Source organism: Ranitomeya imitator, chromosome 3, assembly GCF_032444005.1.
Source record: "Ranitomeya imitator isolate aRanImi1 chromosome 3, aRanImi1.pri, whole genome shotgun sequence".
NCBI lineage: Eukaryota > Metazoa > Chordata > Amphibia > Anura > Dendrobatidae > Ranitomeya > Ranitomeya imitator.
Genome location: NC_091284.1, coordinates 378157972 through 378446329, shown reverse-complemented (window position 1 = coordinate 378446329; position 288358 = coordinate 378157972). Strand labels below are relative to the sequence as shown.

The window sequence follows — 288358 nt, the reverse complement described above, 5'->3', positions numbered from 1 at the left end:
TCAACAGATGCCACAATTAGGTTATTTTGGGGAAAATAATAATACAAGCTCGGTAACGGGTCTGAGGAACAGTTTGTTTTCTCCAAGCTTGCACACTCTGACCTCTACTTTCCGCACTTTCCCATCTTTACTGGGCAGGGTCTTAATGACTAGGCCGAGTGGCCACTCGTTCCGATGTGACTGACTGTCTTTGACGAGTACAACATCGCCAGATTGAATGTTTGTGCGGTCTTTCTGCCACTTTGTCCTGCTTTGCAGAGTGGAGAGATACTGTTTCCTCCATCTATTCCAGAAGACGTTGGACACGCTTTGTACTTGCCTCCATTGTCGTCTGTAGAGGTCTTTGTCATTGAATACTCCGAGTGGAGCTTTCAGGACACAGGTTTTCTGTGTAAGTAACATTGCAGGAGTAAGGATGGATGGATCTCCAGAATCACTAGAAAGTGCTGTCTTGTAGGACTGGGTTACATGAAATAGACAAGCTATAGCTCGAACAAGTGACTTCCATGTGGAGAACCTGCTGAACCGGTGAGATTCGAGGTGGCAGCTGGAAATCTCTGTATGTAGAGCAGGCACTTGAGGTCGGATCTCTTCATCTGTGTCTGGACCCACTAGTTCGAAAGTTTCAGGCCTGCTGATGTGGGACATCGAACGGTACAAAGAGGTAGGACCTGTGAACCATGAAGTGTCCTTCAGATGACTGGGTGCAACGGATCTAGTCGCGTGGTCCGCAGGATTGTGGTGAGTAGGTACGTAGTTCCACTGATTAGGGTCGGTGGATCTTCTTACCCGAAGTACCCGGTTGCTGACGTAGACGTAGAAGCGTCGTGTCTCGTTACAGATGTACCCCAGTACCACCTTGCTATCGGTGTAGAACTCTGCATCCCCGATCTTCAGGCCCATCGCATCCGAGACCAGCTCGGCCAACTCAACTGCGAGGACAGCAGCACAGAGTTCCAGTCTGGGTATCGTGTGTTCACGAAGTGGCGCTAATTTCGTCCGGCTCATAACGAACCCGATATGGCATTGTCCGCTTACGTCTGTGGATTTGAGGTACGCTACTGCTGCAATCGCTTTGACTGATGCATCACAGAAAATACAAAGTGTTTGCGTTTTGACCTCTGTGGATGGCACAGGAGCATACGGTCGTTTCACATGAAGGTTGGTCAGGGCTTCAAGAGACTTCCTCCACTCTGCCCACAGGTCAGCCTTTCCCGCTGGAAGTGGATCATCCCAATCAGTAGTGTCTTGGGTGAAGTCCCTGAGCATCAGCTTTCCTTAGATGGTTACTGGAGCTACGAACCCCAAGGGGTCGTATAAACTATTCACGAAGGAAAGAACTCCTCTGCGCGTGAAGGGTTTCTCATCCTTGCTGATCTGAAAGGTGAAGGTATCTGTCTTCAGGTCCCACAGCAATCCAAGGCTCCGCTGCATAGGAAGGGGGTCGATGCTGAGGTCTAAATCCTTTAGATCGCTGGAATAGTCTTCAGAGGGAAAGGCTTCCATCAACTCTCGGCTGTTGGAAGAAATCTTGTGTAACCTTAGGTTAGACTGAGCGAGCATGTCACAAGTCCTCTTTAGTAGACTGATTGCGGCCTCACTTGTCGGTGTGGACTTCAAACAGTCATCCACGTAAAAATCCTTTTCCACAAAGGACCTGACGTCCGAGCCATACTCTTCTTCACCCTTTTTGGCAGATTGTCGGAGGCCGTAGATTGCGACCGCTGGGGAAGGACTGTTCCCAAAGATGTGTACCCTCATCCGGTACTCTGCGATGTCTTCGTCCGGGTCGTTGTCACGGTACCAGAAGAACCTCAGGTAGTTTCTGTGTTCCTCTTTGACGAGAAAACAGTGGAACATCTGTTGTATGTCGGCCATAAATGCCACTGAATCTCTACGGAAACAGAGTAATACCTCCAGAAGTCTGTTGTTGAGGTCTGGGCCCGACAGTAAGACATCATTCAATGACACATCTTCGCATTTGGCACTTGAGTCGAATACCACTCTAATTTGACCTGGCTTCTTAGGATGGTACACTCCGAAGATGGGCAGGTACCAACACTCCTCTCCGTGTCGAAGTGCAGGTGCAATCTCTGCGTGGTTGTTCTGGAATATCTTTCCCATGAAGGTTAAGAAATGTTCCTTCGTCTCAGGTGACTTCTGAAGCTTGTGTCTTAGGGAGATGAATCTGCTATAGACCAATTCCTTGTTGTTGGGTAGGCGTCTCCTCTGAGGTCGAAATGGTAGAGGTGCGACCCAACTATTCGCCGTATCCTTGACTATTTGTTCGTCCATGATGTCCAGGAATATCTTGTCTTCTATAGACATCGCTACCTTGTTGTCTTCCTTCGTCCTGTGGAAGACTGTACATCCTATGTGGTCTTGTTCACCTTCACAGGCGTGGTCTTCGTTGATAGGAACTGAGAAAGGGCAAGGTAGGGGAGTGCTGCTCGGTAGTTCCTTTACCAGCAGACTATTGTGACACGGCTGGAAGAGAGATGGACGTCCATTTTCTAGTGTGCTGGTAAGCATACTGTTGACTGAGACCGGCTTGTGTGCTCCTCCTAGACAGACATCTCCTACAATGACCCATCCAAGGTCTTGCCTCTGCGCGTATGGAGCATTCAGTGAGCCGTTGATATATTCTCTAGTCTTGTGGACTCGTAGTATATCTCTTCCCAGAAGTAAAGCTATTGGCGCTTCTGGTTCCAACTTAGGTATCAGGTGGGCTATATGCTTCAGGTGGGGGTGATACGTTGCCACCTCTGGTGAAGGTATCTCAGACCTGTTGTCAGGAATCTGGTTGCACTCCAGGATGGTCGGTAGTGACAGACAGGTCTGGCCATCCATGGACTCCACTTTGTATCCGGTTGCTTTCCTCCCCGCCGTCTCGACGGTACCTGAACATGTCCTAAGGGAGTAGGGAGAACTGGGGCCTACAATGCTGAAGTTGTCAAAGAAGATGGACCTGGCTAAAGACCTATTACTTTGGTCATCTAGGATTGCATATATCTTGAGAGCTTTGTCTCTGTGGCCTGTTGGATAGACTCAGACAAGGCAGATTTTTGAGCAGGATCTTCCTCCCTTGAGTCCCTTACAGATCTCCGTACATTGAGAGGTGACCGCAGGGGTGTCTTCGACGGTGTTCTTCTGTTTCTCATCGTGCTCCTCTGCTTGTGACAACACTCCTGAAGGTGGTCCAGGATGCAAGGCTGTATTGTGATCCGTGCTGCTGCATTCTGCACATTTCACGCTAGCTCCACAGTTCCTGGCGAAGTGAGAGGTCGTAGCACAGCATTTGAAGCAGATGTTGTTTTCCTTGAGGAAACCTTTGCGATCCTCTAAAGTCTTCTCCCTGAAGGCTCTGCACTTTAGTAGAGGATGTGGTTTCCTGTGTAGAGGACACTGCTTACTGACATCCTGAGGTTTGCTCTCTTCCGTAGGGGGCTTAGTTGTCTTGTGTGGAGGACCTGTGGAATCAATATCAGTTTTATGGACTGCCACGGGTGTCTTACTGGGTTTGACACCAGGGGTAGTGGAACATGACAGAGTGAAATCAAAACTAGGGTCATTTCTGATCTTGGCTTGCTGGGTGAGAAACTCAACAAATACAGTAAAAGGAGGGAATGGTACGTTATGAATTTGTTTATACCGTGAACCATGTATAATCCACCTTTCCTGAAGATTGTAAGGAAGTTTTTGTACTATTGGATTGACACCCCTTGCAGTGTCTAAGAATGCCAATCCAGCCAAGTGACCTTCCTTCTGGGCGACCTGTAACTCTACCAATAAATCACTCAATTCTCTAAGTCTTTGATAACCCTTGGGCCCTATCTTAGGGAAATCATCAATTCTTTTGAATAAAGCATTCTCTATTACTTCTACAGACCCATAGCATTCGTCAAGTCTTTCCCACACTTTACGTAAACCTATGTGTGGGTATTCTATGTTAATGTCTCTTAGTCTTTTAGCATGCTCGACCGATTCAGTTCCAAGCCACTTTACCAGGAGATCTAACTCCTCACTACTAGAAAGGTCCAGTCCCTGAATGGCGTTCTGGAACGAAGCTCACCATGACCTGTAGTTTTCGGCTTTGTCAGTGAACTTTACAAGTCCTTTTGTTACCAGTTCTCGGCAGGCAAAGAACTTTGCCAAGTCTATGGTGGCTTGATCAGTGTTGGTACGAGCCGGTATGTTATAGCCATGTCTAGTGTGTGGTGCATCACCATACCTGTGAGACGCTCTTGGCTTCGGACAGTCTGCATAGTACCTTTCTGGTGAAGAAGATGTCTCTTTAAGGTGAGGTGGGAGCTGTACCTTCTTCTCAGTGGAACGATAGCTGTGGCCGACTCCTCTGTGTTGGACGTCTTCTTGTTTGTAGTAGCGAAGTTCGGGGTTAGATCGATGATAATCGGCGTAGGCTGATTGCTGTAGTCTGTCGAGGGTGTTGTCCATGCTGGAGTGTCGATGAACGTACTCTGCGACGCGCTGAGCTGGATCTTGCTGCTCTAGATCTGTTCCAAGAACGTTGCTGCGTCCCTCATAATCAGGATCCCTCATGGCATCCAAGTACTCTGCCTTAGCTATTGCAGCTGCTGCCTCTTTGTCTACCATAAGTCTTTCTAGAGACACTTGCAGGCGCGCACCTTCTGCTTCTTGCTCTGCCCGCAAACGTGCGGTTTCAGCCTGCAAACGTGCATTTTCTGCTTCATGCTCTGCTTGTCTCAGCTTTAGATGCATTTCTTTCTCGGCAAAGGAGGACCTCGCTTTGGCTGCTTCAGCTTCAGCACGAGCGACAGCGGCCAGCTCTGCTAATGATGACCTGTTAGAGCTTGCTCGTGACCTCGTCTTGAGTGAGGATGTGCTGTTTCGAGACATTGTGCGCTTAGCTGCGTACTGCTGAGTGTTTTGGCGGGAAACTGAGTCTAGGTGCGGTGAGCTTCCGCGTGGCGGGAATGATGTAGCTTCTCTTGGCGGGCTGCAGTATAGTCCCGCGGCTGTATGGCGGCTGCTGTGATACCCGAATGCGGAGCAGTGTGGGTGTTAGCGGTTCCGTACAGTCTGAACAACTACAGCCTGCGACCGGCTATCAGTTTCGCTGAAGGCAGCTAATCTGTTCTTACTGTACAATCACCGCCTGCGACTGGCGGTCTCGTTTTTCACTGTTCTGTCTTCCTCCACGTAGGATGCTGTGTGGATTCCAACATACGGCTAAACCTTCATCCACATCCCAGTAAACAGACTGTGTTGATGCTTAAGTCTTATTTATTAGGGTGATGATAACCAAAACTATAACATTGAACAACAATGGTGGACAGTATTCATAGTAGATGATCGAATAGTGAATGATGTTGATGTACAAAGTGGATGTTCAGTGAATAATCATAGTGGATGACTGATCATAGTGGATGACTGGTGAAAAACTGTAAAGAATAACAGCATTTCAGTATATGCACATACAGGGTGCAATCACATAAATAACTGGGACATTACAGCAAGAATTATACAGAGTGCATTACACAGTAATTCTAACAGCACTGCCCTATTCTATACAAGAATGCATCTATCTACATGCAGAGTACACCTGAACCTAACTGCAAGCTGCAAAGCACATCTGCCTAACTATATCTGACTATAGGAGCTGCATAAGGCTTAAATACTAACACAAACATAAGATGCATTAAACCTTTATAAACGTACCGAGATCCGTTAGGACAGGGGTAAGAAAGTAAGCGAGACAGGAGCACGTGTGCCTCTCTGCAGATCTCAGGAAAAATGGCTACTGAAGCTTGTCTTCACAAGAAGAATGTGGGCGGAACTAACCCATAAGACATTGCTCTTAGGAGGGAAAGGTTGGTAAACAACATGAAAAGTAGTCAACTGATGACCTCCAGTGGCCACAACTTGAATAACATGATAATTAACTCTCTGCACATTAAGATGGGCAGAACACAGTGGCTCTGCTAACGCAACATGATGCCTGCAGACCATTCCATCTAAGTCTGGATTCCAAATGGCGCTCCTTCCCTTCCGAGCTCTGACATGTGCCCAAACAGTAGTTTTCTCCACATATGGGGTAATAGCGTACTCAGGACAAATTGCACAACAACTTTTAGTGTCCAATTTCTCCTGTTACCCTTGGGAAAATAAAACAAATTGGATCTGAATGTCCATTTAAAAAAAAAATTCCTCTGAATCACCTGAAGGGTTAATAAACTTGAATGTGGTTTTCAGCATCTTGAGGGGTGCAGTTTTTAGAATGGTGTCACTTTTGGGTATTTTCTATCGTACAGACCCCTCAAAGTGACTTCAAATGTGATGTGGTGCTTAAATAAAAATGGTGTAAAAATGAGAAATCGCTGGTCAACTTTTAACCCTTATAACTCCGTAACAAAAAAAATTTGGTTACAAAATTGTGCTGATGTAAAGTAGACATGTGGGAAATGTTACTTTTTAAGCATTTTGTGTGACATATCTCTGTGATTTAATGCTATGAAAATTCAAAGTTGTAAAATTGCGAAATTTTCCAAATTTTCGTCAAATTTCCATTTTTTTCACAAATAAACGCAGGTAATATCAAATAAATTTTACTACTATCATGAAGTACAATATGTCATGAGAAAACAATGTCAGAATCACCACGATCCGTTGAATTGTTCCAGAGTTATAACTTTATAAACGGACAGTAGTCAGAATTGCAAAAATTGGCCCGGTCATTAATGTGCAAACCACCCTTGGGAGTAAAGAGGTTGAGGGTATATGCCCATGATGCAGAACTGCATCGCTTAAGACACAGCACATGTTCGCTACGTCCAAAGCACTGCCATCTATTGAACGCAGGTGAATCTGCTTGTGTTCACCGTGTGGATTGACCACGTCCAATACATTGTATGGGATAAATTTCTCTTTCAGAGACTCGCATCTCCGCAAGATAAATAGAAATGCTGCAGTCTGGAAAGATGCGCCTCATGTCCATCGCAACGGGAGAGCCGCAGGTGTCTGTGGACGCATATAGGGCATGGGATTTCTTGAAATCCCATGTACTATGCTGTAACAGCTGGACGCTGCGGGTTGGATGCTGCACAAATACGCAGCGTCCGTCCCGCAGCATTTACCGATAGTTGACACATATTTTAATAAGTGCAGAATCCAAGCTTTTCTGTACTATATAAATCACATTAAAAACGCGGCTTCACATCTGCACCAAAAACACATCAAATAAGGGGGATAAGATTATTATTGTGTAGTTTGGTGCGGATTCTACAGAAAACTAAAAACACAGTATTTCTGCAACATGTGAACACGGCTTTAAAGACAGAAAAAAGACAGATGTTATATAGTGAAGCTACATCAAGATGGGAATGTTCTGGTGGCAACTAGAGATGAACAGGATGCACAGATGATGTCCTGCCAGCTCTGGCTAATTAAAAGCTACATTGGGGACGCCGGAAAGTTAGAGATTCGCGGCCTCTCTTCCAGCCGCCAAGTACCACAGACCTGCACGCTGGACTAGAGACCCATGAATCTATCCGCTCATCTCTGGTCCCAACTATCCCGGATACGGCGGACAGTCACAGATTTGGGTCTACACCCTGCAGTCTTGGGTATCTGCTGAATTTCCCTCACTATCAGCACCCCTCTAACATCTCCTGCCAAGGGAGAAATGGTAATGAGATAAACACCCTCCCAGCCAGTGCTTACATCTGTACCCCACTTTTTTGCTGCCATCACTTGCTGTTTTGATAGGCTAGCGAGATGCCGACACTGGGTCACACACTAGCACATATGCCACCCAGCTTTTCCAAGAACCTGATAGGTACTCTTCTTGAACTCTGGCAAACACAGGCTAATTCTCACCCTCCTCAGGATTTGTGAGCATTGTGGAAAGCAGCAGGGAACAAATGTATTCAATTTTAGATTTAATATACAAAAAGATCTAGTAATGAAAAGATTAATAATAAAAAGGCAAATAGTTAGAATTGAGAGTCCTCAGTGGTTGATACCTTTTAACCCCTTTCTGCCATTAGACGTACTATTCCGTCCATGTGGGGTGGGCCCTACTTCCCAAGGATGGAATAGTACGTCCAGCGCGATCAGCCGCGCTCACGGGGGGAGCACGGCCGATCGCGGCCGGGTGTCAGCTATCGCAGCTGACATCTGGCACTATGTGCCAGGAGCGGTCACGGACCGCCCCCGGCACATTAACCCCCGGCACACTGGGATCAAACGTGATCGCAGTGTTCTGGCGGTATAGGGAAGCATCGTGCAGGGATGGGACTCCCTGTGTGCTTCCCTGAGACCCTCGGAGCAACGCGATGTGATCGCGTTGCTCCGAGGGTCTCTTACCTCCTCCTCCCTGCAGCAGGCCCGGATCCAAAATGGCCACGGGGCTGCATCCGGGTCCTGCAGGGGGGTGGCTTACCAGCGCCTGCTCAGAGCAGGCGCCGGCAAGCCTCCCTGCTGTGTCTGTGTGATCGCTGATCTGACACAGTGCACAGCAAAGTGTCAGATCAGCGATCTGTCAATAAAATGTGATGCCCCCCCTGGGGCAAAGTAAAAAAAAAATTTTTTACATGTGTGAAAAAAAAAAATCTTAAATAAATAATAATTAAAAAAAAATATTGTTGCAATAAATACATTCCTTTATCTAAATAAAAAAAGCAAAACAATAAAAGTACACATATTTAGTATGGACGCCTCCGTAACAACCCGTCCTATAAAACTGTCCCACTAGTTAACCCCTTCAGTGAACACCGTAAAAAAAAAAAACAAGGCAAAAAACAACGCTTTATTATCATACCACAGAACAAAAAGTGGAATAACACGCGATGAAAAAGACGGATATAAATAACCATGGTACCGCTGAAAACGTCATCTTGTCCCGCAAAAAACGAGCCACCAATCAGCATCATCAGCAAAAAAATAAAAAAGTTATAGTCCTCAGAAAAAAGCGATGCAAAAATAATTATTTTTTCTATAAAATAGTTTTTATCGTATAAAAGCGCCAAAACATAAAATATGATATAAATGAGGTATCGCTGTAATTGTACTGACCAGAAGAATAAAACTGCTTCATCAATTTTTCCAAACGTGGAACGGTATAAACGCCCCCCCCAAAAAGAAATTCATGAATAGCTGGTTTTTGGTCATTCTGCCTCACAAAAATCGGAATAAAAAGTGATCAAAAAATGTCACGTGCCCAAAAATGTTACCAATAAAAATGTCAACTCGTCCCACATAAAACAAGACCTCACATGACTCTGTGGACCAAAATATGGACAAATTATAGCTCTCAAAATGTGGTAACGCAAAAAATATTTTTTGCAATAAAAAGCGTCTTCTAGTGTATGACAGCTGCCAGTCATAAAAATCCGATAAAAAAACAGCTATAAAAGTAAATCAAACCCCCTTTCATCACCCCCTTAGTTAGGAAAAAATAAAAAAAATAAATAAAAAGGATTTATATCCATTTTCCCATTAGGGTTAGCGCTAGGGTTAGGGCTACAGTTAGGGTTGGGGCTAAAGTTAGGGTTTGGAATACATTTATGATTGGGAATAGGGTTTGGATTAGGGTTAGGGGCGTGTCAGGGTTAGGGGTGTGGATAGGGTTACCGTTGAAATTAGGGTTAGGGTTGTGTTTGGATTAGGGTTTCAGTTATAATTGGGGGGTTTCCACTGTTTAGGCACATCAGGGACTCTCCAAACGCGACATGGCGTCCGATCTCAATTCCAGCCAATTCAAGTTGAAAAAGTAAAACAGTGCTCCTTCCCCTCCGAGCTCTCCCGTGCGCCCAAACAGGGGTTTACCCCAACATATGGGGTATCAGCGTACTCAGGACACCTTGGACAACTTTTCCTGTTACCCTTGGGAAAATACAAAACTGTGGGCAAAAATATCATTTTTGTGAAAAAATATGATTTTTTATTTTTACGGCTCTGCATTATAAACTTCTGTGAAGCACTTGGTGGGTCAAAGTGCTCACCACACATCTAGATAAGTTCCTTAGGGGGTCTACTTTCCAAAATGGTGTCACTTGTGGGGGGTTTCAATGTTTAGGCACATCAGTGGCTCTCCAAACGCAAACATGGCGTCCCATCTCAATTCCTGTCAATTTTGCATTGAAAAGTCAAATGGCGCTCCTTCCCTTCCGAGCTCTCCCATGCGCCCAAACAGTGGTTTACCCCCACATATGGGGTATCAGTGTACTCAGGACAAATTGTACAACAACTTTTGGGGTCAATTTTTTCCTGTTACCCTTGGTAAAATAAAACAAATTGGAGCTGAAGTAAATTTTTTGTGAAAAAAAGTTAAATGTTCATTTTTATTTAAACATTCCAAAAATTCCTGTGAAACACCTGAAGGGTTAATAAATTTCTTGAATGTGGTTTTGAGCACGTTGAGGGGTGCAGTTTTTAGAATGGTGTCACACTTGGTTATTTTCTATCATATAGACCCCTAAAAATGACTTCAAATGAGATGTGGTCCCTAAAATAAAATGGTGTTGTAAAAATGAGAAATTACTGGTCAACTTTTAACCTTTATAACTCCCTAACAAAAAATTTGGTTCCAAAATTGTGCTGATGTAAAGTAGACGTGTGAGAAATGTTACTTATTAAGTATTTTGTGTGACATATCTCTGCGATTTCATTGCATAAAAATTCAAATTTGGAAAATTGCAAAATTTTCAAAATGTTTGCCAAATTTCTGTTTTTTTTCACAAAAAAATGCAGGTAATATCAAAGAAATTTTACCACTATCATGAAGTACAATATGTCATGAGAAAACATTGTCAGAATCACCGGGATCCGTTGAAGCGTTCCAGAGTTATAACCTCATAAAGGGACAGTGGTCAGAATTGTAAAAATTGGCCCAGTCATTAACGTGCAAACCACCCTTGGGGGTAAAGGGGTTAATGGCTAACTGAAAAGATGGTAAATTGCAAGCTTTCGAGACTACTCAGGTCTCTTCATCAGGCATAGACTAAAACAAATTCTGAAGAATCACATATTTATACACAACACAGCACAGAACTGTCATTATGGGAGAGTGATAAACAGTTGTGTCCATAAATATTGGAAAGTTCCTAGATTAGGAGTGAATGTTTTGTTGTCCTCTGATTGGGGTCTTTTTTTGTCCTCTGGCATACATTCAGGAAAAAACAGTATAAAATAAATGGGATAAAATACAAATACGGTAAGTCTTACGAATTGAACCCATGAGAGCTTCTGGTGTAACAATAGGCCATGGGAAATTGAACTGCAATACTCATTGCTTGTCCTTAAAGGGACACTGTCACCTGAATTTGGAGGGAACAATCTTCAGCCATGGAGGCGGGGTTTTCGGGTGTTTGATTCACCCTTTCCTTACCCGCTGGCTGCATGCTGGCTGCAATATTGGATTGAAGTTCATTCTCTGTCCTACATAGTACACGCCTGCGCAAGGCAATCTTGCCTTGCGCAGGCGTGTACTATGGAGGACAGAGAATGAACTTCAATCCAATATTGCAGCCAGCGGGTAAGGAAAGGGTGAATCAAACACCCGAAAACCCCGCCTCCATGACTGAAGATTGTTCCCTCCAAATTCAGGTGACAGTGTACCTTTAAATCTGACGTTGATATTCAGTAAAGGAGATATTATAAAGGGGTCTACTAGATTCCCGAGCTGAGGGGGACAGCTGATTAGATGTGATTATAATCCAGTTTTAGGCCATAATTCTGCTGTCGGTAATATCCCCCAGGAACTTCCTAGAACAGAGCTTGGCAACGTTTGGACAGCTGGTCCTCTGGCTGTTCCAGTCCATCCCAAGACATCCGAAGGGCTGAAAACAGTGGCCCACATCCCGTCTGCCGCGACACACTTCCCAATTTCAATGCTGTCTGCATACTCGGGATGCAGACAGAGGTGAATACTTTGGAGGAGGAGAGGGCCATTGGCTCCTTCTACTAATCAGCGTGTGAGACAGCAGGCACAATACCGTCACTTAATCACGTCTACTGTATGAAGAGTCAGTACACTGGAGACCAGAGTAGAGTGCCAAGGGAACGAGAGTGAGGTAAGTCTGTACTGTTTTTTTTTTCACATGTGTATAGTATGTTTGAATGTGTATAGGAGCCTATGTGGGGGCTAATACTGTATTTAGGAGGCTATGTGAGGGCTCATACTGTATTTGGGGGCTCATACTATAAATACAGTGACATGTAAAAGTTTGGCCACCACTGGTCAGAGTTACTGTTATTGTGAACACGTTACAATAACAGTAATTAATTTTTGTCCAGGGGTGCCCAAACTTTTACATGCCACTGTAGGAGGCTATGTGGGGTTCATGTTGTATAAAGGAGGCTATGTGGGGGCTCATACGGTATATAGGATGCTATGTGGGGGCTCATACAGTATTTAGGAGGCTATATGGGGGCTCACACTGTATATAGGAGGCTATGTGGGTGTTTATACTGTATATGAGGTTCTGTGGGAGGTCATATTGTATTTAGGAGGCTATGTAGCAGGGCTGTGGAGTCGGTATGCCAAACCTCCGACTCTTCAATTTCCATGACACTGACTCCACGACTCTGTCTCCCTCATACATGGCTCCTTCTACCAATCAGCATGTAAGACATCAGGCACAATAACGTCACTTAATCACGTCTACTGTATGAAGAGTCAGTACACTGGAGACCAGAGTAGAGTGCTGAGGGAACGAGAGTGAGGCAAGTCTGTGCTGTTTTTTTTCCACATGTGTATAGTATGTTTGAATGTATATAGGAGCCTATGTGGGGGGCTAATACTGTATTTGGGAGGCTATGTGGGGGTTCATGTTGTATAAAGGAGGCTATGTGGGGGCTCACACTATACATAGGAGGCTATGTGCGTGCTCATACTGTATATGAGGTTATGTGGGAGCTCATATTGTATTTAGGAGGCTATGTAGCAGGGCTGTGGAGTCGGTATGCCAAACCTCCGACTCTTCAATTTCCATGACACCGACTCCACGACTCCGTCTCCCTCATACATGGCTCATGTTTAAGTTTAAGTGATAAATGTACTGTAGTAAAATGGCAACATGAGGCTTTTAATCATTATTATGATACAATAATCAAGCCATGTAAATAGAACATAAAATATATTTATTGGAATACAACTTTAGAACATAAAAACTTTAGCATATTTACAAATTATACACTATGCAGTAAGTGGGAAAATACCGGATTACTCACCGGTAATGCTCTTTTATAGAGCCCACGACAGCACCCACTAGAGAGAGGGGATCCGCCCCTCGGAACAGGAAACCTACAGAGAGATAAAAGGGGCGGCCCCCCTCGCTCCTCAGTTGTTTTACAGAGAATAGGAGGAACCGCCGCCAGGTTTTAGTTAACAGGTTCAGGTATATACATATATATATACATATTTACAACCTTATGCTACATCTTTCTAATATTTACACCTCACCAAAAAAGAGGGAGGGATGTGAACGGGTGCTGTCGTGGGCTCTATAAAAGAGCATTACCGGTGAGTAATCCGGTATTTTCTATTCGCCACGACAGCACCCACTAGAGAGAATTACAGAGACTATAGATTGGGTGGGTTTACTGAGTCAAGGACTGATACCCCAAAGGTTAGATCAGAAGCAGAAGATAGGTCTAATCTATAATGCTTATAGAAGGTATTAGGTGAAGACCAAGTTGCAGCCTTACATATAAGGTCTATTGGCACATTCGCCCTTTCTGCCCAGGAAGTTGACAAGGCTCTTGTAGAGTGTGCTCCTATATGCATTGGAGGATCTCTTCCTCCAGCTTTATATGCCAAGATTATGGCCTCTCTGATCCAGCGAGATAATGTGTTCTTTGTCACTCTGGCACCCTTGGTTTTACCCTGGAAAGACACAAAGAGAGCCCTACTCTTCCTCCAGTCCCTAGTTCTCTCTAAATAGGCTAAGACAGTCCTTTTTACATCTAGGGTGTGAAGTCTTTCTTCTTCTGGAGTTGAGTGGTTCTCATAAAAGGTAGGTAACAAGATCTCCTGGGATCTATTAAAAGTGAAGGCCACCTTAGGGAGATAACAAGGATCTGTTTTCAAAAGTATCCTATCTGATGTCACAGCTAAAAAGGGAGGATCTATAGATAATGCATGAAGATCACTTACTCTTCTAGCAGAAACTAATGCCACTAATAATACAGCTTTCAAAGAAATATTTTTTAGTGAAGCTGCATGGAGAGGCTCAAAAGGCGGTTGTGTCAATGCATTTAGGACTATAGATATATCCCACTGAGGGACCTGTAGTATGCTAATTGGTCTCGATCTCTCACAAGCAGATATAAACCGGGATATACATTTATTACCCGCAACGTCATAATTGAAAAGAGCTCCTAAGGCTGAAACCTGAACCTTCAGAGTGCTTACAGAGAGTCCTAATTCCAGACCCTTTTGTAGAAATTCTAACATTGGAAATATAGGAACTTCAGAGGAAAGTTGTGTAGTATGGAACTGAAGAAATTTCCTCCAAATTCTAACGTAAATCCTGGTAGTTGAAGGTTTTCTACTCTTCATAAGAGTATCGATTAACCCATTAGAAAACCCCCTGAGATTTAGTAACCGCCTCTCAAACTCCATGCAGTTAAGTTCATGCCCTTTGCCTGAGGATGGAGGAATGGACCCTGAGAGAGCAAGTCCTTGGACTGAGGCAGAATCAGCCATGAGAACCATGGCCTTTTGGGCCAGAATGGGGCTATTAATAGAACTCTTGCGCCTTCCTCCCTTATCTTTATTACTATAGGCAATAGATTCCATGGGGGAAAAGCATAAGCCAGGTCGAATGTCCATGGTACCTGGAGGGCATCGAGTATATCCGGCTTGTCTTCTCTGCATAGAGAGGCAAACACCTTGACCTGCCGGTTGGCTCTTGTGGCAAACAAGTCTATTTGAGGAACACCCCATCGAGCTGTTATCAATTTGAAAATTTTTCTGTTTAGCATCCATTTCCCTGATGAAGAGTGTGACGGCTGAGGAAATCGGCACGAAAGTTGTCTGTGCCTCTGATGTGCACTGCTGACAGGGATAGCAGATGACCTTCGGCTAACTCCATGATGTCTGATGCCACCTCCCTGAGTTTGTCTGACCGCATACCTCCTTGATGGTTCAGATAAGCCACCGCAGTGGTGTTGTCGGAGAATACTCTTGTATGAGAGCCGCTGAGCTGAGGAAGAAAGTGAAGTAGGGAATAATATATAGCCCTCAACTCTTTGACATTCGAGGAACTATTAAGTTCTGAGCTGGACCAATGATTCTGAACCCACTGATCCTGAAAATGTGCCCCCCAGCCTTCAGGACTAGCATTTGTGGTAACTATACTAGAAGGGGTGATTACCCATAGAACCCCCTTTGAAAGATTTTTCTGATCCAACCACCACTTAAGGGAGTGTAATACTTCCGACGTTAGGAAAACTGTTTTATCCAGACATCCTCTATTCTTAATGTCCTCTTCCAATACAAATTTTTGTAGATGCCTAGTATGGAACTGCGCCCACTGGACCGCAGGAATGCACGATGTTAGAGAGCCTAGTAATGACATAACCTGTCTTAGTGACATACTACGCTTTTTTATTGCTAAGGATACTTTATCAAATATGGAAATCTTATCCTCAGGCAGCTTACAAATCTGGTCAACCGAATCCAGAAGGAGCCCAAGAAATTTCTGACACGTTACAGACTGAAGTCTAGATTTTTCCCAATTAACCAGCCAGCCCAGGGATTGTAAGGATAACACTACCTCCCGTAACCTCTGCTCACACTGTAGGGTTTTTTTACCTACAATCAATAGGTCATCTAAATACGGAATGACCAAAGTATCCTTTACCCGTAAAAAAGACATTACTTCCAATAATAATTTAGTAAAAACCATTGGGGCCATAGATAACCCGAAGGGCATTGCCCTGTATTGAAGATGACGAATTTGCCCCTCTATACAAACTGCTACCCGAAGAAATTGCTGGTGTAAATGATGTATAGGAATATGGTAATAAGCATCATTAAGATCCAATACTACCATGTAACAGTTTGGAAATAGATTTTTTTATAGCTGAACGAATGGATTCCATCTTAAATGTTTTAGGTCTTATAAAGGAATTCAGCTTTCTTAAATTAATTATAGTTCTGAAAGAGCCATCCGGCTTACTAATCAGAAACAAGGGAGAGTAAAATCCCCTCCCTATCTGGGAAGATGGAACCTCCACTAGGACTTGTTTGAGTAGGAGGGATTTAACTTCGGTTTCAAGTGCCTCTTGCTGAGGCCTGGATCTTAAGGTGGTAAGAAGGAAAGAATCCGGAGGAGTTTTAATAAAGTCTAATGTGAGGTCTGAAGATATTAATTCAATAGCCCATGGATTAATCGTTATTTCTTTCCATTGTTGACTAAATTGTTTTAGTCTTCCACCCACCGGAGAAATATAATCAATGGAATTTATCTGCTGGCTTGAAGGGGCGTTTATTAAACAAATTTCCTTTTTGTTTGAAATCTTTATTATTCCATCTGTCTCTGAAGCCTCCCCTCCTTCCGAATGGTGGCTTCCTGAACGCCCTTCTGTAAGACGGAATAAAGGGATTAGGAAACCCTTTCTTCCTTTCACCCGCCTTAGTGAGTATATCATCAAGGACTGCTCCAAAGAGGTACTCACCCTGACAGGGTATGGCACACAATTTGGATCTAGACTGGGCATCCCCCTTCCAGTTTTTTAGCCATAATGCACGCCGAGCCGTATTGGAGAGATTAGCTGTTCTGGCCGCGAGGCGGAGAGAATCAATTGAGGCATCCGATATAAAAGCAGCAGCACCTTTAATCAAAGGAATAGATGCCCGTAATTTCTCCCTGGATACGCCACTTTTAATATTTTGATCCATCTGTTCCAGCCAGACTAGCATAGACCTGCTAGTACACGTGGCTGAGATTGCCGGCTTGAATGCCGTGACACAGGCTTCCCACGATTTCTTAAGAAGTGCGTCTGATTTTTAATCCATGGGATCTGATAAAGAACCTGCATCCTCCACGGGTAAGGAGAAACGGCGAGATGTAGACGCAACCGCCGCATCAACTTTTGGTATTTTAGCCCAGGCATTCAAATCCTCGTCATCGAAGGGGTAGCGTCTCTTACAGGATATTGGCACAAACCCCTTTTGACCTCTACTCCATTCTTTCTTAACGAGGTCCTTTATGGCCTGGTTTACCGGAAATACGTGGCCTTTCCGCTGAGAAAGACCAGCGAACATGACTTCCTGTGGTGTTTGGGGTTCTTTTGACTCAGATAACCCCATCGTATTCCTCACTGACTTAACTAAGTTGTTTATACCATCAGTTGGAAAACAGACAAAGTCTTCTTCCTCTGAAGAATTGGACAGCTGAGAGACATCTGAGTCGACCTCCCCACTCTCTGCTGACGTGTCAGCTTTAGGTGAGGATACTCTTCTACTTCTTTTTCCAATATTTACGGAAGAACCACCTCCCAACGACTGAAGTTCTTCCTGAATTATAAGCCGTATCTCATTCATTTTAACCGACTCCTCCTGCCGCAAGGTGTTATCTATACACGCCTGACACAGACTTTTAGGATAGGAGTCAGGCAGGGGTTCGGTACATATAGCACATTGTTTGTGCTTGATCTACCCCGTCCTCTTTGCCTAAGAACAATATAAGCAAAGGAATCAATATAAGCTTCAGTGAAGCTATATATACACTCACCCAGCGTATTATTTTATACCGGCTGCGGGGTTGCCTTAGCTTGGGATGTAGAACGGGACGACTTCCTTCCTGATTTGTCAGTGGAGTCACTTATTTTAGAGTGTCCACTACTCCTTTTCCTGGCTTCACCACTGGGTACTAGTGGCTCTTCCATAGGGTGCACACCGACCTCCTCTTGGGACGACATAATGGCACACTGACTGCACTACTAACTCAAATTTATAGTGCAGTAACTCCCTGTACACGCCCTTTCCTCCGCTGCATCCCCCTTTTTTTTTCTTTTACTCACAGAACTCCGGCGTCAGGGCAATAGAACCGCCAGAGAATCCAATATGGCGGTTTCCCCGGAAATGCAACCCTGACCTCAGGAGACTACATCCGGATTCCGGCTTACTGCGCACGCGCCGGCGTCTCTGCGCCTTGCCGGCAGATTCCAGTACCCGCACCCGGTCCGCATGATAACAAGGGACCGGGGAGAAGCCGACACACCACCACATCATCCGGAGGGCACTCTTACCTGACCCCGGACCGGGACGCACCAGGTACATGCCGTTCTCTCGGCCGTCCCAAACAACGATCCCCCATTAGAGGGATCGTTGTTAAACTTCAGGCCCCGCAGTCGGCCGCAGCAGATGAGGGGGGAGCCAACAGGAACCCCCGACTCTGTCCACCCGCTCTGGAGCCCATGTCGCTCAGCAGAGACGCACAGCGGCATCCAGGTGGGTCTTCCTCTTCTACCGTAACACCATAGAATCTTCTCTGTAGGTTCCCTTCTAGGAACAGGAAACCAACTGAGGAGCGAGGGGGGGGGCCGCCCCTTTTATCTCTCTGTAGGTTTCCTGTTCCTAGGGGCGGATCCCCTCTCTCTAGTGGGTGCTGTCGTGGCGAATAGAAAAAACAGATTTCAACAAAAACGTACTGAATAACATTTGTGCAGTCTATGAATTTGTTCTGAGAAATTGTATCGCTTCAATCAGATCCTCCTTCATAGATTACCTCAAATCTGACCTAATTATTCTAAAGGGAATCTGCCACCTACTTTTTCATATATAAGCTGCGGCCACAGACATCAGGGGCTTATCTACAGCATTCTGTAATGCTGTAGATAAACCCCCCCATGTAACCTGAAAGATGAGAAAAACAAATTAGATTATACTCACCCAGGGGCGGTCCGGCGCCTCCCATCTTTATGCGATGATGTCCTCTTCCTTGCTTCCTGTCGCAGCTTCTGCGCAGGCCTACTTTGAGGGCAGAGCAAAGAACTGGAGTGTGCAGGCACCAGGAAAGGTCCGAGATGCCCAGCACCTGCGCACTGCAGTACTTTGCGCTGCCCTCAACAGGGTAGATAAAGTACGCCTGCGCAGGAGCCGCGACAGGAAGCAAGGAAGAGGACGTCATCGCATGAAGATGGGAGGTGCCGGACCCGGACCGCAACGCCCATCGGACAGAACCACCATCGGACAGGTGAGTAAAATATAACTTGTTTTCTTATCTTTCATGTTACAAAGGGGGCTTATCTACAGCATTACAGAATGCTGTAGATAAGTCCCTGATGGCGGTGGCTGCAGCTTATATACGAAAAAGTAGGTGACAGATTCCCTTTAAGGCTAGAGAACAACCGCACTACACTAACTTGGGTTGGTTGCAAAGCAGTAACCACATGGGCAACATCTCTAACAATTTCAGGGTATAAAGGAATTGCCTTGTGCACTGTCAGTTTTGATGAACAATTGAACTCTTCTACTACTTTGAGAGCAAGTGAAAAATTTTGCTGAAATATGGTCAATCTGTTTTCTATGGGAGTGGAATCTTTTTCCCTGTGGCAACGCTTTGCCTGGTCCATGTAGTCCAAATACTTTTCAAAATTAAACTCCTCATCTGATAAGGATGAAGAAACGGCAGCTTGCTCCTGGCCGTCCTGTAGCCCACTCATCCTAACTGCTACCTCAATCAGAGCTTCTTTTCCTTTAGTAAGCTGCTGATCATCCAGCAATATACGATGACTCGGGTCCACATAAACAGCTGCCTAAAGAATTTTATTTTCTAATAGCAGTGTCTCTCTCCGTTTCATTGAAGCAGCAATGCCATCTGTGATTAAACCTCCGCTTTTGGACAGGCAAAACCACAAGTTCTTCCACTGCTTCATAAAAATGCCAGGAGTTAAATCCTCATCTTGTAACTTTTTAGTCACTGTAAATGAGTGATGAAACAATGCCTTCAACTCACCACTGACCTTCATGTAGTGTTACCTTAGGGTTGGCCATATCTACAAGAAAGGGTTTCAGCTCAGGCAATTGCTCAATCATTAACCCCTTCATGACCCAGCCTATTTTGACCTTAAAGACCTTGCCGTTTTTTGCAATTCTGACCAGTGTCCCTTTATGAGGTATTAACTCAGGAACGCTTCAACGGATCCTAGCGGTTCTGAGATTGTTTTTTCGTGACATATTGGGCTTCATGTTAGTGGTAAATTTAGGTCAATAAATTCTGCGTTTATTTGTGATAAAAACGGAAATTTGGCAAAAATTTTGAAAATTTCGCAATTTTCACATTTTGAATTTTTATTCTGTTAAACCAGAGTTATGTGACACAAAATAGTTAATAAATAACATTTCCCACATGTATACTTTACATCAGCACAATTTTGGAAACCAAATTTTTTTTTGCTAGGAAGTTATAAGGGTTAAAATTTGACCAGCGATTTCTCATTTTTACAACGAAATTTACAAAACCATTTTTTTTAGGGACCACCTCACATTTGAAGTCGGTTTGAGGGGTCTATATGGCTGAAAATACCCAAAAGTGACACCATTCTAAAAAATGCACCCCTCAAGGTACTCAAAACCACATTCAAGAAGTTTATTAACCCTTCAGGTACTTCACAGCAGCAGAAGCAACATGGAAGGAAAAAGTGAACATTTAACTTTTTAGTCACAAAAATTATCTTTTAGCAACAATTTTTTTATTTTCCCAATGGTAAAAGGAGAAACTGAACCACGAAATTGTTGTCCAATTTGTCCTGAGTACGCTGATACCTCATATGTGGGGGTAAACCACTGTTTGGGCGCACGGCAGGGCTTGGAAGGGAAGGAGCGCCATTTGACTTTTTGAATGAAAAATTGGCTCCACTCTTTAACGGACACCATGTCACGTTTGGAGAGCCCCCGTGTGCCTAAAAATTGGAGCTCCCCCACAATTGACCCCATTTTGGAAACTAGACGCCCCAAGGAACTTATCTAGATGCATAGTGAGCACTTTGAACCCCCAGGTGCTTCACAAATTGATCCGTAACAATGAAAAAGTACTTTTTTTTCACAAAAAAATTCTTTTAGCCTCAATTTTTTCATTTTCACATGGGCAACAGGATAAAATGGATCCTAAAATTTGTTGGGCAATTTCTCCTGAGTACACCGATACCTCACATGTGGGGGTAAACCACTGTTTGGGCACATGGTAAGGCTCGGAAGGGAAGGAGCGCCATTTGACTTTTTGAATGAAAAATTATCTCCATCGTTAGCGGACACCATGTCGCGTTTGGAGAGACCCTGTGTGCCTAAACATTGGCGCTCCCCCACAAGTGACCCCATTTTGGAAACTAGACCCCCCAAGGAACTTATCTAGATGCCTAGTGAGCACTTTAAACCCTCAGATGCTTCACAAATTGATCTGTAAAAATGAAAAAGTACTTTTTTTTCACAAAAAAATTATTTTCGCCTCAATTTTTTCATTTTCACATAGGCAATAGGATAAAATGGATCATAAAATTTGTTGGGCAATTTCTCCCGAGTACGACGATACCTCATATGTGGGGGTAAACCACTGTTTGGGCACTCGGCAGGGCTCGGAAGGGAAGGTGCGCCATTTGACTTTTTGAATGGAAAATTAGCTCCAATTGTTAGCGGACACCAGGTCGCGTTTGGAGAGCCCCTGTGTGCCTAAACATTGGAGCTTCCCCACAAGTGACCCCATTTTGGAAACTAGACCCCCCAAGGAACTTATCTAGATGCATATTGAGCACTTTAAACCCCCAGGTGCTTCACAGAAGTTTATAACGCAGAACCATGAAAATAAAAAATAATTTTTCTTTCCTCAAAAATGATTGTTTAGCCTGGAATTTCCTATTTTGCCAAGGGTAATAGGAGAAATTGGACCCCAAATGTTGTTGTCCAGTTTGTCCTGAGTACGCTGATACCCCATATGTGGGGGTAAACCACTGTTTGGGCGCACGGCAGAGCTCGGAAGGTAAGGCACGCCATTTGGCTTTTTAAATGGAAAATTAGCTCCAATCATTAGCGGACACCATGTCACGTTTGGAGATCCCCCAGAAATGACCCCATTTTGGAAACTACACCCCCAAAGGAACTAATCTAGATGTGTGGTGAGGACTTTGAACCCCCAAGTGCTTCACAGAAGTTTATAACGCAGAGCCATGAAAATAAAATAAAAAAATTATTTTCTCAAAAATGATCTTTTAGCCTGCAATTTTTTATTTTCCCAAGGGTAACAGGAGAAATTTGACCCCAAAAATTGTTGTCCAGTTTCTCCTGAGTACGCTGATACCCCATATGTGGGGGTAAACCACTGTTTGGGCACATGCCGGGGCTCAGAAGTGAAGTAGTGACGTTTTTAAATGCAGACTTTGATGGAATGCTCTGTGGGCGTCACGTTGCGTTTGCAGAGCCCCTGATGTGCCTAAACAGTAGAAACCACCCACAAGTGACCCCATTTTGGAAACTAGACCCCGAAAGGAACTTATCTAGATGTGTAGTGAGCACTTTGAACCCCCAAGTGCTTCACAGAAGTTTATAATGCAGAGCCGTGAAAATAATAAATACGTTTTCTTTCCTCAAAAATAATTATTTAGCCCAGAATTTTTTAATTTTCCCAAGGGTAACAGGAGAAATTTGACCCCAATATTTGTTGTCCAGTTTCTCCTGAGTACGGTGATACCCCATATATGGGGGTAAACTACTGTTTGGGCACATGCCGGGACTCGGAATTGAAGTAGTGACGTTTTGAAATGCAGACTTTGATGGAATGCTCTGCGGGCGTCACTTTGCGTTTGCAGAGCCCCTGGTGTGCCTAAACAGTAGAAACCCCCCACAAGTGACCCCATTTTAGAAACTAGACCCCCAAGGAACTTATCTAGATATGTGGTGAGCACTTTGAACCCCCAAGTGCTTCACAGACGTTTACAACGCAGAGCCGTGAAAATAAAAAATCATTTTTCTTTCCTCAAAAATGATGTTTTAGCAAGCATTTTTTTATTTTCACAAGGGTAACAAGAGAAATTGGACCCCAGTAATTGTTGCGCAGTTTATCCTGAGTATGCTGGTACCCCATATGTGGGGGTAAACCACTGTTTGGGCACACGTCGGGGCTCGGAATTGAGGGAGCACCATTTGACTTTTTGAATACGAGATTGGCTGGAATCAATGGTGGCGCCATGTTGCGTTTGGAGACCCCTGATGTGCCTAAACAGTGGTTACCCCTCAATTCTACCTCCAACACTAACCCCAACACACCCCTAACTCTAACCCCAACTGTAGCCATAACCCTAATCACACCCCTAACCACAACCCTAATTCCAACCCTAACCCTAAGGCTATGTGCCCACGTTGCGGATTCGTGTGAGATTTTTCAGCATCATTTTTGAAAAATCCGCGGGTAAAAGGCACTGCGTTTTACCTGCGGATTTTCCGCGTATTTCCATTGTTTTTTGTGCGGATTTCACCTGCGGATTCCTATTGAGGAACAGGTGTAAAACGCTGCGGAATCCGCTCAAAGAATTGACATGCTGCGGAAAATACAACGCAGCGTTTCCGCGTGGTATTTTCCGCACCATGGGCACAGCGGATTTGGTTTTCCATGGTACTGTAAACCTGATGGAACACTGCTGCGAATCCGCAGCAGCCAATCCGCTGCGGATCCGCAGCCAAATCCGCACCGTGTGCACATAGCCTAATTCTAAAGGTATGTGCACACACTGCGGAAAACACTGCGGATCCGCAGCAGTTTCCCATGAGTTTACAGTTCAATGTAAACCTATGGGAAACAAAAATCGCTGTACACATGCTGCAGAAAAACTGCATGGAAACGCAGCGGTTTACATTCTGCAGCATGTCACTTCTTTGTGCGGATTCCGCAGCGGTTTTACAACTGCTCAAATAGAAAATCGCAGTTGTAAAACCGCAGTGAAATGCGCAGAAAAAACGTGGTAAATCCGCCATAAATCCGCAGCGGTTTAGCACTGTGGATTTATCAAATCCGCAGCGGAAAAATCCGCAGAGGACCAGAATACGTGTGCACATACCGAAACCCTAACCCTAGCCCTAACCCTAGCCCTAACCCTAACCCTAACCCTACCCCTACCCCTAACCCTACCCCTAACCCTACCCCTAACCTTAACCCTAACCCTACCCCTACCCCTAACCCTATTCTAACATTAGTGGAAAAAAAAATTCTTTATTTTTTTATTGTCCCTACCTATGGGGGTGACAAAGGGGGGGGGGTCATTTATTATTTTTTTATTTTGATCACTGAGATATAATCTATCTCAGTGATCAAAATGCACTTTGGAACGATTCGACAAGCGCACTGCGCATGCGCCCGCCATTTTGGAAGATGGCGGCGCCCAGGGAGAAGACGGACGGACCCCGGCAGGATCGGTAAGTATGATGGGGTGGGGGGGAGCACGGGGGGGGGATCGGAGCATGGGGGGGTGGATCGGAGCGCGGGAGGGGTGGAACGGAGCACGGGGGGGGAACGGAGCACGGGGGGGTGGAACGGAGCGCGGGGGGGGTGGAACGGAGCACGGGGGGGGGTGGATCGGAGTGCAGGGGGGGTGATTGGAGCACGGGGAGGGTGATTGGAGCACGGGGGGAGCGGACAAGAGCACGGGGGGAGCGGAGCACAGGACGGAGGGGAGCCGGAGCAGTGTACCGGACAGATCGGAGGGCTGGGGGGGCGATCGGTGGGGTGGGGGCACATTAGTGTTTCCAGCCATGGTCGATAATATTGCAGCATCGGCCATAGCTGGATTGTAATATTTCACCAGTTATAATAGGTGAAATATTACAAATCGCTCTGATTGGCAGTTTCACTTTCAACAGCCAATCAGAGCGATCGTAGCCACGGGGGGGTGAAGCCACCCCCCCTGGGCTAAACTACCACTCCCCCTGTCCCTGCAGATAGGGTGAAATGGGAGTTAACCCTTTCACCCGATCTGCAGGGACGCGATCTTTCCATGACGCCACATAGGCGTCATGGGTCGGATTGGCACAGACTTTCATGACGCCTACGTGGCGTCATGGGTCGGGAAGGGGTTAAATAGTTAAATAGGTGCTGCCCCACTGAGTGGCTTGATCCACAATTGCCCCTTTTCCAGCACGTCTCTTCAAGATTGAATCAATTTTAGGGGTTCTGGCAGCAATAGCCTTCCTCACTTTGCTAATCAGTTCCAGCATGTCCCTCTTGCAGACTCTCTATTATTCCCAGCTGCAGCATGTGCACAACACAGCGCATGTGATGAATAGGATAGAGGTGTAAAGCGGCTTCAACAAGATCATCTAATTGTAAAGAATCATTTTGCTGTTCTTCTGTAGTAATATATTGTTTGCTCCTCCGTTATGGTAACAGGACTGCGGCCTTCCAACTCCAACATACTGAATGTGAAATGTTCTTCTAGCTGCTGAATCTTCATTATTCTCATTCATCAGTTTAATTGTACTTACGGTTGAAGCATTATTAGTTACAATAGCAATAACCTGTTCTTTTTTTAGTTGGTAATCTTGCAGAACTTTTTCCACTAAGGTCTGGAGAAACTGCCTGCTGTGATGAGCTTTAGAATCTTTTACTGTCAGCGTCTTAGTAACAATTTTTTTTGTTGTCACAAACATATCGAACGTTGATAGCAAAACAGTTCACTCTGTGACGTGTGCAGGCATCCACTTTAAGAAACACAAAGAGTCTCTTGAGAGTCTTTTTAAGATCTTCCTTTTGGTTAAGGGCTTCTTCAATCACTAATTTACTAATACTTTCTTTTTCCAGAGAAACAAAGTTTGCGGGCAATTTCTCCATTAAGAGCTGGTCGTGCAAATAATGATAATGGTACACTGTCCTTCACAACAAGCTTGATGAGCTGTCTTTTAAACACATCTTTCAATCCTGCCTTGCGCAGGCGTGTACTACAGAGGACATAGAATGAACTTCAATCCAATATTGCGGCCAGCATGCAGCCAGCGGGTAAGGAAAGGGTGAATCAAACACCCGAAAACTCCACCCATATGACCGAAAACCGGTCCCGCCAAATTCAGGTGACAGGTTCCCTTTAAGAAGCACTTCCCTTCCTTAATCCTGCTTTCCTGTTCACTACAGAACTTCTGAGATGAATGTAAGCTTTCCTTCCCTGTGTGTTTGTTATTTTTTCTCCTTATCTGGAAAGGAGGAGCCTCACTACTTATCATGAACATAAACTGCAGCACAGATTCATCTCGGCTAAGTCTAGACCTTAGATCAGGAATAGGACAGACATTTATAGGAAATTTCATAACTTTCCCAAATTCTTATGAAAAAAACTGCATTGAACTACTGTACCCAATTTATTATATATTTTAGGTGTCGGAGTTAATCCATTTTAACTCCGATTCCACCAAAATGGGCTCTGATTCCACAGCCCTGCTATGTAGGGGCTCAGACTGTATTTTGGAGGCTATGTCGGAGCTTATACTGTGTATAGGAGACTATGTGGCTGATCATACTGTATATAGGAGGCTATGCAGTGGCTGACACTGTATATAGGAGGCTATGCAGTGGCTGACTGTATATAGGGGTCCTATGGGGCTCATACTATACTTTGTAGGATATGTGGAGGCTCACACTGTACATAATTGGCTTTATGTGGCTCCTACAATATTTCTGAAGTTTTGTGGGAGCTCATATGGTATATATGAGTAAATGGAGGGATTATGCTATAGGGGCTATGTTGGGGCTCATATTGTATATAGAAGGGCTATGTGGGGACTCATACTGTATATAGTGGGCATTGCAGGGGCTCATACCTTAAATAGAGGGCTGTGACTCATACAATATATAGAGGGTGTATATGGGCTTTCTCTATCACCTCTCATTGGGGGACACAGGAACCATGGGTGTATGCTGCTGCCACTAGGAGGCTGACACTATGCACAAAAAAAGTTAGCTTCTCCTCTGCAGTGTACACCCCACCGACTGGCATTATACTCTTCAGTTTAGCTTAGTGTCAGTAGGAGGTGGACACGGGTCTTTCATTAGACCCTTATCTACCTCAATGTGCGTCGTTTTCTTACAGGTTTTCCGGAGGGATACAGGGTGAACAGTCACACCTGTAATCCCACAATACGGACTATGAGTACGGCGTGTACTGCCACCCCGTATCCTCATAGATCCCCCAGCAGGACCAAGAGCCTAGCACACAAGCGTGCTCAGAAGTCCAGTCCTAGCTCCGTCCCCCACCCACTCGCCCACCAGAGCCTGTCGGTTGGCGGTGACGAGGACATCCATCACCAGCTCCCATGGACGTCTGATACCTTCCCCAAGGTTTGAGGTTAGTAACGGACAACATGAGATGTTATTAGGTGAGTATTCCCAGAATGTAGTCCCGGGGGGTCCCTTGGGTTCCTTTTTGCTTGGCACAGTGTTCCAGGCTACCTTTGACCTGGTCGGTGTTGCTCCCCGTTCCTAAAAGGGTTCCAGGAGAGGACAGGGTCATTGCTGCATTTGCAGCTCTTTCTCTGCGCCCTGCCCGGTGGCCTCATAGGCAGTCGTGCCACGTTCCCTGCGACCACCCCTTTTTGACCGGCGCGGCGGCCTTACAGGCTGCCGCGCTACTTTGCCTGCAGCCGCGCTCGTTCTTCTGGTGCGGCGGCCCTGCAGGCTGCCACGCTGCTCTTAAGGCCGTGCTTTCTGCACCGCCACGGCCCTCTCCGGTGCTCGCCATTTTCTAATTCAGGCCCCGGCTTCCCCCGGGGCCTACTTCCGGCAACACGCTGCCCTGCTGCTGCGCCGCTCTTCCGAGGCCTCACTTTCCAGCTGGGCAGCGCAGGCGCCGCGGCACTCTCCAGCGGTCGCTGGTTTCTAATTTAGGCCCCGGCTTCCCCGGGGCCTACTTCCAGCGACGCCACTCCGCCCACTTCCCCTTCACTCGGGCAGGCTTTTCTCCCGCCCGATCATCATTCCCTTGGCGTTGCTCCGCCCACCGGCACCATCTTAGTGCTCCTGAGCCCACACACGCCTCTTATCTCCTCCGTGCACTACAGTGGATGACTACGGGTGCCAGGTCTCCTTGGATGGACTGCTGCAGATTCGCATTCCCTTCCACGAAAGGCTATCTTCCCTGAGGGACCATCTACAGCGGGGTTGCATCTTCCGTCTGGAACTTCGTCTGCTTCTTCAGGGATCTTTTCAAAATGTCTACCTCTAAAGGGGGCCACTCACGTCCTCCTACTTCTTCCTCTAATTCTTCTGCCTTAGTCAAGTACTTTGCATATTCGTCCTGTAACTGCAAACTTCCCTCAGGTCAGTCCTCTCCACTCTGTCAGGCCTGCAGCAACCCAATTGTTCCCACCGCCCAGGATCCCCCGGCCGTTCCGCTTGAGAGTGATAACCCCACCCCAGGCTGGGCTTCCTCTCTGTCACAATTGGTAGCGGATCTAACTCGGGTGTCTCAAACTCTAGTGTGCGTGCTGGATCGATTACCCCTGCAAACTCCCGCAGTAGCCAGCGGGCCACAGAAGCCTCTGTCTGAGCTCTCCATTATAAGCTGCAAAAGGTGCAGACGGGAACGCCGGTCTGAGTCTTCCTCTCGCTCCATCTCGCCACACGGTCCTTCTCTGTGGTCAGCTTCCCCCCCGGTCCTCCTCCCTCGAGTCAGGCGAGGTGTTCTCTGATGCGCCTTCGGAGGATATTTCGGAACTGGATTCTAACCAAATCGCTACCATGAGGGATATAGTTCAGAATCTCATTGAAGTCATAAATCAGTCCTGTGGCATCAGAGTCCTCTACGGAACCCGCAGATCAGGCAGTTTCGTTTAGACGGTCCAAACCACCTTCCAAGTTCTTCGCACCTCATCCTGAATTCGAGATCATGACCAGAGAAAGAGAGAATCCGACCAGATGTTTTCAGAGAGGAAAGCGCCTTGGCGTTTTATATCCCTTTTCTCCAGAACTTACCACCAACTGGACTGTTTCTCCCCCGGTGGACCCTCCAGTCTCCAGGCTGTCCACCAACATGGTCCTTCCACTGTCCGGTGGAGCATCTCTAAAGGATTCTAACGATAGAGTCATAGAATCCTTTGCGAAGTCAGCCTTTGAAGCGGCTGCAGCTACTCTATGCCCGGCCTTTGCTTCCACTTGGGTTTCAAAAGCCTTATCCAAATGGGCCCAACAACTCCGTCGGGGCATTCTGGACGGGGCTCCACCCGGACAGCTGATGGAGCTTGCCAACCAGATATCTCACACGGGTAAATACCTGGTCTCCACCTCTCTGGATGCCGCGTCTTGTGCGGCTCAGGCGTCCAGCAATGCTGTTGCCATCCGTCGGTCCGTTTGGCTCAAGGACTGGCAGGCGGACTTGTCTTCCAAGAAGTCCCTTACCAGCCTGCCTTTTCAAGGTTCACGTCTCTATGGTTCTAAACTAGACCAAATCATTAAGGACGCAACCGGGGACACAAGTTCTCTTCTTCCCCAGGCTAAACCTCGCCGCCCTCCTAGATGGCAATTTCGGTCTTTTCGTCACTTCGCGGCATCAAACTCCTTTTCCCAGCAGCAGCAGCAGAGGCCACAGGCACGTCAAGAGAAGATCCTATCCTTTAGACCCACTCCTTCCTGGCGCCCTCGCTACTCCCAAGGTAGATCCTCCAGGTCCAGGACTGGAAGATCCACCTCATCATGACTCGCGGCAAAACCCCAGCCCACTTCCCAGGCTGGGCAGCCGTCTCCTCTTCTTCAGGGACGTCTGGATCTCCTCAGTAGAGGACACATGGGTCAGGGAAGTTGTATCCTCGGGGTACAAAATAGACTTTCACAACTCCGGGATCGTTTCTTCGAATCCCGACCTCCAAGAGAACCCGCCCTAGTTCCAGGTTTCTTTGCAGCCATCGCTTCTCTCCTCAAATCCGGGGTAATCGTTCCCATCCCAAAAAAAGAACGGTTCACAGGGTTCTATTCGAACCTTTTTGTCGTACCGAAAAAAGACGGCAAGGTTTGTCCCATTCTGGATCCCAAATTGCTGAACAAGAGGGTTCGTCTCAGACACTTCAGGATGGAATCCCTTCGTTCAGTAATTACTTCCATGGAGGCCCAGGAATTTCTCTGTTCCATAGATATTCAGGACGCCTACCTCCACGTCCCGATATTCCAGGGACATCATCGATTCCTGCGCTTTGCGGTGCTCCAGGACCATTTTCAGTTCGTCGCCCTGCCATTCGGTCTCGCATCCACTCCCAGGGTCTTCACGAAGATCATGGCGGCACTGATGGCCATCTTGAGGGTCAGGGAACTGGTACTCTTTCCGTACCTCGACGACATCCTCATCAAGGCTCCGTCCTTTTCTCAGGCTCAGGAGAGCCTGCCCATCGTCCTCGACACACTAGCCCGTTTCGGGTGGCTTGTCAACAGGAAGAAATCCTGTCTTGTTCCTTCCCAGCAGCTCGTTTTCCTGGGCATGCTCTTCGACACTCGTCAGGCCAAAGTCTTCCTTCCTGAGGACAAGTGATCCATCCTTCGTCGGAACGTACGCTTACTCCAGGGTCCTCGTTTTCCCTCCTTCCGATCGGCCATGAAGTTTCTGGGGAAGATGGTGGCAACATTGGAAGCGATTCCCTTCGCCCAATTTCACTCTCGACCTCTTCAACAGGCCATCCTGTCACAGTGGGACAGGTCGGTAATCTCCCTGGATCGTCCGATCCGACTCTCTCCCCAGGTCAAAAGGTCACAACTGGTGGCTGACGTCACCTCTCATCTCCCAGGGCAGGTCCTTCCTTCCAGTTCACTGGCAAGTGGTGACGACGGACGCCAGCCTGCTCAGCTGAGGTGCGGTGTTTCGCCACCTGACTGTTCAGGGTTGTTGGTCGGCGCAGGAGTCAACCCTGCCGATCAATGTCATCGAGATTCGGGACATTTTTCTGTCCCTTCGTCACTGGGAAAGGATTCTCAGAGGCCTTCCAATCCGAATCCAGACGGACAACGCCACGGCTGTGGCTTATGTCAACCATCGGGGGGGGACTCGGAGTTCCTTGGCCCTTGCCGAGGTATCCAAGATCCTCCTCTGGGCAGAGGCAACGGTTCCAGTGATATCCGCGGTGCATATCCCCGGCGTGGACAATTGGGCCGCCGACTTCCTCAGCCGCAAGGGCCTTGTGGCAGGGTAATGGTCCTTGCATCAGGAGGTCTTCCATCAGATTTGCCTTCGATGGGGGACTCCAGATGCGAACCTTACGGCATCCAGAATGAACAATAAGGTTCCGCGGTTTGTCTCCAGATCGCGTGACCCTCTCACAGTGGGCATCGACGCTCTGGCCATTCCTTGGTCCCAGTTCGCGCTCCCCTATCTGTTCCCACCCCCTTCCATTGCTTCCCAAGCTGTTGAAAAAGATCAAGGCGGTGCCGGTCATTCTCATCGCCCCGGATTAGCCCAGATTTTGGTTTGCGGAGATCGTCAACCTTCTCGTGGATGCCCCCTGGCGCCTTCCAGACAGACCCGATCTGCTTTCTCAGGGTCCCATCTGCCACCCGAATTCTCAGTCGCTCAGTTTAACGGCGTGGCTGTTGAGACCGCAGTTCTAAGAGCGTCCGGCCTTTCGGACCGGGTGATTCACACTATGATCCAAGCTAGGAAGCCGACAAAGGAAAAGAGAAAGGGTAGACTAAAAATGGTATGCACAACCCCACATATAAAGACAATCGGTAGCTACATAAAGCAAAACACCTTTATTAAACACCTCAAAAAACATGTTAAAAACATTTAAAATCAAATATCCAAATCCCTATATACCCACCATATCCCACAATAAATGACAGTCCCATAATACAATATGTTAACAGTAAACATATATCCTACCCTAGGTGCACCTAATCAAATGTGCTCTCCTGCAAAATGTGCCTATACAGGCCGCAAAGGACTTGACCACAATATGTCAGTATCCACTGCTAATAACCAGAAAATGCAACATCAATGCCATACATGGTCCTAGGATAAAAATGTGGTGGCATGCTATATAACAGCCGTGGATACAACCTGTCCTGCGTAAATTCTGGTATATGGAGATGCAGCGATGTCAAAAGGCACAGGGCACCACAGGGGTTAAATCCACATAGAGCCAGGGAACAAAAGAGCCCCAAAATGGCCCTGAAGTAGGAGGAGGATATGGTGGGAACGCACCCCACGCGTATCGCTGCCGCAGCAGCTTCGTCAGGGGAAGTGAAGCTAAAGGTGCAGCAGTGTGTGCTTAAATAATAAATCCAATAAGGTAAATTGCATACCGGTGTGGGAGAGAGAGAGGTAAAAGCCGGAAGATGCCGGCCATGCCATGACAACAGGAAAACAATCACAATGAACGGCGATCCTTGAGCGTCCAAAAGGTCACATGCGCACGCGCAAACCGCGGTGTCCGATAGGACCGCGTTGCGCACGCGCAGTGCCAGCCGGCTAGATTGACATGTCATAGGACACAGGGCAAGGGGAGTGGAATAAAGCCCAAAGGCCGGACTGAACTAAAGAGGCCGACTAGATGGACACATCATAGGACACAGAGCAGAGGAGGTGGGATAAAGACCAAAAGCCGGAGTAAGCTCCAAAAAGGGGGGGAGGAGAGGGGAAAACAACAGGTAAGAAGAGGGCAGAGAGAACATGGTGCAGCAAAACACGGAGGCACAAGATATCAACCCGCAAAATGCCGGGAGATATCACAATTATAAACGTATGCTAGAGATTAAAGGCAAGACCGCCAAAGGAGCCAAAAGGACACAAAAGGGCAGGGCATGTGGAGCCACCCAGAGAACCTAAAAGGGAGGAAGGAATTATTGTTATTTTTGGCAAGTGCACAGGTATAAGTGCACATAAACACCTATACATCAACCATATACGGTGTATAACAACATCAGGCAAAAAAAAAAAAAAAAACACATATATAAGTATAAGTGTAAACAGACAAATGCCCCTCGAGTCCGTGAGTATATATACGGGTATTCTCTCAGTGCCGCTATGTAGATGTTTTTGGTCCCGAACTCATAGTCCCAGAGTCGATGAAACCGACACCATCCAGGTCCATACGAAAAAAAAAAAAAGGGCACTCTTCATCACAAAGCTCCTATCCGATTTGCCAATATCAAATGCGCACCCAAGGCCACGATCCATAATAGGAGTTTGCCATAGAATCCACATTATAGCTGTAAGAGCAAAATCTCTTCCGCATAAGATGTCCTTCCATTTGCCATAATGGCATACCGCACATCCACCCTCCAGGGTCCACTTCATTATCCAATGTGTCAGAGACCTCTGCATCCATGTTGGTCCCCACAGTAGACTTATAATTTCCATATCCCAATTCCCAGGGATGATCATCGCCCCTTTGGGTGCGTCCTCAGCCTTCCTGAATGGAGACAAATGCAAAATTAGATATGGGCACCAAATCCGAAGGGAACCAAATCAGACGTCCCAGAAACTAAAACTACCCCAATGAATCTACATGCCAACTATCCCAGGAACAGTTCCTCGTTTAGGCCCATGGGTGCGACCGCCTGAAGATCGAAAATCCACCTGGACTCAGCACGCAAGAGATAGTTAGATATATTGCCACCCCTTTCGCCACAGGACACCCTCTGTAACCCCACAACTTGCAAATCAGTGGGCGAACCCCTATGTTTCAGCAAAAAATGCGCCGCCACAGGAGTCAGGATTTTACCTTTGCCTTGGTCCATGGCCGCCAGGCGTATGGTTGATACGTGTTTTTGAAACCTCTTGCATAGTTCTTGGGATGTTTGCCCTACGTAGATCATGTTACAAGGGCAAATTAGCACATAAATAACATTTCTGCTCCTGCAGTTAATGTAAGCCTTTAACGCATGTCTGCTGGAGTTCGTGGGGTGTACAAATGTGTCCCGGGTAGGCGTCATAAAGGGGCAGACATTACATTCCCCACAGGGGAATGATCCCTTGAGGACAATACCCCTATTAAGTTTAACCGTGGGCCTAGAGAAGTGGCTCCTGGTCAACAGCTGCCTCAGATTTGGGGCTCTTCTGGATGTTAATAGTGGCCTATTACTGATGATTTGTGTGGTTTGCACATCTGTTTGCAAAATCGGCCAATGTCTAGTGAGGATGTGTCTTACCTGCCCCCAGCTGTCATTATAGTCCGTGATGAACCTCGTCTGCGATTCTCGGGAACGACCCACAGGGATCAGAAGTGAGGCCTGATCATGTTGTCTTGCTCGCTGGAAAGCCGTGGCAATCACTCGTTTGGGATAGCTCCTCTGTCTGAAACGGTCCGTCAGATCTCGAGCTCGTATCAGAAAGTCTTGATCCCGAGTACAATTACGTCTGATGCGTAAAAATTGTCCCGTCGGGACGCCCACCTTCGTGTGCCAGGGGTGAAAACTATTGAACTCCAAAAGGGCGTTTGTAGCAGTGGGCTTCCGGAAAAGATCCGTAACCAACTTGTTCCCTTGTACGAAAATTCTCAAATCCAGAAAGCTAATCGAACTGTTGGAAATAGAGTGGGTTAAAAAGATATTATGGGGGTTGGAGTTGAGGCTGTGGATGAAATCAATACAACCCTCCCTGCTGCCCGACCAAATGAAGAATAGGTCATCGATATAGCGATGCCAGTTCCGGACATGATGTTGATATGCCAGGGATGGGTACACAAACACCTCCTCCCACCAACCTAAGAAGATGTTTGCATAGGTTGGTGCACATTTCGCCCCCATCGCCACTCCCGCTGTCTGTAAATAAAATGTTCTATCAAACAAAAAATAGTTGTGATAAAGAACAAATTTGAGCAGATCCAACAGAAAAGAATCATGCCCCCGATCCGAGTGTGAAAGTTTGTCTAGGAAAAAAGTAACCGCATGCAGGCCATCACTATGCTTGATGTTGGAGTACAAGGACTCCACATCACAAGTTACCAGGTAGAATTCTCCCGGCAGTTCTATCCGTCCACAGACCTCAATGAAATGGGCAGAGTCCTTTATAAAGGAGGGCAAGGCCGTGACTATTGGCTGGAAGAAGAAGTCCAAATACTCACTTGCCCGCTCGCAGATACTGCCAATGCTAGAAACGATCGGCCTTCCTGGTGGTTTCTTCTCGTCTTTGTGTATCTTCGGCAACATATAAAATGTTGCCGTGACCGGATGTTCCACCCATAAATATTTTTTCTCTTGGGGCGAGATGATGCCAAAACGTAGCGTCCTGCAGAGTAAAGAGTCAAATTTAGACGCGAACACTGCCGTGGGATCTGAAGGTAATTTTTGGTAGCATCTGGGGTTAGTGAGTTGTCTATTGGCCTCCTCTAAGTATGCTTCAATTGACCACAGCACAACGTTGCCCCCCTTATCCGCCTCTTTAATCACAAATTCCTTGTTACTTTGTAAATCCCGCAAGGCCCGTTTTTCAGCAAGATTAAGGTTAGAGGATCTACCCACCTGTGTTGGCATTGCCAGAATGTCTCGTTTCACCAGCTCAAAAAATATCTTGATTGCGGGTACCAAGGAAAAGGAAGGCGTTTTAAGGGATCTATTTCTGCCCGGGAACTCTCTTCTGGTACACCCTGATTCGTTTTCCTCCAGTAAGGCTAGTAGATCTTGAAAGGCTTGGCCCTCATCCTCAGGTATTGATTGTAGAATATCCGTTTTTTTGTAGATAACCTGAAATGTGAGGTTCCTACAAAACAAATAGAGGTCCTTGATCAAAGTAAATTTGTCGGCCGTATGTGTGGGAACAAAAGTTAGACCCCTCTTCAGGACAGCAAGTTCCACCGCAGTAAGTTCATATTTAGAAAGATTTATTACCTGAAGGGTGGATGTGGAGGCTCCAGAGGTCTGTTCCATATCAGGGGGAGAGGAAGCTTGATTTATTTCCGTCTGGTTGAGTATTTGTGGGGATAAGTCGGATTGTGGTCCCTGTAACGCGTTATGCGTTTTCTTGTTCCCCCTCCGTCCCCTCCCACGCCTGGTCCGTGGTCTACCTCGCTTCCGGTGGAAGATAAAAAATCGTCACTAGAGCTTTCTTCACCACGAGGTAGGGAGGTGGATATTGTGGCTGCTGTCACAGAGCCATGGCCATAAGTTCTAGTACGGCGTGGGTTACCCCTGTGCGTCCATCTATACACTGCATTTTGCTCAAAGTCAGTCTTGTCCCTAAGAAGTATTTTACGCTTCCTGCTCGTCACCTCTACTTCATATTTGTCCAAGGTCTCTTTAAGTGTGGTCTTAAAGGTATGCACCTGTGTCCCTTCAAATGTATTCAATTTGGTTTCCAATTCTTTGATGGAAGTCTTGGTCGCTGTAAACAGGTCCCTGTCATGCTCCAATAATAGGTTGATAAGTATATTTGAACAGCGTGTAAGGCCCTGTTCCCAAACCTGTTTAAATGATCCTGAGGGTTCCCAAGCAGGAAATATGGAGACCCTCAAACCACGAGGTATCAAGCCTGATTTCAAATACTCTTCTAGACTCCTCATGTTCCACCAAAGTCTAATGCCTGTCTTGTGTGCCTTCATCAATTCTGAACACACATTGGAAAAACCTGATTCTGACTCAACAGCAACCGATCCAGAGAGATCAAACACATTGGATGGTTTGGCTAGCCAGTCTGCCTCCCTAGCCTCCCAATCCATCACCTTAAACCCAAATATGCAAAAACCAATACAAGAAAAATAATAATATACAAATTACGCAAAAATATATGCGTGTGCTGCTCCCAAAGAACACCCCGGGACACGGGGCAACAACTAGCACAAGAGAAAGGGGCGCACCAATGTATAATGTCACAATAACCATCAAGGGGTGCAATACTTAGTCTACATATAGAACATGAGAAAGGAAAAGAGAAAGGGTAGACTAAAAATGGTATGCAAAACCCCAAATATAAAGACAATCGGTAGCTACATAAAGCAAAACACCTTTATTAACCCCTTAGCGACCGCCGATACGCCTTTTAACGGCGGCCGCTAAGGGTACTTAAACCACAGCGCCGTTAATTAACGGCGCTGTAGAAAAAGTGTATAGCACCCCCCAGAGTCGGATTTTCTTTGGGGTCTCGGCTGCCGGGGTTAGCCGAGACCCCAGAGAACATGATTCGGGGGGTTTTGTACCCAGCCCGCATTTGCGATCGCCGGTAATTAACCGTTTACCGGCGATCGCAAAGAAAAAAAAAAAAACGCGATCTCTTTTTAATTTCTCTGTCCTCCGATGTGATCGCACATCGGAGGACAGAGAAAGGGGTTCCCAGATAGCCCCCCGATACTTACCTATCTCCCCCGGTGCTCCTCGTGTCTCCCGGTGGGCGCCGCCATCTTCAAAATGGCGGGCGCATGCGCAGTGCGCCCGCCGGCCGGCCCCGCGAGAATCTTTGGGGTCTCGGCTGCCGGGGGTAGCCGAGACCCCAAAGAGCATGATCGGGGTCGGTTTTACCGACCCCCTGTTTTGCGATCGCCGGTAATTAACTGTTTACCGGCGACCGCAAAAAAAAAAAAAAGTAAAGTGTAATTCTCTGTCCTCTGATGTGATCGCACATCAGAGGACAGAGAAATAGGGGGATTCGGGGACCCTATCATACTCACCTGTGTCCCTGGATCCTCCTGCTGCTCCTCCTGGCCGCCGGCAAAAGAAAATGGCGGGCGCATGCGCAGTGCGCCCGCCATCTGTCTCCATCTGCTGGCCGGCAGGAGAACAGCAGTTGGGGCTAAAATTAGGGTTAGGGGTAGGGTTAGGGGTAGGGTTAGGGGTAGGGTTAGGGGTAGGGTTACGGGTAGGGTTAGGGGTAGGGTTAGGGGTAAGGTTAGGGGTAGGGTTAGGGTTAGGGGTAGGGTTAGGGCTAGGGTTAGGGTTAGGGCTAGGGTTGGGGCTAAATTTAGGGTTAGGGTTGGGGCTAAATTTAGGGTTAGGCTTCTTTCACACTTACGTCGGTACGGGGCCGTCGCAATGCGTCGGCCCGACATACCGACGCACGTTGTGAAAATTGTGCACAACGTGGGCAGCGGCTGTAGTTTTTCAACGCATCCGCTGCCCAATCTATGTCCTGGGGAGGAGGGGGCGTAGTTACGGCCACGCATGTGCGGTCAGAAATGGCGGATGCGACGTACAAAAAAACGTTTCATTGAACTTTTTTTGTGCCGACGGTCCGCCAAAACACAACTGATCCAGTGCACGACGGACGCGACGTGTGGCCATCCGTCACGATCCGTCGGCAATACAAGTCTATGGGCAAAAAACGCATCCTGCGGGCACATTTGCAGGATCCGTTTCTTGTCCAAAACGACGGATTGCGACGGATGCCAAACGACGCAAGTGTGAAAGTAGACTTAGGGCTAGGGTTAGGGTTGGGGCTAAAGTTAGGGCTAGGGTTGGGGCTAAAGTTAGGGTTAGAGTTGGGATTAGGGTTAGGGTTTGGATTAGGGTTAGGGTTGGCATTAGGGTTACGCTTGGGATTAGGGTTAGGTTTGGGATTAGGGTTAAGGTTAGGGTTGTGATTAGGGGTGTATTGGGATTAGGGTTAGGTTTGAGGTTAGGGTTGAGATTAGGATTAGGGGTGTGTTGGATTTAGGGTTTTGATTAGGGTTATGGTTAGGGTTGACATTAGGGTTGTTTTGGGGTAAGGGTTGTAATTATGGTTAGGGTTAGTGATTAGGATTATGGATCAGGTTGGGATTAGGGTTAGGGGTGTGTTGGGGTCAGGGTTGGAGCTAGAATTGGGGGGTTTCCACTGTTTAGGTACATCAGGGGGTCTCCAAACACGACAGCCAATTTTGCGCTCAAAAAGTCAAATGGTGCTCCCTCCTTTTTGAGCTCTGCCGTGCGCCCAAACAGTGGGTTACCCCCACATATGGGGCATCAGCGTACTCAGGATAAATTGGACAACAACTTCTGGGGTCCAATTTCTCTTGTTACCCTTGTGAAAATAAAAACTTGGGGGCTACAAAATCTTTTTTTGTGGAAAAATATATATATATATTTTTTTATGACTCTGCATTATAAACTTCTGTGAAGCACTTGGGCATTCAAAGTTCTCACCACACATCTATATAAGTTCCTTGGGGGGTCTAGTTTCCAAAACGGGGTCACTTGTGGGGGGTTACTACTGTTTAGGTACATCAGGGGCCAGGGCTGCCATCAGGGCATGACGGCCGTGACTGGCGTATGGAGCCCGGTGAGCAGAGGGGGCCCGCATCGGGCCCCGTCTTATCTGCTCACCGGGCCCCTACCGGCAGCCGCAGGCTGAACCAGGCCCTTAGCGCCGACGCTGCAGCTGTTTAAAGCTATTGACGTGCGGGCGCGGGCCCGCACGTCAATAGTTAACAGCCGCGGCGCCGCCAGCCAATCTGAGGCTGGCAGGCGCTGACGTCAGCCGCAGCGTGCGTGCATGTCGCCGGCGTCTGACATCATTGTCAGTCGCCGGCGAGTGCATGCACGCTGCAGCTGCGTGGAGACTTCGCCCGCCGCAGGACCGCGGCAGATAAGAAGAACTTTTTTTTTTCTTTTTCTTGAGAGCGGCGATCCGGGGGCCCAGGGAAGAACGCTGGGGCAGAGTGTGCTGGACGCAGAGGGGGCAGAGTGTGCTGGACGCAGAGGGGGCAGAGTGTGCTGGACGCAGAGGGGGCAGAGTGTGCTGGACGCAGAGGGGGCAGAGTGTGCTGGACGCAGAGGGGGCAGACTGTGCTGGACGCAGAGGGGGCAGAGTGTGCTGGACGCAGAGGGGGCAGAGTGTGCTGGACGCAGAGGGGGCAGAGTGTGCTGGACGCAGAGGGGGCAGAGTGTGCTGGACGCAGAGGGGGCAGAGTGTGCTGGACGCAGAGGGGGCAGAGTGTGCTGGACGCAGAGGGGGCAGAGTGTGCTGGACGCAGAGGGGGCAGAGTGTGCTGTACGCAGAGGGGGCAGAGTGTGCTGGACGCAGAGGGGGCAGAGTGTGCTGGACGCAGAGGGGGCAGAGTGTGCTGGACGCAGAGGGGGCAGAGTGTGCTGGACGCAGAGGGGGCAGAGTGTGCTGGACGCAGAGGGGGCAGAGTGTGCTGGACGCAGAGGGGGCAGAGTGTGCTGGACGCAGAGGGGGCAGAGTGTGCTGGACGCAGAGGGGGCAGAGTGTGCTGAACGCAGAGGGGGTAGAGTGTGCTGGACGCAGAGGGGGCAGAGTGTGCTGGACGCAGAGGGGGCAGAGTGTGCTGGACGCAGAGGGGGCAGAGTGTGCTGTACGCAGAGGGGGCAGAGTGTGCTGGACGCAGAGGGGGCAGAGTGTGCTGGACGCAGAGGGGGCAGAGTGTGCTGGACGCAGAGGGGGCAGAGTGTGCTGGACGCAGAGGGGGCAGAGTGTGCTGTACGCAGAGGGGGCAGAGTGTGCTGGACGCAGAGGGGGCAGGATGGATACGATGGAGACAGATGGGGCAGGATGGGGAGATCATATGGGGCAGAATGGATACTCATGAGGGCAGGATGGGAGAACATATGGCTGGAGCCTGCAATGAGACACACGGGGGCTAGGATGGCGAATATTACCATAGGGGCTAATTAAGGGATATTATTATTGCAGTGATGTATTTATTTTATTTTTTGAGTATACTGTTTTAAATGGGGGGAGGTCCTGTTACTGTGCAGAGTGATACTATGTCACCTTCTTTATGTGGTGTAATGTAGAGGCTGTGAAAATTAAGTAATGTATTCTGCAAGTGGAACTCAAGATAACTGTGTTATTTCTGCAGAGACGAGTCCTGGCTGGAAGAAATGATGGCGGTCTGTGCTGGATGAAAGATGAAGGACTTCACCTAGAGACGTCACTGGTGAGTCAGTGTTAACTATACACTGACACTATACACTGTATACTATATACAGAGCTACTGTGTATAATGTCACCGGTGATCACTAGTGTTGAGCGATACCTTCCGATATCGGAAAGTATCGGTATCGGTTGGGATCGGCCGATATTCAAAAAATATCGGATATCGCCGATACCGATACCCGATCCCAATGCAAGTCAATGGGACCAAAATATCGGAATTAAAATAAACCCTTTCTTTCCTTGTAGGTTCATTCTACATCAAGGAAAACAACTAAGAATAATGTAGGATGTATTGTGGGAGGTCCAAGAGTTTATAATGGCTAGCACTCAACTGAGGTGAAGGTGACGGTGCTAGTGAAGGGAACCAAAAGTTCCAAAGTCACGGAATATATAGATCACTGCACACGTACAAGGAAATTGGATGCTTTCAAGTGAAAATTTATTTATAGTGGTTCAAGCGACTGGTAAATTTTGACGTTTCGGCCAATACATAGCCTTGGTCACAACGTCGCATGTACTTCTCATAGGAACTCATATGATGAGGGCTGAGTGGTTTCTCTTTGGAGCAAATGGAGTAGGTGGCTACCCAAATTATGTGCCACAAGCCTGTGGAAATGTTAGGCAAAACAAGTGAGATATTGGGTCCAGGGGCAGGTTAATTTCATAAGCGCTCCTTATGGTACAATGCCCATGTGTATGCCAGTCCAAGGAATGGTGAGTCCATATACTACAGACACAGTGGTGTCTGAGGTAAAAGAAAAGAGCTCCGACGTGCAGTGTGGCCCTCTGAGTTGCGCCTTGCATATAGGCAATGTGCGGAGATCCTGTGCGCCAGCACCCTCCTAGACACGGCTGTGTCAGGATCTCCGCACATTGCCTATACGCAAGGCGCAACTCAGAGGGCCACACTGCACGTCGGAGCTCTTTTCTTTTACCTCAGACACCACTGTGTCTGTAGTATATGGACTCGCCATTCCTTGGACTGGCATACACATGGGCATTGTACCATAAGGAGCGCTTATGAAATTAACCTGCCCCTGGACCCAATATCTCACTTGTTTTGCCTAACATTTCCACAGGCTTGTGGCACATAATTTGGGTAGCCACCTACTCCATTTGCTCCAAAGAGAAACCACTCAGCCCTCATCATATGAGTTCCTATGAGAAGTACATGCGACGTTGTGACCAAGGCTATGTATTGGCCGAAACGTCAAAATTTACCAGTCGCTTGAACCACTATAAATAAATTTTCACTTGAAAGCATCCAATTTCCTTGTACGTGTGCAGTGATCTATATATTCCGTATTGTGGGAGGTGGCGGAGACATTAAAGGCAATGAGGTTTAGCCCAATCAAATAGAATAGCATGTTTTTTTTTTTTTTTAAGACGTTCGGAGTGAAAAAGATATTGAGTATGTAAATTTTTTTTTATTTTGTCAGATATTGATGTTTCACTATTCCACGCCCTTCCCCTTCTTTTTTTTTCTTTTTTTTTTTTACTTTTCCCACACTTTCATCTTCATCATCATCAGCATCTTTGACATCAACTTCTTCTTCACCTTATTCATCTTCTTCTTCATCTTCTACTATTCAACTATTATTATTCTTCCTATTCTACATATTCTTTTTATTCCACTGTTATTATTCTTCCTATTCTACTTCTTCATCATATTCTCATTTGTGACAGGCATTCCCGTAGTTGTTATCTATAAAAGTTGGAAGATTACACCTTCCGTTCTGCCAGTCACAAAAGTTACATTTGTCCGCGTTCAGTTTGGCCTGCAGCATCAGGCTTTATCCAGGGGCACCACGAGGAGGAACGGACTCACCCCCATACACTGCTTAGTCTTCTTCTGCATATAATTTAGATAATATCTTTTGCTCTGATATTAAGTCTTATGCTTAATGTTCTTCTGCTCTTTGTTCTGCAGCCTCTTGTTTTTCTGCTTCTCGGTCTTCCATGTCGTCGTCTCCAGGGTCGTCGTCTCCAGTGTCGTCATCTCCGCCGTCGTCGTCTCAGCCGTCGTCGTCTCCGCCGTCGTCGTCGTCGTCATCGGGATGGTCTTCCGGGTCGTCGTCGTCGTCATCGGGGTGGTCTTCCGGGTCGTCGACTTTAGGGTCTTCAACTTGGAAATGTAGCAGAAGGTACAAGAAGGCTGAGAAAATGCCAAGAACCAGCTGATGGAACTGGAACTCGGATGGCTACCCGAAGGTTCAAGAGCCTATGGAACTACCGAGGACCAGCTGACGTTACTGGAACCCGGTTACTAAGCAGGAGGTACCCGTGCTAAAAAAGCACTACCAAGGACCGCCTGACGTTGGCGGAACTCGGATACCCAGAAGGAGGCACCTAAGCCAAAGGCTCTGCCCGGAACCAGCTGACGGTACTGGAACCAGGATGGGGAGCAGAAGGTACAAGAGCAAAAGACACTGCCGAGAACCAGCTGGCGGTGCTGGAACCCGGTTACTAAGCTGTAGGTGCCCGCGCTTAAAAGCACTACCAAGGACCGCCTGACGTTGGCGGAACTCGGATACCCAGGAGGAGGCACCTAAGCCAAAGGCTCGGCCCGGAACCAGCTGACGGTGCTGGTACCAGGTGGTGGACCCGAAGGCCCACAGGAGAGGAGAGAACAGCTAGGCCACGAGGCAGCCGCAGTTACCAAACCCCAACAGTCCTACAGGGGGAGCTGGGCCTACTGGCACTACAGAACCAGCCTTGACTGCCAGTTCACGCAGCCCACATAGGAAGCTCCTAAACTGGAGGCACCCTGGAGTTGGCTAACCCGACCGCACCACGATGGGGCAAGCATAGGCGTCTCAGTGAGCTTGACACAACCCGGAAACAGCTGGCGGTGCTGAAACCAGGCTTGGCACGAGGGAGTACCTGTGTCAAGAACACTGCCGAGAACCAGCTGGCGGTGCTGGAACCCAGATGCGTTGCCCCATTGTGCAAGAGCCAATGGCACGACCGAGGACCAGCTGACGGTGCTGGAACACGGTTACTAAGCTGTAGGTGCCCGCGCTTAAAAGCACTACCAAGGACCGCCTGATGTTGGCGGAACTCGGATACCCAGGAGGAGGCACCTAAGCCAAAGGCTCGGCCCGGAACCAGCTGACGGTGCTGGAACCAGGTGGTGGACCCCAAGGCCCACAGGAGAGGAGAGAACAGCTAGGCCGCGAGGCAGCCGCAGTTACCGAACCCCAACAGTCCTACAGGGGGAGCTGGGCCTACTGGCACTACAGAACCAGCCTTGACTACCAGTTCACGCAGCCCACATAGGAAGCTCCTAAACTGGAGGCACCCTGGAGTTGGCTAACCCGACTGCAACACGACGGGGCAAACATAGGCGTCTCAGCGAGTTTGACACACCCCGGAAACAGCTGACGGTGCTGAAACCAGGTTTGGCACGAGGGAGTACCTGTGACAAAAACACTGCCGAGAACCAGCTGGCGGTGCTGGAACCCAGATGCGTTGCCCCAGTGTGCAAGAGCCAATGGCACGACCGAGGACCAGCTGACGGTGCTGGAACACGGTTACTAAGCTGTAGGTGCCCGCGCTTAAAAGCACTACCAAGGACCGCCTGACGTTGGCGGAACTCGGATACCCAGGAGGAGGCACCTAAGCCAAAGGCTCGGCCCGGAACCAGCTGACGGTGCTGGAACCAGGTGGTGGACCCCAAGGCCCACAGGAGAGGAGAGAACAGCTAGGCCGCGAGGCAGCCGCAGTTACCGAACCCCAACAGTCCTACAGGGGGAGCTGGGCCTACTGGCACTACAGAACCAGCCTTGACTACCAGTTCACGCAGCCCACATAGGAAGCTCCTAAACTGGAGGCACCCTGGAGTTGGCTAACCCGACTGCAACACGACGGGGCAAACATAGGCGTCTCAGCGAGTTTGACACACCCCGGAAACAGCTGACGGTGCTGAAACCAGGTTTGGCACGAGGGAGTACCTGTGACAAAAACACTGCCGAGAACCAGCTGGCGGTGCTGGAACCCAGATGCGTTGCCCCAGTGTGCAAGAGCCAATGGCACGACCGAGGACCAGCTGACGGTGCTGGAACACGGTTACTAAGCTGTAGGTGCCCGCGCTTAAAAGCACTACCAAGGACCGCCTGACGTTGGCGGAACTCGGATACCCAGGAGGAGGCACCTAAGCCAAAGGCTCGGCCCGGAACCAGCTGACGGTGCTGGAACCAGGTGGTGGACCCCAAGGCCCACAGGAGAGGAGAGAACAGCTAGGCCGCGAGGCAGCCGCAGTTACCGAACCCCAACAGTCCTACAGGGGGAGCTGGGCCTACTGGCACTACAGAACCAGCCTTGACTACCAGTTCACGCAGCCCACATAGGAAGCTCCTAAACTGGAGGCACCCTGGAGTTGGCTAACCCGACCGCACCACGACGGGGCAAGCATAGGCGTCTCAGTGAGCTTGACACAACCCGGAAACAGCTGACGGTGCTGAAACCAGGCTTGGCACGAGGGAGTACCTGTGACAAGAACACTGCCGAGAACCAGCTGGCGGTGCTGGAACCCAGATGCGTTGCCCCAGTGTGCAAGAGCCAATGGCACGACCGAGGACCAGCTGGCGATGCTGGAACACGGTTACTAAGCTGTAGGTGCCCGCGCTTAAAAGCACTACCAAGGACCGCCTGACGTTGGCGGAACTCGGATACCCAGGAGGAGGCACCTAAGCCAAAGGCTCGGCCTGGAACCAGCTGACGGTGCTGGAACCAGGTGGTGGACCCCAAGGCCCACAGGAGAGGAGAGAACAGCTAGGCCGCGAGGCAGCCGCAGTTACCGAACCCCAACAGTCCTACAGGGGGAGCTGGGCCTACTGGCACTACAAAACCAGCCTTGACTACCAGTTCACGCAGCCCACATAGGAAGCTCCTAAACTGGAGGCACCCTGGAGTTGGCTAACCCGACCGCACCACGACGGGGCAAGCATAGGCGTCTCAGTGAGCTTGACACAACCCGGAAACAGCTGACGGTGCTGAAACCAGGCTTGGCACGAGGGAGTACCTGTGACAAGAACACTGCCGAGAACCAGCTGGCAGTGCTGGAACCCAGATGCGTTGCCCCAGTGTGCAAGAGCCAATGGCACGACCGAGGACCAGCTGGCGGTGCTGGAACCCGGTTACTAAGCTGTAGGTGCCCGCGCTTAAAAGCACTACCAAGGACCGCCTGACGTTGGCGGAACTCGGATACCCAGGAGGAGGCACCTAAGCCAAAGGCTCGGCCTGGAACCAGCTGGCGGTGCTGAACCCCACTAACACATTGGCGGGTGTTTTTCTCTGTGCACCTAGCACTTCCAGGCTACAACTGGCGGTGTTATAGCCCAGGGTCAGCAGGAGGAGGAGAGGAGCAGAGTGTAGGCCGAAGCCTAGTTGAACCAATTTCAAAGGTAACCTTTAACCCCCCCTAAGGTGTTGCAAGGTACAAGAGCCACACCTTGTGCAGCATTAATGCTGCACAAGTAAAAGGTTGCTCTCTTAATTTTTCTCCTTGCACACGCTGAATAAAACACGTACACTATTTAGCCCATTCTACTGTAAAACAGTAGTGGAGGCGTGACTTTTCTTTTTAAAGAAAAGCAGCACAGGTGTCGAAAATAACACCTTGGTGCATGGGCGCAGCTTCCTGAGCGTTGTTATTTGCTGTACAGGAGTCTGCGCTCTTGTTATCCCTTGGCCATGCGCTGTGAGCGCTTCCTGTCTTCTGACCTCATTTCATGTCGGCCGTTGCGGTTAGCGATGGACATGAATCCCAGACCCACAGTGTGTTTTCAAAAAATCACACTGCGTGGCTGGGATTCGTGGCCTTGTGCAGTAAATATGTTTGCCGCTCACACATGTCCTTACACCTGCTTCAGACTGGGCGGCCTCATCTGATCCCTTATCGCATGCCGCGGCCATGAGACCACCCAGTCTGAAGAAGGCGGAAGGAGATGAGTGAACACAGGCAAACATATGCACTGCACATGCCCATCAATCACACCCTCGCTGTCCAAAAAAATAAGACACCGAGGGGCGTTGTTTCGAGCAGGGCAGACGCACAGGCGCAGCCAGCTAACCAATGATGTCAAAAGACGGGCAGGGCTAACAAGGGTGGTGCTGCGTATCATTAGAAAGGAAAGTCACACCTCAGGGACAGTGGAATGGTCTCAATGAGACACATTTAGTACGTGTTTAATTAAACGTGGGCAAGGAGAAAAAGTCAGCCACCTTGTACAAATGCAGCAGTACTGCTGTACAAGGTGGCTGTTATACATAGAAACACCTGGGGGTGGGGGGCAGGCTCCCTTCAATTTCAGTTCATGTGCCTGCGTGGCGTTTGCAGGACACGTTGCCAGCTACACAGCAGGGGAACAGCTGGCGGTGCTGAACCCCACTAACACATTGGCTGGTGTTTTTCTCTGTGCAGCTAGCATGTCCGGGCAGAAACTGGCGTTGTTTGAGCCCAGGGTCAGCAGGAGGAGGAGAGGAGCAAAGTGTAGGCCGAAGCCTGCACTGGTGGCAGCTTTTGTTCAGTTGTGCCAGCGTGGCTTGTGCTGGACACGATGCCGACTACACAGCAGGGGAACAGCTGGCGGTGCTGAACCCCACTAACACATTGACTGGTGTTTTTCTCTGTGCAGCTAGCATGTCCGGGCAGAAACTGGCGGTGTTTGAGCCCGGGGTCAGCAGGAGGAGGAGAGGAGCAGAGTGTAGGCCGAAGCCTGCACTGGTGGCAGCTTTTGGTCGGTTGTGCCAGCGTGGCTTGTGCTGGACACGATGCCAACTACACAGCAGGGGAACAGCTGGCGGTGCTGAACCCCACGAACACATTGACTGGTGTTTTTCTCTGTGCAGCTAGCAGTTCCGGGCAGAAACTAGCGGTGTTTGAGCCCAGGGTCAGCAGGAGGAGTAGAGGAGCAGAGTGTAGGCCGAAGCCTAGTTGAACCAATTTCAAAGGTTACCTTTAACCCCCCCTCAGGTGTTGCAAGGCACAAGAGCCACACCTTGAACAGCATTAATGATGCACAAGTCAAAGGTTGCTCTATTTAATTTTGCTCCTTGCACACGCTGAATTAAACACTTACACTATTTAGCCCATTATACTGTCAAACAGTAGTGGAGGCGTGACTACTAGTCTTTTTAAGGAGACGCAGCACAGGTGTACAAATTTACACCTAGGTGTGTGCGCAGATTCCTTACCGTTGTTATTTGCAGTACAGGAAACTGCGCTCTTGTGTTATCCCTTGGCAATACCCTGTTAGTGCAGGCCGTCTCATGACCTCATTTCATGTTGGCCGTTGCGGTTAACGATGGCCATAAATCCCAGACCCACAGTGGCTATTCCTAAAGTCACACTGCGGTGCTGGGATTCGTGGCCTTGTGCAGTAAATATGTTCGCCGCTCACACATGTCCTTACACCTGCTTCAGACTGGGCGGCCTCAGCTGATCCCTTATCGCATGCCGCGGCCATGAGGCCGCACAGTCAGAAGAAGGCGGAAGGAGGGGAGTGAAGACAGGGGAACATATGCACTGCTCGTGCCCATCAATCACACCCTCGCAGTCAAAATATATGAGACAACGGGGGGCGTTGTGTCGGGCAGGGGGGACGCACAGGCACAGCCAGCCAACCAATGATGTCAGGAGACGGGCAGCGCTAACAATGGGGGTGCTGCGTGTCATTAAAAAGGAAAGTCACACCTCAGGGACATTGTAATGGTCTGTAATGAGACACATTTTGTACTTGTTGAGTTCCACGTGTGCAAGGAGAAAAAGTCAGCCACCTTGTACAAATGCAGCAGTACTGCTGTACAAGGTGGCTGTTATACATAGAAACACCTGGGGGGGTGGGGGGCAGGCTCCCTTCAATTTCAGTTCATGTGCCTGCGTGGCGTTTGCAGGACACGTTGCCAGCTACACAGCAGGGGAACAGCTGGCGGTGCTGAACCCCACTAACACATTGGCTGGTGTTTTTCTCTGTGCAGCTAGCATGTCCGGGCAGAAACTGGCGTTGTTTGAGCCCAGGGTCAGCAGGAGGAGGAGAGGAGCAAAGTGTAGGCCGAAGCCTGCACTGGTGGCAGCTTTTGGTCAGTTGTGCCAGCGTGGCTTGTGCTGGACACGATGCCGACTACACAGCAGGGGAACAGCTGGCGGTGCTGAACCCCACTAACACATTGGCTGGTGTTTTTCTCTGTGCAGCTAGCATGTCCGGGCAGAAACTGGCGTTGTTTGAGCCCAGGGTCAGCAGGAGGAGGAGAGGAGCAAAGTGTAGGCCGAAGCCTGCACTGGTGGCAGCTTTTGGTCAGTTGTGCCAGCGTGGCTTGTGCTGGACACGATGCCGACTACACAGCAGGGGAACAGCTGGCGGTGCTGAACCCCACTAACACATTGGCTGGTGTTTTTCTCTGTGCAGCTAGCATGTCCGGGCAGAAACTGGCGTTGTTTGAGCCCAGGGTCAGCAGGAGGAGTAGAGGAGCAGAGTGTAGGCCGAAGCCTAGTTGAACCAATTTCAAAGGTTACCTTTAACCCCCCCCTCAGGTGTTGCAAGGTACAAGAGCCACACCTTGAACAGCATTAATGATGCACAAGTCAAAGGTTGCTCTATTTAATTTTGCTCCTTGCACACGCTGAATAAAACACGTACACTATTTAGCCCATTATACTGGAGGCGTGACTACTAGTCTTTTTAAGGAGATGCAGCACAGGTGTCAAAATTTACACCTAGCTGCTGTGCGCAGATTCCTGAGCGTTGTTATTTGCTGTACAGGAGTCTGCGCTATTGGGATCCCTTGGCCATGCGCTGTGAGCGCTTTCTGTCTTCTGACCTCATTTAATGTCGGCCGTTACGGTTAGCGATGGACATGAATCCCAGACCCACAGTGTGTTTTCAAAAAATCACACTGCGTGGCTGGGATTCGTGGCCTTGTTCAGTAAATATGTTTGACGCTCACACATGTCCTTACACCTGCTCCAGACTGGGCGGCCTCAGCTGATCCCTTATCGCCTACCACGGCCAGGAGGCCGCACAGTCTGAAGAAGGCGGAAGGAGATGAGTTAAGACAGGCGAACATATGCACTGCTCGTGCCCATAAACCACACCCTCGCTGACAAAATAAATATGACAACGAGGGGCGTTGTTTCTAGCAGGGCGGATGCACAGGCGCAGCCAGCTAACCATGATGACAAAAGACGGGAAACGCTACCAAGGGGGGTGCTGCGTATCATTAGAAAGGAAAGTCACACCTCAGGGACAGTGGAATGGTCTCAATGAGACACATTTTGTACGTGTTGAGTTCCACGTGGGCAAGGAGAAAAAGTCAGCCACCTTGTACAAATGCAGCAGTACTGCTGTACTAGGTGGCTGTTATACATAGAAACACCTGGGGGGGTGGGGCCAAGTTCCCTTTAATTTCAGTTCATGTGCCTGCGTGGCGTTTGCAGGTCACGTTGCCGGCTACACAGCAGGGGAACAGCTGGCGTTGCTGAACCCCACTAACACATTGGCTGGTGTTTTTCTCTGTGCAGCTAGCACTTCCGGGCAAAAACTAGCGGTGTTTGAGCCCAGGGTCAGCAGGAGGAGGAGAGGAGCAGAGTGTAGGCCGAAGCCTGCACTGGTGGCAGCTTTTGTTCTGTTGTGCCAGCGTGGCTTGTGCTGGACACGTTGCCGACTACACAGCAGGGGAACAGCTGGCGGTGCTGAACCCCACTGACACATCACCTAGTGTTTTTTCTGTGTAGACAACACTTCCAGGTGGCAACTGACAGTGTTGAAACCCAGGGAATCAAAGAGGAGCAGAGTGTAGGCCGAAGCCTGCAGTGGAGCAAGTTGAAAGGGAACCTTTAACCCCCCCCCCCCCAGGCATTTGTTGCTGAAAGAGCCATCTTGTACAGCAGTAATACTGCACACGGAAAATGGTGGCTCCGAAAATTATGCTCCTTGCAAACGCTGAAGTACACACTCATATAATGTGTCCCCTCACACCGTCAAACCATCCCGGAAGTGGGACTTTCCTTTGTAATGTGACACAGCACAGCCGTCATTCCAACCCCCTTGGTGCCGGGCGCCACCTCCTCAACGTTGTTTGGTTCTGTCACGGAGCCCGCGCTGTAATGTTATCCCTTGGCCATGCACAGTTAGCGGTGCCCGTCTTCTGACATCATGTAGGTGTCAGGCTGGCAGTGCCTGTGCGTCCAAGCTGCCCGAGATCCAACCTTGCAGTGTCATCTAATGTAGTCCCACTGCGGGCCAGGGATCCATGGGCATGCGCAGTGCATATCATCGCCTCTCACTCACCTCCTTCCTGCTTCTTCAGACTGTGCGGCGTCACGGCCGTGGCATGCTATTAGGGATCAGCTGACGCCGCCTAGTCTGAAGAAGCGTGAAGAAGGGGAGTGAGAGGCTAGTATATGCACTGCGCATGGCCATGGATACCAGGCCCACTGTGGGATCACATTAGACGACACTGCGAGGTGTGATTCGGGCAGCGTGGACGCACAGGCGCAGCCAGGACGACAACAAATGATGTCAGAGGACGGGCAGCGCAAACTGTGCATGGCCAAGGGATAACATAACAGCGCAGGGTCCATGACGGAATCAAACAACGCTAAGGAGGCAGCGCACGGTGCCAAGGGGGTAGCAATGACGGCTGTGCTGCGTCACATTACAAAGGAAAGTCCCACCTCCGGGACGGTTGGACGGTGTGAGGGGACACATTACATGAGTGTGTAGTTCAGCGTTTGCAAGGAGCATAATTTCAAGAGCGACCTTTCCCTTGTGCAGTATTAGTGCTGCACATGGTGGCTCTTTCAGTAACAAACGCCTAGGGGGGGGGGGACAGGTCCCCTTACATTTTAGTTGTGCCAGCGTGGCGGTCGCATGACACGTTGCTGGATACACAGCTGGGGATCAGCTGACGTTACTGAACCCCAATAACAGAGGAGCGACTGTTGACTGTGCACACAGCACTTCCAGGCACCAACTGGCGGTGTTAGAGCCCAGGGACAGCAGGAGGAGCAGATTGGAGGTATTGCCGCACACACAGCTGGGGATCAGCTGACGTTACTGAACCCCAATAACAGAGGAGCGACTGTTGACTGTGCACACAGCACTTCCAGGCACCAACTGGCGGTGTTAGAGCCCAGGGACAGCAGGAGGAGCAGATTGGAGGTATTGCCGCACACACAGCTGGGGATCAGCTGACGTTACTGAACCCCAATAACAGAGGAGCGACTGTTGACTGTGCACACAGCACTTCCAGGCACCAACTGGCGGTGTTAGAGCCCAGGGACAGCAGGAGGAGCAGAGGAACAGAGTGTAGGCCGAAGCCTGATTGGAGCAAGTTGAAAGGAAACCTTTAACCCCCCCCCCCCAAGACGTTTGTAGCTGAAAGAGCCATCTTGTGCAGCACTAAGGATGCAAAAGGAAAAGGTTGCTCTTTTAATTATGCTCCTTGCAAACACCGAAGTAAACACTAAAAATGTGTCCCTTTATACCGTTAAACTGTTCCGGAGGTGCGAATTTCCTTCGTAATGGGACACAGCACAGCTGTCATTCCTATCCCCTTGATGCCGTGCGCTGCCTCCTCAGCGTTGTTTTAAGCTGTCACGGAGCCTGCGCTGTTCTGTTAGCCCTTGGCCATGCCCAATTAGCGCTGTCTGTCTTCTGACATAATTTGGTGTCAGGCTGTCAGTGCCTGTGCGTCCACGCTGCTCCAGATCCCACCTCGCAGTCTCGTCTAACGTAATCCCACTGCGGGCCTTGGAACCATGGGCATGCACAGTGCATAACCTCGACTCTCACTCCCCTCCTTTCCTCTTCTTCAGACTGTGCGGTGTCACGGCCGTGGCATGCTAGGGATCAGCTGACGGCGCACAGTCTAAAGAAGGCGGAGGGAAATGAGCGAGAGCCCGAGGGGAAGATATGCACTGTGCATGCCCATGGATCCCAGGCCCGCAGTGTGACTCAATCAGAAGACACTGCGAGGCGGGATCTCGGGCAGCGCGGCCGCACAGGCGCAGCCAGCCTGACACCAAATTATGTCAGAAGACAGGCAGCGCAAATAGGGCATGCCCAAGGGATAACAGAACAGCGCAGGCTCCGTGACAGCTTAAAACAACGCTGAGGAGGCAGCGCATGGCACCAAGGGGGTAGGAATGACGGCTGTGCTGCGTCACATTACGAAGGAAAGTCCCAGGGACGGTATAACGGTATCAGTGAACACATTTTATAAGTGTTAAGTTCTGCGTGTGCAAAGAGCTAAAAAAAAAGAGCTACCTTTTCCTTGTGCAGCATAACTGCTGCACAAGATGGCTCTTTCAGCAACAAACGACGGGGGGGGGGGGACAGGTTCCCTTACATTTAGGTTGTTGTGCCAGCGTGGCGGTCGCAGGACACATTGCCGGCTACACAGCTGGGGATCAGCTGACGTTACTGAAACCCAATAACACTGGGTCGTATGTTTTTACTGTGCAGCCTGCACGTCTGAGCCGCAACTGGCGGTGTTGGAGCCCAGGAATAGCAGTTCAGGTGGTAGAAAGATGAACACAGCAGGAGACCTGGATGACACCCAATTACTTAATCAGGCAGAGGAGTGGCAAATTCCTGCGAGATCCAGGCCTGGTTCATTTTCAGGAAAGTAAGCCGGTCAACGTTATCGGAGGATAGTCGCATGCGACGGTCTGTTAGTCCACACCTGCGGCACTAAAGACACGTTCCGATAAGACACTAGCCGCAGGGCAAGCCAGCACCTCCAATGCATACTGGCTTAGCTCTGGCCATGTATCCAGCTTAGAGACCCAAAACTTGAACGGGGAAGAGCCGTCTGGGAGTACAGTAAGAGGGCAAGCCATGTAGTCTGTCACCATCTGACGGAACCGTTGCCTCCTGCTGACTGGAGCCGCCGGTGATGGTGTAGACATTTGGGGCGGGCACACAAAAGTGTGCCAGAGTTGTGCCATACTGGGCTTGCCTTGGGCAGAGGCACTGCTTCTGCTCCCTCTTTGGGCAGAGCCTCCCCCACTGCCTCGACGCACTGAGCTGCTTTGTAAAGCACTAGCAGCACTCCTCTCAGTTGGACAGGAGAAGATGATGGAATTCACCAGTGTGTCGTGGTACTCCCGCAATTTACGCTCCCGGGTCAACGCAGGGATGAGGTTTTGGACGTTGTCCCGGTAGCGAGGATCGAGGAGGGTGAACACCCAATAATCAGGCATGTTGAGAATGTGGTCGATGCGGCGGTCGTTTCTCAGGCACTGCAGCATGAAATCCACCATGTGCTGCAGAGTGCCAACTGGCCCAGAAACGCTGTCCCCTGCTTGAGACATGATCTCTGCCCGCTCGTCATCACCCCACCCTCGCTGTACACACTGACCACTGGACAATTGTGTCGCTCCCTCCTCTGGACGGAGCTCTTCCTCCTCCATTGACTCCTCTTCATCCTCCTCACAAATTGGCCCCTGCGTACCCCTTTGTGAGGAACCACGTGGCGCTGACTCTCCAGAAGCTGATGGAAAAGGTGACTCCTCATCCTCCACCTCTTCCACCACATCATCCCTTAACCCTTGCAAAGTTTGCTGAAGCAGGCAGATAAGGGGGACAGTCATGCTGACTAGTGCATCATCTGCACTTGCCATCCGCGTGGAATAATCAAAAGGACGCAAAACCTGGCAGACGTCCTTCATAGTGGCCCACTCTGTGGTTGTGAAGTCTGATCGGCGCTGACTGCGACTTCTTTGCGCCTGATGCAGCTGGTACTCCATAACTGCTTGCTGCTGCTCACACAACCGCTCCAACATATGTAACGTGGAATTCCACCGGGTAGGTAGGTCACATATGATGCGGTGTTCCGGAAGGCGGAATCGGCGCTGCAGAGCAGCAATGCGGGATCTGGCCAAGCTGGAACGCCGCAAGTGAGCACACTCTAGGCGGACCTTGTGCAGCAGGGCATCAAGATCCGGATAGTCCCTCAGAAAACTCTGCACAACCAAATTGAGCACATGTGCCAGACATGGGATGTGAGTGAGGTTGCCAAGGGCCAAAGCTGCCACCAGATTTCGGCCATTGTCACACACTACCATGCCTGGCTGGAGATTCGCTGGCAGTAACCACACATCGCTCTCCTGCTTGATGGCATTCCAGAGCTCCTGCGCTGTGTGGCTTCGATGCCCCAATGAAACTAGTTTCAAGACGGCCTGCTGACGTTTGGCCACGGCTGTGCTCATGTTGGTCATAGGTAAACGTTCACGGGTCCATGTGGAGGTGGACTGTGACGGATCCTGCAGAGAGGAATCAGAGGAACTGGTGTAAGAGGAGGAGTCAATGCGTACAGACTGGATTCCTGCAATCCTTGGAGTGGGCAGGACACGTCCTGCGCCACTCGCACGATCTGTACCTGGCTCAACAACATTAACCCAATGGGCAGTGAGGGAAACATATCGCCCCTGTCCATGCTGACTGGTCCACGCATCGGTGGTGAGGTGGACCTTGCTACTGACGGCGTTCAGTAGCGCATGTTTTATGTTTGCCTCAACATGCCTGTGCAGGGCAGGGACAGCCTGCCTGCTGAAGTAAAAGCGGCTGGGCACCTTGTACTGTGGGACTGCCAATGCCATCAAGTCATGGAAGCTGTCAGTCTCCACCAGCCTGAACGAGAGCATTTCCAGGGACAACAGTTTGGCAATGCCTGCATTCAGAGCCTGTGCTCGGGGGTGGTTGGCCGAGAATGCCCGCCTTTTCTCCCATGCCTGGACTACCGATGGCTGTAGAGTAGACTGGGAGTGTGAGGATGACTGGGAAGGTGGTGCTGTGGGTGGAATTACACTAGGTCTCTGGACAACAGTGGAGGAAGAGGCAACACGAGATGAAGAGGTGGTAGCTGCCGCTGTTGGTTGGCCTACGTCTTCACTGTGTTTCTGTAACTCCACCGCGTGCCTGTTCCGCACATGTTTCCACATATTTGTGGTATTGAGGTTGCTGACACTTTTACCTCTTTTTACTTTCTGATGACACAGCTTGCATTTGACAAAACAAATGTCATCTGCAACTGTGTCAAAAAAGGACCAGGCACTGCAAGTCTTGGGAGCGCCCTTTTTGGCTTTGGAAAGAGACAGGCTCCTAACGGGTGCCAAAGTGGAGGCTACAGGCTCCGCAGTCTTCCCCCTCCCTCTCCCTCTTTGGCCCGTAAGGGGAAGCTCTTCCTCAGAGCTGCTCCCACCACCTTCCTGTTCCTCACGCCACGATGGGTCAAGGACCTCATCATCTCCACTACCCTCTGCCACCAACTGCTCCTCCTGGGTAGTCTCGGCAGCACAGTACGCATCAGAAAGCGGCACCTGAGTTTCATCATCAGATGCGTACTACGCTGTGGTCACCGGAGGCACTGGCCCACCTGCCTCTTCAGAGTCAGAGAGATAAAGCTTTTGGGCATCACTGCACACTGCCTCTTCTTCCATTTCTCCAATGCTGCTTGGCTGGCCCCCTGTTTCCAAGCCAAGAGATTCAGAGAACAGAAGTAGAGACGGCTCCTGTCCTGGGCTCTCTGACTGCCTGGCCAATTTGGCAGGTGGTGAAGAGACAGATGGCTGCTCTCCAGTGCTCTGTGCCTGAGAGGATGTGGCACTAACTGAAGTCGATGCCGAGGCGTTAGCTGCCATCCACCCGACAACGGCTTCAATTTGGTCTTCACGTAGCAGCGGTGCACGGCGCTCTCCGACAAAGCTGCGCATGAAGGACTGTTCCCTGCTGAAACTGAGTGACGACGAGTCACCGGCGCCCGCAGCAGGCACAGAATCACCACGTCCTCTCCCTGCTCCTCTCCCTGCTCCGCGCCCACGCCCACGTGCCTTACTCCCTGCCCTCTTCATCTTGGTTGACAGATAAAGATAAGCAGAAAAGTACTAAGGCCTTAGTGTGCTTATTCCTGAAATGCTCCTCCTAACAGGTGTAAGAAACAATAATGTTGTAAATTGTGGACTAAACTTTATTATTTTTCAAATGTGGCCTACACAAGTGTTAAGTTGTGTTTGGTGAACTTAACTTTTTTTTTGGTGCAGATCGGGCTACAGAGCTAGTTTAAATCACACGGAGACCGTGTAGACAGCCGTAAACGGCGCTGCAAGGCCAAAAAACCCTCCTCTCGGTTATCCTATATAGTGTTTTTCCACTATTTAGCTGGATACGAGTGGAAAGACACTAATAGGATTTTTTTTTTTTCAAATTTTAAACTGGCTGCACTATTTGAAACAAAGGAAATTGTTTTTCAAGGTATGAGGCAGTAACGTACCCTGAGCTGAATCCAACCGGCTATGGCTGCACACAGACTACAGGGCGAGCTGCGCTCACAGAGACCGTGCAGACAGCCGTAAACGGCGCTGCAAGGCCAACAAACCCTCCTCTAGGTTATCCTATATAGTGTTTTTCCACTATTTAGCTGGATACGAGTGGAAAGACACTAATAGGAATTTTTGTTTTTCAAATTTTAAACAGGCTGCACTATTTGAAAAAAAGTAAAATTTTTCTCTAGGTATGAGCCAGTAACGAACCCTGAGCTGAATCCAACCGGCTATTGCTGCACACAGACTACAGGGCAAGCTGGGCTCACACGGAGACCGTGCAGACAGCCGTAAACGGCGCTGCAAGGCCAAAAAACCCTCCTCTAGGTTATCCTATATAGTGTTTTTCCACTATTTAGCTGGATACGAGTGGAAAGACACTAATAGGAATTTTTTTTTTCAAATTTTAAACAGGCTGCACTATTTGAAAAAAAGTAAAATTTTTCTCAAGGTATGAGCCAGTAACGAACCCTGAGCTGAATCCAACCGGCTATGGCTGCACACAGACTACAGGGCGAGCTGGGCTCACACGGAGACCGTGCAGACAGCCGTAAACGGCGCTGCAAGGCCCAAAAACCCCCCTCTAGGTTATCCTATGTAGTGTTTTTCCACAATAGAGCTGGAGACTGGTGGAAAAACACTAATAGGAAATTTGAGAAAAAATGTGCAGCAGGCTGCACTAAGAGCAAAAAAGGACAACTGTGTGAGGCAGTGTGAACCCCCCCTGAGCTGAATACAACCGGGTATATGGCTGCACACAGACTACAGAGTGAGCTGCACACACACACACACACACACAGAGACCTTGCAGAACGCTGTTAAAACAGCGCTGCAAGGCAAGAGCAAGGTGAACAGTGAAGAACACACAGCGTTTTGCTAAATTAGCCTTTGGAAAGGAAAATAAAGCAATTAGCTAGCTCGACTGGCCCTCAGTTAGAACACAGCGTCCTGTCCCTAACTGAAATCACAGCAGAGTGAGCGCAAAATGGCGGCAGCGTTTTTTATAGTGCAGAGTGACATCATTTCAGCAGCCAATCCAAGCCTTGCCAGTACTTACATGCCCACCATGCTAAACAGGATGTGCCCACACTTCCAATCATTCCTCATTGGCTGCTGCGTTCAGTTTGAATTCTGGGAACTTCCGATTCCGGTATCCGATACGCGGGAAGTATCGGAATTCGGTATCGGAATTCCGATACCGCAAATATCGGCCGATACCCGATACTTGCGGTATCGGAATGCTCAACACTAGTGATCACTGTATTACCTGTAGACACTGCTTACTAATTACAGATCTCCTGTGTATAATGGCACTGATGGTGATAGTATTGTGGGTTTTTTTTTTTTATTACTGATCAGTATTGTAGTATTCAGTCACTATGTGGTGGTAATATGCGGTCTGGTTATGGTGTTGTGGTATTTGTTCCTTGTGTTTGATATTATTCGGTCACTGTGGTGGTAATATGTCATCTGGTCATAGTGCTGTGGTATTTGTTCCTTGTATGTAGTATTATAGGTCATTTTAAAAATTGAAAAATAAATAAATATATACCTAAATTGTATTGCATATTTTAACAAATATTTAGTAGGTTACAGTAGAGTAGGGCCCGGCCAAAAGTGTCTACCGTGTTCTGGTGGCGGCTTAAAAAATCTTTTGGCCAAAACAAAAGCTGCTGGCTATATGTGTGATCTGGTGATGGGAACTGTTAATGTGTGATAGGTGAGAAGTGGAGATTTTCCAAGAGATGGCAGTGGGACTGTGGACAGTTCGAGGGGTGGAGCCTGGAGGCGGGGCTGGGGTGGAGCCTGGGCGGAGTCTCAAGGGGGCCCCGAAAATTTTGCCAGTATGGGGCCCCGAAATTTCTAGTGGCAGCCCTGTCAGGGGCTCTGCAAACGCAACATAACGCCCACAGACCATTCTATCCAAGTCTGCATTCCAAAACGGCGCTCCTTCCCTTCCGAGCTCTGCCGTGCGCCCAAACAGTGGTTTACCCCCACATATGGGGCATCAGCATACTCAGGATAAATTGGACAACAACTTTAGTGGTCCAATTTCTCCTGTTACCCTTGTGAAAATAAAAACTTGGGGGCTACAATATCTTTTTTGTGAAAAAAAAATATTTTTTATTTTCACGACTCTGCATTCTAAACTTCTGTGAAGCACTTGGGCATTCAAAGTTCTCACCACACATCTAGATAAGTTCCTTGGGGGGTCTAGTTTCCAAAATGGTGTCACGTGTGCGGGGTTACTACAGTTTAGGTACATCAGGGGCTCTGCAATCGCAACATAATGCCCACAGACCATTCTATCAAAGTCTGCATTCCAAAAAGGCGCTCCTTCCCTTCCGAGCTCTGCCGTGCGCCCAAACAGTGGTTTACCCCCACATATGGGACATCAGCATACTCAGGATAAATTGGACAACAACTTTAGTGGTCCAATTTCTCCTGTTACCCTTGGGAAAATAAAAACTTGGGGGCTAAAAAATCTTTTTTGTGGAAAAAACAATATTTTTTATTTTCACGACTCTGCATTATAAACTTCTGTGAAGCACTTGGGCATTCAAAGTTCTCACCACACATCTAGATAAGTTCCTTGGGGGGTCTAGTCTCCAAAATGGGGTCACTTGTGGAGGATTTCTACTGGTTAGGTACATCAGGGGCTCTGCAAACGCAACATAATGCCCGCAGACCATTCTATCAAAGTCTGCATTCCAAAACGGCGCTCCTTCCTTCTGAGCTCTGCCGTGCGCCCAAACAGTGGTTTACCCCCACATATGGGGTACCAGCATACTCAGGACAAATTGGACAACAAAGTTTGGGGTCCAATTTCTCATTACCCTTGTGAAAATAAAAATTTGTGGGCAAAAAGATCATTTTTGTAGAAAAAATGCGATTTTTTTTTTTCACGGCTCTACGTTATAAACTTCTGTGAAGCACATGGGGGTTCAAAGTGCTCACCACACATCTAGATAAGTTCCTTAAGGGGTCTAGTTTCCAAAATGGTGTCACTCGTGGGGAGTTTCCACTGTTTAGGCACATCAGGGGCTCTCTAAACGTGACATGGCGTCCGATCTCAATTCCAGCCAATTCTGCATTGAAAAAGTCAAACGGCGCTCCTTCACTTCTAAGTTCTGCGATGCGCCCAAAAAGTGGTTTACCCCCACATATGGGGTATTGGCGTATTCAGGGGAAATTGCATAACAAAATTTATGGTTACATTTTGGTTTTTACACTTGTGAAAATAAAAAAAAATGGTTCTGAATTAAGATGTTTGCAAAAAAAAGTTAAATGTTCATTTTTTCCTTACACATTGTTTCAGTTCCTGTGAAGCACGTAAAGGGTTAATAAACTTCTTGAATGTGGTTTTGAGAACCTTGAGGGGTGTAGTTTTTAGAATGGTGTCACACTTCATTATTTTCTATCATATAGACCCCTCAAAATGACTTCAAATGTGATGTGGTCCCTAAAAAAAAATGGTGTTGTAAAAATGAGAAATTGCTGGTCAAATGTTAACCCTTATAACTCCCTAACAAAAAAAAATTTTGTTTCCAAAATTGTGCTAATGTAAAGAAGACATGCGGGAAATGTTATTTATTAACTATTTTTCGTGACATATCTCTCTGATTTAAGGGCATAAAAATACAAAGTTTGAAAATTGCAAAATTTTAAAAATTTTCGCCATATTTCCGTTTTTTTCATAAATAATTGCAAGTAATATCAAAGAAACGTTACCACTATCATGAAGTACAATATGTCACGAAAAAACAATCTCAGAATCAGCAGGATCCGTTGAAGCGTTCCAGAGTTATAACCTCAAAGTGACAGTGGTCAGAATTGCAAAAATTGGCTCGGTCATTAAGTACCAAATTGGCTCTGTCACTAAGGGGTTAAACACCTCAAAAAACATGTTAAAAACATTTAAAATCAAATATCCAAATCCCTATACCCACCATATCCTACAATAAATGACAGTCCCATAATACAATATGTTAACAGTAAACATATATCCTACCCTAGGTGCACCTAATCAAATGTGCTCTCCTGCAAAATGTGCCTATACAGGCCGCAAAGGACTTGACCACAATATGTCAGTATCCACTGCTAATAACCAGAAAATGCAACATCAATGCCATACATGGTCCTAGGATAAAAATGTGGTGGCATGCTATATAACAGCTGTGGATACAACCTGTCCTGCGTAAATTCTGGTATATGGAGATGCAGCGATGTCAAAAGGCACAGGGCACCACAGGGGTTAAATCCACATAGAGCCAGGGAACAAAAGAGCCCCAAAATGGCCCTGAGGTAGGAGGAGGATATGGTGGGAACGCACCCCACGCGTATCGCTGCCGCAGCAGCTTCATCAGGGGAAGTGAAGCTAAAGGTGCAGCAGTGTGTGCTTAAATAATAAATCCAATAAGGTAAATTGCATACCGGTGTGGGAGAGAGAGAGGTAAAAGCCGGAAGACGCCGGCCATGCCATGACAACAGGAAAACAATCACAATGATTGTAGCTACCGATTGTCTTTATATTTGGGGTTGTACCATTTTTAGTCTACCCTTTCTCTTTTCCTTTGTCATGTTCTATATGTAGACTAAGTATTGCACCCCTTTATGGTTATTGTGACATTATACATTGGTGCGCCCCTTTCTATCTTTACTCTTGTGCTAGTTGTTGCCCCGTGTCCCGGGGTGTTCTTTGGGAGCAGCACACGCATATATTTTTGCGTAATTTGTATATTATTATTTTTCTTGTATTGGTTTTTGCATATTTGGGTTTAAGGTGATGGATTGGGAGGCTAGGGAGGCAGACTGGCTAGCCAAACCATCCAATGTGTTTGATCTCTCTGGATCGGTTGCTGTTGAGTCAGAATCAGGTTTTTCCAATGTGTGTTCAGAATTGATGAAGGCACACAAGACAGGCATTAGACTTTGGTGGAACATGAGGAGTCTAGAAGAGTATTTGAAATCAGGCTTGATACCTCGTGGTTTGAGGGTCTCCATATTTCCTGCTTGGGAACCCTCAGGATCATTTAAACAGGTTTGGGAACAGGGCCTTACACGCTGTTCAAATATACTTAACCTATTATTGGAGCATGACAGGGACCTGTTTACAGCGACCAAGACTTCCATCAAAGAATTGGAAACCAAATTGAATACATTTGAAGGGACACAGGTGCATACCTTTAAGACCACACTTAAAGAGACCTTGGACAAATATGAAGTAGAAGTGACAAGTAGGAAGCGTAAAAAACTTCTTAGGGACAAGACTGACTTTGAGCAAAATGCAGTGTATAGATGGACGCACAGGGGTAACCCACGCCGTACTAGAACTTATGGCCATGGCTCTGTGACAGCAGCCACAAAATCCACCTCCCTACCTCGTGGTGAAGAAAGCTCTAGTGACGATTTTTTATCTTCCACCGGAAGCGAGGTAGACCACGGACCAGGCGTGGGAGGGGACGGAGGGGGAACAAGAAAACGCATAACGCGTTACAGGGACCACAATCCGACTTATCCTCACCAATACTCAACCAGACGGAAATAAATCAAGCTTCCTCTCCCCCTGATATGGAACAGACCTCTGGAGCCTCCACATCCACCCTTCAGGTAATAAATCTTTCTAAATATGAACTTACTGCGGTGGAACTTGCTGTCCTGAAGAGGGGTCTAACTTTTGCTCCCACACATACGGCCGACAAATTTACTTTGGTCAAGGATCTCTATTTGTTTTGTAGGAACCTCACATTTCAGGTTATCTACAAAAAAACGGATATTCTACAATCAATACCTGAGGATGAGGGCCAAGCCTTTCAAGATCTACTAGCCTTACTGGAGGAAAACGAATCAGGGTGTACCAGAAGAAAGTTCCCGGGCAGAAATAGATCCCTTAAAACGCCTTCCTTTTCCTTGGTACCCGCAATCAAGATATTTTTTGAGCTGGTGAAACGAGACATTCTGGCAATGCCAACACAGGTGGGTAGATCCTCTAACCTTAATCTTGCTGAAAAACGGGCCTTGCGGGATTTACAAAGTAACAAGGAATTTGTGATTAAAGAGGCGGATAAGGGGGGCAACGTTGTGCTGTGGTCAATTGAAGCATACTTAGAGGAGGCCAATAGACAACTCACTAACCCCAGATGCTACCAAAAATTACCTTCAGATCCCACGGCAGTGTTCGCGTCTAAATTTGACTCTTTACTCTGCAGGACGCTACGTTTTGGCATCATCTCGCCCCAAGAGAAAAAATATTTATGGGTGGAACATTTTATATGTTGCCGAAGATACACAAAGACGAGAAGAAACCACCAGGAAGGCCGATCGTTTCTAGCATTGGCAGTATCTGCGAGCGGGCAAGTGAGTATTTGGACTTCTTCTTCCAGCCAATAGTCACGGCCTTGCCCTCCTTTATAAGGGACTCTGCCCATTTCATTGAGGTCTGTGGACGGATAGAACTGCCGGGAGAATTCTACCTGGTAACTTGTGATGTGGAGTCCTTGTACTCCAACATCAAGCATAGTGATGGCCTGCATGCGGTTACTTTTTTCCTAGACAAACTTTCACACTCGGATCGGGGGCATGATTCTTTTCTGTTGGATCTGCTCAAATTTGTTCTTTATCACAACTATTTTTTGTTTGATAGAACATTTTATTTACAGACAGCGGGAGTGACGATGGGGGCGAAATGTGCACCAACCTATGCAAACATCTTCTTAGGTTGGTGGGAGGAGGTGTTTGTGTACCCATCCCTGGCATATCAACATCATGTCCGGAACTGGCATCGCTATATCGATGACCTATTCTTCATTTGGTCGGGCAGCAGGGAGGGTTGTATTGATTTCATCCACAGCCTCAACTCCAACCCCCATAATATCTTTTTAACCCACTCTATTTCCAACAGTTCGATTAGCTTTCTGGATTTGAGAATTTTCGTACAAGGGAACAAGTTGGTTACGGATCTTTTCCGGAAGCCCACTGCTACAAACGCCCTTTTGGAGTTCAATAGTTTTCACCCCTGGCACACGAAGGTGGGCGTCCCGACGGGACAATTTTTACGCATCAGACGTAATTGTACTCGGGATCAAGACTTTCTGATACGAGCTCGAGATCTGACGGACCGTTTCAGACAGAGGAGCTATCCCAAACGAGTGATTGCCACGGCTTTCCAGCGAGCAAGACAACATGATCAGGCCTCACTTCTGATCCCTGTGGGTCGTTCCCGAGAATCGCAGACGAGGTTCATCACGGACTATAATGACAGCTGGGGGCAGGTAAGACACATCCTCACTAGACATTGGCCGATTTTGCAAACAGATGTGCAAACCACACAAATCATCAGTAATAGGCCACTATTAACATCCAGAAGAGCCCCAAATCTGAGGCAGCTGTTGACCAGGAGCCACTTCTCTAGGCCCACGGTTAAACTTAATAGGGGTATTGTCCTCAAGGGATCATTCCCCTGTGGGGAATGTAATGTCTGCCCCTTTATGACGCCTACCCGGGACACATTTGTACACCCCACGAACTCCAGCAGACATGCGTTAAAGGCTTACATTAACTGCAGGAGCAGAAATGTTATTTATGTGCTAATTTGCCCTTGTAACATGATCTACGTAGGGCAAACATCCCAAGAACTACGCAAGAGGTTTCAAAAACACGTATCAACCATACGCCTGGCGGCCATGGACCAAGGCAAAGGTAAAATCCTGACTCCTGTGGCGGCGCATTTTTTGCTGAAACATAGGGGTTCGCCCACTGATTTGCAAGTTGTGGGGTTACAGAGGGTGTCCTGTGGCGAAAGGGGTGGCAATATATCTAACTATCTCTTGCGTGCTGAGTCCAGGTGGATTTTCGATCTTCAGGCGGTCGCACCCATGGGCCTAAATGAGGAACTGCTCTTTACGGGGTTCCTGGGATAGTTGGCATGTAGATTCATTGGGGTAGTTTTAGTTTCTGGGACGTCTGATTTGGTTCCCTTCGGATTTGGTGCCCATATCTAATTTTGCATTTGTCTCCATTCAGGAAGGCTGAGGACGCACCCAAAGGGGCGATGATCATCCCTGGGAATTGGGATATGGAAATTATAAGTCTACTGTGGGGACCAACATGGATGCAGAGGTCTCTGACACATTGGATAATGAAGTGGACCCTGGAGGGTGGATGTGCGGTATGCCATTATGGCAAATGGAAGGACATCTTATGCGGAAGAGATTTTGCTCTTACAGCTATAATGTGGATTCTATGGCAAACTCCTATTATGGATCGTGGGCTTGGGTGCGCATTTGATATTGGCAAATCGGATAGGAGCTTTGTGATGAAGAGTGCCCTTTTTTTTTTTTTTCGTATGGACCTGGATGGTGTCGGTTTCATCGACTATGGGACTATGAGTTCAGGACCAAAAACATCTACATAGCGGCACTGAGAGAATACCCGTATATATACTCACGGACTCGAGGGGCATTTGTCTGTTTACACTTATAATTATATATGGGTTTTTTTTTTTTGCCTGATGTTGTTATACACCGTATATGGTTGATGTATAGGTGTTTATGTGCACTTATACCTGTGCACTTGCCAAAAATAACAATAATTCCTTCCTCCCTTTTAGGTTCTCTGGGTGGCTCCACATGCCCTGTCCTTTTGGCTCCTTTGGCGGTCTTGCCTTTAATCTCTAGCATACGTTTATAATTGTGATATCTCCCGGCATTTTGCGGGTTGATATCTTGTGCCTCCGTGTTTTGCTGCACCATGTTCTCTCTGCCCTCTTCTTACCTGTTGTTTTCCCCTCTCCTCCCCCCCTTTTTGGAGCTTACTCCGGCTTTTGGTCTTTATCCCACCTCCTCTGCTCTGTGTCCTATGATGTGTCCATCTAGTCGGCCTCTTTAGTTCAGTCCGGCCTTCGGGCTTTATTCCACTCCCCTTGCCCTGTGTCCTATGACGCGTCCATCTAGCCGGCTGGCACTGCGCGTGCGCAACGCGGTCCTATCGGACACCGCGGTTTGCGCGTGCGCATGTGACCTTCTGGACGCTCAAGGATCGCCGTTCATTGTGATCGTTTTCCTGTTGTCATGGCATGACTGGCGTCTTCCGGCTTTTACCTCTCTCTCTCCCACACCGGTATGCAATTTACCTTATTGGATTTATTATTTAAGCACACACTGCTGCACCTTTAGCTTCACTTCCCCTGATGAAGCTGCTGCGGCAGCGATACGCGTGGGGTGCGTTCCCACCATATCCTCCTCCTACCTCAGGGCCATTTTGGGGCTCTTTTGTTCCCTGGCTCTATGTGGATTTAACCCCTGTGGTGCCCTGTGCCTTTTGACATCGCTGCATCTCCATATACCAGAATTTACGCAGGACAGGTTGTATCCACAGCTGTTATATAGCATGCCACCACATTTTTATCCTAGGACCATGTATGGCATTGATGTTGCATTTTCTGGTTATTAGCAGTGGATACTGACATATTGTGGTCAAGTCCTTTGCGGCCTGTATAGGCACATTTTGCAGGAGAGCACATTTGATTAGGTGCACCTAGGGTAAGATATACGTTTACTGTTAACATATTGTATTATGGGACTGTCATTTATTGTGGGATATGGTGGGTATAGGGATTTGGATATTTGATTTTAAATGTTTTTAACATGTTTTTTGAGGTGTTTAATAAAGGTGTTTTGCTTTATGTAGCTACCGATTGTCTTTATATTTGGGGTTGTGCATACCATTTTTAGTCTACCCTTTCTCTTTTCCTTTGTCATGTTCTATATGTAGACTAAGTATTGCACCCCTTGATGGTTATTGTGACATTATACATTGGTGCGCCCCTTTCTATCTTTACTCTTGTCCAAGCTAGGAAGCCTTCATCTTCCAGGATCTACTATCGTACCTGGAAGTCTTACTTCCGTTGGTGCGAGTCCAACAATGTTTCACTCATGTCCTTTTCCCTGCCTTCCATCTTGGCGGTCCTGCAGGCAGGACTGGATTCGGGCCTTGCTCTTAGTTCCCTAAAGGGCCAGGTTTCTGCGCTCTCCATCCTTTTTCAGAAGACGTTATCTTCTCGGCCACAGGTTAAAACCTTTCTGCAAGGAGTAGCCCACGCTGTCCCTCTGTATAGGGCCCCGGTGGATTCATGGGATTTAAATCTTGTGCTGGACGTTCTGAGGGGTGCCCCCTTTGAGCCTCTCAGGGAGGTTTCCCTGTCACTTCTATCTTGCAAGGTGGCCTTTCTTGTGGCCATCACTTCTATCCGCCGCATCTCCGAGATGGCGGCCCTTTCTTACAGACCTCCTTTCTTGGTCATCCACCAGGACAAGGTGGTCCTCAGGCCTCCGCCTTCCTAAGGTGGTTTCCACCTTCCACCTCAACGAGGACATCGTTCTACCTTCCTTTTGTCCAGCTCCGACTCATCCTCTGGAGCGATCGTTGAACAAGCTGGACCTCGTCAGGGCAGTGAGGATCTACCTGGCTAGAACGGCCGCCTTCCGGAAGATGGATTCTCTTTTCGTCATTCCTGATGGCACGCGTAGGGGCCTGCCGGCTTTCTGGGCGACTATTGCTCGCTGGATCAGAACGGCTATTCTGGAGGCTTACCGGGTCAGGAACAGAGTGTCCCCCTCTGGGATAAAGGCTCACTCTACCCAGGCAGTCGGTGCTTCCTGGGCGGTACACCACAGGGCTTCCGCCCTACAGCTTTGCAAAGCGGCAACCTGGTCTTCCATCCACACGTTCGCCAAATTTTTACAGGGTCCATACCTATGCTTTGGCGGACGCCAGCCTAGGCAGAAGGATCCTGCAGGCGGCAGTGGTGAGTCCTCTGACCTGATGGAAGTCTGTTTTTTCCCACCCCAGGGACTGCTTTGGGACGTCCCATGGTTCCTGTGTCCCCCAATGAGAGGTGATAGAGAAAACAGGATTTTTGGTTGCTTACCGTAAAATCTGTTTCTCCGGGCCTCCATTGGGGGACACAGCTCCCTCCCATGTTAGTTTTCGCTGTTCTGTGTTCTATGACTTATGTTTACAGTTCCCATGTTTGTGGTTATGTTTCAACCTTACTGTTTTTTCTCCTACTGCTTTCTCACTAACTGAAGAGTATAATGCCTGTCGTTGGGGTGTACATTGCAGAGGAGGAGCTAACTTTTTTTGTACATAGTGTCAGCAGCATACACCCATGGTTCCTGTGTCCCCCAATGGAGGCTCCGAGAAACAGATTTTACGGTAAGCAACCAAAAATCCTGTTTTTGCGGTATTATAAGGGGCTGTGTGAGGGCTCATATTATATAATAATATATCAGTCAACTTAATTCTTCTCAACATTAAGTTATATATTAATATAAATTAATAATGACAATTAATGATAATATTTATATGCTGCAGATTTAAACCTGCACCAAATCTGAAAAGGAAAAAATAAGCAACATGAGACTTGAAAGATCAGCTGTCATGTACCTGAAAATATGATGGCTCAGTGCCAGAGCCCGCATTAAAGAGGGGTATGTGAACTTTGACGTATCTGTAAGTCATAGGCTGTAATAGTGTTAAAGCTAACTGATCATAAATCTAAGTTGATATTTTAATCTGAGAGACAGGGAAGTATGTCTGTAAGAATGCTACAAGAATGGGAGTAGCGACTGCACACAAATGATTTTCTGAGTTTCAAAATAAACAATCAGAACTCTAAAAAGTTAATTAATGAAAATGTTGCATACATTTTAATTTAAAAAGACAATTTTACAAGTACAAGCCAAAGCGATAGTGGCTTTAACTAAACAAAAGAGAAATGGAATAAAGGATTGCTAATCTTGTAAAAGAAAAACAGAATGGAGCATCTGGAAAAATTAATTATATTAAAGGAGTCCTTGGCGTTTCAAGTCTTCATAAGTCTTTTTATTGACAACATTCCCGCTTGAGTCTTCATATTCCTCCTGCAAGAAAAATAATTAGTGGATATCAACATGTGGACTATAGGTAAATGTGATAAAAAAAAGCAACTATGTGAACAAATACAAGAAGTTTATGTGTTTCAGGGAATAGACCTCGGTAAAGATTTTTGACATCATGCATATACCATATTATTAGAGGATTTGCAGCTGCAGGGCCCAAATACTCTTGACCATTTAATACAAGTTGTAGTTTTATCTCTACAATGCTACCTTTATATACAGTACAGACCAAAAGTTTGGACACACCTCATTTAAAGATTTTTCTGTATTTTCATGACTATGAAAATTGTAAAATCACACTGAAGGCATCAAAACTATGAATTAACACATGTGAAATTATATACTTAACCAAAAAAGTGTGAAACAACTGAAAATATGTCTTACATTCTACTGTAGGTTCTTCAAAGTAGCCATCTTTACGCCAGATGACCTGGCCTCCACAGTCACCAGACCTGAACCCAATCGAGATGGTTTGGGGTGAGCTGGACCGCAGAGCGAAGGCAAAAGGGCCAACAAGTGTTAGGCATCTCTGGGAACTCCTTTAAGATTGCTGGAAGACCATTCCCGGTGACTACCTCTTAAAGCTCATCAAGAGAATGCCAAGATTGTGCAAAGCAGTCATCAAAGCAAAAGGTGGCTACTTTGAAGAACCTAGAGTATAAGACATATTTTCAGTTTCACACTTTTTTGTTTAGTATATAATTCCACATGTGCTAATTCATAGTTTTGATGCATTCAGTGGGAATGTACAATTTTCATAGTCATGAAAATATAGAAAAATCTTTAAATGAGAAGGTGTGTCCAAACTTTCGGTCTGTACTGTATGAAGTTTACAATGCTTTAAAAAAGGTTTGCCACTAAGATTGTCATTACTATCAGCTGGTATTCCCACAATGTTTACAGGCCTTTTCTGCAAACTATAGATCAGCTCCTTGTAATCTGAGTATTAGCTGAGCTGCAGTACCCCACAGAGGCCACTAAGCAGTGTGTGCAGTAGTAATATTCTGCTCCTCCATAAACGGTTTACACCTGGCTGCCAATCATTTGAGGTGCTGGACCCCAACTAATCCCAATCCCTTTAACTTTTTATACGCATTTTTCAGCACTACAGATTTTTTTTTTCAATATTTCCAAATAAAATTATATCTGTACTATTTTAAAAATCAGTGATGCACTACAGACTATTCTATAGATCGTCTACATATATGTGTGCTTACAATTTTTTCTTCATAATTTCCAATTTTCTTTACATTTATGAAATAGAAAAACTAACAGTGGTTACCTGCAAACTTATAAATGCAGACTTGAAAGCGTGATCATGAACTAGCCCGCTTGTTGTGTACATGTATTATGTTCCCCAGCTCTGCGCTGTTGTGACATCAGTTGTTGGGTTACCAAGTTAGAGATGAGCACAGCAGGCACATCAGAGTCTGTCCTAGAGACCAGTTAGCCATAGACCTGGGAGATTTCTACCAAATCCCAGCAGTATTTATTTCTTATAAATGATGAAGTGAAAGTAGATATGCAAGAATAACTTGCTTGTATTCTGTTCATCACATGCACCGTACGATAGTCATTTATTCCTGCTTGATATTGGCTTACCTCGGTGTCAGGCTGCCACCTCTCTGATGCTTTCTGATGCTTGAGTTTTGACCACACTATAAAAAAAAAACACGGCAAAAATGAACATATTGAATGAAGGATTTCATGCCAAAGAAACAAAAAGAAATTGTAAAAAAATAACAGAACAAACATTATGTATTAGCAGAAAGCAATACTTCTCCGTGCGAGTGCCTGCAGCAGTTAAGGCTACGTTCACATTTGCGTTGTGCGCCGCTGCGTCGGCGACGCCACGCACAACGCAAATGAAAACGCATCAAAACGCACGCAAAAACGCTGCGTTTTGCGACGCATGCGTCGTTTTTTGCCGAAATTTGGACGCAAGAAAAATGCAACTTGTTGCGTTTTCTTGGCCCGACGCTTGCGGCAAAAAAACCGCATGCGTCGCACAACGCATCACACAAAAACGCATGCGTCCCCCATGTTAAATATAGGGGCGCATGACGCATGCGTCGCCGCTGCGTCGCCCGACACTAACCCGACGCAAACACGCAAAACGCTAATGTGAACGTAGCCTAATGCAATAAGGAATAAATAGCAAAACTATCTAGTACAGTGGTGCATAACCTCATATTTATTTTTTAAGGCTTCATTGTCATTTTTTTCTACTAGTGGGCCACAGTAAAACTTAAGAGGTTATCCACTTTTTCATTGATGACCTATCCTTAGGATAGCTGCAACACATGCAGGGATTGCCTAACAAACAGGAGGGGGGGGGGGGGGTGTAGGCAATGACAAACCGAAGATTTGCAATCAGTTGTTTCTGGTCAGCACTGCGTAGGTCATAACTAGGAGCAGGATGGGCAACATGTGGCCTACAGGTTCTCCAGGAGAGAGATTTAGGGGCAGTATTTTTTTTTACAATTTTTTCACACTACAGTACACACTAGGGATGGGCGGACCTCTCTCTCTCAACTAGCCATTTAGTTTTAGTCATACGAAAAAGCGTTTAGATTGTATATGAAATAACTATATGGTACCAAACTGAAAAAATGAAAAAGCCTTTTATCTGTTACTGACGTGAATATTTTTCTGCCCAATGATGACAGGCTGGTTAGCCAATAAAGGTATCACTCCTAGAATACTTCTGTCATCATTGGGCAGAAAAATATTCACATCGATTTTTCTGGCTAACACGGTACCACAATACAATTTGTTATTGTACATCTGTTACTGACTAAACTTACTAAACAACTATCCGTGGCTACTGTACTACTATCATTATGGAACGCATGCAGAGCACAATGAAACAGTAAATCTTACCTTTAACTCAATCCCACCTCTTCCCTCCCTCATCCTCCCCTCTTTTGAATTCCACTCTGTCCGCATCTACTCTTGTAGATTGTAAGCTTGTGAGCAGGGACCTCACCCCTAATGTCACTGTTTAAATTGTCTTAACTTGTACTGAATTTATTGTCTGTACATGTCCCCGCTTAATTGTAAAGTGCTGCGGAATATGTTGGCGCTATATAAATAAAAATTATTATTATTATTATTACTCTCCCTGCAACCTCCAAGTAGCTATCGTATACCGACCTCCGGGCCCGACCACTGCCTTTATTGACCAGTCCCCCACCTGGCTTTTTTACTTTCTCTCTGCTGACATTCCCACCATCATCATGGGTGACTTCAATCTAGACACACACATGACTCTATTCTACCACTGTCCTCTATATCTTCACTCCACAACACAGTCACTGCCACTAGTTTCTACAATACCACTCTCACATTGGCTATCGACTCGGTCGCCCCTCTCATGCATAGTAGAGTGCGATGAATCAATAGAAAACCCTGGCACAATAACATCAGAATTGCAGAGCAGCGTTGGAAGAAAACACATCCGTACAACGACTTCACCGCATTCAAACAAGCAACACTTGCATTCAAATCAGCCCTCACCTCTGCTAAACAGGCCTACTTTACATCTCCCATCTCTTCCTTATCCTACAGCCCCAAACAGTTATTCAACACTTTCAACTCCCTCCTCTGACCACCACTGCCCCCTCCGACTTCCCTAATCTCTGCTGAGGACTTTGCCACACACTTCAAAAATAAGATAGACCAAACAAGACAAGTCTTTAATGTCCCACCACCACAACCCCTTTGTATACCAGACCAATGCCTTAACCCCATAACTTCCCTCTCCAAAATCACTTACTCATCTCCTCTCCAAATCACACCTCATCACTTGTGCACTTGACCCCATCCCACCTCACCTCCTCCCCAACCTCACCACCACACTTATCCTATCCCTAACCCATCTCTTCAACGTATCATTAACTTCTGGTACCTTCCCCTCTGCTTTCAAACATGCCACAGTCACACCTATCCTCAAAAAGCCATTTCCTTGACCCAAGATTTTTGTCCAGCTATTGCCCCGTAGCGTTGCTCCCATTTGCTTCCAAACTCCTTGAGCAGCACATCCTCTCATTTTGCATCTAACTCACTCTTCAACAACCTACAATCTGGCTTCCGTCTCCACCATTCCACTGAAACTGCCTTGAACAAACTTACTAAAGACTTACTTACCGCCAAACGTATCAGACAATTCTCTCTACTTCTCCTTCTAGACCTGTCCTCTGCCTTCGACACAGTTGACCACTGCCTCCTACTACAGGATCCTCTCTTCCTTTGGCGTCAAAGACCTTGCCCTATCCCGGATTTCCTCATACCTTAGCAACTTTACATTTAGCGTTTCCTACTCTCACACCACCTCCTCATCTCACTCTCTCTCAAAGCTCTGTCCTAGGACCCCTACACTCTTCTCCATCTATATCCTTGGCCTGGGACAACTCATAAGGTCCTATGGCTTCCAGCACCATCTATATGCTGAAGACACTCAGATCTATCTCTCTGGCCCAGATGTCACCTCTCTGCTGTGCAGAATTTCTATCAGCCATATCCTCCTCCTCCTCCTCACTTCCACAAACTCAATGTGGACAAATCTGAACTAATTAGCTTTCCTCTATCTCGCATATATGTTCCCTACCTGATCTACTTACCACAATAAATGAATTAACTTTTTCCCCCGTATTGGAAATCTGTTGCCTCGAAGTAACCCTAGACTCTGCTCTGTCCCTCAAACCGCACATGCAATCTCTCGCCACCTCCTGTCGCCTCCAGTGCAAAAATATTTCCAGAATCCGTCCTTTCCTTAACCCTCACTCAACCAAAATGCTTGTGCATGCCCTAATCATCTCCCGCCTTGACTACTGCAACATCCTCCTCTGTGGCCTACTTTCTAACTCTCTTGCACCGTCCGTCCTTAACTCTGCTGCTCGACTAATTCATCTCGCTCTTCTTTACACTCCTGCTTCCCCCCCTTTGCAAATCCCTTCACTGGCTTCCAATTTCCCAGCGTATCCAGTTCAAACTACTAACAAATGACCTAGAAAGCCATCCATAACCTTTCTCCTCCATATATCTCTGAACAAATCTTCCAGTATTTTCCCTCACGTAATCTCCTGTCCTCCCAAGACCTCTTTCTCTCCTCCACACTTAATCGCTCCTCATTCAGTTGCCTCCAAGACTTTTCCCGAATATCCCCCATCCTCTGGAATTCTGTGCCCCAACACATCTGACTATCAACCACATTTGGATCCCTCAGACGGAACCCGAAAACCCATCTCTAAGGCTGGTTTCACATTTGCGTTGGGCAGAGCTGCGGAGGGCTGCGTAGTTCCTCCATTAAGCGCCGCCCACTGTCGAACCTCTTCCATTCAGCTCCGCCTACGTCGGTATGCGTCCTGTGTACCTATCTTTAACATTGGGTACCCAGGCCATGCGAATGTATGCAGATACCTCCGTATGCGTTGTTTTGACTCTGTGTCGAGCTGAACGCAACATGTTGCATTTTGTTGTGGTCGGCGCAGCATCAAAACGACGCATGCGGAGGCATCTGCATACATCCGCATAGCCTGTGTACCCAATGTTAAAGAAAGGTATGCAGGACGAATGTCGACATAGCCGGAGCTGAATGGAAGAGGTGTGGCAGTGGGCGGGGCTTAACGGAGGAAATACGCAGCCCTGCCCAAAGCCACCCTGCCCAAAACCAATGTGAAACAGCCTTAGAAAACCTACAATCTGCAATAATCATGCTGCCTCATCAACACCACCGGAGCTGCTACAACCACTGAGCTACTGTCTCTTTCCCTATCATCTTGTAGAATGTAAGCTTGTAAGGGCAGGGTCCTCTTCCCTCTGTACCAGTCTACCTTTGTTGGTTTGCCTACTGTAAGTGATATTTGTATTTTTATGTAACCCCTTCTCATGTACAGCACCATGGAGTCAATGGTGCTATATAAATAAATAATAATATTATGTATTTCTCCGCTCTCTAGTTCTACTTTTGGAATGGGCATATCCTCAAATTCCTGTGTTCCCGAACGGTGTTAACGTTGAGAAAATATAATTAACTTACATGAAACTGCATCCTCAATCTGTGTGACGTTGGCGAAATGAGCAGTATTCGGGATTCCCAGACACCTCATGCCATGAGCATGTCTCCATTCCTAAGTATTATTGACAGGATGAAATTAGTCAAAGGTTAGTCATGGATGATGAGCAAACAACATGCCATACTGGAGATGGCATTACTGTATCATTTGTGAGGGGTTCAGGATTACAGAATCATGACCAATTCATAGGTTATGTTGGATATTGCAGCTCTGCTTCATTGAGATGAAAGGAGCTAAGCCGAAATACCACAACAAATGTGTGGACAGTTGTGGGCAGTTTTTGCAAGAAAGCAGTGAAAATTTTCTAAGCCATAGACAGCGATCTAAAATCTGCAAACTGAATAAGTGGGTATATCACTAAATCCACAATTTATTTTTCTAAATAAAAATATTATAAAACAAAAAAGTCTCAAGAATAAAGAGATTCTTACTGCAAAGTGGCGCTGAAAAGCCTTGGGCCCTCGGTAGGTGTAGTTTCCACAAATCTCACAGTTGTAGTTTATGTTCAGTCCGTGCAGCTTATATAACCAGTATGGAATAGGCTGCAGAAGAAAAGGTGAAGAATGAAGAAGATCCGCAACCAGCGCTGGAATCACCTAGTGGACGCACAGCGACCCATATGGCTTCTACACACCGACATGTACGAATGTTACAAAGTTAATCCTGGTACTGGAAAAATCTGCAGTACATCGCTACATGATGCTGAAATACTTGTTTTTATAACTATTCTTACCTTGCCATCCCACCCAAGAGGAAGATTTTTGGGGTTATAAATGATTTCATTTTCCTCATCATCGCTCTCACTCTCACTGATCTGTTCTTCCTCCTCCTCTTCCCGTTCTTCCCCAGTCCGAGCTTGCTTGCGCTGTACATTTTCATGTGTTAGGTGTCTCTGTTCCTACAGATTGAAGAAAATATTGATTCCACTACCATCAATACCTTGAAAGAATAAATAGCAACAGCAAAGTTTTACGCGTTTAACAAAAAAACTGTATAACTAAATTCTTAATTTTTATCTTATGCAAAATAAGCAGAGGAATTAAGTAAATCACCTGTTTTTTTCTTTGACGTTTAAGGTTATTTATTTGACCAGGGATCCCCCGTCTTTTCCACTGATATTAGGTTGGTGGGTTTTTAGGTTATGAAAATTGAATTTTAAAGTAGGGACTAGCATGTATGAGAACCCTTGATGTAGGTTGTGAGCTGGCATATTTTGGACAAAATATCGACCAGCACCCAAGATATATATTTATGTATGTTGAATTTTTATTCCAGATGCAGTTAATCCCATCAATATTGTCATTGTAAACTAGGGTGTCTGTCCAAGTCGGTTGCACTTATGTAATGCTGAGCAGCCCACCTAAGGTAATAGTATGTGCGTCACTAACAGGCTCTAAGCCAGACATTGAACACCACCTGTGTGTGACCAGTACCCTATACAAGCTTTTTTTCTGTGCAATTTTAATACTAAGCAATCACCCTATCCATGAATTGGTAGGTTATGTTTGTCTCATCAGTATATTACACTTGTGTTGCCGCCATCTTTATTACTGGATTTGCTGCATCCTGACAGTGCATTAGTTTCTGTCACCTGGCTGGTAAATACTGCTGCACTTTTTTTGGCGCGTTATTTCTTAAATAAATAATGGAAGGTGCCATCAAAAAAATGTTTTTTTTTTCAGCAACTGAAAAAATAGTAAAGAACTAATGTTTAAATTTTATTAAAATATATTACCATTAGCTTATAATTTAGTAAAATATGAAAAATAATTTAAAAAGGTTTGGTATCACCACTTTTAAACACTAGGGGGAGCAGCTACTAAAATTTGACAAAAACTTAATGTACAACTAGCTCACATTACTGCACTGCAGTAAATATGGGCGGAGTCTGCTGACATGGGTGTGATGTCACTCCTGCCCTTCTGGGTGTTTGCTAAGGGATAAGATAGGATAATATTTAGGAACATAGTGAGCAGCCATTTTGTTGGTGACTGCAGAGTTATACTGACAAGTAGACGGTCACCGAGGATGGCAGGCAGCAAGGATTCTGTTAGTTGGTGCTGCTCGCTGTATCAAACTGGGAAATACACATGCACGCTCACACACACATACAGGAAAATACCAACGCTCGCGCACTCACACACACTCGCTTAGGTCATGGTTGTGGTGCCTTCTTAACAGGGCTGTGGAATCGGTAAGCCAAACCACTGACTCCAAGTCCTCAATTTCCCCAACCTTAGACGCCACGATTCCGACTCCACAGCACTGCCCCAATAATGAGCATGTACATAAAGTGCAGCACAGATTCAACTCCGTTAAAAGTTGAAATCCTTAGATCAGTAACAGAACAGACATTTATAGGACATTTTAGAACTTTCCAAAATAATGAAAACATTTACATCACATTCTACATTGTACTAATAATAATAATACTACTGATCCCACTTTATTATATATTTTAGGAGTCGGTGCATTTTATACCGACTCCACAGACCTGTTTCTTAACTCCAGAGACTCCAGGTCTAGTTATGCCATTTTCACATATTGCGAATAACTTCTGCGGATTTGGCTATAGATCTGTGATAACTACACAAAAATTTCCACAAACAGAACCTCGAGCCAGATTTGTTTGCATAACTCCTTTCTAAATTTACCCTGTTTCACATATCACCCAAAAAAGAAGGCCACGCCAGGCCCTATTTACTCTCCAATTGCCATTGGATCTGGCCTGATGTGGTTCCAGTGCTCCTGGTTGATCATGTGCTATGCAGTCTCTCAGCTGACTTTCTGTTACCATAGCTCTGCCTCCACCTCTGACAGAGTATTCTAAAGGTGGAATAAACTATGACTGTGCACAACTCTGCCTGGCTGAATTCATCTTTGCCATAAACATCAGCATTGCTGCTCTTTTTCCACTGTTGCTCTGTTAGCTCGTTTTCAACACAGCTCAACTATCCTGCACTTCTCCACAATTCACTCCGTAGAAATGAGACATAAGCAGAGCTGAGCCGTGTTTGATACCTACATCAGACAGCTGAGTGATGCAAAACTGCAAATGCAGCTATGTTGCTGCAAATAGCATAGAATTATCTAGATTAGATTCATGATATCCCGAATATCTGTGGTGGATGCAGCCGAGTCATCAACTCAGAGGGGTGAGGCTAGTCAATAACACAAAGGAGAGGGAGGGAGGGGACTGCGGCACTAGGAGAAGCAGGGCGTTGCTGGCAAATGTACATTTAGCAGTGTAAGGATAGAAGTGCAAATAGACAATAGCAACAGAAAAACTAGCCTGTATATTACCAATAAGTATGCATTTACTGTGATTTGTGAAAAATAAGTGATTTTTGGGAATAACCTGTTAGTATGATCTGTTTTGGTAATGGTCAGAAGTCACAAAGTAGCATTACATGTGAGTCTTTTAAATTAATGTCCGTCTGTATGAACATACCAAATCAGAAAGATTTAGAGCCACTTGTGTACAGTTGAACTTTTATTGTCCTAGATAACTCCATGTGAGTTGAGAGACGTGCCAGCCCAACCTGAAAATATGCTTCATTATGACATTAAAGAACAAAATATTTTAACAGGACTACTGGCCTGATAAATTAATCAAAACATCAAAAATAACTAATGGAGTTGATGTGAAATAATTTGCACATCATATTCCAACAACCTTGACACAGGACTAGGAGCACCTCTCTTCTTATCCTCTTTCATGCCTCGATCATCTTTTGATTAACCGGCCCTGGCGCAACGTCACATGTGCATCACACAAAGAGGACACTGTGCCAGGCCAGGTTCCCCCTCTTCCGTACCGCACAACACGGTTGTGCCCAATGTACCGAAACGTGTGACTAAATTCACATCAACTTGAATATTAAGCGTAATAGTTAACAAAAGCTTTCAAAGACTTGGAAGATGTGAAAACAAAGGCACTCCTCTATAATGAAATAAAAAAATGGTTTCTAATATTAATAATTTTTCTCATTTGAATTCAGCTGCCTATATTGACAAAGCTTTTTCCCCATTTACATTCACTGTATGCCATGGAATTGCTCTATTCGTATCCATCGGCATTTCCATCCATCAGATGGACGCATGTCCTTTTCGCCTACGTTCAATATAGAAAAAGTCAGCATGCCTTTTTTCAGCTATATTGTTTAGCATAGTTGACTATGTATCTAAGTACAGAAGGATTTGGTAAAGGTACCCAGGTTTCTGAAATATAAAAGACTCTGGGTTACATACAGAGCAATGTGGTATACAGTTACACCCCTTGGGGGCAGTGGCTATGTTAACCTGTTAGTGACAGAGCCAATTTGTTACTTAAAGGGAAGGTGCAGCAATTTTTTTGCATTAAAAATGATTGTTTGTATAAAAAATTATTTATAATACAAAATTATTTTTAACTTTAATATCTTTTTTATTATTAATTATTTTTGCAGCTACTGGGTGCCGCCATTTTGCTTTGCAGGAGTGTAAGCGTCCCAGCACGACACTTACACTCTGCAAATAAGGCTGCCCTGGGCATAGGAGTCAGCGGTCGGATGCCGACCCTACACTTTGTATTGAGCTGCTGCCTGTTGTGATCTGGGCAAGCCCCCTGGACCGTCCACATCACAGCAGAGGGAGGAGGTAGGCGCCATCTTTCTGGAGCATCTGTGAGCTCCACTTGGGAGCTGCGCTGTTGGAGGGGCATCTCTATCTGTCACCCCTTTCACACTATCAGCGGGTATTCCCTGTCGTCTTCTGTTACCTGCTGCGCTGGCTGTAATCTCTAGAGAGGATGAAGTGCTGCGGTCTAATGTCGTTATTATGAGCTACAGAGGTAGTAACACAGAGACAGGCGGAGGGGGAGGCTCTGTGCTGCTCCCATCCTGCCTCTCACTGCAGCTCCTGATCAGGACATTAGACCGTGGTGCATCTATTCCTATACTGTGTGATATTGTGCTGAGCCGTGTATCTAATCCTCTCCTGTGTGATACTGACTGCTGAGCCGTGTATCTAATCCTCTCCTGTGTGATACTGTCTGTTGAGCAGTGTATCTAATCCTCTCCCCTCTGTATGTCTTTCCCCATTGCACACACAGCTCAGTGTGTGCAGTAATAGGAGCTGTGCGGGTCATGCTGTATTATGGCATTATGTGTGATCTATATGACGGTATTATATGTGATCTGTATGGTAGTATTAGGTTTGATGTTATTATGTTATTGTATTGACGGTATTATATGAGAACTATATTGGGGGATTATGTGTAATCTATGTGGCAGTATTATGTGAGAATTAAGGTGGTATTGTGTGTGATCTATATGGCGGTATTATGTGAGAAGTATATGGCAGTATTATGTGAGAACTATTTGGCAGTATTATGTGAGAACTATTTGGTGGTATTATGTGGCATCTATATGGCGGTATTATGTAAGAAGTATATGGTGGTATGTGAGAACACTATGGCGGCATTATATGTGATCTATATGGCGGTATTGTGTGATCTATATGGCGGTATTATGTGAGAACACTATGGGCAGTATTATCTTCAGAAAGGGGACCCAATCTAGGGTGGTTCTGGCTGAGCAGCTGCACACGGGTCTGGGGTAATAGAGGGGGCAGCATGACCTCCAGTTAGGTGCTTTCAGGGGAGGGCTGGTGAGGCAGCTGAAGAGAGGGGTCTCATTTTTATCGTTACTATATGGCTACATTTCACCACAGCGTCACCCCGACTGCGCCTGTCGCCTCGCTTTCACACATCGCCAGGACAGGATGGAGAAGACAAGATCTGAGGAGGGGAATGGGGTCTGCATGCAATGTCTGGATCAGGACAGGCCATCAATCAGCAGAAATGTTTCCTGGATTTCTGTGGAGCAGACGGTCCATCCATGTGTATAAAAGACAGCGCTCTATGTACAATCCCTGGCTGCTCCACGCACCAAACATGGTGCCCCCCATAGACCAGCACACTGCTCTCCTGAAATACTCTGTGCTGCTGTCACCGTGCTGCTGTCACCCTGCTCCCTCCACCATATTTCTCCCAGAATCCTTGCTGCCTGCCACCCTCGGTGACTGTCTACTTGTCAGTATAACTTTGCAGTCACCAACAAAATGGCTGCTCACTGGGTTCCTGAATATCATCCTCTTATCATTTAGCAAACACCCAGAAGGGGAGGAGAGGAGACATCACACACACACACGCGTCAGCAGACTCCGCCCATAATTACTGCAGTGCTGTAATGTGAGTTAGTTGTACACTAGGTTTTTGTCAAATTTCAGTAGCTGCTCCCCCTAGTGTTTAAAAGTGGAAATGCCAAACCTTTTCAAATTATTTTTCATATTTTAAAAAATTATAAACAAATGATAATATTTTTAAGAAAATGTGAACATTAATTCATTACATTTTTTCAATTGCTCAAAAAAAAATTTTTTTCATGGCACCTTCTCTTTAATCACCAAGCAAATTTTTACAATTCTGACCACTGTCCCTTTCAGACTATAGCTCTGGAGCGCTTCAATGCATCCCACTGATTCCGAGACTTTTTTTTCGCGACATATTGTACTTCATGTTAGTGGTAAAATTTATTCGATATAACTTGCATTTATGAAAAAAATGGAAATTTGGCAAACATTTTGGAAATTTTGCAATTTTCAAACTTTTCATTTTTGTACCCTTAAATCAGAGAGTGGTATCACACAAAATAGTTAATAAATAACTTTTCCCACATGTATACTTTACATCAGCACAATTTTGGAAACAATTTTTTTTTGCTAGGAAGTTATAAGGGTTAAAAGATCTCATTTTTCCAACAAAATTTACAAAACCATTTTTTTAGGGACCACCTCACATTTGAAATGATTTTGGGGGGTCAATATAACAGAAAATACCCAAAAGGGACATCATTCTAAAAGCCGCATCCTTCAAGGTGCACAAAACCACATTAAAGAAGTTTATTAATCCCTTCAGGTGCTTCACGAGAACTAAAGCAATGTGGTGGGAAAAAATGAAAATTTTACTTTTTTCACAAATTTTTTTTACTTTGAACCAATTTTTTTTAATTTTCACAAGGAAATCAGGAGAAAATGGACACCCCTAACCCCAAGCCTAACCCTAATCCAACCCCTAACTTTAGCCCACCCCTAATGGAAATACATTTTTTTATTTTAACCTAACTAAGGGGGTGATAAAGGGGGGTTTGATTTACTTTTTTTTTAGCACTGCGATAGACCCTATCATAGTGCTCAAAATGAACCAATTGGAAAAATTTCCCTTCACGGGGGTATGCAGGGACACCGGAGGTACCATGGGTACCCCTGGTAGCTGAGACCCCGGGTCTGATGCTGGGGGGCGCAATACACTTATTTCTCAGCGCCGTTAAAAAGCAGCGCTGAGGAATAAGTACCCTTAACTGCCACAGTTGAAAGGCGTATCGGCGGTTGTTAAGGGGTTAAGCATACAAATTGTTTATTGTTAACACATTTTAGAAGATGTTTGTTACACTTGATGAATACATAAGATGACAAAGCCTTCATCTTACCATTATTGAGACATATCAAAGCCATAATAATGAAAGATATGGTATACACGCTATGGCTCACACATTTATGGAACCTTTCAATGCAAAATGATGCCCCACCTGTGGGGTTTGATTACTGCAGAATCAAGAGTATGTATTTCATTGTGACTGGCACAAATTTCAACCCATCCAAGAAAGGTAGTACGTATTTGAAGTATAAAACTTACCCCAAGAATTTCAACATATTCATAAATTTGTGCTTCAAGAAAAGCAATGTCTCTGTTCTTTTCTGTATCCCTGAAAACACAGAAATATAGTAATGTGAATGTATACTATTAAAGAGAGATTAGATGTTAAAGGTAATCTGTCAGCAGGATCAACCCTCCTAAGTCATTAATATGGGCATGCAGGTCCTAGAAAGTTGAATAAAATGATACTTTGATATCTGTGATCTGATGTCTCATTCCAGAGAAATCCACATAATTCTTAATATGTAAACAAAATGTTAAGATCTATGGGCTGGAAATAGATCTCTCCACAAAGGTTCCTCTGGAACTTATTATAAATTAAATAGGGCGTTCCTAGTGTGAGGCATATAATGACTGATAGTTTGCTCTGCTGATCTCACTGCAGCGCTGTGTGTGATTACAACTGACACAGTACAGCAGACTGAACTTTGTCTCATCACAATCAAATCTGCATCTCTCCTCTTCTGATATCAGCTTAGCTGCAGAGCTATGCCCGATTACCACTTAGGCGGTGTGCACATAGTCCGTTTTTTCCCACACGGAATTGGCCCAAAATGCTAGGGAATCCTTATTACAGAAAAGTCAATGAGAAATCTCAAGTACTGTGCACATAATCAGTATTTTCCTTTCAGGATTCAGGGTCACGGTGTTAGATGTCAACGTGAGCCTGCAGCTCTGACTGGCAGTAAAAAGGTTATCGCCAGTCACAGGCTTCTGGCTGATGAAAAACTACTATTCCCATCAGCCTATGCCTGCTGTCACTGATAACAGCGAGAGCAGGTGCTGTTGATGGGCTTAGCCATCAGCCGATGCCTGTATTCAAGGTAAAACAAACAAAAAGAAAGTTAAAATAAATATCGAAAATCACAGTTATAATCATCTAACAGCTAATCCCTGAAGCCCTTGTCCCCTGTAAACAAAAAAAACACCAATACTCACCGTAATGCCTAATACCCGATGCCCATGTCACCTGTTAAAGAGAAAAAATAATAAACCACCATATCCCCCTCACCTATCAGTCGTAATCCATACTGTTCGACAACGATTCAGCTCACTCGTAGAGCTGTCACATCAGCTGATGCGACTGGTCTACCCGGCTACACACTGACAGTAGCCTGTAATTGCTCCGGCAGTGTATAGCGCTGAGCTGTAGTGAGAAAAGTCAGAGTTCATCTGCTGATGAGACCCGGTGATCTCACTTATATCACCACCGCTGCGTGAGAACGTTCTCAAGCAGCAGTGAGTTCATCGGGGTTCATCAGCTGATGAACTCTGGTGAACTTTCTCAAAACAGCTCAGTGCTACTCACTGACACAGGAGCGATTACCTCCTGTTTCAATGTGAGCCTGCTGTCCTTGAAAGCAATCACATCAGTGACTGCTCTCAAAGTCATCAGGATCATCACGGGACATTGTGGATTATCTGTTCACTTTGGACAGGTGAGTATTATGGTATTGGGGATTAGGCGTTAAGGTGAGTGTAATGTGTATTATATTTTTAAATAAATATGTAAAACGTGTGGTCATTTATTTCAAATAAAACACCCAGAATAAATTCCTTTATTAACAATTTGAATATAGGGTTAGTAACGAGGGCGTCTTACAGAAGAATTTCCATTACTAACCCCTGGGCTTCAGGTCAGCTGCCGATACAAGGCTGACATGCTTGAGAAGGAATGGAGGAGATCCATGTCTGGCTCATAGATCTTAACAGTTATTTTACTTGTTAAGAGAAAAGGGGATTTCTCTGGAATAAGACATCGAATTGCAGATACGGTATCAAGGCATAACTTTATTCAGCTTCCCATAAAAACAGCTTAAGAGCGTTTATCCAACTGACATATTCCCTTTAAGAGAAAATAGAAGCCTGTAACAGGAAAAAGCACATTGCTTGGTGGATGTGAAAAACGTGAAGAGAAACATTAAAAAGGAACCAGCACTTCAGAGCCTCGTCCCCTTTATTCCACCAAAGAATAAGCCATCACTTGCTTGCTATAGCTCGAATATTATTTTGAATTCAAATTTGGTGGAACGGTCAATTATAACCAATCAGGTCTCAAGTTTAAAATCCATTTGTAAATCTGTAGCAGTCTGTCTTAAAAAGAGCGGCCAATAAATTTTTTTCCGTTGGGAACCCAGCCACTAGTGGTACAGATGAGAAACTTGGGATAACAGAAGCATTTTTTTGGGTCTTTTACATACTGTGCCAGTTGATAACATACAAAAAGAAATGGATATCCCCCTTATAGAAAACCCTCTACTAGTTTGGAAAAATTTCCCCAAAGTATTGAAATTATAGCGCTTTCACCAGTTTGAGCACGTTAAACTGGCCACATCATGGAATAGTGGCTAAAGAGCAATGCAGTTTTATTTCATTTTATTTTGCCTTTCTGGTGAAGAGATATTAGCTTGTCAGGTTTAGGTGATATAATTAATGTTAGATGCTATCCCAATATATTATAGGTGTAATAATAACAATATTAGCAAATGCCTCCAATTAGGAATGTAGTATACTTCTGATTCACTAATGTCTCTTTCCTCATGTGTAGGCACTGCAGTAGCTTAGGTATCCATGGTTACAACCACTCATATTGTGATAGTTGCTAGCGGTTGTATCCATTAAGTCTTCCCCTGCATGAGGAAAACTAATCATAAGCAGGCAGCAACACACAGGGGAAAACATAATATGCCCTCTGCTTCTGACTGATCTCTGTAACTACAGTGTATAGATAGTTAAGTATCATTATACGGGTATGTGCACACGTTGCAGATTTGCCTGCGGATTTTTCTGCACTAAATCCGCAGCTGTTGGCAGAAAACGCAGGTGCGTTTTTTGCGCGGTTTTGAAGTGTTTTTGAAAGCTAAATAAAGATGTATTCTTGAACAACAAAAAAAAAGATTTGTGATGTCATGTCTTGTCCAACCTCCTCTTTTACATTTGTCCAACCCACACTCCATTACACATATACTGTAGACAGACAGATAGAGGTAGATAGATATATCTATGGCTTGAGATGTAGTTAGATATATGGAGAGAGAAAACTGTGCATGATTTGAATGGAAACATGCATGAAAAACTGGATTCGGAGGCCGGATTCATCATTTCACATCTCAGTTTCATACATTTTTCGTCGGATCCGTCGCTGTGCGTTTTTTCGCAGGACAGAAAAACAGTTCTTCTGTACGGATGAAACGTGTGGCCGTCAGGCGCAATCCGGCGCTAATACAACTCTATGAGAAAAAAACCCAGATTCGGCGGAAAAACACCCGGATCCTGACGGCAAAATTCTGATGTGTGAAAGTAGTCAGATAGATATATGGATAGATATATCTATGTATCTATAGATGTAACTATCTATAAATATAAAAATCAAAAAATGAGGCAGCACTCCATAGGATCAGTATTCAACTTTGCAGGATTTAATCAACCCACTGTGCAGGGCGACGTTTCGGCTCAGACTGAGCCTTTCTCAAGGCTGTTGTACGTTGTACGTGCTGTTGTACGTTGTACGTGCTGTTGTACGTTGTACGTGCTGTTGTACGTTGTACGTGCTGTTGTACGTTGTACGTGCTGTTGTACGTTGTACGTGCTGTTGTACGTTGTACGTGCTGTTGTACGTTGTACGTGCTGTTGTACGTTGTACGTGCTGTTGTACGTTGTACGTGCTGTTGTACGTTGTACGTGCTGTTGTACGTGCTGTTGTACGTTGTACGTGCTGTTGTACGTTGTACGTGCTGTTGTACGTGCTGTTGTACGTGCTGTTGTACGTTGTACGTGCTGTTGTACGTTGTATGTTGTATGTTGTACGTGCCGTTGTATGTTATATGTTGTATGTTATATGTTATATGTTGTATGTTGTATGTTGTATGTTGTACGTGCCGTTGTATGTTATATGTTGTATGTTATATGTTGTATGTTGTATGTTGTATGTTATATGTTGTATGTTATATGTTATATGTTGTATGTTATATGTTGTATGTTATATGTTGTATGTTATATGTTGTATGTTATATGTTGTATGTTATATGTTGTATGTTATATGTTGTATGTTATATGTTGTATGTTATATGTTGTATGTTCTGTTATCCCACTTATTAAACCTGACAGGGCACACCTATGAAGTGAAAACCATTCCCGGTGATTACCTCTTGAAGCTCATCAAGAGAATGCAAAGAGTGTGCAAAGCAGTCATCAAAGCAAAAGGTGGCTACTTTGAAGAACCTAGAATATAAGACATATTTTCATTTGTTTTACACTTTTTTGTTAAGTATATAATTCCACATGTGTTAATTCATAGTTTTGATGCCTTCACTGTGAATGTACAATTTTCATAGTCATGAAAATACAGAAAAATCTTTAAATGAGGTGTGTCCAAATTTTTGGTCTGTACTGTTGTATGTACTGCTGTATGTTGTATGTACTGCTGTATGTTGTATGTACTGCTGTATGTTGTATGTACTGCTGTATGTTGTATGTACTGCTGTATGTTGTATGTACTGCTGTATGTTGTATGTACTGCTGTATGTTGTATGTACTGTTGTATGTTGTATGTACTGCTGTATGTTGTATGTACTGCTGTATGTTGTATGTACTGCTGTATGTTGTATGTACTGCTGTATGTTGTATGTACTGTTGTATGTTGTATGTACTGTTGTATGTTGTATGTACTGTTGTATGTGCGTTGTACGTAGTGCGTTGTACGTTCTGCTGTATGTTGTGTTGTGTTGTGTTCCGTGTTGTGTTCCGTGTTGTGTTCCGTGTTCCGTGTTGTGTTCCGTGTTGTGTGTTGTGTTCCGTGTTGTGTGTTGTGTTCCGTGTTGTGTGTTCCGTGTTCCGTTCCGTGTTGTGTTCCGTGTTGTGTTCCGTGTTGTGTTCCGTGTTCCGTGTTGTGTTCCGTGTTGTGTTGTGTGTTCCGTGTTGTGTTGTGTGTTCCGTTATGTGTTGTGTGTTCCGTTATGTGTTGTGTGTTCCGTTATGTGTTGTGTGTTCCGTTATGTGTTGTGTGTTCCGTTATGTGTTGTGTGTTCCGTTATGTGTTGTGTGTTCCGTTATGTGTTGTGTGTTCCGTTATGTGTTGTGTGTTCCGTTATGTGTTGTGTGTTCCGTTATGTGTTGTGTGTTCCGTTATGTGTTGTGTGTTCCGTTATGTGTTGTGTGTTCCGTTATGTGTTGTGTGTTCCGTTATGTGTTGTGTGTTCCGTTATGTGTTGTATGTTCCGTTATGTGTTGTATGTTCCGTTATGTGTTGTATGTTCCGTTATGTGTTGTATGTTCTGTTATATGTTGTATGTTCTGTTATATGTTGTATGTTCTGTTATATGTTGTATGTTTTTTGTTTCTTGTTTACATTCAACACTTTAGCCGGATGATGGGACTACTACTGTCCCATCATTGGCTAATGTGTCAATCACTGTCACTGTAGCAGGCATAGCCGGATGGGACTTGTGGTCCCATCGGACGATGCCTACACCCCCCTCCCCCCCGACAGCACGCACAGACCCCTGACAACCCCGGCAGACAGACCCGCACAGCCCCCCGACAGCCCCGCAGACCCCCCCCCACACGCACATGCAGACTCCGCCCACAGTCTCCGCCCACACACTTCCCTCCCGATTTGCAGCGTTTCCCCCGCAGCTAAACCGCAGATCTTTTCCCATCTGCGGTTTTGCTGCGGATGTGCCCGACTCAATGCAAGTCAATGGGTGCAGAAACGCTGCAGATCAGCACAAAGAATTGACATGCTGCGGAAAAAACAACGCTGCGTTTCTGCGTGTTTTTTTCCGCAGCATGTGCACAACGGATTGGGTTTTCCATAGGTTTACATGGTACTGTAAACCACAAGGAAAACTGCTGCAGATCAGCAGCGTCAAAAATGCAGCGGATCCGTGGTAAAATACGCAACGTGTGAACATGGCCTTAACCCTTCCAGATCTCATCTTACAGCAGTCAGTGTGGGCAAAGAGTGAGCTGAAAGCACTCAAATTGTATCTGGAAATACGGTAATTGTAGAAAAAGAAAACAAAAAGCAGCACCAAAAGAAAACAAAGGGTGCAAAAAATCCTTCCAGGTATATACCAAACCTCATGCTATTGTCCAGAAAAATGAAGGCAGCACTCAAACAGAAAAAAATAGGTGATTTATTGGCCCATGTGCGACGTTTGTTTCTAGGATGTGGCTTGAGAAAGGTCCACATCCTGGACTGAAACGTCGCACATGGGCCAATAAATCACCTATTTTTTCTGTTGGAGTGCTGCCTTCATTTTTCTGGACAATGGAAATAATTGTAGTGATACATAACTAAGCTTTGCTGTATTTTTACACCGTAGCAGCAGAGATATGCATCATTAGAAACGCTTCTAGATCTCATATCAGGGTGCAGTCAGCTCTCACTAACCACCAACACTGACTGCCATGAGATCTGCAAGGGTTTGTAATGATACATAACTCATCTCTGCTGTAACTCTACACAGTAGCGGAAGAAATCAGTAAGGAGGGAGTGTGCCCTTTGTGCCCCTGTGTGTTGCTGTCTGATTTGTCTTTGGGGGGGCATGTACTTGTTCCTCTGTATAAGGTATAAGGTTGTGCCCCTGTGTGTTGCTGTCTGATTTGTCTTTGGGGGGGCATGTACTTGTTCCTCTGTATAAGGTTGACCAATCTTTGGTAAAGCCCACTGAAACCACAACATAAAGTATAACCTAAAACTTTACAAGCTAATATCTCGGAGAGTAGAAATTAAAAAAAACAAAAAGCATGTTTTACTAGCTCTGCAGCCACTATTTCATGATGTGGTCAGTTTGACTTGTACAAAATAGTGAAATGTCTTTATTAAAGTGCTTGATATACACGGTGTTCCAAATTATTATGCAAATTGGATTTAAGTGTCAAAGATTTAATTGTTTTGTTTTTCAAATAAACTCATGGATGGTATTGTGTCTCAGGGCTCAATGGATCACTGAAATCAATCTTAAACACGTGATAATTAGTTTTCCAGGTGAATCTAAGGAAAACTACTTAAAAATTATGTTCCACATTATTAAGCAGGCCACAGGTTTCAAGTTATATGGGAACTTAAAAGGATCTCTCTGCTGCTGAAAAGCATTAAAATAGTGCAATGCCTTGAACAAGGTATGAAAACATTAGATATTCCACGAAAACTTAAGAGTGGTCATCATACTGCGAAGAGATTTGTGACTGAAACAGAGCACAGACAGAGTTCATGCAGATAAAGGCATAATGAGGAAGGTTTCTGCCAGACAAATTCATGGGATTAAGAGAGCAGCTGCCAAAATACCATTACAAAGTAGCAAACAGTTATTTGAAGCTGCTGATGCCTCTGGAGTCCCTCGAACCTCAAGGTGTAGGATCCTTCAAAGGCTTGCTATGGTACATAAACCTAATATTCAGCCACCCTTAAACAGTGTTCACAAGCAGAAATGGTTAAAGTGGGCCCAGACATACATGAACACTAATTTCCAAATAGTCTTGTTTACTGACGAGTGTCAAGCAACCCTGGATGGTCCAGATGGATGGAGTAGTGGATGGTTGGTGGATTGCCATCATGTCCCAACAAGGCTGCGACGTCAGCAAGGAGGTGGAGGAGTCACATTTTGGGCCAGAATCACGGGGAAACAGCTGGTAGGATGCGTTAAGGTTCCTGAAGGTGTGAAAATGACATCTGCAAAGTATTTAGAGTTTCTGACTGACAACTTTCTTCCATGGTCTAAAAAGCAGAAACGTGCCTTCAGGTGCAAAATCATCTTCATGCATGACAATGCCCCATCTCATGCTGCAAAGAATACCTCGGAGTCATTGGCTGCTATGGGCATAAAAGGAGATAAACTCATGATGTGGCCACCATCTTCCCCTGACCTCAACCGTACAGAGAACCTTTGGAATATCATCAAGCAAAAGATCTATGAGGGTGGGAGGCAGTTCACATCAAAACAGCAGCTCTGGGAGGCGATTCTGACTTCAAGCAAAGAAATACAAGCTGAAACTCTCCAAAAACTCGCAAGTTCAATGGATGCAAGAATTGTGAAGGTGATATCAAAGAAGGGGTCCCTATGTTAACATGTAACTTGGCCTGTTAGGAGTTTTTGGAGTTAAATAGCTTTTTTGTTCAGTGAATGTGACCTCCTAATGCTGCAAATTCCACAACTGAGCATTTTCAGTTCTTTAAAACATATCAAATGTATAGAAATTCTACTGCGCCTAATAATTTGGAACAGTGCATTTTGAGTTATTATTCATTTTTGAGATTATATTGTTATCATTGCGAGGTTTCTTCAGTAAAATTCGATGTATCCTCTAACACAGGGGTCCCCAACTCCAGTCCTCAAGGCCCACCAACAGGTCATGTTTTCAGGGTTTCCTTAGTATTGCCCAGGTGATAATTGCATTACCTGTGCAAAACAAAGGAAAACCTGAAAACATGATCTGTTGGTGGGCCTTGGGGACTGGAGTTGGGGAACACTGCTCTAACAGGTGATGACTTTTATTAGACTGACTGTCATTTGCACCGACCATTTAGGAAAATCCGAGAAAAATATCATTTGCATAATAATTTGGAACACAGAGTAAAGCATGATTATTCTAATGGAAAATATTATGTGCTGAGCCTCCAAATATTAAAAATTAATGTATGACTCCAATCATTATTTTCATTCCAGGCTTTTAAACAATGTCCATCACGCAGTTGAATAACTGTACAAGAGACCGCAAACATTTATTTAAACCAAATGCATCTCCATTCCACTTAAAAGGTAAGATAACTGTACCTTCGGACCCCTTTTGTCTTTGGGTTCTTGGCAAACAATGAAGGTTCTAGAGATTCCAGAGATTTTCCTTTTGTACCAAAAAGTCTCTGTGCCCGTTCTTCTAATGTTCTAAAAATAAATGGAGATTGGTTTAATACTACACTGTATATAGAAAATGTGCTAAAGATATCAGAAAAAGACATCCTATTACAACAAAGTGGTTTTTACTAAGCCTAGAACTACAGTTGTCGGGTGCATGCGAGCTCACATCTACAAATCATCGAATTTACGCACGATTTGTGGATGTAACCGTGCATGCGCTGCAGGCACCATTTTACTGGAGGCCTTTACTTAGCAAAATCTTGCTGACAGGTTCTCTATTATTTCATATGGGTAATTGGAAAGCTGTCTCACGGGATATTACCTGGAAGCTGTCATAACTAAGTAGTTGATAAGAATGTATAGCCATGACTGGAATCTTGTACCAGTCAATAAGTATACCGTAAATAATAAATCACTTTGTCAAGAGCTGTCAGTTCTCATATTTAAGGCTGAGAAAATATTACTTTTACATTGGTCAAGAAGACAATGGGGCACATTACTGATAAATGTGCCCCATTGTCTTCTTGACCAATGTAAAAGTAGTGTTGTAGAGACATCTTACATACTTATTACCACAGATCAAACATTTTTAGGCTATGTTCACACGTTGCGGTTTTTACTGCGGATCCGCGGCGTTTTTGACGCTGCAGATCTGCAGCAGTTTTTCATGCGGTCTACAGTACCATGGAAACCTATGGAAAACCAAATCCGCTGTGCACATGCTGCGGAAAAAAACGGGCGGAAACGCAGCGTTGTTTTTTCCGCAGCATGTCAATTCTTTGTGCGGATCTGCAGCGCTTCTGCACCCATTGACTTGTATTGAGTCGGGCACTTCCGCAGCAAAGCCGCAGATATAAAAAAGATCTGCGGTTTAGCTGTGGGTGAAACGCTGCAGATCGGGGGGGGAGAGTGTGGGCGGAGACTGTGCGTGTGTGTGCGGGCGGGGTCTGTGCGGGACCGTCGGGGGTCTGTGCGGGTGTGTGCGGGCCTGCTGGGGGTCTTGTGCAGGACCGTCGGAGGTCTGTGCGGGCCTTCCGGGAGTCTGTGCGGGCGTGCCGGGGGTCTTGTGCGTGTGTGCAGGCATCGTCCGATGGGACTACAAGTCCCATCGGGCTATGCATGCTACAGTGACAGTGAGTGACACATTAGCCAATGATGGGATACTAGTAGTCCCATCATCCGGCTAATGTGTTGAATGTAAAAAAAAAAACAACAAAAAAAAAACCACACAAACATACATACTACATACATACGACATACATACTACATACATACATACTACACACATACTACATACAGTTGTGGCCAAAAGTATTGACACCCCTGCAATTCTGTCAGATAATACTCAGTTTCTTCCTGAAAATGATTGCAAACACAAATTCTTTGGTATTATTATTTTCATTTAATTTGTCTTAAATGAAAAAACACAAAAAGAATTGTCCTAAAGCCAAATTGGATATAATTCCACACCAAACATAAAAAAGGGAGTGGACAAATGTATTGGCACTGTTCGAAAAATCATGTGATGCTTCTCTAATGTGTGTAATTAACATAACCTGTAACTTACCTGTGGCACCTAACAGGTGTTGGCAATAACTAAATCACACTTGCAGCCAGTTGACATGGATTAAAGTTGACTCAACCTCTGTCCTGTGTCCTTGTGTGTACCACATTGAGCATGGAGAAAAGAAAGAAGACCAAAGAACTGTCTGAGGACTTGAGAAACCAAATTGTGAGGAAGCATGAGCAATCTCAAGGCCACAAGTCCAATTCCAAAGACCTGAATGTTCCTGTGTCTACCGTGCGCAGTGTCATCAAGAAGTTTAAAGCCCATGGCACTGTGGCTAACCTCCCTAGATGTGGACGGAAAAGAAAAATTGACAAGAGATTTCAGCGCAAGATTGTGAGGATGTTTTATAAAGAACCTCGACTAACATCCAAACAAGTTCAAGCTGCCCTGCAGTCCGAGGGTACAACAGTGTCAACCCTTACTATCCGTCGGCGTATGAATGAAAAGGGACTGTATGGTAGGAGACCCAGGAAGACCCCACTTCTTACCCCGAGACATAAAAAAGCCAGGCTGGAGTTTGCCAAAACTTACCTGAAAAAGCCTAAAACGTTTAGGAAGAATGTTCTCTGGTCAGATGAGACAAAAGTAGAGCTTTTTGGGCAAAGGCATCAACATAGAGTTTACAGGAGAAAAAAAGAGGCATTCAAAGAAAAGAACACTGTCCCTACAGTCAAACATGGCAGAGGTTCCCTGATGTTTTGGGGTTGCTTTGCTGCCACTGGACTGCTTGACCGTGTGCATGGCATTATGAAGTCTGAAGACTACCAACAAATTTTGCAGCATAATGTAGGGACAGTGTGAGAAAGCTGGGTCTCCCTCCGAGGTCATGGGTCTTCCAGCAGGACAATGACCCAAAACACTTCAAAAAGCACTAGAAAATGGTTTGAGTGAAAGCACTGGAGACTTCTAAGGTGGCCAGCAATAAGTCCAGACCTGAATCCCATAGAACACCTGTGGAGAGATCTAAAAATGGCAGTTTGGAGAAGGCGCCCTTCAAATATCAGGGACCTGGAGCAGTTTGCCAAAGAAGAATGGTCTAAAATTCCAGCAGAGCATTGTAAGAAAATCATTGATGGTTACCGGAAGCAGTTGGTCGCAGTTATTTTGGCTAAAGGTTGTGCAACCAAGTCTTAGGCTGAAGGTGCCAATACTTTTGTCTGGCCCATTTTTGGAGTTTTGTGTAAAATGATCAATGTTTTGCTTTTTGCTTCATTCTCTTTTGTGTTTTTTCATTTAAGACAAATTAAATGAAGATAATAATACCAAATAATTTGTGTTTGCAATCATTTTCAGGAAGAAAATGAGTATTATCTGACAGAATTGCAGGGGTGTGAATACTTTTGGTCACAACTGTACACACTACAGACATACTACAGACATACCACATACATACATACATACCTACATACAAAATACTACATACAACATACTACATACATACATACTATATACTACATACAACATACTACATACATACTACATACATACTACATACATACTACATACATACTACATACATACTACATACATACTACATACATACTAGATATACCACATACATACATACAACATACATACCACATACATACCACATACAATAGATTCATACATTACATACATACAGTACATATAACAGAGTACATACTCACCATCACTTGTCACTTTGATCCCCGAAGCCAGTGTCACCTGTAAAAAATATTAAAATAATAAACAAACACTATACTCCCTGATCTGCAAAAATCCACGAGTGTCCCACGACGATCTCCCGTGGAAAGGAGCAGCATCAGCTGATGTGACTGCTCTCTAGGGGCTCCAGGAATACAATGACGGAGGTAGGGTATCCTTCCGCACTGTATTCCTCAGCCACTGTAAAAAATAGTCCCTAGTCTCACTTTTGGCATTGCTGTGTGAGAAAGTTCCCACGCAGCAATGGCATAAAGCAAGACCAGTGACTACAGTAACCTCTCAGTGATGCACAGCAGGAGCCATTGTCTCCTTGTCAGTGTGTCACTGAAGGTCATATAGAGCAGTGACTTCACCCGCTATAAGGGAGATCGTCGTGGGACCCTCATTATTAATTGGACTGCGTCGGACAGGGAGTATACGGTTTATTATTTTACTTTTTTGCAGTCGCTTAAGTATGGCAAGTTTAATTAAGAATAATAAAATACTTTTTTCTGGCTGTGTCTTTATTTTGTTTTTAACTCTTTCACTACTCTAGGATTAATAACGGATAGGCGTCTTATTGACGCCTCTCCATTATTAACCCGGCTTAATGTCACCTTACAATAGCAAGGTGACATTAACCCCTTATTACCCCATATCCCACCGCTACTCGGGTGTAGGAAGGCTAAGTACCGGAATCGGCGCATCTTACAAATGCACCATTTCTGGGGCGGCTGCGGACTGGTATTTGTAGCTGGGGGGGCCTATATACAGGCTATGAATATTAGCCCGCAGCTGTCTGCGCAGCCTTTCTGGCTATATAATATATAGGGGGACCCCACGTCTTTTTTCTTTTGGGGTTCCCCTATTTTAATAGCCAGTAAAGGCTACGCAGACAGCTGCGGGCTGATATTCATAGCCTGGGAGGGGGCCATGGGTATTACCCCCTTCCCACGCTACAAATATTAGCCCCCGGCCGTAGGCTTTCCCCCTCTGGTGCAGAAAATTGCGCGGGAGCCCACGCCATTTTTTTCCTTTTTTAATTAAACGCTCATTAAAGCTTCTTTCACACTTACGTCGGTACGGGTCCGTCACAAAGCGTTGGTGCAACGTATCGACGGACAGTGGTGATTTTTTGCACAATGTGGGTAGCGGACACAGTGTTTCAACGCGTCCGCTGCCCATTGTGAAGTCCCAGAGAGGAAGGGGTGGAGTTCCGGCCGCGCCTGCGCAGTTCAAAATGCAGGATCCGACGTACGAAAAAAATGTTCCGTTGAACGTCTTTTCGCTACGACGGTCTGCCAAATACCGACGCATCCACTGCATGACGTATGGAACGTGTATCCATACGTCGCAATGCGTCGGTAATACAAGTCTATGGAGAAAAAAATGCATGCTGTGGGCAACTTTGCAGGATGTGTTTTTTCTTCAAAACGACGCATTGCGACAGAGGCCAAAGGACGAAAGTGTGAAAGTAGCCTTAGAAACATCAGCCTATCTATTATATATCTATGGATATATCGATCTATAGATATATTTATAGATAGATATATCTATAGATACATAGATGTATCTATCCATATATCTGGCTGCTTTCAAACATCAGGTTTTTGCCGTCAGGCACAATCTGGTGAGTTTTGAAAAAAACAGATCCTTTTTTTTCTCATAGAGTTGTATTAGCGACGGATTGCGCCTGATGGCCACACGTTTCATCCATTTTTTGCCGGATCCTTCAGAAAAGCTGTTTCTGGCGGACGGAGAAAACGTACAGAAGAACTTTTTTTTCTGTCCGGCGAAAAAACGAACAGCGACGGATCCGGCGAAAAATGTATGGCACGGAGATGTGAAATGAAGAATCCGGCCTCCAAATCCGGTTTTTCATGCATTTTTTCCATTGAAATCATGTACATCTTTCATTCTCTCTCTCTAAAAAACGGATCAGTTGCATCAGTTTTTCACTATTTGCAACGGATCCGTTTTTTTCAAAAATTCGCCAGATCCTGCCTGATGGATAGATATATAGATAGATATATGGATAGTTAGGCTACTTTCACACATCAGTTTGTTTCTATCAGGCAGGATCCGGTGAATTTGTGGAAAAACGAATCCGTTGCAAATAGTGAAAAACGGATGCAACTGATTTGTTTTTTTAGAGAGAGAGAATGGAAAATGTGCATGATTTCAATGGAAAAAATTCATGAGAAACCGGATTCGGAGGCCGGATTTATCATTTCACATCTGTTTCATACATTTTTTGCCGGATCCGTCGCTGTGCTTTTTTCACTAGACAGGAAAAAACTTTCCTCTGTATGTTATGTCCGTCGGAAAGTTTTTTTTTACGGATTCAGCAAAAAACAGATGAAACATGTGGCCATCTGGCGCAATCCGGTCGCTAATGCAACTCTGAGAAAAAAACAGATCCGGCGAAAAAAAAACACGGATCCCTTTTTTTCAAAACTCGCCGGATTGTGCCTGACGGCAAAAACCTGATGTGCGAAAGTAGCCTAACTATCCATATATCTAACTATATCTATCTATCTCATTCCTTCTGTCTATCTATGTATCTATCTGTCTGTCTATCCAAGTGTGTAATGGAGTGTGGGTTGGACAATGTAAAAAGAGGAGGTTGGACAAGACATGAGATCACAAATCTTTTTTTTTTGCTCAATAATATATATTTAGCTTTCAAAAACGCATAAAAAACAGCATTAAAAACTGCGCAAAAACGCGTCAAAACCGTGCAAAAAACGCATAAAAAATGCACCTGCGTTTTCTGCCAAGAACTGCGGATTTAGTGCAGAAAAATCAGCAGGCAAATCTGCAACGTGTGCACATACACTTACACATGTTAAGGCTTAAAATAACAGCATGGGGGACATGACTAAGATAGGGAGCAAATGCTTTAAACATTTTTGTACTGCATGTAGGAGCTATGAATCTGTATTAAACTTCATAACCATACTGCCCTGTGTCGAGTCGTAAAATACATTTGATAAACCTTAAGACAACAACTTTGGGTAGATTTTCCACTTACCCTCCACATTTAAGACCTAATGCAAGTAATGCAGACTTCAGTCTATCCAACCCAAGAGAAGCCAATTCCTGACAAAACAACAAAAAACAAAAATCATCATATTACTGACTGCCACAAATATTAAAAGGTTAGTCAGATAAGCTTTCAAGTCATGTATGAATATAGCGGAATTAAAAGAGAGCCTGACAGCTTGCCCAGGCCCCCCCAAACCGCCAGTGTGTATTTACTGATATGTAAATACTATTTCTAACAATCCCCTTTTATTGTCGAAAGGATTATTCCATATTTCCAAAAATTATTTTAGAACTGTGGTGGATATTTGCTAATTATTTGGTTACTAATCATGGGGGTGTGGTTATCCTCAGAAAAATCATTCCCTCTAATCATGCTATATCAATAGCGATTTTCTATTTTTTCCTCCCCTTCTTCCAAGAGTCATAACTTTATTTTTTGATCATTCTAGTCGTATGAGGGCTTGTTTTTTGTGGAACGAGTTGTACTTTTGAATGACGCCATTGATTTGACCATATAATGTACTGGAGAACAGGAAGAAAAAATCCCAAGTGCGGTGAAATTGGTAAAAGTGCAATTCCACAATTTTTTTTTATTTACCATTTTTACTATATTGTAAAACTGATTTAGCAATTATTCCCCATAGTAAAACAAATATGCAAATACCAAACTTGTATCGGTTCTTTTTTATTTACCATACTTTTTACCGCCGTTTACTGATCAGATTCATTTACTTAAACTAAATTGATTGATCAGACATTTCTGAACGCAGCAATACCAAATGTGTATTTTTTATTGTTTTACTTTTAATGGTGCAAAAGGGGGGTGAATTGAACATGTTTTTTTTAAATGTAAATATTTTTTAAAACTTCATTTTCCAGGACGTTCCTCCTGACTGTTCTATCAGGAGTTTGTCCCTCTTATCCTTGATAGGGACAGAAACACACAAGAGGTCAAAAGGCCCCTCGCTCCACCACCCCTCAGTGTTTTTCTTGTTCCTATCAGGGACAGAAGCAAAAGAGGTACTACTTACAACTTCCAGCAAGCAGGAGCTCCTGATGCCGGATGCGGGGGGGGGGGGAAATGTTGGGATCGGGATGGGGGCCTCGCCATCTCTCCCCTTCCACCTGCTGGAGGTCTGGAGGCTGACACCCCGCCAAACAAGGGGTTCCTCAGCCGGCCCAGGTGAGCGGTGGCTCCTGGAGTGAGCCGCTTCCCCTTCAAAGGGGCTCTCCGCTCACCCCAACGAGTGGCTCCAACACACATCGAAAAACTTCCAGTTACAGAGGGATGACATGCATTCCACTGTGGAACGCACTTCCAGTAGATTTAAAGAAAAAAAAAAAAAAAAAAAAGGCGCCGACTCCTATTTTGAAGGAGTACCACATTTTGACAATTCAGATGGAAGACAAGTGAGGCAATACTATTTAAAGTATAGACGGAGAGGAGCTGAGGAATGGAGCCACTAGTAAATACAGCAAGACGAGCAATATGGCTGAAAACTTGGTCAGGGGACTGTAACTCTAAAAATAAATTGTGCTCCATCCCCTTTTCGGGCCTTCGAGTGTTTGGTCCAGTACTTTGGTCCAAGACATCGGATGACAAAAAAGGATTCCCGGGAGAAAAACCTTAGAAAGTTTTGTCCTTTTGGAGGCCTTATTTCCATCAGAAACCTGAATACAAAGGGAAAGGAAAGACCTGTAGATGGAGCTACCCGAAAAGCAGTAAAGGAAGAAGTGCCTTTCCCAGTTTGGCAAATAGTTCACGGAAACAATGACGCCAGGAAAGTAGGGGGAAGACTCCAAAATTTTCTTCCAGCATGGGCAGAGGTATCCAGAAATCCATAGATATTGCAAACGGTAGCAGAAGGTTACAAGATTCAATTTCTGCAGATACCCTAAGGAAGATTCCACCTGACAGCTGTCCAGTCTCCCCAGGTCACAAAAAGACTGCTGGCAGACGTAAAAAAATTGGTGTTTGGGAGCAGTGATTCCGGTGCTAGAGGCGGAGAAGGGTCTCGGCTACTATTCGGGCCTATTCTCAATCAAGAAACAAGGGGAGACTATCGCACCATAATAAATCTGAAATCACTAAGATGGGTTTCATACAAAAAATTAAAAATGGAGTCTATAAGATCTACGACTCCACTAATCAAAGGAAATATGGTGATTTTCACGCTGGATTGTTGCCTGTTCATCCTCACGGCCAACAATATCTGAGCTTTACGGTGATGGAGGGGGAAAAAGTTCAACGTTATCAGTTCAGATGCCTCCCATTTGGTCTCACCTTGACACCACTCATATTTGCCAAGCTGGTAGCAGAAGTTATGGCCTTTCTCAGGGAACAAGGGATATGGATTGTCCAGTATCTGGACGACTTCCTGTTGATGGCAGAGTCCCCCCAGCAACTGAGGGCCAGTTTAACGTCAACCATCTTATTGATAAACATCCTAGGGTGGATTATAAACTGGGGAAGGTCAAATCTAGTGCCAGGAAGACAAAAGGTCTTCCTAAGAATTCTCTTGGACTCCGAGCAACAGATGTCCTTCTGCCAGAGAAGAAACAGGAGGAACTCAGGGACAAGGTCTTAGAATTCAGAAGGAGATCTCAGGTGTTCATCAGGAAGGCTATGAGGATTCTGGAACGGATGACAGCTTCTATTGCTAGGGTCCGGTGGTGTCAATTCCACTCAAGACAACTGCAAAATCAAGTCATATCGACTAGGAACAGAAGGACGGATGGGCTAGACAAGAAAGTAAAACTGTCAGCAGTAACAAGAGGGTCTTTAACCTGGTGGACGTCCACAAGCAAACTGAGGAAGGCGATAATGTGGAGACGGTCCCCATTTGTATTGATCACCACGGTCGCAAGAGGCAGAGGCTGGGTGGCCCAGGTGCAGGATCAGTTTATACAGGGCACCTGGCGGAGTTCAGATCCTCCCAGATCATCCAACCTCCGAGAACTTCAGGCAATCTGGGAAATAATGAAGCGATGTGGGCCAAGTTTAAAAAACAGACACATCCGGATTATATCAATGTTACTCACAGTGGCCTTCCTCAAGCATCAAGGGGGTCCAAGACACCCCATTTTACAATCGGTAGCATGAAAAATCTTTCTTTGGGCAGAGGGGACGGTGCAATCAGTGACTGCAGTACATCTGAAGGGGTCCCAGAATCTGGTGGCAGATGTTCCCAGTCAGGAAACAATTCAGCAGTGGGAATGGGAGCTGAACTGGGAAGAATACAATCATAATACGCCGATGGGGTACCCCCCCCAAGTAGACCTGTTTGCTATCAGAAAAAAATCGAAAGCAGAGAGTTTTTTTCCCTCAATCAGGGAGACAGACCGACAGGACTGGATTCCCTATCTCAGGAACGGAACAAGGACCTAGCGTATGCCTTTCCCCCTTTTTCCCTCTAATCCCAGAAATGCTGACGAAGATACGGGAGGATGAAGCCACGGTAATCATAGTATTACCATTTTGGCCCAGAAGGAGTTGGTTTCCCTTAAAGGGAACCTGTCACCCCGTTTTTTGAGATTGAGCTATAAATACTGTTAAATAGGGCCTGCGCTGTGTGTTCCTATAGTGTATGTAGTGTACCCCGATTCCCCATGTATGCTGAGAAATAACTTACCAAAGTCGCCGTTTTCGCCTGTCAATCAGGCTGGTCAGGTCGGGAGGGCGTGGTGACATCGCTGGTTCTTCCTCAGCTTTACGTTGGTGGCGTAGTGGTGAAGACACAGCGCGCGATCTGCGCTGTCATCCCTTTCGTCGGTGGGGGCGGCCATCTTCCTGGGGCCGCGCGTGCACAGATCGAGTGCTCTGCTGCACGGGGCTTCAGGAAAATGGCCGCGGGATGCCGCGCGTGCGCATTAGAGATCGCGGCGGCCATTTTCCCAAAGCCGAGATGCAAACTCGGCTTTGGGAAAATGGCCGCCGCGATCTCTAATGCGCACGCGCGGCATCCCGCGGCCATTTTCCTGAAGCCCCGTGCAGCAGAGCACTCGATCTGCGCACGCGCGGCCCCAGGAAGATGGCCGCCCCCACCGACGAAAGGGATGACAGCGCAGATCGCGCGCTGTGTCTTCACCACTACGCCACCAACGTAAAGCTGAGGAAGAACCAGCGATGTCACCACGCCCTCCCGACCTGACCAGCCTGATTGACAGGCGAAAACGGCGACTTTGGTAAGTTATTTCTCAGCATACATGGGGAATCGGGGTACACTACATACACTATAGGAACACACAGCGCAGGCCCTATTTAACAGTATTTATAGCTCAATCTCAAAAAACGGGGTGACAGGTTCCCTTTAAGGAAGATGGCCATAAACGATCCTATCATCCTTCCAGAAAGGCACGATCTACTGTTCCAGGGACCAGTACACCATTCCAAGGTGAAGCTCCTACAGTTGGCTGCCTGGATCCTGAGCAGCAGATCTTGAGGTCTCTCAGATTCGGTCATAACTATTCAGAATAGTAGAAAACTTCAGCAATATATACAAAAATATGGAGGAAATTTTGTATGCGATATCCTGAGGCGACAACAGTACTATCTAAACCTGATATTCCCAGGATCTTAGAATTCCTCCAGGCAGGGTTTGAGAAAGGCCTAAAGGTACCTTCACACTGAACAACTTAACAACGATATCGCTAGCGATCCGTGATGTTGCAGCGTCCTGGATAGCGATATCGTTGTGTTTGACACGCAGCAGCGATCTGGATCCTGCTGTGACATCGTTGGTCGGAGCAGAAAGGCCAGATCTTTATTTCGTCGCTGGATCTCCCGCAGACATCGCTGAATCGGCGTGTGTGATGCCGATTCAGCGATGTCTTCACTGGTAACCAGGGTAAATATCGGGTTACTAAGCGCAGGGCCGCGCTTAGTAACCCGATATTTACCCTGGTTACCAGTGTAAATGTAAAAAAAAACAAACACTACATACTTACATTCCAGTGTCTGTCGCATCCCCCGGCGTTCTGCTTCCCTGCACTGTGTCAGCGCCGGCCGTAAAGCATAGCACAGCGGTGACGTCACCGCTCTGCTTTACGGCCGGCGCTTACACAGTGCAGGGAAGCAGAACGCCGGGGGACGCGACAGACACTGGAATGTAAGTATGTAGTGTTTGTTTTTTTTTACATTTACACTGGTAACCAGGGTAAACATCGGGTTACTAAGCGCGGCCCTGCACTTAGTAACCCGATGTTTACCCCGGTTACCCGGGGACTTCGGCATCGTTGGTCGCTGGAGAGCTGTCTGTGTGACAGCTCTCCAGCGACCACACAGCGACGCTGCAGCGATCGGCATCGTTGTCTAGATCGCTGCAGCGTCGCTAAATGTGACAGTACCATAAGACTCAGAACTCTTAAAATGCAGATTTAGGCCCCTGAGTGTTTTTATGGACTATCCGCTGGCGTCCCATCCATGGATTGAACGGTTCATAAAGGCCACAGGCAGATTAAGACCCACAGTTAGGGCCTACATTTCACAATGGGGTTTGAACACTGTCTTAAATGGACTCTGCAAATCATCTTAAGAACCGCTTAAGTATTCAGATATAAAGTCTATCTCCCTTAAAACTGCATTCCTGGTTGCCATAACAACGGCCAGGCGGATTGGGGAAATACAGGCATTCTCCATAAAAAGCCCATACCTAAGAATCTTCGATGACTGCATTATTCTTAGATTAGACCCTGCATTGCTGCCAAAAGGTAGTGACACCCTTTCACAAGTCTTGCCTTCCTTCTGTCAGGACCATAAAAATAGTCAGGAACGGTCTTTTCATTCCCTAGAAGTCAGAAGACTAGTCTTCCGGTACCTGGAAGCCACAAAGGACTGGGGAGTGGATCCCAATCAGTTTGTAGTTTTGGGGGAAAAATAGGGGGAAAAAGACATCAAAAGCGAAACTGGGACGATGGGTCAGATCAGTGATCAGCCTGACCTACACATCTGAAGGGAAGTCTCCTCCAGTCAATATCAGAGCCCATTCCACAAGGGCATTAGCCACATCTTGGGCAGAGCAAGCAGGTGCCTCGGTGGACCAGATCTGCAGGGCTGCAATCTGGATAAATCTTAATATGTTTTACAGGCACTATAAACCGGACATTTTAGCTGGCCAAAAGATGGCATCCTCTGGCATTCTCCTGATGGTGCTGTTAGGAGGGACATCCTGGAAATTAGGCATTAGACCTTCCGTTAAAGGGAACCTCTCACCCCCAAAATCGAAGGTGAGCTAAGCACACCAGCATCAGGGGCTTATCAACAGCATTCTGTAATGCTGTAGATAAGCCCACGATGTAACCAGAAAGATGAGAAAAAGAGGTTAGATTATACTCACCCAGGGGCGGTCCCGGTACGGTTCTGGTCCGATGGGCTTCTCGGTCCGGTCCCTCCCATCTTCTTATGATGACGTCCTCTTCTTCTCTTCATGCTGCGGCTCTGGTGTACTTTGTCTGCCCTCTCTGACCTTTCCCGGCGCCTGCGCACTGCAGTAATTTGCTCTGCCCTCAACAGGACAAAGTACGCCTGCGCCGGAGCGTGAAGAGAAGAAGAGGATGTCATCGTAAGAAGAAGATGGGAGGCCCCGGACCGCAACACCCATCGGACCAGAAGCGGACCGGGACCGGCCCTGGGTGAGTATAATCTAACCTCTTTTTCTCATCTTTCAGGTTACATCGGGGGCTTATCTACAGCATTACATTACAGAATGCTGTAGATAAGCTCCTGATGCTGGTGGGCTTAGCTCACCTTCGATTTTGGTGGTGACAGGTTCCCTTTAATAGGTTTTCTAGGAGTCCATCATGACAGCACCAATTACAATCCCTCCCTTAAAATTCCTATCTAGTATGTGACGGTAACGTATGTAGAAGGAAAATAGAATAAAATACAGTTGAACCCATTCTGGTGTGGTACTTGAAAAAAATCAATGACGGGTGGTGGAGGGAGGGGCCTTTTATCCTCATGTGTATTCTTGTACCTATCAAGGATAAGAAGGACAACCTCCTGATGGTGCTGTCATGATGGACTCCTGGAAAACCTAATACCGGTAAGTCTAATGCCTACTTTTTTTTTTAGTAGTCCCCCTAGGACAGGGGTCCCCAACTCCAGTCCTCAAGGCCCACCAACAGGTCATGTTTTCAGGATTTCCTTTGCATTGCACAGGTGATGCAATTATTACTTGGGCAAGACTAAGGAAATCCTGAAAACATGACATGTTGGTGGGCCTTGAGGACTGGAGTTGGGGACCCCTGCCCTAGGAGACTTGAAGCTGCGATCTTCTGATAGCCTGTACTACCTAAGTATAGCAAAAATCCCAATGTCCTATGAGCGCCAGCATTCACAGGGGTATGGTGACAGGCACGGGGGACTTCTGCAGATCCACGGCTGTCATGACAACCCATCAACGCCCTGCAATCACTTGACAGGGGCACCGATGAATGGGACTTGAGACGTGCTTCTGGCCGACGACTGATAAATGTTGCTCAGTGATTGATGCTGGCATTTAACTGGTGAGCTGCTGGTGCATATTGGATCCACCCGCAGCTATTAAAGGCACTTGATGGTTGATTAAATCAGTCAAAGTGCAGGGGAGATATGTGGGCTCAGCACTGGAGCCCGCATCAAAGGCAAGGAAACAGCCGATGACGTAAATATACGTCAATTTGTTATGAAGGGGTTAAAGAAGCACTGCCATCAAAATTTTTATCCTCAATATACCATTTTTTTCGAACCATAAGACATTTTCCCCCAAAAAATTTGGGATGAAATAGGGGGTGCGTCTTATAGTCTAAACGCAGGCTTACTGGGGTGTTGCAGCGTCCCTTCCTCAGGCATCCGGTAGAGGTGTGGCGATGCCAAGACTCGGTGTCAGCAGTGGGCAGGGCGGAGTGCATTGTTGGGGTCCCTACGGCCTCCTTCCTGAAGCCGTGGGCCGCCGGAGGCGGCAAGTGCGCAGATTGAGATCTTGGCGACTCTTGGTTTTCCTTTAGCTGAGGGCCACAGAGAGCTCAAACTGCGCACGCGCGGCCTCAGAAAGATGGTCGCCGAGAAACTGGTGATGCACTCGGCTCTTTGCTCACTGTGGACACCAGGCCGCGGCGTTGCCACATTTCTGACACCGGCATCCCGAGGAAGGGACCCTGCTCCATGCTCCGCCTCACCGCCGACACCTGACCCGCAGCATCGCAATGCTAGGATACCCTGGGACTGCAGCATTGCCCCACTTCTGCCGCCGCCGGCTTCCTGAGGAAGGGACCATGCCTCCTGTGACCCCGATCTACCACCGCTGGTCCTCAGGTAAGATACGTTAAATTCAGACAATCTTTTTTCTGCTATCTTCCACCCCAAAATTTGGGTAAGTCACTGCAAAAATCATTGGCAGGGAGGAGGAGGGAGCAGCTGGGATTAGAGTTGACTAGGGGAATGATAAAATGCAGGGTAAAGAGACATCCTGTTTCTACATAGAGCAGAGAAAAGAAGAATTAGATAGAAAGGCAAAATGAGCAATTGTAAGTACACAGTGCTATATAATATGATGTCTGCAATATATTAAGATAACACCTTTGATGTGAGTGAACAAAGTAATCATTACCGATTTACATGAGCATCAATTCAAAAAACACGGTCTCAAAAGGTTAGGCGGAAAAGAGCCAATATCCCTTTCCCTCTTTATCTTTTACAGGCAGCCATAATTATATATCTGAGTCTTGCAGCAGAGCAAGATAGAACTTAGCCCTGTTCTAGGTACCTGCAGGATTTGAATAGATGCGCTTGCCTAGCTTTTTACTAGGACCAGTGTCTGTGTTCACTAGAAGTCTGTTAGTCTGCTAGATGGAGCAGAGTCTAGTATGCTGCTGGTGAGTGACCAGACAAAATGCGAGCTGTAGCTGAGAGAGACGTGCAGGGGTCTCTCTCTGATTGGAGAAACATGTGGAAACTGCAGCCTGTTCAGTGTGAACTGTGCATGGAATTGAACACACTTCTGTTTGGCGCTGGAGCTCTGGCTAAAGGAGATACTGCAACTAGTGGGATCGGGCCTCTTCTGTGTATAAAGTTTGCTTCGGAAGAAAGTACTGTAATCTGTTCAGGGAGGCCTGCACTGACATATGTTACTGCAGAATGAACTGTTTCTTTGCTATGATACCTTTGTGCCCAGAAAAGGCTGCTTTTGGTTTTGAATCCCTTGAGTTTTATGAAAGCAATTAAAACTGCACCTGTTTGGACCAAACTGCACTGGCTGTGAACGCTACCTATTGCCTACCTGAGAGAGTGAACCCTTAGGCTATGTGCACACGCTCAGGATTTCTTGCAGAAATTTCCTGAGAAAATCCTGAAATTTTCTGTAAGAAATCTGCATGCGTTTTTTGCGCGTTTTTTTGCGGATTTTTCCGGACATTTCCCAATGCATTATATAGTGGGAAATCCGCGAAAAATCCACAAAATTAATGAACATGCTGCGTTTTTTACCGCGATGCGTTTTTTTCGCGGAAAAAAATGCATCATGTGCACAAAAAGTGCGGAATTCATTAAAAATGGGATGCATAATGCATAATGTATGCTGTTTTGTTGTGGTTTTATAGCGTTTTTATCGGGAACGCGAAAAATCAGCAACGTGTGCACACAGCCTAACTGTCTATACTGTGAACTTGTATACCAGAACACTTGCACTCTGCCAAGGAAGTAAATGTGGATGCTCATTTTAAATGGGTTATTGGACAAACCACATCATCAATAATCCATAGGATAAATAAATGCATAATCAGTGGTGGGTGGGGTCCCTGTTGTGAATAGCGTGTGTGGTAACTGTTCTATTCACTGTCTACAGGAGCTCTGGTCAGGTGCTTACACAAATGCTCTTATAGTGTATAAAGCAATGACCATGTATATACACTACCACTTAACACGTAACTTTGGGACCCTTGTTATTAGGATTGGGAGGGGGGCCAACAGTTGAGCCCATTTATTGCTATTAATAATGCTCAAAGTAGGATAACCCTTTTAAGTTTAGTTTAATTTTGACTAGCTGAAGAGCCCGGCATTGCCCGGGCATAGTAACTAACTGTGGTTAGTTATAACACATTATAATGATTATCCTCCATCCCATAGTCCCGTGCCCATATACCCATCATACATATCCTCCATTCCATAGTCCCGTGCCCATATACCCATCATTCATATCCTCCATCCCATAGTCGCGTGCCCATATACCCATCACACATCCTCCATCCCACATACATATTATGCCTTATCTTTGCCATGGCAACCATTCTAACATAATCGTCGTCATGGCAACTTATGACATCGTCATCATGGCAACATGGCAACATAGTAACATAGTTAGTAAGGCCGAAAAAAGACATTTGTCCATCCAGTTCAGCCTATATTCCATCATAATAAATCCCCAGATCTACGTCCTTCTACAGAACCTAATTGTATGATACAATATTGTTCTGCTCCAGGAAGACATCCAGGCCTCTCTTGAACCCCTCGACTGAGTTCGCCATCACCACCTCTTCAGGCAAGCAATTCCAGATTCTCACTGCCCTAACAGTAAAGAATCCTCTTCTATGTTGGTGGAAAAACCTTCTCTCCTCCAGACGCAAAGAATGCCCCCTTGTGCCCGTCACCTTCCTTGGTATAAACAGATCCTCAGCGAGATATTTGTATTGTCCCCTTATATACTTATACATGGTTATTAGATCGCCCCTCAGTCGTCTTTTTTCTAGACTAAATAATCCTAATTTCGCTAATCTATCTGGGTATTGTAGTTCTCCCATTATGACATAACCATTACAACCTATTATGACACTCACCATGGCAACCATTGACATCACCGTCACCATTACAACAAATGACAGCATTGTCGCCATGGCAACCATTATGATATCATCGCCATGGCAACCATCGTCGATACACACACACTCGTATTTATGTAAATATATATATATTTACATAAACTTCGATTGCTGCTTAAATTACACCATACCTCCCATGATGAAAATGCAGATAGGTCTAAATGAGCTCCTGCATGAGTAAGCGCGCTGCTGGTTTCTTTCTGTAAGACATAAAAACTTTTCATTTATATTTTCAAAGAAAAGAGTTCTAGAAGCTGCAAAGAAAAACACCGAACATGTCTGGTCATAGTGAGTTCAGATGTTAAATGGCAAGTAGTAGTCATGTGTACATAGGTGGTCACACTTCATTGCGAGATTTAATCCATGGCAGCTCAGAAAACATCTTTTAACTCCTTCCCTTTTTGTTTTAGCGTTTCCGTTTTTTCACTCATCCTTCCTGAGCCATAATTTTTTTTATTTTTCCCAATATGGCCATGTGAGGGCTTGCTTTTTGCGTGACGAGTTGTACTTTTGAACAACATCATTGGCTTTACCATGTTGTGTACTCGAAAATGGGAAAAAAAATTCCAAGTGCGGTGAAATTGCAAAAATAAGTGCAATTCCACAACTGTTTTTTTGGAATGTTTTACCATGTTCACCAAATGCTGAAAACTGACCTGCCACTATGATTCTCCAGGTCATTATGAGTTCGTAGACACCTAACATGTACAGGTTGTTTTTTATTTACCGTAAATAGTGAAAAAAAATCCAAAGTTTGTTGCTGAGCTGACATTTTTAATGATACCATTTTGGTGTGGATACGATCTTTTAATCGCCCATTATTAAATTTTAATCCTGTGTTGCGATTACCAAAATTCTGGCGATTTGACTTTTTCGCGCCGTTCACCGATCGGATTACTTTTTTAGCTTGATAGATCAGGCGATTCTGAACGCATCAATACCAAATAAGTCCATATTTTTTTTAAATTGTTTTATTTTGAATAGGGCGAATGAGAGGTGATTTGAACGTTTAGTTTTAATCTTTTTAATATACCGTATATATACCGAGTATCAGCCGACCCCCCTAATTTTACCACAAAAAAACTGGGAAAACTTATTGCCTCGAGTATAAGCCTAGGGTGGGAAATGCAGCAGCTGCTGGTAAATGTCAAAAATAAAAACAGATACCAATAAAAGTATAAATGATTGAGACATCAAAAGCTTAAGTGTTTTTTAATATCCATATTAAATCAGGAGCCCCATATAATGCTCCATAAAGTTCATGATCTATATATATATATAATTGTCTAAGGGGTACTTCCGTCTTTCTGTCCGCAACTTACGTAACGGAAATCCCGTGTCGCTGATTGGTCTCGCCAGCTGCCTGTCATGGCTGCCGCGACCAATCAGCGACGGGCACAGTCCGATTAGTCCCTCCCTACTCCCCTGCAGTCACTGCCCGGCACCCGCATACTCCACTCCAGTCACCGCTAACACAGGGTTAATGCCAGTGGTAACGGACCGCGTTATGCCGCAGGTAACGCTCTCCATTATCGCTGCTATTATCCCTGTGTGTCCCCAACTTTTTACTATTCATGCTGCCTATGCAGCATCAATAGTAAAAAGATGTAATGTTAAAGGGAACCTGTCACCCCGAAAATCGCAGGTGAGGTAAGCCCACCGGCATCAGGGGCTTATCTACAGCATTCTGTAATGCTGTAGATAAGCCCCCGATGTTACCTGAAAAAGGAGAAAAAGACGTTATATTATACTCACCCAGCCGCTGGTCAGGTCAGATGGGCGTCTCCGGTCCGCTGCGGCGCCTCTTATCTTCTTTCCATGACGTCCTCTTCTGATCTTCAGCCACGGCTCCGGCGCAGGCGTACTTTGCTCTGCCCTCTTGAGGGCAGAGGATTGTACTGCAGTGCGCAGGCGCCGGAAAGGTCAGAGGCCCGGCGCCTGCGCACTGCAGTACTTTGTCTGCCCTCAACAGGGCAGAGCAAAGTACGCCTGCGCCGGAGCCGTGGCTGAAGATCAGAAGAGGACGTCATGGAAAGAAGATGGGAGGCGCCGCAGCGGACCGGAGACGCCCATCCGACCGGACCAGCAGCGGGACCGCCCCTGGGTGAGTGTAATATAACGTCTTTTTCTCCTTTTTCAGGTAACATCGGGGACTTATCTACAGCATTACAGAATGCTGTAGATAAGCCCCTGATGCCGGTGGGCTTACCTCTCCCGCGATTTTCGGGGTGACAGCTTCCCTTTAAAAATAAAAAAAATAAAAAAAAAAACCTGCTATTCTCACCCTCCGTAGTCCACCGAGCTGCACGTGGCTGCCGCCATCTTCCATTCCCAGAGATGCATTGCGAAATTACCCATAAGACTTAGAGGTCTCGCGAGACCGCTAAGTCATGTGGGTAATTTCGCAATGCATCCTGGGAACGGAAGACGGCGGCAGCTGCGCGCGCTTCGCGAGAGCTTCGCTGGATCCCAGCGGGTGAGTATATAGCTATTTTTTATTTTAATTATTTTTTTAAACAGGGATATGGTGCCCACACTGCTATATACAACGTGGGCTGTGTTCTATACCGCGTGGCTGTTATATACTACCTGGCCAGTGTTAGATATTATGTGGGCTGTGTTTTGGACTGCGTGGGCTGTGCTATATATTACGTGGCCAGTGTTACAGTGGGTGCAGAAAGTATTCAGACCCCTTTAAATTTTTCACTCTTTGTTTCATTGCAGCCATTTGGTAATTTCAAAAAAGTTCATTTTTTTCTCATTAATGTACACTCTGCACCCCATCTTGACTGAAAAAAAAAACAAATGTAGAAATTTTTGCAAATTTAATAAAAAAGAAAAACTGAAATATCGCATGGTCATAAGTATTCAGACCCTTTGTTCAGGCAATCATATTTAAGTCACATGCTGTCCATTTCCTTGTGATCCTCCTTGAGATGGTTCTACTCCTTCATTGGAGGCCAGCTGTGTTTAATTAAACTGATAAGATTTAATTTGGAAAGGCACATACCTGTCTATATAAGACCTCACACCTCACAGTGCATGTCAGACCAAATGAGAGTCATGAGGTCAAAGGTACTGGACAAGGAGCTCAGAGAAAGAATTGTGGCAAGGCACAGATCTGGTCAAGGTTACAACAGAATTTCTGCAGTACTTCAAGGTTCCTACGAGCACAGTGGACTCCATAATCCTTAAATGGAAGAAGTTTGGGACCACCAGAAGTCTTCCTAGACCTGGCCGTCCAGCCAAACCGAGCAACCATGGTAGAAGAGCCTTGGTGAGAGACATAAAGAAGAACCCTCAAGATAACTATGGCTGAGCTCCAGAGATGTGGTAGGGAGATGGGAGAAAGTTCCACAAAGTCAAATATCACTGCAGCCCTTCACCAGTCAGGTCATTATGGCAGAGTGGCCCGACGGAAGCCTCTCCTCAGTGCAAGACATATGAAAGCCCACATAGAGTTTGCTAAAAAACACATGAAGGATTCCCAGGCTATGAGAAATAAGATTCTCTGGTCTGATGAGATGAAGATAGAATTTTTTGGTGATAATTCTAAGCGTCTGTGTGGAGAAAACCAGGCACTGCTTATCACCTGCCCAATACAATCCCAACAGTGAAACATGGTGGTGGCAGCATCATGCTATGGGGGTGTATTTTAGCTGTAGGGATAGGACGACTGATTGTCATTGAAGGAAACATGAATGCGGCCAAGTACAGAGATATCCTGGATGAAAACCTCTTCCAGAGTGCTCTGGACCTCAGACTTGGCAGATGGTTCACCTTCCAACAAGACAATGAACCCAAGCACACAGCTAAAATAACAAAGGAGTGGCTTCAGAATAACTCTGTGACCATTCTTGATTGGCACAGCCAGAGCCCTGACCTAAACCCACTTGAGCATCTCTGGAGAGACCTGAAAATGGCTGTCTACCAACATTCACCATCCAGCCTGACGGAACTGGAGAGGATCTGCAAGGAAGAATAGCAGAGGATCCCCAAATCCAGGTGTGAAAAACTTGTTGCATCATTCCCAAGAAGACTCATGGCTGTATTAGCTCAAAAGTGTGCTTCTACTCAATACTGAGCAAAGGGTCTGAATACTTATGACCATGTGATATTTCAGTTTTTCTTTTTTAACACATTTGCAAAAATTACTACATTTCTGTTTTTTTTCAGACAAGATGGGGTGCAGAGTGTACATTAATGTGAAAAAAAAAATGATATTTTTTGAATTTACAAAATGGCTGCAATGAAACAAAGAGTGAAATTTAAAGGGGTATGAATACTTTCCATACCCACTGTATATACTGCGTGGCTGCTATATACTGCGTGGGCCGTGTTATATAGTTCCATAAGCACCAAGAAAAAGACGTCATGCTATATAGAGGTGACCACCAGACAATATCAATAATATAGAAATACCTTCAAATACTTTATTTTGTCAGCCAAAAAAACACAAAACAACACACTACAATATTAAAAACATTTAAAAGACAAATATAACATCATAGATTCCTAATGAGGAACCTCCCCCTGGACACGTAATGTGATAGGAATCATCAAATAGCAAATATTTGTTTACCATGGGTACAACTATCCTAAATACACATCCGAGCAGATGATACATGACATAGCTGGCCTATAATAACAATAACATGGAGATAGTAAATAGAAAAATTTATACCTGGCCCAGCTCGCAGCACAGAATGACAATAGCTTATAAAGAAATGTGTGGTCCTGTTATTTAACCCCTTAGTGACAGAGACAATTTGGTACTTAATGACCGAGCCAATTTTTGCAATTCTGACCACTGTCACTTTATGAGGTTATAACTCTGGAACGCTTCAACGGATCACGCTGATTCTGAGATTGTTTTTTCGTGACATATTGTACTTCATGTTAGTGGTAACATTTCTTCGATATTACTTGCGATTATGAAAAAAACGGAAATATGGCGAAAATTTTTAAAATTTAGCAATTTTCAAACTTTGTATTTTTATGCCCTTAAATCAGAGAGATATGTCACGAAAAATAGTTAATAAATAACATTTCCCACATGTCTACTTTACATCAGCACAATTTTGGAAACAAAATTTTTTTTTGTTAGGGAGTTAAGGGTTAAAAGTTGACCAGCAATTTCTCATTTTTACAACACCATTTTTTTTTAGGGACCACATCACATTTGAAGTCATTTTGAGGGGTCTATATGATAGAAAATAATGAAGTGTGACACCATTCTAAAAACTACACCCCTCAAGGTTCTCAAAACCACATTCAAGAAGTTTATTAACCCTTTACGTGCTTCACAGGAACTGAAACAATGTGGAAGGAAAAAATGAACATTTAACTTTTTTTTTGCAAACATCTTAATTCAGAACCATTTTTTTTATTTTCACAAGTGTAAAAACCGAAATGTAACCATAAATTTTGTTATTCAATTTCCCCTGAATACGCCAATACCCCATATGTGGGGGTAAACCACTTTTTGGGCGCATCGCAGAACTTAGAAGTGAAGGAGCGCCGTTTGACTTTTTCAATGCAGAATTGGCTGGAATTGAGATCGGACGCCATGTCACGTTTAGAGAGCCCCTGATGTGCCTAAACAGTGGAAACTCCCCACAAGTGACACCATTTTGGAAACTAGACCCCTTAAGAAACTTATCTAGATGTGTGGTGAGCACTTTGAACCCCTATGTGCTTCACAGAAGTTTATACTGTAGAGCCGTGAAAATAAAAAATCGCTTTTGTTTACACAAAAATGATCTTTTCGCCCACAAATTTTTATTTTCACAAGGGTAACAGGAAAAATTAGATCACAAAAGTTGTTGTGCGATTTCTCCTGAGTACGTCGATACCCAATATGTGGGTGTAAACAACTGTTAGGGCGCACCGCAGAGCTTGGAAGGGAAGGAGTGCCGTTTTACTTTTTCAATGTAGAATTGGCTGGAATTGAGATTGGACGCCATGTCGCGTTTGGAGAGCCCCTGATGTGCCTAAACAGTAGAAATCCCCCACAAGTGACCCCATTTTGGAAACTAGACCCCCCATGGAACTTATCTAGATGTGTGGTGAGAACTTTGAATGCCCAAGTGCTTCACAGAAGTTTATAATGCAGAGTCGTGAAAATAAAAAATATTTTTTTTTCCACAAAAAAGATTTTTTAGCCCCCAAGTTTTTATTTTCACAAGGGTAACAAGAGAAATTGGACCCCAAAAGTTGTTGTCCAATTTGTCCTGAGTATGCTGATGCCCCATATGTGGGGGTAAACCACTGTTTGGGCGCACGGCAGAGCTCGGAAGGGAAGGAGCGCAGTTTTGGAATGCAGACATAGATAGAATGGTCTGTGGGCGTTATGTTGCGTTTGCAAAGCCTGTGATGTACCTAAACAGTAGTAACCCCCCACAAGTGACCCCGTTTCGGAAACTAGACCCCCCAAGGAACTTATCTAGATGTGTGGTGAGAACTTTGAATGCCCAAGTGCTTCACAGAAGTTTATAATGCAGAGTCATAAAAAAAAAAATATATATATTTTTCCACAAAAAAAGATTTTGTAGCCCCCAAGTTTTTATTTTCACAAGGGTAACAAGAGAAATTGGACCCCAGAAGTTGTCCAATTTATCCTGAGTACGCTGATGCCCCATATGTGGGGGTAACCCACTGTTTGGGCGCACGGCAGAGCTCAGAAAAGAGGGAGCACCATTTGACTTTTTGAGCGCAAAATTGGCTGTCGTGTTTGGAGACCCCCTGATGTACCTAAACAGTGGAAACCCCCCAATTCTAGCTCCAACCCTAACCCCAACACACCCCTAACCCTAATCCCAACCTGATCCATAATCCTAATCACTAACCCTAACCATAATCACAACCCTTACCTCAAAACAACCCTAATGTCAACCCTAACCATAACCCTAATCAAAACCCTAAATCCAACACACCCCTAATCCTAATCTCAACCCTAACCTCAAACCTAACCCTAATCCCAATACACCCCTAATCACAACCCTAACCTTAACCCTAATCCCAAACCTAACCCTAATCCCAAGCGTAACCCTAATGCCAACCCTAACCCTAATACCAACCCTAATCCAAACCCTAACCCTAATCCCAACTCTAACCCTAACTTTAGCCCTAACCCTAAGGCTACTTTCACACTTGCGTCGTTTGGCATCCGTCGCAATCCGTCGTTTTGGACAAGAAACGGATCCTGCAAATGTGCCCGCAGGATGCGTTTTTTGCCCATAGATTTGTATTGCCGATGGATCGTGACGGATGGCCACACGTCGCGTCCGTCGTGCACTGGATCAGTTGTGTTTTGGCGGACCGTCGGCACAAAAAAACGTTCAATGAAACTTTTTTTGTACGTCGCATCCGCCATTTCTGACCGCACATGTGTGGCCGTAACTCCGCCCCCTCCTCCCCAGGACATAGATTGGGCAGCGGATGCGTTGAAAAACTACAGCCGCTGCCCACGTTGTGCACAATTTTCACAACGTGCGTCGGTATATCGGGCCGACGCATTGCGACGGCCCCGTACCGACGTAAGTGTGAAAGAAGACTAACCCTAAATTTAGCCCTAACCCTTACCCTAAATTTAGCCCCAACCCTAGCCCTAACCCTAATTTTAGCCCCAACTGCTGTTCTCCTGCCGGCCAGCAGATGGAAACATATGGCGGGCGCACTGCGCATGCGCCCGCCATTTTCTTTTGCCGGCGGCCAGGAGGAGCAGCAGGAGGATCCAGGGATGCAGGTGAGTATTGTAGGGTCCCCGAATCCCCCTATTTCTCTGTCCTCTGATGTGCGATCACATCAGAGGACAGAGAATTACACTTTACTTTTTTTTTTTTGCGGTCGCCGGTAAATAGTTAATTACCGGCGATCGCAAAACAGGGGTCAGTAAAACCGACCCCGATCATGCTCTTTGGGGTCTCGGCTACCCCCGGCAGCCGAGACCCCAAAGATTCTCCCGGCGCCGGCCGGCGGGCGCACTGCGCATGCGCCCGCCATTTTGAAGATGGCGGCGCCCACCGGGAGACACGAGGAGCACCGGGGGAGATAGGTGAGTATCGGGGGGCTATCTGGGACCCCCTTTCTCTGTCCTCCGATGTGCGATGTCCTCACATCGGAGGACAGAGAAATTAAAAAGAGATCGCGTTTTTTTTTTTTTTTTTTGCGATCGACGGTAAACGGTTAATTACCGGCGATCGCAAATGCGGGGTGGGTAAAAAAAACCCCGAATCATGTTCTCTGGGGTCTCGGCTACCCCCGGCAGCCGAGACCCCGGAGAAAATCCGACTCTGGGGGGCGCTATTCACTTTTTCCACAGCGCCGTTAATTAACGGCGCTGTGGTTTAAGTACCCTTAGCGGCCGCCGTTAAAAGGCGTATCGGCGGTCGCTAATGGGTTAAATAAGCAAGTGCCTGAGAACATATATAGCAGGTGTATCCATAATAAACAGGTGGTAGCAAAGATACCTAAAGTGGACTCGATAGACTGTCCTGCTACTTACACGAGCAAATGCCTAAGAACATGTATAACAGGTGTACCCATATTGAACAAATGGTAACCAAGATACATAAAGTGGACCAGATAGATTATCCTGCTATTTAAGTAAGCAAATACCTGAAAATATATATAGCAAATGTGCCCATAATGAACAAGTGGTAGCAAAAATAAATGAAGTGGAACAGATGGATAGTTTCTAGGGCTAGTAAGGTAAATCTACACGAATCGCCTATACCATTAACCACATATATACAAGGTATGATAACAGCAAAGAGGTGATCAGCCTCTAATGCTGAAAATTATTGTGGCGAATTTACAGTTATCCAATATATACAAAGACCATGTCTAAATGCTGAAGTAAACCTCAGCATAGAAATATGAGCCTAACTAGAGCATAAATCCTCTGTCCCTGAGGAGCATCTGGACCTGGTGAGAGTGTCCAGAACCCCACTACGTCCAAATACAAACCCAATGCATGCAAAAAAAATATAAATGCAGCATATAAGGAAAAAAAGCCCGCTATGCAGGGCAAGATGCTATGCAGGGCAAAATGCTACCACCCCCGTACACACTTAAGATAGTAATGCTGATAGAACATAACCAGGATACCCATCCATACAGAGGTCCAGGGGGCTAAAGCCCAACGCGTGTCGCCACAAGAGTGGCTTCGTCAGGAGCAGGTTGAACCCCCGTTTGTTGCCATTATGTTGGATGGTGCCCTCCACCTCTTTATTATATGGACGTGTTATATAGTACGTGGGCTGTGTTATATACTGCGTGGCCACTTATATATTGCGTGGCCTGTATTAACGCATTGGGTATTCTACAATATGTATGTATGTATATAGCAGCCACATAGTATATAGCACAGGCCACGTACGATTTGTCTGCTATATACTACATGGCTCCTATATACGTGGCCTGTACTATATGCTATGTGGCTGCTATATACATACATACATATTCTAGAATACCCGATGCGTTAGAATCGGGCCACCATCTAGTAGGCTCCATAAGATGCTCCATATTAAAATATGCCCCATATAATGCTGCACAAAAAGGTTAATGATGGCCCCTTAAAATGCTCCATAGAATATTATGTCCCATATAATGCTGCACAAAGGTTGATGGCCTCATAAGATGCACCATATGCTGCTGTAATGAAAAAAAAAAAAACGTCATACTCACCTCTCGTCACTCAGGCCCCCGGGACTTGCGATATTCACCTGTCCCTGTTCCATCGCTGTGCGCCGCTCTGTCTTCTTCGGTCTCTCTGACCGTTCAGGCAGGGGGCGCGCACACTAACCACGTCATCACGCCCTCTGACCTGAACGTCACAGCCAGAGGACGTGGAAGACTGAGCCCGGCGGTGGAACGGAAACAGGTGAATATCGCAATGCTCCCCCTCCCGGCGCGGTACCTGCTTCTCAATCGTCCCAGGCCGGCAGCTCCCTATGGGAGTGGAGTCGCGTCCATATTCATTACTTTAATGAGCGGTAACACATAACCACTGAACACAGGAAGAGCTGCCGGAGCCCATCGCATCGCATCAGCCAGGAGCAGGTGAGTATGATGTGACAGCCGCCGCACCCCTGGGAATGACTTGAGTGTAAGCCGAGATAGGCACTTTCAGTCTAAAAAAATGGGCTGAAAATCTCAGCTTATACTAGAGTATATACAGTGTATTTTTTTTTTTTTTTTTACATGCTTCAATAGTCTCCAGAGACTAGAAGCTGCAATAACCCAATCGCCTCTGCTACTCACAGGCGATGATCAGATCGCCTGTATGCAGCAGCAATGTTCACCTGCTATAAGCACCATACACTGGGCGGCGCTCATAGCAATCCGGCAATGACAACCATAGAGGTCTGCTGGAGACCTCTGGTTATTATGCTGACCCATCAGTGACCCGCGATCATGTGACTGGGTCACCGATGGATTAGTGACGCGCTTCTGGTGAGATCACATTAAATGCCGCCAACAGCGATTGACAGCAGCATTTTACGGGTTAACAGTCGTTGGTGGATCGCGAGTCCACCTGCGGCTGTTAGAGGCACAGCTGTTCAAATGACATGTGCTGGGAAAGATGTAGGCTTAGCACCGGAGCCCACATCAAAGGTAGGGGATACGATGTGTGCAGTACTAGTACGGAGCACGTTGTGAATGGTTAAATAGCCCAATCTACTGCTTGAGGCAAAGCAATTTAAAAAAAATAGAAAATAGAGTTTTGAAGGTGTTGGAAAATAAAAAAGTGGTGCTGAATCATTATACTTTTTTTAAGAACTAATGCAATATTATTCAACATTTTTATGCCAGAAAACAAGCGTAAATATTCTGATTAATCTGTCTGTCTCCTTGGCTTCTATACTGAAAGCAGTTTGTGACGAGACAACATTTAATCTTAATTATCCAGATATCTATTTTTCAGTAGGCCAGAAGAACAACACAGATTTGACATTCTACAGGATATCAGCTTAAGATGGCCCAAGCTGAAAGAATACAGATCAGCTCCAATGACTATCACTGAACCCATGGATAGGTTTGGAGAAGCCAGGTTGTGAACCTCCAGTCTACATTTGAGGAAGCTAGGAATGAATATGTTTTGAGATTACCTCCTCTCTGTGGGTGCCAAAAAGCAGGGTGCCACTGGTAGGGGTAGTCGGCCCTGGAAGCTCAAAGTCGCAGCTGCTCTAATCCCGGCAAGTCAGTGGAAGGGTGAGAATCTATAATTTTACACCATCTTGGGTATCTTGCTGGGACTGTTCTATATGTTATTGTTTGTTGGTGGTTCAATAAATTATTGGCACGCTGTTTTACCCTCACCGTGTTGTCTGAGTAGTATTGTGTCCACGGGAAAAGAGCGAGAGTTCAGTGGGATTAGATCTGGTTCATGCGGTCTCAAACCAGAGGACGAGAGCACCTATTGAGGCCTCGGTGCCTCCACACTGCTCCTACTCTAAAAATACATTTGTGAGCATTTTGTGGACAAAGATGACCCACAAGTGAATAGAAGCCCTGATTTTAGGATACTGTCTAATTTCACAGTATTCACTTGAGCAAATGGGAAACTATAGTTTTCCCATTGTTTGCTTTCTTCAAAGCCTGAATCCAAAGAGGCGTGGAATCACTGAATTCAACTATTTTGACCTGCTGAATTTTGGCCCACATGGCGTGCACAATCTAAAGCAGTGTTCCCCAACTCCGGTCCTCAAGAGCCACCAACAGGTCATGTTTTCAGGATTTCATTAGTATTTGCACAGGTGATAATTGCATCACCAGCACAGGAAATATTTCCATTACCTGTGCAATACTAAGGAAATCCTGAAAACCTGACCTGTTGGTGGTTCTTGAGGACCGGAGTTGGGGAACACTGCTCTAAAGGCTCTCCAGGGAAACAGGTTTTCATGAACGTCGTCTCGCTGCACAATCAAGTATATCCCAGATGTGTTTATGGAATGAAGCGCTTAACCACACTGCAAATACGCAGGCAAAAATGGCATCTCGCCGCTTCCATGGGCAATTCAGGCGCCTCTATGGGACTGCCAGAAATTGCTAAGTGCAGCGTTTTGCTATCTCTGGCAGTTCCTTGGAGAGTGAAAGGGGTGGAGATGTGCACGCTTGACCTCTGCTTCATTCAGACAGAGATGTGTAGTGTCATGGTCTTAGGATTATTGGGGGTCCAATCAGACCGCCTGCACTCAATAAGTTATTCCTATCTTATCCATAGGGGATAACTTATATTCTTGGTACCACTCATTTAAAGAAAACTGTTGAATTACAATAAAATCTATAGATGACTGGCCTACACTTATTCCTCTTGCATTAATAAAACATCAATGCTCACATCTAAAAGGCATGTTATAACGTACACATGGATGAATAATTGTCTAGGCAAGCAACAAGGTGGCCCAGTGGTTAGCACTCTTTGCTTTGCAACACTGCGGTCATGGGTTCACATCCTACCAAGGACATCTGTAAGGAGTTTGCATGTTCGCCCTGTGATTGTGTGGGTTTCCTCCCACTAGAGTGAAAGACATACCGCTATGGAAATTCGCTTGTGAGCCCCATTGGGCACAATAATAATAATCATCTTTATTTTTATATAGCGCTAACATATTCCGCAGCGCTTTACAGTTTGCACACATTATCCTTGCTGTCCCTGATGGGGCTCACAATCTAAATTCCCTATCAGTATGTCTTTTTTGAATGTGGGAGGAAACCGGAGAACCCGGAGGAAACATACGCAAACACGGAGAGAACATAGAAACTCCTTGCAGATGTTGTCCTTAGTGGAGCTTTAACCCAGGACTCCAGCGCTGCAAGGCTGCTGTGCTATCCACTGCGCCACCGTGCTACCTCAGACAATAATGATTAGGTCTGTCTAGCGTTGCAGAATATGTTGGCGCTATAAAAGCATAACATTATATACTAGATGGTGGCCCGATTCTAATGCATCGGGTATTCTAGAATATGTATGTAGTTTATTTATGAAGATTTAAGAATAATGCAATGAATACACAGGATTTTCCGGGTAAAATATATACATTATCTGTGAAGCGGTGTTTAAATCCTGCGCCAATATCGCTGATTGGTCGCGGCCGGCCGCCACCAATCAGCTTAGCGTGGTTCAAATCCCGCACCAATTCGCGGCCGGACTGCGCCTGTCGCTGATTGGTCGCCGTCAGCTGGCGAGACCAATCAGCGACGCGGGATTTCCGTTACAGACAAACAGAATTAGACAATTATATAGTAGATACCCGATGCGTTAGAATCGGGCCACCATCTAGTATTCATATAAACATTGGTGCTTACATTTATGTTTTAACCCATTGGACACAATGCCATTGTTTTTCTCCTGTCTTTATTTTAAGAGTGAAAACTTTATTAGTCATCTATCGCTGTTTGACAGCTTGTTTTCTACAGGATGACTTATAGTTTTCAAAGACACCATTTATTTTACCATATGATAAACTTAAAAACGGGGAAAATTTTTATTCTCTCCCTTACACACTGTCCTCCATGTTATTCTCACCCTCACAGACTGTTCTCCATGTTATTCTCGTTCTATTATATGTATGTAGTTTATTTATGAACGCTGATTGGTTTCGCCCGGCCGGCCTCGACCAATCAGCAACGCAGAATTTCGGTTACAGACAAACAGACCCTTAGACAATTATATATATAGACTAGATGGTGGCCCGATTCTAACGCATTGGGCATTGTAGAATATGTATGTAGTTTATTTATGAAGTTTTAAGAATAATGCAATGAATACACAAGATTTTCCGGGTAAAATATATACATTACATTGTTCTTCAAAAAAAAAAAAAAATTTATAATTTTCTGGCATGGACTTTAAAGGGAAGGTGCCGCACTTTATTTTTTGTATTAAAAATAATTGTTTATATAAACAATAATTTTTCATACAAATTTCCTTTTTTTAACCCCTTCATGACCGGGGGATTTTTCATTTTTCCGTGTTCGTTTTTCACTCCCCTCCTTCCCAGAGCCATAACTTTTTTATTTTTCCGTCAATTTGGCCATGTGAGGGCTTATTTTTTGCGGGACGAGTTGTACTTTTGAAAGACATCATTGGTTTTAGCATGTCATGTACTAGAAAACGGGAAAAAAATTCCAAGTGCGGTGAAATTGCAAAAAAAGTGCAATCCCACATTGGTTTTTTGTTTGGCTTTTTTGCTAGGTTCACTAAATGCTAAAACTGACCTGCCATTATGATTCTCCAGGTCAGTACGAGTTCATAGACACCAAACATGACTAGGTTATTTTTTATCTAAGTGGTGAAAAAAAATTCCAAACTTTGCTAAAAAAAAAAAAAAAAAAATTGCGCCATTTTCCGATACTCGTAGCGTCTCCATTTTTCGTGCTCTGGGGTCGGTTGAGGGCTTATTTTTTGCGTGCCGAGATGACGTTTTTAATGATAGCATTTCGGTGCAGATACGTTCTTTTGATCGCCCGTTATTGCATTTTAATGCAATGTCGCGGCGACCAAAAAAACGTAATTCTGGAGTTTCGAGTTTTTTTCCCGCTACGCTGTTTAGCGATCAGGTTAATACTTTTTTTTATTTGATAGATCGGGCGATTCTGAGTGCGGCGATACCAAATATGCGTAGATTTGATATTTTTTTTATTGATTTATTTTGATTGGGGCGAAAGGGGGGTGATTTAAACTTTTATATTTTTTTTATTTTTTTCACATTTTTTTAAACTTTTTTTTTAACTTTTGCCATGCTTCAATAGCCTCCATGAGAGGCTAGAAGCAGGCACAACCCGATCGGCTCTGCTACATAGCAGCGATCTGCTGATCGCTGCTATGTAGCAGAATTGCACGTGTGCTGTGAGCGCCGACCACAGGGTGGCGCTCACAGCGACGGGCAATCAGTAACCATAGAGGTCTCAAGGACCTCTATGGTTACAATATACAAGCATCGCCGACCCCCGATCATGTGACGGGGGTCGGCGATGACGTCATTTCCGGCCGCCCGGCCGGAAGCGGTAGTTAAATGCCGCTGTCTGCGTTTGACAGCGGCATTTAACTAGTTAATAGGTGCGGGCAGATCGCGATTCTGCCCGCGCCTATTACGGGCACATGTCAGCTGTTCAAAACAGCTGACATGTCCCGGCTTTGGTGCGGGCTCACCGCGGAGCCCTGCATCAAAGCAGGGGAGCCGGCATCGGACGGTATAGTACGTCCGATGCTGGTAAGGGGTTAACTTTAAAGGGAACCTGTCACCCCGAAAATCGCAGGTGAGGTAAGCCCACCGGCATCAGGGGCTTATCTACAGCATTCTGTAATGCTGTAGATAAGCCCCCGATGTTACCTGAAAGAGGAGAAAAAGACGTTAGATTATACTTACCCAGGGGCGGTCCCGCTGCTGGTCAGGTCGGATGGGCGTCTCTGGTCCGCTGCGGCGCCTCCCATCTTCTTTCCATGACGTCCTCTTCTGATCTTCAGCCACGACTCCGGCGCAGGCGTACTTCAACAGGGCAGACAAAGTACGCCTGCGCCAGAGCCGTGGCTGAAGATCAGAAGAGGACGTCATGTAAAGAAGATGGGAGGCGCCGCAGCGGACCAGAGACACCCATCCGACCTGACCAGCAGCGGGACCGCCCCTGGGTAAGTATAATCTAACGTATTTTTCTCCTCTTTCAGGTAACATCGGGGGCTTATCTACAGCATTACAGAATGCTGTAGATAAGCCCCTGATAACGGTGGGCTTACCTCACCCGCGATTTTCGGGGTGACAGGTTCCCTTTAACATTTTTTTTTATTATTAATTTTTTTTTCAGCCACTGGGCGCCGCCATTTTCCTTTGCAGGAGTGTAAGTGTAGCTGCACGACACTTACACTCTGCAAATACGGCTGCCCTGGGCATAGGAGGCTGCGGTCGGGAGCCGACCATATAGTTTACATTGTGCTGCTCTCTGCTCTGGTCTGGCCATGCCCCCTGAGCCGTCCACACCACAGCAGAGGCAGGAGATCAGCCCCATCTTCCTGGAGCTCACAGTGTGATGTGAGCTCCAGTTTCCCAGGATAATCGCAGGAACCCTGCGGTTACAGGAGGAGAACAAGGAGCAGACCATGGACGGAGGGAGAAAGGACTCAGCAGTGGAGCCGTGAAGTAAGTATCAGCGGGGAGGGGGAGAGGCAATATAATCCTCTCCTTTGTGGTGCTGACTGAGCAGTGTATCTCCTCCCATGTGTGTTACTGTGCTGAGCTGTGTATCTACTTCTCTCTTGTGTGATACTGTCTGCTGAGCCGTGCATCTAATCCTATCCTGTGTGATACTGACAGCCATATATCTAATCCTCTCCTGTGATACTTTGCTGAGACATGTATCTAATCCTCTCCTGTGTGACACTGTCTGCTGAGCCGTGTATGTAATCCTATCCTGTGTGATACTGTGCTGAGACGTGTATCTAATCCTCTCCTGTGTGATGCTGTCTGCTGAGCCATGTATCTAATCCAACCCTGTGTGATACTGTGCTGAGATGTGTATCTAATCCTACCCTGTGTGATACTGTGCTGAGACGTGTATCTAATCCTCTCATGTGTGATGCTGTCTGCTGAGCCATGTATCTAATCCTACCCTGTGTGATACTGTGCTGAGACGTGTATCTAATCCTCTCCTGTGTGATGCTGTCTGCTGAGCCATGTATCTAATCCTACCCTGTGTGATACTGTGCTGAGACGTGTATCTAATCCTCTCCTGTGTGATGCTGTCTGCTGAGCCATGTATCTAATCCTATCTGTGTGACACTGTGCTGAGCCTTGTATCTAATCCTACCCTGTGTGATACTGTGCTGAGCTGTGTATCTAATCCTCTCCTATGCACTCCTCTCCCCCATTATGTGTGATCTATATGGCGTCGTTATGCGAGAAGTATATGCCGGTATTGTGTGTGATGTATATGGCGGTATTATGTGTGATGTATATGGCGGTATTATGTGAGAACACTGGTGGTATTATGTGAGATCTATATGGCGGTATTATGTGTGAAGTATATTGCAGTATTGTGTGCTCTGTATGGCGGTATTTTGTGTGCTCTATATGGCGGTATTATGTGTGCTCTATATGGCGGTATTATGTGCTCTCTATATAGCGGTATTATGTGAGATCTATAAGGCAGAATTATGTGAGAACACTATGGCGTCGTTATTTGCAATCTATATGATGGTATTATGTGAGAACTATAGGACAGTATTATGTGTGCTCTATATGGCGGTATTGTGTGCTCTATATGATGGTATTATGCGTGATCTATATAGCGATATAATGTGTGATCTATATGGCGATATTATGTGAGATCTATATGTCGGTATTATGTGAGAACACTATGGCATCGTTATTTGCGAGCTATATGATGGTATTATGTGAGAACTATAGGACAGTATTATGTGTGATAAATATGGCGGTATTATGTGAGAACACTATGGCAGTATTATCTTCATAGAGCAGACCCATTCTAGGGTTGTTCTGGCTGAGCAGCTGCACACGGGTCTGGGGTAATAAAGGGACAGCATGACCTCCAGTTAGGTGTCTTCAGGGGAGGGCTGGTGAGGCAGCTGAAGAGAGGGGTCTCATTTTTATTGTTACTATATGGCTACATTTCCCCCCAGCGTCACCCCGACTGCGCCTGTCACCTCGCTTTCACACATTGCCAGGACAGAATGGAGAAGACAGGATCTGAGGAGGGGAATGGAGTCTGCATGTAAAGTCTGCATCAGAACAGGCCATCAATCCGCAGAAATATTTCCTGGATTTTTGTGGCGCAGACAAGCAGAAGGTCCATCCATGTGTATAAAAGACAGCGCTCTATTTACAGTCCCTGGCTGCTCCGCGCACTGAACATGGTGCCCCCCATAGACCAGCACACTGCTCTCCTGAAATACTCTGTGCTGCTGTCACCCTGCTCACTCCACCACATATCTCCCAGAATCCTTGCTGCCTGCCATCCTCGGTGACTGTCTACTTGTCAGTAAAACTTTGCAGTCACCAACAAAATGTCTGCTCACTGGGTTCCTGAATCTCATCCTCTCTAATCCCTTACCAAACACCAGAAAGGGAGGAGAGGAGACATTACACACGTCAGCAGACTCCGCCCATAATTACTGCAGTGCAGTAATGTGAGCTAGTTGTACACTAGGTTTTTGTCAAATTTCATTAACTGCTCCCCCTAGTGTTTAAAAGTGGAAATGCCAAACCTTTTAAAATTATTTTTCATATTTTACTAAATTATAAACAAATGATAATATTTTTTAAGAAAATTTAAACATTACGGTAATTCTTTACATTTTTTCAATCGCTGGAAAAAAATTTTTTTTGATGGCACCTTCCCTTTAAGAACAGTTTTAGACTAATTTGAGGGTGCTGAATACAAATTCAGATGTTATAATTTCTCCATCACATCACGTTTTTGCGCTATAGGTATATAGCCCATTTTTATGAATTCCATGATAAATAGAAGTAGTGTATGAAAAGTGCCGGTTTATACGGTTCACCAAGGTTAATTTAGTTTTCATTTAGTCTCCCAATAAATGTGAGAATATCCTTGTTTTCTTTGAACATGCATAATTCCCATTTGTTATGATAAGAAAGTAAACAAACAGTTTTCAACGTATACAACAGTCGTGTGCAGGTACTGTTTTATTTATTGAAATTTTCAATGAATTTTGATATTTATTGTTTTTATCCTGTTTTTCTGTTTTTTGTTTGTGAATCAATAGGTAAGGTCTGTGGGGGGGCAGAAATTCAATGAACAGCTCAGGTAGCTAACAACATTTATCTTGTATTTCTCTGCAGGATGTTTTGCTGATCTAACAACGGCCTCTACATCTCGCAGAAGACAGTGCTCAAATGATCCAAATATTTTTTGTTACATCTGTGGAAACTTTACTGTGAAGACTGAGAGGCGCAACATTACTGACTTTGTTAAGAGGGTATTTTGCGTACTTCAAAGTAAAACTTGGAGACCAAGACAAGCATTGGGCTCCTCACAAAGTGTGCAAACCTGTATTGAGAGCTTGAGATCATGGTCTCAAGGAAAGAATGCTAAACTTCAGTTTGGAGTTCCTATGGTTTGGAGACAACCAAGCAATCATTTAGAAGACTGCTAGTTCTGCCTTGTCGATGTAAAGGTTTCAATAAGAAAAACAAGCAATATTTGCAAATACCAAAGTATCCCTTCAGCTATTCAACCAGTTGCCTATAGTGAAGACATACCTCTTCCAAAATTTACTTCGCTTCCAGAAAACGTTGACACAGAACTCTCCTCACATGGTTATACTGATGAAGACGACAGTCCAGATATTTTTCAGCCATGTGATGAAGATTGTGACAAACCAATTCTGTTTAATCAGTCTGCTTTGAATGCTCTGGTTAGAGATCTTTATCTACAAAATGAGTCTGCTGAACTATTGGCTTCAAGACTACAAGAGAATCGAATGTTGAAACCCGGTACAAGTGTCTCATTTTATCGTAACAGGGAAGCAGAACTGCGTAAGTACTTCCATTCAGATGGCCAGATTGTCTATTGTACTGATGTTGAAGGGCTACTTCTCTTTATGGGACTTCCAGCATATGATTCAAGGGATTGGAGGCTTTTTATTGATAGTTCCAAAATAAGTTTCAAATGTGTTCTGTTACACAATGGAAATAAGTATGGCTTTGCACCAATAGGTCATTCTGTAAAACTTAAAAAAGAATATAAAAACATCAAGATTGTTCTAGACAGGTTACAATATAATATTCATGGGTCGATATTTTGTGTTGATTTGAAAATGGTTAACTTTCTTTTGGGTCTGCAAGGAGGGTACACAAAACACCCTTGTTTTCTGTGCTACAAGGACAGTAGAGCTGCAGCAGAGCATTGGTGAAAACTGAATGGCCTCAGCGACAGAGTTTGGCATCTGGCAATAAGAATGTCATCCATGATCCTCTAGTGGATAGGAAGGACATTGTCTTTCCTCCCTTACACATTAAACTTGGATTGATGAAGCAGTTCGTCAAAGCTCTCAATCACAGTGGAGAATGCTTTAACTATACATGTTCAACTTTTCCTGGTCTTAGTGAAGAGAAGAAAAAGGCTGGAATATTTGATGGACCTCAAATAAGAACACTTATGAGAGACCCAAATTTTATCACATCAATGAATGAGACAGAAGAAAGAGCTCTGCATTTTGTAATGTGGTGCAGAATTTTCTAGGGAATAAGAAAGCAGACAACTATGAAGAGATTGTGGAAGAGCTACTAATGAGTCTGTGGAATCTTGGATGTAGAATGAGTATCAAGATTCACTACTTACACAGCCATTTGGACTTTTTTTCCAGAGAACCTTGGGGATGTGAGCGAGGAACAAGGGGAGAGTTTACATCAGGACATTAAAACAATGGAAGAACGGTTTCAAGGCCGGTGGGACTCACATATAATGGCTGACTATTGCTGGAGCTTGATGAGAGACAACCCAGAAGCTGTACATCACAGATCAGCCAAGAAAAGAAAGTTCAAATAACTGCCATTTGTCATTCATCTGTGTGCCATATATATGTGTTCTTATATTTTGTAGTTTAATTCTGTAAATATATTTGATTTGCTGTACATAGACTTTGTAATCTTTGTTATTCCTTGATTAAAAATATACAAAATGTAGTACCGAAAATCATGTGTAATCATAAAACATTAGATAGGAGTAATTTTCATCAAAAATCTCTCGAAATCCTGATGTGATAGCCAAAAACGGAGTTCATATTCGTAAGCCAAAATTGACTTAAAATAGGTTTTAAAACCTTTTGCCAGAAAAATTGCACTGACCAGTGTTATCAGTGAAATTTAAATCTCGAGCCAATATCGCTGATTGGTCGCGCCCGGCCGGCCACGACCAATCAGCGAAGCGTGGTTCAAATCCTGTGCTAATTCGCGGTCGATTGGTCTCGCCAGCTGCCCGCGACCAATCAGCGACGCGGGATTTCCGTTACAAACAAACAGACAGAATTAGACAATTATATAGTAGATACCAGATGCGTTAGAATCGGGCCACCATCTAGTACTCATATAAACATTGGTGCTAACATTTATGTTTTAACCCAATGGACATACTGCCATTTTTCTCCTGTCTATTTTAAGAGTCAAAACTTTATTAGTCACCTATCGCTGTATGACAGCTTGTTTTCTACAGGATGACTTAAAGTTTTCAAAGACACCATTTATTTTAACATATGATAAACTTAAAAACGAGGAAAATTTTTATTCTCTCCCTCACAGACTGTCCTCCATGTTATTCTCTCCCTCACAGACTGTCCTTCATGTTACTCTCGTTCTAGTATATGTATGTAGTTTATTGCACAGGCAGCAGCATCATAGACAGCATCAATAGTAAAAAGTTGGTCACACAGGGTTAATAGCGTTAACGGACTGCTTTACACCGCATTATGCCGCGGTGTAACGCAGTCCATTTAACGGACTGCTAAACGGCTATGGGGGCACTGACTGGAGGGCAGTAGGGAAGGGCGAATTCTTGGCTGGACTGTGCCCGTCGCTGATTGGTCTTGGCCGGCTGCAACCAATCAGCGATGCAGGATTTCTGTGACAGACAAACAGACAAATAGAAAAACAGATGGAAGTGACCCTTAGACGATTATATAGATAGATAATATACTGCTGTCACTCCCCTGTTGACAATACAAACAGCGGTCACTTACTGACCAATTGCGGTTTAACACTTCCAAGAACTTCAGGGAATTTATGTTTTATCAGTGCTATTCATTACATACCGGCCATCCTGGAAAGCTCCCAGTCTCCCATTTCTTTTCAAATTCAATCTGTATCTTTCCAAATAGTTCATTTTGATCCAACAAAGGCTTTACTCTGTCAGCGTAGTCTTGGAGGTATTCTAAAAGCACTTCCAAGTACCTGTATGAATATGGTTATAAAACAAACAAAATTCCAAGTAACTATAGAATCTACGTAGAATAGCATTACACATACGCAAGTATCTAAATTACAAACCATAACACTATATAATGAATTACAACTTTAAGTACCCAAAAATGCATTAAACTTTTACCTTTTGTATTCTGCATTTTTCCGCTCTTTGGGAATGTCAAAGAGTTGGTCAAAAGACGATAAATATGTTATGTAGTCCAGTTTCTGAAGAAAAGAAAGTCAAATGTTTGTTACAGAAGGCATAAATTTATAATATACGCTCACATGATCATAAAGCTCTTGTAGCATCAGAGGGTAAATCTCTGCAGTACATCATTATTTCTTTAACCCCATTATCCTATTTAAATTTTGGCCTGCACTTTAATACTACACCTGGGCGTAGGAAGCGAAACGCAGCACCCCCCTCTCTCTGCACGACACTGCAGCACTCTACCAACACATTTGTTCAAGATAATATTTATGTATTCTTTGCCGGTTCTCTCTTTATTGTTTTGTGCATTGCCTTAACTGAATTGTATCTGGCCACAATTGATTTTGTCAAGGTAAAAATATATGTATTTATACTCTTTTGTACTTTTATATATATTCTTATGCTGTGAAACAATAAGTTTTTCCCCTTTGCTTGCTAATGCAAATTTAATTGTATTTAAGATGGCTGCCAGTATTCACCTTTGCCTTTAGTTTTTGTTCTTGCCAAGAATCTACTTTCGTTTCTGAAGCTAAAGTATAGTTTCTGGAGAAATGGAAACTTAAAGTGACGTGGAGGAAGGAGGATCCATCATATGACGTCAGACCAACCAGAAGGACTGAATACTAGATACATTGCTTAAACCCCGCCTAACCCCGCCCTCTGCACACCTTCCCCCAATAGGTCATATAATGTTGTGTATCAGGAAATAAAGTTGTCGTTGCTGTGACGTTACACACGAGCATGCAATGAGTTTGAACCAGCATTTTGTCTGACTCATTTTTATCCGGTACCAACATGCTTTTAATCTGATTTGGAATGACTGGTGGATGAAGGGTATTGTCGTGACGACCCCGACAATTTAATCTGACCATTCAGACTTTTTGGGTTCCCCTTTACTGGGTGCTACTAAACCTTACATCGTTTTGCTGGTTCAGAAATCTAACTTGCTATTAGCAGGCTATAGTGACTCAATTTGGTTTCGGCGGGTGGTGCTCTAAAATCTTTTCACCCATATGGTGGTCTGCTGTGCCCTTCTTCCTGAAATTCCTTTGGAGGTTTTTTCATCCCCCTGTCTTTTTAAATTTAATGTTCAAAATGTTATCATTGTTATTTAATAAAGAATTCTTTTTATTTCATACTATTTTATTCTTCATTTCTTCCAGTCACTTTATACTGTCATGAAAATTTCATGCAGTTTTGTGTTATTATATCGTTATTTCTTTATATAAAGACAGATACAAAAATAAGGGCTAAATTCAATAACCCCTTAAGGACCGACCCTATTTGTGCCATTTTTTACATCTGACCACTTTCACTTTATGTTGTAATAACTCTGGAACACTTCTGTGGATCTCACTGATTCTGAGTGACATACTGTACTTCAAGATAGTGGTAAAATTTCTTCAATATGACTTGCGTTTACTCGTGAGAAAAAAACAATTTGGCAAAAATGTTGAAAATTTCACAATTTTCAAACCTAGAATTTTTATGCCCTTAAATCAATAATGTAACACAAAATAGTGGATAAATAACATTTCCCACATGTCTACTTTACATCAGTACAATTTAAAAAAAAAAAAAATGTTAGGAAGTTAAAAGTTGACCAGCGATTTCTCATTTTTCCAACATAATTCACAAAACCATTTTTTTAGGGACCACATCACATTTGAAGTGACTCTGAGGTGTCTATATGACAGAAAATACCCAAAAGTGACACCACTCTAAAACTGCACCCCTCAAGGTGTTCAAAACCACATTCAAGGGGTGTTTCACAGTAACTGAAGAGATGTGGAAGGAAAAATATAACATTTTACTTTTTTTTTTTTCACAAAAATGTTACTTTAGACCCAATTTTTTTTTTATTTTCACAAGGGTATTAGGAGAAAATGGACCCAAATATTTGTTCTGAAATTTCTCCTAAGTACGCAGATACCCCATATGTGGGGAAAAACAACTGTTTAGGCGCACGGCAGGTCTCAGAAGGGAATAAGCATCATTTCACTTGGCTGGAATCGAGAGCGAATGCCATGTCGCGTTTGGAGAGCCTCTGATGTGCCTAAACAGTAGAAATGTTTGTGACACCATTTTGGAAACTAGACACCTCATGGAATTTATCTAGATGTGTGATGAGCAACTTAAACCCCCAGGTGCTCTGCAGAAGTTAATAACGTAGAACCAATAAAATCACATTTTTCCACAAAAAATATTTATTTTAGCCCCAAATGTTTTATTTTCACAAAGGTAACAGTAGAAAATGGACTTCAAAATTTGTGGTGCAATTTCTCCTGAGAGTGCCAATACCCTGTGTGTGGGGGGAAACTATTTTTGAGGCACAGTGCAAAATTCAAAAGGGAAGAAACGCCATATTGGAGTTCAGAGTTGACTGGAATGATCTGAGGCTGAAGTGTCACACTGGCAGAGCCCCTGAGGTGCCAGACCAGCAGAAACCCATTATCTCATTTTAGTAACTACACCTCTCAATGAATTCATCTAGGGGTGCAGTGAGCATGCTGATACCACATGTGTCTCACAGAAATTTATACCATTGTGCGATCAAGAAAGAAAAATATTTTTTCCACTAAAATGTTGTTTAAGCCCCAAATTTTAATAAGGGCTAAAAGGGAAAAATGAACCTCTCAGTTGTTCAATTTCTTCTGATTGTGCTAATACCCTGCATGTAATAGGGAACTACTTTTGAGGCACAATGAAAAAGTCAGAAGGGAAGAAGAGCCATATTAATTTGCAGATTTCCTTATCGCTTCATTGAGGAACACAGGTAACCATGGGGTGTATGCTGCTATCGCTTGGAGGCTGATACTAGGCAAAAAAGGAAAATAGCTACTCCTCAGCAGTATACATCCACCAACAGGCACAAAATACCTCAGTTTAAGCTTAGTGTCTGTAGGAGGCCGTCCTGAATCTGATCCCAGATCTGTATTTTTTCCTTTTTGGGTTTTTTGTTGTGTTTTATTAATCTTTTCCATTTGTCTTTCAGGTTCTTCTTCCTTAGGGTAACAGGGTGTAATTTCTCACCTTGTTTTCCCGTACGTACCTATGCGACCGAGAGTGGTGTCACCCACATCGCCCACTCTCGGACCCGCAGGCAGGACGTAATCCTGTCACCTTTATGGGTGTTTCAGGGTGATTCCCGGTGGCTGTTCCTTGCCTTTTCACCACCCCACCCCTCTCCTCGGAGAGGGATGGGAGGAAAATGGTCACCAGCGGTCTTCATCAGGATATGGTGCAGGAAGGAGGATCTATCACTCCAGGACCCTCATCCATCGAGGATGCCTTCAGGAGCTCCCAATCGGTGAAGAGGAACCGTGGACCCACAAGCCCACAGTGCAGGTATGTATGTTTCTCCCCCTCCAGTAGCGCACGTCAATTTTTCGCCCATTCAGTCATGGGGCAGGGCAGCTTTAAAGGGAGTCTGTCACCTCAAAAATCTTATCTGAGCTAAGCCCACTGGCATCAGGGGCTTATCTACAGCATTCTGTAATGCTGCAGATAAGCCCCCGCTGTAACTTGAAAGATGAGAAATAAAGGTTATATTATACTCACCCAAGGGCGGTCCCGCTGTAGTCTGGGTCCGATGGGATTCACGATCCAGGTCCGGAGCCTCCTATCTTCATTCGATGACGTCCTCTTCTTGAGGCGGCTCCGGCACAGGCGTACTTTGTCTGCCCTGTTGAGGGCAGAGCAAAGAACTGCAGTGTGCAGGTGCCAGGAAAGGTCAGAGAGGCTCGGCGCCTGCGCACTGCAGTACTTTGCGCTGCCTTCAACAGGGCAGACAAAGTACGCCTGGGCCGCAGCGTGAAGACAAGAAGAGGAAGTCATCCTATTAAGATGGGAGGTCCCGGACCGGACCACAACTCCCATCGGACCCGAACAGAATCGGGACCGCCCCTTGGTGAGTATAACCTAATCTCCTTTTCTTACCTTTCAGGTTACATCGGGGGCTTATCTACAGTATTCCAGAATACTGTAGATAAGACCCTGATGCCGGTGGGCTTAGCTCATCTTCCATTTTGGGGGTGACAGGTTCCCTTTAATGGTCCTGGGAGTCTTACAGTAGACTCCTTTTGATCTGGACAGACTTTACTATCAGGGAAGGACGCCCTTTTTTCTCTGCAATCTCCTCATCCTGACAAGTTTTCGGAGCTAGCCGCTCCGTTCTTTCAGACTTTTTTACCTTATTACCATCAAGGCAAGGTTGTCCTCAGGCCATCCCCGTCCCTTGTTACCAAGGTGGTATTGTATTTCCACAGTTATGAGGGCATCGTTCTTCCTTCATCTCTTTCGGCACTAGTCCACAAAACGGAATGGGTTCCCCATATCCTGGACGAGGTGAGTGCTCTGAGTAGGTACGTCTCAAGGACGGCGTCCTTCCGAAGGTTGGACACTTTATTTGGACTACCTCACAGTAAGAGGACGACTTCCTGACGGTTACAGGAAGGGTTTAGCCGTTTCATCGGCCATGTTAGCCTGGTGGATTCGTTACACCATCCAGGAGTCCTTCCGTGTTAGATGTCAGCCTACCTCCCTGTCTATCGAGGTTTCTTGAGTTCTAGGCACCAGGCGTCGGCAAAGCACGCCTGCAAGCTTGCGGGTTTGTCCAGTCCGCATGCATTCTTGAAGCATTATAATTCCCAGATTTTCACAGATGTCAGTCTGGGCAGGCGGATTCTGTAAGCCGCGGTGGCGCACTTGTAAGTAGCAGTTTCACAAGGCCTGATCTGATGTTGTCCCCACCCAGGGATTGCTTTGGGACGTCCCACGGCCTTTGTCCCCCAATGAGGCAAAGGAGAAATAGGGATTTTTGTGTACTCACTGTAAAATCCTTTTCTCTGAGCCATTCATTGGGGGATACAGCTCTCACCCTACTAGCTTGCGCTTGTTTTATAATCTGACATGCTGTTATAATTTGACATGCAGTACTCTCATATATAATGTGACATGCTTTTCGCTCATATATTGTTTTTGATCTCCTACTGCTTTTGCACCGAATTGGTTAGCTGAGAACCAGCAGGGGGGTGTACACTGCAGGGGAGGAGCTAACTTTCTTTGTATCGCTTAGTGTCAGCCTCCTAGTGGCAGCAGCATACACCCATGGTCTGTGTCCCCCAATGAACGGCTCGGAGAAAAGGATATTATGGTGAGTACACAAAAATCCCTATTTTTTATGCTTTGATGCTTTCACACAAAAACTTTTATAGAAATTTTTTTTGCATTGCTTTATTCTGAGAGCTATAATTTATTTTTCTGCTAATGGAGCTATATGGTGGTTTGTTTTTTGAGGCACAAGATGTTTTCAGTGATACCATTTTTATTTATATTCATCTTTTTGATAGTGTTTTATTCCAATTTTTTCCAGCGGTATGATGAAAAAGCATAAAATCCTACGTTTTGGTTTGTTTTCAAGGGGTTGACAGAAGGGGTTAACTAGTAAGACACTTTTAGAGGCCGGGTTGTTCCAGATGCGGCAATACTAAATGTGAACTTTTTTTTTTTCCCTTTTTTACATAAAAGTGTGTTTTATTAGTGTAATATTTTTTTGTTTTAACTTTTTTACTTAGTCCCTTTATGGGACTTTCACTTTGATCGCAGGCATAATGCATTGCAATGCACCAACACACCAACATTACTGTGCATTATACCTATATTAAAAGCTTCTTAGACCATGCTGTGAGCATGATCTCAGAAGCTTTCCGTAGCTTGGTAACCTGAGGGTTGTCATGACGATCCCCAGTTCACCATGGCACCGTTCTGAGGGCATAGTGAGCTCCTGTCCATATCTCCTGAATGTTACGATCGATCGCAGCATTTAGGAAGTTAACTGTCAAGGGCAGAGCTGACACCGCTCCTGGCTGTTAAGTGCAGAAGCTCAGCCACTGGCAGTGCTGAGTTCCTGCTCTGATCGGCAGGAGGTGTTGATATTTCAGATTGACTGACCAATCACAGCTATCTGGGTGCGGGGACCGATGGCATAGGTGTGGAGACCGATGGCTTAGGTGTGGAGACCGATGGCTTAGGTGTGGTCCCCTTCCTGTGCTGCTCAGTTGTCGGCACTGAACTACATGCAGTGACAGTTCAAAGTCCTGATGGGCATAGAACGTCATGGTGCGGAAACTGACACCTGCTCATGAAGTGCTATGTCCGTCATTTGTCATTAAGGTACTTATTCAAGTGGTTAACACTGCAGTTGCAGAAAAATATTGCGACTTTTGGCAATTGCACTATGGCTGACATGGGCGGGTCTGGTCACGCCCACCTGTGAAATTTATAAGATACGCCACTAAAAGGAGATTTTTGTGTACTCCCCGTAAAATCTTTTTCTCAGAGCCAATCAGTGGGGGACATAGGACCATGGGGTGTTATGCTGCTTGCCACTAGGAGGACACTAAGTGAACACAAAGAATGAACTCCTCCTCTGCAGTAAACACCCCTTGACTGGCCAGTAACTACCCAGTTCGGTAGTAAAGCAGTAGGAGTATAGGAAAAACCAAGACAAGTAAACTATGTCAAAAACTGAGGAACAAACCACAACAACAACCAGCCAATAGGCTAACAGGGTGGGTGAGGTGTCCCCAAATGATTGGCTCAGAGAAAAAGATTTTATGGTGAGTACACAAAAATCTCCTTTTCTCCTACGCCTCATTGGGGGACACACGAACATGGGACGTCCTAAAGCAGTCCCTGGGTGGGGAGCAATTGCACTGCTAAACCCCATGTACCACTGGCTTACTGAGGTACCGCTGTCTGCAAAATGCGCCTGCCAAGGGCAGCGTCTGCCGAAGCCTGGGTATGAACGTGATAGTGCTTTGTGAAGGTATGCAGACTGGAAAGAGTCGCAGCTTTACAAAGCTGTTGTGCTGAAGCCTGGTGCTGAATGGCCCAAGAGGCACCAACCGACCGAGTTGAATGCGCCTTAATCCCTGCTGGGACAGGGGTGTTCCTGACGCGGTAGGATTCCTGAATAATGGAGCGAATCCACTTGGCTAGAGTGGCCTTTGAGGAGGGTAGACCTTTCCTATGTCCCTCTGGAAGCACGAACAGGACATCCGACTTACGGAAGGGAGCCGTGCGAGATATGGACCGCCGAAGAGCTCTAACCACATCCAGAGTATGGAGAGCTTTCTCGATACAACGGGTTGGTGCCGGACAGAATGACGGCAAGACAATGTCCTCATTTACATGAAAGGATGAAAGGATTTAGATGAAAGGAGCAATGAACTGGGGAACCTGGTTGTTGAGCCTCGAGGCAATGAAATCCACAGCCGACGTCCCCGAGCGAAGACAAATCTGCTGGAAGACTTCCGGATGGAGGGACCACTCGCCCGAGGCAAGACCTTGGCGACTGAGGAAGTCCGCCTACCAATTCTCCACACCCGGTATGTGGATCGCCGAGATCAGCGAGTGATTGGTCTCGGCCCAGCGCAGGATGTGGGAGACTTTGAGCATGGCTGCCCCTGCTGCGGGTTCCCCCTTGCCGGTTGATCTACGCCACGGCTGTGGCGTTGTTGGATTGGATTCTGATGGGGTGGCCTGCGAGAAGGTGGTGAAAGTTGCGTAAGGCAAGTGCGATCGCTCGAATATCCAAGATATTGATTGGAAGACGCGACTCTCTTGTGGACCAACGACCCTGTGCCGTGTTATGATTGAAAACTGCGCCCCAGCCCAAAAGACTGGCATCGGTGGTCACCACTAACCAGCGCACTGGGAGAAAGGACTTCCCTTGGTTCAGGGAGGACTGCAGCGTCCACCACCTGAGGGTCTGCCTAACCTGTGGGCACAGGCGAAAACGACGGTCGAGGGAAAACGGACTCCTGTCCCAGGCTAACAGCAGCGCCTGTTGCAGGGGACGGAGATGGAACTGCGCAAACGGAACGGCTTCCATCGCCGCAACCATTTTACCGAGGATGAGCATCGCGAAGCGAATGGAGTGATGGACTGGGCGGGAGAGCTTGCGCGCTCCCTGTTGTAAGGACAAGACCTTCTCTGGAGGGAGAATGACTAAACCACGGGAAGAGTCCAAAATCATGCCCAGGAAGCAGATTTGCTGAGCCGGCACTGGAGATGATTTCTCGAAGTTGATTTTCCAACCCAGGTGAGAAAGAGAATCCACGGTGATACTTACAGACTCCTCGCAGGCAGAATGGGACAGACCCTTGATTAATAGGTCATCCAGATACGGAAGAACTACCACTCCCCGAGCATGAAGAATGGCCATGACGGCCGCCATGACATTCGTGAAGACTCTGGGGGCGGTGGCGAGTCCGAAGGGCAAGGCCACAAACTGGAAGTGTTCTTCTTGGACTGTGAAGCGCAGGAACTGCTGATGAGGGAAAAATTGTAATATGTAGATAAGCATCCTTGATGTCTATGGATGCAAGGAACTCTCCTTTTTCCAGGGACGCGACAACGGAACGGAGCGAGTCCATCCTGAAGTGTCGGACCCGGACGAACTTGTTTAGCAGTTTGAGGTCCAGTATGGGCCGTAGAGTCCAGTCCTTCTTTGGGACCACGAATAGGTTGGAGTAAAACCCCTTGAACCTTTGGTCTTGAGGGACCGGAACGATGACACTGTCCCTTTGAAGCGCCTGTATGGCCTGAAGATGTGACGCCCTTGATTTGGGGGGAGAAGACTGGAAGAAGCGCGGAGGGGGATGGAAAAAAACTCGATTTTGTATCCGGAAGACACGAGCTCTCTGACCCACTCGTCGGGAACGACCGAGAGCCAATTTTGGAACAAAAGAAGGCGTCTGCCTACTTTGTCGGTGTCGGCCGGACACGTCGACGAGTCATTGTATAGAAGGTTTAAGGGATGCGGATGCCTTAGGGCCAGAAGGTCTTGGTCTCCAGGAACGGTTAGGTCTGTATGAGACTTGGAGATTTCTGTTTTCCCGCCGTCCCGAACCAGGGGAAGAGGAGGACCAACTGGAGTTGTTACGAAAGTACCGTAATCAAAACTCTTGTTGATTCCGAAAAGGCCTGGCAGGTTTTTGCTGGGGAAGAAATTTACTCTTCCCTCCGGTAGCGCCAAAAATTATTTGGTCTAGTTTCTCCCCAAATAAACGGCCAGCTTGCTAAGGTAAAGAAGTCAGCGACTTTTTAGAAGCAGAATCTGCTCGCCAATCACGGAGCCACAAGGCCCTCCTGATGGAGATTGCGTTTGCAGCCGCTTGCACGGCGCAATTAGCCGCATCTATGGAAGCCTTAACTACGAAATCTCCGGCCTGAGCTATCTGGTTAGCTAGTCTGGCCGCCTCTGGGGGAAGATTACTGTCGTGTACGGTAGAGGTTAACACCTCTGCCTAGGCAACCATTGCCTTAGCCACCCAGGTAGTGGCGAAAGATGGAAGGAGAGCTGCTCCTGAAGCCTCAAAGACTGAGCGAGCCAGGTAGTCAATTTGACTGTCAGAAGGATTTTTGACTGATGAACCGTCGTACAAAGATAAGACTGTTTTGGATGCGAGTCGTGATACGGCAGGATCCACAGGAGAGTGAAGCAACTCCTTCATCAGATCCTTGGAGGAAGGATATTTAGCTTCCGTGGCTTTTTGAGCCGTAAATCGCTTCTCTGGGTGTTCCCTGTGTTTTTGGACAATGTCCTGAAGCTCAGGGTGATTAGCAAATATCTTTTGAACGCGTTTAGTCTTTGTAAAAGACTCGACGTGTTCCTGAGTGGATACCGATTCCTCGTCCACCATTAGTATTTTGTTGACTGCCTCAATAAGGGAGTCAAGTGTCTCCTGACCGATAGAGGAGTCTTGGGTTAAAGATTCCTCCTACTCGTATTCTGAGTCATGTACGCTGCGACCCTCGGGGGAGGGGGAGCGAGAAGATGACCTCACAGATGCTGAAGCTCGAGCATGTACGGGAGACGAGGGAAGGGTTCTTTTTCTGGCACCCCGAGATTCCCGTAGTATGGTACGCCCCCTGTGGTCAGACGGCCCCGCACCGACGCCAGATTCCGTCGCAGCCGACGGAGGTGAGTTCTGGCTTAAGGAGGATCCCCGGAAAGAGTTCAATGCCTTGACCAAGGAATCCATTGAATGTAACATGGACGCGATCCACTCAGGAGGGTTAGGCTCGAGGGGGTCGGTGGAGACATTGGAGGTGGAGGCAGAAGGCGGCTGCGCACAGGGCGGGTCACAGTTCTGGCACAAAGGGGTATTGTGGGCACATGGCAACGCAGAATTGCAAGTGGCACATGAAGTAAAAAACACAGTGTGCTTTTTATTGCCCCTTTTAGCCTCCTTAGATTGAGACATAGTGTATGTTTATTTTCCAATAAACTGCTAATAGCAGGGCTATGGGTGCAGAGAAGGGGTTAAGCTTTTCCCTATGGAGTGGAGCAGCTTACCCACGGTCCTTTGCTGGTGTCCCCAGGTAGGAAGAGAGGGAAGTAGCGTTTTCGGCTGAATTTCCCTGCAGCAGTGGAGTCCCAAGATGGCGCCCAAGATTTGCAGGGCTCTTCTCGTTCAGAGCGAGAAGCGCCTGAGTAGTGGGTGGGGCTCCGGCGGTGGGCGGGATTTTTGAATTGCGGCCTAGTCTGGCTGAAGAAGCCGGGGACTAAATTAGTGGAGCCGGCTGGCGGAGTGCGCCGGCGGCCGCGCCTAATGATCGCCGCTGGCATCTAGCCAGCGGTACCTCTCCCCAGGGACCTGGACCGCACCTTCACACGCCGGCAGCGTGAGGAAGGGTAATACTCACCGAGGAGGGAGCCACCTCCAGCTCAATCGATCCTCCCTAAGCCGGGGGATGGAGAGCGTCCTGATGTGTGCATGCCGCAGGGGACTTACAGCTGTGCCTGCCGCATGGGGACTTACGGATGTGCCTGTCGCAGGGGGCTTACGGCTACTGTGGGGACTACATGACGCCAACAGGTGAGGGCTTAATTGCGGAGGAGCCCGGGAGATGCAAATAAGAGGTATACTCTATGTGCTCGCCATCTTACAGGGGGAGATCGGGACCGTATAGGAACAGTCGCCCTAGCGTAGATTAGGCATGCCCCAGTCGTCGCAGGAGAGGTACGGGGAGGTATACTCGCCGTGCTTGCCTGTTGATGGTTCGGGGGAGAGCGGACCCTGAAAAGGAATCCGTTGCCCCCTTCACTCTGTTAGTTAAAAAATAAAAATTTACAGAAAAAATAAAGTAAATTTTTTTTTGAGGTCTGAGAACAGACCCAAGTGCCTCCTACAGACACTAAGCAAGAACTGGGTCGTTACTTGCTGGTCAAGGGGTGTATACTGCAGAGGAGGAGTTAATTCTTTGTGTTTACTTAGTGTCCTCCTAGTGGCAAGCAGCATAACACCCCATGGTCCTGTGTCCCCCAATGAGGCGTAGGAGAAAGTGGCATAACTTACTCCACAACTGTACGCTAAGGCTAGGTTCACATTGCGTTAGTGCAGTCCGTTTAACGCATACGTTGAACGGACTGCGCTAACGCAAGTGCCGACTTTTGCACAGCGCTAATGGAGCTTCTGCTAGCTCCATCTGCGCTAGCAGTGACAGACCCGGAAACGCTGAAGCCCGCGTCTCGGGTCCGTCACTCAAATGACGGCACATTGCTAGCGCACGCCCATTGTGGGCGTGCGCTAGCGATGTGTCCAACATTGCAGTCTATGGTGGCGTTAACGGACTACGTTACACCGCGTTATGCCGCGGTGTAACGTAGTCCGTTAAACGTAGAGCCATAACGCAATGTGAACCTAGCCTAACCCATGGCTTGCATACATTTATTGTGCCGGTAAACGCTGGGTATCACACATGCTTAACCCCTTAGTGACCGAGCCAAATTTTTGAAATCTGACCAGTGTCACTTTATGTGGTAATAACTCTGCAACGCTTCAACAAATCCCAGTGATTTTGAGATTGTTTTTTCGTGACATATTATACTTTATGATAATGGTAAATTTAGTTCAACATTTTTTGTGTTTATTTATAAAAAATATCAAAAATTTGAGAAAAATGTTAAAAAATTAGCAATTTTCTAAATTTGACTGATTATCCCTTTAATCCAGATAATCATACAACAGCAAACCATTAATAAATAACATTTCCCACATGTCGGCTTTACATCAGGACCATTTGTAAAATGTTATTTTATTTTGTTAGCATTTTAGGAGGTTTAAAAATGTAGCAGCAATTTTAAATTTTTTCAAAGAAATGTACAAAATTTATTTTTTTAGGGACTTATCTATGTTTGAAGTGACTTTAGGGGTCCCATATATTGGGAAACCCACAAACGTGATACCATTTTAAAAACAGCACCCCTAAACATATTGAAAACTGCTGTCAGGTAGTTTATTAACCCTTCAGGTGCTTTACAGGAATTAATGCAAAGTGGTATAACAGAAATGAAAATGTGTATTTTTACCACCTAAATGTTGCTAACTTCTAAACAGATTACTACATCCATCAGACTCTAAGGCCACTATTTGGTCATGAATTGCCATGGCAAACATCAGGACAACAAAATCATGATCTGAGGGCACCAATTGGGACAAAGAAGAAGCCCCCACACTCTGTTAACCATTTATAATGATGTAGTCACTATTGACAGCAGCATCTAAGGGGTTAAACAGATTTAGATGGTGCAAATACTGATCCTGGCTGATACAGAAAGTTGTCAGCTATAGTGTACAACCGACAGATGCTAGATTGTCATCTGTATGGGGAGGCTATTCTCTTATATCTCAGGTCAGTTAAAAGACGTATTGGCGGTCATTAAGGGGTTAATTCATTCGGTGGTTAACGATGCTTAATGAATCATGTCTGTATGCTACAGCCAGCGTTTCATTAAGACTGACGTGCGCTACATCAGTCATAATGGAATTGCCCCCCTAAAATTTATAGTAGAGTTGTACAGCCACCATGTGTACGGAGATATTCTCCCCAAGGAGAATGTAACTAAGAAAGAAAGTTGCCAGTGTTGCTCTTATTCTATTCCGGCTGTTCCAAAGTATCCTTTTTTTTTTAATATATATATAAACTTTGCCATTCGGTTCCACAGACTTTTTATTTTGTGCCAATTCTGGCTTTTACCAAAAGGGCATAGCGAATAGGATTTTTGGGGAGAGTGTCTTTTGGCTGCACTGAATCATTACTCTGTGAGCCACACCACATTGTTAAGACCATAGAATTAGTGCTACATAAAAAACCCATAGCTCTGAAATTGTATGGTGAATTTAAAAATCAAACAAACAAAAAAAGAAAACTGAACACTTAGGAGATCATAGGGAATAAAACATGGACACTTGACCTGGTGACTGGTTCTCTTTAAAAATAATTTGCATGTTACCTTACCTCTGATGATTTGAGATTGATATATTTTAAGTAACAGTCATGGAGATCCATGTAACGACCATAACCTTCCTCATCTGTAAACTCCACCAGATCTGCGAAAAGCATTGTATGGTCAAACAGAGAAAAAAAAATCAAGTTTTCACTGCAAAATAAGTGTTAAATGTACCTTAATCACTGGAATTGCACTAGCTTTTAGGCATAATTGTCTTTAAAGGGAAACCGTCATCAATTTTTTGTATTCCTTTCAAATCCCACCACCTTTTTCCATTGCCGTTAAGCATTTCACAAATTATTACATTGCTATGGTATTTGAGGTGTAGGGGGAGTCAGAAAGCAATGTAATCATTTGTGAATAGCATACCAGCAGAAAAAGGTGGTGGCTTTTGTTGGGATACTAAAAAACTGTTGCCAGGTTCCCTTTAAAAGGATAATATGCAACATGACCATTTTTACTAAGAACCCCAATATTTTTCAATCCCTACAACATTTTGGTATTAAGGTAAAAGAAGGGTTCTATTACTTTACTAACCATCAAGGATGGAGCTGAAATAGATCAGGTTCAATCTTAAAGGGGAAGGTATTGCATTTTTTATGTTTAAAAAAAAAATATATTTAACCCCTCTGTGACCTTAGACGTACTATCCCGTCGAGGTGCCCTGGGCTTATCTGACCCTGGACGGGATAGTACGTCATAGCCGATCGGCCGCGCTCACGGGGGGAGCGCGGCCGATCGCGGCCGGGTGTCAGCTGCTTATCGCAGCTGACATCCGGCACTATGTGCCAGGAGCGGTCACGGACCGCCCCCGGCACATTAACCCCTGGCATACCGCGATCAAAGATGATCGCGATGTGCCGGCGGTGCAGGGAAGCACCGCGCAGGGAGGGGGCTCCCTGCGGGCTTCCCTGAGCCCCCCGCAGCAACGCGATGTGATCGCGTTGCTGCGAGGGTCTCCTCACCTCCCTCCCTGCTCGAGCCCCGGATCCAAGATGGCCGCGGATCCGGGTCCTGCAGGGAGGGAGGTGGCTTCACAGAGCCTGCTTAGAGCAGGCACTGTGAAGCCTGCAGCGCTGCATGTCAGATCAGTGATCTGACAGAGTGCTGTGCAAACTGTCAGATCACTGATCTGTGATGTCCCCCCCTGGGACAAAGTAAAAAAGTAAAAAAAAAATTTTCCAAATGTGTAAAAAAAATAAAAAAAAAATATTCCAAAATAATGAAAAAAAAAAAAAATATTATTCCCATAAATACATTTCTTCATCTAAATAAAAAAAAAAAACCAATAAAAGTACACATATTTAGTATCGCCGCGTCCGTAACGACCCGACCTATAAAACTGTCCCACTAGTTAACCCCTTCAGTAAACACCGTAAGAAAAAAAAAAAAAAAAAAGAGGCAAAAGACAACGCTTTATTATCATACCGCTGAACAAAAAGTGGAATAACACGCGATCAAAAGGACAGATATAAATAACCATGGTACCGCTGAAAGCGTCATATTGTCCCGCAAAAAGAGAGCCGCCATACAGCATCATCAGCAAAAAAATAAAAAAGTTATAGTCCTGAGAATAAAGCGATGCAAAAATAATTATTTTTTCTGTAAAATAGTTTTTATCGTATAAAAGCACCAAACCATAAAAAAATGATATAAATGAGGTATCGCTGTAATCGTACTGACCCGAAGAATAAAACTGATTTATCAATTTTACCAAACGCGGAACGGTATAAACGCCTCCCCCAATAGAAATTCATGAATAGCTGGCTTTTGGTCATTCTTCCTCACAAAAATCGGAATAAAAAGCGATAAAAAAATGTCACGTGCCCAAAAATGTTTTCAATAAAAACGTCAACTCGTCCCGCAAAAAACAAGACCTCACATGACTCTGTGGACCAAAATATGGAAAAATTATAGCTCTCAAAATGTGGTATTGCAAAAAATATTTTTTGCAATAAAAAGGGTCTTTCAGTGTGTGACGGCTGCCAATCATAAAAATCCGCTAAAAAACTCGCTATAAAAGTAAATCAAACCCCCCTTCATCACCCCCTTAGTTAGGGAAAAATAAAAAAAAATGTATTAATTTCCATTTTCCCATTAGGGCTAGAGTTAGGGCTAGGGTTAGGGCTAGGGTTAGGGCTAGGGTTAGGGCTAGGGTTAGGGTTAGGGTTAGGGCTAGGGTTAGGGTTAGGGCTAGGGTTAGGGCTAGGGTTAGGGCTAGGATTAGGGTTAGGGCTAGGGTTAGGGCTAGGATTAGGGTTAGGGTTGGGGCTACAGTTAGGGTTGGGGCTAAAGTTAGGGTTAGGGTTTAGATTACATTTACAGTTGGGAATAGGGTTGGGATTAGGGTTAGGGGTGTGTCAGGGTTAGAGGTGTGGTTAGGGTTACCGTTGGAATTAGGGTTAGGGGTGTGTTTAGATTAGGGTTTCAGTTATAATTGGGGGGTTTCCACTGTTTCGGCACATCAGGGGCTCTCCAAACACGACATGGTGTCCGATCTCAATTCCAGCCAATTCTGCGTTGAAAAAGTAAAACAGTGCTCCTTCCCTTCCGAGCTCTCCTGTGTGCCCAAACAGGGGTTTACCCCAACATATGGGGTATCAGCGTACTCAGGACAAATTGGACAACAACTTTTGTGGACCAATTTCTCCTGCTACCCTTGGGAAAATACAAAACTGGGGGCTAAAAAATAATTTTTGTGGGAAAACAAAAAGATTTTTTATTTTTACGGCTCTGCGTTATAAACTGTAGTGAAACACTTGGGGGTTCAAAGTTCTCACAACACATCTAGATAAGTTCATTGAGGGGTCTAGTTTCCAATATGGGGTCACTTGTGGGGGGTTTCTACTGTTTAGGTACATTAGGGGCTCTGCAAACGCAATGTGACGCCTGCACACCAATCCATCTAAGTCTGCATTCCAAATGATGCTCCTTCCCTTCCGAGCCCTCCCATGCGCCCAAACGGTGGTTCCCCCCCACATATCGGGTATCAGCGTACTCAGGACAAATTGGACAACAACATTTAGGGTCCAATTTCTCCTGCTAACCTTGGAAAAATACAAAACTGGGGGCTAAAATATAATTTTTGTGGAAAAAAAAATATTTTTTATTTGCATGGCTCTGCGTTATAAACTGTAGTGAAATACTTGGGGGTTCAAAGCTCTTACAACACATCAAGATGAGTTCCTTAGGGGGTCTACTTTCCAAAATGGTGTCACTTGTGGGGGGTTTCAATGTTTAGGCACATCAGTGGCTCTCCAAACGCAACATGGCGTCCCATCTCAATTCCTGTCAATTTTGCATTGAAAAGTCAAATAGCGCTCCTTCCCTTCCGAGCTCTCCCATGCGCCCAAACAGTGGTTTACTGCCACATATGGGGTATCAGCGTACTCAGGACAAATTGGACAACAACTTTTTGGGTCCAATTTCTCCTGTTACCCTTGGTAAAATAAAACAAATTGGAGCTGAAGTAAATTTTTTGTGTAAAAAAGTTAAATGTTCATTTTTATTTAAACATTCCAAAAATTCCTATTAAACACCTGAAGGGTTAATAAACTTCTTGAATGTGGTTTTGAGCACCTTGAGGGGTGCAGTTTTTAGAATGGTGTCACACTTGGGCATTTTCTATCATATAGACCCCTCAAAATGACTTCAAATGAGACGTGGTCCCTAAAAAAAAATGGTGTTGTAAAAATGAGAAATTGCTGGTCAACTTTTAACCCTTATAACTCCCTAACAAAAAAAAAAATTGGTTCCAAAATTATGCTGATGTAAAGGAGACATGTGGGAAATGTTACTTATTAAGTATTTTGTGTGACATATCTCTGTGATTTAATTGCATAAAAATTCAAAGTTTGAAAATTGCGAAATTTTCAAAATTTTCGCCAAATTTCCGTTTTTTTCACAAATAAACGCAGGTACTATCAAAGAAATTTTACCACTATCATGAAGTACAATATGTCACGAGAAAACAATGTCAGAATCACCAGGATCCGTTGAAGCGTTTCGGAGTTATAACCTCATAAAGGGACAGTGGTCAGAATTGTAAAAATTGGCCTGGTCATTAACGTGCAAACCACCCTTGGGGGTAAAGGGGTTAAAAAAAAAATATTTTTTTTACATAACATGTTATTTTAACCTGTGCTTTATTACGTTGTATTAGGGTATGTTTCCACAGTCAGTCTTGGCAGCGCTTTGGGCGCAGCTCCGTCCAAAGTGCCACTGGCTTTCGTACTTGCGGTGATTCTGCATGTGTTCATTGAATCACCGCATCCCAATACATAGGACGGTGATATTTATCTTGCGGAGACTGAGCGTCTCTGCAAGATAGAAATGCTGCAGTCTAGAAAGATGTGCCGCATGTCAGTCTCCGCAGGGAAGCCGGGGGCATCCACACACGCATAGTGGAGATGGGATTTCACAAAATCCCATCCACTATGCTGTAACATCTGGACGCTGCGGCTGTACACAGCGTCCAATCCACAGCGTTTATTGAACGTGGAAACATACCCTTAATGGGTTTTTTTTTTTAAATAAATGAAGCCACTGTGGGCTGCCATTTTACTTTGCAGGTCTGCAAGGGTAGCTGGCAGCCCCTGGGCATAGGAGACAGCGGTCAGACCCTGATTTTTTCTCTTACATTATAGCCGCCTCAGCCGTGAATTGGGCACGCTTCTGTGGCCAGGAGCCATTTTATTGTAGTCCAGCACTCCTTACCCTCTATCGCCAGCACCGGTAACAGGAAGCTGTACTGTTGCAAGGAGACCAGAGGAGCAGCAGACAACAGTGAAGCTCGTGGACCATAGGAGCAAAAATGTCTTAATTCATGGGAAAGTGTCAGAGCTGCGGTGGAGAAGGGCCAGACATGTTGCTTTTGCACAGAGGCAAAAGTTTAAAGGAGAGAGACATGGAAAGTGCTGTGGGGGGGTTGGGAGACATGAAAAGAGTTGTGGGAGGGGGAGAGACTTCTCCTCATATTCCATGTCTCCCACCACCCCTTCAATTTTGCCTCTGCGGAAAAGCACCATGCCTGGCTCTGATACTTACACCGCCTCACCAAACAATTGGTGCTGCACTGTGATTCTAGTCTTTATTCTATATTAAGCAATATATGGGACTCATTATACTGTAGGGTGCACTATGTCAGCCCCAACAGGGCCATAATGATGGAAAAATTAAAAAGTTATGGCTCTGGTAAGAAGAGGAGCAAAAAACAATCAACATAATGCACAATACATCATTAAGAAATGTGTGTGTATGCTGCTAAAATGTAATTTTCTAGGAAAACATAAAAAAGAAATTAAAAGAGCTATTCACAAAAAAACTAAACATCTTTTCAATCATCAAAAGTGAACCTTTAAGCAAAAAGCCAACTCGTATTCTCACATTAAAAGATTGGCTAGCTTGGGAATTTTAGAGAAATGGACAAAGACTTACTCTGAGCTTCCTCGCTTGGATTCTCCCTGGATTTCAGCAGCTCATCAAACTCGACTGACATAGGAACACAGATCTTTCAAAAAAGTTTAAAAAAAAAAGTTACAACTACAGAGAAATTCCTTTTATGGATTTTTCATAATTAAAAATCTAATCTGGTGTGCAAGAAATAAATCATAAGTAAGACGTCCGATATATCAAGTTATGGAATAGCACTAAGGCATATTCTTCCCTCTCTCAAGAACAAATACATTTTTATAGTAGATGTGTTCTCTACATTTTGTGGTGTACAGTCAGTGTAACATACTATTTTATAGTATTGTATAAAGATATATATCACACACACACACAATATATAAATCATAAATACCAAACCACATAGGCACCCACACTGATAAATCACAAGGTGCCGGAAAGTAATCAAAAGGTTTAGTGCAAGCATATATGAAAACCAAAGAGAAAAAAAAATAGCACCAAAAAACCAAATAGTATATAAAAATAGAAATTTTATTAAGTCAAGAGAATAATAACCATAAAGATAGAGAAAATCAGAAAAATGACAAGGGGTCTCACCAAAACCAGATGGCAGAGTGGTCCCCAACAGGCAAATATAAAATACAATAAATAGTCATCCCACTGGTGCTAAAGTGCATAACCTGCAAAAAGGTTTCAATAAGAACATGCCCATGTGTGTATATGCATCATAAAATATAGAGTTTACCAAGTACCAAGAAACCTCATGCAAGAGTAACTGTAATAAACGCACAGACCAGTTGAAGAAACACATTATTTACCTGCGGGACCACGATGCCATCCACCCCAACACGCGTTTCGGCAACGTGCCTTCTTCCGGGTGCTATTTTTTATTTCTCTTTGGTTTTCATACACAATATATAGGCTACATCACTCTACACAAAAACAAACTAGTCGCTAAGCTATTCGGCATACACTGCACCTACAGAGGCCCATAGGTATAACACATCCCCACATGTCCAATTACGCTAATGCCACTCCGTCTTGTACGCACCTCATTTGGATGCTTCCGATGAAATTCTTTTATGAATTTGAGTCTGTTATAAAATTCACTAAACTCATTGGGCCCAGAAATTGCATTCAGTTCTTCTTTCCTTAACCTGAAATACCAACACAACCATGTTACGTTAAACCATTCTGTACATTGCATTTATATACAATAGTCTGTATTATATACAACTAGCTTAAGAGCCCGGTGTTGCCTGGGCATAGTAAATATCTGCGGTTAGTTATAGCACCTCACTTTTCTTATTTTCCCATCACGCCTCTCATTTTCCCAATCACATCTCTCATTTTCTCCCTCACATCTCTCATTTTCTCCCTCACTCCTCTCATTCCCCCCTAACACTTGTCATTTCAACCTCACATCTGTCATTTTCTGATCACTCCACTATTTTTCCTCACTCCTCTCATTTTGCACTCACACCTCTCGTTTTCACCTCATCACCTCAGTATATACATGTTTGTCATCTCCCTTATATATAGTATACATCTGTATGTCATCTCCCCTGTATATAGTATATACCTGCTGTGTGTCATCTCCCCTATATATAGTATATACCTGAATGTCATCTCCTTCTATATATAGCATATACCTGTATGTCATCTCCTCCTGTATATAGTATATACCTGTAGGTCATCTGCTCCTGTATATATATGTACCTGTATGTCATCTCCTCCTCTATATAGTATATACCTGTGTGTCATCTCTCCTGTATATAGTATATACCTGTATGTCATCTCCCCTGTATATAGTATATACCTGTATGTCATCTCCTCCTCTATATAGTATATACCTGTGTGTCATCTCTCCTGTATATAGTATATACCTGTATGTCATCTCCTCCTGTATATATATGTACCTGTATGTCATCTCCTCCTCTATATAGTATATACCTGTGTGTCATCTCTCCTGTATATAGTATATATCTGTGTGTCATCTCCCCTGTATATAGTATATACCTGTGTGTCATCTCCTCCTGTATTAGACCTCGTTCACACGTTATTTGCTCAGTATTTTTACCTCAGTATTTGTAAGCTAAATTGGCAGCCTGATAAATCCCCAGCCAACAGGAAGCTCTCCCCCTGGCAGTATATATTAGCTCACACATACACATAATAGACAGGTCATGTGACTGACAGCTGCCGTATTTAATATATGGTACATTTGTTGCTCTTGTGGTTTGTCTGCTTATTAATCAGATTTTTATTTACCATGGGTTTATATAAAAAGGACACGAAAATATAAACTCCTTACCCGTCTTTATCTTCATATAAATCTCTGGCATTGGAGCTTACGTCCATGTATCTCTACAAATAACAAGAACAAAGTGTAACCGAACAGATTTTCCCTCCATTTGATCTACCCTCACTATAAGAGCCCAATACTTACATCGAGCACTGCTCTGGCTCTGTGATCTGAATTTATCTGCTCTCGTAACTGTAGGAATAGAAATTATATTTTAGATATAGAATAAGCACATTTAACCTTTAAACGACCCAGTATTTGTAAGATTTTTATGCTTTTGCGGGGCGCCTCGCGCAGCCACAAACTGGGGGCGCCTCGCGCAGCCACAAACCGGGGGCGCCTCGCGCAGCCACAAACCGGGGGCGCCTCGCGCAGCCACAAACCGGGAGGGGGTGGGGGGGTGCCTCGCGCAGCCACAAACCGGGAGGGGGGGGAGCCTCGCGCAGCCACAAACCGAGAGGAGGGGGTGGGGGGGGGAGCCTCGCGCAGCCACAAACCGAGAGGGGGGAGGTGGGGGGGGGGGGGGAGCCCTCGCGCAGCCACAAACCGAGAGGGGAGGTGGGGGGGGAGCCTCGCGCAGCCACAAACCGAGAGGGGGGGGTGGGGGGGGAGCCTCGCGCAGCCACAAACCGAGAGGGGGGGTGGGGGGGGGGAGCCTCGCGCAGCCTCAAACCGAGAGGGGGGGGGGGGGAGCCTCGCGCAGCACAAACCGAGAGGGGGGGTGGGGGGGGGAGCCTCGCGCAGCCACAAACCGAGAGGGGGGGGTGGGGGGGGAGCCTCGCGCAGCCACAAAACCGAGAGGGGTGGGTGGGGGGGGGAGCCTCGCGCAGCCACAAACTGAGAGGGGGGGGTGTGGGGGGGAGCCTCGCGCAGCCACAAACCGAGAGGGGGGGGTGGGGGGGGAGCCTCGCGCAGCCACAAACCGAGAGGGGGGGGGGGGGTGGGGGGGGGGAGCCTCGCGCAGCCACAAACCGAGAGGGGTGGGTGGGGGAGGGGTAGGGGGGGGGCGCCTCGCGCAGCCACAAACCGAGAGGGGGGGGTGGGGGGGGGGGGAGCCTCACGTAGCCACAAACCGAGAGGGGGGGGGGGGGGTTGGGGGCTGCCTCGCGCAGCCACAACCGAGAGGGTGGGGGGGAGCCTCGCGCAGCCACAAACCGAGAGGGTGGGGGTGGGGGGGGAGCCTCACGCAGCCACAAACCGAGAGGGGTGGGGGGGTGGGGGGGGGGAGCCTCACGCAGCCACAAACCGAGAGGGGTGGGGGGGGTGGGAGCCTCGCGCAGCCACAAACCGAGAGGGGTGGGGGTTGCCTCGCGCAGCCACAAACCGAGAGGGGAGTGGTGGGGATGGGAGCCTCGCGCAGCCACAAACCGAGGGGGGAGTGGTGGGGGGTTTGCCTCGCGCAGCCACAAACGGGGGGGGGGGGGGGGGGAGCCTCGCGCAGCCACATCTCCTTTATACACGCACATCGGGTGCGGATGATGACACCCCCATCCTACAGACATCCTGTAGGCACACACCTTACACTGCCCAGATGTGCACTGGAAGGAGCCTGTACCAGGGAAAGCCATCACCCACAGGTGGGATGCCGAACGTTACTATGTACGTGTAACAGGCAGAGACACCGGGAATGGCCGCACGGGGCTCTGCACGGAAAGTCATTGTGCGCGGCCGGTCACGTGCTCTCTCACCGTAGGTTTCTTCGCCATCATCTCCTTGGTCATTACGTCCATGAGCCGCTCTTTCTCCTTTCTCTTGGGGGTTGCCTCGCGCAGCCACAAACCGAGAGGGTGGGGGGGGAGCCTCGCGCAGCCACAAACCGAGAGGGTGTGGGGGGGGAGCCTCGCGCAGCCACAAACCGAGAGGGTGGGGTGGGGGGGGGGCGTGGGGGGGAGCCTCGCGCAGCCACAAACCGAGAGGGTGGGGGGGGGAGCCTCGCGCAGCCACAAACCGAGAGGGTGGGGGGGGGGGGGGGGGGCCTCGCGCAGCCACAAACCGAGAGGGTGGGGGGGGGGGCCCTCGCGCAGCCACAAACCGAGAGGGTGGGGGGGGGGGCCTCGCGCAGCCACAAACCGAGAGGGTGTGGGGGGGGGCCTCGCGCAGCCACAAACCGAGAGGGTGGTGGGGGGGGGGGGGCGGGGAGCCTCGCGCAGCCACAAACCGAGAGGGTGGGGGGGGGGGAGCCTCACGCAGCCACAAACCGAGAGGGTTGGGGGGGGGGGCCTCGCGCAGCCACAAACCGAGAGGGTGGGGGGGGGGGGAGCCTCGCGCAGCCACAAACCGAGAGGGTGGGGGGGGGAGCCTCGCGCAGCCACAAACCGAGAGGGTGGGGGGGGGGGAGCCTCGCGCAGCCACAAACCGAGAGGGTGGGGGGGGGGGGCCTCGCGCAGCCACAAACCGAGAGGGTGGGGGGGGGGGGCCTCGCGCAGCCACAAACCGAGAGGGTGTGGGGGGGGGCCTCGCGCAGCCACAAACCGAGAGGGTGGGGGGGGGGGGCGGGGAGCCTCGCGCAGCCACAAACCGAGAGGGTGGGGGGGGGGGAGCCTCGCGCAGCCACAAACCGAGAGGGTGGGGGGGGGGGAGCCTCGCGCAGCCACAAACCGAGAGGGTGGGGGGGGAGCCTCGCGCAGCCACAAACCGAGAGGGTGGGGGGGGGGAGCCTCGCGCAGCCACAAACCGAGAGGGTGGGGGGGGGGGCCTCGCGCAGCCACAAACCGAGAGGGTGGGGGGGGGGGAGCCTCGCGCAGCCACAAACCGAGAGGGTGGGGGGGGGGAGCCTCGCGCAGCCACAAACCGAGAGGGTGGGGGGGGGAGCCTCGCGCAGCCACAAACCGAGAGGGTGGGGGGGGGAGCCTCGCGCAGCCACAAACCGAGAGGGTGGGGGGGGAGCCTCGCGCAGCCACAAACCGAGAGGGTGGGGGGGGAGCCTCGCGCAGCCACAAACCGAGAGGGTGGGGGGGGAGCCTCGCGCAGCCACAAACCGAGAGGGTGGGGGGGGGGAGCCTCGCGCAGCCACAAACCGAGAGGGTGGGGGGGGGGAGCCTCGCGCAGCCACAAACCGAGAGGGTGGGGGGGGGGAGCCTCGCGCAGCCACAAACCGAGAGGGTGGGGGGGGGGAGCCTCGCGCAGCCACAAACCGAGAGGGTGGGGGGGGGGGCCTCGCGCAGCCACAAACCGAGAGGGTGGGGGGGGGGCCTCGCGCAGCCACAAACCGAGAGGGTGGGGGGGGGGAGCCTCGCGCAGCCACAAACCGAGAGGGGGGGGGGGAGCCTCGCGCAGCCACAAACCGAGAGGGTGGGGGGGGGAGCCTCGCGCAGCCACAAACCGAGAGGGTGGGGGGGGAGCCTCGCGCAGCCACAAACCGAGAGGGTGGGGGGGGAGCCTCGCGCAGCCACAAACCGAGAGGGTGGGGGGGGAGCCTCGCGCAGCCACAAACCGAGAGGGTGGGGGGGGAGCCTCGCGCAGCCACAAACCGAGAGGGTGGGGGGGGAGCCTCGCGCAGCCACAAACCGAGAGGGTGGGGGGGGAGCCTCGCGCAGCCACAAACCGAGAGGGTGGGGGGGGAGCCTCGCGCAGCCACAAACCGAGAGGGTGGGGGGGGAGCCTCGCGCAGCCACAAACCGAGAGGGTGGGGGGGGGAGCCTCGCGCAGCCACAAACCGAGAGGGTGGGGGGGGAGCCTCGCGCAGCCACAAACCGAGAGGGTGGGGGGGGAGCCTCGCGCAGCCACAAACCGAGAGGGTGGGGGGGGAGCCTCGCGCAGCCACAAACCGAGAGGGTGGGGGGGGGAGCCTCGCGCAGCCACAAACCGAGAGGGTGGGGGGGGAGCCTCGCGCAGCCACAAACCGAGAGGGTGGGGGGGGAGCCTCGCGCAGCCACAAACCGAGAGGGTGGGGGGGGAGCCTCGCGCAGCCACAAACCGAGAGGGTGGGGGGGGAGCCTCGCGCAGCCACAAACCGAGAGGGTGGGGGGGGAGCCTCGCGCAGCCACAAACCGAGAGGGTGGGGGGGGAGCCTCGCGCAGCCACAAACCGAGAGGGTGGGGGGGGAGCCTCGCGCAGCCACAAACCGAGAGGGTGGGGGGGGAGCCTCGCGCAGCCACAAACCGAGAGGGTGGGGGGGGAGCCTCGCGCAGCCACAAACCGAGAGGGTGGGGGGGGAGCCTCGCGCAGCCACAAACCGAGAGGGTGGGGGGGGAGCCTCGCGCAGCCACAAACCGAGAGGGTGGGGGGGGAGCCTCGCGCAGCCACAAACCGAGAGGGTGGGGGGGGAGCCTCGCGCAGCCACAAACCGAGAGGGTGGGGGGGGAGCCTCGCGCAGCCACAAACCGAGAGGGTGGGGGGGGAGCCTCGCGCAGCCACAAACCGAGAGGGTGGGGGGGGAGCCTCGCGCAGCCACAAACCGAGAGGGTGGGGGGGGAGCCTCGCGCAGCCACAAACCGAGAGGGTGGGGGGGGAGCCTCGCGCAGCCACAAACCGAGAGGGTGGGGGGGGAGCCTCGCGCAGCCACAAACCGAGAGGGTGGGGGGGGAGCCTCGCGCAGCCACAAACCGAGAGGGTGGGGGGGGAGCCTCGCGCAGCCACAAACCGAGAGGGTGGGGGGGGAGCCTCGCGCAGCCACAAACCGAGAGGGTGGGGGGGGAGCCTCGCGCAGCCACAAACCGAGAGGGTGGGGGGGGAGCCTCGCGCAGCCACAAACCGAGAGGGTGGGGGGGGAGCCTCGCGCAGCCACAAACCGAGAGGGTGGGGGGGGAGCCTCGCGCAGCCACAAACCGAGAGGGTGGGGGGGGAGCCTCGCGCAGCCACAAACCGAGAGGGTGGGGGGGGAGCCTCGCGCAGCCACAAACCGAGAGGGTGGGGGGGGAGCCTCGCGCAGCCACAAACCGAGAGGGTGGGGGGGGAGCCTCGCGCAGCCACAAACCGAGAGGGTGGGGGGGGAGCCTCGCGCAGCCACAAACCGAGAGGGTGGGGGGGGAGCCTCGCGCAGCCACAAACCGAGAGGGTGGGGGGGGAGCCTCGCGCAGCCACAAACCGAGAGGGTGGGGGGGGAGCCTCGCGCAGCCACAAACCGAGAGGGTGGGGGGGGAGCCTCGCGCAGCCACAAACCGAGAGGGTGGGGGGGGGAGCCTCGCGCAGCCACAAACCGAGAGGGTGGGGGGGGAGCCTCGCGCAGCCACAAACCGAGAGGGTGGGGGGGGGAGCCTCGCGCAGCCACAAACCGAGAGGGTGGGGGGGGGAGCCTCGCGCAGCCACAAACCGAGAGGGTGGGGGGGGAGCCTCGCGCAGCCACAAACCGAGAGGGTGGGGGGGGAGCCTCGCGCAGCCACAAACCGAGAGGGTGGGGGGGGAGCCTCGCGCAGCCACAAACCGAGAGGGTGGGGGGGGAGCCTCGCGCAGCCACAAACCGAGAGGGTGGGGGGGGAGCCTCGCGCAGCCACAAACCGAGAGGGTGGGGGGGGAGCCTCGCGCAGCCACAAACCGAGAGGGTGGGGGGGGAGCCTCGCGCAGCCACAAACCGAGAGGGTGGGGGGGGAGCCTCGCGCAGCCACAAACCGAGAGGGTGGGGGGGGGAGCCTCGCGCAGCCACAAACCGAGAGGGTGGGGGGGGGAGCCTCGCGCAGCCACAAACCGAGAGGGTGGGGGGGGAGCCTCGCGCAGCCACAAACCGAGAGGGTGGGGGGGGAGCCTCGCGCAGCCACAAACCGAGAGGGGGGGGGGGGGGAGCCTCGCGCAGCCACAAACCGAGAGGGGGGGGGGAGCCTCGCGCAGCCACAAACCGAGAGGGGGGGGGGGAGCCTCGCGCAGCCACAAACCGAGAGGGGGGGGGGAGCCTCGCGCAGCCACAAACCGAGAGGGGGGGGGGGAGCCTCGCGCAGCCACAAACCGAGAGGGGGGGGGGGAGCCTCGCGCAGCCACAAACCGAGAGAGGGGGGGGGGGGAGCCTCGCGCAGCCACAAACCGAGAGAGGGGGGGGGGGAGCCTCGCGCAGCCACAAACCGAGAGAGGGGGGGGTTGGGGGGAGCCTCGCGCAGCCACAAACCGAGAGGGGGGGGGGGTTGGGGGGAGCCTCGCGCAGCCACAAACCGAGAGGGGGGGGGGGGTGGGGGGAGCCTCGTGCAGCCACAAACCGAGAGGGGGTGGGGTGGGGTGGGGGGAGCCTCGCGCAGCCACAAACCGAGAGGGGGTGGGGATGGGAGCCTCGCGCAGCCACAAACCGAGAGGGGTGTGGGGGGGTTTGCCTCGCGCAGCCACAAACGGGGGGGGGGGGGGGTTTGCCTCGCGCAGCCACAAACGGGGGGGGGGGGGGAGCCTCGCGCAGCCACAAACGGGGGGGGGGGGGAGCCTCGCGCAGCCACATCTCCTTTATACACGCACATCGGGTGCGGATGATGACACCCGCATCCTACAGACATCCTGTAGGCACACACCTTACACTGCCCAGATGTGCACTGGAAGGAGCCTGTACCAGGGAAAGCCATCACCCACAGGTGGGATGCCGAACGTTACTATGTACGTTTAACAGGCAGAGACACCGGGAATGGCCGTAAAGTCATTGTGCGCGGCCGGTCACGTGCTCTCTCACCGTAGGTTTCTTCGCCATCATCTCCTTGGTCATTACGTCCATGAGCCGCTCTTTCTCCTCATGGTAGCGCCGCTGTTGCTCCAGTATAGTCTCCATGTTTGGAAGGGCCCACCCGGAAATAGCAAGTGCAGCGCAATATTGTATCCCCTCGTCTCAGCGGCCTGGAATCAAAGTTCCGTGCTGTTCAGTGACTCCGTGTAACTAATCGGAGTAAGGACTGGACGGCGCGGAAACAGCGCCTCCTTGTGGTGCTCAATGCTCGCTGTCCAGCTTTCACTCGCTCAGCGAGGCAGAGGTGGTGTTATGTGGAGCTTGTGGTACAGCAGCGCAGCCAGCCATAGTAACGCGAGATTACACCTCCCTCACGTGGTGCTCAATGAGGCGGTGTAGCGCAGTGAAAACTGCACAGCAAATGCTCCCCCTTGTGGTACTCTGTGACTGAGCGCCAACGAGACCTGGACGGCGTGAAAACAGCGCCCTCTCATGCCTCCAATGAAGCAGTGCAGCGCGAGTGAGGACTGGTAGCAGCTCCCCCTTGTGGTGGTCAGTGAGTTTGGAGAGTGTTCGGCTATGTGCACACGTTGCAGATTTGACTGTGCAATTTCTTGGCAGAAAACGCAGGTCAGAATCTGCGCCTTTTTTTGGTCTGTGCACATGTTGCAGATTTTTGTGCAGATTTCTTCCCTTTTTTACCCCTGCGGAATTATTATTGGAATAGGTGCAGAAACGCAGCAGATCTGCACAAATAAGTGACATGGTCCTGTTTTGAACCTGCTGCGTTTTCCGTGCAGAGTTTTCCGCACCATCAGCACAGCATTTTTATTTTGCCATTGATTTACATTGTACTATAAATCACTTGCGGATCTGCAGCAGATCTGCAAGGAAAAAAACGCTGCGGACGAGACTGATCAACGGAAGGTATGGGATATTGTTGTTTTTTTATTTTACCTTTTTTACAGAACGAGGGTCTTCAGGTGGATTACCAGTATAATTCCAACAACCTGTGTATTTATTTCGTTAAAAGACTTTGTAATAATGTGTTTGTGTTTTTTAACCATTTCATACTATTGGATTAATAATGGATAGGTGTCATAATTGACGCCTTTCCATTATTAATCTGGCTTAATGTCACCTTACAATAGCAAGGTGACATTAACCCTTCATTGCCCCATATCCCACCGCTACACGGGAATGGGAAGAGAGTGGCCAAGTGCCAGAATAGGCGCATCTTCCAGATGTGCCTTTTCTGGGGTGGCTGGGGGCAGATGTTTTTAGCCGAGGTAGGTGGGGGGGTGGGGGCAATAACCATGGACCCTCTCCAGGCTATTAATATCTGCCCTCAGTCACTGGCTTTACCATTCTGGCGGAGAAAATTGTGCGGGAGCCCACGCCAATTTTTTCTGCGATTTAACCCTTTAATTTAATAGAGCGCCCAAATTTTACACATGCACACTACTAACATTAGTAGTGTGGAATATGCAAAAAAAAAGGGATATGAGATGGTTTACTGTATGTAAATCATGTCTCATATTATGTCGGGTTTAGGAAGGAGAAAGCAAAAGCCGGCAATTGAATTACCAGCTTTTAAGCTATCTAGCGCTGTATGAAATATTAATATATATACATATATGTGTATATACCCCTATACTATGTGTAGACATTTATCTTTGCTATTCTATTCTAACCTGTCAGTGTGATTTTACTGTACACCGCACTGAATTGCCGGCTTTTCTATAGAACACCGCTGCGTATTTCTCGCAAGTCACACTGTTGGTCCGTGTGTAATCCGTATTTTTCTCGCCCCCATAGACTTTCATTGGCTTGTTTTTTGCGCAATACGGTGACAAACGCAGCATGCTGCGATTTTCTACGGCCGTAGAAGACCGTATAATATGGATCAGTAAAATACAGCTGATAGGAGCTGGGGCATAGAGAAGCATTGTACCGTGTGCAATCCGTATTTTCTGCACCTCTCATACGTCCGTAAAACACGCTAGTGTGAGGCCGGCCTAATGCTGCTCATGGCTGATGCTCCCCCATCTGGTGCTCAATGAAACGGCAGCGCATGTTGGGACGTGGTAGCAGCTCCCTCTCTCTTGTGGCCTTCAGGGAGAGCCAGTGAAGCACTTGTAAACACTGGCCTGCATGGTAATAGCTCCCCCTTGTGGTGCTACTCCTTATGGTAACAGCCCTCTCATGTGTTCATATGGTAAGAGCACCCCCATGTGGACCTTATGGTAACAGCTCCCCCATGTGGAGTTTTTGGTATCAGCTCTCCCATGTGGTGATTATGGTAACAGCTCCCCATGTGGTCATTATGGTAACAGCTTCCCCTTGTGGAGCTTATGGTAACCGCTCCCCCATGTGGAGTTTTTGGTAACAGCACCCTCTTGTGGAGCTTATGATAACAACTCACTCATTAATTCATAGTAAGAGCACCCTTGTGTTGATCTTATGGTAAGAGCTCCCCCATGTGGAGCTTATGGTAACAGCTCTCTCATGTGGAGTATATGGTAACAGCTCTACCATATGGTGATTATGGTAACAGCATCCCCTTGTGGAGCTTATGTTAATAGCTCCCCCATATGGAGTTTATGGTAACAGCTCTACCATGTGGAGCTTATGGTAACAGCCCTCTCATGTGGAGCTTATGGTAACAGCTCTACCATGTGGAGTATATGGTAACAGCTCTACCATATGGTGATTATGGTAACAGCATCCCCTTGTGGAGCTTATGGTAACAGCTCTACCATGTGGAGTATATGGTAACAGCTCTACCATATGGTGATTATGGTAACAGCATCCCCTTGTGGAGCTTATGGTAACAGCTCACCCATGTGGAGTTTATGGTAACAGCTCTACCATGTGGAGCTTATGGTAACAGCCCTCTCATGTGGAGCTTATGGTAACAGCTCTACCATGTGGAGTATATGGTAACAGCTCTACCATATGGTGATTATGGTAACAGCATCCCCTTGTGGAGCTTATGGTAACAGCTCTACCATGTGGAGTATATGGTAACAGCTCTACCATATGGTGATTATGGTAACAGCATCCCCTTGTGGAGCTTATGGTAACAGCTCTACCATATGGTGATTATGGTAACAGCATCCCCTTGTGGAGCTTATGGTAACAGCTCACCCATGTGGAGTTTATGGTAACAGCTCTACCATGTGGGGCTTATGGTAACAGCTCTACCATGTGGAGTATATGGTAACAGCTCCTCCATGTGGTGATTATGGTAACAGCTTTCCCTTGTGGAGCTTATGGTAACAGCTCCTCCATGTGGTGATTATGGTAACAGCTCCCCCATGTGGAGTTTATGGTAACAGCTCTCCCATGTGGTGATTATGGTAACAGCTCTACCATTTGGTGATTATGGTAACAGCACCCCCTTGTGGAGCTTATGGTAACAGCTCTCCCATGTGGTGATTATGGTAACAGCTCTACCATTTGGTGATTATGGTAACAGCACCCCCTTGTGGAGCTTATAGTAACAGCTCCCCCATGTGGAGTTAATGGTAACAGCTCTACCATTTGGTGATTATGGTAACAGCTCCCCCATGTGGAGTTTATGGTAACAGCTCTCCCATGTGGTGATTATGGTAACAGCTCTACCATTTGGTGATTATGGTAACAGCACCCCCTTGTGGAGCTTATAGTAACAGCTCTCCCATGTGGAGCTTATGGTAACAGCTCTCCCATGTGGTGATTATGGTAACAGCTCTACCATTTGGTGATTATGGTAACAGCACCCCCTTGTGGAGCTTATAGTAACAGCTCCCCCATGTGGAGTTAATGGTAACAGCTCTACCATTTGGTGATTATGGTAACAGCACCCCCTTGTGGAGCTTATGATAACAGCTCCCTCGTTTGTTCATAGTAAGAGTACCCCTGTGTCGATCTTATGGTAACAGCTCTCCCATATGGAGCTCTTTGTAACAGCTCTCCTATGTGGAGCATATGGTAAGAGCTCCCCCACATTGAGCTTATGATAAGAGCTTCCCCATGTAGTGCTTATGGTAACAGCTCCTCCTGGTGTTCAACCATCATTGACATTCACAGAAACGGTTTTGTGAAAATCTTTAGTAATTATTCCATGGTAATGTAAAGCAACAACCCACAGCATTAGGCCACGTTCACACTAGCAGTATTTGGCCAGTATTTTACCTCATTATTTGTATGCCAAAACCAGGAGTTGGTATAAACACAGAAGTGGTGACATGTTTCTATTAGTAAACGCTGCGGGTTGGACGCTGTGTACTTGTGAAGCGTCCAACCTGCAGCGGTCAGATGTTACAGCATTGTGGATGGGATTTCTAGAAATGCCATTCGCACTATGTGTGCCCAGACGCCTGCGGCCCTCCCGTTACGATGGACATGTGGCACATCTTTCCAGACTGCAGCATGTCTATTTATCTTGCGGAGATACGAGCCTCCACAAGATAAATATCATCCGTACAATGTATTGGACACAGAGATCCATACGGGTCAATGAACACATGCGGAATCACCTGCGCTCAAAAGCCAGCAGCACTCTGGATGCAACGGACATGTGCTGCGTTCAAAGCGCTGCCAATTACTGAATGTGTGCACATACTCATACTTTTTATCTGATTGTCCCACTCCTGGCTTTGGCTTATAAATACTGAAGTAAAATACTGACCAAATACTGAACGTGTGAACACGGTTTTACAGGATTTCTAGAAGTACATGGATTATCAAGTGGCTTCTGATATTCACAAGTATGGATGTGGGCTTTGAGCTTGTGTATTTTGGCCAAAATGTCAACCAATACCTTATGTAACTTTTCATCTTTTTATTGCACATGCTTCCATTTTTATGCAGGATGCAGTGAGGCCCTTTAGTGCTGGTTGGGTGAATTGAGGGGTCTGTCTTGTGGGGTGCCCTTATATAGTGTTGGGCATCCCGCCTGATCTCATAGTATAGGTGCTCTCAATAACCTGTAAGCCAAACACTGTGCATGACACGTACCTGTGTGACTGGTGCCCTATACTAGTCTGTGTGCATTTCTAGGCCACCACCCCTCCATGCTGGGTAGATTTGTGAGTGGTTGTAGTTTGCACCTGTGCTGCCCCCGCCTTTATCAGGAGGGTTTCCTGCATTCTGTCAGTGCTTTGGTAATCTGGCCTGGTGTTGGTAAGACTGCTTTTTCAGAGATGGGGTTTTGAATTTCTTGTTTTTTTTTTTCTGTGAGACACTCTGGTTATTCTTACCATTAGGCCACATTCATACCTTCTGTATTTTACCTCAGTATTTATAAGCCAACATCAGGAGTGAAACAGGAAAAGTATAATAGAAACACGTCACCACTTCTGTATTTCTCACCCACTCCTGGTTTTGGCTTACAAATACTGAGGTAAAATTCTGAACTTGTCCATAGGTATATATATATATATATATATATATATATATATATATATATATATATATCAGTCGTGTGACCCTTAAAGACTAAAATACCTATACTAAGAAACGACTGAAAACTAAAATAAATATTAGTCTATTAGCATGATGGCACATATAAGGACCGCAACAATTAAAATCTCTCAATAGAACATGATACAGGAGACTAACAATATATAATTCAATATAATAAAGTAATGTAGCAGTGTGAGGTGCAATTATACAGTAATGCCCAATAGGAGAAATAATAAGCTGAGGTTCATTAGAGCAGGCATGTCAAACTCAGGGTACCCCGAGGGCCACATGAGTAACAAGAGGTTGTTGCGAGGGCCGCACACAGCAGCTAATGTCACACACGTATGTTAACAGCAGTCAATGAAAACAAGATATGAAGTAGTAATATGTAACAGCAACATATATTTGCAGTGCGCAACAGCAACTATTATATTCAACAAAAATATAGCAATTAAAAACTAAACATTTATTTGCTATCTTTTTTTTCAATCATTAGTGTTTTGTCCTGAGGCTTGACACCTCAGTCTGTGCACACTGCCAGGTGCGTGCATAACGTACAAACCCCATCCCAGAAGGTACGTGCACACTGCCAGGTGCGTGCATAACGTACAAACCCCATCCTAGAAAGTCTGTGCACACTGCCAGGTGCGTGCATAACGTACAAACCCCATCCCAGAAGGTACGTGCACACTGCCAGGTGCGTGCATAACGTACAAACCCCATCCCAGAAGGTACGTGCACACTGCCAGGTGCGTGCATAACGTACAAACCCCATCCCAGAAGGTACGTGCACACTGCCAGGTGCGTGCATAACGTACAAACCCCATCCCAGAAGGTACGTGCACACTGCCAGGTGCGTGCATAACGTACAAACCCCATCCCAGAAGGTACGTGCACACTGCCAGGTGCGTGCATAACGTACAAACCCCATCCCAGAAGGTACGTGCACACTGCCAGGTGCGTGCATAACGTACAAACCCCATCCCAGAAGGTACGTGCACACTGCCAGGTGCGTGCATAACGTACAAACCCCATCCCAGAAGGTACGTGCACACTGCCAGGTGCGTGCATAACGTACAAACCCCATCCCAGAAGGTACGTGCACACTGCCAGGTGAGTGCATAACGTACAAACCCCATCCCAGAAGGTACGTGCACACTGCCAGGTGCGTGCATAACGTACAAACCCCATCCCAGAAGGTACGTGCACACTGCCAGGTGCGTGCATAACGTACAAACCCCATCCCAGAAGGTACGTGCACACTGCCAGGTGCGTGCATAACGTACAAACCCCATCCCAGAAGGTACGTGCACACTGCCAGGTGCGTGCATAACGTACAAACCCCATCCCAGAAGGTACGTGCACACTGCCAGGTGCGTGCATAACGTACAAACCCCATCCCAGAAGGTACGTACACACTGCCAGGTGCGTGCATAACGTACAAACCCCATCCCAGAAGGTACGTGCACACTGCCAGGTGCGTGCATAACGTACAAACCCCATCCCAGAAGATCCATGCATGATGTGTACAGGAGGAGGGCCACTCACTTCTTTGCCTGTGCGGCAGTGAGTCCCTTCTTCCTCGGTCACAGTATCCCAGTCACGCTCAGCCTTCCTGACTTAGGACGGAGATCAGCAGCCACGCGAGCCGCAGATGTACAAAACGCGCGATCAGCACTTCCGGCTCTTCATTCATTGGCCGATATCCCTGCATATGACCTGCTTACGTCATCAGCAGCCGACCAAAGTACACACATCATGGATTGACACGGAGCTAATTGGTTGGCTGCTGATGACGTAAGCAGGTCATATGCAGGGATATCGGCCAATGAATGAAGAGCCGGAAGTGCTGATCGCGCGTTTTGTACATCTGCGGCTTGCGTGGCTGCTGATCTCCGTCCTAAGCCAGGAAGGCTGAGAGTGACTGGGAGCATCTGTGGCCCGCACAAAAGTCTCAAACTTTGTGTTTACAGACAAAGTTTGAGACTTTTGTGTGGGCCGCAGATATGCCTGTAAAGGGCCGCATGCGGCCCGCGGGATGCGTGTTTGACATGCCTGCATTAGAGGATATAACAGTAATGATTTAAAATTATTTCATGGTACAAAAGATCAGATATATCCTGAGTGTTGACGTTTTATGACCATTCAGTACTTGACTCTATAGTGAACTGACCTACTGCAGAGCATAATACAAGTACATATACAGCACCAGGCTGTGAGGAATAATTACGGTAAATATGTAAAGTAACTAGTGCTAAAAGGATGGCAATGTAAAGGTGCCAGATCGTGCAATGGACTGCTTACCCGCTCTCACCACCTTGCCCAACGTGCGTTTTGCCATAGCTCAGGGACAAGGAAACAGAGGGAGTGGACTATTTTAAGGCATGGTGAGCCAATCAGAGATGCGGTCTGCAAATTATGAGTTCACCGGCGGTAGATGTGAGACCGTGATACCATGCATGGTACTTCTCAATCAACTTCTGGTGCCACGAAACACGCATCGCACAGACCGGAGGTGTGAGGAGACTGCATTGCACAGAGGAACACAAGTGTGATGATGTCCAGTGTGAGTGTAAAGCGGAAAGGGAAGAGAGTGACAATGCATTCCACCGTGGAACGCATGGGTGAAAAACTATGCTGAGCCAAGTGAATGCTAAGGCTTCTTTCACACTTGCGTTTTTTGTAATCTGTCGCAATACGTTGTTTTGGGCAAAAAACGGATCCTGCAAATGTGCTCGTAGGATGTTTTTTACCCATAGACTTGTATTAGTGACGGATCGCCACACGTCGCGTCCGTCGTGCGACGCATCCGTCGTGTTTTGGCGGACCGTCGTCACAAAAAAAGTTCAATGTAACTTTATTTTGTCCGTTGCGTCCGCCATTTTCTACCACGCATGCGCGGCCGAAACTCCGCCCCCTCCTCCCCAGACTTTGGAATGGGGAGCGGATGCATTGAAAAACTGCATCCGCTGCCCTCGTCGTGCCCAAATTTCACAACGTGCGTCGGCCCGACGCATAGCGTCGGACCCGTACTGATGCAAGTGTGAAAGTAGCCTAAGGGGGTGAGTACCAATGGGAAAGAGGGATAATGTATGTAGAATGGTGTAAGCCTAAATTAATGTGACTAAGATAATAAAAGGTAAAACGTGAGTTGAATGAGTGAATTAAAAGAACAAGTGAAGTGGAATTGAATTATGAATCCTATCCATGAAGTAATAGGGTGACAACGTACATTTAATACATGCATGGATAACAGGGTACAGATAAATATAATTAATGGCTGAAACCTTTTACCTTTATCATCTTACACCCACATTCAGTTAAGTTTACACCATTCCACATCCAAGTATATGTAGTTTTGTAGTTTTTACATTCCTGTGGGGTTTTTTTTGTTTTTTTTTTTCTACCTAACTGAATGAGAATTACTGCAGATTTTAAAAATGCTGCATGTCAGCTTTTTCACCCATAAAAAGCATTGGTTTGCATGTATAGCACAAGACCACTGTGGGAAGTGGTTGGCTGAAGTGATAGAGTACACGTATAAGGGTGGTTTCACACTTGCGTTTTTGTCTGCAGCGTTTTTTGCACAAAAAAAGCATGTGTTTTTTTCCCTATATTTAACATTGAAAACGCATGCGTTTTTTGTGTACGCGTTTGGTCGCGTTTTCAGTCGCATGCGTTTTTTTACTGCATGCGTTCATTTTCAAAAATGCAACTTGTAGTATTTTTGAGAGGCGTTTTTTGGACACAAAAAACCGCATGCGTTTTCATGCGTTTTTTTTGGGTCAAAAAACACATTGGAGTCAATGGGAATGCATGCGTTTTTTGTGCATGCGTTTTCATGTGTTAAAAACGCATGCGTTTTTTAAAAAAAACATAAAAGCACACTGATAAACCACCCCACACCATAAAATTGATAAAGGGATCCTACCCCTACCCCTAATCCCTTTAAGCCCTTTAAGGGTAGGGTTAGGATCCCTTTAGGGTTAGGGTTAGGATCCCTACCCCTAACCCTAGCTCTTTCTGTTTATAGTGCGTTTATTACTTTATTTTGATGATTGGCAGCTGTCACACATTTATCTGCATGCGTTTAAAAAACGCAAACGCATGAAAAAACGCATGTAAACGCGTCAAAACGCCGTGTTTTTTTCACCACATTCAAAAACGCATGCGTCAAAAAAACGCAGCGTTTGCACGCGTTTACATACGTTTTTTCACCATGCGTTTTTTTTAAAAAACGCATGCGTTTTGAAACGCAAGTGTGAAACCAGCCTAAGGCCGGTGACACACTAGGCATAGGGAAATACGGTCCGTATTTTACATGCGTAATACGCATAAATGTTTCAAAAATAGGGATCCATATGCCATCCATAGGCAGGGTGTGGCAGCGTATTTTGCGCATGTACTTCTGCGTATATAATCCGTATGACATCCGTAATGCATTTGTTTTTTTCTCGCAACCTTACAAAATGGATATTTAACGGTTTTCAGGGTTGAATTTTATTTAAATCATCATCACTAACCCTATTTAAAGCCTCTACAACAGGTGGCACACTCCCATCTGGCCATTTTGTTGGTGTGCATCTGTTGGTGTATTGTTGTTACATTGCCACCATGTCTGAGCTGCTGCATTTCACACCAACTCAGCGGGTGCTATTTAACTGGGTGTTGTCTCGTCCGTCGCTTTGGCCAGCCATTCCCCGTGATAGTGGATCCGCGAAGGAGGAGAAGAATGTGGGTGCATCCACTTTTGAGACAACACGTCACTAAAGGACATTTTCAGAGGCTGTATAGAGCTCTGCGGGAATATCCTGAAGAATGTTATCTATACTGTCGAATGACAATACCAACCTTTGACATCTTGTTGGAGACAATGCGTCCAGGAATAACATTTCAGGACACCTGGATGCGAAAATGCACATCCGCAGAGGAGCGTCTTCTCCTTACCTTACGGTATGTATACACCATCCTCACATACTGTATGTTGATGACGTTTTAGTTTTTATGTTTTCTTAGCAGCTCCATAAATTTATGCGTAAATTATAGCCAAAGCTGGTCCAAAATATGTATTTAAAATGTTCAATTACGTACCCAGTGTAGATTTTGCAAGTTACACCGTTAATCCTGCCTTTTTTACATTTCCAAATTGCTTGTGTTAACTCTGGTTTTGGTGAAGTATTTTTACTTAGCTAATATTATTTGTTCTGTGCTTTCAGCTTCCTGTCAACTGGATTGTCCTATGCCGGACTACATCTGGAGTTTCTCATTGGACGATCCACTATTTCTGGCATTGTGCGTGCAACATATATGGAAATATCGGCAAAACTCCACGAACTTGTGATGCCTGAGCCCAAAATGGATGATTGGATCAAAATAGCCCGTGGATTTAATGACACTTGCCAATTCCCTCACTGTATTGGAGCCCTGGATGGGAAACATATCAGGGTGCGTAAGCCGCCGAACTCGGGCACTCAATTCTTCAATTATAAACAGTTTTTCTCTGTAGTTCTGTTAGCTGTAGTTGACAGTAACTACAGGTTTATAATTGTAGACATTGGGGCCTATAGGCGAACTGGAGACTCTAGGGTCAATTAGTCCATTATGGGTCGGCGGCTACGTGAAAACCAGTTTGACCTCCCACCACCACGACAACTCCCAAGATCCAATGCTGAAGCAGTGCCATATGTTCTTGTGGGAGATGAGGCCTTCCAATTGACGAGGCATGTTATGAGGCCTTATCCCCGGCGCAACCTGGACCACTGGCGGCAGGTGTTTAATTTGAGGCTTTCCAGGGCGCGGCGACTGGTGGAGTGCGCCTTCGGGATTCTGTGTGCCAAATGGTGTGTCCTCCAGTCTGCCATTCAGCTGAATGAGGCTAATGTTAATGAAGTGATAAAAGCGTGTGTTTTACACAATTTTACGAGACCTCATGATTGCTCCTCAGCTGCTAGTTGTGAAGACATGTTGACTAATGTGGGTAGTCCTTCAACACATGGCCCTCCTCCGCGGTGTCCCCTTTCTGGCCTAAAAGTGATGGATATTTACACAAATTTTGTTTCTCCTCAGAGTGCTACTCCCTGGCAGGATTATACTGTATCTCAGGTGTAATTGTCTTCTTTATTACTATACTATCTGGAAAAAAGAATACTTTACTTACTGAACTATGTGTGTTGTTTTTACTTAACCCCTTTCTGACCTTAGACATACTATCCCGTCGAGGTGCCCTGGGCCTATCTGACCCTCGACGGGATAGTACGTCATAGCCTATCGCAGCTGACATCCGGCACAAAGTGCCAGGAGCAGTCACGGACCGCTCCCGGCACATTAACCCCCGGCACACCGTGATCAAACATGATCGCGGTGTGCCGGCGGTATAGGGAAGCATCGCGCAGGGAGGGGGCTCCCTGCATGCTTCCCTGAGCCCCCCGCAGCAATGCGATGTGATCGCGTTGCTGCGAGGGTCTCCTTACCTCCCTCCCTGCTCCAGGCCCGGATCCAAAATGGCTGCGGCATCCGGGTCCTGCAGGGAGGGGGGTGGCTTACCAAGTGCCTGCTCAGAGCAGGCGCTTGGTAAGCCTGCAGCACTGTAAGTCAGATCAGTGATCTGACAGTGCTGTGCAAACTGTCAGATCACCGATCTGTGATGTCCCCCCCCTGACTGTTTGATGGCTCCAACACTGTATGATGGCCCCTTCATCAGAAAACCAAGAGGTCGGTCCAGGACATGATGTTCAGGGGCCTTGAGCAAAGGAAACGCAGGTCTTTCCCAGTGAATGAACGGGTGCAAGACCTTATTAAGAGAGTGGGGGAAAAACAGGGAAAGGGGGGCAGTTTTCAGCTTCCTTTTAAATGAAATACCCGTTTAAAGAGGAGGCTACTACTTTTTGGGATAAAGCCCCTAAGTTGGATGTAGAAATCTACAAGATCTCCAGAATGGTCTCCCTGCCTCTTGAAGATCTGGGTTCACTCAAGGACCTGTTGGGCAGGAAGACAGATGGCTTCCTTGGAGCAACATGAGAAGCCTGCAACCTGTGCAGCCCGATCTCTAAGGGTACGGTTAGATAACCTGGAGGATCAACTGGAGCAGAAGGTACCAAGGGATGCCATCATGGCCTCAATCCCAACCATTAAAGGGGCGGCAGCATTCCTGGCTGACTCGTCAACAGACTCGACCAAGTTGGCAGCCAGGTCAGCCACTCTGTCTGAGGGTCGTAGGGCAGTCTGGCTAAAGTATTGGCCGGGAGATATGCAGGTGAAGGTCAAACTATGTTCCCTCTCCTGTGAGAGTAAATTTCTATTCCAGGCCACCCTGGATGAAATATTGGAGAAAGCCGGGGACATCAAGAAGGGTTTTCCAAGAACTCTTTTGCATAATTTCGGCAGTCATTTCTGAAGGGACGGTACATCCGCAAGAAGCCAGTCTGAGATCGGGATAAGTTGGGAGGCCAATCTAGATAGGGCAAGGGTTTCTTTTTCAGAAAGCCCTCGCGTGAAGCCAAAAAACTCTATCAATGACTTGTCTCCCCAGGTGGGTGGAAGGTGCTCTCTCCCTCCCTGCCTGGGAATAAATTTCTGCCAGTGCCTGGATTCTCCACATCATAGGGTCAGGCCTAAAACTAAAATTCCATGCCTTTCCACTGGAAAGATACATCGAGACCCCTCTTCAGCACTCCCCACACAAACAACAAGCACTAGAAAATGAGATCCTAATGCTTATGGAGAGTCATGTATTGGAGGCTGACTCTTCCTGGGGCACTAATCCATTCTCTCCTGTGGTGGCTAAGAATAAATTCAGCACCAAGGGGGTTCCGTGGGTAAACCATGTGTCCAGGGTGGTTACGACAGATGCCAGTTCAGGGGGTGGGGAGCCCACCTAGATGACTGATAGGTACAAGGAACCTGGTTGAATGAAGAGAATTTAGCCTCCTCAAACACCTAGGGACTTCTGGCAGTAGAACGAGCATTAAACAAGCTGCTACCTCTTCTGTGGGGTCACCATGTGAGGGTGCTCTCTGAAAATCAGGTTGTAGTAGCCTCCGTAAACCACAAAGGTGGTACTCTATCTCGTCCACTGTTAATTGCAAAATGGATATTAACAGCATAAAACACTATCACCGGCGCTCAACACCTCAGCTCACTACGTATATGAGAGTAACCTAATACAATAACCCAGCCGCTGGTAGCCTCAGGACATGTGCCGATTCTGTAAAAACCCAAATCAATATACTAACAGGCACCGCGCTTAGGTTATCGAAGTGACCGGAGTCAGGCCACAGGGGCGCAATCACCCCGGGTAGGCTGGTAAGGAAAGCGTATGTCACACTATAAAAACAATGTACTAGAAGCCACGATGCTAGTCAGACGATCTACTTCTACGTACTTCAAATATATGTGCACCCTACATGTGCCAACACTATGAGCCCAAATGGGAGGTGACAGCAAATGCAGATACAATGGCCGAAATCATAAGAGAAAGGTAAAACTCTTACCATGTGTTGCGATTGTGTGCACGCTCTGCTGCTCCTGGTGGGTGTCGATACGGATGTGTGATGGTTCGCAAGTGCCGAGATGGATCAGGGGGCAGAACGGATCTCTTGGCAGTAACCGGAGGATGGGCGTATATATATATATTATATCTATCATCCAATACTACCTCAATGGTGTGCAAAGCTCTCCCAACCAGCAGTCCAAAAAGCCTCCAGTTATATTATTAGAAAAAGAAACCGCGGCGCCATCTTGTTTAAGGGAGAAATTGCCATATGAAGTGCCGAGTCTCTTTATTAAACAAATAGTAAAAAATGGATCAAACTATGCCCAATCCACATCTGCCTGTTCTCATTGGACTAAGTAACCAGGGGAAATAGCACCTGAGAGCACTAAGGGAAAACTTCATATTAAACTTGGGATGAACTAAGTTGTGCCACCAGCAGGATTTAAAGGGCCAGGGCATAAGCCCATAGAAGTCATAAGGTCCGGGATACCCTCCCCAATTAAGTGGGGCATCCCACACCTCCATATGGAAATAGAGACATTTGGAGGTGGTACCCCCCGCATAACCCCAATCCACTAATGACTTAATACGACCCATATCCATGGCCACAACATGTCAAACCCATAACAGAAACACACACACAAAATTATAGTTGCTCCCGGTATCCAAAGTTTATTATACTTTCATGTTTATATTTCATATTTATTTGCTTTCAACATATAAAAACAAAAAGAACCAGGAGATGTAGAGGCCATTGAAATAAACTTAGAAAAAATATACAAAAAAATATATAAAGCAGAGAGAATCGGTCACTCATAGGCACAAGATTTTTAAGCAAAAAAAGTTTTCTTGACAACATACGATTCAAAGAATGGGACACCTGGAAAAAGAAATAAATATTATTCCCTACTATAATAAAATACATAAGATCATATAATGAGAAAGGACAGATACCAAATTGTATATTATGTAACTTGACTTAGGGTACCGTCACACAGTGGCATTTTGATCGCTACGACGGCACGATTCGTGACGTTCCAGCGATATCGTTACGATCTCGCTGTGTCTGACACGCTACTGCGATCAGGGACCCTGCTGAGAATCGTACGTCGTAGCAGATCGTTTGAAACTTTCTTTCGTCGCTGGATCTCCCGCTGACATCGCTGAATCGGCGTCTTCACTGGTAACCAGGGTAAACATCGGGTTACTAAGTGCAGGGCCGCGCTTAGTAACCCGATGTTTACCCTGGTTACCAGCGTAAACGTAAAAAAACCAAACACTACATACTTACATTCCAGTGTCTGTCCTCTGGCGCTGTGCTTCTCTGCACTGGCTGTGAGCGCCGGCCAGCCGGAAAGCACAGCGGTGACGTCACCGCTCTGCTTTACGGCTGACCGGCGCTGACAGTGCAGAGGAAAGCACAGCGCCGAGGACAGACAGTGGAATGTAAGTATGTAGTGTTTGTTTTTTTTACATTTACGCTGGTAACCAGGGTAAACATCGGGTTACTAAGCACGGCCCTGCGTTTAGTAACCTGATGTTTGCCCTGGTTACCCGGGGACTTCGGGATCGTTGGTCACTGGAGAGCGGTCTGTGTGACAGCTCTCCAGCGACCACACAGCGACGCTGCAGCGATCGACATCGTTGTCATATCGCTGCAGCGTTGTTTCAGTGTGACGGTACCCTAAGTTTGAAGTCTACATTGAGGCCATGCGGTTTTAAGGTGTTTAATCTCTTTATCCACTCCAATTCTCTCCTCTTGAGTAACCGCACGCGATCTCCCCCTCTCCTCTGAGTAGGTATCATATCTATAATTCGAAAGCGCAATTCCCTCTGTGTGAGATTTTTCTACAAAATGTTTGGAAACAGGTAGGTCCATCCGTTTTTTCCTTATGGTATGTCGGTGTTGGTTGATTCTAGTTTTAAAGTCACACATAGTCTCACCGACATACCATAAGGAACACGGACATTGAAGTAAGTAAATAACAAAATCCGAATCACATGTCAAAAAGTGTTGGATTTTAAACTCCTTATTGGTAATGGGATGGAAAAAATTTGAACCCTTGAGAATCAGGCTACAGTTGACACAGGATAAACATGGATAACATCCCCTTCTATTACGACCAGTAAGTGTACCTTGGCCTTGTTTCTTAAATGAGCCTATATCTGATTTGATCAGTGTGGAGGCAATGGTACGATTTCTCTTATATGAAAAAATTGGAGATTTGGAAAATTCTTTCACTTGGGGTAAGCAATTATGTAACATCCTCCAGTGTTTGCATATAATGTCAGCAATTTTATTGCTTTCCTCACAAAAGGAAGTCACAAAGGGAATACGATCAAGTTCCTTTACTCTCATCTTTTTTTTAAATAAATGCTTTCTAGATATTGTATCTACTTTTTTCTTTTGCTTCTGCAGAAGCTTTTTTGGATACCCTCTATCAGAGAATTTTTTTAGGATTATTTCAATAGATTTATCCAAAGAAACTGTGTCACTTTCAATCCTTTTTATTCACATTAGTTGGCTATATGGAATAGATTCCTTTGTTTTCCGAGGGTGTTGACTATTATACATCAGTAAATCATTTTTGTCAGTCGTTTTTGTATACAGTTGAGTGACCAATTTGTCATTCTCAATTCGGACATTTACGTCCAGAAACTGTATATTGGTATCCGAGTATACAAGGGTAAATTTAATCGTTTCGTCAATTCTATTCAAATAACCATGAAATTCTCGTAGCATGTCTTCAGTCCCAGTCCAAATGAGGAAGACATCGTCTATGTACAGGTCCTTCTCAAAAAATTAGCATATAGTGTTAAATTTCATTATTTACCATAATGTAATGATTACAATTAAACTTTCATATATTATAGATTCATTATCCACCAACTGAAATTTGTCAGGTCTTTTATTGTTTTAATACTGATGATTTTGGCATACAACTCCTGATAACCCAAAAAACCTGTCTCAATAAATTAGCATATCAAGAAAAGGTTCTCTAAACGACCTATTACCCTAATCTTCTGAATCAACTAATTAACTCTAAACACATGCAAAAGATACCTGAGGCTTTTATAAACTCCCTGCCTGGTTCATTACTCAAAACCCCCATCATGGGTAAGACTAGCGACCTGACAGATGTCAAGAAGGCCATCATTGACACCCTCAAGCAAGAGGGTAAGACCCAGAAAGAAATTTCTCAACAAATAGGCTGTTCCCAGAGTGCTGTATCAAGGCACCTCAATGGTAAGTCTGTTGGAAGGAAACAATGTGGCAGAAAACGCTGTACAACGAGAAGAGGAGACCGGACCCTGAGGAAGATTGTGGAGAAGGACCGATTCCAGACCTTGGGGAACCTGAGGAAGCAGTGGACTGAGTCTGGTGTGGAAACATCCAGAGCCACCGTGCACAGGCGTGTGCAGGAAATGGGCTACAGGTGCCGCATTCCCCAGGTAAAGCCACTTTTGAGCTACAGAGAAGCAGCACTGGACTGTTGCTAAGTGGTCCCAAGTACTTTTTTCTGATGAAAGCAAATTTTGCATGTCATTCGGAAATCAAGGTGCCAGAGTCTGGAGGAAGACTGGGGAGAAGGAAATGCCAAAATGCCTGAAGTCCAGTGTCAAGTACCCACAGTCAGTGATGGTGTGGGGTGCCATGTCAGCTGCTGGTGTTGGTCCACTGTGTTTCATCAAGGGCAGGGTCAATGCAGCTAGCTATCAGGAGATTTTGGAGCACTTCATGCTTCCATCGGCTGAAATGCTTTATGGAGATGAAGATTTCATTTTTCGGCATGACCTGGCACCTGCTCACAGTGCCAAAACCACTGGTAAATGGTTTACTGACCATGGTATTACTGTGCTCAATTGGCCTGCCAACTCTCCTGACCTGAACCCCATAGAGAATCTGTGGGATATTGTGAAGAGAAAGTTGAGAGATGCAAGACCCAACACTCTGGATGAGCTTAAGGCCGCTATTGAAGCATCCTGGGCCTCCATAACATCTCAGCAGTGTCACAGGCTGATTGCCTCCATGCCACGCCGCATTGAAGCAGTCATTTCTGCCAAAGGATTCCCGACCAAGTATTGAGTGCATAACTGAACATTATTATTTGTTGGTTTTTTTGTTTGTTATTAAAAAACACTTTTATTTGATTGGATGGGTGAAATATGCTAATTTATTGAGACAGGTTTTTTGGGTTATCAGGAGTTGTATGCCAAAATCATCAGTATTAAAACAATAAAAGACCTGACAAATTTCAGTTGGTGGATAATGAATCTATAATATATGAAAGTTTAATTGTAATCATTACATTATGGTAAAAAATGAAATTTAACACTATATGCTAATTTTTTGAGAAGGACCTGTATCTCCACCACGCGGCCACATAGCAAAAGTGGTGGGACACCTAGACGAGGTCTTCCTCAAGGACACTCATAACTATATTTGCATAAGCGGGCGCCATGTTCGTGCCCATGGCGGTCCCGCGTAACTGCAAATAAAAGGTGTCACCAATTAAAAAAATAATTTTCGGTCAGAACCAATTCCAAAAGCTGAAGAATTATGAACTGTCTAGATTCCAGAGTATTGTGTAGTGAAAAGTTTATTTATTGCCTCCAACCCTCGGCCATGCTTGGACACACCTTCACATTTAAAGATTTTTCTGTATTTTCATGACTATGAAAATTGTACATTCACACTGAAGGCATCAAAACTATGAATTAACACATGTGCAATTATATACTTAAAGTGTGAAACAACTGAAAATGTCTTATATTCTAGGTTCTTCAAAGTAGCCACCTTTTGCTTTGATGACTGCTTTGCACACTCTTGGTATTCTCTTGATGAGCTTCAAGAGGTAGTCACCAGGAATGGTCTTCCAACAATCTTGAAGGAGTTCCCAGAGATGCTTAGCACTTGTTGGCCCTTTTGCCTTCACTCAGCGGTCCAGCTCACCCCAAACCATCTCAAATGGGTTCAGGTCTGGTGACTGTGGAGGCCAGGTCATCTGGCGTAGCACCCCATCACAATTGGTCAAATAGCCCCTACACAGCCTGGAGGTGTGTTTGGAGTCATTGTCCTGTTGAAAAATAAATGATGGTCCAACTAAATGCAAACTGGATGGAATAGCATGCTGCTGCAAGATGCTGTGGTAGCCATGCTGGTTCAGTATGCCTTCAGTTTTGAATAAATCCCCAACAGTGTCACCAGCAAACCACCCCCACACCATCACACCTCCTCCTCCTCCATGCTTCACGGTGTGAACCAGGCATGTAGAGTCCATCCTTTAACCTTTCCTGCGTCGCACAAAGACATGGTGGTTGGAACCAAAGATCTCAAATTTGGTCTGATGGACTCATCAGACCAAAGCACAGATTTCCACTGGTCTAATGTCCATTCCTTCTGTTCTTTAGCCCAAACAACTCTCTTCTGCTTGTTGCCTGTCCTTAGCAGTGGTTTCCTAGCAGCTATTTTACCATGAGGGCCAGCTGCACAAAGTCTCCTCTTAACAGTTGTTGTAGAGATGTCTGGTGCTAGAACTCTGTGTGGCATTGACTTGGTCTCTAATCTGAGCTGCTGTTAACCTGCAATTTCTGAGGCTGGTGACTCGGATAAACTTATCCTCAGAAGCAGAGTTGACTCTTGGTCTTCCTTTCCTGGGGCGGTCCTCATGTGAGCCAGTTTCTTTGTAGCGCTTGATGGTTTTTGACACTGCACTTGGGGACACTTGCAAAGTTTGCCCAATTTTTTGAACTGACTGACCTTCATTTCTTAAAATGATGGCCACTCGTTTTTCTTTACTTAGCTGCTTTTTTTCTTGCCATAATACAAATTCTAACAGTCTATTCAGTAGGATTATCAGCTATGTATCCACCAGACTTCTGCACAATACAACTGATGGTCCCAAACCCATGTATAAGGCAAGAAATCCCACTTATTAAACCTGACAGGGCACACCTGTGAAGTGAAAACCATTTCCGGTGACTACCTCTTGAAGCTCATCAAGAGAATGCCAAGAGTATGCAAAGCAGTCATCAAAGCAAAAGGTGGCTACTTTGAAGAACCTAGAATATAAGACATATTTTCAGTTGTTTCACACTTTTTTAAGTATATAATTCCACATGTGTTAATTCATAGTTTTGATGCCTTCAGTGTGAATCTACACTTTTTCAGAGTCATGAAAATACAGAAAAATCTGTAAATGGGAAGGTGTGTCCAAACTTTTGGTCTGTAATGTATGTATGTGTGTATATATATATACATACATATATATATATATATATATATATATATATATATATATATATATATATATATATATATATATAATTATTTTATCTGGATCAGAGCTCCCCCTTATGGCCTGGTGTGTGAACATGTGTGTTTTGTGATTACCCAATAAGAAGATCTCCTTTCACTTCCAAGCATGGCATCACTCTTCCTGTGCAGAAAGCAATGCCACTGTGACACTGGGGTGTCACAAAAATTGTGTAGCGTGCAATGTAAAAGTGAATTTTAGTCGTTTTTGATGCATTTAATAAAATTGGGTATAGCAGGTACACAGCCCCCCCCCCACCCCATATAAATAGCAGGTAGTATATGTATCTGCGATACCATATTATATGCTGAGAAAATGGGTTTGATGCCGAGCATAGGAATTCTAGCTACTATTAAGTTATAACTAGGTTAGCTAAAGATGGGGTATTTAGCCCCTAAAGACACGTCTGCTTTGCCGACAACAAGATTGATCAAAAGTGTAAAAAAATAATAATAATAATAAAAAAACAAACACCCTCCCCCCCCCCCCCCACAAAAAAAAAAAAAAAAATGGATGTACGCTTCCCTGCTTCAGAAGTGCACTGCGCATTACCGGATGTTCGCTTCACTTGCTTGGTTCCGGCTGTTCTTTGGCTCCTCGGTGTATGTCTGTCTTCTGAAGTTCCGGTCCTTCACAGTGCGCCTCTGAAGCAGGGAAGCGCACACCCGGCTACAGAGGCCAAAATGAGCGGCCAGTGGAGTGCAGTACTTTGTACTGGGTCCGGTCTCAAGGGGGAGGGATGTCACGGTGGCTGCGACCCGGCATGTGGCCCTGGGGCTCAATGTTAAAGGGTTATGGTCTTTAAAGGGGAAAATGTTTGAGTCTGTCGTGATGCCACCTGTGGTGTTCGGTCAGCAGTGGGACCGACGCTGCATTGAAGGGGTCGTCTGGGGGATGTTATTGCAGCATTGATGGCACACTTCCCACAGGTGAAGCGGGGTCCCCAGGGGTCCTAAGGTTTATGGTGCTGATGACGATGGTATGTGCCAATGAATAATTGGAGGAGACAAGTAGTAAGTCTTTACCTGGTTTACTGTAGTTAGCAGGCCACAGTCCAGGGTACCAGGCATGGATGATGGTATTGCCCGGCTGGCCCAGAGGCAATGGTGGGTTCCCTTGTTCCAGTAGAGGTCCGTGAGCCTTTCCAACTAGCGCCGTTAAAGGTGAGGTTCCTGCAGAGTCCTCTATTCCTCCTGTCCTGAGACAGGTACCTGCATGACGGGCAGCTTGAGCCTTTTTACAGGGACTCTATCATGCCCCTGGCTCCTCAGGTGCTTCTGCGTCTCGGGTGTGGTGTGGGCCAATCACAAAGTTCTTAGTCCTTCAAGTCTGCCAAGTGTCATACAGTTCCAATGAGGCCTCGGGCTCCCGGTTCCAGGCTACTGCGCTCTGGCTCTTAGGGTGTCCTATCGCTGTTCCTCTCTGAGCCCTGTTCCTCTCCTTTGCTCCTTCCCTTCTGGCTACTCCACATCCAACCCTTCAGGTCTTCCTCCTTCCAGAGGCTGCAGCTTCCTCATGGCTGCCACGCCTCTCCGAGATGTCTGCTCTGCTTGGTCTCCCTGGACCAACTGTCTAGCTCCTCCTCCAGGTCAGGATACATATAGCTTAGGGAAGCTCCCCCTGAATCCGGGTCTTGACCTCCCCCCTCCTGGCCTGGATTCAGAATGTTGCATGTGTGTGCCTTACCTGCAGGGCTGCCACTAGAAATTTCGGGGCCCCATATTGGCAAAATTTTCAGGGCCTGCTTGAGACTCAGCCCAGGCTCCACCCCAGCCCCGCCTCCATGCTCCACCCCTCAAACTGTCCACAGTCCCACCACTCTCTCTTGGAAAAACTCCACTTCTCACCTATCACACATTAACAGTTCCCATCACCAGATCACACATATTGCCAACAGCTTTTGTTTTGGCCAAAAGACTTTTTAAGCTGCCACCAGAACACGGTAGACACTTTTGGCTGGGCCCTACTCTACTGTAACCTATTAAATATGTGTTAAAATATGCAATACAATTTAGGTATATTTTTATTTATGATGTGTGCAAAACTGTAAAGCGCTGCGGAATATGTTGGCGCTATATAAAAATAAAGATTTATTTTTCAATTTTTTAAATGACCAATAATATCACATACAAGGAACAAATACCGCAACACCATGTCCAGACCACATATTACAACCAGTGGCCGAATAATATCACATACAAGGAACAAATACCACCGCACCATGACCAGACCACATATTACCACCACATAGTGACTGAATGCTACAATTCTGATCAGTAATAAAAAAAAAAAAAAAAAAAAAAGCACCATACTATCACCATAAGTGCCAGTATTCACAGGAGATCTGTACTTAGTATGCAGTGTCTGTGTACAGATAATAGTGATCACTGGTGACATTGTATACAGGAGCTCTGTATATAGTATACAGTGTATAGTGTCAGTGTATAGGTAACACTGACTCACCAGTGACGTCTCTAGGTGAAGTCCTTCATCTTTCATCCAGCACAGACCGCCATCACTTCAGCCAGCCAGGACTCGTCTCTGCAGGAAATAACACAGTTATCTCGAGCTCCGCTTGTAGAACATATTACTTAATTTTTCCTAACTTCTACATTACACCACATGAAGAAAGAGGCAACATAGTATCACTCTACACAGTAACAGGACCGCCCCCTCATTTAAAACAGTATCCTCAAATAATAAAATAAATACATCACTGCAGTAATAATATCCCTAAATTAGTCCCTATGGTAATAATATTCCCCATCCTGGCCAACGTGTGTCTAATTCCAGGCGTCAGCCATATGTTCTCCCTTCCTGCCCTCATGAGTATCCATTCTGCCCCATATGATCTCCCCATCCTGACCCATTTGTCTCCATCATACCCATCCTTCCCCATGATCCTGCATGATCTGTCTCCAAATCTGCCCCCAGTGTCTCCGATCATGCCCCCATGTGTGCAATCCTGCCACTTGTCTCCAATCATGCCTCCTGTGTCTCCATTCTGCCCCATCTGATTCCAATCCTTCCCCCATGTCTTTCATCATACCCCGTATCTCCATTCTGCCCCTGTGTCCAGCCTCTCTGCCCCTGTGTCCAGCCTCTCTGCCCCTGTGTCCAGCCTCTCTGCCCCTGTGTCCAGCCTCTCTGCCCCTGTGTCCAGCCTCTCTGCCCCTGTGTCCAGCCTCTCTGCCCCTGTGTCCAGCCTCTCTGCCCCTGTGTCCAGCCTCTCTGCCCCTGTGTCCAGCCTCTCTGCCCCCGTGTCCAGCCTCGGTATGAAATATCATATAAGTAGTTTCTCTTGCTAGCAGGCTGTGGGCTAAAAAGCCCCCCTTCCCTTTCACTCAGCCAAGAGCTTTCCTTTCCAAGGTATGGGGGAAGAGGAGTTTATTGCTTCTAGCTCTGAGGGCAAAGGTATTTATGACCGGCATCCCTGCAGTGGATAGTGACCTGCTAGAACTGGAAAAATGGCTCCAAAATTCATGGAAGTCCTTTGTTCCATTATTGTAAGATATTCGGCAAACCATTTAAGTTAAGAACACGAAAATATATATTCTTAATCTCCCTCGGTGGATCTACCCATCACTCTAAACACGGGCTTCTAACTCCATCTGGTAAAGAAGTAGGGATTGGTTAGGCAGAGAATTTAGTCACTCAAATGTGAATGCTGCTGGTTTGGAGGGCACATGGGATCTGACAGGTGCCCTTTTAAGCTTATTGATGTAGAATGTCTCTCCAACCTCAATTGTCACATGTTTAATTTCTTCTTCAGATAAAGATGGCTTCTTCTGGTCTAAGTGAAGAGCTAAGCTGTTCTATCTGCCTTAACATATACACCAACCCTGTAATACTAAACTGTGGCCATAACTTCTGTGAGGTCTGCATTACAATTTTATGGATCAGGCAGAAGGTATCTGGAATTTACTCTTGTCCTGAATGCAGAGCGAAATTTGAAACTCGTCCTATTCTGCAGAAGAACCTAAAGTTGTGCAATATTGTGGAACATTATCGCTCTACTCAGGAAAATACAGCAGATACCAAGATCTTCTGTACATATTGTGCTCCTTCTCTAGTTCTTGCGATTAAAACCTGCCTACGCTGTGAAGCTTCTTTTTGTGAACTTCATCTGAAGAACCACAGTAAGTCTACAAGCCACACCTTGATTGAACCTTTAAATTCTCCAGAGGACAGAAAATGCCCTGTCCATAATGAACTCATAAAATATTTTTGTGTTCGGGATTCTTCATTGCTGTGTACCAGCTGTACTATGAACTGGAAGCACAAAGACCATGAAACAGAACTGCTCAATGAAGCAAGCGAGAAAGAGAAAATGCGACTGAAAGAGTTCATTCCAGAGTTGTCTTCAAAAACGGATGCAGCAGAAACAAAATTCTGGTCCCTAGAAAAAGATAGAAATGACTTTCAGCAAAAATCAGTTGCCGTACAGAAAAGAGTCACATGTCTTTTTGGAGATATCAGAACTGAACTAAATGATCTTGAAAACATGGTCCTTGCAGAAATCACTAAGCAGGAAATCTGCATTTCCGCATCCTACTCTGAATTAATTCAGAAGCTGGATAAACAAATACAAGACATGTATAGGAAAAAGCATCACATCGAAGAAGTATGTAAAATCACAGATCCACTGATGTTTCTGAAGCAAGATGCCGTAAAAACTGACTTTGAGCAAGAGTCTCCATTTAATTCTGGCTATTTGAATATGGAGTTAATAACTGTGACTTTGATGAGTGCATTGTACAAGTTGTCTGAAGTCATTCTTAAGGGGAAGAAAAAGTATGACTTTAATCTAGGAGACTCTACGGATGTGATCTTGAATGTCAATACAGCAAACAATTATATTGCTCTTTCACACGATCTGAAAAAAGCCACCGATACTGACCAAGAAAAATTTCGGCCCCATCACCCTGAGAGATTCTTCACTCGGCAAGTTTTATCCACCAAAAATATTACTTCTGGAACACATTATTGGGAAATTCAAACCAGTGATTATGGAGACTGGAGAGTTGGTGTCACTTATAACAATGTAAAGCGAAAGGGTGATAAATCGCTTATTGGGGCAAACCCCAAGTCCTGGTGCATGAGATGGTGTGAAGAAGAATTAACAGCAGATGAAGATGATGAATCGTATGGCGTGAATTCTTCTGTACCAAGCCCAGATATTGGAATATATATAGATTATGATTTTGGAGTGCTATCCTTTTATGAGTTGTCTGACTCTATTAAACACCTATATACATTTTATTCTGATTTCCACAAACCTCTTTATGCAGGATTCTATCTAAACGATGATGCCTGGATTAAAATTGCAAAATGAAATGTGACTAAGGAAGAAAAGCATCAGTATTTAAATTTTTAAAGGGGGTTGTCCTGTCTTTTGTGAAGTCTGCTCTCACTCGCTCTATGGATCATTTTTATAATGTGCATACCACATGCAGTAAGTATTCTCTCGTGTCTGCATCAAGAGTATGCGTGTGTTGTCACATCACTGCAAGTATGGGATTTAAATACTTACAGCCATCTTCCTAATAGACTTACTGTACCTAGCTTCTCTTAACACACTTGTACTGAGAGAGGCTGAGCCTGTCTATTCAGAATAGGGCCAGAAGTATGTGAATCGCATACTTGTGATCACATGACCATCCACTCTCTGCGGATACTGAAGAATACTAACTGCATGCAGTGCATATGCTGTGAAGATTGAGAAGTCGGCAATCACACGGAGTGACTGCAGACTTATAGCAAAACAGACAACCTCTTTTGAAGAGAACCTGGCAGGATTATGCATGTTTAAAATAAAAGCGCTGTTATACTGATTCAATAGATGCCTTCAGTGAAGAAATTCCACAGCGTTGTTGTTGTTAATCATCATTAAAAGTCTGGATTTCCTAAGCCTTGCTAGCATTGGGGTGGGACTGTAGGTAGGGTCTTTGACTCTGCCCTGGCCCCCCACACTGCCTCTGGTGTCTCTATTCTGGTCTTAAATTATGTGCCATCTTAACTGTGAGCAAAGCTTGCACAGATTAATCTTGCAGCGGAATTCAGGAAAATGTCTGCGGTCGAGGCACATTCCCAAACTGACCTCTGGTGGTCTTCAGTAAAATGGTGGTGTATGAGCAGATTGAGATCTCTGCCCTTCATTAACCATTTTCCTGAAGCCCATATCGGGAGCTAAGTGTGCAAGCTCCACCTGTGGTTAGGACAGCCCCAGCCTGAAATGTAAAGGGAGCCTGTCACCCCCCAAAATCGAAGGTGAGCTAAGCCCACCAGCATCAGGGGCTTATCTACAGCATTCTGTAATGCTGTAGATAAACCTCCAATGTAACCTCAAAGGTAAGAAAAACAGGTTATATTATACTCAACCAGGGGCGGTCCCGCTGCGGTCCGATCCAATGGGTGTCGCGGCCTGGTCCGGGACCTCCCATCTTCATAGGATGACGTCCACTTCCTGTCTTCATGCTGCGGCTCCGGCATAGGCGTACTTTGTCTGCCCTGTTGAAGATTGGAGGCCCCGGACCGAAGCGGGACTGCCCCTGGGTGAGTATAATCTAACCTCTTTTTCTCATATTTCAGGTTACATCGGGGGCTTATCTACAGCATTACAGAATGCTGTAGATAAGCCCCTGATGCCGGTGGGCTTAGCTCGCCTTCAATTTTGGGGGTGACCGGTTCCCACAGGAAGAAGATGCAAGCAGCGGAGGGGATAGGACAGAGTTGGAGATCCTATCCACAGTCCTGCCCCAATGCACTGAAACTTTAGGAAACCCCACAATCTACTGAGGAATAATCAACAACCAGGCTGCACATTGCTTCACTGAATGTGAATCCGTATAACAGCGCCATTATGGCCAGAATTTTGCTTACTTGTTTAAGGCTTAAAGACAAGTAACACTAGCTTGTCATGATTGTCATGACTTTCTGATTGTTCCCATTCTAAATGAAAGACTAATGCTTAACCTTGAATTCTGGCAAAATTTAGATTTTTTTTTTCATGATTTTGTCCAGTGTAAATAGCTGTTGCCTGTTGGTGTTTTTGTATGGAAATCTGTCACTTTTGTATAACTTTAAAATAATATATAATGCATTTTCCATTCTTGTGCGAGAGCTTTTTTTTCTGGTCACAAAAAATAGATTCCTCAGGCTGGCAAACCCCTTTTACTCCTATTACAAGCATCCTACTAGGATTTACTCAGGTAATGGAGAAGGCGCTCACTCTTTCCCAGAGTAATTTTAATAGGTTACCGCTGTAAAATTTTACAATGATTTTGCTGCAGTTTTCAAATCGAAGTGGACACGTGCAAACTATAGAAGACCTTGCACAGCAATACATTATTTAACAATTCTGGTCCTGCTTGCAATCTATAAGACATAGTGGCATACAAAGTGCGTGTCGTTCCTGGTCCAGTGATGTTTATATTAAATTCAAATATAGTTGCATGAACCAGTCATTAGCCAGTATCTGTAAAAGTATAGATACAAAGTGCTGTTAAGTGCATGGAGGTGTGGGTGGGGACAAATGATGTATAGGACCAAATTCTGATGAAACTTTGGGAATAGTTTAGTGATTATGTGATAGGCCAGTTTAAAGAAATATGTTTTTAGAGCACTCCTACAAATGGTGAATACTGGGAATTAAAGCGAACCTGTCAGCAGGATTTTGCTAAGTAAACTACAGACCTTGTCATGTTGCTGCTGTTATAGTCATTAAAATGATACCTGTGTTGAAGAAATCCATCCTGCAGTTCTTGTGTAATCCGTGTTAGCACAGGCATTTCATTAACTGAAAACTTCTAAGGGCAGGGACTGTATACAGAGTCTGATCTTCCTGCTCTAGGCCAGAGAAACCAACGAAAGACCTGCCCACAGGCCGCCTATTCCTCATCATAGAGACAGGCTCTGCAAGGGCATCTCATTAACTGAAAACTTCTAAGACTGATTACACAAGAAATACAAGACTGATTTCTTCACACCAGGTATTATTTTCAGTATAAATGCGGCAACATGACAATGTCTGTAGTTTACTTGACAAAATCCTGCTGACCGGTTCGCTTTAATTCCCAGTATTCACTATTTGCAAGTTTGCTCTAAAAACACTGAATGCTGACTGGTTCGCTTTAACTGGATTGTCTGGAATAGTGCAGCACAAAAGTCTTGGAGACCAGAGACTGCGGTTTGAATTATAGAGGACTTTAGGAGAATGGTGTTGCAGAACTGTGGAGAGCTTTGCGGTTAGAGTGAAAAATTAATATTGAACTCTGGTGGATGGGCAGCCAGTGCAATGACTGGTACAGGGAGGAGGCATCAGTGTAGTGACTGGATGGTAATATTGTCCTCCGTTATTGCATTCAGGATAAATTGGACAGGGGAGAGTTTAGTAAAAGGGAAATCGATTTTAATAGAGAGTTGCAGTAGTCCAGGAGAAGATGAATCAGAGCAACAGTACGATTTTGCAGTTCCAATGGAAAGAAAAGGTCGAATTCTCAAGATTATTTTGAGGTGCAGGTTACATGAGTCAGTGATTGAATATAGGGAGTGAAAGAAAGATTGGAGATTAACCCCTTAGTGACAGAGCCAATTTGGTACTTAAAGGGAACCTGTCACCCCGTTTTTTCAGATTGAGATAAAAATACTGTAAAATAGGGCCTGCGCTGTGCGTTACAATAGTGTATGTAGTGTACCCTGATTCCCCACCTATGCTGCGAAATACATTACCAAAGTCGCCGTTTTTGCCTGTCAATCATGCTGGTCAGGTCAGGTGGGTGTGGTGACATCACTCTTTTCTTCCCCAGCTTTCCGTTGGTGGCATAGTGGTGTGCGCATGTCCAAGTGACTAATCCAATGCGCGCACGTGAAGAAACAGCGCGCGATCTGCGCTATTACCCCTGTCATCGGTGGGGGCGGCCATCTTCCTGGGGCCGCGCGTGCGCAGATGGAGTGCTCTGCTGCACGGGGCTTCAGGAAAATGGCCGCGGGATGCCGCGCGTGCGCAGAAGAGATCGCGGCGGCCATTTTCCCAAAGCCGAGATGCAAACTTGGCTTTGGGAAAATGGCCGCCGCGATCTCTTCTGCGCACGCGCGGCATCCCGCGGCCATTTTCCTGAAGCCCCGTGCAGCAGAGCACTCCATCTGCGCACGCGCGGCCCCAGGAAGATGGCCGCCCCACCGATGACAAAGGTAATAGCGCAGATCGCGCGCTGTTTCTTCACGTGCGCGCAGTGGATTCGTCACTTGGACATGCGCACACCACTACGCCACCAACGGAAAGCTGGGGAAGAAAAGAGCGATGTCACCACGCCCACCTGACCTGACCAGCCTGATTGACAGGCGAAAACGGCGACTTTGGTAATGTATTTCGCAGCATAGATGGGGAATCAGGGTACACTACATACACTATTGTAACGCACAGCGCAGGCCCTATTTAACAGTATTTTTATCTCAATCTGAAAAGACGGGGTGACAGGTTCCCTTTAATGACCGAGCCAATTTTTACAATTCTGACCACTGTCCTTTTATGAGGTTATAACTCTGGAATGCTTTAATGGATCCCGCTGATTCTGAGATTGTTTTTTCATGACCTATTGTACTTCATGTTAGTGATAACATTTCTTTGATATTACTTGCAATTATTTATGAAAAAAATGGAAATATGGCAAAAAAAATTTAAATTTTGCAATTTTCAAACTTTGTATTTTTATGCCCTTAAATCAGAGAGATATGTCACGAAAAATAGTTAAAAAGTAACATTTCCCAAATGTCTGCTTTACATCAGCACAATTTTGGAACCAAATTTTTTTTTTTTTGTTAGGGAGTTATAAGGGTTAAAAGTTGACAAGCAATTTCTCATTTTTACAACACCATTTTTTTTAGGGACCACATCACATTTGAAGTCATTTTGAGGGGTCTATATGATAAAAAAAACCAAGTGTGACACCATTCTAAAAACTGCACCCCTCAAGGTTCTCAAAACCACATTCAAGAAGTTTATTAACCCTTTATGTGCTTCACAGGAGCTGAAACCATGTGGAAAGAAAAAATGAACATTTAACTTTTTTTTGCAAACATTTTATTTCAAAAACATTTTTTTTTATTTTCACAAGTGTAAAAACAGAAATTAAACAATTTCTTCTGAATACGCTGATACCACACATGTGGGGGTAAACCACTGTTTCGGCGCACCGCAGAGCTTGGAAGTGAAGGAGCGCCGTTTGACTTTTTCAATGCAGAATTGGCTGGAATTGAGATTGGATGCCATGTCACGTTTAGAGAGCCACTGATGTGCCTAAACAGTGTAACCCCCCTACAAGTGACACCATTTTGGAAACTAGACCCATTAAGGAACTTATCTAGATGTGTGGTGAGCACTTTGAGCCCCCAAGTGCTTCACAGAAGTTTATAACGTAGAGTCGTGAAAATAAAAAAATCACATTTGTTTACACAAAAATGATCTTTTCGCCCACAAATTCTTTTTTCACAAGGGTAACAAGAGAAATTAGACCACAAAAGTTGTTGTGCAATTTCTCCTGAGTACGTCGGTACCAGATATGTGGGGGTAAACCAATGTTTAGGCGCACCGCAGAGCTTGGAAGAGAAGGAGTGCCGTTTTTCTCAATGTAGAATTGACTGGAATTGAGATCGGACACCATGTTGCGTTTGGAGAGGCCCTGATGTGCCTAAATAGTAGAAACACCCCACAAGTAACCCCATTTTGGAAACTAGACCCCCCATGGAACTTATCTAGATGTGTGGTGAGAACTTTGAATGCCCAAGTGCTTCACAGAAGTTTATAATGCAGAGTCGTGAAAATAAAAAAGATTTTGTAGCCCCCAAGTTTTTATTTTCACAAGGATAACAGGAGAAATTGGACCCCAAAAGTTGTTGTCCAATTTATCCCGAGTACGCTGATTCCCCATATGTGGGGGTAACCCACTGTTTGGGTGCACGGCAGAGCTCAGAAGGGAGGGAGCACCTTTTGACTTTTTGAGTGCAAAATTGACTGTCGTGTTTGGAGACCCCCTGATGTACCTAAACAGTGTGTAGCATGGCTAAAGGTTGTGTAGTCGACGGGAGATATGTGTCACATAGGTGACTTGTCGCTGTAACATAACCCTGCCTATCTACGTGTGTTGCAGGACCTGTGGTGATGTCATAACCACATGTCTAATCATGTGATGGGTTCCTGGGCGTGGTTAGTCCTATAAAAGAAGGGCTAATGTTTAACACAGCAGATGTGTGGAGGTGGAACCCTCCTGAGTGTGTTAAGGCTCCAGGACTGAGCCTGAAGGACTGGACACTTGTTTTCTTCCTTGAGCCAGAGGCTATTTGTTTTCTGTTATTTTTACCAAATGGTTTATGATGCAATAAACCTTTGTGAACTTTTAGGCTATGTTCACACTTTGCGGATTTTGCTGCGGATCCGCAGCGGATTTGACCGCTGCGGATCCGCAGCAGTTTCCCATGAGTTTACAGTACAATGTAAACCTATGGGAAACAAAAAACGCTGTGTACATGCTGCGGAAAAAACGCGCGGAAACCATTCCGCAGCATGTCACTTCTTTTCTGCGGATTTTCACCTGCTCCAATAGGAAACTGCAGATGAAAGGCCGCATAAGAAACCGCAGTAAAAACCGCGATAAATCTGCAGTAAAAAACGCGACGGGTTTTCACTGCAGATTTTGGAATTCCGCTGCGGAAAAATCCGCAGTGGAATCCGCAAAGTGTGCACATAGCCTAAAAGGAACGTGCCTCCTGAGAGTCAGCCGTCGTACCTGAGTGAGTGAAATCCCTACAATTGGTGGAGAATGTGGGCAGCGTTCCCAGCGGAGACGTAAGTCTATTTTTTGTCCTAGGGTCAAGTCTGTTGCAAGACAGCAAGCATTGCCGGGGAAAATGGAGGACCTGCTGAAACACTTGGTCCAGGTGCAGTCACAGCAGGAGCAAAGGCAGCAAGAGACCAACAGGCTGATGCAGCAGATACAACAGAGCCAGCAGGAAAAACGGCAGCAGATGCAACAGAGCCAGCAGCAGATGCAGCTTCTGGCAACCGCCATGCAGGGCAAGACGAGCGCCCCAACCCCAGGTCTGGCTGATGACGCCCACGTCCGGAAGACTGTAAGACGCGCATTGCAGAAAATGACCCCCGGGGATGATGTTGAGGCCTTCCTGACGGTGTTTGAGAGGGTCGCTGAGAGGGAAAAACTTCCGCCTGAGCAGTGGGCAGAGGTACTGGCACCATATCTGACGGGAGAACCCCAGAAGGCGTACTATGACTTGACCTTGCAGAATGCCAAGGAGTATCACAAGTTGAAAGCCGAGATTCTCGCACGTTTGGGGGTGACACTGACTGTCAGGGCACAGCGAATTTACTGCTGGGCCTATCACCGGGACAAACCACCTCATTCCCAAATGTTTGATCTGTTGCACCTGGTCCAGAAATGGCTGCAGCCAGAGTCATCTACACCTGCTCAAATGGTAGAACGGGTGATGATGGATCGGTTTGTCCATTCCCTCCCGAGGCCTATACAGACTTGGGTTGCCCAGGGTGATCCCCAGAATGCCGACGAGCTGATCGGATTGGTTGAGAGATACCAAGGGATGGAAGGCTCCTTCGGGAGGCAGCCCGTGCCATACTGGGGGGTCCCAGAAGGGAACTGAGTCCCAAAAAGGGGTGGCACGTCCAAGGTCACAAAGGGCGGGGAGGTGGTGCCCAAGGTCCCTACGGGTGATATTATTTGTTGGAGGTGCCACGGGCCAGGACATATAGCTGCCCGTTGTTCCCAGACCACTGAGCAGATGGACTGCAGCATGGGATGCTGTAGTTCATACTATGCGTATCCAGCCTGCAGTGTGAACTCTCCACCCAACGAGGGACCTCAAGCGTGTCCCGTAAAGGTGAACGGTTGAGCAGTAACGGCACTGTTAGACTCGGGGAGCTTAGTGACCCTGGTGAGGGACACTTTTCCTCTCCACCTGCTCCCGGGAAAGAAGGTCGGAGTGCGGTGCATACATGGTGATGCAAAGGACTACCCTATGGCCAGGGTGGACATTGAAACGGCATGTGGCACTGAGTCCCATATAGTCGGCGTCGTTCAGGACTTGTTGCACCCTATAATTATTGGCCGGGATTTCTGTTTGTTTTGGGATTTGTGGGGAAAAGGTTCTGAGCTCCCTAGCAAAAGTAGGGAACCAATGAACCCTGGAAGGGTGTCGCCACCCCCAGAGACAGACAGGTTTCCTTTTTGTGTTCTGGTTGGGGATGAGGAGGAAGTGTCCCCTGCATCTGACATTCTGGAGTTAGAGGTAACCGGTGAAAATTTAGGGACCCCACTCTGAGGGAAGCCTTTAATAATGTCAGTTATTAATGGGGTTGTACAGGAGCCAGGGGCAGACACAAGATTTCCCCATTTTCTGATGAATGGGGAGTTGTTGTACCGGGTTCCGAAAATAAGGGAGGAGTTGGTAGAGCAGTTGTTAGTGCTGGGTCCATATAGACAGAAGGTGTTGGACATGGCCCATTCACACATCTTGGGTGGACACCTAGGGGTGGAAAAAACGCAGGAAAGGGTTGTGCAGAGGTTCTATTGGCCTGGGTGTCACCGGGAAATAGTGAACTATTGCAGGTCCTGCCCTACATGTCAGCTAACTGCTCCTGCAGCGCCCCAGAGACCTGGTCGTTGCAGTGGTGTCGCTCTGCCACTAAGGGGAGTGATGGTACGTCTGATGGCACTAAAGGAGTTCATCTGACCAGGTATCACCAGCACACATTACACTTCACACTCCGGCCACTAGGGGGAGCAAAAGGTTTTATTTATTAGGCCACTCCTCACACTGGTAAAACTAGGGGTTGGATAGGAAGTTAGAAGAGAATCTGACTGGGTTTTGCCCAGGCAACATCCCATGGCAGGGGGTGTTGCGGGGGAGACTTCAGGGGAGTCCCTGTCAGGCGTGGGATCCTGTCAGAGACTTAGCGACAAGAACAGAACGAAATGGAACCTTAGAAAGGATACGAAGCGAAGGATATTGTGGACAGTGAGAAATGAGATCAAGCATAAAGGAGAGCCAGTAGGAGTCGTGCCCTGAGAACGGCAACATCCTACTGAGGCGCGTAGCCGGTGCCTTGCCTGGAACACCGAGGAAGTAACTGACTTTATGCCTTACTTCAAATACCGCAGGACAGTTAATTATAGGTTGGCTGTCTACCTTACATCACCTAAGCAGACATAGAGGGCAACCGTGGAGAGAGGCGTCTCTAGGGTCTCAGAATAGCTCCGAGCCTTCCCGTCAAACGGGTGCGTCCTAGCCATAACAAACTTGGGGGACGGAGAATAGAAAGAACGAGAATAGAAGTTGTGAGGACTATCCCGAATGCTAAGCAGGGAAGCACTACAACACACAGGCGCTAGTGGTAGGCAACGATTTCCACCTGCAAAGGGAACTCTGGATGTGCCTTCGGACCGGCCGGTCTCAGACAGCCCTGTTAACTGTGCTCTGGATTGGGGATCCTGAAGCCTTCAGTAAAGATGTAAAGAGACTGCAACCCTGTGTCCTCGTTATTGACTGCACCTCACACCATCGCCACCTACACCACTGGGAAGCCCTGGGGACATACTTCACCTGTGGGAAGGTATACCATCTAGCTGCCATCACATCACCCCAGTGGACCCCAAGCAGCATCGGTCACCCTGACCGAATACCACAGGTGGCGTCGTGAGACCTTGACAGACTTGTATCACCTTTTATTGGACGCCCCTTAGCAGGGTCACGGACCGGGTCCAGCCACCGTGACATCCCCAGAACTGAGCCAGAGAGGACCGATACCGAGTAACCCGCGGCCCTGCGTCTGGGGGCGCTCCAACTTGGCGTCACGAACAGGATCTACTTAAGCCTGAGAAGCAGGTCATGTGTGCCTTGGAACTGTGATTGAATTGTGCTGAACTGTGATTTATTGCAAAGACTGTGCACTGTTGATTGCCACAAGATTCCCGCCAAAATCGCCGCCATTATAGCGCCAAGAGGAGCGCAAGAGAAGAAGGGCGTGGAGTTATGGGCGTGAAAGAACTGAGGAGCGCGAAAAGCAATGGCCGCCCAGTCTAAGCATTGCTGTATTCTGAGGGCGTGCCGTCAGCTGCTGAGGTCCGCCTTCTCATCCTCTATAGAGGGTGGAGACCGTGGGGACGGGGCCGCCCCTGAAAAAGAGCCCGGGAAGAAGATCCAGAGGAGGGGACAAAGATGGCGACTTCCAGGACCTCGCATGGAGACGTCTCGGCCCGGCGCAGGGCTGTATCACCCGTAGCAGTCCCGGAACCACCGACGCTGCAGGGACTGACCGTCGCGGAGCTGCCTAGAGGGGAAGCCCGGCGGACTGTTGCCTGATGGCTGGGTGGCCGCAGCCGAAGCCCGGCAGCTGGCGTGCTACCGAGAGGCCCATGCTCGCGTGAGTTCCAGGTTGGGCCACCCGACGGAGATCCGCCTCTCCCCCGTGTCCCCTCCTCTACCCGCTCTGACTGCGGCAGATCCCCGAGCCCGGCCGGGAGATCGTGCACCGCTGGAGCCGGAACTGAGGATTCTGCCGGTGACGGAGCATCAGCGGAGCTTGGTGGCGGCATGGAGAAAGCAGCCCCGACCTGTGGCCATGGTTGACCTCACGGAGGAAGTAACGGTCCCATCATCGCAGTGGGGAGTGGTGAACCTCTTCAACTCCAAGGAAGGCAGGGGGGTTATCCAGGAGATCGGGGAGCCCCTGCAGGTCCATGTCACCCGGGGTGAGGTGGAGCCCTGTTATGGAGAGGTCGATGAAGATCGTGACCTGAAACCTGGGGATGCTGTGACCTACCCCCGATGGCAGAGGGGGACTGGATGGATGGCCAGGGGCGTCCAGCGGTGCACAGCCCTTCAGGTCGCAGCTGAAACTCCGAAGTGCGAGGCCCCCGCTACAGACCACCAGACTGACCAGGCCCATCGTGTGACTGTGGGTCCCACCCGTTCTCGGCTGAGAGAGGTGGTCTGCAAGGTAAGGCCGCAACCTTCGCAGCAATAAACCTCGGAAACCTGAAATTTTATATAGTTATTTAACTGTTTGTCTTCCTGCTGCTTTGCTGCTAATACCCGTCCAGGGTTAATTTTTCCGCAGAGGATTTGATAAATCCGCAGTGCTAAACCGCTGTGGATTTATCGCGGATTTACCGCGGTTTTTCTGTGCATTTCACTGCGGTTTTACAACTGCGATTTTCTATTGGAGCAGTTGTAAAACCGCTGCGGAATCCGCAGAAAGAAGTGACATGCTGCAGAATGTAAACCGCTGCGTTTCCGTGCAGTTTTTCTGCAGCATGTGTACAGCGATTTTTGGTTCCCATAGGTTTACATTGAACTGTGCACATACCTTTAGAATTAGGCTATGTGCACACGGTGCGAATTTGGCTGCGGATCCGCAGCAGTGTTCCATCAGGTTTATAGTACCATGTAAACATATGGAAAACCAAATCCACTGTGCCCATGGTGCGGAAAATACCGTGCGGAAACGCAGCGTTGTATTTTCCGCAGCATGTCAATTCTTTGTGCGGATTCCGCAGCGTTTTACACCTGTTCCTCAATAGGAATCCGCAGGTGAAATCCACACAAAAAACACTGGCAATCCGCGGTAAATCCGCAGGTAAAACGCAGTGCCTTTTACCCGCGGATTTTTCAAAAATGGTGCTGAAAAATCTCATACGAATCCGCAACGTTGGCACATAGCCTTAGGGTTAGGGTTGGGTTGGAATTAGGGTTGTGGTTAGGGTTAGGGGTGTGTTGGGGTTAGGGTTGTGGTTAGGGGTGTGTTGGGGTTAGGGTTGGGATAAGGGTTAGGGGCATGTTGGAGTTAGAATTGAGGGGTTTCCACTGTTTAGGCACATCAGGGGTCTCCAAACGCAACATGGCGCCACCATTGATTCCAGCCAATCTTGTATTCAAAAAGTCAAATGGTGCTCCCTCACTTCCGAGCCCCGACGTGTGCCCAAACAGTGGTTTACCCCCACATATGGTGTACCAGCATACTTAGGACAAACTGCGCAACAATTACTGGGGTCCAATTTCTCCTGTTACCCTTAAGAAAATAAAAAATTGCTTGCTAAAACATCATTTTTGAGGAAAGAAAAATGATTTTTTATTTTCACGGCTCTGCGTTGTAAACGTCTGTGAAGCACTTGGGGGTTCAAAGTCCTCACCACATATCTAGATAAGTTCCTTGGGGGGTCTAGTTTCCAAAATGGGGTCACTTGTGGGGGGTTTCTACTGTTTAGGCACACCAGGGGCTCTGCAAACGCAACGTGACGTCCGCAGACCATTCCATCAAAGTCTGCATTTCAAAAGTCACTACTTCCCTTCTGAGCCCCGACGTGTGCCCAAACAGTGGTTTACCCCCACATATGGGGTATCACCGTACTCATGAGAAACTGGACAACAAATATTGGGTCAAATTTCTCCTGTTACCCTTGGGAAAATAAAAAAATTGCGGGCTAAAAAATCATTTTTGAGAAAAGAAATTTTTTTTTTTATTTTCATGGCTCTGCGTTATAAACTTCTGGGAAGCACTTGAGGGTTCAAAGTGCTCACCACACATCTAGATTAGTTCCTTTGGGGGTCTAGTTTCCAAAATGGGGTCATTTGTGGGGGATCTCCAATGTTTAGGCACACAGGGGCTCTCCAAACACGACATGGTGTCCGCTAATGATTGGAGCTAATTTTCCATTTAAAAAGCCAAATGGCGTGCCTTCCCTTCTGAGCCCTGCCGTGTGCCCAAACAGTGGTTTACCCCCACATATGGGGTATCTGCGTACTCAAGACAAACTGGACAACAACATTTGTGGTCCAATTTCTCCTATTACCATTGGCAAAATAGGAAATTCCAGGCTAAAAAATCATTTTTGAGAAAAGAAAAATTATTTTTTATTTTCATGGCTCTGCATTATTAACTTCTGTGAAGCACCTGGGGGTTTAAAGTGCTCAGTATGCATCTAGATAAGTTCCTTGGGGGGTCTAGTTTCCAAAATGGGGTCACTTGTGGGGGAGCTCCATTGCATAGGCACACAGGGGCGCTCCAAATGCGACATGGTGTCCGCTAACAATTGGAGCTAATTTTCCATTCAAAAAGTCAAAAGGCGCGCCTTCCCTTCCGAGCCCTGCCGTGTGCCCAAACAGTGGTTTACCCCCACATATGAGGTATCGGCGTACTCGGGAGAAATTGCTCAACAAATTTTAGGATCCATTTTATCCTATTGCCCATGTGAAAATGAAAAAATTGAGGCGAAAAGAAATTTTTTGTGAAAAAAAAAAAGTACTTTTTCATTTTTACGGATCAATTTGTGAAGCACCTGAGGGTTTAAAGTGCTCACTAGGCATCTAGATAAGTTCCTTGGGGGGTCCAATTTCCAAAATGGGGTCACTTGTGGGGGAGCTCCAATGTTTAAGCACACAGGGTCTCTCCAAACGCGACATGGTGTCCGCTAACGATGGAGATAATTTTTCATTCAAAAAGTCAAATGGCGCTCCTTCCCTTCTGAGCCTTACCATGTGCCCAAACAGTGGTGTGCCCAAACAGTGGTTTACCCCCACATGTGAGGTATCGGTGTACTCAGGAGAAATTGCCAAACAAATTTTAGGATCCATTTTATCCTGTTGTCCATGTGAAAATGAAAAAATTGAGGCTAAAAATTTTTTTTTGTGAAAAAAAAAGTACTTTTTCATTTTTACGGATCAATTTGTGAAGCACCTGGGGGATTAAAGGGCTCACTATGCATCTAGATAAGTTCCTTGGGGCGTCTAGTTTCCAAAATGGGGTCACTTGTGGCGGAGCTCCAATTTTTAGGCACACGGGGGCTCTCCAAACGTGACATGGTGTCCGCTAAAGAGTGCAGCCAATTTTTCATTCAAAAAGTCAAATGGCGCTCCTTCCCTTCCAAGCCCGGCCGTGCGCCCAAACAGTGGTTTACCCCCACATATGAGGTATCAGCGTACTCAGGACAAATTGGACAACAACTTTCGTGGTTCAGTTTCTCTTTTTACCATTGGGAAAATAAAAAAATTGTTGCTGAAAGATCATTTTTGTGACTAAAAAGTTAAATGTTCATTTTTTCCTTCCATGTTGCTTCTGCTGCTGTGAAGCACCTGAAGGGTTAATAAACTTCTGGAATGTGGTTTTGTGCACCTTGAGGGGTGCAGTTTTTAGAATGGTGTCACTTTTGGGTATTTTCAGCTATATAGACCCCTCAAACTGACTTCAAATGTGAGGTGGTCCCTAAAAAAAATGGTTTTGTAAATTTCGTTGTAAAAATGAGAAATCGCTGGTCAAATTTAAACCCTTATAACTTCCTAGCAAAAAAAAATTTTGTTTCCAAAATTGTGCTGATGTAAAGTAGACTTGTGGGAAATGTTATTTATTAACTATTTTGTGTCACATAACTCTCTGGTTTAACAGAATAAAAATTCAAAATGTGAAAATTGCGAAATTTTCAAAATTTTTGCCAAATTTCCGTTTTTATCACAAATAAACACAGAATTTATTGACCTAAATTTACCACTAACATGAAGCCCAATATGTCACGAAAAAACAATCTCCGAACCGCTAGGATCCGTTGAAGCGTTCCTGAGTTATTACCTCATGAAGGGACTCTGGTCAGAATTGCAAAAAACGGCAAGGTCTTTAAGGTCAAAATATGGTTAATTAACAGCGCTGTGGTTTAAGTACCCTTAACTGCCGCCGCTAAAAGGCGTATCGGCGGTCATTAAGGGGTTAACTGCTTCAGGGGTAAACATAAAAAAAACCCCAGAAATTCTATCTTTTGTTTATTTACTTTTTTTCTTTGAAATCAGATCATTTTTATTATCCACAGAATCCCAGAATGAGCAGAGAATTAAATGATGGAAACACAGTTTATCTACTCTGCTTCCCCTGCTCAGGGCCGGTTTTAGGCAAAGTGGGGCCCTAGGCAAAAGTTTAAAATGGGGCCCCAAATGCTAACATATTGCATATCACACAGAAGCATTTCTGTTGTATTTACATGCGCTGAGTTCAGGCCACTAAACAAGTGTGATCGACAATACTGATGTCGTTCCACGCTTGTTTCCCGGCCTCTTTACACCAACTGAGAAAGAATGATGGGGACAGAATGATCCCTAATAGATCACTAACAGATCACTATACCGTATCATGTTATTAGCAGCACATCTACAGTTTACACCGGCGATGTGCTGCTGAGAACAATGATTTTTGTTCCCGCATAAGCAATGGCTGGGTGAATATGCATCATTTTGGTTGTTTAGTATAATACACCCCATAGTCCTCCACATAGTATAATGTGCACCACAGTCCTCCATATTGTAAAATGCAAACCACATACTCCTCCATATTATTATTTATATGGCACCATTAATTCCATGGTACTGTACATGAGAAAGGGGTTACATACAGAGTTATAGATATCATTTACAGTAAACGAATTTACAGTGACAGACTGGTACAGGGGGGAGAGGACCCTGTCCTTGCGGACTTACATTCTACGGGACAATGGGGAAGAGACAGAAGGTTGGGGGTGCAGCAGCTCGGGTGTTGGTGAGACAGCAGAATGGTTATTGCAGGCTGTAGGTTTTCCTGAAGAGATGAGTTTTCAGGTTCCGTCTGAAGGATCCGAGTGTGGTGGATAATCGGACGTGTTGAGGCATGGAATTCCAGAGTTTGAGGGATATTAGGGAGAAATCTTGGAGGCGGTTGTGTGAGGAGCGAATAAGTGTGGTGGAGAGTAGGAGGTCAGTTAGAACAGAGGGAGAGAAGTACATGGGATGCTGGGGTGCAGTGGGTATTCCAGATTAGGAGATAGTTCATACATACCAGCTAGAACAGAGGGAGAGAAGTACGTGGGTATTCCAGATTAGGAGATAGTTCAGACGTACCAGCTGGAGCAGGGGGAGAGAAGTACATGGGATTCTGGGGTGCAGTGGGTATTCCAGATTAGAAGATAGTTCAGACGTACCAGTCTCCCTATGGCAGTGAATTTCCAATTTTCTGCTATAGTCAATGAGAAATAATTTAACATCCTGCTGCGTAGTCTGTGTGCAAATAATATAATGTGCCCCATAGTCCTCAATATAGTAGAATACACTCCTCACTCCTCCGTATAGTATAATACACTCCTCATAGTTCTCCATATAATAAAATACACTGCTCAGTCCTCCATATAGTATAATACACTCCTCATAGTGCTCCATATATTATAATCCACCGCCATAGTCATCCATGTACAATTCACTTCCCATGGTATAATGCACCCCATAGTCCTTCATATAATATAATGTATTCCCCATGGTCGATACAGTATAATGCAGCCCACATATAGTATATTGCTGCCACCCCACAGAATGTAATGTTGCCCACTGAGTATAATCAGCCCCATCATACCATATAATGCAGCCCCTCCATAGAATATATGGTGGCCCCCTCATAGAGTATAATGCAGCCACCATAGAATATAATTCAGCCCCTCATAGAATATAATGTAGCCCTCATATAGTATAATGCAGCCCCCATAGAGTATAATGTAGCCCCCCATACAATATAATCTAGCCCCCATAGAATACAGTTTAGCCCCCTCATAGAGTATGATACAATCACCCCTCATAGAATATAATAAAGTTAATACATAGAATAAATTTAATACATAGAATATAATGTAGCCCCCCAGAGAATGAAATACAGTCCACCTCCCCATAGAATATAATCTAGCCCCATCAAAGAGTTTGATGCAATCCTTCCCCATAGAATATAATGTAGGCCCCCATAGAATATAATACAGCCCCCACATAGAATATAATACAGTCCCCCCCATAGAATATAATGTAGGCCCCATAGAATATAATACAGTCCCCCCATAGAATATAATGCAGGCCCCCATAGAATATAATTCTGCTCCCCATAGAATACAATACATCCCTCCCCCATAGATTATAATGTAGGCCCCCATAGAATCTAATACAGCCCTCCCATAGAATATAATGTAGGCCCCCATAGAATATAATACAGCCCCCCACAGAATATAATACAGCCCCCGATAGAATTTAATACAGCTCCTATAGAATATAATTTAGGTCCCCATAGAATCTAATACAGCCCTCCCATGGAATATAATGTAGGCCCCCATAGAATCTAATACAGCTCCCCCATAGAATATAATACAGCTCCCCCATAGAATCTAATACAGCTCCCCCATAGAATCTAATACAGCTCCCCCATAGAATCTAATACAGCTCCCCCATAGAATCTAATACAGCTCCCCCATAGAATCTAATACAGCTCCCCCATAGAATCTAATACAGCTCCCCCATAGAATCTAATACAGCTCCCCCATAGAATCTAATACAGCTCCCCCATAGAATCTAATACAGCTCCCCCATAGAATCTAATACAGCTCCCCCATAGAATCTAATACAGCTCCCCCATAGAATCTAATACAGCTCCCCCATAGAATCTAATACAGCTCCCCCATAGAATCTAATACAGCTCCCCCATAGAATCTAATACAGCTCCCCCATAGAATCTAATACAGCTCCCCCATAGAATCTAATACAGCTCCCCCATAGAATCTAATACAGCTCCCCCATAGAATCTAATACAGCTCCCCCATAGAATCTAATACAGCTCCCCCAATAGAAAATAATGTAGGCCCCCATAGAATCTAATACAGCCCCCATATAATCTAATACAGCCTCCCATAGAATCTAATACAGCCCCCCATAGAATCTAATACAGCCCCCCATAGAATCTAATACAGCTCCCCCATAGAATCTAATACAGCTCCCCCATAGAATCTAATACAGCTCCCCCATAGAATCTAATAAAGCTCCCCCAATAGAAAATAATGTAGGCCCCCATAGAATCTAATACAGCCCCCATATAATCTAATACAGCCTCCCATAGAATCTAATACAGCCCCCCATAGAATCTAATACAGCCCCCCATAGAATCTAATACAGCTCCCCCATAGAATCTAATACAGCTCCCCCATAGAATCTAATACAGCTCCCCCAATAGAAAATAATGTAGGCCCCCATAGAATCTAATACAGCCCCCATATAATCTAATACAGCCTCCCATAGAATCTAATACAGCCCCCCATAGAATCTAATACAGCCCCCCATAGAATCTAATACAGCCCCCATAGAATCTAATACAGCCCCCATAGAATCTAATACAGCCCCCATAGAATCTAATACAGCACCCCATAGAATAGAATACAGGCCCCCATAGAATCTAACACAGCCCCCATAGAATCTAACACAGCCCCCATAGAATCTAACACAGCCCCCATAGAATCTAACACAGCCCCCCAATAGAAAATAACGTAGGCCCCCATAGAATCTAATACAGCCCCCATAGAATCTAATACAGCACCCCATAGAATATAATATAGGCCCCCATAGAATACAATGTAGCCCCTTCATAGAATATGATGCAATCACCCCTCAAAGAATAAAATTGATTTAATATGTAGAATAAATTTAATACATAGAATATAATGCAGCCCCCCAGAGAATAAAATACAGCCCACCTTCCCATAGAATATAATGTAGCCCAATCAAAGAGTTTGATGCAATCCTCCCCCATAGAATATAATGTAAGCCCCCATAGAATATAATGTAGGCCCCATAGAATATAATACAGCCCCCCCATAGAATATAATACAGCCCCCCATAGAATATAATGTAGGCCCCCATAGAATATAATGTAGGCTGTTATGAGAGGTAATTCAGTACCACAATGGACATAGAAGTCAGAGCACATACAGTGATCTGACAATAACCCAAAAACATAGGACGAGCTCTGAGACGTGGGAACTCTGTTGACCGCAATCCCTAATCCTCTCCAACCACACTAGAGGCAGCCGTGGATTGCGCCTAACGCTCCCTATGCAACTCGGCACAGCCTGAGAAACTAGCTAGCCTGAAGATAGAAAATAAGCCTACCTTGCCTCAGAGAAATACCCCAAAGGAAAAGGCAGCCCCCACAAATAATGACTGTGAGTAAGATGAAAAGACAAACGTAGAGATGAAATAGATTTAGCAAAGTGAGGCCCGACTTACTAAACAGAGCGAGGCTAGGAAAGGTAACTTTGCGGTCAACACAAAACCCTACAAACAACCACGCAAAGGGGGCAAAAAGACCCTCCGTACCGAACTAACGGCACGGAGGTACACCCTCTGCGTCCCAGAGCTTCCAGCAGGCAAGAAAAAACAAATAGACAAGCTGGACAGAAAAAAACAGCAAACAAAATAGCAAAGTGGAACTTAGCTATGCAGAGCAGCAGGCCACAGCAACGATCCAGGAGGAAACAGGTCCAATACTAGAACATTGACTGGAGGCCAGGATCAAAGCACTAGGTGGAGTTAAATAGAGCAGCACTTAACGACTTCACCACATCACCTGAGGAAGGAAACTCAGAAGCCGCAGTACCACTCTCCTCCACCAACGGAAGCTCACAGAGAGAATCAGCCGAAGTACCACTTGTGACCACAGGAGGGAGCTCTGCCACAGAATTTACAACAGTAGGCCCCCATAGAATATACTGTAATACAGTCCCCATAGAATATAATACAGCCCCACATAAAATATAATGTAGGCCTCCATAGAATATAATACAGCCCCCCATAGAATATAATACAGCCCCCATAGAATAAAATGTTGGCCCCATTGAATATAACATAGGCCCCCATAGAATCTAATACAGCCCCCCATAAAATCTAATACAGCTCCCCATAGAAAATTATACAGCCTCCTATAGAATATAATGTAGGCTCCAATTGAATTTAATACAGCCCCATAGAATATAATACAGCCCCCCATAGAATATAATACAGCGCCCCCATAGAATATGTTGCAGGCTCCCATAAAATCTAATACAGCCCCTCATAGAATATAATGTAGGCTCCCATAGAATATAATAAAGCCCCTCCATAGAATATAATGTAGGCCCCCAGAGAATATAATACAGCCCTACATAGAATATAAAGTAGACCCCCATAAAATCTAATACAGCCCCTCAGACTATAATACAGCCCTCCCCCATAGAATATAATGTAGACCCCCACAGAATCTAATGCAGCCCCCCAATAGAATATAATAGGGTCAGACCTCACCTGGAATACAATGTCCAGTTTTGGGCACCACATTTTAAAAAAGACATCAACAAACTGGAGCAAGTTCAGAGAAGAGCGACCAGAATGGTGACCGGTCTGCAGACCATATCCTTTGACGAACGTTTGCAGAATATGGGAATGTTTAGCTTGCAAAAAAGAAGACTGAGAGGAGACTTAATAGCTGTCTACAAATAATTCAAGGGCTGTCACATTGTAGAAGGATTATCTTTATTCTCATTTGCACAAGGAAAGACTAGAAGCAATGGGATGAAACTGAATGGGAGGAGACACAGATTAAATATTAGAAAAAACTTTTTGACAGTTAGGGTGATCAATGAGGGGAATAGTCTGCCACGAGAGGTGGTGAGTTCTCCTTCCATGGAAGTCTTCAAACAGAGGCTGGACAGACATCTGTCTGGGATGATTTAGTGAATCCTGCTTTGAGCAGGGGATTGGACCAGATGACCCAGGAGGTCCCTTCCAACTCTAATATTCTATGATTCTTAATGTAGGCCCCCATAGAATCTAATACAGCCCCCATAGAATCTAATACAGCCCCCATAGAATCTAATACAGCCTCCATAGAATATAATGTAGGCCCCCATAGAATATAATACAGCCCCCCATAGAATATAATGTAGGCTCCCATAGAATCTAGTATAGCCCCCCCATAGAATATAATGTAGGCCTCCATAGAATCTAATACAGCCCCCCCATAGAATATAATTTAGGCCCCTATAGAATCTAGTACAGTCCCCACAGAGCATATAATACAGCCCTCCCCCATAGAATATAATGTAGGCCCCCATAGAATATAATACAGCCCTTTCCACTTCCTGCTGCCTTCAACTCAAAAATATTTCACGGATCCATTCATTCCTAAACCAAGAATCTGCAAAAACCCTAGTCCATGCCCTCATCATCTCTCGCCTCGACTACTGTAACCTCCTGCTCTGTGGCCTCCACTCTAACACTCTCGCACCCCTCCAATCTATTCTAAACTCAGCTGCCCGACTAATCCACCTGTCCCCCCGCTATTCCCCGGCCTCTCCCCTCTGTCAATCCCTTCACTGGCTCCCCATTACCCAGAGACTCCAGTACAAAAGCCTAATGATGACATACAAAGCCATCCACAACCTGTCTCCTCCATACATATGTGACCTCGTCTCCCGGTACTTTCCTGCATGCAACCTCTGATCCTCACAAGAGCTCCTACTCTACTCCCCTATTATCTCCTCTTCCCACAATCGCATACAAGATTTCTCTTGCGTATCACCCCTACTCTGGAACTCTCTACCACAACACATCAGACTCTCGCCTACCATCGAAACCTTCAAAAAGAACCTGAAGACCCACCTCTTCCGACAAGCCTACAACCTGCAGTAACCACTGATCGACCAAACCGCTGCATGACCAGCTCTATCCTCACCTACTGTATTCTCACCCATCCCTTGTAGATTGTGAGCCTTCGTGGGCAGGGTCCGCTCTCCTCCTGTACCAGTTGTGACTTGTATTGTTCAAGATTATTGTACCTGTTTTTATTATGTATACCCCTCCTCACAAGTAAAGCGCCATGGAATAAATGGCGCTATAATAATAATAATAATACAGCCCCACATAGAATATAATGTAGGCCTCCATAGAATATAATACAGCCCCCCATAGAATATAATGTAGGCCCCCATAGAATATAATGCAGGCCCCCATAGAATATAATGTAGGCCCCCATAGAATATAATACAGTCCCCATAAAATATAATGCAGCCCCTCATAGAATATAATGTTACCCCCCTCCCCTCACTCATTCATATATTTAAAAAAACAATCCTCACCTCTCCTCGTGCCCCACGCTGCTCCCGACTCCGGTCTCAGCAGCTGCAGTCTGCCCGGCACACAGCAGGTACGCAATCAAGTGACATCACCACGCACTTGCAGTGTCAGAGGCAGAGGGGAATGATGGGAGAGGGAGTGTCAGTTGATGCTCTCTCTCTCTCCATCATTGCATTGAACTGTACCGGCATCTATGACGCCGGTATAGTTGAATGAGTCGGTGCTGGTGGGGGGCAGTCGGCACTGGCGGCAGGCGACTGGATGGGGGGCCCGTGGGGAAGCGGGGGCCCTAGGCAGTTGCCTGGTCTGCCTGTTGCTAACGCCGGCCCTGCCTCTGCTGTATTACATGGTGCCTGCATTTTCCTGCTGACAGGTTCTTTTTAAGGCCATCTGCACACGTTCTGTATTTGGTCAGTATTTTACATCAGTACTTGTAAGCCAAAATCAGGAGTGCAAGGTGTCCCTTTATTGAAAGAAGGCAGGGGTTTCTCCTTTGAAGTCTGCTTATTTCAAAATGTTTTTGTCTAGCAGCAGAGATTTCTGGCCTTCCATGGCTGTGTAGGGGGGAAACTGGGACAAAGAAAACGTTGTAGCAACAAAGGGGTTGTAAGGATGTTGTGTGAAGTTTTATATATCTGTGTGATAAAAGTAATGTTACATTTTATCCCTATGATTCGGTTCACCTAAAGGCTGTGCCTAAGCCCGTCCCTGGGAATGCGGGAGGTCTATCCACTAGGGAAGCCATACCGTAGATGGAGATACAGTTTGCACTACGCTAGGGTTTAGATGGTTTTATAGAAAATGTTTCCAGGTTACAGCCAAGGACAAGTGCAAGTTCTGGATGGAGTGAAGAGCAAGGCTAAACATAGCAGAGTTAGCAGGTTCTAGTGCAGTGAAGGTGCAGCCGAGAAGAACAAGCCCATTCAGTGCAAGTCTCCTAGAAGAATTTGGCCACGTCTGGGTGCCAAGACAGTCTTCAGCCCAAGGTCCAGAAGATGTATAGAGCCACGTGAAGATGTCAGCCGGGTCGTGGAGTGGGGTGAAGATGGTGGGTCTTAGGAGAAGATGGGGACATGGACTGATGGATCACAAATCCAAGGGAACATCACAAAAGAGACTTTGTCTTAATCTGTATGTGACAGCCAAGTGTAAATGAATTCCACAGTAAAATCGGATCTGTTAACCCGGACCTAAAGTTTTCTGCCTTGTTTGTTGCCGGATCCAGTCGTATGGACGGGGAGGTAACGAGGGCTCCTGAAGAAAAGTAAGGAATGTTCTCCACCAAACCACATTCCACCCAGACATCCATTTAGATGAGGGGCTGCAGGGCAACCAGTACTCCGTTCCGGCCAACAGCAAAAATGTCCTGGTCCCCACTTCAGACATGAGAAAAAAATTAATGAAATTTGTCCAGGTGTTGTCACAGGTCCACTTAAGGCTATGGAAGTAGCCTTTGCTGGCACCATGGGATAAACCCACATATGTTGATTCATCAAAGCTTTGTCGCCAGGTTTCTGGTGTAAAAATGCTTTGAAAAGTCACTTTTTTTCTTGTGCAGTGTGATGCTACACAAAAGTGTCTTCTGGCGTTATGCCTTTCTCGCCCCAATTCAGACAAAGTGGGCGGCAGATCTGGAAACTGCATCGTTCGCTACAGATCTAATTCCAACACATGCCACTACGTGGCTCGCCTGATTCTTTTAGAGGCTGTGTTTCTGAATAAAGTGCAAGCTATCTGATTACAGGTTCTAATCCCTTAAGGGTACAAACAAAAATAGTATAAAGTAAAAAAAAAAATAAAAAATTCAAATCTCTCTATTTTCTCACCATTAAAAATATGCTTGTTTTATTGTTATGCATATTAAAAGTTTGATCTATCAAAATATAAAACCTAATTAGTAAACACTGCAAAGAGAAATATAAATGTTAAAAAACCGCAATGAAAACATCATATCTGCCCCAAAATGGTATCAATAAAAGTGTAAGTTTGCCCTGCAAAACACGGCGCTCACAAAGCTTTATGGACCTAAATGTGAAAATATTACTGGAAAATGATGTGGTGAATCATGTTACCTGGTCAGTTATACCGCACAATGAATGCTGTAACAAGAAACCCCAAAAAACAATGGCAGAATTGTGTTTTTTATTTTTGCAACTTCACCGCATTTGGCTGTGTTCGGACGTTTATTTTTTGATGACTTTTTAACGCTGTGTATTTTTTCTGTTTCAATAATAGTTTGATCCAATATTTGGATTGCATTCAGTCATGCAAGTCAATGAGTGCATTGAAATCATCGGACTGCACTCGAATGACATCTAAGTGCAGTCCAGTTTCTGTGCACTGACACAATGGCTCTCTAACTCGAGAAAATTGATTCGCACTATGCTGACACCCTTATCAAACGCTGACCAGAGTATGATCGGTGTAATTTGCATAATAAGCATCTATGGACATCTGCCCCTGCCTTGAAAAAGGTAGGGCAGTGGGCATCCCTGCTCTACAGCATTACATTGCTTGTAACACTAGCATTTTACCAGTAGATGTCGCTCTATATCTCCTGCTGGCCTTCATTAACACACTATGATTTTATATATTTAATATAACGGGACAAAAAAGATAGTAACAAATAGGAAGCTTTCCAAACCACTCAAGTTTCTTCATCAGACATAGTTTAACCAATTCAAGACCAGACCATTTATCCCATACCTGACCAGGCACATTTTTAGGTTCTTGTTTTCAAAATGCAGTTTAAAGAGTTGCAAAAAAAAAATGTTCTCTGATATTCTAAAATATTTAGAATTGAGAGTCCCCAGTCCTCTGATATTCTAGTAATTTTTTGCATCTTTTTTTTCCATGCCATATGCCTTGGGGCTTCATTTTTATGTCACTGTCATGTCTCACCAATATTGCTCGAGAACATAAGGGAAATAATTGTGTTTTTCCAATTTTTTTTATGATCACAGAATTACTAAAATAAACTTTTGTAACAGATTTTTTTTGTTTTATGGGCACTTTTTTTTCTGAAAGGGACTGGACTAGTAATAAGAATTTGAATGGACATTGGTGGTTTTTTTTTTACTTCCTGTTTCCTTTTTATTTATTTTTTTGCATTCATTTTACACAAAGGCCTTTTGGGGGCATGTAAATATCAAATCTTTTTAATGTCATTTTCCTTGTCACTAGGGCTGGTACATACCAGAGTTGTATGGGTCTCCTATGAGTCAGCAGCTCCTGTTCCCTTCGTATATACAGCAATCATATGATGCCTGTGTATGGGGGAGGATATGTGTTCGTGGGAGCGCACGTATTACACGGACCCATTAAAGTCAATGGGTCCGTGTAAAACACGTACCGCACACGGATGCTGTCCGTGTGCCATGTAGGAGACAGCGCTACAGTAAGCGCTGTCCCCCCAGCGTGGTGCTGAAGCCGCTATTCATTTCTTCTCTCCAGCATCGTTCGCTGGAGAGAAGATATGAAAAATCCTTTTTTTTTTTTTTTTTTTTTAAAGATCCCTGTCCCCAACCCCCTCACACACCCTGTGCGCCCCCCGCTCTTAATAAAATACTTACCCGGCTCCCTCACTGGCACTGCTTCCTGTCCTCCCCTATGGGAGGTGGAGCCGCATGTTCATCACTGTAATAGGCGGCACCACGTGACCGCTCATACAGGAGAAGCTGCGGCGAGGACAGGAAGCGGCGCCAGCGAGGGAGCCGGGTAAGTATTTTATTAACAGCAGGGGGGCGCACAGGGGGTGAGAGGGGGTTGGGGACAGGGATCTTTTTTTAAACCAAAAAAAAAAAAAATTTCATATCTTCTCTCCAGCGAACGATGCTGGAGAGAAGAAATGAATGGCGGCTTCAGCACCAGATGCAGGGGACAGCGCTTAACTGTAGTGCTGTCTCCTGCACGGTCCATGTGGTCCTCAGTCGGCTGCTCCACATGTGCCACACTGATGTTCAGTGTAAGCACACGGACACGGATAAATCCGGTACCGATTTTTCCGGTACCGGTATTATCTGGACGTGTGAGACTGGCCTTAGATAGCGCCATTAATTCCAAAGCGCTTTACACACATTATCATTGCTGTCCCCATTGGGGCTCACTATCTAATTTCCCTATCAGTATGTCTTTGGAGTATGGGAGGAAACCCACTCAAATATGGGGAGAACATGCAAAATCCTTGCAGATATTGTCCATGGTGAGATTTGAGCACTGGACCACAGCGCTGCAAGGCTGCAGTGCTAACCACTGAGCCACCATGCTGCCCTTTTAGAAGTTTATCCTGTCACTTTCCCTGTCTGTCTCCTCACCTCTGATATCAGTAACCCCTCTCTTCTTCCTCCTGAGCCAGTGTATGTCAGGCAAAACTGGCAAAATCGGCAGCGTATCAAATACTTATTTTCCCCTCTGTCCTGGCGAGGATCATCTCTATCCACCTCTGGTTCACAATAGTCTTTTTTGCTTTTTTTTTTACCCAATGCTGCTGTAATTGTGCATAACTGCAAGAATTCAGCTTGTAAATGAACCTTCTTCTGGAATCTTTATACACGCCCCTGCAGTGGAGTCAAGCTATCTGATGAAATTTTTGTGGGAGTACTGGTTCATAGAGACATTCGCAGAAGCAGTGTCTCAAGAGACCCACATTCACAGCCTAGTTATGGAGTCGGAATAAGAAGCATCAACCACTGAGGGCTCTCAATTTTTAATATGTATTTACTATTAAATTGCAAATAAAGCAATCATATTTTAGTTGGCATGGTATATTTTTGGTATAGGTATTTTAATATTGTTGCCTATAATAAAACGTTTGAAATGTTTAAAGCACCACTCGAGCATTTTTTTTAATTGTAACATTGGAGTGGTGCCAGTGATCTAAGTTCCCTTACCCTAGTATTATAGAGTACTTTACTGTGCTGCTCCGATCCTAAACCATCATCTTTTGACAGTAACTTCTGGCTGACGTGAAGTAAAAATTAATGGTCATAAGTTTTCAACCAAAGCAGCATTGAGAAAAGAAGATGGTGGCTGGTAAATATAATACTAGTGGCTGGGAACTTAGATGACGCCACTCCAGCGATAAAAAAATGCTGAAGCTGTGCTTTAATGATTGGTCCCCATGAATTGAGAATCTATTATTACAGACCTGGGTAAATTGTGTCTCATAGGCCATATCATGCTTTTTAATTGTTCCTGTCTAGTCGGTGGACTGGGACATGCAAAGGGCTGAAAATTACATGCAGGTAAGTGACAGCGAAAACTAAGCCCTGAGGAAGAAAACAGTTGTTTTCGAAACGCGTAGGCTGTGTTGGTCCTTACCGCGATCCGTACTGAACTTTGTAGTCACGTGGGGCGGTCACCTGACTCACTACGTCACCTAGGTCCTAGACACACCGCTCACATCGCTTGCACTACACGGCGCGGTCGGCCTAAGACGGAGTGTTTCCACCCCCGACTGAAGGTTCGGTGCACAGAGGAGCCGCCACCGGCCGGGGCAGCCCTCCGTTCAAATACTCTGCTGTAGACCACGTTGATGCCATTCCGGAACTTTGCGAACCTACGGCATGTGACATGATCTACTTTCACCTCTAAAGGTACTGACTACTGATTAAGGAGATTTAAGCTACAGACCTTAGCGCTTGGATTATATTTTTTTCAGACATGGATTATCATTTAATCTAATATATTATTACAATACACTTATTTTTGTGTATGTACTTTGGGTATATCAGCGCGAAGTATACATATTTAGTTTTCACTGTTTGGTATCCCCTACAATCTTGTGGTGATTGTTTATATTTCGCGGCAGATACTTCATACCCTGCACCAAAAACCAGCGCCGCATTCTCCTCCCTTTTTTATATCTTGTAGGTAAGTGACAGTGCAGTCTGTTTGGATGCAATGTGCTCCAGACTATTAGATGCAAATCGGGTGCACATGCAGCATTGGAGAATGAAGGGAAATAGAGTGGGAACATGAGCAAGATAGAAGAGTATATGTAAGGCTACGTTCACATTAGCGTTGCGCGCCGCTGCGTCGGCGACGCAACGCACGACGCACAAAAAAACGCGTGCAAACGCACGCAAAAACGCTGCGTTTTGCGACGCGTGCATCGTTTTTTGACAAAAATCGGACGCACGAAAAATGCAACTTGTTGCATTTTCTTGCGTCCGACGCTAGCGTCGGAAACGACGCATGTGTCGGAAAACGCAACAAAAAAAACGCACGCGTCCCCCATGTTAAACATAGGGGCGCGTCGCCGCTGCGTCGCCGACGCAACAGCGACGCACATTAGCGGAACGCTAATGTGAACGTAGCCTTAGGCCTGTTTCACACGTCAGTGTCTCCGGTACGTGAGGTGACAGTTTGCTCCCGTACCGGAGACACTGACACACGTAGACACATAAAAATCTATGCATCTGTGCAGATGTCATTGATTTTTTGCGGACCGTGTCTCCGTGTGCCAAACACGGAGACATGTCAGTGTTCGTGGGAGCGCACGTATTACACGGACCCATTAAAGACAATGGGTCCGTGTAAAAAACGTACCGCACACGGACGTTGTCCGTGTGCAGTCCGTGTGCCATGCAGGAGACAGCGCTACATTAAGCGCTGTCCCCCCCACTGGTGCTGAAGCCGCGATTCATATCTTCCCTGCAGCAGCGTTTGCTGCAGAGAAGATATGAATAATAGTGTTTAAAATAAAGATCTATGTGCCCCCCGCCCTCCCACCCCCTGTGTGCCTCTCACCCCCTGTGCGCCCCCCCCGCTGTTCTGAAAATACTCACCCAGCTCCCTCGTTGGCTATCGCTGCTTCCTGTTCTGGCCGCATCTTCTCCTGTATGCGGTCACGTGGGGCCGCTCATTTACAGTAATGAATATGCGGCTCCACCTCCAATAGGGGTGGAGCCGCATATTCATTACTGTAATCGGCGGCCCCATGTGACCGCATACAAGAGAAGATGCGGCCAGAACAGGAAGCAGCGATAGCCAACGAGGGAGCTGGGTGAGTATTTTCAGAACAGCGGGGCGTGGGGCACATAGATCTTTATTTTAAACACTATTATTCATATCTTCTCTACAGCAAACGCTGCTGCAGGGAAGATATGAATGGGGCTTCAGCACCAGATGCTGGTACGTGTGGCACCCAGCACGGTGCGTGTGGTACCCAGTGGGCACACGGGCGGCACACGTGTGCCACACGGATGTGCCACAGAAACGTAGGGGCACACGGACACGGATAATTCCGGTACCGATTTTTTCCGGTACCGGAATTATCTGGACGTGTGAAACCGGCTGTAACGGGGTCTACTGTGCTGTAGTACCTCTTTCAGCTTACCCCGTGTCTCTCTGGAAGGTCTCCGGGGCAGTCTTCATTCCGAATGCCATAAATCGAAACTGGAATAAGCCAAACGGGGTGACAAATGCCAACTTGGGAATAGCATCAGGACTAAGGGGAATCTGCCAGTAGCCTTTGCATAGATTGATGGTGGTCAAATACTTTGCCCCTGCCAGCCAGTCTAACAAGTCATCCACACGCGGCATAGGATACGCATCCGTCACTGTTTTCTCATTGAGTTTACGATAGTCTACACAAAACCGTGTCAGCCAGCCTCTGGAAGGTCGCCGGGGCAGTCTTCATCCCGAATGGCATAACTCGAAACTGGAATAAGCCAAATGGGGTGACAAATGCCGACTTGGGAATAGCATCAGGACTAAGGGGAATCTGCCAGTAGCCTTTGCATAGATCGATGGTGGTCAAATACTTTGCCCCTGCCAGCCGGTCTAACAAGTCATCCACACACGGCATGGGATACGCATCCGTCACTGTTTTCTCATTGAGCTTACGATAGTCTACACAAAACCGTGTAGTCCCATCCTTCTTGGGCACTAACACTACGGGGGATGCCCAGGGACTATCTGACTCTTCAATGACCCCTAAACGCAACATCTCTTGTATCTCTTGTCGCATCCCTTCTCGTACAGACTCAGGGACGCAGAAGGGGGGTTGTCGCAGGGGGGTCTGATCCTGGGTCTCAACCTTGTGTTGTGCCAGGTGAGTGTACCCCGAAAACATCCTCTGTCGCTGCCTCAACAACTCCTTCCCCTGCTTTCTCTCCCGGGGACCTAAGTCTTCACCCCAGTGTACCTGGTCCCATGTTTTAGACTGAATCCTCTCCCCTAAGACATCAGGCAAGGGAAGTCCGGCTAAATCCTCTGCTTCAGGTGCACAGATGGCCACTACCTCTTCAGGGCGCTCCCGATAGGGCTTCAGCATATTCATGTGGAACATGCGGATAACCCTGGGGTCGTCACAATCGGCGACATTATAGGTGGTGTCGGCTATTTTCCCCACTACCTGGTAGGGCCCCTGCCATGCAGCTTGACCTTCTGCCCTATTTCCAAGGTGCGCTTTCTGGCCCTCCGATCGTACCATACGCGCTGGCGCCGCTGGGCCACCTGCATGTTCCCACGTACAGCCTGGTTCAGCTCCTGTAGGCGGTCCCAGAATTCCAGCACATAGGGTACAATAGGTACCCCTTCTATGGTGTCCTCCCCTTCCCAGTGTTCTAGCACTAAGTCTAGGGGTCCCCTTACCCGTCTCCCGTATACCAGTTAGAATGGGGAGAACCCCGTGGATTCTTGGGGCACCTCTCTATAGGCAAACAGGAGGTGAGGCAAGAATTTCTCCCAGTCCCTGTAGGTCCTGGTAAAAGTCCCAATGAGTTGTTTTAACGTCCCGTTAAAGCGTTCACACACACAACCCATTGGTTTGTGGGTGGTACGGGGCGCTTCTAATGGACTTTACGCCGCACAGCTTCCACAGTTGGTTGGTCACCTCTGCTGTAAACTGGGTACCCTGGTCTGAGATAATCTCCCGGGGAAATCCAACCCGTGAGAAAACCTGGAGCAAGGCAGCCGCCACCGTCTCTGCCAGTATGTTAGGTAACGCAACCGCCTCTGGATACCGTGTGGCATAATCTATCACTGTCAATATATACCTTTTCCCTGACGGACTGGGTTTGGCTTACGGCCCTATCAGATCGACCGTTACATGGCTAAATGGTTCCTCCACAATGGGGAGGGGGCGTAATTTGGCCGTGCATCGATCTCCCCTCTTGCCAATGTGCTGGCAACTGTCACAGGTCTGGCAGTATTGACGAACATCATAGGTTACCCCCGTCCAAAAGAAGTTTTGTGTCAGACGATGCCTGGTGCGACTGACGCCGAAGTGCCCGGCCAAGGGTATGTCATGAGAGATTCGCAGTAACTCCTGCCTATACTTCTTGGGAACTACCAGCTGTCGTTTTATAGTGGGGCTCGTCCCTGTGTGGTGCTGCTCTGTGATCCGGTAGAGGAGTCCCTGCTTCCATATAAACTGTTCCCCTTCCAGTACCCCTCTCCCCTCCTGTGCCTTCCCACGATATCCCTCCAATGAAGGATCCTCAAGTAACCCCCTCTTAAATTCATCTGGGGTGGCCCAAGAAATGTGTCTGGCTATGGGAATATGTGTAAGGCTGGGATGTCTTACCTGGGCCTCCTCTGAGTGTGATTCCGCCTCCGCAGCTCGAGCTTGTCTCCAGGTGGTCACAGGATATGTCTCAGCCAGAGGGGCAACCGAGAAGGCAGACAACGTGGGCCCCAAGTCAGTTCCCAGCAAAATGTCTGCAGGCAAATCCTCCATCAAGCCGACCTCAACAAGGCCATCCCCAACTCCCCAGTTCAGGTGAATCCTGGCAGTGGGCAGTCGATGTATGGCTCCCCCTGCTACACGGACTGCCACTGTCCGGTCCATCTTCTCTTGGTCCCGGACGAGATGAGGCTTCACAAGGGTCAAAGTTGCTCCGGAATCTCTTAGTCCCTGCATGAGTTTCCCATTAACCCACACGACCTGTCGATGCTGTTGTCGATTATCTGCCCGGGCTGTCTGCACGGGGTCTACTTCATGCAGCACTTCCTCTGTTGTGAATTCTGTGGCTGAATTCACTCCTGTGGTCACAAGTGGTACTGCAGCTTCTGAGCTTCCTCCCTCAGGTGTTCTGGTGAGCTCGTTGGCTGCTTTGTTATTTAACTCCGCCTGATTCTGTCTTCCTTGCTCCTTGTCAATGTTCCAGTGTTGGATCTGAGCTTCTGGATCTTTCCTGTGGCCTGCTGCTCTGCTTAGATAAGTGCTTCTTTGCTTTTGTTGCTACTTTTTCTGTCCAGCTTGTCAATTCGTTTTGCTGGAAGCTCTGAGACGCAAAGGGTGTACCGCTGTGCCGTTAGTTCGGCACGGTGGGTCTTTTTGCCCCCTTTGCGTGGTTTTTTGCTTTAGGGTTTTTTGTAGACTGCAAAGTTCTCTTTGCTATCCTCGCTCTATCTAGAATATCGGGCCTCACTTTGCTGAATCTATTTCATCCCTACGTTTGTCTTTTCATCTTGCTAACAGTCATTATATGTGGGGGGCTGCCTTTTCCTTTGGGGTATTTCTCTGAGGCAAGTCAGGCTTGTTTTTCTATCTTCAGGCTAGTCAGCTCCTCAGGCTGTGCCGAGTTGCATAGGTATTGTCAGGCGCAATCCACAGCTGCCTTTAGTTGTGTTTAGGATAGGTTCAGGTATTGCGGTCTACAGAGATTCCACGTCTCAGAGCTCGTTCTATTGTTTTTGGGTTATTGTCAGATCACTGTATGTGCTCTGATTGCTGGCACACTGTGTCACTGGATTGCCTTCATAACAGTACAAGGAGCCCTAACCTAATGATTCTCAATAGAGGGAAAAAAGAAGTTCTGACATCATTTTTTTTTCTCAGCTCTGTGTTCAGTCTTTTTTTTCCCCTAGACATTTGGGTGTTTCAGGACACAGGTGTGGACATGGATATTCAGGGTCTGTGCTCTTCAATGGATAATCTCGTTACAAATGTACAAAGGATTCAAGATACTATTGATCAGAAATCTATGTTAGAACCAAGAATTCCTATTCCTGATTTGTTTTTTGGTGATAGAACTAAGTTTCTTAATTTCAAAAATAATTGTAAGCTATTTCTGGCCTTGAAACCTCATTCTTCTGGTAATCCTATTCAACAGGTTTTGATTATTATTTCTTTTTTGCGCGGCGACCCTCAGGACTGGGCATTTTCTCTTGCGCCAGGAGACCCTGCATTGAGTAATGTCAATGCGTTTTTCCTGGAGCTCGGATTACTTTACGATGAGCCTAATTCAGTGGATCAGGCTGAGAAAAATTTGCTGGCTTTGTGCCAGGGTCAGGATGATATAGAAGTATATTGTCAGAAATTTAGGAAGTGGTCAGTACTCACTCTGTGGAATGAATCTGCGCTGGCAGCTTTGTTCAGAAAGGGTCTCTCTGAGGCTCTTAAGGATGTCATGGTGGGTTTTCCTATGCCTGCTGGTTTGAATGAGTCTATGTCTTTGGCCATTCAGATCGGTCGACGCTTGCGCGAGCGTAAATCTGTGCACCATTTGGCGGTATTGTCTAAGATTAAACCTGAGCCTATGCAGTGCGATAGGACTATGACCAGAGTTGAACGGCAAGAACACAGACGTCTGAATGGTCTGTGTTTCTACTGTGGTGATTCCACTCATGCTATTTCTGATTGTCCTAAGCGCACTAAGCGGTTCGATAGGTCTGCCGTCATTGGTACTGTACAATCCAAATTCCTTCTGTCCATTACCTTGATATGCTCTTTGTCATCGTATTCTGTCATGGCGTTTGTGGATTCAGGCGCTGCCCTGAATCTGATGGATTTGGATTATGCTAAACGTTGTGGGTTTTTCTTGGAGCCTTTGCGGTGTCCTATTCCGTTGAGAGGAATTGATGCTACACCTTTGGCCAAGAATAAACCTCAGTACTGGACCCAGCTGACCATGTGCATGGCTCCTGCACATCAGGAAGTTATTCGCTTTCTGGTGCTACATAATCTGCATGATGTGGTCGTGTTGGGGTTGCCATGGCTGCAAACCCATAATCCAGTATTGGATTGGAACTCTATGTCGGTATCCAGCTGGGGTTGTCAGGGGGTACATGGTGATGTTCCATTTTTGTCTATTTCGTCATCCACTCCTTCTGAGGTCCCAGAGTTCTTGTCTGATTATCAGGATGTATTTGAAGAGCCCAAGTCCGATGCCCTACCTCCGCATAGGGATTGTGATTGTGCTATCAATTTGATTCCTGGTAGTAAATTCCCTAAAGGTCGATTATTTAATTTATCCGTGCCTGAACACGCCGCTATGCGCAGTTATGTGAAGGAATCCCTGGAGAAGGGACATATTCGCCCATCGTCATCACCACTGGGAGCAGGGTTCTTTTTTGTAGCCAAGGAGGATGGTTCGCTGAGACCGTGAATTGATTACTGCCTTCTTAATAAGATCACTGTGAAATTTCAGTATCCCTTGCCATTGTTATCTGACTTGTTTGCTCGGATTAAGGGGGCTAGTTGGTTCACTAAGATAGATCTTTGTGGTGCGTATAATCTGGTGAGAATCAGGCGAGGAGATGAATGGAAAACTGCATTTAATACGCCCGAGGGTCATTTTGAGTATCTAGTGATGCCGTTCGGACTTGCCAATGCTCCATCTGTGTTTCAGTCTTTTATGCATGACATCTTCCGTGAGTATCTGGATAAATTCCTGATTGTTTACTTGGATGACATTTTGATCTTCTCAGATGATTGGGACTCTCATGTGAAGCAGGTCAGAATGGTTTTCCAGGTCCTGCGTGCTAATTCCTTGTTTGTGAAGGGATCAAAATGTCTCTTCGGTGTGCAGAAAGTTTCATTTTTGGGGTTCATCTTTTCCCCTTCTACTATCGAGATGGATCCGGTTAAGGTCCAAGCCATCCAGGATTGGACTCAGCCGACATCTCTGAAAAGTCTGCAAAAATTCCTGGGCTTTGCTAATTTTTATCGTCGCTTCATCTGTAATTTTTCTAGCATTGCCAAACCATTGACCGATTTGACCAAGAGGGTGCTGATTTGGTTAATTGGTCTTCTGCTGCTGTGGAAGCTTTTCAGGAGTTGAAGCATCGTTTTTGTTCTGCCCCTGTGTTGTGTCAACCAGATGTTTCTCTTCCGTTCCAGGTCGAGGTTGATGCTTCTGAGATTGGAGCAGGGGCGGTTTTGTCACAGAGAGGTTCTGGTTGCTCAGTGTTGAAACCATGTGCTTTCTTTTCCAGGAAGTTTTCGGCTGCTGAGCGTAATTATGATGTGGGCAACCGAGAGTTGCTGGCCATGAAGTGGGCATTCGAGGAATGGCGTCATTGGCTTGAAGGAGCTAAGCATCGCGTGGTGGTATTGACTGATCATAAGAACCTTACTTATCTCGAGTCTGCCAAGCGCTTGACTCCTAGACAGGCCCGTTGGTCGTTATTTTTTGCCCGCTTCGATTTTGTGATTTCGTACCTTCCGGGCTCAAAAAATGTGAAGGCGGATGCTCTGTCTAGGAGTTTTGTGCCCGACTCTCCGGGTTCATCTGAGCCGGCGAGTATCCTCAAGGAAGGAGTCATTGTGTCTGCCATCTCCCCTGATTTGCGGCGAGTGTTGCAGAAATTTCAGGCGAATAAACCTGATCGTTGTCCGGCGGAGAAACTGTTCGTCCCTGATAGGTGGACTAGTAAAGTTATCTCTGAACTTCATTGTTCGGTGTTGGCTGGTCATCCTGGAATCTTTGGTACCAGAGAGTTAGTGGCTAGATCCTTCTGGTGGCCATCTCTGTCGCGGGATGTACGTGCTTTTGTGCAGTCCTGTGGGATTTGTGCTAGGGCTAAGCCCTGCTGTTCACGTGCCAGTGGGTTGCTTTTGCCCTTGCCGGTCCCAAAGAGGCCTTGGACACATATTTCGATGGATTTCATTTCTGACCTTCCCGTTTCTCAAAAGATGTCAGTCATTTGGGTGGTCTGTGATCGCTTTTCTAAAATGGTCCATCTGGTGCCCTTGGTTAAATTGCCTTCCTCCTCTGATTTGGTGCCTTTGTTCTTCCAGCATGTGGTTCATTTGCATGGCATTCCTGAGAATATTGTTTCTGACAGAGGTTCCCAGTTTGTTTCAAGGTTCTGGCGAGCCTTTTGTGGTAGGATGGGCATTGACCTATCTTTTTCCTCGGCTTTCCATCCTCAGACTAATGGCCAGACCGAACGAACCAATCAGACCTTGGAAACATATATGAGATGTTTTGTTTCTGCAGACCAGGATGATTGGGTGTCCTTTTTGCCGTTGGCTGAGTTCGCCCTTAATAATCGGGCCAGCTCGGCTACCTTGGTCTCTCCATTTTTCTGCAATTCTGGGTTCCATCCTCGTTTCTCTTCAGGACAGGTCTTCGGACTGTCCTGGTGTGGATTCTGTGGTGGACAGGTTGCAGCAGATCTGGACTCAGGTAGTGGACAATTTGACCTTGTCCCAGGAGAAGGCTCAACTTTTCGCTAATCGCAGACGCCGTGTGGGTCCCCGACTTTGTGTTGGGGATCTGGTTTGGTTATCTTCTCGTCATATTCCTATGAAGGTTTCCTCTCCTAAATTTAAACCTCGTTTTATTGGTCCGTATAGGATTTCTGAGATTCTCAATCCTGTGTCTTTTCGTCTGACCCTCCCAGACTCCTTTTCCATACATAATGTATTCCATAGGTCGTTGTTGCGGAGATACGTGGCACCTATGTTTCCATCTGTTGAGCCTCCTGCCCCGGTTTTGGTGGAGGGGGAATTGGAGTATATTGTGGAGAAAATTTTGAATTCTCGTGTTTCTAGACGGAAACTCCAGTATCTGGTTAAATGGAAGGGTTATGCTCAGGAAGATAATTCCTGGGTTTTTGCCTCTGATGTCCATGCTCCAGATTTTGTTCGTGCCTTTCACGTGGCTCATCCTGGTCGGCCTGGGGGCTCTGGTGAGGGTTCGGTGACCCCTCCTCAAGGGAGGGGTACTGTTGTGAATTCTGTGGCTGAATTCACTCCTGTGGTCACAAGTGGTACTGCAGCTTCTGAGCTTCCTCCCTCAGGTGTTCTGGTGAGCTCGTTGGCTGCTTTGTTATTTAACTCCGCCTGATTCTGTCTTCCTTGCTCCTTGTCAATGTTCCAGTGTTGGATCTGAGCTTCTGGATCTTTCCTGTGGCCTGCTGCTCTGCTTAGATAAGTGCTTCTTTGCTTTTGTTGCTACTTTTTCTGTCCAGCTTGTCAATTCGTTTTGCTGGAAGCTCTGAGACGCAAAGGGTGTACCGCCGTGCCGTTAGTTCAGCACGGTGGGTCTTTTTGCCCCCTTTGCGTGGTTTTTTGCTTTAGGGTTTTTTGTAGACTGCAAAGTTCTCTTTGCTATCCTCGCTCTATCTAGAATATTGGGCCTCACTTTGCTGAATCTATTTCATCCCTACGTTTGTCTTTTCATCTTGCTAACAGTCATTATATGTGGGGGGCTGCCTTTTCCTTTGGGGTATTTCTCTGAGGCAAGTCAGGCTTGTTTTTCTATCTTCAGGCTAGTCAGCTCCTCAGGCTGTGCCGAGTTGCATAGGTATTGTCAGGCGCAATCCACAGCTGCCTTTAGTTGTGTTTAGGATAGGTTCAGGTATTGCGGTCTACAGAGATTCCACGTCTCAGAGCTCGTTCTATTGTTTTTGGGTTATTGTCAGATCACTGCATGTGCTCTGATTGCTGGCACACTGTGTCACTGGATTGCCTTCATAACATTCCTCCATGTCTTTCACCCCTTGGTTAGTTGTAGCCCCCAATGCCGGGTCAGCTTCGCCTTGGTAGCAGTGTACAGCAGCCCGGCGGAAGGTAGCTGTTCCCGCCTTTGGCCACTGGGTATGCTGAGTCCGGTTGGGACATTGTCTTTGCAGGTGGCCCAGCTGACGGCAGGTTTGGCATCGCGCCCCAGGTGAACTGTGGTAGGCCGGGTTTCTAGCTGGTCCCCCTACAATCTTCGGTGGTTTGGGGCCCTCCAGGTCAATGGGCGGACCCCTAGTGACCATCTTTGATCCTGACAACTGAGGCCTCCTGGCGTCATGATGTTCATCGGCCAGACGAGCGGCTTCCTCAAGAGTCATTGGCCGCCTGTCCCGAAGCCATTCCTGTGTCTCGGGGTTTAGTCCATTAAAGAATCGTTCTAACAAGAAGAGCTGGAGGATGTCCTCCTTAGTGGTTGCTTGGCTCCCTTGTACCCACTGTAGCAGTGACCGCCGTAATTTACAGGCCCATTCAGCATGGGTATCGGTTACTCGTTTTATAAGTCCGCAGAACTTTTGGCGGTATGCCTCTGGTGTCAGCGCTTCCCGGGCCAAGATCACTTCTTTGATCCGCTCATAGTCCATACAGTCCTCATCAGGTACCGTGCGATAGGCGTCCGCTGCCCGGCCTGTCAGCTTGCTGGCCAGAATCTGAACCCGTTCCTCCGGCTTCACTTGATGAAGGGCACACTGGCGCTCAAAGTCCTGCAGAAAGCCATCAATGTCTTCCTCTGCCTCCCCCATCTGTCGGAAGGAATTATACTGGATCTTTTTGTGGCTTACTGTTGAAGGTACCTGGGCGGAAGCCAGAGCTCCCCCTGCTCGCTGACTCTCCTCTCTCCGCTCTGCCATCTCCATCTTGGCCAGTTCCACTTTGGTCCGTTCTGCCATCTCCATCTTGGCCAGCTCTATCCTGGTCCGCTCGGCCATCTTTTCCTTCAGATCAGTACGCACATCAGCCATCACCTCTCGTATGATCTCTACTGCAGGGTTTGGGCCATAGAACGCCAGTCTGTTCTTTACCTCCCTCTGGAATTCAGTCTCCTCCACGTTCACATTGGGGGGCGCAGCACTGTTGTGTTCCATGATGGCTGCTATCAAATCTGCTTTTGTTTTGTTGCTGGCGATTAAGCCTCGGGCTTCCACCAGATCTTTTAATGTAGTCCTCTTTAACTTCTGGTAGTTGTCTTCCATTCATTCCTTTCCTCCTGTAGAAGGGGTATCATATCCCATTGCTGCCACCAGTTTAACGGGGTCTACTGTGCTGTAGTACCTCTTTCAGCACCCCCCGTGTTTCAGGAGGCCCATTCTGCTTTTGCTGGATTCTGAATGAAGGACGCTGGCTAGGATTTCTTGATTACATGGGAGCATATAAAAGCTGACTGCTACTCCAGGTATTTCCAGTCTAAAAAGAACCCACTTTATTTTCAGCACACAGAATATATAACACAGATACACAGGACAGGCCAATAGGAAAACAGCTGGCCAGACATACATTACAATAGCCGCAGGGGGCCGGAGCCTGCCGCTATTTACTGTGGGAATTACAAAGGTGGGGGGAGGTCAGAAAGAGAATATCTTGTCCAGGGGCGCAGCTTGTGGACTGATGCCTTTCACTTGGAAACTATTATACATACATATACTGCATAACATTCTTGGTGCTGGGGGGTTCTGTAACACCGGCCTCAGGGTGTGACTGGGATTGTCATATAACTTGTCCTAAAGACAGCAAGTATACTGTGAGTACTAATATGGGGTTGTATTTTTTATGGTATAATGTAAAATGTATAGAGTGTGCCAAGTACTGATGCTGGTGTGTGGGTTCTGTATTACTAATGCCTAAAGTAACCTGGTTTATTCAGCTCAAGGGTAGGAATAGTATAGAACATAGTTTATTGCTTAGTGGTGGTGGGTCTTATTAGTGTACAGAATCGGATACAGTTAAATGTTTGGGACCAGCCCAGCATGCAGGGGCTGACTGGTAAATTTTGGCCTGGGGGGGCAAGCACAAAGCAGTGGCCCATGAGTAGCGGCTCATCCTTAAAGGGGTTGTCGGATCTTATGCTACATGTCTACAGTCACTATGTGTGAATCCTCATATCGTGTGCACTGTGCGCTGTGAAGATTCTCTGGTGCCGGCAACAGGTGGTCTTGTGACCACAATCATGCAATATATATATTCCCAGCCACATTCCGACTAGACTGTTTTGGGCCTTGTTCAATACAGTTGCATTCGCCATGCAAGTCTTGTCGGCATGTGACCGCATGTATGCAAATCACAAACTTGCAGCCAGACACCTGCCAAATAACCAAAGCTCTGCGAGCAATGTGAGATGCACAAGTCTGCAGTCACATAGAATGACACAGAGTGAATGCACCAATGACACACACACACACACAGCCCCACTGTATAATGACAGACACACGCACAGCCCCACTGCATAATTACACACACGCACAGCCCCACTGTATAATGACACACACGCACAGCCCTACTGTGTAATGACACACACGCACAGCCCCACTGTATGACACACACGCACAGCCCCACTGTATAATGACACATACGCACAGCCCTACTGTATAATGACACACACACAGCCCCACTGTATAATGACGCACAGCCCCACTGTTTAATGACACACACAACCCCACTGTGTAATGACAGGCACACGCACAGCCCCACTGTATAATGACACATACGCACAGCCCCACTGTATAATGACAGGCACACGCACAGCCCCACTGTATAATGACACATACGCACAGCCATACTGTATGACACACGCACGCACAGTGCCACTGTAAAATGACACACACATACAGCCCCACTGTATAATGACACACACACACGCACAGCCCCACTATATAATAACATACACGCACGCAGCTCACACACACTCATGCAGCTCACACACAGGCACACAGCTCACACACACGCAGCACAGACACACATGCAGCTCACACACACACGCAGCATCACACATACACACGCAGCATCACATATGCAGCTCTGACACAAATGCATCACACACACAGCCATCACACACACACAGCCATCACACACACAGGCAGCCATCACACACACGCAGCCAGGGGTGGATTAAGGGTAGCCAGGGCCCCGGGCTGTTAAGACACTGTGGGCCCCCCCGGTCATGTGACGGGGTCATGATATACCTGAACCAGATTATTCCAGAAAAATGGCGGGGCCCTACTCTACTGTAACCTATTAAATATTTGTTAAAATATGCAATACAATTTAGGAATATTTTGACCAATATCACATACAAGGAACAAATACCACCGCACCATGACCAGACCACAAATTACAACCACAGTGATCGAATAATATCACATACAAGGAACAAATACCACCGCACCATGTCAACACCACATATTACCACCACTTGGTGACCAAATAGCACACACAAGGGACAAATACCACAACACCATTTCCAGACCACATATTACCACCACATAGTGACTGAATAGTACAATACTGATCAGTAATAAAAAAAAACAAAAAAAAAAACACAATACTATCACCATTAGTGCCAGTATCCACAGGAGATCTGTACTTAGTATGCAGTGTCTGTGTAGAGGTAATACAGAGATCACTGGTGACGTTGTACACAGGACCTCTGTATATAATGTATAGGTAATACAGTGATCACTGGTGACATACACAGGAGCTCTGTATATAATGCATAGGTAATACAGTGATCACTGGTGACATTGTACACAGGACCTCTGTATATAGTATACAGTGTATAGTGTCAGTGTATAGGTAACACTGACTCACCAGTGACGTCTCTAGGTGAACTCCTTGATCTTTCATCCAGCACAGACTGCCATCATTTCTTCCAGCCAGGACTCTTTTCTGCAGGAAATAACACAGTTATCTCAAGCTCCGCTTGCAGAACACATTACTTAATTTTTCACAACTTCTACATAACACCACATGAAGAAAAAAAGGCGACATAGTGTCACTCTGCACAGTAACAGGAACCCCCCCCCACATAAAACAGTATACTCAAAAAATAAAATAAATACATCACTGCAGTAATAATATCCCTTAATTAGCCCCTATGGTAATAATATTCCCCATCCTGGCCCCGTATATCTCATTCCTGGCTCCAGCCATATGTTCTCGCATCCTGCCCTCATGAGTATCTATTCTACTCCATTGATCCATATGATCTCCCCATCCTGCCCCATCTGTCTCCATCCTGCCCCATAATCCAATCCTGCCCCATGTCTTTCATTCTGCCCCGTGTCTCCAATCATGCCCTGTATCTACATTCTGCCCATGCCTCCTGTCCTGCCCCCAGTGCATCCAGCAATCTGCCCCAGTGTGTCCAGCATATTACCCCCCAGTGTGCCCAGCATATTAACCCCAGTATGTCCAGCATATTGCCCCAGTGTCCAGCAATCTGCCCCAGTGTTTCCAGCATTGCCCCCAGTGTGTACAGCAATCTGCCCCAGTGTGTCCAGCAATCTGCCCCAGTGTGTCCAGCATATTACCCTCAGTGTGTCCAGGAATCTGCCCCAGTATGTCCAGCATATTGCCCCAGTGTGTCCAGCATATTGCCCCAGTGTGTCCAGCATATTGCCCCAGTGTGTCCAGCAATCTGCCCCAGTGTGTCCAGCATATTACCCCCAGTGTGTCCAGCATATTACCCCCAGTGTGTCCAGCAATCTGCCCAAGTATGTACAGCATATTGCCCCCAGACAGTGTGTCCAGCAATCTGCCCCAGTGTCTGACTCCAGCATTTTGCCCCCAGTGTGTCCAGCAATCTGCCCGAGTGTCCAGCATTGCCCCCAGACAGTGTGTCCAGCAATCGGCCCCAGTGTGTCCAGCATATTACCCCCAGTGTGTCCAGCAATCTGCCCCAGTATGTCCAGCATATTGCCCTAGTGTCCAGCAATCTGCCCCAGTATGTCCAGCATATTGCCCCCAGTGTGTCCCGCAATGTGCCCCAGTATGTCCAGCAATCTGCCCCAGTATGTCCAGCATTGCCCCCAGACAGTGCGTCCAGCATATTACCCCCAGTGTGTCCAGCAATCATCTGCTCCAGTATGTCCAGCAATCTGCCCCAGTATGTACAGCATATTGCCCCAGTGTGTCCAGCATTGCCCCCAGACAGTGTGTCCAGCAATCTTCCCCAGTGTCTGACTCCAGCATATTGCCCCCAGTGTGTCCAGCAATCTGCCCGAGTGTCCAGCATTGCCCCCAGTGTGTCCAGCAATCTGCCCCAGTGTGTCCAGCATATTACCCGCAGTGTGTCCAGCAATCTGCCCTAGTATGTCCAGCATATTGCCCCAGTGTCCAGCATATTGCCCCAGTGTCCAGCATATTGCCCCAGTATCTCCAGCATACTGCCCCCAGTGTGTCCAACAATCTGCCCCAGTATGTCTAGCAATCTGCCCCAGTATGTCCAGCATTGCCCCCAGACAGTGTGTCCAGCAATCTGCCCCAGTGTGTCCAGCATATTACCCCCAGTGTGTCCAGCAATCTGCTCCAGTGTGTCCAGCATGGCCCCAGTGTGACCAGCATGGCCCCAGTGTGACCAGCATTGCCCCAGTGTCTCCAGCAATCTGCCCCAGTGTCTCCAGCAATCTGCCCCAGTGTCTTGAGCAATCTGCGCCAGTGTCTCCAGCAATCTGCCCCAGTGTCACCAGCAATCATCTACTCCAGTGTGTCCAGCAATCGTTAGGTTAGCAAAAAACAAAACAAAACAAAAAACAACAAACTGAGTTCTACTCACCTTACCAGCGCTCCAGGCGGCGAGCTCCCTCCAGCAGCGCGCATTCGCCGGCGACTGACAATGACATCAGACGTCGGCGTCGTGTGCGCTGCGCGTGCGCCTGCGGCTGACTTCAGCTGCCAGCCTCCAATTGGCTGGCGGCTGTTGTTAACTATTGACGTGCGGGCACGCGCCCGCACGTCAATAGGAAACCGCCGCAGCGCCGGTAGGGGCCCGGTGAGCAGATGAGACGGGGCCCGATGCGGGCCCCCTCTCTCTGACAACCGGGCCCATAAATGATACGCCAGTCAGGGCACGGGCAGTAATGCCCTGATGGCGGCGGGCAATCTGTGCGGTAGCCCAGGGCCCCCCCCCACACCACTTGGCCCTGGGCTACCGCCCATATTGATCCTCTTATAATCCGCCCCTGGTCACGCAGCCATCACACACATGCATGCAGCCATCACACACATGCAGCCATCACACTCACGCAGCCATCACACACACGCAGCCATCACATACACAACACACCAGATACCAGGCTCATACACACATCACACAATCTCCTCTGTGGTGCAGGGGTGGCTGATGTCCATGTGCAGCTCTTCAGTTTCTCCTGCTCACAGCTCTGCACTGTCCGGGCACCTCCCCCGTCTCTCCTTCTCTGCCGAGATAGCAGATAAGAGCAGGAGAAGCCGGAGCTCCGTGCACACACAGGCCGGTATGCTGAGTCGCTGACCTTTCATCTTGATTGCTGCTGGCTCTCTTCCTCAGAGTGGCAGCGCCACACAGGAACCTGCTCATCACATACCCCTGCAGCCTACATGTCGGCTGCTGGCGGGATGACGCCACCGCGCACTACAGGTGGCGCTATGTATTGCAATCACTGCTACTGCTAGTCCTCCCTAGTGGCCCTGTGCAGCTGCTTAGGCACCGGCCCGGGGGGCATATGCATTCCTGCCACCTGGGCCAGTCCGTGCCTGCCAGCATGGGAGTTTGCATGTCAAGCAAAAGGAGGAGGGATTTCCTGGTTTTAGTCAGTCTGAGTTAGTGTTTGCGTTTGTGTCAAGTTCGAGTTAGTCTGATTGCCGTATGTGGAGTCGGGAAGGAATTTTTTTCCCCAATGTGGAGCTTACTCTTTGCCACATGGGTTTTTTTTGCCTTCCTCTGGATCAACATGTTAGGGCATGTTAGGTTAGGCTATGGGTTGAACTAGATGGACATATAGTCTTCCTTCAACCTTAATAACTATGTAACTATGTAACTATGTAACTATGAGTTCAATTGGCAGTGGGCTGGAGGCACATGAAGTACATAGCGTTCTGGCAGCATAGGGTTGTACCAAATTTCTTGTGGACATTCCTGTAACATCTGGGGCCTATGGCCTGAACTGGGCATTGGGAATTGTGCATTAATCCGCTCCATAAAGAGGAAGCTGGATGAAAAAAAGGTGTCAGGGAAATGTAACAGATCTTGGGAGTGATGTGGTGCCTGACGAGAACTCCCTTGGCTGACAGGAAGATCAAGAGTAGGATTAGTCTGAGCTGACCGAGAGCAGAGGCTTAAATGTACGGTATTGATGAAAACGGAACTGGAAGGTGCTGTGCCTGATACTGCATGCTAAGGACTGATGTACTTGAACTGTCCAGTAAAGTTGAATTTGTTATAACGAATCGGGTGTCCCCTGAAGTTTGTGCGGCTGATCCTGGACTTAAGGACGTGGATGCAGCAGAGGCATCCAGCCTGGGACACTGTGTGTGTTTATGGGGTGCCAGGCAGTGGAGAAGCAGCCCTGGGCACCTTACATTTGGACCATGGGAGAGATCATATTCAGGATCACAGCTAATCAAGGTACATCTATATCAATTATATTAAAAAGGGGTGTACAGTCTAAGCAAGTTCTCGCCTACTGTTGGATAGGTGATAACTGGTGAGTTTCGACCATTGGGAGCAGCAACGATCAGCAGAATGTAGCACTTTTATCCCTGTAAGAATGGTGCAGCAGTGCGCATGCTCCATTAGGGCTCCATCTATTTATTATGAGGTTGCAAAACGCTGCACTCAGCTTTTTCCGGCAGCCCTATAAAGAATTAATGGAGTGGTGGTCGTGCATATGTAAGGGGCTCTAAGGACTGGTACTTGCCCCCACCCCTTTAAGAACTGACCCGGTTCTCCTTATAATATGTGGATGTTTTATATTATTGTAATTGCTGTTTTGTTCCTGTATGCTGCTATGTATATCCATTGTGTCTTGTTATGTATTATAGGAACAGTGTAGTATTGAAGTTTGTCCACTAGATGGGCTACCTAAAAATAGTGTGCATAGTTTGCTAATAGGAGGGGCCAGCTGTGGTTAAGACAGGAGCATTTCCTGAAGCTGTACATATGTGAAGAGAGGGAGCTGGTACAGCTCAGGGGGCCATGGAGCCCCAGGTGTCCCATAGGGCTTAAGTGCCCAGGACAATGCAGCAGCTCCACAACAATTGATGCAAAGGGCCCAGCTGTCCAGTGCCAGTGGGTCAGAAGGTTACAGCCAAAGAATTGCAGCAGTAATAGGACGCAGGTCACTCCAAATGTGGCAACTTATCGCATGGGCTGATGCCCTCAAATCTGGTGCTAAACGGCTGAGGGAACTTCAAGCACAGTGAGGTTGTACAGGGAGGACGCTGCATTACCAAATGGGTCGGTACATCCCGGGGATATCCTGGGAGGAATAAGTGAACACACAGGGAAAGTAAAGGATCTGAAAGATGTCTTACTCTGTGTTGATGATGTAACTGATGTGGATGTGCTGCGATTGGAATCCAGCAAAGTTCTTTGTTTAAAGTTTGAATTGGACTCTGTCTCTTTGTGCTTAACACCAGCAGTCGAACCTCAGCAGCCCTGATGGGACCCTGACGGTGCAGAGGGTGCAGCAGAAGGCATGCAAGAAATTGTTTTTATGTGGCGGGAGGCCAGGGCGCGGCTAAACAAATATATTCAGCCACGACTATGGCCCTGGCAAGTTTGTAATGGAGATCCAAGTACTCCATCAGGAAGAAAAATCCAATCTGTGTGGATCTTATATACTCCAATATGAGTGTGTATGACGTGATGATGAGCCACCCAGGAGACCTGGTTCACCCAGTCTTACTGAGCCAATACCAGGCCCCACAGCCTGGGGCAAAGTATCCTGTAGTGGCCCCTCCTGTATGAGACTGAGGACCATTGTACACCACAGGGTGGTACAAAGGGGGAGAAATATAAATAAATGGTGCTTTCGGAAGTTGTGGCTGCCTGTGGTGACAGCTAGCTGTCTGTGGGGACTGCTGGCTGTTTGTAGAGACAACCAGCTGTCTGTGGTGTCTGCCCGCTGTCTGTGGTGACTGCCCACTGTCCGTGGTGTCTGCTGACTGTCCGTGGTATCCGCCGGCTGTCAGTGGTGTCCGCCAGCTGTCATTGGTGTCTGTTGGCTGTCGGTGGTGTCCAGTGGCTGTCCGTGGTATGCACTGGCAGTCTGTGGCGTCCACCGGCTGTCTAATGACCGCTCGCTGTCAGTGGTGACTGCCTGCTGTCTGTGGTGACTGCCCACTGTCCGTGGTGTCTGCTGACTGTCCGTGGTATCCGCCGGCTGTCAGTGGTGTCCGCCAGCTGTCATTGGTGTCTGTTGGCTGTCGGTGGTGTCCAGTGGCTGTCCGTGGTATGCACTGGCAGTCTGTGGCGTCCGCCGGCTGTCTGATGACCGCTCGCTGTCAGTGGTGACTGCCTGCTGTCTGTGGTGTCCGCCCGCTATCTGTGGTTACCGCCCACTGCCTGTGGTGACTGCCTGCTCTCTGTGGTGACTACCTGCTGTCCATGGTATCTGATGGCTGCCAGTGGTGTCCGCCGGCTGTATGTGGTGTGTGGTGTCCGCCGGCTGTCAGTAGTGACCAGTACACTGTTTTAGTGCCCGCTGAGTGAGACGTCCCATCAGCGTCGGACAGGAGCACCTTGGGCTCACCAGAGAAAATAATTCTTAGGGTCCACTATGTAGCTACACAGAAATAAATACAAGAACACCAATTGTGCTGTAAAATGCGCTAATACCTGATCTATCTATTATGGTAAATGGCATCACGCTCTCTCCCGCACCTGAAATCCGCTGCCTTGGGGTAACTCACGACTCTGCCCTGTCCTTCAAACTGCACGTCCAAACTCTTGCCACCTCCTGTTGCCTCCAACTCAAAAATATTGCCAGAATCCATCCCTTCCTCAGCCCACAATCTACCAAAACTCTTGTGCGTGTCCTCATCATCTCCCGCTTCGATTACAGCAACACCATCCTCTTCGGCCTCCTCGCTAACTCTCTTGCACCACTCCAGTCTGTCCTCAACTCTGCTGCCCGGCTAATCCACCTCTCTACTCACTACTCCCCTGCTTCTCCCCTCTGCAAATCCCTCCACTGGCTCCCAATTCCCAACGAATCCAGTTCAAACTACTAACACTAATCTACAAAGCCATCCACAACCTGTCCCCTCCCTATATCTCTGAACTAATCTCCCAATATCTTCCCTCACGTAATATTCGATTCTCACAAGACCTCCTACTCTCCTCCACATTTATTCGTTCCTCACACCACCGCCTCCAAGATTTCTCCCGAATATCCCCCATCCTCTGGAATTCCACGCCTCAACATGTCTGATTATCCACCACCCTCAGATCCTTGAGACGGAACCTGAAAACCCATTTCTTCAGGAAAGCCTACAGCCTGCAATAACCATTCCGCCGGTTCACCACCACCCGAGCTGCCGCCTCACCACCACCTGAGCTGCCGCCTCACCACCACCAGAGCTGCCGCACCCCTGACCTTCTATCTCTTCCCCATTATCACATAGAATGTAAGTCCGCAAAGACAGATTCCTCTCCCCTCTGTACCAGTCTATCATTGTACATTTGTTCACTGTAAACGATATCTATATCCCTGTACATAACACCTTTCTCATGTACAGCACCATGGACTTAATTGTACTATATACGGTACATAAATAATAATAATAATCTTAGCAGTTAGACCCCAACCGATCAACAAGTTATCACCTGTCCTTTGGCTAGTATTCACCAGACAACCATTTTTAAAGGTGAATAATAGGAGCAGCCTAATTTTTATAAACTTTATAGAGCAGTAAATTAGATGGCATTGATTAGCTACTACATATAATAAATAATACATGTTACATTAATTCATATTGTAACACGCAGTAGCAGCTAGTCAGCATACTTAATTCTGCCCAATATTAAGTGATAGGCTGAACTTGATTCTGCTCAAAGTTAATTCTATTGGCCCTCCACAACAGAACAGTTTCTCATGTTTCACCTTGGGAAAATTAAGGGTATGTTTCCACGTTCAGGAAACGCTGCGTGTTTGACGCTGCGTAGAGCCGCAGCGTCAAACACGCAGCGGCCAGATGTTACAGCATAGTGGAGGGGGTTTCATGAAATCCCGTCTCCACTATGCATTAAAAGACGCCTGCGGCAGACCCGCGTAAACGGACATGCGGCGTGTCTTTTAAGAACGCAGCATGTCCTTACAATGCTGAAACAACGCCAGTGACCTCAGGTGCAGATTTGGTCAGGATTTTACCTGCGTAAAATCCTGATGCAATCCTGAACGTGGACACATACCCTAATTGACCACCCCTGCATTATTAGTTTTTCTGCTATAGTTTGTCTTTAATTACTTAATTTGTATCTGTTATTAGGAATTGTCATTTGTGAATATTCCTCAGCTACACAACAATATCCTGAAGACATTTCTACATATTTTGCCTTCACACACATCTGGAAATTTTCTGCTCCACTAGTTAGTGGCATAGGCTTTCACAATGATTGCCTCAGCACAATCCTGAGGTGGTTGCTTGGCAAGAAGACTTACGACTGAAAATCAACGCTTGACTGCTGGACACAATCTGGCAAGTTATCCATTCAAGTACAATCTCCTTGGGAATATGAATAGAAAACCAGAAAAGTAATCTTTCATTGCTAGCAGGAAGAAACACCAATGCATTCCTGAGATGTATGAGTGAGCAGTGTCACTCTCTCACTTTCCTTCATCTTCTCCTTTTTCTTACCTTTTACAATCTAATATATAAAGGTGTGTGTGTGTGTGTGTGTGTGTGTGTGTGTGTGTATGTCCGGGATTGGCATCTGCACCATCGCAGCTACAGCTACAAAATTTTGCACAGTCACACGTCTGGACCCCGAGAGCGTCATAGGCTATGTTGTGCGGCAAAATTTTAACCTCGCGCGTTTCAATTCACCAAACAATTTTGCCCCTATCTACATAATGGGGAAAAAGTGAAAGGAAAAGTGTTGGAGGCAAATTGACAGCTTCCAGATGTGAACAAGGGGGACTTAAAGAATGAGAGCGATGGCGCCAAAGAGTATATACCGTACAGTTGCTAAGGTGGGGCCCCGACGTGGGATACTCACCACACATGGGGATATGAACACACACACAAAATGCACCACACACTACCATGTGCTTGAACACATATACCACCCTCAGCACACATTTCACCACACATACACCAACCTCGCCACATAAAAGTCGAAACACAAAAGTCGCCACTCAAAACTCGCCACGCGCAAAATTCACTACATGCAAAACTCGCCACATGCAAAACTAGGCTCACGCAAAACTTGCCACACGTGCAAAAATCACCTCATAGAAAACTCGCCACACGCAAAACTTGCACACGTGGAAAAATTGCCACATGCATAAAAGTTGCAACACATGCAAAAGTTGCCTCACACAAAACTTGCACATACTCAAAACGCACCACACATAAAACTCGTCATGCACAAAACTTGCTGCACACAACTTGCTACACGCATGTCGCCACACAAAACTCATCTCGCAAAAGTCGCTACATGCATGTCGCCACAAGCAACTCAACACATACAACTTGACACATGAAACTCGCCCTAAAACACACACAAGTCTGGTATTATCCTTCAAAAATAAAAATCTGATTAATAAGCAAACTACAAGAGCAACAAATGTACCATATAGGAAATCCGGCAGCTGTCAGTCACATGACCTGTCTATTATGTGTATGTGTGAGCTAATATATACTGCCAGGGGGGAGGGCTTCCTGTTGGCTGGGGATTTATCAGGCTGCCAATAGCAACCAATCACAGCTCAGCTTCTATTTTGCTACAGTTAATTAATCTGAGTTCTGATTGGTTAATATAGGCAACAAAGGACATTCTCAGTATAACATTCTCAGTATAACAAAGCTTGTGTGAGGTAATAGCATGTCAGTTAGGGTGTGTTGGTGGAAAGGCTGATGTCAGTCACATTACCTCTATGTGAGAGGATATAGAAACTGCCAGTTAGGCTACGTTCACATTTGCGTTGTGTCGGGCGCAGGTTTGGCGACGCATAGCGACGCATGCGTCATGCGCCCCTATATTTAACATGGGGGCGCATGGACATGCGTTGTCTTGCATTTTGTGACGCATGCATCATTTTTGGCGCAAGTGTCAGGGCTCAGAGGACGCAGCAAGTTGCATTTTTTGTGTGTCCAAAATCATGCCAAAAAAGGATGCATGCGTCACAAAACAATGTGTTTTGCATGCGTTTTTGTTTGTGTTGTGCGTTGCGTCGCCGACGCAGCACCACACAATGCAAATGTGAACGTAGCTTTACAGACTATTTTTTCCACAATAATGCCTCATAAGAAAAGGAATTCCATGGCACGAATGTCAGCTGATGCGAAAAGAAAATCTGCATTACAGGCCAATGAAAAATGTGAAGAGCGAGAAACAAGGCTAACACACATGAGAACAGCAGCTGCTTCCTCAAGAGCCAATGAACTTTCTGAGCAGAGGGAAGCGAGGCTTGCAGACATGAAAACAAGAGCTGCTTCCTCAAGAGCCAATGAACTTTCTGAGGAGAGGGAAGCGAGGCTTGCAGACATGAAAACAAGAGCTGCTTCCTCAAGAGCCAATGAACTTTCTGAGGAGAGGGAAGCGAGGCTTGCAGACATGAAAACAATGTGAACTCTTATTGCCAGCATATTGCATATAGTTTGAGCTGGTCTTCACCAAAGACTTAATGTAATCCTGTCACGTCCCAAGTAGATAGTGAGTGGTGGCTGTAACCACGCCCCAGTAATGACTGAAAGGCGTCTCTGCCATGCATCAGTATAGAGCAGGCTGTTAGTCAGTGCAGGATCGTGGTTACAACCGCTGCTATGTATTGAGCAGTGAGTGAAGCCACGCTGCTGCGCATTTATGACTGGAAGCCAGATGCTACTGAGAGTAAGAAAATTAATTTCCTCCTGCCAGCTGGGCTTTCAGTGCCCCGGCCGAGCAGCTTTGGTACACTATTAATCTGCATGTTAATAACATTTTGGAGCGTAACATGTTTCCTTTAAATATCAATTAAAGAGTACCTACCACTAGTTTTTTTTAATAAGTAAAAGAGTTGACAGCCCTAGACAGGTGATTTTCCTAAATGTTACTAAATGTTAGTAAGAAGAGTGAGCAGAAGTCTCTCTAACGCCCTCCAACCAGCAGTGCCACATTGCTTACTGAGTGGTAACCAAACAGTAACACCCTTAGGCTACTTTCACACTAGCGTCGTACGACGCACGACGCAATGCGTCGTGGCGACGTACCGACGCATGCTGTGAATGCGCAGCACAACGGGGGCAGCGGATGCAGTTTTACAACGCATCCGCTGCCCCATTGTAAGCTCTGGGGAGGAGGGGGCGGAGTTCCGGCCGCGCATGTGCGGTCGGAAATGGCGGACACAACGCATCAAAAAACGTTACATGCAATGTTTTTTGGTGCCAATGGTCCGCCACAACACGACGCAACCGTCACACAACGGTTGCGACGTGTGGCAATGCGTCGCTAATACAAGCCTATGGAGAAAAAACGCATCCTGCAGACAACTTTGCAGGATGCGTTTTTCCTGCAAAACAACGCATTGTGACATGCGTTGTAGTGTGAAAGTAGCCTAAGATGGGTTAGTGCAAGGAGCATCATGACAACACACAAGATTTCACACTTTCACTGAACAGCTCCTGAGTGTTGTAGAATTCCTTTCTACATGCTAGGATCCCACAAAGAAATTCGGGCACAACTTTTGCTATAAAGTCTTGCTTTATCTTGGGGGACATTGGGGGCTTTCCTGTGTACATTTGTAAGTAACTCATTAAAGGTGTTCTTCAGAAATAGACTATCAATATATACGACACCAATCAGCTGTTAGCTAAAAGAAAGGCCATCAGTGTACTATATTATCATACCCGGAGAACATCTTCGAGGAACCTGATAACTGATACAGGTTGCCTCAACCATGGGCAGCATGAATCAGACACCGGTTCTGTTATTTCAGGCAGGTATGTTTTACCATGAAACATTGCAGCTGTCACTGATGGTTTTTCTTCACCTGCTCCCCTTGAGTGACTGGTTTCTCTTTTTGTATATGCATAAGGAGAGACCTGTCATTTAGGGGAAGTGGGTGGGGAGAAACATTTTTCCAGAGACTTTCTAGGGACTTTCTGCTATATTGTCTCCTATACACAGTACATGCAGAAAGGTGGATTCAAGCTCTTCTTTTTCTGTATCACAAAGACAGAAGCTGCAAAAAACAGTACTGAGCTGTGCGGTTGAGAATCCAGCACTGCGGTAAAATAAATTTACTAGATGCTCCAGCACTGTTTTCTTATGGTGTTCAATACTCCTCCCCTCTCCAGAGGACTGACCGAGATCATTTAAAATTCTTCTGAAGAAAACCCTGCCCTTTATCTATATGGACCACATTGAACGTTTTTGGGCTGGGGCAGCATTCAGTATCTGCTTCCTCTCATACGCAACAGTATGAGAGTAAGTGGACCCGTGGAAGCGCTTGCGTGAAATGGCTGTAGTCCTCCGTTGTCTCCACCTCTTCTCCCCTGCCGCTATGTGTGCATCTGCTCTTGAATAAAGAACAAATGACCGCTATGGTGAGTGCTGCCTCTTCTTTTCATTGGACATCCCGATTACCGTACACCTTTATACCGGACCCTTCAGGAGTTGTCTCAGTCAGGTGCAATGGGTCACGACACGTCCTCTACCCATTGACTATATCATTGTTTATGCCTACTTCTCGTTAGAGCATCTTAGTGTGGAGTTCAATTGAAGCTATGTACACTTGTGTGAAATAACAACCCTAGTGGTGACTGCAGGTATTCAGAATTTTATTATCTAATTGTATTGTGCAAAAGGAACCAGGATCTCCGTATCAGAAAAAGAGGTAATACGGCTGTAAAGTTTTCTTGTAAAATTACTCTGCATAAAATGATAGTCTTAACCAATTTTTGGGAAGCATAAGGATTGCAAACAAGAACACTTTGCTGAGTCGAAGGCTTCTGTGCCATGGGGAAATCAGGAGAGATAGCTGTCAACTGAAGAATTGTTCATCTTACAGCTGTCTAAAATGCATGGTTAGCATAAGGCCCAGCAAATGTAATGCTGTCCTTAATTCAAACCCATTAATTCATTTTACTAGTCACTCATAAATTCTTTTTATGTCATGCCATAGAAAGGGGAACAAAGTGTCTGTTACACAGCAGTTTAAGACATATTTCACATCCTGTTTGTGCAGTCTCAGAAGCCAGATGGCACATAAGTTGGTTAAGCAGAAAATGACAGAAGCTAAATTCTGCAACTAGTCGAGACTTTCGAACTAATCACTTGATTTGGTTGTGTTCTGCAATTACATGAGACTTTTTTTTTTTTTTAACAATAAATTTTTATTGAAGTCTGCATATATGATACAGGAAAAGAAGAAACGTTAGTATTATCATATAGTACATTGCATCATAACAAGGGGGTAACAGTCCTTGATTAATGTTCTGGTAACTGGCAATAAACTTAAGACGAGCCATATCAAAGGACGAGTGTAACAGCGACAAAAACACACACAAAATGGGGGACAAGGGTTAGGGGAGGGGGAAGGGAAGGGGGACCCGAGAAGAGGTTATAATGAATCCATACCCATTTGGGTAATTTTAATCAGAAGCCTGAGGACTACGGATAGATAGTCAAGATACCGGAATAGCGAAAGGGGTGTGGCTTGCGTATTCCGCCCAGGGGAGCCAAGTAAGTTCAAATCTCTCTACTTTGTCAGTGAGTATAGCTGATAATTTTTCGTTTACCATGTACCATGATAGACAAGATTTAACTCCCGACAGCTCCAAGCCAGGTTTTTTCCAAGCCGAGGCTATAGTTTGTTTGGCTGCTAAGAATATAAACGTGATAAGGGCTCTGGAATATTTAGAAATATTGGGGATACGCTTGTTTAGTAGGGCTTCCCAGGGTTTTTTCCTAAGATTGATATTTGTTATTGAGAGAATCAAGTAGTATACCCTGGTCCAAAACCTTCGAGCCATTGGGCATAGCCACCAGATATGAAGCATATCTCCTATAGAATTACATCCCCGAAAACAGTTTGGAGAGTAGTTAGCGACTGCCTTCGCCTCTCTAGCTGGGGTCAACTACCATCTTGTAAGTACTTTGTAATTGGTCTCTAGCATGAGGGTGATAAGCAAGCCTCCAGTGGAGGAAGACCAAATCTGGGTCCATTCCGAGTCCGTCAGGGTTGAACCAATATCAGACTCCCAGCGAGAGGTGTAGCCCAGGCACCGCCTGTGAGTTAGAGAGTTGATGTGTGAGTAAAGAAGGGATATGATACCTGGAGCATGTGGGTTTTGGCGGCATCTCTGTTCAAAGGGGGTGAAGGAATAGGGGGGGGGCAGAGTTTCTTAGTAGAGATTGAACAAAATTTTTAAGTTGCAAGTATCGAAATATTTCTCTCGGTGGGAGATGGTATTTTTCACTTAAAGCAGAAAATGGGATAAGCCCATCCACGTTGATGAGATATTGAACTCTTGTTATTCCCGCCGCGACCCATAGTCGGAAGTCCCTAAGGGAACTGGGCATTACCGCACAAGGGGGCCAAGGGTAGGAATGAAGATATTAAATGTGAGGAGTATTTTAATGAGTCCCAGATTCTGAGAGAGTGGACCATGATGGGATTAGTGATTTCTCTCCGGTGTGTTGGGAGAGTCCAGAGCAACGTATCTAGGGTACTCAAATGGAGTTCTGAGGCCTCTAGAGTTAGCCATAGGGGGGGTTCAGAATAGGCGTGGTACAACGTCAGTTGACCAAGTTGGGCTGCTTGATAATATTTCGAGAGGTTTGGGACCCCCAATCCCCCTTTTAGACGATGGCGGTAAAGGGTGGCTCTATTAACCTTAGGGAGACCCCCCTCCAAACAAAGGTATTAATCGCTCGCTGAGCTATTTTAAGGTATTGTGTGGGGACCGAGACTGGGAGGACCCGAAATAGATAAAGAAATTTAGGGAGTATAGTCATCTTTAGTGCGTGTACTCTGCCGAGCCAGGAGAGGTTAAGTTTGCCCCATGACTGGAGTATTGAATGAATTTTACGGAGCATATGAGGATAATAAGCGGCGTATAATGAGCCGTACTCTGAAGTAAGTTTCACTCCTAAGTAGTCCAAATGGTTACATGAGACTTTTTAGGGGCAGACACTGACAGCTTCGGGCATCCGTGCAAGAAGTGTGTCTTTGCCTCTCCCACTTTGTGGCAACAAAGCTAGAAATGATAATATATATATACTGTATATATACAGTACAGACCAAAAGTTTGGACACCTTCTCATTTAAAGATTTTTCTGTATTTTCATGACTATGAAAATTGTACATTCACACTGAAGGCATCAAAACTATGAATTAACACATGTGGAATTATATACTTAACAAAAAAGTGTGAAACAACTGAAATTATGTCTTATATTCTAGGTTCTTCAATGTAGCCACCTTTTACTTTGATGACTGCTTTGCAGACTCTTGGCATTCTCTTGATGAGCTTCAAGAGGTAGTCACCAGGAATGGTTTTCACTTCACAGGTGTGCCCTGACAGGTTTAATAAGTGGGATTTCTTGCCTTATAAATAGGGTTGGGACCATCAGTTGTGTTGTGCATAATTCTTATATATATAAGAGGCATTGTGATTACTCGCTAATCCTGCTCCCTGCACAGTAGCTCTGCCCCCACCACATCACCACACATAATCCCGCCCCCCACCCCATTACCACACGAGGCTCCATCTCCACACATTAGCACACGAGGCTCCGTCCCCACACATTACCACATGAGGCTCTGTCCCAACACATTTCCACATGAGGCTCCGTCCACACACATTACCACACGATGGACCGTCCACACACATTACCACACGATGGACCGTCCTCACACATTACCACACGAGGCTCCGTCCCCACACATTACCACACGAGGCTCCGTCCGCACACATTACCACACGATGCTCCGTCCCCACACATTACCACATGAGGCTCTGTCCCCACAAATTACCTCACGAGGCTCCGTCCCAACATATTACTACACGAGGCTCCGTCCCCACACATTACCACACGAGGCTCCGTCCCCACACATTACCACATGAGGCTCCGTCCACACACATTACCACATGATGCTCCGTCCTCACACATTACCACACAATGCTCCGTCCCCACACATTACCACACGATGCTCCGTCCCCACACATTACCACACGAGGCTCCGTCCCCACACATTACCACTCGAGGCTCCGTCCCCCACATTACCACGCCGGGCTCTTCAGCTAGTATATATATATATATATATATATATATATATATATATATATATATATATATATACTAGCTGAAGAGCCCGGCGTTGCCTGGGCATAGTAAATATCTGTGGTTAATTATAGCACCTCACTTCTCTTATTTTCCCATCACGCCTCTCATTTTCCCAATCACATCTTTCATTTTCCCCCTCACATCTCTCATTTTCTCCCTCACACCTCTCATTTTCTTCCTCACTCCTCTCATTCCCCCCTAACACTTGTCATTTCAACCTCACATCTGTCATTTTCTGATCACTCCACTATTTTTCCTCACTCCTCTAATTTTGCACTCACACCTTTTCATTTTCACCTCACACCTCTCATTTTCACCTCATCACCTCAGTATATACATGTTTGTCATCTCCCTTATATTTAGTATACATCTGTATGTCATCTCCTGTATATATTATATACCTGTATGTCATCTCCCCTGTATATAGTATATACCTGCTGTGTGTCATCTCCCCTATATATAGTATATACCTGTATGTCATCTCCTCCTGTATATAGTATATACCTGTGTGTCATCTCCCCTGTATATAGTATATATCTGTGTGTCATCTCCTCCTGTATATAGTATATACCTGTATGTCATCTTCTATATATAGCATATACCTGTATGTCATCTCCTCCTGTATATAGTATATACCTATAGGTCATCTGCTCCTGTATATAGTATATACCTGTGTGTCATCTCCTCCTGTATATAGTATATACATGTATGTCATCTCCTTCAGTATATAGTATGTACCTGTATGTCATCTCCTCTATATAGTTTATACCTGTGTGTCATATCTCCTGTATATAGTATATATCTGTGTGTCATCTTCCCTGTATATAGTATATACCTGTGTGTCATCTCCTCCTGTGTTAGACCTCGTTCACACGTTATTTGCTCAGTATTTTTACCTCAGTATTTGTAAGCTAAATTGGCAGCCTGATAAATCCCCAGCCAACAGGAAGCCCTCCCTCTGGCAGTATATATTAGCTCCCACATACACATAATAGACAGGTCATGTGACTGACAGCTGCCGTATTTCCTATATGGTACATTTGTTGCTCTTGTAGTTTGTCTGCTTATTAATCAGATTTTTATTTTTGAAGGATAATACCAGACTTGTGTGTGTTTAAGGGCGAGTTTCGTTTGTCAAGTTGTGTGTGTTGAGTTGCGTGTGGCAACATGCATGTAGCGACTTTTGTGAGATGAGTTTTGTGTGGTAACATGCGTGTAGCAACTTTTTGTGTGTCGAGTTGCATGTGACAGGTTAGTGTTGCAAGTTGTGTGCAGCAAGTTTTGCGCATGGCGAGTTTTGCGCGTGGCGAGTTTTATGTGTGGTGCGTTTTGAGTATGTGCAAGTTTTGTGTGAGGCAACTTTTGCATGTGTTGCAACGTTTGTGCATGTGGCAATTTTTCCACGTGTGCAAGTTTTGCGTGTGGCGAGTTTTCCATGAGGTGAGTTTTGGACTTGTGGCGAGTTTTGCGTGAGCCTAGTTTTTGCATGTGGCGAGTTTTGCGCGTGGCGAGTTTTGAGCGGCGACTTTTGTGTTTCGACTTTTATCTGGCGAGGTTGGTGTATGTGTGGTGAAATGTGTGCTGAGAGTAATATGTGTTCAAGCACGTGGTAGTGTGTGGCGCATTGTGTGTGTGTGTTCATATCCCCGTGTGTGGTGAGTATCCCATGTCGAGGCCCCACCTTAGCAACTGTACGGTATATACTCTTTGGCGCCATCGCTCTCATTCTTTAAGTCCCCCTTGTTCACATCTGGCAGCTGTCCATTTGCCTCCAACACTTTTCCTTTCACTTTTCCCCATTATGTAGATAGGGGCAAAATTGTTTGGTGAATTGGAACGCGCGGGGTTAAAATTTCGCCTCACAACATAGCCTATGACGCTCTCGGGGTCCAGACATGTGACTGTGCAAAATCTTGTGGCTGTAGCTGCGACGGTGCAGATGCCAATCCCGGACATACACACACACACACACACACATTCAGCTTTATATATTAGACTAGCTGAAGAGCCCGGCGTTGCCTGGGCATAGTAAATATCTGTGGTTAGTTATAGCACCTCACTTCTCTTATTTTCCCATCACGCCTCTCATTTTCCCAATCACATCTTTAATTTTCCCCCTCACATCTCTCATTTTCTCCCTCACACCTCTCATTTTCTCCCTCACTCCTCTCATTCCCCCCTAACACTTGTCATTTCGACCTCACATCTGTCATTTTCCGATCACTCCACTATTTTCCCTCACTCCTCTCATTTTGCACTCACACCTTTTCATTTTCACCTCACACCTCTCATTTTCACCTCAGTATATACATGTTTGTCATCTCCCTTATATATAGTATACACCTGTATGTCATCTCCTGTATATAGTATATACCTGTATGTCATCTCCCCTGTATATAGTATATACCTGCTGTGTGTCATCTCCCCTGTATATAGTATATACCTGTATGTCATCTCCTCCTATATATAGTATATACCTGTATGTCATCTCCTCCTATATATAGTATATACCTGTATGTCATCTCCTCCTATATATAGTATATACCTGTATGTCATCTCCTCCTGTATATAGTATATACCTGTGTGTCATCTCCCCTGTATATAGTATATATCTGTGTGTCATCTCCTCCTGTATATAGTATATACCTGTATGTCATCTTCTATATATAGCATATACCTGTATGTCATCTCCTCCTGTATATAGTATATACCTGTAGGTAATCTGCTCCTGTATATAGTATATACCTGTGTGTCATCTCCTCCTGTATATAGTATATACCTGTATGTCATCTCCTCCTGTATATAGTATGTACCTGTATGTCATCTCCTCCTTTATATAGTATATATCTGTGTGTCATCTCCCCTGTATATAGTATATAACTGTGTGATCTCCTGTATTAGATCTCGTTAACACGTTATTTGCTCAGTATTTTTACCTCAGTATTTGTAAGCTAAATTGGCAGCCTGATAAATCCCTAGCCAACAGGAAGCCCTCCCCCTGGCAGTATATATTAGCTCACACATACACATAATAGACAGGTCATGTGACTGACAGCTGCCGTATTTCCTATATGGTACATTTGTTGCTCTTGTAGTTTGTCTGCTTATTAATCAGAATTTTATTTTTGAAGGCTAATACCAGGCTTGTGTGTGTTTTATGGCGAGTTTAGTTTGTCAAGTTGTGTATGCTGAGTTGTGTGTGGCGACATGCATGTAGCGACTTTTGTGAGATGAGTTTTGTGTGGCAACATGCGTGTAGCAACTTTTTGTGTGTCGAGTTGCATGTGACAGGTTAGTGTAGCAAGTTGTGTGCAGCAAGTTTTGCGCATGGCGAGTTTTGCGCGTGGTGAGTTTTATGTCTGGTGCCTTTTGAGTATGTGCAAGTTTTGTGTGAGGCAACTTTTGCATGTGTTGCAAATTTTGTGCATATGGCAATTTTTCCGCATGTGCAAGTTTTGCCTGTGGAGAGTTTTCCATGAGGTGAGTTTTGCACTTGTGGCGAGTTTTGCGTGAGCCTATTTTTTGCATGTGGCGAGTTTTGCGCGTGGTGAGTTTTGAGCGGCGACTTTTGTGTTTCGACTTTTATGTGGCGAGGTTGGCGTATGTGTGGTGAAATGTGTGCTGAGGGTGGTATATGTGTTCAAGCACGTGGTAGTGTGTGGCGCATTTTGTGTGTGTGTTCATATCCCCGTGTGGTGAGTATCCCATGTCGGGGTCCTACCTTAGCAACTCTACGGTATATACTCTTTTGCGCCATCGCTCTCACTCTTTAAGTCCCCCTTGTTCACATCTGGCAGCTGTCAATTTGCCTCCAACACTTTTCCTTTCACTTTTCCCCATTATGTAGATAGGGGAAAAATAGTTTGGTGAATTGGAAAGCGCGGAGTTAAAATTTCACCTCACAACATAGCCTATGACGCTCTCAGGGTCCAGACGTGTGACTGTGCAAAATTTTGTTTCTGTAGCTGTGACGCCTCCAACACTTTTCCTTTCACTTTTTTCCCCATTATGTAGATAGGGGCAAAATTGTTTGGTGAATTGGAAAGCGCGGGGTTAAAATTTCACCTCACAACGTAGCCTATGACGCTCTCAGGGTCCAGACGTGTGACTGTGCAAAATTTTGTTGCTGTAGCTGCGACGCTTCCAACACTTTTCCTTTCACTTTTTTCCCCATTATGTAGATAGGGGCAAAATTGTTTGGTGAATTGGAACGCGCGGGGTTAAAATTTCACCTCACAACGTAGCCTATGACGCTCTCGGGGTCCAGACGTGTGACTGCAAAATTTTGTGGCTGTAGCTGCGACGGTGCAGATGCCAATCCCGGACATACACACACACACGCACGCACACACACACACACACACACACACACACACACACACATTCAGCTTTATATAGTAGAGAGATATATGAAAAAATAACTCTCTCAGTGTGAAAAACAAGATAATCTTGTAGTTATGATACCTTTTAATGGCTAACAAAAATAAAATAAATGTTCCTGTGTAACATCATTTATTTTAATTTTGTTAGCCATTAAAAGGTATCATAACTACAAGATTATCTTGCTTTTCATACTGAGAGCACATTACAAGAAAGAACACTATGTAATAAAGGACAGTGCTATAAATAACTAAAAAGGATCCTACGAAAAAGGGGATGATGCTATACATAACAAGAGAGGATGCTATTTATTAACCCCTTTCTGCCATCAGACGTACTATTCCGTCCACGTGGGGTGGGCTTTACTTCCCAAGGACGGAATAGTATGTCATGCCCTTTAATGCGACACTGCGACTTAAGTCGCAGTGATCGCATTAAAATTCCGACGCCATCTTACCTGCAGGAAGATGGTGTCGGCATCCTAGGGCCTGTCGCCGTCCCCCCGGCCTCCCGATCGCTGTGATTGGCTGCTCAATTCTGAGCAGGCAATCGCAGCCTTTCTCATTGTTTCAGCCAATCAATTTGGCTGAAACAGTGAGGTCCCAGCCTAGGATCGAGTACCGATGTACTCGATCCTAGGCCAGTGCCTGGCAATGCCAGGCATGGGCCCAAACCCCCCAAGGATTGGCGCGATCGAGATCGATCGATCGCGCCAATCGCAGGGCACAGCGGCGGTGTTACCGCTCTGTGCCCTGCCTGTCCCTGCGCGCTCTGCAGCCCCGGGCCATGGCTCCGGATCCCCTGCCATGGCTCCGGAGCATTCAACGCTGATTGGCGCGATCGACGATCACATCGATCGCGCCAATCGCAGGACACAGCGGCGGTGTTACCGCCGCTGTTACCGCCGCTGTGTCCTGCCTACCTGCGCGCTCTGCAGCCCCGTGTTCCCTGCCTCCTGATTGGGATCCTTCTAGTCTGATTGGCGCGATCGATGTGATCGTCGATCGCGCCAATCACAGGGCATAGCAGCAGTGTGACCGCGCTGTGCCCTGATGGTGACCTGCCGGTGACCTGCCTGTCACCTGCTGGTGACCTGCTGGTGACCTGCCTATGATCGGAGCTGTGAGCTCCGATCATAGGCTGGTGCATAGCAACACCAACGTCACCAGGGCCTTCTTTGATTGGTGGGATCGATGTGATCATCGATCCCACCAATCACAGGTCACAGCAGCGGTGTGACCGCTCTGTGACCTGTCTCACCTGCCCCTGACCTGTGTAACTGCTCTGAAGGAATCCTCACACTTGGTGAGGATTCCTTCAGAGCGGTCACGCTGCGAGATCCCCTCCTGTGCTGAGACTTGTGGTGCCACAGTAGCCTGTGACACCACAATTCTTGCTAAAGAAAGAAGAGAGAAGAAAGAAGAGAGAAGAAAGAAGAGAGACTACAAACCGTAAGTGTTGATACCCCTATCCCGGCCCGATCTCTATTCATCCCCCCTTCTCCCATCCCCCCTTCTCCCATCCCCCCTCCTTGCGCCGTATCCGTGCCCAAATTTAGCAGCCGCCGAGCGTTGATTGGTGACGCAGTTCACCTATCAACACTCGTGCTCGCTTTTTTTTTCACCCCCTTAGCGCCGCCGAGCGTTGATTGGTGACGCAGTTATTATTATTATTATTATTATTATTTATTTATATAGTACCATTGATTCCATGGTGCTGTACATGAGAAGGGGTTACATACAAGTTACAAATATCACATACAGTAAACAAACTAACAATGACGGACTGATACAGAGGGGCGAGGACCCTGCTCTTGCGGGCTTACATTCTACAGGATTATGGGGAAGGAGACAGTAGGTTGAGGGTTGCAGGAGCTCCGGTGTTGGTGAGGCGGTAGCTCCGGTGTTGGTGAGGCGGTAGCTCCGATGTTGGTGAGGCGGTAGCTTCGATAGTGATGAGGCAGCAGCGGTGTCAGTGCAGGCTGTAGGCTTTCCTGAAGAGATGAGTTTTCAGGTTCCGTCTGAAGGATCCGACTGTGGTTGATAGTCGGACGTGTTGGGGCAGAGAGTTCCAGAGGATGGGGGATATTCGGGAGAAGTCTTGGAGGCGATTGGATGAGGAGCGAATAAGTGTGGAGGAGAGAAGGAGGTCTTGGGAGGACCGGAGGTCACGTGAGGGAAGATATCGAGAGATTAGTTCAGAGATATATGGAGGAGACAGGTTGTGGATGGCTTTGTAGGTCAGTATTAGCAATTTGAACTGGATACGCTGATGGAATGGGAGCCAGTGAAGAGATTTGCAGAGGGGGGAAGCGGAGGAGTAGCGAGGAGAGAGATGGATTAGTCGGGCAGCAGAGTTAAGGATGGACTGGAGAGGTGCAAGGGTGTTAGCAGGGAGGCCACAGAAAAGGATGTTGCAGTAGTCAAGGCGGGAAATGATGAGGGCGTGCACAAGCATTTTAGTAGATTGGGGGTTGAGGAAAGGACGGATCCTGGAGATATTTTTGAGCTGGAGGCGACAGGAGGTGGAAAGAGCTCCTGTCGCCTCCAGATTTAATGCCCTTAAATCTAAAGAGATAGGTCACACAAAATAGTTAATAAATAACATTTCCCACATGTCTACTTTACATCAGCACAATTACACAAAAACATTTTTGTAGGAAGTTATAAGGGTTAAAAGAAGACCAGCGAATCCTCATTTTTCCATAAGATAGAAAATAACCAAAAGTGACACCATTCTAAAAACTACACCCTTCAAGGTGCTCAAAACCACATTCAAGAAGTGTATTACCCCTTCAGTTGCTTCACAGAAACTAAAGCAATGTGGGGGGGGGGGGGGGAGGGTGGAAATGAACATTTAACTTTCACGAAAATTTTCCATTAGACCCAATTTTTTTTATTTTTTATTTTCACACGGCTAACAGGAGAAAACGGACCACAAAATTTGTTGTGCAATTTCTCCTGAGCATGCCAATATCCCATACTGTTTGGGCGCACAGCAGGGCTCGGAAGGGAAGAAGTGAGGTTTTGGAATGCAGGCTCTGATTGAATGGTCTGCAGGCATCATGTCGTGTTTGGAGAGCCCATATTGTGCGCAAGCAGTGGAAACTGCCTACAAGAGGCCCCATTTTGGAACTGATCTAGTGTTTCCTGGTATGTAACTTTTATAATGTAGTGGTATGCGTAAGTTGTGTAGTGTGCATCAGGTTGGCATACATGAGTTGTGCAAATCAGAAATGATTGATAAGTGGTGTCCTTGCATATTCCCCTTCTATAACACAGTCAGCTCTTTTTTTGCAACTGTAACAACCCTGCCGGCATCACTGCATGGCCTCCCATTCCCCACCTGCCTTACACACCAACTTACTCACTACTCTGGGCCATGCTGTGAGATTTGTCTCCTGCCGGTTCCATGCTGTGTGCCTCATGTCTCCTGCCTACTCTGTGCATGCTTCCTGGCTGTGTGCATAGGGGGGCAGTGCTGGCAGTTCCTGATTCTTATTGAGACCGTGTGCACCTTTCTAAGGTGTCCCCTGCCAATTGCCAAGAGGCCTCACATATTTAAGGCATTTCCACCCTTGGAGGATGCCTGAGCAACTATTTCCCTCAGTTAGTGTCTTGCTACTGAGATGCCAGATGCTGTCCTGTCTCAACCACCCAGTGGGGCTTTGTACCCTGGCCTGAACCTGTGTTTCTTTTTCAGCCACCCAGTTGGATTTGGTACCCTGGTCTGAATTCATGTCTGTGTCTTGTCCCGACCCTAGTCCTGTCTGTACTCTGGTCTATACGTGTTCCTTCCTTATCTGTTTGCCTTGCCCTCTTCTGCTGTGCATACCATTGTGTCCATTCCTTCCTGCTCCGCTCGCCTCAACTTGTGGCTCTGCGCCTCTCTGCTCTGCTCGCCGCATCCTGTGGTTCTGTCCCTTCCTGCTCTGCTAGCAGCAAACCCACGGCTCTGCTCTGTTCTGCTGCACACTTTGCGGCTCTGCTCTGCCCGCTGCAACCTGTGGAGCTGCACCTTTCTGCTTGGCTCGCCGCAAACCAGCGGTTCTGCTCTGCTGCACACTTTGCGGCTCTGCACCTTCCTGCTTTGCTCGCCGCAAACCTGCGGCTCTGCTCTGTTCTGCTCTGCTCTAGCTCTGCGGTCCCGCTCTACGTTCCTGCTTTTGGCTCCGCCTCCTGCGGTTCTGCTCTTGGCTCTGCCTCCTTCAGCTCTGCTCTTATCTCTGCCTCCTGCAGTTCTGTTCTTCTCTCTGCCTCCTGCGGTTCTGCTCTTAGCTCCGCCTCCTGTGATTCTGCTTTCTATCAGCTCCTTTCGATCCTGCTCTATTTCCGTTCTGCTTCCTGCGGGTCAGGTTCCTACCTGTTCCCATATACCCTCTTAGCTGAACAGGTCCCTACCTGTTTCCATATACTTGCCTGTATTACAGTTCCTACCTAGTCAGTACCTGTTCTGCCAGAGTACCAGTCGTGTCTGCCAGTCCTGCCAGAGTGCCAGCCGTGCCCGTATGTCAGTGTTTCAGCTGTACCCCAATGCCAGTGTCCCAGCCGTGCCCACCTGCCAGTGTCTCAGCTGTTGCACCTGGCTGCTAGTGTCTCAGCCGTGCCTGCCTGTGTTCCATCAACCAGTGGCGTGGAGTGGCACCTGCCGCACAAGCCTGACCTCACCATCAGAGGCTCCAGTGAACACCAAGGTAGCTGCTTAGTTATGCCCCTTCCAGGGTAGTGTGGTTTGTGCAACAGTGGGTCCAGACCCCCCGTTTGCGCCAACCAGTCAGGGAACGAGCGTTACAGCGATCTTCCTTTCTTTGTGGTTTGAAGGACCTCCCCCAGGATATGTTGGTCCGGTACGATAGGAGTACCTTCAGTTCCAGAAGTACTGGGGTTCGCTCCTTTCGGATCTCCAAAGATTAGGGCCTTGATCACTACCTCCTGGAACTGAAGGTACGACGTATCGGTCTGGCCTGCATGTCGCGATAGTTCACCTATCAACACTCGTGCTCACTTTTTTTTCCCCATCCCCGTGCGCTCCCCCAGCCGCCGCGTCTAATCCGTGCCTTTTCTTTTTTTTTCCCCATCCCCTTGCGCTCCCCCAGCCGCCGCGTGTAATCTGTGCCTTCCCTTTTTTTTTTCCCCATCCCCGTGCGCTCCCCCAGCCGCTGCGTCTAATCCGTGCCTTTTCTTTTTTTCCCCCATCCCCTTGCGCTCCTCCAGCCGCCGCGTTTAATCTGTGCCTTCCCTTTTCTTTTTTTTCCCATCCCCGTGCGCTCCCCCAGCCGCTGCGTCTAATCCGTGCCTTTTCTTTTTTCCCCCCATCCCCTTGCGCTCCCCCAGCCGCCGCATTTAATCTGTGCCTTCCCTTTTCTTTTTCTTTTTTTTCCCATCCCCGTGCGCTCCCCCAGCCGCTGCGTCTAATCCGTGCCTTTTCTTTTTTTTTCCCCATCCCCGTGCGCTCCCCCAGCCGCCGCGTTTAATCTGTGCCTTTTCTTTTTTTTTCCCCCATCCCCTTGCGCTCCCCCAGCCGCCGCGTGTAATCTGTGCCTTCCCTTTTTTTTTTCCCCATCCCCGTGCGCTCCCCCAGCCGCTGCGTCTAATCCGTGCCTTTTCTTTTTTTCCCCCATCCCCTTGCGCTCCCCCAGCCGCCGCGTTTAATCTGTGCCTTCCCTTTTCTTTTTCTTTTTTTTCCCATCCCCGTGCGCTCCCCCAGCCGCTGCGTCTAATCCGTGCCTTTTCTTTTTTCCCCCCATCCCCTTGCGCTCCCCCAGCCGCCGCATTTAATCTGTGCCTTCCCTTTTCTTTTTCTTTTTTTTCCCATCCCCGTGCGCTCCCCCAGCCGCTGCGTCTAATCCGTGCCTTTTCTTTTTTCCCCATCCCCTTGCGCTCCCCCAGCCGCCGCGTTTAATCTGTGCCTTCCCTTTTCTTTTTCTTTTTTTTCCCATCCCCGTGCGCTCCCCCAGCCGCTGCGTCTAATCCGTGCCTTTTCTTTTTTTTTTCCCCATCCCCTTGCGCTCCCCCTGCCGCCGCGTCTAATCTGTGCCTTCCCTTTTCACATCCCCGTTCGCACACCCAGCAGCCGCCGAACTCTGATAAGTGAACCGTGTCACTTATCAGAGCTCTCGTGCCTGGCGTTTTTTTCCACATCCCCGTTCGTACACCCAGCAGGCGCCGAAATTTGATAAGTGACGCGGTTCACTTATCAGAGCTAGGGCCTGCTATTTTAGACTTTTCCTTTCACAGGTATTTTTTTCTCCCCTTTGCTTTTTTTTCCTTTAGCTTTTTCTTTTTAGAATAGTTTGCACCAAACACTATCCCCCCACACGTACACATAGTTACCAATAAAGTACACAAAAGCACCATACTGACAAAAAAATGTCCCGTTCGTCCCATTCGTCCCAACAGCGCTATTCAGCGGAGGAGGCATATGCTTTCCTTGCCGCCGACACTGATAGCGAGGGAGAGGATCCCACTTTTCTTTATTTCTCTGATTCTTCCTCATCCTCTTCCTCATCCTCTTCCTCATCCTCTTCCCCCTCCTCATCTTCCTCCTCCGGCCCTGCGGAACCGCCACGCAGACGCCGCAGGACAGAAGAAGTGCCCATCATTCATGAAGATGAAGATGAGGCAGGGCCCACTCCTGAAGATGAACCAGCGCGCCCCTCTTCGGACCCCGTATGGACCTCGCCCCCCGAAAATTACGAGCCACTGATTCCTGATTTTGTGGCAGAATCAGGAATCAGGTTTGACACCACCGGCCTCACAGAAATAGACTTTTTCAAAGTCTTTTTCTCTGAGGATTTTGTTAACCTCATGGTGGAGCAAACTAATTTGTACGCTCGTCAATTTTTGGAGCAAAACACCGGTTCATCATATTCCAACTGGTCTCCTGTAGACGCAGTTGAGATGATGCAGTTTTGGGGCCTGATACTTCAGATGGGGCTCCTGAAGAAGCCAGAAGTTCGGCAATATTGGAGTGTTGATATTTTATTCAACACTCCAGTGTTCCGAATGGTCATGGTCCGAACGCGTTTTGAGGCCATCCACAAGTTCCTGCATTATTCCGATAATGCACAGTGTCCCGCACGAGATGACCCCAACTTTGACCGTCTGTTCAAAGTTCGGCCTGTCATCGAACACTTCAACAAAAAGTTTGGTGAAGTGTACGTGCCCAAAAGGGACATCTGCGTGGATGAGTCCTTGGTTCATTTTAAGGGGCGGCTCAGATTCCGTCAATACCTGCCCAGCAAAAGGGCCAGGTACGGAATCAAACTCTACAAGCTGTGTGAGAGTACCTCAGGGTACACCTACAGCTTTAGAGTCTATGAGGGGAAGGACAGCAGGATTGAACCGCCTGAGTGTCCCCCTGTCCTGGGAGTGAGTGGGAAAATAGTGTGGGATTTGGTGCACCCACTGCTAGATAAAGGTTATCACCTCTACACTGATAACTTTTATTCCAGCATCCCACTCTACAAATCCCTCTCTGCGTGAGGTACCGCAGCCTGCGGTACTGTCCGCAAAAATCAGAGAGGCCTCCCAAAGACGCTACTTGGGCAGATGCTCAGAAAAGGTGAGAGCAGAGCCCAATGTAGCGACCACCTGCTGGTGGTCAAGTACAAGGACAAGAGGGATGTCCTTCTCTTGACCACCATACACGGTAATGGCAGTGCCCTCAGCACTGTACGGGGTACCTCTACACAGGTCTGCAAACCGGACTGTGTACTGGGGTACAACAAAAACATGGGGGGCGTTGATCTCTCCGATCAACTCCTCCAACCATACAGTGCTTTGAGGAAAGCCAAGGTGTGGTACAAAAAGCTGTCCGTGCACATCGTACAAATGGCAATGCTCAACGCTTTCCTGCTGTCACGATGTGCACGCCACAGCGATACGTCGTACCTTCAGTTCCAGGAGGTAGTGGTTAAGGCCCTGTTATTTGGCACGAGGGAAGGAGCTGGCCCCAGTACTTCCGGAACTGAAGGTGCTCGTATCGTACCAGGTCAGCATTTCCCGGGGGAGGTCCCGCAAACTGCAAAAAGAGGTAAGTCGCAAAAAAGGTGCCGAGTGTGTTACAAAAGGGGAATACGCAAGGACACCATTTATCAATGCGACACCTGCCCCGAAAAACCTGGCCCGTGTATGAAGGATTGCTTCAGAGTGTACCACACCTCCATGCACTACTACGGTAATTTACTTTACAGGAAACAGTAGATTAGTTCCAAAAAGGGGGCACATCTGTGCACGGGCTGGCTGGCACTTTTCAGCCTGGGGGGCAATCACAAGGCAGTGGCCCTTCAGTTGCGGTGGCCCTCCTTTTTCCTGCTTACCTCTGGCCATTGCATTAAAGCAGCAGACATAACAGGCTTTAAAAACATGCTGGTACAGAGATATGGAAACAGAACTGAGCTTGCTGCATAGATATGGGAGCAGAACTGAGCTTTCTCCAGAGATAAGGGAGCAGAACAGAGCTTACTACAGAGATATGGGAGCAGAACGGAGCTTACTACAGAGATATGGGAGCAGAACGGAGCTTACTACAGACATATGGGAGCACAACAGAGCTTACTACAGACATATGGGAGCAGAACAGAGCTTACAACAGAGATATGGGAGCAGAACGGAGCTTACTACAGAGATATGGGAGCAGAACGGAGCTTACTATGAGATATGGGAGCAGAACTGATCTTTCTCCAGAGATAAGGGAGCAGAACAGAGCTTACTACAGAGATATGGGAGCAGAATGGAGCTTACTACAGAGATATGGGAGCAGAACAGAGCTTACTATGAGATATGGGAGCAGAACAGAGCTTACTATGAGATATGGGAGCAGAACAGAGCTTACTACAGAGATATGGGAGCAGAACCGAGCTTACTACAGACATATGGGAGCAGAACAGAGCTTACTACAGAGATATGGGAGCAGAACGGAGCTTACTACAGAGATATGGGAGCAGAACGGAGCTTACTATGAGATATGGGAGCAGAACTGATCTTACTCCAGAGATAAGTGAGCAGAACAGAGCTTACTTCAGAGATATGGGAGCAGAATGGAGCTTACTACAGAGATATGGGAGCAGAACAGAGGTTACTAGAGATATGGGAGCAGAACAGAGCTTACTATGAGATATGGGAGCAGAACAGAGCTTACTACAGAGATATGGGAGCAGAACAGAGCTTACTATGAGATATGGGAGCAGAACTGATCTTACTCCAGAGATAAGGGAGCAGAACAGAGCTTACTACAGAGATATGGGAGCAGAACGGAGCTTACTACAGACATATGGGAGCAGAACGGAGCTTACTATGAGATATGGGAGCAGAACTGATCTTACTCCAGAGATAAGTGAGCAGAATAGAGCTTACTACAGAGATATGGGAGCAGAATGGAGCTTACTACAGAGATATGGGAGCAGAACAGAGCTTACTACAGAGATATGGGAGCAGAACAGAGCTTACTATGAGATATGGGAGCAGAACTGATCTTAATCCAGAGATAAGGGAGCAGAACAGAGCTTACTACAGAGATATGGGAGCAGAACGGAGTTTACTACAGACATATGGGAGCAGAACGGAGCTTACTACAGAGATATGGGAGCAGAACGGAGCTTACTACAGACATATGGGAGCAGAACGGAGCTTACTAGACATATGGGAGCAGAACAGAGCTTACTACAGACATATGGGAGCAGAACAGAGCTTACTACAGAGATATGGGAGCAGAACAGAGCTTACTACAGACATATGGGAGCAGAATAGAGCTTACTACAGAGATATGGGAGCAGAACGGAGCTTACTACAGACATATGGGAGCAGAACGGAGCTTACTACAGACATATGGGAGCAGAACAGAGCTTACTACAGAGATATGGGAGCAGAACAGAGCTTATTACAGAGATATGGGAGCAAAACAGAGCTTACTACAAAGATGTGGGAGCAGAACAGAGCTTACTACAGACATATGGGAGCAGAACAGAGCTTACTACAGAGATATGGGAGCAGAACCGAGTTTACTCCAGAGATAAGGGAGCAGAGCAGAGCTTACTACAGAGATATTGGAGCAGAACGGAGCTTACTACAGACATATGGGAGCAGAACAGAGGTTACTACAGAGATATGGGAGCAGAACAGAGCTTACTATGAGATATGGGAGCAGAACAGAGCTTACTACAGAGATATGGGAGCAGAACAGAGCTTACTATGAGATATGGAAGCAGAACTGATCTTACTACAGACATATGGGAGCAGAACAGAGCTTACTACAGAGATATGGGAGCAGAACAGAGCTTACTATGAGATATGGGAGCAGAACTGATCTTACTCCAGAGATATGGGAGCAGAACAGAGCTTACTACAGACATATGGGAACAGAACGGAGCTTACTACAGAGCAGTGGCGTAACTACAAAAGTTATGGGCCCCGCTGCGAACTGTCAAATGGGGTCCCCCCATGCCAAAATATATAGATGAATTAGAAATGGCGACACACGCAAACGTCATCTGCATTAGTAATACATGCACCATTACATAATTAGTTGTAGGCTGGGTTCACAAGAGTGAAGTTTACATTCTGTATACACACCACAACCTCCAGCCTAGCGGAGGGTATCCCTCCTGTAAACCCAGCCTGACGGGGTCAACCCCTTATAAATGGAAGTGTGCTCCTCTAAACCATGTAATCACTGCCAATCCTCCAACCGTAAGTGGTGAATTTCCAGAGCTGGGAAATGGGAGCTCAATATTAGAACACGTCAACTTTAGTTCCCATCCCGCCTCAAGGAAGTATGGCAGACAGGTGTGATAAGACTATTAGAAAAACTACTGCCACACACACAGCAGTACATACTGGCAGAAGTGTGAGGGCATTAGTGCCCGTGTATGGACATGTTAGTGCCTCTTAGCTTCTGGCAATGTTTTACCTCAGCTCACATTTGGGCCATACCATTGTAAAACAGGTAGACACATTTACCCACTGACCCTACTATTCATAAGGAACTGCTGTCTACCCCTTAGTTGCCACTGTATATAGTCAGGGTGGGAATGTGGGCTACAGAACAACACAGGGCGATGACACTGCTACCTGAACCCTTCAGCTGCCCTACTAAGTGCAGGGAATAAAACCAGTACAAAGTAAGGCAGCCTCCCTGCAGAGCTGTCCAGGGCCGTACTGGAACAAAAAAGGAGCAATGCCACACAAACCCCACCAGCCCACAGACTATAACACTCCCCGACACCCGATCAGTGGATTTTCCTATACTGTGTTGTGTTCTTCAACGCTCCTCTTAAAGGCGTTATTGGAAGAGCTATGTTTGAATGCCGTCGCAGTGCGCACGATTGAGCGCTTCTTTAGAGCGCCGGTTCTCGAGATCATGGGGGTCCCAGCGTTCGGACCCCAGCAACTACAAAGTTCTCGGGAAAGGGAATTACTTGGTATAATCCATTTAAATGTGTTTTCCAATATATATATATTTTTTATTTTCCCATAGTATTCCTGAAAATAATAAACCAATATTAACCCTCCCAAAGACCAATGTCGCCTATCCGAGAACAGGACAGGAGAAGTGGTACTGTGCATTGTATATATACAGGACAGGAGGAGTGGTACTGTGCATTGTATATATACAGGACAGGAGAAGTGGTACTGTGCAGTGTATATATACAGGACAGGAGGAGTGGTACTGTGCAGTGTATATATACAGGACAGGAGGAGTGGTACTGTGCAGTGTATATATACAGGACAGGAGGAGTGGTACTGTGCAGTGTATATATACAGGACAGGAGGAGTGGTATTGTGCAGTGTATATATACAGGACAGGAGGAGTGGTACTGTGCAGTGTATATATACAGGACAGGAGGAGTGGTACTGTGCAGTGTATATATACAGGAGGAGTGGTACTGTGCAGTGTATATATACAGGAGGAGTGGTACTGTGCATTGTATATATACAGGACAGGAGGAGTGGTACTGTGCAGTGTATATATACAGGACAGGAGGAGTGGTACTGTGCATTGTATATATACAGGACAGGAGGAGTGGCACTGTGCGGTGTATATATACAATACAGGAGGAGTGGTACTGTGCAGTGTATATATACAGGACAGGAGGAGTGGTACTGTGCAGTGTATATATACAGGACAGGAGGAGTGGTACTGTGCAGTGTATATATACAGGACAGGAGGAGTGGTACTGTGCAGTGTATATATACAGGACAGGAGGAGTGGTACTGTGCAGTGTATATATACAGGACAGGAGGAGTGGTACTGTGCATTGTATATATACAGGACAGGAGGAGTGGTACTGTGCAGTGTATATATACAGGACAAGAGGAGTGGTACTGTGCAGTGTATATATACAGGACAGGAGGAGTGGTACTGTGCATTGTATATATACAGGACAGGAGAAGTGGTACTGTGCATTGTATATATACAGGACAGGAGGAGTGGTACTGTGCAGTGTATATATACAGGACAGGAGGAGTGGTACTGTGCAGTGTATACATACAGGACAGGAGGAGCGGTACTGTGCAGTGTATATATACAGGACAGGAGGAGTGGTACTGTGCAGTGTATACATACAGGACAGGAGGAGCGGTACTGTGCAGTGTATATATACAGAAGTGGTACTGTGCAGTGTATATATACAGCAGGAGTGGTACTGTGCAGTGTATATATACAGGACAGGAGGAGTGGCACTGTGCGGTGTATATATACAGGACAGGAGGAGTGGCACTGTGCGGTGTATATATACAATACAGGAGGAGTGGTACTGTGCAGTGTATATATACAGGACAGAAGGAGTGGCACTGTGCGGTGTATATATACAGGACAGGAGGAGTGGCACTGTGTGGTGTATATATACAGGACAGGAGGAGTGGCACTGTGCGGTGTATATATACAATACAGGAGGAGTGGTACTGTGCAGTGTATACATACAGGACAGGAGGAGCGGTACTGTGCAGTGTATATATACAGAAGTGGTACTGTGCAGTGTATATATACAGCAGGAGTGGTACTGTGCAGTGTATATATACAGGACAGGAGGAGTGGCACTGTGCGGTGTATATATACAGGACAGGAGGAGTGGCACTGTGCGGTGTATATATACAATACAGGAGGAGTGGTACTGTGCAGTGTATATATACAGGACAGAAGGAGTGGCACTGTGCGGTGTATATATACAGGACAGGAGGAGTGGCACTGTGTGGTGTATATATACAGGACAGGAGGAGCGGTACTGTGTAGTGTATATATACAGGACAGGAGGAGTGGTACTGTGCAGTGTATATATACAGGACAGGAGGAGTGGCACTGTGCAGTGTATATATACAGGACAGGAGGAGTGGCACTGTGCGGTGTATATATACAGGACAGGAGGAGTGGCACTGTGCGGTGTATATATACAGGACAGGAGGAGCGGTACTGTGCAGTGTATATATACAGGACAGGAGGAGTGGCACTGTGCGGTGTATATATACAGGACAGGAGGAGTGGCACTGTGCGGTGTATATATATACAGGACAGGAGGAGTGGTACTGTGCAGTGTATATATACAGGAGGAGCGGTACTGTGCAGTGTATATATACAGGACAGCAGGAGTGGTACTGTGCAGTGTATATATACAGGACAGGAGGAGTGGTACTGTGCAGTGTATATATACAGCAGGAGTGGTACTGTGCAGTGTATATATACAGGACAGGAGGAGTGGCACTGTGCGGTGTATATATACAGGACAGGAGGAGTGGCACTGTGCGGTGTATATATACAGGACAGGAGGAGTGGCACTGTGCGGTGTACATACACAGATACTTAGATTTACACCACGCAGGCTATATACAGTATATAAAACTGAGCAGCACCAAATATTTAAGGGCTTGTCCACTACTAGGACAACCCCTAAATGTTCGGCCCCGATAAATTAATAAAGCCTATACTCACCTCCTGTGCCAGCGCCGTTCCCACAGAGGCTGTGATGTGGTGTTGTGACACGTGATGCCCGGCACCAATCAGTGCTGGTGTCACTGTCTCAATCTTCACACAATCTGAACATGAAGAGGACGTCCGGGATCAAGCAGCTCACCCTGCACGTCCTCTTCATGTTCAGTTTGTCTGAAGGCGAAGACAGTGACACCAGCACTGATTGGTTCCGGGCATCACGTGTCATAACACCACATCACAGCCTCTGTGGGAACGGCGCTGGCACGGCAGGTGAGTATAGGTTTTATTAATTTATCGCGGCCGAACATTTAGTTTAAGACGAGGTTGTCCTAGTGGGAGACAATCCCTTTAAGCAGTGGACTCTTTATTAGCCCATATTCTCGGCCATATTCTCGGAGTCCACCGCACACACACAGGGAACCGTGGAATTACTGGGGCTCTGGCCTGTCGCAAAATGGCAGCCCCGGACACCCACGCAGCACTGCTGGGCACCGGAGACACCCGCAGCACCGGCCAGCAACCGCCAGGCACCCAGAGACACCCGGCAGCAGCACCAGACATGCACCAGCACAAGACCCCCCACACCATCACGCCGCACATCAGTGCCCCCCTCATCCTGGCCTGCAGCATCACCCCACTCCTGCCTCCTCCAGCAACGACCCTGAGGCCCCCCTTCACTGCACCCAGTAAGCAATAAGACCCATGGATTATAAGAAGCACCACCATTTTATTACAAAATATTTTTTTCTTATTTTTCTCCTCAAAATTTGGGGTGTGTCTTATAATCCGGAGCGTCTTATAATCCAACAATTACGTGTATATATATATGTATCCAAAAACGAGGCAGCACTCCATAGTTCAATATAAAAACGTGCAGGGTTTAATTTACCCACATATTCAACGTTTCAGCTCACAATGAGCTTTTCTCAATAAGTATTTCTGTGCTGTTCCCTTTTTCTACTCGCTATATATATATATGTATATATATATATATATATATATATATATACACACACACATACATGCACGCACACACGTAGACACACACACACACATACACACACATACAGACACTCACACACATATCTATATATACACATACATAGACACACATACATACATGCATGCACACACACAGAAACACACATATACACACACATACCCATACATACATGCACGCGCGCACACACACACATACATAGACACACACACTCACTCACACATACATTATATAGGTGAAACCGCGACTGCGGTATGTACATTATATAGCTGATACCACTGTGTGTAATATACTGCGATCGCTATGTATAGCCCATAAAGGCCAGACGCTGTGTGTGTACAAATGTGTGTGTGTGTGTGTCTGTGTATGTATATATATATATACACACACACACGTACATAAACACTGCGGCTGACCTATATGGCCTATACACAGCGGTCGCAGTATATTACACACAGTGGTATCACCTATATAATGTACGTACCGCAGTTTCACCTATATAATGGATATACAACAGTATACAATATACATTAGACAGGTCAAACTGCAAATGCTGCATATACTTACAAAAGGTTTCATCTTGGTTCTCACCTGAGATAGTGGAGGATGAGGAGGGTCCACTGTCCAGCCGGCATTGGAGGTGCTAAGGGCGTGGGGCAGATGCCGGCTGGGGATTGGTGAGGAGAGCACTGTTCTCTGATGCTGGTTCTGGCCAGGGTCAGACACGGTGAGGCTCAGGTGTCTCTGCGTGCGGTGGCGGCCTTTTCAAACCTTTGCACAGGCCCTGGTGCGTGCGCTCTCCTGTTTGCATTCACTGACAAAAGCTGCAGCCGTGTACGCAAGCACGAATGAGGGCTGTGCTCATGTGGGCCGCCACGGCCTTGGTCAGCGCGTTCACCAAAAGAGCACGCACCAGGGCCTGTGCAGAGGATTTAGAGGGCCGGTGGCCCATTTTGTAGCTCTGCGTGCTTAGGGGTCCCTTAACACTCCGGGCCCCGCTGCAACCTCTGTAGTTACGCCCCTGATAGTGGTATAGCATAGGCACAGATATACAATGTTATATACACTGGATGGATCAATCCTGCACCTGGCCCTGGACATACATGCACTGTATATATACAGGGCCATGTATATAGCATGTGATGTCTGGTCACCAGGTTCAGGCTTGATCACTCCAGTGCTGGATTCTGTAGACAGTCTCTGCTCACTCTCGGTATAGGGAGATTTATTGCAGGAGGCTGAACTTTCCTGCAGTCTGGTGACCCTGGAGCCGATGACCTGGCACTGACAGGGTGAAAGTTCAGACTCCTGCAATAAATCTGTGAGCATCAGCAGAGCGGCCACTGATACTATAGAGACCGGCCCTGGACTTATCGGGAGGTGAGCAGCAGCGTTCACCTCCTCACCACACACAGAGCTGAAGGTACTCACTGATGTCTGGGACATCCACATGCAGATCTCCAGCAGTTACATGCAGCAGTGTTCCTGTACCTCTGCAGCCGGCGCACACAGGGAGCAGGGGGCGTGTCTGCAGCTCCACTGTGAGGCAGCTGCCAGGACATAGAGAACACAGCGCCCAGCAGCCCGAATCAGCTGCTTGGTGACCGGCCCGGGGGGCACATGCCCCTTTTCCACCCGGCCCAGCCCGCGCCTGCATCTGTGTAAGTTCATTGGGGGTCTAGTTTACAAAATGTCACTTGCGGTTTTTTTTTTACTGTTTGGGCACATCAGGGGCTCTGCAAACGGAACATGACGCCTGCAGACCATTCCATCAAAGTCTGCTTTCCAAAACGTCACCACATCCCTTCCGAGCCCCGACGTGTGCCCAAACAGTATTTTTTCCCACATGTGGGGTATCACCGTATTCAGCACAAATTGGACAACAACTTTTGGGGTCCAATTTCTCCTGTTACACTTGGGAAAATTAAAAATTGGGGACTAAATGATCATTTTTGTAGGAAAAAATAGGATATTTTATTTTCACGCCCGGGCGTTATAAATTTAAGTGAAACACTTGGGGGTTCAAAATTGTCACCACACACCTAGATAAGTTCCAAATTAGGTCTAGTTTCCAAAATGGGGTCACTTGTAGGGGATTTCTACTGTTCAGGCACATCAGGGGCTCTGCAAACAGAACATGATGTCCGCGTACCATTCCATCAAAGTCTGCTTTTCAAAACGTCACTACTTCCCTTCCGAGCCCCGAAGTGTACCCAAACAGTAGTTTTCTCCCACATGTGGGGTATCAGCGTACTCAGGACAAATTGGACAACAACTTTTGGGGTCCAATTTCTCCTGTTACACTTGGGAAAATTAAAAATTGGGGACTAAATGATCATTTTTGTGGGAAAAAATAGGGTTTTTTTTCACGCCCGGGCATTATAAACTTTTGTGAAGCACTTGGGGGATAAAAGTGCTCACGACACATCTAGATAAGTTCCTTAAAGGGTCTAGTTTCCAAAATTGGGTCACTTGTGGGGGTTTTCCACTGTTTAGGCACATCAGGGGCTTGCCAAACGCGACATGGCGTCCGATCTCAATTTCAGCCAATTTTAGCTTGAAAATGTCAAACGGCGCTCCTTTCCTTCTGAGCCCTGCCATGTGCCCAAGCAGTGGTTCCCCCCCACATATGGGGTATCAGCGTACTCAGGACAAATTGGACAACAACTTTTGGGGTCCAATTTCTCCTTTTACCCTTGAGAAAATAAAAAAATTGGGGACTAAACGATCATGTTTGTGGAAAAAATAAGATTTTTTATTTTAGCGCCCGGGCATTATAAACTTTCGTGAAGCACTTGGGGGATAAAAGTGCTCATGACACATCTAGATAAGTTCCTTAAAGGGTCTAGTTTCCAAAATGGGGTCACTTGTGGGGGTTTTCCACTTTTTAGGCACATCAGGGCTTGCCAAACGCGACATGGCTTCCGATCTCAATTCCAACCAATTTTAGCTTGAAAATGTCAAACGGCGCTCCTTTCCTTCTGAGCCCTGCCATGCGCCCAAACAGTGGTTCCCCCCCACATATGGGGTATCAGCGTACTCAGGACAAATTGGACAACAACTTTTGGGGTCCAATTTCTCCTTTTACCCTTGAGAAAATAAAAAATTGGGGACTAAACGATCATGTTTGTGGAAAAAATAGGATTTTTTATTTTCACGCCCGGGCATTATAAACTTTCGTGAAGCACTTGGGGGATAAAAGTGCTCACGACACATCTAGATAAGTTCCTTAAAGGGTCTAGTTTCCAAAATGGGGTCACTTGTGGGGGTTTTCCACTGTTTAGGCACATCAGGGGCTTGCCAAACGCGACATGGCGTCCGATCTCAATTTCAGCCAATTTTAGCTTGAAAATGTCAAACGGCGCTCCTTTCCTTCTGAGCCCTGCCATGCGCCCAAACAGTGGTTCCACCCTACATATGGGGTATCAACATACTCAGGACAAATTGGACAACAACTTTTGGGGTCCAATTTTTCATTTTACCCTTGAGAAAATAAAAAATTGGGGACTAAACCATCATGTTTGTGGAAAAAATAGGATTTTTTATTTTCACGCCCGGGCATTATAAACTTTCTTGAAGCACTTGGGGGATAAAAGTGCTCACTACACATCTAGATAAGTTCCTTAAAGGGTCTAGTTTCCAAAATGGGGTCACTTGTGGGGGTTTTCCACTGTTTAGGCACATCAGGGGCTTGCCAAACGCAACATGGCGTCTGATCTCAATTCCAGCCAATTTTAGCTTGAAAATGCCAAACGGCGCTCCTTTCCTTCTGAGCCCTGCCATGCGCCCAAACAGTGGTTCCTCCCTACATATGGGGTATCAGCGTACTCAGGACAAAGTGGACAACAACGTTTGGGGTCTAATTTCTCCTTTTACTCTTGAGAAAATAAAAAATTGGGGACTGAACGATCATGTTTGTGGAAAAAATAGGATTTTTTATTTTAACGCCTGGGCATTATAAACTTTCGTGAAGCACTTGGGGGATAAAAGTGCTCACGACACATCCAGATAAGTTTCTTAGGGGGTCTAGTTTCCAAAATGGGGTCACTTGTGGGGGTTTTCCACTTTTTAGGCACATCAGGGGCTTGCCAAACGCGACATGGCTTCCGATCTCAATTCCAACCAATTTTAGCTTGAAAATGTCAAACGGCGCTCCTTTCCTTCTGAGCCCTGCCATGCGCCCAAACAGTGGTTCCCCCCTACATATGGGGTATCAGCGTACTCAGGACAAAGTGGACAACAACTTTTGGGGTCCAATGTCTCCTTTTACCCTTGAGAAAATAAAAAATTGGGGACTGAACAATCATGTTTGTGGAAGAAATAGGATTTTTTATTTTCACGCCCGGGCATTATAAACTTTCGTGAAGCACTTGGGGGATAAAAGTGCTCACGACACATCTAGATAAGTTTCTTAGGGGGTCTAGTTTCCAAAATGGGGTCACTTGTGGGGTTTTTCCACTGTTTAGGCACATCAGGGGCTTGCCAAACGCGATATGGCGTCCGATCTCAATTCCAGCCAATTTTAGCTTGAAAATGTCAAACGGCTCTCCTTTCCTTCTGAGCCCTGCCATGTGCCCAAGCAGTGGTTCCCCCCCACATATGGGGTATCAGCGTACTCAGGACAAATTGGACAACAACTTTTGGGGTCCAATTTCTCCTTTTACCCTTGAGAAAATAAAAAAATTGGGGACTAAACGATCATGTTTGTGGAAAAAATAGGATTTTTTATTTTCACGCCCGGGCATTATAAACTTTCGTGAAGCACTTGGGGGATAAAAGTGCTCACGACACATCTAGATAAGTTCCTTAAAGGGTCTAGTTTCCAAAATGGGGTCACTTGTGGGGGTGTTCCACTTTTTAGGCACATCAGGGGCTTGCCAAACGCGACATGGCTTCCGATCTCAATTCCAACCAATTTTAGCTTGAAAATGTCAAATGGCGCTCCTTTCCTTCTGAGCCCTGCCATGCGCCCAAACAGTGGTTCCCCCCTACATATGGGGTATCAGCGTACTCGGGACAAATTGGACAACAACTTTTTGGGGTCCAATTTCTCCTTTTACCCTTGAGAAAATAAAAAATTGGGGACTAAACGATCATGTTTGTGGAAAAAATAGGATTTTTTATTTTCACGCCCGGGCATTATAAACTTTTGTGAAGCACTTGGGGGATAAAAGTGCTCACGACACATCTAGATAAGTTCCTTAAAGGGTCTAGTTTCCAAAATTGGGTCACTTGTGGGGGTTTTCCACTGTTTAGGCACATCAGGGGCTTGCCAAACGCGACATGGCGTCCGATCTCAATTTCAGCCAATTTTAGCTTGAAAATGTCAAACGGCGCTCCTTTCCTTCTGAGCCCTGCCATGTGCCCAAGCAGTGGTTCCCCCCCACATATGGGGTATCAGCGTACTCAGGACAAATTGGACAACAACTTTTGGGGTCCAATTTCTCCTTTTACCCTTGAGAAAATAAAAAAATTGGGGACTAAACGATCATGTTTGTGGAAAAAATAAGATTTTTTATTTTAGCGCCCGGGCATTATAAACTTTCGTGAAGCACTTGGGGGATAAAAGTGCTCATGACACATCTAGATAAGTTCCTTAAAGGGTCTAGTTTCCAAAATGGGGTCACTTGTGGGGGTTTTCCACTTTTTAGGCACATCAGGGGCTTGCCAAACGCGACATGGCTTCCGATCTCAATTCCAAACAATTTTAGCTTGAAAATGTCAAACGGCGCTCCTTTCCTTCTGAGCCCTGCCATGCGCCCAAACAGTGGTTCCCCCCTACATATGGGGTATCAGCGTACTCAGGACAAATTGGACAACAACTTTTGGGGTCCAATTTCTCCTTTTACCCTTGAGAAAATAAAAAATTGGGGACTAAACGATCATGTTTGTGGAAAAAATAGGATTTTTTATTTTCACGCCCGGGCATTATAAACTTTCGTGAAGCACTTGGGGGATAAAAGTGCTCACGACACATCTATATAAGTTCCTTAAAGGGTCTAGTTTCCAAAATGGGGTCACTTGTGGGGGTTTTCCACTGTTTAGGCACATCAGGGGCTTGCCAAACGCGACATGGCGTCCGATCTCAATTTCAGCCAATTTTAGCTTGAAAATGTCAAACGGCGCTCCTTTCCTTCTGAGCCCTGCCATGCGCCCAAACAGTGGTTCCACCCTACATATGGGGTATCAGCATACTCAGGACAAATTGGACAACAACTTTTGGGGTCCAATTTTTCATTTTACCCTTGAGAAAATAAAAAATTGGGGACTAAACCATCATGTTTGTGGAAAAAATAGGATTTTTTATTTTCACGCCCGGGCATTATAAACTTTCTTGAAGCACTTGGGGGATAAAAGTGCTCACTACACATCTAGATAAGTTCCTTAAAGGGTCTAGTTTCCAAAATGGGGTCACTTGTGGGGGTTTTCCACTGTTTAGGCACATCAGGGGCTTGCCAAACGCAACATGGCGTCTGATCTCAATTCCAGCAAATTTTAGCTTGAAAATGCCAAACGGCGCTCCTTTCCTTCTGAGCCCTGCCATGCGCCCAAACAGTGGTTCCCCCCTACATATGGGGTATCAGCGTACTCAGGACAAATTGGACAACAACTTTTGGGGTCCAATTTCTCCTTTTACTCTTGAGAAAATAAAAAATTGGGGACTGAACGATCATGTTTGTGGAAAAAATAGGATTTTTTATTTTCACGCCTGGGCATTATAAACTTTCGTGAAGCACTTGGGGGATAAAAGTGCTCACGACACATCCAGATAAGTTTCTTAGGGGGTCTAGTTTCCAAAATGGGGTCACTTGTGGGGGTTTTCCACTTTTTAGGCACATCAGGGGCTTGCCAAACGCGACATGGCTTCCGATCTCAATTCCAACCAATTTTAGCTTGAAAATGTCAAACGGCGCTCCTTTCCTTCTGAGCCCTGCCATGCGCCCAAACAGTGGTTCCCCCCTACATATGGGGTATCAGCGTACTCAGGACAAAGTGGACAACAACTTTTGGGGTCCAATTTCTCCTTTTACCCTTGAGAAAATAAAAAATTGGGGACTGAACGATCATGTTTGTGGAAAAAATAGGATTTTTTATTTTCACGCCCGGGCATTATAAACTTTCGTGAAGCACTTGGGGGATAAAAGTGCTCACGACACATCTAGATAAGTTTCTTAGGGGGTCTAGTTTCCAAAATGGGGTCACTTGTGGGGTTTTTCCACTGTTTAGGCACATCAGGGGCTTACCAAACGCGACATGGCGTCCGATCTCAATTCCAGCCAATTTTAGCTTGAAAATGTCAAACGGCGCTCCTTTCCTTCTGAGCCCTGCCATGTGCCCAAGCAGTGGTTCCCCCCCACATATGGGACATCAGCGTACTCAGGACAAATTGGACAACAACTTTTGGGGTCCAATTTCTCCTTTTACCCTTGAGAAAATAAAAAAATTGGGGACTAAACGATCATTTTTGTGGAAAAAATAGGATTTTTTATTTTCAGGCCCGGGCATTATAAACTTTCGTGAAGCACTTGGGGGATAAAAGTGCTCACGACACATCTAGATAAGTTCCTTAAAGGGTCTAGTTTCCAAAATGGGGTCACTTGTGGGGGTTTTCCACTGGTTAGGCACATCAGGGGCTTGCCAAACGCAACATGGCGTCTGATCTCAATTCCAGCCAATTTTAGCTTGAAAATGCCAAACGGCGCTCCTTTCCTTCTGAGCCCTGCCATGCGCCCAAACAGTGGTTCCCCCCTACATATGGGGTATCAGCGTAGTCAGGACAAATTGGACAACAACTTTTGGGGTCCAATTTCTCCTTTTACCCTTGAAAAAATAAAAAATTGGGGACTAAACGATCATGTTTGTGGAAAAAATAGGATTTTTTATTTTCACGCCCGGGCAATATAAACTTTCGTGAAGCACTTGGGGGATAAAAGTGCTCACGACACATCTAGATAAGTTCCTTAGGGGGTCTAGTTTCCAAAATGGGGTCACTTGTGGTGGTTTTCCACTGTTTAGGCACATCAGGGGCTCGCCAAACGCAACATGGCATCCGATCTCAATTCCAGCCGATTTTAGATTGAAAATGTCAAACGGCGCTCCTTTCCTTCTGAGCCCTGCCGTGCGCCCAAAAAGTGGTTCCCCCTCACATGTGGGGTATCAGCGTACTCAGGACAAATTGTACAACAACTTTTGAGGTCCATTTCATCTTTTTACCCTTGGGAAATTAAAAGAATTATTGCTGAAAGATCATTTTTGTGACTAAAAAGTAAAATGTTAATTTTTTCCTTCCATGTTGCTTCTGCTGCTGTGAAACACCTGAAGGGTTAATCAACTTCTTGAATATGGTTTTGCACACCTTGAGGGGTGCAGTTTTTAGAATGGTGTCACTTTTGGGTATTTTCTGCCATATAGACCCCTCAAAATGACTTCAAATGTGAGGTGGTCCCTAAAAAAATGGTTTTCTAAATTTTGTTGTAAAAATGAGAAATTGCTGGTCAACTTTTAACCCTTATAACTCCCTAACAGAAAAAAATTTTGGTTCCAAAATTGTGCTGATGTAAAGTAGACATGTGGGAAATGTTACTTATTAAGTATTTTGTGTGACATATTTCTGTAATTTAATTGTATAAAAATTCAAAGTTGGAAAATTGCGAAATTTTAAAATTTTTTGCCATATTTCCGTTTTTTTCACAAATAAACGCAGGTAATATCAAAGAAATTTTACCACTATCATGAAGTACGATATGTCACGAGAAAACAGTGTCAGAATCACCGGGATCCGTTGAAGCGTTCCAGAGTTATAACCTCATAAAGGGACAATGGTCAGAATTGTAAAAATTGGCCCGGTCCATAACGTGCAAACCACCCTTGGGGGTAAAGGGGTTAAAGGACCATGCTATACATACTAAGAGACGTTAATATGTAAAAAGGGACAGCACTATACATAACAAGAGTAGACAATGTAATAAGGAACAACAATAGACATAATACGGAAAGGTGATCATGTAATAAGGAACTGTGCTATGTATAAAAGGGAGGAACCTATGTTATAAGGGACTGCACTATTCATAATAAAAGAAGATGTCTAATAAGGGATGGTGCTATACATAATGTGTTCACTATATGCTAAGGAATGGTGCTATACATAATGAGTACGCTATATACTATGCATAATACATAGATGCATAATGAGTGGGTTGTTTTTCAAACAAGCGTTGCTCTCATCTGCTCTCTGCAAGTTATAAATTATAGATACAAAATAAATATTTACATCCAGTAATTTACTGCTGTTGTCTCATTTGATAGCGTAGTTTCCATTTATTTTATTTTCCATCTGGTCAGACCTTCATGTCAACAGCTACTATCCGTGACTCACAGTGATCACCGTGACCATGAAAATAACAAAGTTACATATACAGTATATATTTGCCTCCTGGATAAAATATCCACCACACTATATCCCTAAATATAAGTGTTCTACCAGTCCATGAGACTTTCTAGCTAATCATCAGGTTTGGTCATGTTTTTGACATTTTGATTTAAAAACATTCACATGAAACCAACAAAGTGCATACTACTTGCTCCTTTTAAGAAATCTAGCCTTGAACTGTGTAGCTAACTGCTGCACTGAAACCCATGATGGACAGAAGAATCATGCTTTTGATCCTTCCATTCCTTTGCAATAATTTTTAATCTTATTTTTGTTTCTATATTGTATCCACTATCCAGACCTCAAATACGATTTCCACAGAGGCTTTTTTCAACAAGTTGGACAAACCATGCCCTTGAGTAAAATAGATGGAAGCAACGCTACAGGTAGACCCATGTTCTATAAAATATATGCAATATCTAATAATTGAATGATATAGAAATTATATTTTGTTAATGTTTGATAATGAGTGCCTCATTCATATACTTTGAATTTAAGGACAGAATCTGCATGGAGTTTGTATGTTTTCCCATGTTTATGCAGCGCCCCAGAGTCCTGGTCGTTGCAGTAATGTCGTTCTTCCACCAGGGGGGAGCGATGTTACGTCTGATAGCACCAAAGGAGTTCACCCTGCCAGGTATCACAGCCACACACACTTCACACGCCGGCCACCAGGGGGAGCTAAGGGTTCTATCTATTAGGCCACTCCACCCACTTGGGTAAAACTGGGGGTTTGGTTAGGAAGTGAGGTCAGTTCTGACTGGAGGGAGAAGGAGACGGTCAGGAGGAGAGGAGAGGAGCAGACTGGGCTCGGCCCAGGAAGGAGAGAAGGTCACGGAGCTGTGCCTGCACCTGATTGTGGCAGCCTCCAAGGAAAGTACAAGAAATGAAGTGTGTCGTAGTGAGTGAGCACCGAAATCGTAGCAACAGGAGTATAACACCAGTGGGAGACCAGCTAGAAGCAGGCTACCTCCCACTGAGCGCAGATCCGGTAGCCGGAACACCGAGGGAGTAATAGACTCTATGCTTTACTTCAGAGACCGGCAGGACAGTCATCTTCAAGTTGGCTGCCCGACCTAAGAACCTAAGCAGACAAGGTGGCAACGCGGAGGAGGGGCGACGCTAGGGTCCCTATAAAATAGTCTCAGGCCACCACCGTCATACGGGTTGGTCCTATCCATCTGGGGGACTGAGAGAAGAGTAACAAGAGTGAGGACCCTATGGGAGCTAATGCACGTAGGGACCTACTACGTTACTGTGCGCAAGGGGTATGCTACTGATTTATACCTGGATAAGGGGACTCTGGAATTGCCATCAGACCGGCCGGACTCTGCCTACCCTGTGATCCGGCACCCTGGACTGTGGATGCTGAAGCCTTCAGTAAAGGTAAAGAGACTGCACCCATTGTGTCCTCGTTATTCACCGCGCCTTGCACCATTCACCATCAACATCTACACTTCTGGGAAGCCCTGGGGATATACTTCACCTGTGGGAAGGTATACCATCTAGCTGCCATTCCATCACCCCAGCGGACCCCTAAGCAGCGTCGGTCACCCTGACCGAATACCACAGGTGGCATCACAAACACTACCGTTATCTACGAACTTTATCCTCGTTTGTTTGGGCGCCCCTCATAGGGCCACGGTCCGGGTCGGGCCACCGTGACATCCCAGCTGAGGGAACTGAAGGACCCGGTACCGAGTACTCCGTTGCCCTTACGTGGGGGCGATCCATTTACTTGATAGTTCCTTTTAATCAAGTTCAATCATTAGGCTCCGATTCATTAAGAATGGTAACAATCGATCACACTGGCGCTCACCACAGGGTGGACAACTCCCTCCCCTGAGAGAGGAAAAGAGGAAAAGGAATAAAACCGTCCCTAGCTGCTGGGATCAGTAGCAGGATCTGTGCCTATCCTGTATATACATAAACAATGATCTACATGAGGTGTGATGCCGCGCTTAGGGGTAGGTTGTTAGTAATGCCTCACTGAGTATCACTGGTGGTGACTATGCACCGTGGAGATGGATTGAATGGCAGGAACGAATTGAACAGGTTCCCCTTATTAGTTACTAAGTTACATGAATAATTATAGAGGTCAGCACTTACCCTAGTTGCTGTAAACATACGTCCTATGAGTCAGGATGCCTCAGGATAGCGGGACCGGTCGGCGTTGAGTATGTGGGGGGGAGGTATTGAATCTGCTGCTTGCTGCTGGTGAGTATCGAGGGCAGGGAGCGGGGGGCGCGCCACAGCTTGCACAACACCACAAGAGCCTTGGCTGAAGGAGTCCCTGGTAACAGCTGGAGGAAGATGGCTGCCGGTACCTGCTCGCGCGTGCCTGAATGTGACGTCGCACTGCTACGGAGCGGCGTTAGGACCAGAAAGAGGAGGGTAACCAACGCGTTTCAAAGGTAAACGACCTTCTTCATCAGGGTTAATGCCCCTCAATGCATCTCCTCCATATATGCACTCTGCCAGCGCTGCTAATCCCGCCTATATCCCGCCCTCCAAAGCTCAGAGGTTGGGTACACCAGTACAACACTGTATTGCCGCAGATGCCCCCATACTCAAGGCTTATTCCATGTGATTTTCATTTGTCAAGAGCAGTACTAGACTCAATCTGTCTCCTTGCCTTGATTGACATAAGAATGCTGGTGTAACTACTATGATGAATCAGTGCCTTAGTGTGTAACTGGATGTGATCATTTGACACTCACTTGGCAATCACTAAAGTGTGCAGCAGATGTATTACTCATAATATGCAGTAGTATGTGCAGCGCCCCAGGGTCCTGGTCATTGCAGTAATGTCATTCTTCCACCAGGGGGAGTGATGTTACGTCTGATGGCAATAAAGGAGATCACCTTACCAGGTATCACAAACCACACAACACACTTCACACTCCAGTCCCCCAGGGGGATCTATGCTCCGATCTATTAGGGCACTCCTCACAATTAGGTAAAACTGGTGGTCTGGATAGGAAGTTAGGCAGAAGCGGACTGGGCTTGACCCAGGCAGCACCTGTCAGGCAGACAGGGGGAAGGAGGAACATGCAGACAGAGAGGTCCCTGACGGGTGGGATCCTGTCAGAGGCCTAGCCAGAGGGTTACGGAGCTGCACCTGCCCAATGTGTGGCAGCATCCTAAGAAAGGACACGAAGAGAATTGCGTTGCTGAGAGTGAGAAACAAAGTCATAGCACAAGGAGAGGGAGTTCTGCCCTGCAATAGGCTGCCTCCCTCTGAGGCGCAGCAGCCGGTAGCCAGAACACCGAGGGAGCAATCGTCTCCAAGCCTTGCTTCAGAGACTGGCAGGACAGCTAGTTCCATATTAGTTGCCTGACCCATACCCAGGAGGCACGGTGGCAACTTGTGGGGGCTGGGGCGTCATAGGGTCCCTGAAAAAAGCCTCAGGCCATCAGTCATACAGGTTTGTTCTATTAATACCATCTGGGGGACAGAGAGAAAGAGACAGAACATCGAGAACACCAACATCAGTTGTGAGGACCTTACCAAGAAGCTCAGCAGGGAGGTACTGCAACACTCAGGCGCTAGAGGAAAGCTACTGATTTCCACCTGGATAAGGGGACTCTGGAATTGCCTTCAGACCGGCTGGACTCTGCTTGCCCTGTGATCTGGTGCTCTGGACTGTGGACGCTGAAGCCTTCAGTAAAGGTAAAGAGACTGCAACCTTGTGTCCTCGTTATTCACTGCGCCTTACAGCATCCACCATTCACCATCTACACTCTGGGAAGCCCTGGGGACATACTTCACCTGTGGGAAGGTATATCATCTAGCTGCCATCACATCACCCCAGCGGATCCCTAAGCAGCGTCCGTCACCCTGACCGAATACCACAGGTGGCGTCACGAACACTAACCCTTTAAAGACCTTTCCCCCATTTATCAACGAACGTCCCCTAGGGCCACGGACCGGGTCAGCCACCGTGACATCTCCATCGAGAACAGAAGGGCCCGATACCGAGTACCCCATAGCCCTAAGGGGGGGGCGATCCATATGCATTATGAATATATGTATTACTGGCAACAAGAATACATCACATAAATTTATAGCTGCAACATCATTAATATTGGTACTTAATTTTCATGCTTATTTTTGTGAAACTCTTATTTTTGTTTCTTTTTTCTTCTTGAATCAAAGCCCAAAGTTGTTACTAGTTTCGAATTCCAACATTACTATGTTGTTTTCCTTTTCTGCCAGAAAATATATGTGCTTGGCAATCACAAGCATATTGCATTATTTTGCTGTAACTAAAGTGATCTCCAGTAAAACCACAAAAGAAAAGAGAAAATAGAAAACTCCTCACCATCTGACACTGGCTTTATTGTCTTTGACATTTGAACCAATAACTGATTTAAAGTTGGAACAAACTGGTACTGCAAGCTGTAAAATACTATAACTGTAGTATATACTACATTTGGGGAATATGGAATCTCACACATTGCATTAGAGCAGGGGTGGACCTTTCATTTTCGTGAGAGGCCACATGAGAGACCATGACTGTTGTGGAGCGCCAAACCAATTCTGTTTTAATTAACATACTATTATTCTTTTATATTATTATTAATTTTATTTCTTATAATTAAGCAGGTCAAAAGCAAATAATTTACTGATTTTTATAATGTTTATAAAAAAAACAGTAAATCGTACTTCTATTATTTAGCTCATGTTCCATGATCAACAGTTTCCTCAGAAACAGTATGATGTCCACACAGACCCCAACACAGTATGAAGTCACCTTAGCCCCCATATGCAGTTTGATGGGTCACAGCTCCCCACATAGTATGATAGTCCCACAGTTATTCACACAGTATACTGGACTCCACAGCCCACCATATGTAGTGTGATGCACCTACAACCCCCTCCAGCATAGTATGATGGTCCCCACAGCCCTGCACACAGTATGAGCCATCAAAAAATGAACAAAACCAGACACAGTATGATGGTCCCCACAAAGTATGAGTGCCCAAACAATATAATTTCCCCACCAAAGTATGGTTTCTGACTCCAACCCAACTCAATATGTTGGCTCCCATAGCTCCCCAGAAAGTATGATCCCACAGAATAATGACAACCATTCAGTATGATCCCTACAGCTCTCTATAAACAGAATGATGACCCTGACAGCATGAGCACCCATAGCCCCCAACACATTATGATGTCCACGATATCCCACAGACATGACCCCCACAGTCCCCTACACAGGTTATGATTGTCCCCAAGGTCCCCCATCAACACTCAAAAACATTATTATAACCCCCACGGTATGTTCCACCCAAGCCCACTTGCACAATATAATGTCCCCCACAGCACCTAACACAATATAATCAACCACAGTCCCCAAAACACAGAAAGATGACCCCTCCGCAATCACTCATACACAGAATGATGACCCCCCCACAGTATGATCTCTCTAAAGACCCCTAGCACAGAATAATGACCCTCACAGTATGATTCCTGCACAACACATTATGATGGCCCTTACATAGTATGATCCCCCACAGTCCCCAATTGTAGAATGATGAACTCAACTGTATGATCCCCACAATCCCCAGACAAATAGTGATGGCCCCATATACTTTTCGAACAGGTGAACACAACACAGCAGGTGCAATTTAGTGACCCCATCGCATTTACTGAATTGAGATGCACAGTTGCATATGTTAAATGATGAAGGATGGAGCTGATGGCTCGCTCCTCCACCATTGTATTCTCCACCATTATATTCACGGGTATATGCATCTTGAGGATGCACATACTAGTAAAATCACAACAGAGAGAAGGGGGGCCTGTTCAGTTTGTCCAGGCATGCAGTAGAGAAAAGATCATGACAGGAAAATCAGCCAACATAACAGAACTGTGCTACAGGCAGGTAGTCTGACAATAGAGATCTAATTCAAGTAGAATTTATAGGACACAGGGTCTACTAACAATGACAAGTCTCTTAAGAATGAAGAAGATGAAACAAAATCATGGAAGGAAGGATGCTGGAGTAAAGTTAGGATGGGAAGTGCTGATTAAGACAGCTCAAAATTTCACAATAAGGTAGAGGCATGAAAAGGACCAGCAGGACTTCAACACTGCGGAGCTTACCAATAATTGCCTATTTAAATGCCCTAATGCATACAGTACCTCCCAACTTTGAAATGAAGGAAAGAGGGAAAAATTCTTAAGCCACGCCCAGCGTCGGACTGGAGCACCTTGGGCCCACCAGAGAAAATCATTCTTGGGGCCCACTATGTAGCTACATAGAAATAGATACAAGACCACCAATTGTGCGGTAAAAAGCGCTAATATTAGGGTATAATATAAGGTAGTTCACGTCTTAATAATGTAGCAAGGGTTGGGGTAGCCCCCTCACAGAATATAATGTAGCCCCCTCATAAAATATAATGCAGTCCCCTCTCATAGAATATAATGCAGCACCCCACAAAATATAATGCAACCCTTTCAGGTATGACGCAGTCCCCACCATAGAATATAATGTAGCACCCCATAGGGTATAATGCAGCCCCCCCCTCATATAGTATAATGCCACCCACCACAGAATATAATGTAGTCCCCTGAGAGAATGCAGTTCCACCACAGAATATAATGCAGCCCCCTCATATAGTATGATGTAGCCCCCATAATATTATGTAGTCCCGAGAGAATAATGCAGCCCCACCACAAAATATAATGCAGCCCCCCATAGAGTATACTGTAATCCCTCATATAGTATGATGTAGCCCCCCATAATATAATGTAGTAACCCGAGTATAATGCAGTCCCCCCACAGAATATAATGTAGCCCCCCAGGGCCGTATTTAGAGTTTCTGCTGCCCTAGGCATTTTTAGCGCTGCCTCCCCTTTTGGTGAGTATGACACTATCGGCAGTGACTTTGGCAAGAATCGCTGATGTGAAAGTCGCCTTTTGCAGCAGATCGGGCAGTTTTTCTGCATCTGCCACGTAACGGATCACTTATGGCAACACTGCGTTTGGCCTCATTCATTCCCTATGGGATTTGCGGCACTTGCCGTGATCTGGCAAATGTGGTACCATACCTCCCAACTTTTGAAGAAGGGAAGGAGGTATAAAGTTTGTGGCGCACGTAGTGCGCCGCAGCAAATTTTAGGCCACGCCTCTGACCACACCCATTTCACAACTAGTCACACCCATATCCACGTCCCAACCGCAGCCATTTAGCACTGCTGATCACACTGTTTTATATACAATAATTATAAGCAAACAAAAATATGGCCACACAGTGCTCCATACTGTATAATGGCCACACATGATGCTCAATACTGTATAACGACCACCACACATGATGCTCCATACTGTATAATGGCCACACATGATGCTGCATACTGTATAATGGCCACACATGATGCTCAATACTGTATAATGGCCACACACAGTTCTTCATACTGTATAATGGCCACACATGATGCTCCATAGTGTATAATGGCCACACATGATGCTCCATAGTGTATAATGGCCACACATTGCTCCATACTGTATAATGGCCAGACAGTGCTCCATACTGTATAATGACCACCCACACATAGTGCTCCATACTGTATAACGGCCACACAGTTCTCCATACTGTATAATGATCCCACATAATGCTCAATACTGTATAATGGCCACAAATGATGCTCCATACTGTATAATGTCCATTGGCCACACATGATGCTCCATACTGTATAATGACCCTCCTCCTGTATGCATGGCTCATCTCCCTCCCATCCCATATACATGGCTCATATTACCCCTCCTGTATGCATGGCTCATATTCCCCCCTGTATGCATGGCTTATATTCCCCCCTGTATGCATGGCTCATATTCCCCCCTGTATGCATGGCTTATATTCCCCCCTGTATGCATGGCTCATATTCCCCCCTGTATGCATGGCTTATATTCCCCCCTGTATGCATGGCTTATATTCCCCCCTGTATGCATGGCTTATATTCCCCCCTGTATGCATGGCTCATATTCCCCCCTGTATGCATGGCTTATATTCCCCCCTGTATGCATGGCTCATAGTCCGCCCCTGTATGCATGGCTCATATTCCCCCCTGTATGCATGGCTTATATTCCCCCCTGTATGCATGGCTCATATTCCCCCCTGTATGCATGGCTTATATTCCCCCCTGTATGCAGGCTTATATTCCCCCCTGTATGCATGGCTTATATTCCCCCTTGTATGCATGGCTTATATTCCCCCCTGTATGCATGGCTCATATTCCGCCCCTGTATGCATGGCTCATATTCTCCCCCTGTATGCATGGCTCATATTCCCCCCTGTATGCATGGCTCATAGTCCGCCCCTGTATGCATGGCTTATATTCCCCCTGTATGCATGGCTTATATTCCCCCCTGTATGCATGGCTCATATTCCCCCCTATATGCATGGCTCATATTCCCCCCTGTATGCATGGCTTATATTCCCCCCTGTATGCATGGCTTATATTCCCCCCTGTATGCATGGCTTATATTCCCCCCTGTATGCATGGCTTATATTCCCCCCTGTATGCATGGCTTATATTCCCCCCTGTATGCATGGCTTATATTCCCCCCTGTATGCAGGCTTATCTCTCTGCACCCGCTCCCGCTCAGTGCGCCGGCTTATGTCCTCCTTCATCCCCCCCCGTCCCTCATACTCACCTGTCCCACTGCACGGCCGTGCCGACATCCCTTGCGCTCTGTCCCGACTCCAGGCGGTGGCGCCGGCGCAGCACCTTCTTCCTGCTTGAGCGGTCATGTGACACTGCTCATTTAAGGTCATGAATATGTGCATATTCATGGCCTTAATGAGCGGTGTCACGTGACCGCTCGTTCAGGATGAGCTGCAGAGCAGACGCCGAGACCATCGCTGGAGCAGGGTGAGTATTCAAGGCGGGCGGCGGGGGGGGGCCCTGGAGCAGTGGGGGCCCTGCCAGTAGATGGCAGTGCCAGGGCCCACCGGAGGATCCTCCGGTTCCCCGGTGGGCCAGTCCGAGCCTGGCCACGCCTCTAACCACATCCACACCAATTTAGCAATGCCAATCACATTGCTTTATATACATTTAAAAACAGAAAAAATAAATTTTTGTTTCCAACTAGTAATCAATTAAAATACAAATATAAAAGGTAGTAGTGTTAGTGATGAGAATATTTTAAACTACAAACGTTTATTTTAAATTAGATTCTATTAGATAAAATATCTTTAAACATATTGTGCTTTTGGTTAATAGGAGTATTTAGCTTTTGCTTGCTATTGTAAGGTGACATTAACCCTTTATTACCCCATATCCCACCGCCAGGGCTGCCACTAGGAATTTCGAGGCCCCATACAGGCAACATTTTTGGGGCCCCCTTGAGACGCGGCCCAGGCTACACCCCTTGAACTGTCCACAGTCCCACCTCTCTCTCTTGGAAAATCTCCACTTATGACCAATCACACATTAACAGTTCCCATCACCAGATAACACATATAGCCATCAGCTTTTGTTTTGGCAAAAAGATTTTTCTAATCTGCCACCACAGCAAGGCAGACTCTTTTGGCTTGGCCCTACCCTGTGGTAACCTATTAAACATTTGTTAAAATATGCAACACAATTTAGGTATATTTTTATTTATTTTTCAATTTTTAAAATGACCAATAATATCACATCAAAAAGGGACAAATACCACCACACCATGACCAGACACCATATTACCACCACATAGTGACCTATAATACCACATACAAGGAACAAATACTGCCACACCATGTCCAGACCAGGTATTACCACCAGATGGTGACCAATAATACTACTACATACAGGGAACAAGTACTGCCACACCATGACCAGACCACATATTACCACCACAGTGACCAAGTTATAGCACATATAAGGGACAAATACTGCCACACCATGGCCGGACAATATATTACCACCACATTGTGACTGAATACTACAATACTGATCATTAATAATAAAAACAATACTATCACCATAAGTGCCATTATATACTGTACAGGAGATCTGTACTTAGTATGCAGTGTCTGTGTACAGGTAATACAGTGATCAGCGGTGACATTATACACAGGAGCACTGTAAATAGTGTCAATGTAAAGGTAATACAGTGATCACTGGTGACATTTTACACAGGAGCTCTGTATATAGTGCCAGCGTACAAGTAATACAGTGATCACTGGTGACATAGTACACAGGAACTACGTGCATAGTGTCAATGTACAGATAACACACTGACTCACCAGTGAAGCCTCTAGGTGAAGTCCTTCAGCTTTGCTTTTCAACCAGCACAGACCGCCATCACGTCTTCCAGCCAGGGCTCGTCTCTGCAGGAAATAAGTTATCTAGAGCTCCGCTTGCAGAACAAATTACTTAATTTTTTCCCCAACTTCTACACTACTTCAGATGAAGAAAAAATGCGACAGTGTCACTGCACAGCAGCAGGACCGCCCCCCATTTAAAACAGTATCCTCAAAAAATAAAATAAATACATCATTGCCGTAATAATATCCTTTAATTAGCCCCTATGGTAATATCCTCCATCCTGGCCCCGTAAATCTCATTCCTGGCTCCAGCCATATGTTCTCCCATCCTGCCCTCATGAGTATTCATTCTGCGCCCATATGATCTCCCCATCCTGCCCCATGATCCTGACCCATCTGTCCCATGATCCAAAGCCCCATCTGTCTCCATTTTGCACCATGATCCTGCCCCATCTGTCTCCATCCTGCACCATCTGTGTCTCACATCCTGCCCCCTTGTGTCTCACATTCTGTCCGTTCAATTGGCTGGCGGCTTTAACCCCTTTACCCCCAAGGGTGGTTTGCACGTTAATGACCGGGCCAATTTTTACAATTCTGACCACTGTCCCTTTATGAGGTTATAACTCTGGAACGCTTCAATGGATTCCAGTGATTCTGACATTGTTTTCTCGTGACATATTGTACTTCATGACAATGGTAAAAATTATTTGATAGTACTTGCGTTTATTTGTGAAAAAAACGGAAATTTGGCGAAAATTATGAAAATTTCGCAATTTTCCAACTTTGAATTTTTATGCAATTAAATCACAGATATATGTCCCACAAAATACTTAATAAGTAACATTTCCCACATGTTTACTTTACATCAGCACAATTTTGGAACCAAAATTTTTTTTTGTTAGGGAGTTATAAGGGTTAAAAGTTGACCAGCAATTTCTCATTTTTACAACACCATTTTTTTTTAGGGACCACATCTCATTTGAAGTCATTTTGAGGGGTGTATATGATAGAAAATACCCAAGTGTGACACCATTTTAAAAACTGCACCCCTCATGGTGCTCAAAACCATATTCAAGAAGTTTATTAACCCTTCTGGTGCTTCACAGGAATTTTTGGAATGTTTAAATAAAAATGAACATTTCACTTTTTTTCACAAAAAATTTAATTCAGCTCCAATTTGTTTTATTTTACCAAGGGTAACAGGAGAAAATGGACCGCAAAAGTTGTTGTACAATTTGTCCTGAGTACACCGATACCCCATATGTGGGGGTAAACCACTGTTTGGGCGCATGACAGAGCTCGGAAGCGAAGGAGCGCCATTTGACTTTTCAATGCAAAATTGACTGGAATCGAGATGGGACACCATGTTGCGTTTGGAGAGCCCCTGATGTGCCTAAACATTGAAACCCCCCACAAGTGACAACATTTTGGAAAGTAGACCCCCTAAGGAACTTATCTAGAGGTGTGGTGAGCACTTTGACCCACCAAGTGCTTCACAGAACTTTATAATGCAGAACCGTAAAAATAAAAAATCATATTTTTTCACAAAACTTATCTTTTCGCCCCCAATTTTTTATTTTCCCAAGGGTAAGAGAAGAAATTGGACCCCAAAAGTTGTTGTACAATTTGTCCTGAGTACGCTGATACCCCATATGTGGGGGTAAACCACTGTTTGGGCGCATGGGAGAGCTCGGAAGGGAAGGAGCGCCGTTTGACTTTTCAATGCAAAATTGACAGGAATTGAGATGGGACGCCATGTTGCGTTTGGAGAGCCACTGATGTGCCTAAACATTGAAACCCCCCACAAGTGACACCATTTTGGAAAGTATACCCCCTAAGGAACTTATCTAGAGGTGTGGTGAGCACTTTGACCCACCAAGTGCTTCACAGAAGTTTATAATGGAGAACCGTAAAAATAAAAAATCATATTTTTTCACAAAAATTATCTTTTCGCCCCCAATTTTTTATTTTCCCAAGGGTAAGAGAAGAAATTGGACCCCAAAAGTTGTTGTACAATTTGTCCTGAGTACGCTGATACCCCATATGTGGGGGTAAACCACTGTTTGGACGCATGGGAGAGCTCGGAAGGGAAGGAGCGCCGTTTGACTTTTCAATGCAAAATTGACAGGAATTGAGATGGGACGCCATGTTGCGTTTGGAGAGCCACTGATGTGCCTAAACATTGAAACCCCCCACAAGTGACACCATTTTGGAAAGTAGACCCACTAAGGAACTTATCTAGAGGTGTGGTGAGCACTTTGACCCACCAAGTGCTTCACAGAAGTTTATAATGGAGAACCGTAAAAATAAAAAATCATATTTTTTCACAAAAATTATCTTTTCGCCCCTAATTTTTTATTTTCCCAAGGGTAAGAGAAGAAATTGGACCCCAAAAGTTGTTGTACAATTTGTCCTGAGTACGCTGATACCCCATATGTGGGGGTTAACCACTGTTTGGACGCATGGGAGAGCTCGGAAGGGAAGGAGCGCCGTTTGACTTTTCTATGCAAAATTGACAGGAATTGAGATGGGACGCCATGTTGCGTTTGGAGAGCCACTGATGTGCCTAAACATTGAAACCCCCCACAAGTGACACCATTTTGGAAAGTAGACCCCCTAAGGAACTTATCTAGATGTGTGGTGAGCGCTTTGACCCACCAAGGGCTTCACAGAAGTTTATAATGCAGAGCCGTAAAAATAAAACAAACATTTTTTCCCACAAAAATTATTTTTTAGCCCCCAGTTTTGTATTTTCCCGAGGGTAACAGGAGAAATTGGACCCCAAAATTTGTTGCCCAATTTGTCGTGAGTGCGTTGATACCCCATAAGTGGGGGGAACCACTGTTTGGGTGCATGGGAGGGCTCGGAAGGGAAGGAGCTCCATTTGGAATGCAGACTTAGATGGAATGGTCTGCAGGTGTCACATTGCATTTGCAGAGCCCCTAATGTACCTAAACAGTAGAAACCCCCCACAAGTGACCCCATATTGGAAACTAGACCCCCCAGGGAACTCATCTTGATGTGTTGGGAGAACTTTGAACCCCCAAGTGTTTCACTACAGTTTATAACGCAGAGCCGTGAAAATAAAAAATCTTTTTTTTTTTTCCCACAAAAATTATTTTTTAGCCCCTAGTTTGTTTTTTCCCAAGGGTAACAGGAGAAATTGGACCCCAAAAGTTGTTGTCCTATTTGTCCTGAGTACGCTGATACCCCATATGTTGGGGCAAACCCCTGTTTAGGCACACGGGAGAGCTCGGAAGGGAAGGAGCACTGTTTTACTTTTTCAACGCAGAATTGGCTGGAATTGAGATCGGATGCCATGTCGTGTTTGGAGAGCCCCTGATGTGCCTAAACAGTGGAAACCCTCCAATTATAACTGAAGCCCTAATCCAAACACACCCCTAACCCTAATTCCAACGGTAACCCTAACCACACCCCTAACCCTGACACACCCCTAATCCCAACCCTATTCCCAACTGTAAATGTAATCTAAACCCTAACCCTAACTTTAGCCCCAACCCTAACTGTAGCCCCAACCCTAACTGTAGCCCCAACCCTAACCCTAACCCTAACCCTAGCCCTAACCCTAGCCCTAACCCTAACCCTAGCCCTATCCCTAGCCCTAGCCCCAACCCTAACCCTAGCCCTAACCCTAACCCTAGCCCTAACCCTAGCCCTAACCCTAGCCCTAGCCCTAACCCTAGCCCTAACGGGAAAATGGATATAAATACATTTTTTTAATTTTTCCCTAACTAAGAGGGTGATGAAGGGGGGTTTGATTTACTTTTATAGCGGGATTTTTAGCTGATTTTTATGATAATTTTTCCATATTTTGGTCCACGGAGTCATGTGAGGTCTTGTTTTTTGCGGGACGAGTTGACGATTTTATTGGTAACATTTTCAAGCACGTGACATTTTTTGATCGCTTTTTATTCCGATTTTTGTGAGGAAGAATGACCAAAAAACAGCTATTCATGAATTTCTTTTGGGGGAGGCTTTTATACCGTTCCGCGTTTGGTAAAATTGATAAAGCAGTTTTATTCTTCGGGTCAGTAAGATTACAGCGACACCTCATTTATATCATTTTTTTATGTTTTGGCGCTTTTATACGATAAAAACTATTTTACGGAAAAAATAATTATTTTTGCATCGCTTTATTCTCAGGACTATAACTTTTTTATTTTTTTGCTGATGATGCTGTATGGCGGCTCGTTTTTTGTGGAACAAGATGACGCTTTCAGCGGTACCATGGTTATTTATATCCATCTTTTTGATCGCGTGTTATTCCACTTTTTGTTCGGCGGTATGATAATAAAGCGTTGTTTTTTGCCTCGTTTTTTTTCTTACGGTGTTTACTGAAGGGGTTAACTAGTGGGCCAGTTTTATAGGTCGGGCCGTTATGGACGCGGCGATACTAAATATGTGTACTTTTATTGTTTTGTTTTTTTTTATTTAGATAAAGAAATGTATTTATGGGAATAATATATTTTTTTTTTTTTCATTATTTTGGAATATTTTTTTAAATTTTTTTTTACACATTTGAAAAATTTTTTTTTTACTTTTTTACTTTGTCCCAGGGGGGGACATCACAGATCGGTGATCTGACAGTTTGCACAGCACTCTGTCAGATCACCGATCTGATAGGAGTGCAGGCTGCTTCACAGTGCCTGCTCTGAGCAGGCTCTGTGAAGCCACCTCCCTCCCTGCAGGACCCGGATCCGCGGCCATCTTGGATCCGGGCCTGGAGCAGGGAGGGAGGGAGGTAAGACCCTCGCAGCAATGCGATCACATCGCGTTGCTGCAGGGGGCTCAGGGAAGCCCGCAGGGAGCCCCCTCCCTGCGTGGTGCTTCCCTGCACCACCGGCACATCGCGATCATCTTTGATCGCGGTGTGCCGGGGGTTAATGTGCCGGGGGCCGTCTTTGACCGCTCCTGGCACATAGTGCCGGATGTCAGCTGCGATAGGCAGCTGACACCCGGCCGCGATCGGCGGCGCTCCCCCCGTGAGCGCTGCTGATCGCATATGACGTACTATTGCGTCCTTGGGAAGTAAAGCCCACCCCACATGGACGCAATAGTACGTCTAATGGCAGAAAGGGGTTAACTATTGCCTTGCAGGCCCGCAAGGCAATAGAGTAACAACCTGCATCCGAGACACAGGTTCAGTTACTGAACTGGCAAAATCCTGCCACTGGGGCCCGATTCGGGCCCTCTCTGTCCACCGAGCCCCATACATCAGTCAGGGCAATAATGCCCTGATGGCGGCCCTGCCCACCGCTACACCGGAGTGGGAAGAGAGAGGCTAAGTGCCAGAATAGGCGCATCTTACAGATGTGCCTTTTCTGGGGTGGCTGGGGCAGATGTTTTTAGCCAGGGGCTATCTGCCCTCAGTCACTGGCTTTCACACTCTGGCGGAAAAAATTGCGCGAGAGCCCACGCCAATTTTTTCTGTGATTTAACCCTTTATTTTAACAGCTAGAGCCCCCAAATTTTGCACACACTCCACTAACATCATTAGTAAGGAACATGTTAAAAAATAAGGGATATGAAATGGTTTACTGTGTGTAAGCCATGTCTCATATCCTGTCGGGTTTGATAAGGAAATAGCAAAAGCCGGCAATTGAATTACTGGCTTTTATGCTATCTAGCTCTGTATGAAATCTATATATATCTCACTGACATTATATATATATATATATATATATATATATATATATATGACTGTATATATGTTTTCAAGAATATTTGAGCCCATGGATCCATTCTATATCCATTTTGCAAGCTTGCGAGAAAATCTCGCTGTACGGATGCCATACAGAGGTTTACATGCGCCAAATACGCAGACACACCATGCCTACGGATAACATACGGATCACTGTTTTGGAATCATTTCTGCGTATTACGCCTGTAAAAAACGGACCGTATTTCCCTACGCTGAGTGTGACCTCGGCCTTAGTGTAACTATGATCAGTGACATACTGCAGTAACAGCACCTTAATACCAGTATGTTTTTATCTTTACACACTGAATTTGCAAACCACTAGGGCAGTTTTATATCCTGTGTCTAAAATTACTCACTCACACGCGCGTATAACACGGCCGAGCGCTATTCGATGTTTTATAGGCCCAATGTTATACTATGGTGATGTACAGATCTGCAATTTTTTTCCTCTTGCCGAATCCCTTACCAGAAAATAAGAATCCTGAAACCTTGGCTTGTGTGTCACAGGCAGGGAAGCAATCATTTTTTATTTTTTTAAATACAAATAAAAATCTGCAGAAATTTTTAAATGGACACATTTTTTTTTTTTTTTTTAATATGTGCTTTAATTTTAATAGTCCAATTTATCACCAGTAAACCCCAAGACCATACAACACGCTGTTGCCGTATGCTCATTTCCAGGCGTGAACCTACTTTGCAATTTTGGATAACATTGCTTTTTTGTTTAAGGGGTTGAGCTTAAGATTTAAAAACTATTTTAATAGTAGAATTAAACAACTATTCTAGGGTTAGGAACATTACTCTTGTTGGCAAGGGTGTAGGGGCTTGGGTTTCCCGCTTGAATAATCTAGCTTGACAACTGTACACTACACAACTACACTGTGGGCTGTTGGTATATTTTGAGGCTGTGTTCCTAGATTCTGGCATCCGTGTTACATTTTGGGCAGGGGGAAATAATCTGCTCAGTTTCTCATCAGCTGACGTTCCTACTGCAAATATTGGCAGGTATCGCGCACCTGTCCTATTCTAATGAAAACTGCCAAAGCAACCCAGTAGAGAAATGCTTGATTACTATTAGCCGGCCTTTGATTCAGTATATAATACCGATTAGCATAAAAAGGCAGAAATAGACATAGAAAAATGTGTCACAGCTGTGCATCACAATGTCTAATGTATGGTTACTATAACTGCAGACCTGACTCATCACTCTTATGGACGATTATACATAAACCTGTTCTGAATTTACTTTTTTTTGCCCCAGATGTTACAAACTACCGTTATATGCAATCATTACATGTGTTCACATTAATGTGTTTAGTAATTTGCTATCAGAGTTACATTTATCTTGACTAGGACATTATGCAATGGAATTCAACAAATAAGTGAAATGCTAAAAGGTTGGACTGTAAAAAAAAAATCAAAAAGAAAAATCTTGCCTTTTTTCCCGTAAAGCCTAGCAATCACATTGGAATTTAAATTACGGGTTTAAAAAGGAAGCCAAAACCTTAGTTTCATTGCATTTCATTTTTCATCATTATAAAAGCATCTTAGGTATTTTTCTGCTAGTGAAAAATAGATCTATGTTCTAGGAACAGGACATTACACACAAAACTCTACTTAAAAGGAATTTGTCAGAAAGAATTTGCTAACCCATCTGAGAGCAGCATGATGTAAGGGCAGAGTCCTTGATTCCTGCAATGTGCCTGCCAGTTAATAGGCTACTTTTTGTATTTATGATAAAATCACTGTTATATCTGCGGCAGATCTATCAGTTCCCTGAATGCTGAGCTTTGTATAACCCTGCCCACACCGCTTTCTGTGAACGCGGCATGGCCAATTGGTAAGGGTGGAGTTATGCAGACAGCATGTATATAGAGAACTACATGAAGGCAGGTTTACAAGTCATTTAGAGATAATCTCTTGCAGATAAAATGGTGATTTTATCATAACTACAGTAAGCAACCCTGAAAGTGACACATGACTAGAATCAGGGTATCTGTCCCTACATCATGCTGCTCTGAGATTAGGTGGCAATAACGTGACAGATTCCCTTTAAATATAAAAGTTTATATCATATTGGTATAATTACTAGAAGTCAATTTATCTTTTGTAGTCTATTAATGAAAATGTAATTTAAAAAATGGGTATAAATGCTGCCTACTATATACAGTAGATAAAGTTTATCCTAAGCAATTTTGTACTGGATTCTATGCTGAATTGTTACTGGAAGCCATGAAAGGGTTAGTTACATACACAGGACAGGACTGTACTGTATAGTAATCCCTGGAACCAGGGGCGGAGACTGACAGCTTGGTGCCCCTGTGCAAGAAATGTGTCTGGGTCCCCCTCCCTTTGTGGCGGCAAAGCTATATACAGTTGAAACCAGAAGTTTATATACACTATATAAAAAGACACATATGCATATTATACACTAAGATTACTATGCCTTTAAACATTTCTGGACTGCCCATATGATGATGTCATGTAGGGCTGCCACTAGAAATTTTGGGGCCCCATACTGGCAAAATTTTCGGGGTCCCCTTGAGACTCCGCCCAGGCTCCACCCCAGCCCTGCCTCCACCCCTCGAACTGTCCACAGCCCCACAGCTCTCTCTTATAAAAACTCCACTTCTCACCAA

At 46.2% G+C, this 288358-nt stretch overlaps 2 protein-coding genes across 4 annotated transcripts; one reads left to right on the top strand and one right to left on the bottom strand.

Annotated features, from left to right (window-relative positions):
- Nucleotides 1–68748: 68748 nt before the first annotated feature.
- Nucleotides 68749–159067, bottom strand: SF3A3 (splicing factor 3a subunit 3). Of its 3 annotated transcripts, none has more exons than XM_069756919.1 (17): nt 158578–159067; nt 152145–152192; nt 152010–152062; nt 150747–150852; nt 149723–149795; nt 144295–144386; nt 130915–130997; nt 130622–130760; nt 108963–109031; nt 97967–98034; nt 91617–91724; nt 82819–82888; nt 75817–75981; nt 75515–75625; nt 75047–75137; nt 70609–70664; nt 68749–68988 (listed from the first exon to the last, which is right to left on the bottom strand). In XM_069756919.1, exons 1-17 carry the CDS (start codon nt 158671–158673, stop codon nt 68911–68913), a joined length of 1506 nt encoding a protein of 501 aa, XP_069613020.1. In that variant the 5' UTR covers nt 158674–159067; the 3' UTR covers nt 68749–68910. The 3 variants fall into 3 exon arrangements, with proteins under 3 accessions (XP_069613020.1, XP_069613021.1, XP_069613022.1); XM_069756920.1 differs by lacking the exon at nt 158578–159067 and adding an exon at nt 153689–153741; XM_069756921.1 differs by lacking the exon at nt 108963–109031 and having other exon boundaries at nt 158578–158932.
- A 350-nt stretch (nt 159068–159417) lies between these two features.
- Nucleotides 159418–184290, top strand: LOC138669987 (E3 ubiquitin/ISG15 ligase TRIM25-like). Its single transcript, XM_069756918.1, has 2 exons — nt 159418–159495; nt 182600–184290. Exon 2 carries the CDS (start codon nt 182606–182608, stop codon nt 184160–184162), a length of 1557 nt encoding a protein of 518 aa, XP_069613019.1. The 5' UTR covers nt 159418–159495; nt 182600–182605; the 3' UTR covers nt 184163–184290.
- The last annotated feature ends 104068 nt before the right edge of the window (nt 184291–288358 follow it).

What these genes read in the sequence shown, in the direction of transcription:
- SF3A3 (XM_069756919.1), bottom strand. Translation starts at nt 158,673, where the DNA reads ATGGAGACTATACTGGAGCAACAGCGGCGCTACCATGAGGAGAAAGAG. An exon ending in TCAATCTCAAATCATCAGAG is followed by an intron (nt 130,998 to 144,294) that starts GTAAGGTAACAT and finishes TCTTTTCTTCAG; the next exon opens with AAACTGGACTACATAACATA. An exon ending in CTGCATTTTCATCATGGGAG is followed by an intron (nt 98,035 to 108,962) that starts GTATGGTGTAAT and finishes TTGTTTTGTCAG; the next exon opens with GAATTGGCTTCTCTTGGGTT.
- LOC138669987 (XM_069756918.1), top strand. Translation starts at nt 182,606, where the DNA reads ATGGCTTCTTCTGGTCTAAGTGAAGAGCTAAGCTGTTCTATCTGCCTT.